This window comes from Gopherus flavomarginatus, chromosome 7 (genome assembly GCF_025201925.1).
Source record: "Gopherus flavomarginatus isolate rGopFla2 chromosome 7, rGopFla2.mat.asm, whole genome shotgun sequence".
Taxonomy (NCBI): domain Eukaryota; kingdom Metazoa; phylum Chordata; order Testudines; family Testudinidae; genus Gopherus; species Gopherus flavomarginatus.
This window is the reverse complement of record NC_066623.1, coordinates 81,137,705-81,381,551: the sequence shown is the minus strand read 5'-3', so window position 1 is coordinate 81,381,551 and position 243,847 is coordinate 81,137,705. Positions and strand designations below refer to the sequence as shown.

At 41.9% G+C, this 243,847-nt stretch overlaps 4 protein-coding genes and 1 long non-coding RNA gene across 13 annotated transcripts; 4 read left to right on the top strand and 1 right to left on the bottom strand.

The window, feature by feature from the left end:
* Window positions 1-1,572: 1,572 nt before the first annotated feature.
* TLCD4 (TLC domain containing 4) lies at window positions 1,573-78,498 on the top strand. 2 transcript variants are annotated; one of them, XM_050960996.1, is made up of 7 exons: window positions 1,573-1,592; window positions 33,791-33,956; window positions 40,145-40,234; window positions 51,324-51,382; window positions 52,694-52,788; window positions 62,899-62,972; window positions 75,730-78,498. In XM_050960996.1, the coding sequence occupies exons 2-7, from the start codon at window positions 33,802-33,804 to the stop codon at window positions 76,043-76,045; spliced, it is 789 nt and encodes a 262-aa protein (XP_050816953.1). In that variant the 5' UTR covers window positions 1,573-1,592; window positions 33,791-33,801; the 3' UTR covers window positions 76,046-78,498. The 2 variants fall into 2 exon arrangements, with proteins under 2 accessions (XP_050816953.1, XP_050816952.1); XM_050960995.1 differs by lacking the exon at window positions 1,573-1,592 and adding an exon at window positions 18,611-18,799.
* On the top strand, window positions 7,270-32,964 carry LOC127056011 (zinc finger MYM-type protein 1-like). Its single transcript, XM_050963653.1, has 4 exons — window positions 7,270-7,344; window positions 26,537-28,210; window positions 28,274-28,459; window positions 32,953-32,964. The coding sequence occupies exons 1-4, from the start codon at window positions 7,270-7,272 to the stop codon at window positions 32,962-32,964; spliced, it is 1,947 nt and encodes a 648-aa protein (XP_050819610.1).
* On the bottom strand, window positions 40,910-128,929 carry LOC127054795 (uncharacterized). 4 transcript variants are annotated; one of them, XR_007775340.1, is made up of 4 exons: window positions 128,731-128,929; window positions 120,205-121,767; window positions 118,298-118,322; window positions 40,910-40,927 (listed from the first exon to the last, which is right to left on the bottom strand). It is a non-coding gene; the product is annotated as an uncharacterized LOC127054795 (long non-coding RNA). The 4 variants fall into 4 exon arrangements; XR_007775338.1 differs by lacking the exon at window positions 40,910-40,927 and having other exon boundaries at window positions 117,591-118,322; XR_007775337.1 differs by lacking the exons at window positions 40,910-40,927; window positions 118,298-118,322 and having other exon boundaries at window positions 118,494-121,767.
* LOC127054785 (holocytochrome c-type synthase) lies at window positions 100,051-111,313 on the top strand. 3 transcript variants are annotated; one of them, XM_050960989.1, is made up of 7 exons: window positions 100,051-100,121; window positions 101,418-101,579; window positions 104,321-104,469; window positions 105,151-105,299; window positions 106,832-106,951; window positions 108,595-108,681; window positions 108,925-111,313. In XM_050960989.1, exons 2-7 carry the CDS (start codon window positions 101,465-101,467, stop codon window positions 109,121-109,123), a joined length of 819 nt encoding a protein of 272 aa, XP_050816946.1. In that variant the 5' UTR covers window positions 100,051-100,121; window positions 101,418-101,464; the 3' UTR covers window positions 109,124-111,313. The 3 variants fall into 3 exon arrangements, with proteins under 3 accessions (XP_050816946.1, XP_050816947.1, XP_050816948.1); XM_050960990.1 differs by having other exon boundaries at window positions 100,057-100,104; XM_050960991.1 differs by lacking the exons at window positions 100,051-100,121; window positions 101,418-101,579 and adding an exon at window positions 101,599-101,742.
* Window positions 127,947-142,443, top strand: RWDD3 (RWD domain containing 3). 3 transcript variants are annotated; one of them, XM_050960994.1, is made up of 4 exons: window positions 127,947-128,248; window positions 135,463-135,950; window positions 141,771-141,886; window positions 141,984-142,443. In XM_050960994.1, the coding sequence occupies exons 1-4, from the start codon at window positions 128,044-128,046 to the stop codon at window positions 142,096-142,098; spliced, it is 924 nt and encodes a 307-aa protein (XP_050816951.1). In that variant the 5' UTR covers window positions 127,947-128,043; the 3' UTR covers window positions 142,099-142,443. The 3 variants fall into 3 exon arrangements, with proteins under 3 accessions (XP_050816951.1, XP_050816949.1, XP_050816950.1); XM_050960992.1 differs by lacking the exon at window positions 127,947-128,248 and adding an exon at window positions 128,255-128,421; XM_050960993.1 differs by lacking the exon at window positions 127,947-128,248 and adding an exon at window positions 128,956-131,407.
* The last annotated feature ends 101,404 nt before the right edge of the window (window positions 142,444-243,847 follow it).

Below are 243,847 nucleotides of genomic sequence, written 5' to 3'. Positions count from 1 at the left end.
CAGCAATTGGCATCTGCTTTCACTGCCACAGTAAGCTATGTAAGTTCCTGGAATTCTACACTATGTCAGTGACAAATTCTGCGAAGTGAATAAATAAATGCTACTGAATTTAATTATGAGAGATGTAATATGTCCATTCAATCTTGTGAGTTTCTCTTTTTCGGCATGCGTATTGCCGTCATCTGAAAGGAGTGTCCAATTTGCTCAAATTGTGAGAGATTGAATGGTGACATCTATCCATCATTTTCTGAAGTATCCATATAGTTACACTGAAGTGTCCAGATTCCCTCAGGGTCTCACAAACCACACTATCACACGGTGTAATATGTACATGCAATTAACATGCCCTTGAATTTACAACAATGTATAAAACTAATATCACATATTTCATGATTTTAGTATTTAGAAAGGTATTTACTTTAGTAGCACTTCAGTAGGTGATATTTTATTAATGCAGAAGCGTAAGTTCCTACAGGATTCCTCCAGTAATTCACTGCAGATACCCTGTTGTAGGCCCAGCCTTCCTATTGACCAAAGAGTCCTGCACTTGCCTGTCAACTCTACTTCTTGGCTGGCTCCCTCACCTGTTCATCCCTGTAGAATCTTTGTGGGTTGTGCTCCCAGCCTGTCAATCTTGGAAGATTAATTCATCCTCATTTTTAATTAAGATTCATATCAGTTATGAATTCCTTATAAAATCTGCAATTTACAAATAAAAATATGCTTTCTGATTGCCAGTCTACATTGCAGGATCTGAAATAAGTTGAGTCTTTCTGGCTAATGCACCATCATTCTACAGGCAAAATCCTGTCCACGTATACACAAATGCAACCAATCGTCTTGCAGGCATTCTGCTGGGGTACGAGAAATCAGGAATACACAGTGAGCACAAAGGCATGGATCCTCCACCATCCCAACTGAATATTTGGGGGGAGACTTCTATGAAGACCTCACAAAGATTTCTTCGTCTCTTGTCATTTGCTGATGGCTTTTCAATGGGAGGAAGCAACCAGGTTCTTACTTAAAAATTCCATTGATGACACATGAGCTAGATTAAAAAAAAAATCTTGCTCACTTCTCCATAGCTTTGTTGTCTATGTAGCACCAGCAGGAGTACAGAGTAGTAGAAACTTATTTTTTTGTCCCTAACGTAAGGCAAGGGGAACAGATGTGTTCAGCAAGAAATGCCATATTTACATGTTAACCCTTTAAAATAAAATGATTAGCACCAAAAGCAATTTAAGTGCTAATTTTATATGTAGACAATGCACAAGAGGAAAAGACTGTCTTTCTTTGAAAATAATCGTCTTCATGTTGCAGGTCACTGGGAAAGAGGGTATATAGGATTTGTTTTATTTAATTTTTTTTTTCTAACACAGTTTCCTCCCTTGGTTTTTTTTTTCATCATTTGGCCTATTGAGCAGCCGCTACTCAAGGATGAAACAATCTTGAAATCTGTAAATAGCTGTGAGAGCATGACAGATTTGGTTATCAGATTCCCTCTTTTCTCCATCCTCGCATTACTTATTTTGTATACTTCCTCTTTTTAGATAACACTTACTATTGGAGACTGGTGTTACTCATCAAAAAATGTGAGTTAAATAATAAAATAAGGGTAAAATTAGAAGCATGCAGGGAGGGATCTGCTTTGAAAAACCTGCTCTTGCTGAAGAGATACATTGAGGATCTGCCAGATCTCTGGCCTTGAAGGGGGAGAAAAGCTAGTGAATTGTAAGAAGTCTGGAAAGTTAACTGGTGATCTTTCTGAATAAACTCAGAAGCTCAAGTGCTACAGGCCGTGCTTATTGGGACTTTTGCTGGAGGAAGGAGTATGGCATTTCAACCAGTACATACAGCAGACTGCTTGGCACCAGGGAAGTCTCAGAGTTTGAGTAAAACTGCTTAAAGTACGGCCTTTGAGGTTTGAAAGGACAATCCTGTAGTCTAATTGCAGCAAATCTCTACTGGAATAGAATTTGGTAAAAAAAATTTATTCTAAATAAATGATAAAACTGCAGGTCTTCATCTGACTGGAGGAGGTACGTCAAGACTTATTCTAGCAGCCCTTTCTGATAGAGCAGTCTCTTTTCCTGCTCTAAATAAAGAGTAACCTAGGGGCATTTATGTTTCCTTATGACAATTTTGCAGTAGTCTAGGGTACTCCATATCCAAGCAAATATCAGATGGGGATTTCATACAGATAGCTGTAGGAGACGGAGCCACTGGAGTCAGGAAGCAAGTCTCCTTGTAGTTCTTAGACTTCACTGTATTTCCCTTGACAAACTCTATCTTGTCTTTGGTTGTAGCCCTCACCTTCATTACCAGATCCTTGTACAATACTTGGTCTCAGTATTGGTCAATATTAGCAGTGCTTGAAAATAACAGTGTGTGTGGCTAGAGCTAGTAACTCTTCCAAAATCCCAAAGTAGTCACTTTAGCTGAAAACTTGTGGAGGCTTTATTAAGGAAGATGTTGGGCTCTTTTACTGGGACCAAAAAATGGTTACTGGTAGTCCAGGTGAATGGGAAATCTGCTCACCCTGACAATGTCTGAAAAGAAGGTGTGAATTCATCCTGAAGTGTGTCTATTGATTAGTTAATTTGTACCGTGCTTTGGAATTAAGAGATCTGTAAGTGCCAGTTTTATGTATAGTTTATATTAAGATTATCAGGGCTGTCACTTCAAATGGCTATCTCAGAATACTATTAAAGTCTCTGTCATGGCTGCAGGAAATTACTTCTCATTTAGGAGAAAGAAACCATTCCCACCTTAAAGTCAGTCAGCATTGTCTTTAAGGAAAGTGATACTTAATGTATTCAGTTCACTTTAGAGCAAGTGAATGGAAAAAATGCTCTTGCAATCTAAGATGGCTTAGTTTTATGTCCCACTCCTAAGGCAGTGTTGTCCAAAGATAAGAGGGGGAAAAGCAGGAGAAGAAAACCTAGTGTTGTCTTTTTAAAATGTGACTACTCCTTGAGAGAGCTTCCTAGTACACTCAATATCTATCTGGAAAACTATACTGGTATGTAAGTGTTAAATTAAATTGAGGCAAGTTCAACCTCTTCATAGTCAACATACAATTCCCTATTATTCTAAAGAGGAAAGATAGAAATGTAATACGCTGAAAGTATTTTCACCCTCCTAGGAGAAAAAAAAAGTGAGCTGTAAATAACTTTGCTTGTCTAATGGTCAGATCCACTGTCTGACATTCTTAGGACAGGTAGTTTTTACTGATACCAGTTTAATTGGTAAATGAAAAAGGTTTGTTTGTTGAAGGAACTGAAACATGCTAAATGTTGATTGCTTGTAATGGGCTTTGAATACCTACTGTTGAGTGTTCCTCCATTATAGAAGTATGAACAAGAGAGAGCTTAATATGTATTAAATTATAAGTAACTGTTGAAAGAAACAATGAACGTCTGTGTACCTTTTGTTTCTAATACCTTCCTTGATACTTAGGAATGTCATATTCTCTAGCTGCATTGGATTTTGTTATATTTCAAGCTGAAATATATTGATCTGATTTATGGTAGGTTGACTAGTGTGCACTAACTTGAGAGTGTTCCTTTTTAACAGATTTGTGTTAATATTAAGCCATATCACTATAGATAATATATTTTTCTGTATAATAAAACATTTCTTATTAGATTCTTTTCACGTCATGTAAAACTTCTCTGTGAAGGGCAATATACCATTGAGGAAATTACTGTTTCTGAGCTAATACTGGATTCCTGGGAAAAGAGGCGCTGCAATAGAATTAGTGGTCTCAGGAACTTTACTTTGTACATAAGTATTGTAGAGGACAAGTGGTCTGAAAAGTACAGGAGGATATTTGGGCTACTTCAGTAAACCTGAATTCTTTAAAAAAGTAATTATCTCATGAATTGTATGTGGCAATGGTAGATTTAGAATCTTAAAGGCAACCTGCCAAGAAAGAGGGAAAGGGAAAATGGGCTTGTATCCTTTCTGTTCTTTGTATGAAGACAATCTGAAAGCTGGTGGTTGGGTTTAATTATTTTTTCTTTAACATTAGAAATTCAGGTCCTAATTAGTGAAATGGTAATATCACAAAAGTCAGGTGAGTGAATGTTAAGCAGCCGAAGTCTGGTCTCCACTACAAAGTTAGGTCCATGTAAAATTGGTTTGCATCAGTCTAGTTATGCATGTGTCTACACTAAAAGAAGGTGGAGGATTTTTATGTAACTGTTAAACTCTGTTTTGGCAACGCCTATTAAGCATCAGTGACTAACAACTGGGAGGAAGGCTTCTTTGTTAATGATTCAGCGCTCCCACTCTATTGATTTAATGTGTGAGAGATGGAAATGAAAATCCTCTGAGATCCTGAGAGGTCCTCCAGCAAAACTAGAGAAGACAGATTTGACAAGCCTGCTTTTCTTCTACCTGAAGTTCTCCATGTCCACTGAAGGTAGGACAAGAAGCAATCTGCTTAATCTACAGCCAGGGAAATTTAGGTTGGATATTAGGGAAAAAAATTGTCCAACCATAAGGATTGGTAACCTATTCTAGTACTTAACTAAGGAGGTTGTGGAATTCCCATCACTGGAGGTTTTAAAGAACAGGTTAGACAAAACATCTGTCAGAGATGGTCTAACTATACTTGACCTTGCCGAGGGAGTGAGAGAGGTGGATGGACTAGAGTATTAGATAACCTCTCAAGGTCCCTTCTAGTCCTACATTTCTATGATATTTCTTAGGTAAAAACACATGCCAGAGACATATTCTGGACTATATTATAAAGCAAAAAAAGGAAACCAGTCCAATTATTTAAAAAATCCATAGTAGGTCATCTGTAACAAGAGTTATAAAGCATTAGCAAACTCTTTGCTGATTTTTTATTACATGTGTATTTGCACTTGATTCTATAACACTGAACAAATCCACTTTTTAAGAAAGGGATTTTAAAATTATAAAATTTTAAAATATAATTAGAGATAAAAGGTATAAAGTGAAGCACTGACATTAAAAAAGAAGCAAAAAACTAGACTTTTATACTAGAGGTTTAATTACACTAATAGTTATAGCACATTTTGTATTCAGTTATATCCAAGCAGTTTTCCATTTACCAACTTTAGGCTGCACAATTAGTCAGACTCTGTTTGCTGCTAAATACTTTAGTGTATGTGTATCTATTGTCTGAGTGCAAAATAATTTGTGGAGTTGAGCTGAAGGGTGAGAACAGCATGTACCCAAGGAACAATTAATTATTGCTCTTATGTCTGTAGAGAGTCAATATGTTTTATGATGTTCCTATGATTTTTCTCTCTTCTTCCCAATCATATTTCCCCCTCTCTCTCCTCTCCCTGCCAGTTCCAGCTTGTATAGCTCCTTGTTTCTCCTCTCACTTTCCCAGTCACTGTTTTTGTTATAGTTGACTAACTTTACTTGAACAGCAGTGTATGGTCTACTCTGAACCTCTCTCCATATTATCACAGGAAAGGGAGTGGAAAGCTTAATTTGTGTGTATGTGTGTGTGTTTTGGATTGCATCAGACAATTTGCTCTACTGGTTCAACAACATCAATTGCTAGTGTTCAGCATTACATAGCACAAAAATTTTGTAATATGGCTAGTTTTTAACAGATACAAATCCAAGTTTCTAAAATCCTATATTTATAACTGTAACGCTGACCCACACAGAGGCATTGGCAGTGGGATCAAACTTGGTACCTCTGGAGCTAAATGCATTAGCCTCTACTGCATGAGCTAAAAGCCACATCCCTGTTAGCCAGGGCTGTAGTAGGCTCATCAATCTCTAGCTGGCCTAGCCATCACTAGAGGGGACAAAGTGTAACTCCAAGGAAGCGGGGGATTACATAAGCAATTATGCCCTGTGACAGGGTCAGGCCAGATGGCTACAGAAGAGTGATAGAAGGCAGATATATTAGTCCCAGATTAAGCAGGCCCCTTTCCCTGGGTAAGATAACAGGGGCAGTTCCAGAACAAGCAGGAAGTTGCTGAAACCAATTAAGGCAGGCAGGCTAATTGCCTTTGAAGTGGGAATGGTTGGGTCATTACACTAACTGAATCTATTTCCCCATGTTAAGTTCTCCTCATACCTTGTATGGGTCATCTCGATTATCACTTCAAAGTTTTTTTTTTCTCCTGCTGATGATAGCTCATCTCAATTGATTGGATTCTTACAGTTAATATGGGTACTTCTACATTTTCATGTTCTCTGTATGTATAAATATCTTCTGTCTGTGTGTTCCACTCTATGCATCCGAAGAAGTGAGCTGTAGCCCACGAAAGCTTATGCTGAAATAAATTTGTTAGTGTCTAAGGCGCCCCAAGTACTCCTGTTCTTTTATAACTAAGACAATCATACCAGGCAATCTTAGTAGTAAGTAGGGGAAAGAGAGATGGGGCAGGAGGTAAATGGAGAAAAGGTCAGGGGATTCAGGCTGGGGATGAGGGATTCAGAGTGCAGGAGGTGGATCAGAGTCCGTATCCCCTCCCACACTCCAACCTCCTGCCTCAGCCCGGAGCCCCCGCCCATACTTTGAATCCCTTGGTCCCAGCCCGGAACACCCTCCTACACCGCCAGCCAGAGTCCTCACACACATCCTGCACCCCAACCCCCTGCCTCAGCCCAGAGCCTCCTCCCATACTCCAAACCCCTTGGCACTACCCCCCAGACCAGAGCCCCCTCCTGCACCCTAAACCCCACATCTCTGGCCCTACCCTAGAGCCCACACCCCCTCCTGCACCCCAGGCCCCTGAGCCAGCCTGGTAAAAATGAGTGAATGAGTGAGAGCGGGGAGAGCGAGCAACAGAGGGAGGGGGATGGAGTGAGTGGAGGCGAGGCCTTATTGAAGGGGTGAGGCATGGGCAAGGCCTCAGAAGAGGGGAGGGGCAGGGAGTGGGACAAGGGTGTTCATTTTTTGTGAGTAGAAAGTTGGCAACCCTAGCTTAAAGAAATGGAGGTTCAGGTGATCTTTTACCTATCTTAGGGGAGGAGAGCAAAGGTGAAACAAGATTATGATGATCAACAGATGGCTGAGGTAATGATATTGTAATGAAGGGTCTGTTTGACCACTCCGAAGCATTCATGGACTGAGGACTGTTCTCATGGGATGGACTTTACCTGAATAGGGGGAGAAATAGACTTCTGGGATGGAGGTAACACAACTGACTAAAAGCTTTAAACTAGGAATTCAGGGGAGATGGTTGGGAGATGCTCATGTAATTTCCAAGCCAGATTTTGATATTGATGGGGGTAGAGGGGAATCAAGTAAAAGAGGATACAGCAATGGAGAATGGAACAACAGAGGGTGGGAGAATGGGCAACAAGAGGAAAGATAATACCACTGACAGTAACAGTCAGGTAAGCAATGCTGTCAGTAAAATGACTGCACCTAATCAGATGAGGAAACTGGATAAACCAAGAATTAGTAATTAAAATGTCTGTTCACCAATGGAAAGAATCTTGGTAGCAGAATGAAGGAACTGGAACTACTGGTGCAGGAAGTGAAACCAGATATTCTAGGGATAACAGAAATATGGTGGAAGAGTTATCATGATTGGAATATAAGTATTGAAGAGTATGTGCTGTTTAGGAAAGACAGAAATACAGGGGAAGCTGTTGGAGTAGCATTGTATATTAATGATGAAGTAGACTAAAAAATTAGAATTGATGGATTGGATAAAACTGAATCTGTGTGGGCCAAAATCACTTTGAGGAAGAAAGGTAACAGAGGCTCGACTCAGATAGAGCTTGGAATTTGTTAGACTCCCAACATCTGATTTGGGTATGGATCAAGACCTCTTTATTGTTTTTAATGAAATAAATACCACTGGGAATTGTCTGACTATGGGAGACTTTAATTTCCCAGATATAGATTGGATAAAAAGTGCTACTAATAATGGTAGGGCTCAGATATTGTAGCAAACTGATTTCTTTACCAAATAGTCACCACACCAACAAGAGGTGATGTCATTTTAGGTTTAGTATTGGTAAAGTAGCAAGGACCTCGTAGAAGAACTAGTTGTAGAGGACAATCTTGGTTTGAATGATCATGAGTTAATTCAGATTAAGCTGAATGGAAGGATAAACAAAAAGGGTCTGCAGCTAGGTTCCTTGATTTCAAAAGGGCAAACTTTAAAATATTAAGGGTATTAGGGAAGTAGACTGGACTGAAGAAGTCAAGAATCTTTGTATGGAGGAAGCTTGGAATTACTTTCAGGTCAAAGTTGCAGAAGCTAGCTGAAGACCGCATCCCAAGCAAGAGGAAAAAATTTGTAGGACAGAGTTGCAAACTAAACTGCAAGCTGAACAAGCATCTCAAACAGGTCATTAAGAGAAAGCATAAAACCTATAAGGAATGAGAGAAGGGATGGATCAGTAAGGAACGCCACCTCTTAGAGGTCAGAAAGTGTAGGAAAAAAGTGAGAACTGCCAAAACCCAAGCAAAATTGGACCTTGCAAAGGAAATTAAAACTACTAGTAAAAGGTTCTTTAGCCATATAAATAAAAAGAAAACAAGGAAAGAAGTGGAACTGCTAAAACTGAGGATGGTGTAGATATTAAAGATAACCTAGGTATAGCCCAACACCTAAATGAATACTTTGCCTCAGTTTTCAATAAGGGTAATGAGGAGCTTGGGGCAAATGGCAGGGTGGCTAATAGGAATAAGGATATGAAGTAGAAATGACCACATCCAAGGTGGAAGCCAAACTCAGACAGGTTAATGGGACCAAATCGGGGGCCCAGATAATCTCCATCCAAGAATATTAAAGAAACTGGCGCATGAAATTGCACGCCTAATAGCAAGGATTTTTAATGAACCGTAAACTCAGAGGGTGTACTCTATGACTGGAGACTTGTGAATAAAATATACACCTCTACCTCGATAGAACACTGTCCTTGGGAGCCAAAAAATCTTACCATGTTATAGGTGAAACCGTGTTATATCGAACTTGCTTTGATCCACTAGAGTGTGCAGCCCCGCCCCACCCAGAGCACTGCTTTACCACATTATATCAGAACTCGTGTTATATCGAGGTAGAGGTGTATTTAAGAAAGGAGAAAAAAAGTGACCCGGGAAACTACAGGTCCATTAGTTTCATCTTAGTTGTATGCAAGGTCTTAGAACAAATTGTGAAAGAAGAGTAATTAAAGACACAAAGGTAAATGGTAATTGGGATAAAATACAGCATGGTTTTACAAAAGGTAGATCATGCCAGATCAGCCTGATCTCTTTGTTTGAGGAGCTAAATGATTTTCTAGACAACGGAAATGCAGTAGATCTAATCCACCTGGATTTCAGTAAAGCATTTGATATAGTTCCGTTATAAATTATTAGTTAAGTTGGAGAAGATAGGAATTAATATAAGAATCACAAGGTGGATATAGAGCTGGTTAAAGGAGAGACTACAATGGGTCATACTGAAAGGTGAACTGCCTGGCTGAAGGGAGGTTACTAGTGGAATTCCTCAAGGATCAGTCTTGGGACCAATGTTATTTAACATTTTCATTAATGACCTTGGCACAAACAGTGGGAATGTGCTAATAAAATTTGTGGATGATACAAAGTTGGGAGGCATTGCCAGTATGGGGGAGGACTGGAATATCATACAAAGACATTTGGACTACCTTAAAAACTGGAGTAATAAAAATGGGCTGAAATTTAGTAGTACAAAGTGCAAGGTCATGCACTTAGGGACTAACAAGAATTTTTGCTATAAGCTGAGGATAATCAGTTGGAAGCAAAAGAGGAAGAGAAAGACCTGGATGTATTGGTAAATCACAGGATGATTATAAGCCACGAATGTGATGCAGCCATGGCTAATGCAGTCCTAGGATGCATCAGGCAAAGCATTTCCAGTAGAGATAGGAAAGTGGTTTTACCATTATACAAAGCACCAATGAGACCTCATCTGGAATACTGTGTGCAATTCTGGTTTCCCATGTTTTAGAAAGTTGAATTCAAACAGGACCGGGTATAGAGAAGGGCTACTACTGGGATGATCAGAGGAATGGAAAATCTACCTTATGAGAGGAGACTTAAGGCGCTTGGCCTAACAAACAAAGGATGAGGATACAATTGCCCTCTATAAATATATCAGAGGGATAAACACCAGGGTGAGAGAGGAGTTACTTAAGTAAGCACCAATGCTGACACAAGAACACATGGATATAAACTGACCATCAATAAGTTTAGACTTGAAATGAGACCATCAGAGGAGTGAAGTTCTGGAACAGCTTTTCAAGGGGAGTAGTAGGGGCAAAAAACCTAACTTGTTTTAAGACTGCTATTACTGCTATTGGAAAATATTTCCAATGCCTGGCAAGGGCACACTAGAGGACGACGACTCTGAGTTCCCAGGTGTCTGCCCGGTGGGTCTTGCCCACATGTTCAGGGTGTAACTGGTTGCCATATTTGGGGTCAGGAATAAATTTCCTCCCAGAACAGATTGGCAGAGATCCTGGGTCTTTTTTTGCCTTCCTCTGCAGCATGTGGCATGGGGCACTTGCTGATTTGAACTAGAGTAAATGGTGGATTCTCTGTAACTTCAAGTATTTACATCAAGATTTGAGGATTTCAGTAACTCAGCCAAAGGGCCTGTTGCAGGAGTTGACGGGTGAAGTTCTGTGGCCTGCAGGATGTCAGACTAGATTACCATAATTATCCCTTTAGGTCTTAAAATCTATGAGTCTGTGAGTCTATGAAGGGGTGACACTGAGACAGAGAAAAAGGTTAAGGACCAAGAGTACATCTTGCCAGAAACAGCACTTTTGGTCACTTACTGACAGGAAGCATTGATACCAGAAACATGATTTCAGGCAATGGGAGGTGGCAGAAGCACAGGAGAGCCCCACTTGTCTGATCAAAAATGAGAAATCAAGGGAGGGGAGAGGAGAAAATGCAGTGAAGAAGGAACAAAGTCATGAATGGTGTAGCTTCTCTGGACACTGAAATGCTTATTATATTATTATGTAGCACCATACATATACATGGTCTACATGAGTGGTTCTCAACCAGGGGTACATGTTCCCTGGAAGACCACTGCGTACTCCCAGGGGTACATCAGCTCATCTAAATATTTGCCCAGTTTTACACCAGGCTACATTAAAAAATACTAGCAAAGTCAGTACAAGCAAATTTCATACAGACAATGACTTGTTTATACTGCTCTATACACTGAAATGTAAGTACAATATTTATATTCTAAATTATTTATTTGATAATTATACAGTAAAAATGAGAAAGTAAGCAGTTTTTCAGTAAGAGTGTTCTGTGACACTTTTGTATTTTTACGTCTTATTTTGTAAGCACATAGTTTGGGGATATGCGAGACAAATCAGACTTCTGAAACGGGGACAGTAGTCTGGAAAGCTTGAGAGCCACTGGTCTAGGTGAACTGTGCTAAAAACAAAAGATTAATATTCTACAGACCTTGTAGCCTAAAGTCAGACTTGGTAGAGCACAGAATGGGATCATGTCATGAAGCATTCAGGTCTATGGAGCTGGAGAATATTTAGACTTTTGGAGGAGAGAAGAAGTTTGGCAACCATTAACTGGGAGTCTATCCCAAGCAGATGAGCCATATAAAAAAGGCATGGAGGTTGGATTTTTTTCTACAGAAGTCTTTTTTTAAGACCTCCCCCTTTTTTTTCTTCTCCTCCTTCCCTCTGCTGCCTCCACCAACATGGGATTTACAACCAATATCAAATTCAGCTCCTTCCCATGCCATCTCTTCTTCCTTTGTCCCTTGGTTTATCTGGATCAACTGCTACTGTGATATTAGCTGCCCACAGTTACCTGCCAGAGATTTATGATTGGACTCCACTGGGGGCCTAAGCAGCTTCCAAACTATGAGTGTGGTTCTCTTTTCACTTACACCAGTGTAACTCCATTGGCTTCATTGGAGTTACTTCAGATCCACACCATTGTGACGGGAGACTCATGTTCAACCTTTTCTGTGCTTTTCCATCCTCATGAAATTTCTGCCTGCATGCCCTACTGATTTTTGGGAAGTGGTTCCTGTTGCTGACAATGAGATCCAGGAACTCTACTTAGGCAGACAACAAATTTGGACCCTGTGAACTATAGCACCCCACTCATTATAAGCCTTTGTTTTTTATTATTATAGTTTTATTGAAAAAATTCTCTCTAGAATGAAATATTTCATTCTTGTTCTTGGACCAAAAGTGATTTTGCATGTTGTGTGGAAAGCTGGGTAAAATTCTGTTAGATTGTTTCTCAGTAAGATGAACATGAAAAAAGATTTTTTCATAACTGGAACCATTTTCAAATGCAGTTGAATGACTCACAAATGCCCTACTTTTTAACACAGCAAACTTGATATGGATTTAAAACGTCACTGAGGAGCAGTGTATCAGAGATGAAGAATTTTGGTTCTGAAATAACAAAGCTTTGAAAAATGTGTACTGCAAATGCATAGAATGGTTTTCCACTAATGGCCAAATCTTCCCCACTGTCTTTAATGGGAATTGCAGGTGATCATATGAGAGTAGAATTTAGCCCAAACGTTTAACATACGTAGTGCCACACTGAAAATCACATTCAGCTGGGAGAAGGATCTAGAGGCTGGAATTAAGTCCAATCTTTCATGCTCTTGCTGTTTTCTAGGTCTGTAACTCCTGAATGACAGGACTATGGCTATCCTGACAGTCTACAACTTCCAGGAGGTAGAAACCTGACCTGGAAAGACTTCTCCTTAGTGACGTAGGGCCCACAGACAACCTGAATAGCTTTCAGATCTGACAATGACAGTTACAGTCTTAACTGTCACTTCAAAGCCTTCCAGAATTCTGAAGACCAGTTCTTTATATAGAAAGAAGGCAGCCTTCACAGCTTTGAGGAGGGGCAGGAGTATGGTGAAGGAAATGTTGAGGGTTTGGTGGTCTTCTGCTGAGTAATGTAGATGGGCTGCTCTCTGGTGGAATAGTGAAGAAAAAATTATCTTAGCACTTCTGTAGTGTGTTTCTTCCTGGAAGTACTTCATGATTCCATCATGCAGTCCTTACTCAGGTAAAACTCATACCGACTTCAATGGTTGTTTTGCCTCTTTAATGCCTGTAAAGATGGGCCTGTAAAAGAGGAAAATAACTTGTTTTCTGTCTTGAGACTAATGGCACTGTATAAAGAGGCAGAATAAGGAAAGTGGAGTGTGAGGTTTCTGATTTACCTATGTCACACAGTCTGAGGGAAGAGCACACAAAGTAACATAAGAGTAGGGAATATGGAGGGAGGAAAGAACAAGATTTTACATACATATCCCTTAATAAAGAGTGACAACTTAAAAAATGATCTTAGGGTATGTCTACACTATGGGATTATTCCGATTTTACATAAATCGGTTTTGTAAAACAGATTGTATAAAGTCGAGTGCACGTGGCCACTCTAAGCACATTAATTCGGCTGTGTGCTTCCATGTACTGAGGCTAGCGTCGATTTCCAGAGCGTTGCACTGTGGGTAGCTATCCCGCAGCTATCCCATAGTTCCTGCAGTCTCTCCTGCCCATTGGAATTCTGGATTGAGATCCCAATGCATGATGGTGCAAAACAGTGTGGCGGGTGATTCTGGGTAAATGTCGTCACTCATTCCTTCCTCCGTGAAAGAAACGGCAGACAATCATTTCGCGCCCCTTTCCCCTGGATTGCCCTGGCAGACGCCATAGCATGTCAACCATGGAGCCCATTTTGCCTTTTGTCACTGTCACCGTATGTGTACTGGATGCTGCTGACAGAGGCGGTACTGCAGCACTACACAGCAGCATTCATTTGCCATTGCAAGGTAGCAGAGATGGTTACCAGTCGTTCTGTACCGTCTGCTGTGCCATTGTAAATTGGGAATGAGATGACGGTTATCAGTCATTCTGTACCGTCTGCTGCTGTCATGGGTGCTCCTGGCTGGCCTTAGCTGAGGTTGGCTGGGGGCGCAAAGACAAAAATGGGAATGAGTCCCCGAGTCAATCCTTCTTTTATGGTTTATCTAAAAATAGAGTCAGTCCTGCCTAGAATATGAGGCAAGTGTACTAGAGAACCAGTGTATCAGAGAACCAGAGAGCACAGCTGCTCCGTGTCAGATCCTGCAGAAATGCTGAGCTTCATGCCATTCACGGAGGGTGCCCCTGCAACAACCCCACCTGTTGATTCCCTTCTCCCCCAACCTTTCTGGGCTACCGTGGCAGTGTTCCCCATTTGTGTGATGAAGTAATAAAGAATGCAGGAATAAGAAACACTGACTTTTTAGTGAGATAAAATGAGGGGGAGGCAGTCTCCAGTTGCTATGGTAGTCCAGGCAGGACATTAAATGGTGGGGGGGGGAGGAGCCCAGCATCCCGTTGCTATGATAGTCCAGGCAGTACAGAATCTTTTCTTTAGACATGAAAGGGGGGAGGGGGCTGATGGAACTCAGCCCCCAGTTGCTATGATGAGGACGGTTACCAGCTGTTCTGTACCATCTACCAGGAATGACCAGGAGTCATTCCTATTTTTACCCAGGCTCCCCTGGCCGACCTCACCTGAGGCCAGCCAGGAGCACTCATGGGCTGCTGCTGATGATAGATAGCAGTCATATTGTACCGTCTGCCACCGGGGAGGGGAGAGGAGAGGATGCTGCTATTCATTGCCGCAGCACCGCGTCTACCAGCAGCATGCAGTAGACATAGGGTGACACTGAAAAAAGTCAAGAAACAATTTTTTTCCCTTTTCTTTCACGGGGTGAGGGGGTGTAAATTGACAACATATACCCTGAAACACCCCGGACAATGTGTTTGACCTTACAGGCATTGGGAGCTCTGCCAAGAGTGCAAATGCTTTTCGGAGACTGCGGGGATTGTGGGATAGCTGGAGTCCTCAGTACCCCCTCTCTCCCTCCATGAGCGTCCATTTGATTCTTTGGCTTTCCATTATGCTTGTCACACAGCACTGTGCTATGGCCTCTGTCTATCATAGCCTGGAGATTTTTTCAAATGCTTTCTCATTTCGTCTTCTGTAACGGGGCTGTGATAGAACAGATTTGTCTCCCCATACAGCGATCAGATGCAGTATCTCTTGTACGGCCCATGCTGGAGCTCTTTTTTGATTTGGGACTGCATCGCCACCTGTGCTGATCAGAGCTCCATGCTGGGAAAACAGGAAATGAAATTCAAAAGTTCGCGGGGCTTTTCCTGTCTACCTGGCCAGTGCATCCGAGTTCGGATTGCTGTCCAGGGCAGTCACAATGGTGCACTGTGGGATACCGCCTGGAGGCCAATACCGTCGATTTGCGGCCACACTAACCCTAATTTGATATGGTAATACCGATTTCAGTGCTACTCTTCTCATCGAGGAGGAGTACAAAAACTGGTTTAAAGAGCCCTTTATATCGATCTGTGTAAGGTGAATAGTATTGTTCACCATGAAAGAGTATAAGCATGTTCTGTAAAATGTATCTTTTTAAATACTTCTCTCCCTTTTTTCCTTCCCTCCTGCAGCTGCAAATTTTTCAAGCCTCCCTGCTCCATCCTGATATCGATATAAAGGGCCTTGTTGTGTGGACGGGTGCAGTGTTAAATCAGTTTAACACTGCTAAAATCGGTTTAAACGCGTAGTGTAGACCAGGCCTTAATTATGCAGTGTATAGCATAAGGGCACAAAAACAGACATAATGAGATCTGTGGAAGCAGCAACATGGCATCTTCCAGTAGCTCAGCCACCCTGTGTCTTATCACACACATTAATTAATTCCAGGATAAGTATTTTGGGGACCACTAATCATCATGATTGTGAATACCAGCATTTATGACAAGGGTCAGAATGAGGCTACAGGACCCTGCAAATTACTTTATTAAAGGCAATGGCTATTCTCCAAACTCTGTTGATGAATTTGGCACTATCTAAATGTCTCTTTAGGGTGGGATACCCTGAATGTTTTGTGTGCGTGTGTGTGTGTGTTTAAAGGGAGTGATTAAATTGTGTTTTTATTACAAAATATATTCATAGTACTAGAACTGTGCAGACAATGGAAATTCTATTTTGCAAAGGATTTTGAATTTTAGCTTCATTTTGAATAGGAACAAAACCTGAAAAATTCATAATTCTCCATGAAAATTTTTTTTAAAAGTTGTTTAGATCAGAATGTTTAATTTTGACAAAATGGTTTTGTTTGGATTTTGACTTTTTTAATTTTAAATTTAATACAAAATAAAAAAATTGAAAATAGTTTCAAAATGAAAAATCAAAATGCTCCATTCCAACTATGTTGAAATGGGATGTTGTCAGACCTTTCCTCCACATTTTTTCTCTTTAATGAAATTGCTGCAAAATCAGTATGGTTTTGTGAAGCGTTTCCATTTTGACAGAACTGCATTTTCAATTGAGTTTTTCTGACCACTCTATTTAGTATATACCAATCCATTATTTACATCTTTTTATTACAAAATATTTCTTTATGAATATTTACATCTTCCTTTGGATTTCTAAACTAGCTGGAATATTTTTGGAATAAAACATTTTTATTTTTAATTTTTAACCAACTTTTTGTTTTGAATTTTTTATTTTGTATTATTTTATCTATTATATTATAACATTAAAAAGTTAAAGTCAAAATGAAATATTTCAACTGATATGGAACAATTTTTTTTAATTTCCTTTGTGGAGCATTTCAAAATTTTTGAGTTTTTTGTTCCAATTTGAAATGAAGCCAAATTTAAAAAATCTCAAAATCTTTAGTGAAATGGAATTTCCATACTTCACACAAAACAAACCTATGTGCTTGCAATTGTTTCCATTGCTTTTCCTCTGTTCTAATTTGAGTATTACAGTAGAAGCTTAGAGTTTCCAACACCAGAGTTATGAACTGACCAGTCAACCACACACCTCATTTGGAACCGGAAGCACACAATCATGCAGCAGTAGAGACCAAAAAAAAAAAAAAAAAAAAGGCAAATACAATACAGTACTATGTTAAATGTAAACTACTAAAAATAAATAAATAAAGGGGAAGCAGCATTTTCCCTCTGCATAGTACAGTTTCAAAGCTGTATTAAGTCAATGTTCAGTTGTAAACTTTCAAAAGAACAACCATAACGTTTTGTTCAGAGTTATGAACATTTCAGAGTCACGAATAACCTCCATTCCCAAGGTGTTCGTAACTCTGAGGTTCTACTGTAAAACTGCAGGGTTGGGACCTATATATTTACTCATTCGGCATTCTGTTGGACTTCAGTTATAATTTTATCTGAGTAAGTACTGCAGGATTGGCCCTAAAATGCAACAACTTCTATTCCTGTGGTCCTTGTGGAGAAAGTTCAAGGGTAATATTGCCAATGCCCCTGTTCCTTTGGATGAGATGGCTCTTTAGGTTTTGTGGTATTTTGCACACTGTATTGAGGAGAGCATGAATGTACATCTAGACCTCAGACAATAAAATCAACAAATGATTTCTTCTAGACAGTTAGGAATATTCAACTATATAAACTGCACGTTGAAAAGTATAGTGGGCCAAATTCTGTTGGTAACTCACACACAATGTATGTCAGACTAAATGATATAATGTTGCCTTCTGCCCCTAAACTGTAAGAAATCTATGTGTAGATCTGGGTCTTTTAGTCAGAATTATTTCCATACTAACATAGCCGTAGGTGGAATGCGTCCATGGTGCATTTATTTCTACACTGATGTGGGTTAAGGAAGAAACTTTGGGCAGATTATTTTATAACTGTCTATTGTTGTGTTTCTCTCTGGTATTAGTGACAAAGACATGATACTGAACTAGATGGAATCATAGAATATTAGGGTGGGAAGGGACCTCAGGAGGTCATCTAGTCCAACCCCTAGATTTTTACCCCAGTTCCCCAAATGGTCCCCTCAAAGATTGAGCTCACAATGCTGGGTTTAGCAGACAAATGCTCAAACCACTGAGCTATCCCTGCCCTGCAGACTGCTGGTCTGATCCACTATGTCAATTCCTGTATTCCTAGGTACAGTAATTATTTAACCAAATGCAGGAGTTGAGATCTGGATAGGCACATATTTTGAGCTGTGCATATTTTTGCTCTATTACAAGTTTCTTGTAGATTACATTTATTTTGATCTTTGTCTCTTTAGATAGCTTTTTGCATTTATTTTAGTGCAATGGTACAATTGAGACGTCAGAAAATGTGTGTGTGTGTGTATATATATACTTTATGTCCTGCACTGAAGACACTAAATTGTGTTTTCTGTGGAATCTATAACTTCAGGTCTCTTTGACTGCTTTGTATTTAAAATCTCAAACGTTAACTCTTGTGCTGACCTAGTCACTCCACACCCCCCGTTAGTATCTCGTATCGTAGCAGCCCTTAGACCCAAACATTCGTTACTTCGTGCCTAGGGTCTCGAAATCCCACAACAGTGGCGGCTGGGAGCCAACTGGGAAGGGCCCCCTTACATCCTAGCACCATGGGGCTCTGCGGGTGGGCGAGGAGGAAGTCTCCCCAACTCGCCCCCCCCCCAGCCCTGAATCCCATCTCCACGGGGAGGAGACGGGGCACTTGAGCCGTCTACCTGCCCCGAACCCCATCCCCACAGTGTGCGCGCGGAGGCCGCTAGCTCCACCCCAGCGCACCCAGCCCTGGCACCAACGGGCAGCAGCTTCCCTCGCAGGTGGCGGAGGCTCGGCCCCTTTAAGGCCGAGGCTGCCGTAACCCGATCCCGCAGTGAGTGGCTTGTCGCAGCAGCCCTCGGAGCATCCTGGGTGGCAGGCAGCGAAGGGCTCTCCCCGCAGCGCCGGCAGGGATGGGGGAGGAGCTGCAGCCACACTAGCTCCCGTCTGGCCTCCCAGCCCAGGTAAGGGTGCGCGGGGCTCGGGTGGGGCAGTGCGCGCAGCCTTCCACATGGAAACAGCCCGCCTGGGGCGGGGGCGGGGCAGGCGCTCAGGGCCGGGGGAATGGGGAGTGACCGGGAGCCCCGCTCCGGCCGGGCTGTGCATCCCAGCTCCAGGCGCGTCGTGTGAGGGACCGGCGGCGGGCAGGTTCCCAGTAATCCCCTCCCCCGCCCGCCGGGAGCAAGCGGTCGTGGCAGTGTATGAGAGGCTCTGGTGTGGTGAACGGGGCGGGGGTTCTGCCCCAGCAGGCAGAGGGTTAATGGGAAAGCGGGGCGGTTGTGCAGCCCCGGGAGGGAGCGGGGCAGTGGGACTGGTGGCGCGAGGGAGGGGAGGTTGCATAGTCCAGCAGGGAGAGGGGAAATGAAAGCTGGAATCGGGGCAGGCAGCTGGTACTGCAGCTCCAGTTTTTGCCCACTAGACCTGCAGGGTTGCTGTCAAATTGCATCAAGTCGTGTCTCTACCATATGCTACCGCTATAGTGCTGTGAAACTGGTCCAGCCTCTCTGAAATGCTGCACTGAATAAACTAATACTTTTAAAGGGACACTTTCAGATTTAAAATACTGTTTTAAAATCCGATGTCCTTATTCCCCTACATATAATATCTTAGACTGTTATTTAAACTGAATTTTGTAAATGCTAATATAATGTTCACTTTTGGTTTGTCTGAATATCTGTCCTCTTGGACAAAAAATAATACTAGGAATTACATGGTTTTTATTTCTAATATGTTTACAATCTGGCTTTCCTTTCCTAGGTAGTATAGCAATGTTTGATTGCTAAACATTGCAAATAAATGTTTGCATCTCAACAAATTAAAAATTAGGTGTAATTGATTTCCTTTCTTCTCCCTTCTCCTCCAGCCACCTAATACTCTGAAACTGAAATTTCAGGAAATGTTTTTATTAATGTTTCTGGTTTTAGAAACTTCTGTTCCTGAATAACAGTATCCACATGTTGGTTTTTTTTGTTTGTGTCTTTTTTTTTAAGTTAGTGATTTTAAAATGTTCAGTACCACTATCAAGTTTTTTTTCCACTTTTTCTTTTTCTCTTTTCTACTAAAGACTCTTGATGTATCTGAAAGGTTTGAGGAAATAAGCTTTTTTGGTAAGCAATATTGCAACACGTAATTCACCTTGCAGTTTGGTTTTGGGAGGGGAATATGACTAATCTCTGCAGTTTCAGAGCAGGGTAAAAACACATTGACTTTTTTAAAGCATTTTAGTTGTCTGTTTGAATACAAGTTGTCATTAGGATTTATAATAGGAAGGGGGCTGCTGCTGCTGTGGGCAATCTGTATTTATCATTTAGAGGTATGCAAATAACTATTTTTGTTTTGTTTGCTTTTTTCTGGTTCAGCAGCGGAACTGAAAATGTCAGACTTTGTTTACTACAAATGTTTAGTTTGACTCAAAATGAAATGTTTAGTTTAGGGTTTTTTTTAATTGAATCAAATTTTTGAAAGGAAAAATAATTTCAGATTAGAAAAGTGAAATGTTTTGTTTCAAAAATGTTGATGCAAAGCATTTAGCTTTTTCAGTGTTTTTTACTCAAAACAATTTGATGAATTCAACGTGAATTCGAAAAATGTCGATCCAATCTGCATTTTTCAGAGGAAAAAAAAGTTTTGTTGAAAATTTTTGTCCACTCTGTTGTCACATGTCTAGCTATTATGATGATTGAAGCAAGACAGTTTATAAAATAAAATGTTCATAGAATCATAGGACTGGAAGGGACCTCGAGAGGTCATCTAGTCCAGTGGCTCTCAACCTTTTCAGACTACTGTATCTCTTTCTGGAGCCTGATTTGCCTTGCATACCCCCAAGTTTCACCTCACTTAAAAACTGCTTGCTTACAAAATCAGACATAAAAATACAAAAGTGTCACAGCATGCTAGTACAAAAAATTGCTTACTTTCTCATTTTTACTATATTATTATTAATCAATAGGAATATAAATATACTTACATTTCAGTGTATAGTATATAGAGCAGTATAAACAAGTCATTGTCTCTATGAAATTTTAGTTTGTACTGACTTCACTAGTGCTTTCTATGTAACCTGTCGTAAAACTAGGCAAATATCTAGATGAGTTGATGTATCCCCCTGGAAGACCTATGCATACCCCAGGGGTACACGTATCCCTGGCTGAGAACCACTGATCTAGTACAGTCCCCTGCACTCATGGCAGGACTAAGTATTATCTAGACCATCTTTAACAGGTGTTTGTCTAACCTGGTGTCATGGTATAATTCCCCACTCTGAACCTTAGCGTCCAAAAGATGGGGTACCAGCATGAATTCCTCTAAGCTCAATTATCAGCTCAGTACCTGTAGCGCTGCCACCAATTTTTCTCCTTCCTCCTTGTAACAACCTTTTCTGTACTTGAAAACTGTTATCCTGTCCCCTCTCAGTCTTCTCTTCTCCAGGCTAAACAAACCCAATTTTTTTCAATCTTCCCTTATAGGTCATGTTTTCTAGACCTTTAATAATTTTTGTTGCTCTTCTCTGAACTTTCTCCAATTTGTCCACATCTTTCCTAAAATGTGGCACCCAGAAGTGGACACAATACTCCAGCTGAATCCTAATCAGTGTGGAGCAGAGTGAAAGAATTACTTCTCATATCTTGGTTACAACACTTCTACTAATACATTCGAGAATGTTTGCTTTTTTTTTTTTTTTTTTTTTTTGCAATAGTTACACTGTTCACTCATAATTACCTTGTGATCCACTATGACCCCCAGATCCCTTTTTGCAATATTCCTTCCTAGGCTCTCATTTCCCATTTTGTATGTACGCAACTGATTGTTCCTTCTTAAGTGGAATCATTACATCAGATAATTAGGATAGTATGACATACTGTTTAGAATCACTAACAGCATCATCATGGGGCTATTAGATAGGAGACCTACGCCTCCTTATCTTTTGTGCATATCAATTGTGTTCTGAACATGCCTACGGGATGGGCAGGGGAACACCTCGTTTGTAAATCCTGCCAAGGCTTAGGCGTGAGTTAGGTGCTGAGTAGCTTGATGTCATCAGGACTTAGGCAGCTTTGCACATGAGCACAGGCAGAAATTTAGGCCCTTAGTGGACTTTACTAGTGGAAATTTAGGTGCCTACAGGGTTAGATGGCAGTTAAGTGGTGGATGCCTGTTGCACTTACATGTTGGATTTAAGCACGTATGTCCTCTTTGTCAATCTAATCCTTTGTGTTTGTGTTTAAAAAGCCATGTTTAGTAAAAGTTAAGTTGCTAAATTAAACAAGATACACAATTAGGGCTAACTTAACCCCCTCACTTAAAAGGTTAAATCTTTACTCGTGAATATTTTTATGGTTGATCTGCTCTTTGTCTATGCTTGTCTATGAAATTATGTACATGCTCAACTCCTTTATTTTATTTGAATTAAAATACAACACTGCTTTCATCTTGCTCAAGTGGAATTCCAAATTAGCTCCTAGATTTTCATTACAGTATGTACAAAAGTCTTTTGAGAGAGCCTATCTAAAACTAGCTGTTGCACTCAGTCTGGCAAAATTGTCATGAATGTTTACCAGACCAAGAATAAAACTTACTTTCAATAATAATGGGAGTGGAGAGAGGGGAATTTCTTGCCCATTTAAAAAAAAATCGTGAGAGTCTGAGAATTTTGCAAAATTAAATGCTTAGTGACTTTCTAACAAACCAGATTGTAGCCATAGGGAAACAAAATTTTAATGTAGTGCATGTTTTACCAACACATTGTAGTCTGATTTTTTTCAGTGGTGGTGTTTACCTATGGTTTCTATTAAAATCAGCATGCGCTCTGGATGGCTAGTACCTCTGAGAATCATGCTACAGAACTGGGGGGAAGGGGCTTGCAGGCAAGTGCAGAATTCCTTCTAGAGACTATTTTGAAAGAGGGTTTATCTTTTGTAGACATTTTAGGTATCATCTCTTGCAGTAAACTGAGATACAAGTACATAGCCAATATTCATAACTTCAGATACAAAAATGATATGCCCATACAGACAGCATAATCATAACCAGCAAATTACAACCTTTTGATAGACACCTAACTTGACCTCATTTGTACAAGATGTGGTGCAACTATAGGACCTTGTTTACAACAATGATCTATACAGTCACAATTCATGTCAATAACGTCACAGCTCCTTTTACTTTGAAGGCTCTGTGCCTAGGTACAAAACAAAGGGTCTGTTCAGCACTGGAAAAGAGTAAACAGGTAACCAGTGTTGCTGTTGCATGCATGCATGCATTCTTTCATTCTCCAAAAACACGCAACCTGATTTACCCACAAATGACTTCATGAACCATTTCCATTTGAGAGAAGTTACATACTTTGGGGTGCTGTCTGCGTGCAAATGTGCTCCCTTACACAGCAAGTACAGTAGCTTGTTACAATAGAGGGTGGCACATAGGAAAGAGCATCTCTGAGTTAAGGTTATTCCAATAAAGGCTGAACTAAGTTTGAAGAAAATTGGTTCATAATATTTTGAAATATATGTCAACATATTTGAATTAAAATATATTGGATTATTTTTGTGTCATCTGAAAGCTAACATGCATTAGAACAGTGGTGCCCAAACTGTGGGGCACATTCCGCCCCCCCCCCCCAGGAAGCGAGGAGAAATGTTCAGGGGGATGGGGATGGAGCACCACCCAGCCCCACTCTGCCTCCACCTTTGCGCTGGCCCTGCCCCCACCCCCAGCCACAGCTTGGGCTTCAGCCACTGCCCTGTTCCTGACCCCAGCTGTGGACAGGGCCATCCTTAGGCATAGGCAGAATAGGCAGCCGCGTAGGGCCTCACTCTGCCTGGGGGGACCACTCTGCAGGCAGCCCAGACAGTGTAGAAGCAGGGCTGCTGGGTCCTAGAGAGAGCCGAATGCAGCACAGTCTGAGGGAGGGGATTGGCTGCTGGGGTCTCTGGGAAGGGGAGGGGGTAGGGGTTGGGGAAGGAACTCACCTGTGAGTGTGACTCTTTCCTCCCAGCTGAGGTGAGGTGAGGCAGGTTCTGTGGTTCTGGAACCAGTATCCTTTGTTGTCCCCCATAACATCCATTCTTCTCCCTCCCGCCCCACGGAGCACCCCCTCCTTTCTCCCTCCTCCCCAGGAGCACCCCTCTCTCTCTCCTCCCTCCCCTCCGTCAGGGCTAGGTTGGGTGAAGTGCTGGGGGATAGGTGGGGGGAGGGCTGGCTGGCTGCCTGCTGAGGAATGAAAGTGAAAGTAACTCACTTCCTCGGCAGGCAGCCAGGATTGGAATGTCACACAGGGCTTGGCTGGGGTTAGCCAGATGTGTGAAAAATCAGGATAGGGGATTGGGGTACAGTGATCAGATATCCCTATTTTATAGGGACAGTCCCAATTTTGGGGTCTTTTTCTTATATAGGCTCCTTTTCCCCCTCCCCCCCAATCCCTCTCCTGATTTTTCACACTTTCTGTCTGGTCACTCTAGGTGGGGGTAATTGGTGCCTATATAAGACAAAGCCCCGAATATTGGGACTGGCCCTATAAAATCAGGACATCTGGATCTGGCCACCCTAGCTGAGGAGCGCTTCTCCCCTGGGCTGGCAGCTGCCAGCGATCCATCTCATCCGAGGGGAGCTGCACAGGGCAGGATGAGCTGCTGTGGCTCCATGGGTGCCCCGTCCCTGAGATCAGATGCTGTGCTAACTTCACCATGGTCCGTAAGGCTGGTGGTGGTGCCCATTGGCGTGTGATTGGACCTGAGGGTTTGCTGCTGCTGTTGCCACTCTGCACCCCAAGAGGTGGATTTTGGGGTCCTGCAGTTTTCCACCTATCTCCTCCTCTACTGCAGCTGTTGGACCAGCAGGCTGGGGGGTGAGCCAAGCATGAAAGCAGTACTGTGTTGCCATTTAGATTGTCATTTAACAACTTTGTTTGCCAAAAATTCTTGCTAACAATCCTGAATCCAATTTTAATATTTTTTTTTAAAATCAATATCTTAGCCAAAAACAGAAAATTAAGTTGTTGACAATTATTAGTGACAGGTTTGGTTTGAGGCAGGGAGTGAGCCAGTTTTCATCAGAGAAACAAAAAATGTTGACTGACTTTCCTATAGCCTGTTACTCCTGATTAGAGCCCTCCAACAACTGTAATATGCTCATCTCCTTACTAGTGTATAAAGCAGGGGTCGGCAACCTACGGCACACGTGTCAAAGGTGGCAGGTGAGCTAATTTTTGATGGTATGCAGCAGCAGGCTGAGCAGCTCAGCCCATTACTGCTCTAGGGTTCCGGCTGCTGCCCTATTGCCAGCTGGGATACCAGCCATCGGCCCCACTCAGCACCTGCTGCTGGCCTGGGGACCCCCAAGGAACCCCAGGCTGGCAGTGGGCTGAGCAGGCCAGCTGAACCACTCAACCTGCTGTCAGCCTGGGGTTCCATTCACTCAGCCGGCAGCGGGCTGAGTGGGCTGGTGGCGGGCTGAGCAGGGCTGGTGGGGGGTTGAGTGGCTCAGTCTGCTACCAGTCTGGGGTGCCAGCAGCACTCAGCCTACTGCTACTCCGGGGTTCCGACTGCCGGCCCCTTGCCAGTCAAGAGCTCAGCCGCCAGCCCCACTCTGCCTCCTGCCAGCCTGGGTGAGCAGAATCCCAGGCTGGTAGCGGGCTGAGGGGGGGTTGGGGGCCGGGATCCTGGCTGGCAGGAGTTGGTGGTCAGAACCTGAGACCAGCAGCGGGCTGAGCAGGGCCTGGGATCCTTGTCTAGGGTTCCAGCCACCAGCCCCGCTTAGCCCGCTGCCGGTTTGGGGTTTCATTTACTCAGCTGGCAGTGGCCTGAGCAGGACCGGCGGCCAAGACCTCAGATAATAACAATAGTTTATTTATATAATATAGACATAGAGAGAAACCTTCTACAAACATTAAAATGTATTACTGGCACGAGAAACCTTAAATTACAGTGAACTTGGCGCACCACTTCTGAAAGGTTGCCGACCCCTGGTATAGAGTGACCATATGTTGTACTAAGATTCTTCTGCTTTTTCTTTTCCCTGTGAGTCAGTATAACTTTTGCCAGCCCAGAAGTCGGGCAGCCAATGTTTTACGTTTTCACAATGTTTTCTCCAACTTTCATAAAGTAAATACATAGTTAATATGAGTTAAAAAGGCCAGGGATACTTCTTTGTGAAGAATCTGTACAGCAGATCATGCTAGAGCTGTGAAAATGTCAGTTTTTGATGGAACTTTAGAGGCAGTGATTTATCATGTATTTTATCATGTGAATGTGCTGCTATTGCTAATGTCTTTCCAAACAAAAATAAGGCACAACAGGACTTCTGTAACATTTCTGTGCTACCTTAATCTAGATGAGATGATTCTGTGCTGACTTCATTTTGGTCACTTTGTGCTTTACCTAGGAGTAAAACTAGGGTTATATTTTCCCACTGTTTGGAAACCCAGCTTATTAAACTGGATAATGCCATTGATCTATTTACAGTATAAAGTTGATATAGAGTTGTAACTAACGTTAAGACTGATGCCCATTATATATTTAAAACTAAAAAGTGGCTTTGTAAAAATGACATGGGTTTCCAACTCTACTGTGTCTCAGTCTTCACACTAGCTCAAGTTCACAGGCTCACGGCTATCCTATATTAGCTATTTTAAATAATATTTCTGATAATAACAATAATTTAAACAGTTATTTCTTTTAAAAACACCCTTATAAGTTATGTCCTAGCAAAAACAACCTTCTGGGTCACAAAAAAGAAAACGGAAGAATGAAATAGGATTAGCTGTAGAAGCACAGAAGGGTTCTATACTTAAGTTTGTACATCATGAAAACAACGAAGTTGATCAAGATCATCATGTAACTTCCCAAGAAAATTTTTATGCAGATGAAGCTCAAGAAACGCAAGAACACACAGAACAATCATTTGAAACAGATGCAGACACAAAACAAGAAATTAAAACAGTTGAAACTGTACTAGCATGGGATATAGATGACACTGGCACATGGCCGCAATCTTTAAACAACGAATACTGTGCCATTATACTTGAGAAAGGCCCTGTGAAAATAAAAGGTCTTGAATATCCTAAAGACATTAGAGGTAGGAAATTCACAAAAAACAATTACTACAAAAGACTTTCTAATGATGAAATTGTCAACAGATGGTGGCTTGTGTACTCTAAATGCAAGGATGCTGTATTTTGTTTCCCATGCAAGATTTTCAATAGTTGCAATTTTAAGATAGCAACCATGGGTATTAATGATTGGAAAAATCTTAGTCACATATTACCACAACATGAAAAGGCACAATACCACATTGAAAGTATGCACAAATGGTGTGAGCTGAATGTAAGGTTAAAAAATCAGACAACTCTTGATGCCCAAAATCAAAGATTGCTGGAGTCAAAAAAGCAGCATTGGCGTCATGTTCTTGAACGTCTATTATCTATTGTTGAATATCTATCAACAAACAATCTTGCTTTTAGAGGAAGCGTTGAGAAATTATTCCAGCCCCAAAATGGAAATTTTTGGGGCCTTGTACAATTGCTGGGAAAATTTGACACAATGATGAGTGAACATCTCCGAAGAGTAACTGAAAATGAAATACATGACCACTATTTGGGACCAAGAATTCAAAATGAACTGATCATGCTAATGAGTAATAAAGTGAGAGACAAAATTGTTTCATTGGTTACTTTGGCAAAATATTTTGCCATAATTCTAGATTGCACTCCGGACATAAGTCATCAAGAACAGATGTCATTAATAGTGAGATTTGTCGACATTAGTGATTCAGCACAGATTACAGTTAAGGAATTGTTTATCACATTTTTAGAAGTACAAGACACTACAGGTTTTGGACTTCTTCAAACTCTCCTTGATGAACTAAAACAAATGGGATTGTCCATAATGAACATTCGAGGACAAGGCTATGATAATGGCGCCAATATGAAAGGATGCATTTCTGGCGTGCAAGCTAGATTGCTGAGAGAAAATCCACGAGCCTTTTTTGTTCCATGTGCATGTCACAGCCTTAATTTGATATTGTGTGATATGGCCAAGTCTTCTGTAGAAGCTATATCTTTTTTTGGTTTGCTGCAACGCATTTACGTGCTCTTTTCAGCTTCCACTCAACGATGGCAAATATTCAAAGCACATGTCAATGGTATTACCGTTAAGCCTCTATCTGAGACACGCTGGGAAAGCAGAGTAGAAAGTGTAAAAATGTTGAGATATCAATCTGAGGAAGTTTATGAAGCATTGGTTGCTATTTCGGAAGAAGCCAGAGATCCAAAAGCTAAAAGTGAAGCACAATCATTGGCCTCTGAAATATCCAGCTTCAAGTTTCTAACATCTGTCGTAATCTGGTATGACATTCTTGTTAAAATCTCAAGTGTAAGCAAAATAATGCAGAGTCCAATGATGCAGCTTGATTCAACACTTACCTTACTAAACAACACACAAGACTTTTTAGTGAAATACAGAGAACATGGATTCAAAGAAGCACAGGTTACAGCAAGAGAGCTTGCACAGGCCCTCGGTGTAGAACCAAAATTTCCATGTGCGAATGTGACACGAGTTTCAAGGAAAAAACGACAAATGAAATATGAAGGAGCAGATGAGCCCATAGATGATCCAGAAAAGAAATTTGAGGTTGAATTTTTTAATGTTGTGATGGATAAAGCAGTATCTGCTGTTGATGAAAGGTTTAATACCTTGCAAGTACACCATGAACAGTTTGGATTTTTGTATGACATAACTAAATTCAATGAAATAGGAAAACAAGAGCAACTAATGACCAAGTGCAAGAACCTAGAGAGCCTCCTGAAGCACGGTGATAGTTTTGATTTAAATGGACTTGAACTGTATGAAGAATTGAGTATACTGTCATCAATGTTGCCACATGCAAAATTGGTGATGGACATTGTACAGTTTATTCATACCCGCAAACTTGTTGACATATATCCGAATGTGTACATTGCCACTCGTATTCTACTGACAATTCCTGTAACAGTAGCATCAGGAGAACGGAGTTTCTCAAAACTAAAGCTCATTAAAAACTATCTCTGCTCTACAATGAGTCAGGAACGCTTAACTGGTCTTGCTATTCTTGCAATCGAACAAGACACGACTTTGTCTTTGTCTTACGATGACATTATTACTGATTTTGCAGCCAAAAAAGCCAGAAAGATTGCTTTTAATTAAAAACAAATCTTTGTTTCAATACCTCTTCATATAAATTTCCAATAAAATGTTGATAAATTAAAAAAAATATTATTTGCATCATTCTGTCATATCAGAATTTTTTCTATAGTGCTGCTTCTTTAGTGCTAGTCCATCAGCATTACAGTGTGCTTAATTAAGTTAAACTGGTTTTAATAACGTGAATGTGGCAAGTTTTCCAATACTGTAAGCTTATGTTTGTGTTGCTAAGAGTAGATCAGGCACAGGGGCACCAGTTTAATAATCTCGCCTAGGGCACCATAAATCCTAAGGCCGGCCCTGGCTGTGGCCCTGCTCCCAGCCATGGTTCTGCTCCTAGCCACAGTCCCTGCCATGGCTCTGCTCCCAGGCGTGGACCCAGTTGTAGCTCTGGCCTCAGCTCCCAACCGCAGCTCTGCTCCTGACCACGGCTCCCAAGGAGGAGGCACAGACAGGTTCCATTACAGGCAAGGAGGAGGCACAATGGAAAAAGTGTGTGGATCACTGCATTAAAACATTGGGAAGTCTCTATCACTGGGGCACTCTGCTTTAAAATTAACAGCTCAGAGCTTCAGAATTACTGAACCAATTTCCTTCACATTTTGACTTGTTTTGTACATCATGGAGTACATCTATACTTCAAGCTGGGGATCAGAGTCCCCTCTCTGAGACAGACCTGTGCTAGCTCTGTAGCCTCTGCACCACAATGGGCTAGATGCCCTTAATATGTGCTTACTGTCTTGGATAGATAAGTTCTTGGGTGAGTAACCCCTCCCGTTGCTTGCACAGCTAGGGCTACACTTTATTTTTAGTGCATTAGCTCGATCAGAGTTAGGACAGATATGTGTCCTCAAGATGGGAATCACACTCCAGTCTGAAGTGTAGATGTAGCCTTATTATAGTGGTGCAGCTGCAGGTTGTGTCACAATTTCTGTATAAAGTTTGACTTTTTGAAGTCTTCCAAAATCAATATGCTCAGTTGGATTCCTCTGAATTTTGGTGTGCCTTCGGAGGATGCAGAGTAAGAATAGTGATCCAAATTTGGGGTCACTTGATATAGGGGTTGTAGAGATATAAGCACGCAAAATTGTCATTTTTCAAAAAATTTCTAGGTGGGTATTTTTGTGCAGAGCTAGCAATCTGTGGGTCAAAATATCTATCTGTTGAATTTTACGCACAGCAGTGCACAGCACCCACTAAATCTTTGGGTGATCCCAATTGATAACAATATTTAAGAATGTACATTTTTTTACAGTGCACATGCACAAATACAGAAAAAAGGCTAGAGTGCTTCTCTTCTCACCATTTTATGTGCTTTAAAGCTCAACTCCTGTAAGCACTCTAAAATCCAACCAATAGCTTTAAAATTTGGTGTGCCCCAGGGTGTGCGGGGAATCATTAGTGATCCAAGTTTGGTGTCATTTGGGTTCCCAACTTAAAGGCATTCTCCCTCCCTGCAAAGTTTTCCTTCTGCTGCCTTGTATTGTACTGTTAAACTGAGAGGCACTAATGACTGGATGAAATCAAACTATTGTTCTGATGTAGGTCAAAATGGTCTCCATTGGTTAGTTTTTTACCTAGGGCAGCAGGGCCGGCTTTAGGAAATGCGGGGCCCAATTTGAACATTTTCGGCGGGGCCTTGGCAGAGATGACTTAAAAAAAAAAAGTGGAAAAAAAAGCCTTTCATTTCTTTCATGTATTATTTCCTTTACATAACTATATAAATAATAAAATTATAAATTATGTGCATTGCATCATATATGCTGTTGATTGGTTATTAATGACTGCTGTTTCACATGTGTGGGTCCCAGCTGCTCCCTGCCCATCTCATTGAAGCAGGTGTGCAGGGTTACTGCCCTGGGAACTGCAGGGCACAAGTGGACATGGGGCTGGCTGGAGGCAGGGCAGGGGCTGACTGGAGGTAGGGTCTGGCTGCAGGCAGGGCAAGGGGTGCGGGGCTGGTTGGAGATAGGGGGTGTGTGGGGCGGGCTGGCTTCAGGCAGGGCCGCGGGGGGATGCAGCAGGGGTTGGCAGGGCTGGAGACAGAGGAGTGTGAGACTGGCTGGCTTCAGGCAGGGGGGTGCAGCAGGGGTTGGCTGGAGACAGGGCAGGGTGTGCAGGGCTGGTGCGGGCAGCAGTGTGTGTGGGGCTGGCTGGCTTAGGGCAGGGCCACGGGTGTGTGGCAGGGCTTGACTGGAGACACGGCAGGGGGTTTGACAGGGACTGGCTGTGGGCACGGGGTGCAGAGCTGGCTGCAGGGAGGGGGAGCGGGGCTGGTGTGGGCAAGACAGGGGGTGCAGCAGAGGCAGCTGGAGTCCCAGCCCTTTAAATAGCCCCCAAGCTCCCTACTATCCCAGGGCTTTGGGGGCTATTTAAAGGGCCCGGGGCTCCCCAGCTTCTATCCCACCCTGGACCTTTTAAATAGCCGCAGGAGCCCTGGGGAATGCATGGGGGTGGCAGGGCTCTGGCAGCTATTTAAAGGACTGGGGTGGCAGAGGCAGGCAGCTGGAGCCCTGACCCTTTAAATAGCCCCCGGAGCCCCTCACTACCCCAGGGCTCAGGAGGCTATTTAAAGGCCCGGAGCTCCAGCCGGGAGAGGTGGGCCACGGGGCTTGCCGCGCTCCAGCCGGAGCTCCAGCTGGGAGAGCGGTGCCTCGGGGCTTGCCGCGCTATGGCCAGAGCTCCAGCCGGAAGAGCGGTGCCTCGGGGCTTGCCGCGCTCTGGCCAGAGCTCCAGCCGGGAGAGCGGGGCTTGCCGCGCTCCAGCCGGGTTTCCAGCCGGGAGAGCGGGGCTTGCCGCGCTCCGGCCAGAGCTCCAGCCGAGAGAGCGGGACTTCCTGCGCTCCAGCCGGGTTTCCAGCCGGGAGAGCAGGACTTGCCACGCTCTGGCTGGGGCTCCAGCCGGGAGAGCGGGGCTTGCCACGCTCCTGCCTGCACTTCGCTCAAGGGAGTGGGACCACGGAAGACCCCTGAGCAGATCGCAGCCAAGGACCGGGGTAAGTTTAAAAAAAAAAAGTGTCTAAGGTGTGGGGCCTTCTTAGGCGCGGGACCTGATTTCTGGGAATCGGGCGAATCGGCCTAAAGCCGGCCCTGTAGGGCAGTGCATGGCACTCACTAAGTCTCTAGGGGATCCACCTGTGAATCATTTTAAAGAATTTTTTCACTTCTTCACTTGCACAGATGTACAGTCTGGAAGGATTACAGTGCAAATGCTTCAATAAAGAAAAAAACATGAGAGGGTTTCTACACAGCCACTTCATGGTTGCCTTGGAAGTAAAAGGGAATGTGCCAATGAAGTTGCCTGCTGGTGAACAACCTGGCACTTTACTTAACCATCATAAGAATCCTCTCATATTCCACCTTACTGCTGACAATATCTCTTGTAATAAAAGCACTATGCTCTGCTACTGACATAACCTACACAATTCTGCATAGAAGTTATTCATACTGAAGGTATACATGCACCCGTTTTCACACGAAGAAGCAAGATACAGATCTCTTCATACATGATCACAGCTCTGTCGCACACCTCATAGTATTCCACGGATTTACTAAACAGGCCCAACTACTGCTTCCATCAGTTAGTGTACGTACACCTACACACTGACTGCAGATGCAGTGTATGCAAATAATCGGCTATTGCCAGCTCCAGGGGAACAGAGGGAAGGTGGCATGGGTATTCCTTGCCCCTTTTTCTATATAGAAAGACTCTACTTCTAGGACATTCTAGAGAAAGTTGCTGACTATTAGACAGTTATTACCATGTGTGAAATATTAGTCAAAATCTTGGTTAAGCAGCTGTGCTTTAATTAGATTTAAGGTCCTCAAAATACACTTAAAAGCTATTTCCATACGCTGGTCTCTTATGACAGTTTAAGAATATTGCCTTTGAAAGTATTTAAATCTTTTAATTACTATGAGTTATCCTGTCTTTCTTTTGTTTAGCTTCTCTTATGAAAGGGTTGGATTATTTTTGGGATACAGGAAGATAACTGTTTTGTTTTTTTCTTCTATGTGGTGTATGGGAATTTAGTTTTGCAAATCCCTCTAACTTCTATTGAAGTGAAATGTTTAAATCCCTGAGAATGGTGCTGAAATTCTTTTCATAAGTCTGAAATAATAGTCCCATCACTCAAGTATCGTGGGTAGCCGTGTTAGTCTTTATCCACAAAAACAACAAGGAGTCTGGTGGCACCTTAAAGACTAACAGGTTTATTTGGGCATAAGCTTTCGTGGGTAAAAAGCGTGTGGAGCCCCCTGGCTGCCCCTATGTATAGGAGTCGGAGGAGGTGACATGCTGCTGCTTCCAGGAGCCACAGCACGTGCGGAGCAGGGCAAGCCCCTGACCCCACTCCTTGACTGGAACGTCAGAGTGGGGCAAGCTGTGGACCCTACTCCCTGGCGGGAGCTTGAGGGCTGGATTAAAATGTCTGAAGGGCTGGATGCAGCCCCTGGGCCATAGTTTGCCCACCCCTGGTCTAGAAAAGATCTAGGAATGTCCAAAAAATTGTTTGCGTTTCTTCCCCACCTCTCCTCCCCTCCCCTCCCCTCCCCTGAGGTACAGACAACACATTCACTATTTTATAGGGCAACTGAAATGGCTACTTAATATATCATTGTTTTAAATCTGAAGGTTATTGTGTTCTGTGTAGCACTAAATTTTATTTTTGTTTCTACTTAAATTACTATCTTGGAGGCAGAAAATTCTTTTTGCAGCTACTTAAACAAAATAGTTTAATCAATGTCTGGACTGAGACAGTAATTCTGCCATTCCAATTAACAGGCTGAAGAATAATGGCTACCTTCAACAAACTGATTATTGGCACTGCTGTTACCAGTTTTACCATATTTCAGCTTCTGTTCCATGTCCTAAGTTCTTGGGCATCAACAAGAATAACTCCTGCTTTTAATAATCTCAACCAAAACAGGAAGATTGAATGGAATTCAAGGTAAAGTGTTTAAAAATAAATACAAATAATAAATTGATTCAGTAATTTAGTAACTTTTAAGCTCCCAAATATATAACAGCATATAACTGGTGATGTAAAAATTATGAAAATACCCCCATCTCCCAAAACCTATGTGAAGATCTAAGCAAAATTCCCTCCAGTTTACTGTAAATGCTGAATTACATCTAGTTTTGTTAAGGAGTGCAAAGAAGGAATGTGTATGTCAGAGGTCTTCTTTCTTCTTTGAGTAGTGTCCCCCTGGCGCAGTGCATCCTGCTGGTTGTCTCAGGAATTAGCTCTTCCAGCCCGGACCACCCTCTGCAGGCCGGTGTCTTGTCTGCCGCCAGCCTCCATGTCCCTCCCGGGCCCCAGTGCCCTTGTATACCAGGGTTCTGCCCCCAGCACTAACCCCTCCATCTCTGGGCCTCCCCTTCCAAGGGAACCCTCAACCCCCTATCCCCACGTTGTCTCATTGGCTACTGCCAGTCATCATCTAGCCCCCACTCCCTGGGGCAGACTGCAGTCTATAAACCACTCATCATCGGCAAGAGGGGTTGGACCAGCTGTCCCTACCTATTCCTGGGCTTCCCCTCTGCAGCCCTAGTACCCTTGTGGGCCCTTAACTCACACTGCAGCCTGGGGCTAGCTGCCCTTCCCCAGCACTGCTCCAGCCAAGGTACCCTTGTCAGCTTCCCAGGCAGCCAGGTCCTTCTCTCTCTAAGGAGCTAGAGAGAGTGTGTATCTAGAGTTCCTGGCTCACAGCTCTTTTATAGGGTCAGCTGTGCCCTGACTGGGGCATGGCCTCAGCTGTGGCTTATCAGCCTTTCCCCATCCACAGCCCTCTCCAGGGATGCTTTTAACCCGTCCGGGCAAGAGCCGGGTGACCACCCCACTACAGCATGTGTTTTCAGTTGGAGATTTCTGCTGGCAGTGTCCATTTGACTTGTGCATTCACCCTACACAGCCTCATGCCTTGCACTGAGGCTACATCTTGCTGGACAGGTGAATCACCCCTAGTTCCTTTTCATCTGCCTCAGCCTGAGGTGGAGCTCTAACGTGTCCACCTTGAGTGTGCCTCCATCTATCAAAATTTTATTGTTAGTTTAGCTTAGTATAGCTGTTTAGTTTAGTTTTACATTTTTTTCTCCTTCCCTTTGGAAGGTTTGCTTTCCTGGGGAGGACATGCCCAGCTCTTTTAAATGGTGCGTCACTTGCCGGGAGGCCATCCCAGCTAGCAATGACCACTCCAGGTGTGTTAGCTGCCTGGAAGATTCGCACATCCCATTGGAATGTAACTTCTGTTTAGCCCTTAAATGCAGAGTGAGGAAGAATGGGAAGATCAAGCTGAGGCTTATGATGGCGTGTTCTCTTTTCTCTGCTTCAGAGGCAGGTCAGGAGACTTCCCCCTCCAGTACATCAATCTCCAGACACATCCAGTGCCCTGTCAACCTCACTTCATCACTCCCCCCTCAAAAGGGAAGGTTTCTGAGACCTCCAGATGCCCCAGGAAGAGGAACTCCAACTCACCTTGCAGGAAGTCTCTTCCTAAAAGACATTAGTCTCCCACTGGGTCAATAGTCTCAGAATTGTCCACCTCTCTACCCAGTACCATTCAGGCTACAGGCTACCCCGGTGGTACCAGTGGAGCCAGGAAACTCCATAGCTCTTCTTAGAACAAACTCAGCTCCAAGCAAGCTTTAGTACCATCTGGGCATGTCAGAGATGGCAAGGAGAGACATTCCTCCAGCCGATATAACTGGACACAACCCTACCTCCAGGACTGCCCCATGACAGGTCCCTTGGTATGCTGTAAGTTGAAGCATCTGCCTCTGTTGGTGCCCTTGTTGGAGCAATCCAAACCTTTGGTACTGTCCACTTAGAGAGAGATCATCATATTGGTACCAATGCTTTATTCGGTACCTCAAGAAGTTAGGTACTTGAAGGACTTGACCGTAGCAGAGGAATCACTGCTGATCATGGGCACCGAATGCCTCTTGGCACCGAGACCACTCGGTCACCGGAGGTTCATGTGTCACCAGTACTGCCTGATTCCTTGCACTGTTTTCAGCTGGGGCTCTTCCTCCTCATAGATCAATGGAAGATAAAGGGGACCTCCAATTAGTCCATTCAGCCTCTCATATTTCAGGGTAGGGCTCTCCCACCCACTTTAACATAGAATGGGTTCCTATAAGTCATAGAGACAAGGAGGAAGCCTGGGGAGGTCACCACAAATGGTGGGAACAATCCTGGATGCACCTCCTCTTCCATATGGAGCCCCACTATGGCCATACTGGGATCCCTGAGCTGCCTGCAAACAGAAATTTTCTGCGCCTAGCCCACTGGGATGATAGGGAAATACAATCTTTACTACCTCAAACCATTCCCTGGCAGGAAAAGACGTAACACAAAGCTAGGACAGATAAGGAGACCACCCCTCAAACTACCATTTCCTTATACATAAGAACGACCATACTAGGTCAGACCAAAGGTTCATCTAGTCCAGTATCCTATTTTCCAACAGTGGCTAATGCCCCCCCAGAGAGAATGAAGAGAACAGGTAATCATCAAGTGATTCATCCCATCACCCATTCCCAGCTTCTGGCAAACAGAGGTTAGGGACGTCATCCCTGTCCATCCTGGCTAATAGCCATTGATGGACCTATTGTCTATGAATTTATTTAGTTCTTATTTTTAACACTGTTATAGTCTTGGCCTTCACAAAATTCTCTGGCAAGGAGTTCCACACATTGATTGTGCGTTGTGTGAAGAAATATTTCCTTTTGTTTATTTTGAACCTGCTGCCTATTAATTTCATTTGGTGACCTCTAGTTCTTGTATAAAGAGAAGAGTAAATAACACTTCCCTATTTATTTTCTCCACACCAATCAGGATTTTATAGATCTCTATCATATCCCCCTTTAGTCATCTCTTTCCAAGCTGAAAAGTCCCAGTCTTGTTAATCTCTTCTCACATGGAAGCAGTCTCATAATCATAATTATTTTTGTTGTCCTTTTTCTGAATCTTTTCCAATTCCAATATACAGCTCTATCTCGCTATAACTCTGTCCTTGGGAGCCAAAAAGTCTTACAGCATGACATGTAATTTTGAAATGTCATGTTTGAAATATTTAGGTTACAGTAAACATAATTTTTGTACCTTGTCTTTTCTTTTTGCACTAAAATTAAAAAAGGTAGAAGTGAGTATTAATTTCAGAGAAGATGGTATCCCCTGTGTCTGACTGCAGTGTTTTAAATCCACAACTGGATGCACACTTCACAAATTTTGGTTCTATGCATTCCTTATTATGCTGTCTTCTACGGAATACACCTCTACCCTGATATAACCTGCCCCAATATAACGCGGGTTCGCATACAACGCGGTTAAGCTCTGACACGCTGCTCTGAGCAGCATGTTAAGAGTGCCAGTCCGGGGCCGAGGGTTTGGATAAGGGGCAGCCAGGGGCTTTCTCCCCCAAGTCTGGGAGGCAGGAGCGGTGGGGGGCACTTTTGGGGGCCCTGCAGTCCCAGAGTGGCCCGGAGGATTAGTAGGGGGCCGGGAGCAGCCCACTCCGCTTCCCTCATCTCGGCCCCAGCCGTGCCGCTCGGGGGAGAGGGCTTGGGGGAGGGGAAGGGAAGGGATCCCTCCCCCACCCCCGCACTCACCCGCAGTGGCGGAAGTGGAGCAGCCTGGCCCCAGGCCACTCCACTCCGCCAACTCCCAGCTGCAGCGCTCTGTTCCCGCTCTCAGGTAAGTGCGGGACTTTTCCTCAACTCCCCAGTGACACGGCTGGGGCCGGGGCAAGGAAAGCGAGCGGACTAGGGCTGTGTCGTTCTGCTTCCTGCCGCCAGCGAGCGTGGAGGGTGTCCTTTCTCCAGCCTCCCTGCACTCACCGGCGGCGGGAAGTGGAGCGCTGCGGCTGGGAGCTGGCGGAGTAGAGTGGCCTGGGGCCGTGTCACTCCACTTCCTGCCACCAGTGAGTGCGGGGGCATCCTTTCCCCAGCCTCCCTGCACTCACCGGCGGCGGGAAACGGAGCAGCCTGGCCCCAGGCCGCTCTACTCTGCCAGCTTCCAGCTGTGGCGCTCCATTTCCCGCCGCAGGTGAGCATGAAGGGCGTCCTTTCCTCAACCTCCCCGCATTCACCGGCAGTGGGAAGCGGAGTGCCACGGCTGGGAGTTGGCGGAGTGGAGCGGCCTGGGGCCATGTTGCTCCGCTTCCCGCTGCTGCCGGTGAGTGCCTGTCGGAGGGCTTGTCTACATCACAAAGTTGCAGCGCTGGTGAGGGGGTTACAGCGCTGCAACTTAGGAGGTGTACACATCTGCAGGGCATCACCAGCGCTGCAACTCCCTGTTTGCAGCGCTGGCCATACTCCCGTTTTGTCTCGGGTGTAGAGGATCCAGCGCTGGTGATCAAGTGTAGACACTTACCAGCGCTTTTCTTGACCTCCGTGGAATAAGCAGGTATCCCAGCATACCTGAGGATACCTCTCTGGTAATCAAGCAGGTCTCCTTCCCCGCGGTTTGCTCTGGTGTTCTCCGAATCCCCCCCCAAGCGGGTCTCCTTCCCCGCGGTTTGCAGGGGGGTTCGGGGAACGCGAGAGCAAACCGCGGGGAAGCAGGTCTCCTTCCCCGGTTTGCTCTCACGTTCACGGAACCCCCGTGCAAGCAGGTCTCCTTCCCCGGTTTGCAGGGGGGTTCGGGGAACGCGAGAGCAAACCGCGGGGAAGCAGGTCTCCTTCCCCGGTTTGCTCTTGCGTTCCCCGAACCCCCGTGCAAGCAGGTCTCCTTCCCCGGTTTGCTCTCGTGTTCACGGAACCCCCGTGCAAGCAGGTCTCCTTTCCCGGTTTGCAGGGGGGTTCGGGGAACGCGAGAGCAAACCGCGGGGAAGGAGACCTGCTTGCTCGGGGGTTCGGGGAACACTGGAGCAAACCAGGGAAGGAGACCTGCTTCCCCGCGGTTTGCTCTCGCATTCCCCGAACCCCCCTTGAAGCCGCCCAACAGCGCTGCAGTGTGGCCACATCTAACACCACTTGCAGCGCTGGTTGCTGTAAGTGTGGCCACTCTGCAGCGCTGGCCCTATACAGCTGTACTAATACAGCTGTAACAACCAGCGCTGCAAAATTGTAGATGTAGACATACCCGGAGGGCGGGGTGTGTGGCTAGATGTTGGAGCAGACGGGACAGGGAGGTTGGGTAGGGGGTGCAGTCCTGGGGGTGATTAGGGACAGGGGTCTCTGGACGGGGCGCTCAGGGAACAAGGAACAGAGGGGCCAAAGCAAGTTCGATATAACACGGTCTCACTTCTAATGCGATGAGATTTTTTTGTCTCCTGAGGACTGCATTATATCGGGGTAGAGGTGTATATCCAACTTGAAATTTGCAGGCATTTGGCTTAGCATAGATGTAGCCAGACCTCCTTCCAAAGCCATCTTTAATGCAGGGGAGGGAATATGTTGAGTTTAGGAATTGTGCTGAAGATGAAGCTGTGTGTCAAAATAAGCATTATCATATATACTGTAGCTTCTACTCCCTCAGCAAATTTACGATGCTCATATTTGTGTATTGCAGTCTTGCACTATTCAGTTTTGTTCTGAGTGACCTAGAAGCTGGGTCATATGCACAAGATTGTCCTTCTCTGAAGCTGTCAGTGCTAGAGTTTCTGTTTAATCTACGGCCTTCCCCACCCACCTAAAAAAACAAGAACAGAAAAGCATTCCAGCTGTTAAATTTGGTGTTTACAAACAGAAATCTGCTAACCTAGCATATATAGTACCAGTTTGAATTCAGTATAAAGTACAAGAAGTCTCCTTTTGGTTCATTTAACAAGTTGATTATTGCTGGAAGAATGAATTTAAAGAGCTTAGTCATGAGTTTGCTTTTTCAGGTAAGTGTCAGTAAATGGGACAGCTATCAAGGTACGTTAATTTTATGTTTTAACTGCTTTGTCATTATAAAAAAAAAAAGCAGTGATTGCACCAAAAATATTTTCCTTCTTCCCTATGTATACTTTTGCTGTCTATATAAAAAACAAGTAATTCCATGAGCTGATATAATATAAAAATGAAATGTCTTTATAGCACAATCATTCAGAACTTGGAAATATACCATCTTGCACTTAAGATGATATATTCTAAATTGTGGTATCAGTGAGAATGGTAATCACAAATGTAATATATATGTCTTTTTTTCAGGACAGTATCCACATTCCATGCCTTGGTGGTTGGTGCTTTTTGTGTATATATCTTGTTGTATGATGAAGCTGTTAATGCTGACCATGTCTGGTAAGACAAGTTGTATCAAACTGACTTTAAGATTATGACTTTTTTCTTTGTTCCCATTTTCCCACATCTTTTTTTCCCAATGTTGCTATCGGGTTAAGAGCAATAACTAGCCAAATTATCACTCAGTTTCTCTTAAAATGTAGAGGGTCATTTATATGTCTGTCCTGACTATCTGGTAAAATCCAAATTATTTTGCCAATTAAAATGTCATTATAAGCCTACTGTATAACAGTTTCTACTAAGTAGTATGAACAGTTAGACACACGTTTCTCAAAACTGTTAATTGAAATTCAATCTCCAATTTTAATGCACAGTTCTGAAAATACAACCGTAAACAGTCAAAAAGGTGACTGCAGATTTGACATCATTTGTGTCTATTTACTGTTTTGCTTGAAAAGTGAAAAAACGAAGATATAAACATTTTATTAAAGCTAACGTTAAATGATATAATACATGGGTTGGGAAAAGAGTTAGTTTTTAAAAGTCATATGATACATAGTATACATAATCAGCAATAATCCAAATTTAGGTGAATAGATTTAACAATACAATTTAGATATTAGAATCTGAATACTTGGGTACATCACTCATGAAAAGTTGTACTGAGATTTGGTTGTGGAAAGCAAAATATATCAATGAGTGGAAATTGTCCCTGAGTAATTGAGAATTAGGTTGGTTGCACACTCTGAATGTCTGTAGGGGGAAAAATATGACCAAAAGTTAGATGAGATTTTAAGTGTAAAATGAAGACACTATATCAGTTTTTCTTCAGCTCCCCACCTCCTCTGAAAAGGTTTTTCTCTATAGTGGTAAAGCAGAGGTTCTCGCTTTAATAAATGCTGCTGCTCCTCCTGTCAATGATTTCTAGTAGTTCCTCAGACTAATTAGAAGATCTTCCTGCATTACAACTTAAAAACTCAAAATAAAATAAGTTTTGGTCTTTGGTGTTTGTCTCCCCCCCGCCCCGCCCAACAGACTTTTGCAGGATTTTGTTTGAGTTGATTCATGAGATTGTTAGCAGAAAGTTGAAGCTGTTACCCTTTATTGGAACTGACTTTTTCCTTTCTTTAAAGCTATGTAAGAAGAACTGTTGATTTTACCTGTATAATTAAACTTTTTTTTTTGAAAGCTTTAACTCATCTTTCCACCATAACTTTATTTTAAATTGAATCACAACATGGGGATCAGATTAAACTTAAACGAAAAAAAAAATTTCACCTGGTTTTAAAAGAACAGAACAAAGGTCTGCATTTCATACTGCTCAGTTGTTTACAGATCTGTAATGGAATGCAATATGGTGTGGTGTACTGAACAGGACTGGATGCTATGAAGTTATGAGTTCTAATCACAGCTTTGCCACTTGTGTGGCTTTGGGCATGTTCTTTAATATTGCTGTGTTTGTTTTTCATTGGTAAGAATGGGATAATACTTTCACTATTTCATCACAGGGATATTATTATAATTGTTTAGGATTCTGTCCTGCAAGATTTTAAGCTCCCTTGATTTCCATTGGTTTCAATGGAAATTGAGAGCATACAGCACCTTCAAGGAACAAGTCAAAATCTGAACTGCACTTTGAAGATATAAAGTGCTATGTATTTTTATTTTGCATAAACTGATTATTGGTATTGGCCTGGAGCAGCCATTACAGATAAAGTCCTTTGAAACCCAGTGTTCCTGGGCTCCGTTGCTTTGTGGGAATGGTGCACGTGCAGTCTGGTCAGCACTAGTAGCTGTGAGAGGCTTGAGCATGCTCTGTGAGGATGAAATCTTCAGAGACTTTTAGCTGTTGAACTCTAGAAAGTCTCTACTAAGTACATGCAAACTTCAAGTTTTCAAATGCCTGTTATAACTTGGCCACATGCCTCCTCCCCAGCTTCACTTCCCTGCTTCTGCCACATGCCCTCTCAGTGTATAATTGTGGGTGGCTATGTGATAGTGTCCAAATCAACCCTGTCCTTCAGAGTTAGTTGTGCATAAAATCTTAGGTCCAGGGCCTTTAGGGTAGCTTTGTCTGAAATGCTTCTGGATCTATGTGTGGCCCAGCTAGGTGGGTTAACTTTCAGGGTTTTAATGCCTGGATGTGAATCTTAAACTTTAATTGTCCCTGGACTGAAGAGTTTAGAATCTAATTTCAGGCATTACACGTAATTAAATGTAACAAACAATAGGGATAAGTGGATGGACAAGAGTTATAATGAAACATCAGGTGATTATTCAACTGAGTTGTGTGTACTACTTGATAATATAGAAGGTTCCATAGTAGTAGTTTTTCCTTTCTTCTTAATACAAGTTGTGACTTTATAGACTAGTTAGGTATTGTTTTTAAAGTCATAAAAAGGAGGGAGAAGTCAGAGGTTATGAGAATAGGAGAGATAAATTGGTGGGAGGAGGAAGGTCTTCAGCTCATAAGTAAATCACTAACTGACAGGAATTCATATGAAACTTCACCAAATAAGCAGGCTATTCTATAACTATCTGCTGTGGAAGTTTGTGAACTTTCCTTTGAAGTATGATATTAGAATAGAAAGACCACTGGTCTGATGTGATATGGCAATTTTGTGTTTCTGTGAAGGAAAAGGAAGAACTGCAGCTCAGTCTAGGCAGCTCCAGGAAGGTTGAGATGGTGGTCTTTTACTGGTTATATCTGCACTTGCATATTGCTGCCTGATTCAGTAGCTATATAAACCTCCTTGGCAATATGTGAATCTTCCCCTACTGATTTCCCAGGGAAATATCTTGTCTTTTTTGCTAAACCAAATCATTGTCAGTCTTAGGAACTTCTTTGGATCTGAAATCAGGCTACAAATGGCCTGATACCTTTCCTTAACCTTCCTGTCCTAGGAGATGGGTCAGCAAACCCCAAAAGCATTAGTGAGACTGTAGATTCCAACCTTTCAGACTGTGAGATCACCCTTCCTCACCCAGGTATTATGATAGGGAATTGCCTGCCAGTTACTAGCAGGACTGGGAGTGACAAGCTTCCACATCACATCCATATTGGCCTGCCTCTAGGTATTACCCTGAATTTAAAAGAGTTGAAGAAAGGCAGCCGCAAAGAGAACCTTTTCCTAGAAGGCTCCAAGGGAAATGTCCTGTACCTCAGTGGTTCTCAAAGCTGGTTCGCTGCTTGTTCAGGGAAAGCCCCTGCCAGGCCGATTTGTTTACCTGCTATGTCCACAGGTTTGGCCGATCGCAGCTCTCACTGGCCGCAGTTCGCTGCTCCAGGACAATGGGGGCTGCGGGAAGCGGCATGGGCCACGGGATGTGAGGAACCCCCAACCCTCTCACCCAGCTTGCCTCAGTGGCTACTACCAGTCATCATCTAGCCCCTGCTCACTGGGGCAAACTTCAGTCTATCATGGCCACTCATCATCGGCATGGGAGTTTGGAGCAGCTCCTTCTGCCTAACCCCAAACTGTACCTTTCCAGCCCCAGTACCTTCTTTAGGCCTTTAGCAAGGCCTGCAGCCTGGGGATTTGCCAGGCTGGAGCTCCCCAGCTCCTCTTGTCTTTCCCCAGCCCTGCCCTACTCCCAGTAGCTTAAGCTCCCAGGCAGCCAGGTCCTTCTCTCTCCACAGCTAGAGAGAGACTGACTTAGCTCCTGGCTCACAGCCCTTTTATAGGGCCAGCTGTGCCCTGACTGGGGCGTGGCCCCAACTGTGGCTGCTTCCCCAGTAAGCCTAGCCTTTTCTTTCAGGAGCGGGGTAACCGCCCTGCTACAAGGCCCAACTTAAATATATACCCCAAATTAAAAAATACAGTAAAAGAACTAAAAAAGGGCCACTGTAGCTTAACAACCATGTAAAAGAAGCAGTGAGAGATTGTCATAAACAGATAGTTAAGGGTTAATGTCTCTTTTACCTGTAACGGGTTAACAAACAGGGAACCAAACACCTGACCAGAGGACCAACCAGGAGACAAGATACTTTCAAATCTTGGGGGAGGGAAGCCTTTGTTGTATATTTTGGGTTTGGCTTTGTTCTCTCTGGGTCCTGGAAGGGACTAGATGGGCAACCAGTTTTCTTGCCAATCTCCCCACTACAGTCTCTTATAGTGAGTATTTTAGTAAGAAAGGCGTTATAGTCTGATTGTTTCTGTATTTGCAAATGTGTGGTTTGCTGGAAGTATTTTAAATTGTATTTTGCTGGAGGGAGGCTTCTTTCTAGTGTCTATAAGCTGACAGACCCTGTAACTTTTACCATCTAAATTATAGAGACACCTGTTACTTTTTTTCTTTCTTTTAATAAAAGTTTTGCTTTTAAGACCTGTCTGATTTTTTCCCCTTGTTGAGGCTCAAAGGAATTGAGTCTGTACTCACCAGGGAATTGGTGGGGAGAAGGGAGAGAGAGCAGTGGGAGAAGGGAAAGGTGAATTTCCTCTTTGTTTTAGATTCACGGAGTTTGAATCTGTATTGCCTCTGGGTGAAGGGAAAAGAGGGGGGAAGATAACATTCCTCTCTGTGTGGTGATTCAAGGAGTTTGAATACGGTGATCTCCTAGTGTACCCAGGGCGGGAAAGAGCTGGGAGGAAGGAAGGAGGGGGAAGGGAAATGGTTTATTACCCTTTGTTGTGAGACTCAAGGAATTTGGGTCTTGGGGTGTTATAACTTTAGTCCCAGATTTGGACCTTAGCGTCCAAAATATGGGGGTTAGCATGAAAACCTTCAAGCTTTATATAAGAAAGAAAGAAAAATACATAAAAATGGTCTCTCTGTATTAAGGTGACAAATACAGGGTCAATTGCTTAAAAGAATATTGAATAAACAGCCTTATTCAAAAAGAATACAAATCAAAGCACTCCAGCACTATAGACATGTAAATACAAAAGAAACAAACTCTTTGGTACTCACAACTTGGAAACAGAAGATTAGAAAGCAGAAACTACTTCTCCAAAGCTCAGAGAAAGCAGGCAGGCAGACAACAAAGACTCAGACACAAACTTCCCTCCACCCAGAGTTGAAAAAATCCGGTTTCCTGATTGGTCCTCTGGTCAGGTGCTTCAGGTGAAAGAGACATTAACCCTTAGCTATCTGTTTATGACACGCCCCCCAAATTGCAGACAGTGAGGAAGCTCACTGGCGGCGATTTCCGTCTAGAACTTTAAAATAAACAGATTACTACAACACATGCACCTTTACATATACCACTAAGTATATAACTAACAGACTTCTACATTTTAAGAACACTTTTTAACTACTGAATTTTGGGAAACTCTCACGGGAGAGTGCATCAGCTACTTTGTTAGAAGCTCCTGTGATGTGCTGAATTTCAAAATTAAAATCTTGGAGAGCTAAACTCCAACGAAGAAGTTTCTTGTTGTTCCCTTTGGCAGTATGAAGCCACTTTAGTGCAGCATGGTCAGTTTGTAGTTGGAACCGCCGTCCCCAAATATATGGGCGTAGCTTTTCCAGGGTGTACACAATGGCATAGCATTCCCTTTCACTGACTGACCAGTGACTTTGCCTCTCAGACAGTTTCTTGCTGAGAAACACGACAGGATGGAAGTTGTGATCTGTTGCTTCCTGCATGAGCACTGCTCCTATACCACGCTCAGATGCATCCGTGGTTACTAGGAATGGCTTGTCAAAGTCCGGGGCCCTGAGTACAGGGTCATACATGAGCGTTGCCTTAAGTTGGGTAAAGGCCTTTTGACACTCATCAGTCCACTTAACTGCATTTGGCTGGGTCTTTTTGGTCAGGTCGGTCAGTGGGGCAGCGATTTGGCTGTAGTGTGGAACAAATCGCCTGTAGTATCCGGCCAAGCCTAAGAAGGATTGGACCTGTTTCTTTGACTTTGGGACTGGCCACTTTTGGATAGCATCCACCTTGGCCTGTAGGGGGTTTATGGTTCCTCGACCCACCTATGACATGGGGTCCCTAGGGAAGGTTTTTGGGGGGACCAGAGTGTATCAGGCACTGGAATTCATGATTGGTGGCAGCTTATCAGATCTAAGCAGGTAATTAAGCTTAGAGGAATTCATGCTGGTACCCCAACTTTTGGACTCTAAGGTTCAGATTGGGGAAAGATACTATGACAGAGATAAAAAGGCATCTTTTAAAAAGTGGAAGTCAAATCCTAGTGAGATAAATAGAAAGGAGTATAAACACTGCCAAATTTAATTGTAAAAATGTAATAAGAAAAGCCAAAAAGGAGTTTGAAGAACAAACAGCTAGCCAAAAACTCAAAAGGTAATAACAAAACATTTAATTATATCAGAAACAGGAAGCCCCTGGACGATTGAGATAAAAAAGGAGCACTTAAAGACGATAAAGTCATTGCAGAGAAATACATTAATTCTTTGCTTCAGTCTTCACGGCTGAGGATGTTAGGGAGATTCCCAAACCTGAGCCGTCCTTTGTAGGTGACAAATCTGAGGAAATGTCACAGACTGAAATGTTTTTAGAGGAAGTTTTAGAATTAATTGATAAACTTAACTGTAACAAGTCACCAGGACCAGATGGCATTCACGCAAGAGTTCTGAAAGAACTCAAATGTGAAATTGCAGAACTATTAACTATGGTTTGTAACCTGTCCTTTAAATCAGCTTCTGTACCCAATGACTGGAAGATGGCTAATGTAACGCCAATATTTAAAAAGGGCTTGAGAGGTGATCCAGACAATTACAGACCAGTAAGTCTAACGTCAGTACCAGGCAAATTAGTTGAAACAACAGTAAATAATAAAATTGTCAGACACTTAGAAGAACATAACTTGCTGGGCAAAAGTCAGCATAATTTCTGTAAAGGAAAATCATGTCTTACTAATCCACTAGAGTTCTCTGACGGGGTCAGCAAACATGTGGACAACGGGGATCCAGTGTATTTAGGTTTCCAGAAAGCCTTTAACAAGATTCCTCACCAAAGGCTCTTACATAAATTAAGTTGTCATGGGATAAGAGGGAAGATTCTTTCATGGATTGAGAACTGATTAAAAGACAGGGAACAAAGGGTAGGAATAAATGGTGAATTTTCAGAATGGAGAGGGGTAACTAGTGGTGCTCCCCAAGGGTCAGTCCTAGGACCAATCATATTCAACTTATTCATAAATGATCTGGAGAAAGGGAGTGAGGTGGCAAAGTCTGAAGATGATACTAAACTGCTCAAGATAGTTAAGACCAAAACAGACTGTGAAGAACTTCAAAAAGATCTCACAAAACTAAGTGATTGGGCAACAAAATGGCAAATGAAATTTAAGGGGAATAAATGTAAAGTAATGCACATTGGAAAAAATAACCCCAACTATATATAGAATATGATGGGGGCTAATTTAGCTACAACTAATCAGGAAAGAGATCTTGGAGTCATAGTGGATAGTTCTTTGAAGATGTCCATGCAGTGTGCAGCAGCGGTCAAAAAAGCAAACAGGATGTTAGGAATCATTAAAAGAGGGATAGAGAATAAGATAGTCTCCATCTTATTGCCCTTATATAAATCCATGGTATGCCCACATCTTGAATACTGTGTACAGATGTGGTCTCCTCATCTCAGAAAAGATATACTGGCATTAGAAAAGGTTCAGAGAAGGGCAACTAAAAGGATCAGGGGTTTGGAACGGGTCCCATATGAGGAGAGATTAAAGAGGCTAGGACTTTTCAGCTTGGAAAAGAGGAGACTAAGAGGAGATATGATAGAGGTTTATAAAATCATGAGTGGTGGGGAGAAAGTGAATAAGGAAAAGTTATTTACTTGTTCCCATAATGTAAGAACTAGGGGCCACCAAATGAAATTAATGGGCAGCAGGTTTAAAACAAATAAAAGGAAGTTCTTCATACAGCGCATAGTCAACCTGTGGAACTCCTTGTCTGAGGAAGTTGTGAAGGCTAGGACTATAACAGGGTTTAAAAGAGAACTAGACAAATTCATGGAGGTTAAGTCCATTAATGGCTATTAGTCAGGATGGGTAAGGAATGATGTCCCTAGCCTCTGTTTGTCAGAGGGTGGAGATGGATGGCAGGAAAGAGATCACTTGATCACTACCTGTTAAGTTCATTCCCTCTGGGGCACCTGGCATTGGCCACGGTTGGCAGACAGGATACAGGGGGACCTTTTGGTCTGACTGAGTGTGGCCATTCTTATGTTCTTATGTACTGGAGTTTTGAGAGAAGAGCCATGCTAGTGTGCTTTTATGGATTCTATAAAAAAAATCAAATAAATATGAAGCTAAACAACTGTCACTAATTTACTTCTAATTTCCCTAATCAAATGTAAAACAGTACAATGATCAAATCAAGGTTACTATCAAAATTCTGTCAAAATTGAATCAGTAGTTCAGTGATTCAGTTTATCTGGCTTGTCAATTACTACAGTGAGTAATTAAATCAACTTATAAGGTTAACACAAGAATTACTTTAATAATTCACTGAAAAATTAAGAAGAAATGCCTTTCCTTTAACCTACCAAGTGAGCTAAGAGGCTACTAAAATCAGAAGCTGACTATTGCCTTTACTTTAAGGAAGTACAACAGTGGAGAGATTTTTTTGTCCCAGAAGAAAGGTACTTGGAAATACTACACAAGAACCCATGGCAAACAGTGATGGTCTTCCTCAAGCTGATGAGCCTTATGAATTCTGAAACATGCATAACTCTACCTGCAGCTCTAAAGATAAGACCTCTTCAGTATTAGCTAGCAAGACTGTATGTTAATGAAATGACCTGCCGTATGTTCCTATCCTTCATATGGATGTTCCTATCCATCACACTGTCTTAAAAAAAGTTGTATTCAACTCCCCAGCTCAGTCAGCTGTAGTCACCTCTGACCCTTCCAAATTGCTGGAGGTCTCTTTACAAGAATTTGACAATTCACCGTATCTGGAATTTTTGAGAGAAAAATTTCCGTACCAAAATACAAGAATTAAGAGTGAAAGGACTTGAAAACCTGATATTTCTCCCTTGTCTACCAGGCAGAGTATTTCAAATAATTACTGACATTACAGCAATGTTTTACATGAATAAGCAGAGGGAGCATGTTCCAACTAGCTGTGCAAAGAGGCTGAAACTCTGTGGGAATGGTGCATGGCACACCAAATTTATCATATAGCTCCTCACTTTGCAGACAAGGACAACATACTGGCAGATTAGTTGAGCAGAGACTTTCATGATCACCACAGATGGTCACTCGGGAAATCTATAGAAAATGACATGCTTTCCCTGTAGGAGTACCTGGAGATGGACCTATTTGCAATAAGATGTAACTCCAAATGTCCAAGGTATTGCTCTAGAGCAGGAGTGGACAACCAGTCCATCTCTGATGCATTTCTTGTAGACTAGGGAGTAGGTTTCCTCCTCTGTGTCCCCTCAGCCCCAAATTCTGCTAATTCAGAGTTCTTATAAATATTTGAACAAGAGAAAGCTAAAGTTACTTTGGCCTGTGTGAGACAATAGTGGTTGTGGGATATACTGCAACTATCATACAGTTTATCTGTCTTCAGCCTATGGGCCCAGCAGAGAGGTCAGATTTGCCATCCAGGCCTCTATTTGGCAGAATAGTATTCCAACAGATATAGAATAGTTCTGAGTAAAAAGCACAGGAATTCAGTTAAACTCCAGGAAGCATCAACTTTTACAATCGTAAGTGGAAAGGGTTCTCTTTGCTGGCAACTAACAATAAACCTAGGTTCAGTTCCTATTCAATCCATATGGGAGTATCTCATTAATCTGAAATGCTTGTGACTCTCCATATCATTGGTAAAAGTACATCTCGCAGCCATGTCTACTTCACTATAGCTTAGTTGAAGAAAATACTGTATTTAGTCATGATATATTAAAAAGATTCTGAAGGGTTTAATGAACAACTATCATCTCCATCAGTCCATAAACTTGCCAGTATTTTTTCCAAGGCTACATTCTTAGCTTTCTCTAGGTAAGTGCCATACCTTGGATGCTAACAGAACATTAGCCTTCTATATGAATGGCAGAAAATTGCCTAGACTGTTTGTCTCTTATGGGGAAAGAGTAAAGGCTGGGCAGTCACATCCCAACACCTTTCTACATGGGTTGGACTCTGTATTGAAGAGTGTGTTAATTACACCTTTTCCAAAAGAGCTTAGTGCGCACTCTGTGAGAACAAAGCTGCATCTATACAGCTTTTACTTAGTCTCAATTCATACTTCATAAAATATTCCTCACAAGTGGCATCTAGATCAATTTGGAAAAGCAATGTTAGAATCTCTTTTTAATGAGACCTCCTTGTATGACTGTACAGAGTGAAGAATACTGCTTGACAAACTCCGAAGAGTAGGAATGTGCAGAGGCCACTCAAAGAACAAATGAAGGTTGTTCACCTGTAACCGGAGCTCTTGGAGTTGGATTCTGCATAATGACATTCACTTCCCACCTTTCCCTCTTTCTCTGAGTCCTAATTACAACTTTGGACTTGAGGTGGTAGAAAGAACTGAGGTGGTTAGCACACCACATACGCTTTTATGGCTTTGCCCTTTGAGGAGCCATGAGGAGAGGTGCAGGGGGCACAAGAGTGCACCGGTGGGCACTGCTGTTAGAAGGTTCCATCAGTCCAAGCTACAATTTCAGCACATCCCAAGAGTAAGAATGTGCTGAGGTCCTCTTAAATAGCTTGGTTACAGAAGAGTAACTTTCATTTCCCCCTGCACTTTAGCTGTCAACGTGGTATCTCATGATTGTGATTTAAAAAAAACTTTCTCATTCAACTAGTACTTATCATCCCAAACTAAGTTTTTTAAAATTAGGGCAGGATAGGAGACATAAATGGGTGTGTTTAATAATGTCAGCAATGGTGCTGACAAGCACTCTGTATTAGCTGACCTTATTATGCCTCAGTATGCCAGGGGACTTGCTGAGTTTCAGCTCCATTCCCTTGCCAGCTGCCCAAGGCATGAGGTGATCCTTGCTGCTGGAATTCCCTGGGGCAGCAGATGTGTTCTGTCTTTGGTGTCAGTCTTCCTAATTAGCAACTTCTCCTCTCTTCCACCCAAATTCCCATGATGCTACATGGCTGGGTCAAACATGAGTGGCCCAGCACGAGGGGAATGGTTTGTGATGTTTGTATGTCCTATGCAAATTTAACTTTTTATTATAAAGGCTGGAACTGTACATCATTTTTTATGTTTACAGGGGTGACCCTTCAATTGTGAAACTGAATATTGCTATTACCACAGGCTACCTCATTTCTGGTAATTATACGTTGTCTATATCATAGATACATCTAAATTTTATTCTGAGGATGTGATGAGCTTCTATAAACAATATAGGGTCCAGTATAGCTTTTGAAGCTACTGCTGTGTTTGTAGACTGTGGTACAATGCCTGGAGGCAACCTGCTAGTGGCGGAGAGAAATACTGCCTTAGTGAGTGCCGAAAGAACACCCAACAATAGTGTGGCAACTACTGCATGCTTTAAGATGGTCCAGTGAACACCCTTAAATCCTGGCTCTGGTCCTCCAGCCAATTCAGAAGAGGTGAGAGTTGTGACCCCAACCCCTTTTGGGATGTCTACTGCTGCTGGCAGCAGTAATGTCCTCACTCTCCCCTGTGCCCATAAGAGTGCAAGCGGCAGGTTTTTAGCAATCCCAACAAAGCTGGGGGAAACAGCTCCATACTTACTCCTCTCCCCATTGTCCTTGTCTTCATACACATTTTAAGCCACAGTCTGATCCTATGTGAAAAAGGTTGAAAATATTTTTAATAATTTTATCTGATGTAGCTGTCATCCTTACATACAATTGTGCTCTTTCACTCAATTATTTGTTCTTAATGACAGCCTGTGTCAGGTTATTTATCTTCTGTGATCACTGGTGGATTATGAATAAATGAAGCCAACAAATGAAAGGGCTCAACAAATCAAAGAGCTAATGTTTTTAGCATTAGGGGTCCCTGCCCTGCTAATAACGTCTGCTGCTCCACCATTCCCATAGTAGACCCAGTCGTATTTTGGCAGTGTCCTCAACCCCCTTTCTCTCTGCGTTTCTTCATACAATTATTGTGGGCTCATGAATCATCTTCGAGACCAGGACCTAGGGGAGAGAGAGAGAGAGAAAGTCTCTCTCTCTCTCTCTCTCTCTCTCCCTGGATCTATCCTTGCTCACAGTGTACCTCCTGCTAAAGCTGTGGCCAGGCAGCTCCCTTCATGTAGAAAATATAAAGATTTATGAACATTTTTGGAAGAGCTAAAATATTTTAACTAGTGCTTAGGCCTAATTTTTCTTTTCACATTTAATGTCCATCTGAGGAGCGGGGGGTGGGGGTGGGGGAAGGGATATAGAAGTCTTGAGCTTAGAAATGCTCAATGCAAAGACAATGCAGGTTTTTTTTTCTTTTTGTGGGTTGAGTTGGACACCATTTGCCATTAAAAATATATGCATAGCTCAGATAACCAAAAAGGTTTTTCCTTTTAGATTGCAGTAATACTGAAAGCTTTAAAGGGAAATATTATGGTCCTTAGGTAGTGTATGTTGTAATAATTTAATGAGTTTTTTTCTCTTACAGACTTGTTTCTTATTACTTACTACTGGAAGGCAATTGGTGATAAATTTTTTGTAATTCATCACTTGGCAGCTCTGTATGCCTACTACTTTGTACTGGTGAGTGCCATATTTTCCAGTATCCTAACAAGCAGACAAGATTGGGAATAGTGAGTAAGGGTGAACATCACTGCTCTGAATTTAGGCAATTTGTAGTGTCTCAACAGTGTTGCTCCAAGAAAGTCCAGTTTTTTTATTTCTACATACAAGTAAGGGTATGTCTACACTGCAGCTGGGAGTGTGCTTCCCAGCCTGGCTGGACATACATGCGCTAGCTTAGCTATACTTGAGTAGCATATTAAAAATAGCAGGGTGTCTGTGGTGGCTTGGGCTAGGCATCCAAGTGCAAACCTGCCTGACCCTTTTCCTCATGGGTACGGACTTGTGTGGCTAGCCCGTGCTGCTGTGGAAACACAGCTGTTTTTAGGACACTAGCCTGAGCAGAGCTAGTGTTTGTCTATCCACACTGGGAAGTACTCCCAGCAGCTGCACAGGCATTCCTAAATACACACAGGCACACTTACTTTAAGACCTTAAATCCCACATAGATTAACAAGGACATAATTGTCTGATATCCTAAAATCCATTAATCAAACTTTCACTGGTGGCTTGTGCATTCATGTCCAGAATTCTATTACACCTCTACCCTGACATAACGCAACCCGGTATAAGACGAATTTGGATATAATGTGGTAAAGCAGTGCTCTGGGGGGGTCAGGGCTGTGCACTCCGGCGGATCAAAGCAAGTTCGATATAATGCGGTAAGATTTTTTGGCTCCCAAGGACAGCGTTATATCGGAGTAGAGCTGTATATGTGTCTCTTCATCTCTAAACAGTAAATCAAACAGCATGGATTTAGCTAAACTGTGACACTGGGAAGTAATGAGAGTGCCTCTAAAACTCCAAAGCTGATGGACTCTAATGCTGGCTTCAGTAGCTCAAGGAGGTTCATCCTAGTTTGACTTCTGAAATAGGGTTTATTATGTGAGTTGTTTAAATATCAATAGACTAATATTAGAGATGTATTGAGCTACATAATGGTAGCATACATTGTTTTGGTGGTGTTTTTCTATCCATATTTGAAATTTTAGTAAATTAAGTTACAGTGACTCATCCTATAAAGTATTTCTCAGTGTTACTTTTTGGCCACCAGATAAAGGTTTGAGTTAATTGACCCAGTATGTGTTTTAAACTGAACATTTTTTATCTTTCACAGATTAAATTACTGTATATGCTGTTTAGACTGTTTTTACAAAATTAAGACTACAGCTTGATTTCTAATGTAAAGATACTTTCTCTACGAGTTGATTGCTTGTCAGTACAAAAACATGCTCAGTGTTAAAATGCTGTAGCTTAAGAAGAACATTTCAATATCTCTGACTCTCCTACTCCCATAACTCAAATGTCTTCAGTTTAAAACATGACACTCAGGTGACTTAAACAAAACCATTAGAATTTACCTTGACAAAAGGTGTTGTGAAAACTTGTTATTTATAAATGCACTTTGAGGATAAGTGCTCTGTCACTGAGAACCAGTCAGAGACTAATACATTTATTTGGGCATAAGGTAGTCTCTAAGGTGCCACAAGGACTCCGCGTTGTTTTTGCTGATACAGACAAACACAGCTACCACTCTGAAACCTGTCACCATGTTAGGTGACTTAAACGCTGAGTCAGCAAAACATTTAAGCACGTGCTTAACTTTAAACTCATGGGTAGTTGCTTTGATGTGCTTAAGTATCTTGCTGAATCAGGATCTTAATACAAGCAGATTTTTTTTTAGATTTTTTTAAAAAATCCTTAAGAAACTTTCCATGAATGTCACCAATTAAGACGAATTTTTAAAAGGATTTTTTCTACATATATGGCATAGTTTGCAAAAAAAGGCTGAATAATTCCAATGACCTAATGACTCTTTTGTTAATTGTGTGCTTTTTACAAATTATTTCAATACATTTTTATGCAGTACTACATAGTGGCTGTGGGAGAGCTAACTTGAGCTATCAACTGATATCTAATACATAAGAGTTTATTTCCTGTTCCTTGGTGGGGAAAGGGTCTGTAATTTAATGTCTTTAGTTTAAATATATATAATATTTTAAGGATATAGCTGCAGCAAGACTATATGGCTGCTTACATCAACAAAAGCTGCAAAATTCAGAATGAATGCTGAAAATCTGCTCTTAAACAGCACTATTTATCTAGGTATTACAGCACATATTGCCTGTAAAAACAACCTATTATTCAAAAGCCTTGTAATAATTTTTATTTCATCTTGTATTCTGCACAGCTTTACAATTATTAAATGTAATTTAAAAATCTTAGGAAACTATCAGCTTGCTCTCTGATCTAGCACATCCTCCCTTTGTAGGAGTTTTGACCCTGACTTCAATGGGATCAGGATCAAGTCAATAGCTGGTAACGCAGAATGTACTACTCATCACTTGCACGCACAAGAGAGGTTTGACTCTGCCAGAAATTATCACTGACAGAGCACTTACCTTCAAAGTGCTTTTATAAATAACAAATTCTCACAACATCTTTTGTCAAGGTAAATTCTAATGGTTTTGTTGTTTAATATGAATGATGATGCTTATATATTTACAATTCTCCTACCAAATAATAACAGTTTCACTGAAGCTTGCAGTATGTGTTTAGCATCTGCCTGCTCATTAACACTTTTTTTTGGTCATAAACTTCCTGCTGGGAGTAGCAATAAAATAATAACTCTGTTATTGAGATTCTCCAGAGCTAATCAAAATGCTATATATTATAAATATGTAACTCTTTTAAAACAGCAACTGGGATTTTAAAAACATGTTTAAAATTCAGCTTTCAAGTATACTGAATGTAGTGTTTTAAAAAAATAATTATTCTATATAGCCATCTAATCTATCCCAATACAGTCACCAACATGCTATACACGTGCCTAGATGAAGTATTATATAAAAAGTGCAGTGATTATTTGTGTGAAATGTCAGTATGAATGCTGAAACTTCCTTACTATTGTTTGTTTCAAAGAGACCTTTTAAAATTTTAATTTAGGACTTGTAATAAACCTCAATTTCCTTTTTTCATCTTGTACTGTGTTTATTGAAGTTTCTAAACTGTTTGCTAGTCTGTACCAGCATTGTCCTTTTGCATACCTTCTTATGAAAGACTCTAATTTTATGTAAAGAATATATTGTAATTTGATATAATGAATGAATGAAACATCGATGCTCTTGTATTTGATACTTAACTCTTGTGTAGCGCTTGATCTGTAGATCACAAAAGAGGTAAGTATTATTTCCCCCATTTTAAAAATGGGGATACTGAGGCACAGAGCAGCAAAGTGATTTACTCAAGGTCACCCTGTAGGCTAGAGACAGATCCAGAAGTAGAACCTAAGTCTTCAGAGTTCCAGTCTAGTGCTCTATCCACTAGGCATCACTGCCCATCATAAAGTTTGGAACAAATATCTGTTTAAAATGAAGTACTTCAGCACACTTTGGAAGAAATCCACATAACATACAAGGATGCATGCACATTTTAATCTTCCAAATCATGAGTGACAGTGAGTTTCATTTTATCATAGGCTTATTACTGCCTAAAAGTGTAGACAGCGGTTATAATGAGGATGGCGTGAGGGATTGCAGCTGCACTTCATTGTTATTGCTGTGTACTGTTCTCTCCATGTTTATTTACGTATACCTAAATACTAGGTATATACCTAAATACTAGGTATAAAACTGGTGTCAGTTTAATACTTTAAGTTGTAAATTTGTAACTGGACATTTGACTTCAATCATCCACAGAAGTTCAGAAGTACTAAATATTTTTTTAAGTTAATGGCAGTTTTAAGTATAAAATATCTGTTGACTTTTCAATGATCACTACTGTTTGAGGTTGGTTTTTTGGGGGGGCGTGAGGGGGTAATATGATTTCCTAGCAATAGCATTGGAGCCATTCTTCTTCTTCTCATATCTTTGGATCTTCTTTCTCAAAAGGATGGCCACATTTTTAGCTGATCCAGACTTACTGCATCTAGTAGACCTTGAAATCATGGCACGGGTGCAACAAGTGATTTTGAAACCTAGGAATTAAGATACAAGAGGGGATATTTAAAGGCAATTCTTGATGGAGAAGTGACAGTATATGGCTTCTGCAGATCCTACTTCTTTGAAGTCCTTACCCAGTGTTCTGAATTTGGTGAAGGGAATGAAAAATTATGTGGATTTTTGCACTAGACATTTTAGGTCTATGAATAGAGTTTCATTTATTGCTTTATAGATGGTTTGGGGGCTGCTTGTTCCCAGGCATATACTCCCCAGTAGTGTAACTTTGCAATGGAAAGGTGCTCCAGCTATACTTGCAAATGAGTAGCTTCTGTCCCCGGACACTCCAAAGACACTAGAAGGAGAGACTGAAAGTGGTGGTGGTGGGGAGACTAACCAAAAGAGGAACAAACAGATGGAAAGTGCGAGAGTCTGAAGGAAGCAGAAAAGGGATTAAGTGCAGTCTCTGTTTGGACTGTGATTGGGATATGATTTGGGAATCATTGTTTTAATGAGATGAATTAAAATTCTTAATTTTTTTTAACCAGATATTCGATACAAATTATTTAGGTGACATGTACAGCTGCAGGAAAATATTTAAAATAAATCACTCTCTGTCCAAAAGTAGATCACAACTTTTAGTTGTAGCTTGCTGCACATAGGAAGAAGACAAAACAGCCAAAAGCTATTGCATGTTATTTTCCACTTTTTATTGTATTTCCAATGCATTTCCACAAGTCTGTGATCTCTAAGTGTAGTGTATGCATACCCAGTGTTTTTTTTTTCTTACTGTATAAAAAAATCCAATTGTGATGTTAATAAAAGGGATTAAAACTTTTTGTCCCACTTTACTTTTTCCATATTTTAGCCCAACAGCACTTTTCATTGTTAATGGAGCTCTGCCCTATTTTGGCTGACTTCTGAAATTAATCCTACTTTAATTTATGTTGGTGTCTCTTTAATACCTGATACTTACTTTATGTTAATATTTAAAATTGATGGTACAGTGCTTTGAAGAAGTAAATTGTTGTGTGTTAAGTATTTATTAAAGAGAGACTGTCAACTTTTTCACATATGCTAATTTTAAATATTCAGATTTTGGTATGGAATCCTTTAAATAAAATGTCCCAGAAAATATAATTTTTAATATTTTTAAAAAGTGGTGTAGACGCTTTTCTTCTTTCCTGTTGATAAGGGTGCCTTTAGCAAGGGAAAAATTGACTTTACTGGGTGAACAGCAGGATTGATGATACACAAAGTGCTGTCTGAATACACAAATTAAACTGAAGGGAAATGGAAAAACTAACTGAAATCAGTTACTCTTAATTATTACTTTTAACTATAGTGGGTAGGATTTTCTAAGTGCATAGATGACCACAAATCCCATTGACTTTCAGTGGGAATGGTGTTCCTAAATCACTTAGGCACATTTGAAAATCCCATGCAATAAGTAAAATTTTTTCAGAGAAATTACTTTTATCCCCCTCAAGATGATGCTATTCCTCATAAGTAAATATGGAGAGAGCAACTAGTATACAGTAATACAAATATATCAGCAAGCTTTTACTTGTTACCTTCTTCCTGTAAACATCAGGGGGAGGCTATATGTAAATAAAACCTGAAGTTGTCTTTTTTGTTTATAATAAAATTAAAGTTTGACATGACTAATACACTTGACTATTAATGCCCCACCCTGGTGTACACAGTCCTTGCTGGAGGTTGTCTGTTACCGCTGTCCCCCTGCTGCATTCCTTTTTCCCCTCTCCTTCCTATTTGTCCTGTGTGGCCGCCTCTCCCGGCCATTGTGCTAACTAAAGTCACAGCCCTATTCATAGGAATGGCTTGTACAGACTAACTGAAGCCATTGCTCTGCCTAGGGAGGGGGCTTTTTGCTTCTTTGTTTGGCTCCTTTGTTCAGACCCGGGCTTGGTGTGAGGGGCGCTGCCCAGAAATGCAAGACCTGAAGTGGCCAACTAATTAAGCATATGAGTCATACCTGTGGCTCAGAACATGCCCAGGCATGCCTATGCTTACCTGCAGCCTTTCCCTGCCTTCTCTCCTCCCCTGTATCAAGAGGAGCCAATCAAAAGTACTGGTGGGAAACTGCCTGAGTTTGCCTTTAAAGCCGGACATTTTCTGATCAGATGTCGGAGAAGGTCCTTGCTCTGCCACCTGGTCTGATCAGCTAGGAGTCTTTGGTGGGCCCTCTCCCCGTTCTCGTTTGTTTTTGAGCGTACCCCCGTTTTTAAACTCCCCTCCCACGAACAACGAATTTGTGCCTGGAGATCTCCTGATTATTGTAAGCGAATTGAGTCCTCTCTCCATCCTCCGATGCTACTGCTGTTCCTGCCTCTGTGCTTGCTGCTGTCCTGGGGATTGGTAAGAACTCCCTCTTGCAGACTCCCCCTGTCCTAGCTGCTGGCCTTGTTTCCCCAGCAGACAGACCCAAGCTAACTCCTTGGTCTGTATCTGTAATCTGTTTCTTACTCCGCAGCGCCTTTGCTGCTAAAAATAAGCCTGTGCCGCTGCTAAGCTGTGCCTTCCTGGACTGTATCCTGGGCTGCCGGCTTGCAGCCGCCCCACTGCTGCAGCCACTCCCACCCCCCCGGGGGCTGTACCCTGAGCACACACCACTCTGCCCTCTGGAACTGCTCCCCCTCCCGATCAAAGAATCGGCATAGTGTAAGGTGCACCTATTAGAATCAGGTTCTTAGTCTAGATAAGTTGTAATTTCATTTTGCATAGCTGTGGTTAAGTTAGGTTTAAAGAACTGTTTGTATTGTGCTCTGTAAGTTAGGTTTAAAAAAGAATTGTTGCATTGTGTTCTGTTACTTGCTAATTTGTGTAGTCTAGGTTAAGTTAGATCATAAATAAGATTTTGCTGTGTTCTGTATAATTGTGGTTAAGTTTGTCTTCCCGCTGCCCTAACCCCCTGCCCCAAGCTTGCCCGTGTCTCCCCCTGAGCTCCCCAGTCACTCGTTGCAGTTACTCTGCTGTTTAAACTTGCAGCCTGTCTGCTCTCTGTGTCTCCCTGAGTTTAAATCTCCCACCGCAGCGTCTCTGCCTTTGGTCTCTGCTCCACTACGTGCACCTCTTCCCCCATCCTCCAACCTCATTCCTCTACCACTGCCTTTCTCTCTCTCTCTCTCTCTCTCTTTTAAGCCCTTCCCCCACGTGTTCATCCCACTCCTACTGCTGCCAAACCTCAATTGTATTACTGAAGTCTAGCATAAAACCCCATTGGTTACCCTTTTTCTCTATGACACATCTCACATTTTACATTTACACCACTGTGACACATTTTTACCTAGAGTTGTTGGTTATTTAACACATTTTACCCATAACTGTTAGTTGGTTTTATGCTGCTGTGACACACCTTTTACATAGGAATTGTTAGCTACCTGTTACATTTATACTTCAGTGTTAATTGGTTACCAACTGTATTGTACCCCACTGTATTGTACCCCACTATTGAAACCCCCTATACTATTTACTAAAAGAACCCCCTCCCCAATTGTCTACCTTAACAAACCCCATACCCCTCACTATTGAATTTTCCCTGTTTTTGCATTTTCTTAATAAAGTTTATTTTGCACCCCACCAGTGCAGTAGTTGTCCCCCAAGATCCCCTACCTGCTGACAGGGTCAGAGGGGTGGATGCAAGAACCCATACATTGTGGGAATGGGGGTATGAGAGAGACCGCAGCCTTCCCATTGGCTTGGGATGGGGGAATGGGCTATCCAGTTGGTACTCATAGTGCTCTCTCTCACTTCTACTTATTTAGACTTCTCCTCAGGGTTTTCAAAAGCCTCTTGTTCCAGCTAGTTGACCTGCACTCACTCCTCTTAGTTGTAGCATAACAGCTGTGTTTTTAGGATGCTGCAAGTCTGCCTTAACTGCCTGCTTTTGGATCAGGAAGAAATTTTTCCCATTGGACCTAATTGGCAAAAGTGTGGTAGATTTTTTTGCCTTCCTCACAGCATCATGGAAGCACAGTTAGGTTATAAGAATTAAGATTTAACAAGTTTAATATTAGGAAAGGAAGACTGTTTTAGCTTTTCGCAACTTGCAGCCAGTGCCCAGTACAGATAAGGCTACAAGAGACCAGTTCTCAGAGGTAAATGAGATCCGGGATTTCACTGGTGATCCATTTGCCTATGGGAAAAAGGGGAGACAAGAAGTCTTGATGCACTGAAGTCGTCTTTTGGTAACTTTTACACCTTCTACAGATATGGGGGAGGGGGTCCGGGAAGGGGCAGGGGCTGTTAAAGAAGATTCAGAAACAAACTACCCTCGGTTATTGGTTTTATGGTAGGAATCCTGTAACCCTGTACTGGACCCAGTTAAATGTCTGGTATGGGACAGTGGGGTGTGGCATATAATGCTTTCCCCCCACGTGTTAAATAAAGTTGCTCACTACCACTTGAAATCATTCCGTGTGCCTGTTATTAATTCATCTGCATGTCCAAATCATTGGTTTGGATTTAGTCTCAGGATTCCTATTACCTGGATCAGAGAAGATGAAACTCTGTTTCTAGCTGAAGACAATTAATGTATCAGTAGAATCATGGAACTCTGGGACCAGATGAGAGAAACTCAACAATATTATCCCTTGCAGGGTCAGTCATATATGCAAAGAATGTCAAATATTTAATTTTTACTCTCTTCCTTTAGTTGCAATGACAATAAAACAATTTCCAGAGATTTAAGAGGTAAATAATAGGATTTCTGACAGTGATCTTGGTATTATTAAAAAAAAAAAAAAAGTAATTGTTATCACTGAATCCAGGTTCAAATTCTGCCCTCAGATATATGCATAAAATTCCCATTTACTTCAGTGGCAATTGTGCACATATATCTTATGGCAGAATTTGGTCCTTAAAGTGTAAGATCACTGGATGTACAATGTTTCTGTTTTTTATACATGCTGAGCACACTAATAGAACTCCTATAGCAATACAGTGGTCATCATTAAGAAGTCAATATTTGCCAGCAGTTATTCCCTCTTTCCAAGTATAGGGGAAAAACAGTGGTGCCTCACATTCTGCTGTTTGGCAAGTGTTGATGAATGATGCCTTTTTAATGGGTTCCAGTGTAGAATTCAACCTCATAAACTGCTTTGCCCACAAACATTATTTAATTGCTGCTCTTAGGAGCGTATGATGCTGCCAAAAAGTAATAGAGATGACGAATATATCTTTACTTCTCTGTAGACAGAAAGAACCAGCACAGATGATCATGAGTGGAAGATTTGGTTATAAATGGAAACTTCAATCCAAAATTGTACTGGGTAATTTGACGGTTTACAAAATGCTCAATTGTGCAGCTGTGCTTTGGTACCATTCTGCCAGCTGCACATTGCCAGAGAACAGCAAAACTCTAGCCACATGCCCTTCCTCTAACCAATCCCCTTTGCTGGGGGCTGTAACAAGATTAGAGTAGAGCTGTGCATTCCCCTGAGCTGAGAGAATCTCAGCTGGCTAGTTATGCAGGCTTTCCAGCTCTTTTGCAGTGATGCAGCAGTGCAAAAGAGTTTGAACAGAATCAAGGATCTGGCCTTCAGTCTCTGTTTTGGCTAACTAACTTACTAAAACGAGTACTCATTTTCTGTGAGTTTAGTATGATTCTGCTGGATTTATTTAAAACATGAGAAATTCAAAATGTTCTTGAATCATTTTAGATTGTCACTGTAAAATATATCCATTTTAATTTATCATAACTTGTCACTATTTTTATGTTGATTAGAGAGTGCCATCATTTGTTAGCCGACTTTCTGCATCTGTTTAATCTTCCACAAATAACTATAAGTATTTTGAATACTTGGTCAATGACTTGGAGTCACAAGACACATTGCATATTTCCCTGCTTTCTTAATTTATCACTAAAAAAAATCAAAGAGCAGCAGCAATATTAGATCTTTATAAATGATTTAGTTTGAAGTTTTATAAAGAGGATTATAAAATTTATTACATTTACTTGACACTTTCAGTTTTGGTAAAGTATTTGAGATCCTATACAATTTTACAAATGCTGGGAAACTTTAACAAAATGGTCAATGCGTTCTTCAGATTAAATTTCTGACTAAAGTTTACATCCCTGATTCTTCTTTTTAATATTTATCTTGCTATGTAGGGTGAAGGAATGTTGGCATATTTTGGTAACTTTCGTCTGCTTGCAGAGTTCTCTACTCCTTTTGTGAATCAGCGGTAGGTGGTTGTTAATTATTTTACTTTAACTTATGTCTTGCCATGTTAGATAACTGAATTTAACTGTAAATAACAAATAGAAATTTGATTCATTTTCTGTAGGCATACTTCAACATAGCCAAATTTATAAGCTGGAAAAATTTTGCTTGCTATGAACATTTTGGGCTATTGTACTCCTAGAATTATGTTCCAGTGCATTCCAGAGGAGTTCCTCCTTATTGTAAATGGCATTCTGAAGCTGGCATAAATCTTTTGAACAAAAGAATATGCATAAGTGTATAAGTTAGATGAGTATAAATAGGTTATTAGATAAAAAAGTATGTAATACAAGTTTTCATTTCCATTGTGGGTTTCCAACAGCATTATGAACACAAGAAGAGGTTCTAGGTAGCTTTGTCATTGAATCAAATTGTGGAATTGTGTTATAGATTCATAGACTTTCAAGCCAGAAGGGACCATGGTGATCATCTAGTCTGACCTCCAGCTCACTGCAGACCACAGAACCTCACCCACCCATTCCTGTAATAGACTCATAACCTCTGGCTGAATTACTGAAGTCCTCAAATCATGATTTAAAGACTTCAGGTTACAGAGAATCCACCATTTACATTAATTTAAACCTGTAAGTGACCCCTGCCCTATGCTGTAGAGGAAGGGAAAAAAATACCCCCATGGTCTCTGGCAATCTGACCCCAGGGGCAAATTTTTTCTTTACTCCAAATATGGTGATCAGTTAGACCCTGAATATGTGGGCAAGACCCACCAGCCAGACCCCTGGGAAAGAATTCTCTATAGTAACTCAGAGCCTTCCCCATCTAGAGTCCCATCAGTGGCTGTTAGAGATATTTGCTGCTAGCAGTCGCACATCAGCTACATGCCATTTTAGATAGTCTCATACCATGCCCTCCATACCCTTAGCAAGTTCAGTCTTGAACCAGTTAGGTTTTTTGCCCCCACTGCTCCCCTTGGAAGGCTGTTCCAGAATTTCACTCCTCTGATATTTAGAGACCTTTGTCATTGTTCTAGATTACTTGAGGTCTATATTTTATAATACTGCATGTGAGTGTCTGACATACCTTTACAAGCTGCAAAACTGTGAAAACCTGTAATTTAAAGATTCATGGACTCTGAACTCTAAAAAGGACACCCTAGGATATCTAGTTCACTCCTTCTTTCTCTCCTCCTTCCCCATGGAAACACTTGTGGAGATGCAGAAATGATGGGGAAAAACACAAAAACTATAATAGATAAAATATTAAAACATCTAAGTAAGGCCATACTGTGGCTACACTTAGAAATACCTGGAAACCGAGCTTTCACACTCTTTCTTTAAATGTAGTGTGATATAGTAGTCTGGGGTAACCAGTTCTATATCACTAAAAGGGCTTGCAACCTACCTCACACACCTTGGTGGAAAACTCTGGCGAGAGTGATATGGGACAGCATAGTTTACATAAATATTTAGTATTTATTATGGGTGATCTCAGAGCACAAAACCCATCAGGAAGAGGTAAGAAAGTCTCCCCTGTAGCCATGTTTTCTATTAAGAAAATTTTAGAAAAATCAGAACTATCTTAGTCAAATACTGTGGAACAATTCCTGCATACTGTCTTTAAGACTGCATTTTTCCCCCTTAAACAAATCCAGCAATGTCTTCCCATCCTTGATTAAATTATTCCACAACCCAGTAGACACTAGCAAAAATATGTATTGGTAAAATCAAATTTACTCTTGTTTCTTTGAATTTCAGGATGCTAACTCTTATCATCTTTCTTTTTAATCACCTTGAATAATTCATCCCCTCTCTTCTAACTCTTTTGTTACTTAGAAATACAGTAGATCTGATGTTCCTTCTTTCACAAGCCTTATATATCCAATTCCTTTAATTTCCCCAAGTGCTGTGTTCCAGTTTGAGCTATGTTTCCGGGATGAGCAATACAGAGGTCAAATGTCTTCAGTGGCAATTGCAAGAACCATAGTTAGAGTGGGAAAAGGGAAGAGTGGGTCAGGGGAGATAAAGCATATTGGAAGCTATAAGGAAGAAAGAGGCAAAAAGGTTAGGGCAGATGTTTTATTGGAGGTTAAGGAGTCCTTGCCTCATTCTACTTTGATATTCTGAATAGCTTTCAGCTGTGTAATTTCCAGGCATCTGTGCTATGCTTCTCCTTCACAGTCCTCAAGTGCTCTGGCATACAGTAGAGCAGCAATTCTTAAACTGTGGGTTGGGACCCCAAAGTGGATCACAATCCCATTTTAATGGGGTTGCCAGGGCTGGCTTAGATTTGCCAAAGCCAAAGCCCTGGGGATTCAGGCCGGGGGGGGGGAGCCCTCAGGTTACAGGCTCCCTGGCTGGGGCTGAAGCTTTTGGGCTTCGGCTTTGACGTCTTCCTAATCTGCGGTAGTGGGGCTCAGGCTCTGTCTTTGTCTTGCCCCCTTGGGGCAGTGGGACTCAGCTGGGCTCTGGCTTCAGTCCCCTCTCTTGGGGTTGTGTAGTAATTTTTTGTTGTCAGAAGAGGTTTGCAGTGCAATGAAGTTTGAGAACTCTTGCAGTAGAGTATAGTATGCTGCATAGTCTCTAGTAGTTCTATGAGAAGTGCCATGTCAAGGTCTGCCTCAAACATTGGGTTGGCAAATTCAGCTTTTAAGTTAGGGAGAAAGGGTGAGATTATGAAGGCTACTTTTGATTTGTTCAGAAACCGCCAAATGGTGATTCGTGCTTTAATCTATCAATATTACTTCTGTACTGAGGAGTCCAGAGGAAAAAAATCCAGTTGTGGTCTTATCAAGGTTATATAAACAGGTATTATTACCTCCCTGGGATGAAATTCTACCCCCACTGAAGTCAATGGGAGAACTCAGATTAACTTCAACAGGGCTAGGATTTCACCCCAATCTTTCAGTGGTATATGTACCTGTCATAAACAGATAAGTAAAAGTTAATAGAACAGAAGTACTTCATCTCTCTTTTGCCTGTAAAGGGTTAACAAGATCAGTGAGCCAGGCTGTCACCTGACCAGAGGACCAATCAGGGGACAGGATACTTTCAAATCTTGAGGGAGGGAAGATTTTGTGTGTGCTGTTAGTTTTTGGTTGTTGTTCACTCTGGGGCTCAGAGGGACCAGACGTGCACCCAGGTTTCTCTCCAATCTCTCCGATACAGGCTCTTATAAAGTCCAGAATAGTAAGTGCTAGGTAGATAAAGCGAGTTAGGCTTATGGTTGCTTTCTTTATTTGCAAATGTGTATTTGCTGAAAGGATTTTAATTTGTACTTGTATACTTAGGCTGGGAGGGTATTCCCAGTGTCTATAGCTGAAAGACCCTGTACCTATTCCATTTTAAATTTACAAAGATCATTTTTACTGTTTTTCTTTCTTTAATTAAAAGCTTTTCTTGTTTAAGAACCTGATTGTTTTTCTTATTCTGGTGAGAGACCCCAGGGGACAGGGTCTGGATTCACCAGGGAATTGGTGGGGAAAAAGGAGGGAAGGGGGAGAGAGAGGCTAATTTCTCTCTGTGTTAGGATTACTGTCTCTCTCAGGGAGAGTCTGGGAGGGGGAAAGAGAAGGAGGGGGGAAGGTGAATTTTCTTCTCTGGTTTAAGATTCAAGGAGTTTGAATCACAGTGATCTTCCAGGGTAACCCAAGGAGAGGAAGCCTGGGAGAGGCAATGGTGAGGGAAAGGGTTTACTTTCCTTGTGTTAAGATCCAGAGGGTCTGGGTCTTGGGGGTCCCCGGGCAAGGTTTTGGGGGGACCAGAGTGTACCAGGCACTGGAATTCCTGGTTGGTGGCAGCGCTACAGGTTCTAAGCTGGTATTGAGCTTAGAGGAATTCATGCTGGTACCCCATCTTTTGGACGCTAAGGTTCAGAGTGGGGATTTATACCATGACATGGTGTGCAGCGTCTGGGATAGATAGATAGAAGTCAAAAAGCCAGTGAGGATTTTATTTCTCTCCCTGCTAGCTATCTGCAGGCAGACTGAGAGGTTTGGGGTTAGAAGCAAAAGCCAGTAGGATTTTTTCTTTCTCTTTCCCTGCTAGCTGTGTGTAAAGCAGGCTAGAGGAGATTGTTTTAAAAGCAAAGGTCTGCAAGTTTTTTTTGGTCTCTCCCTTCTGAGTAGGGAGAGGCATTAGGGTTTAACAAGGATCTTTGTTAAACAAAGGGACTCCAGTTGTGAGTCACCATACACCAGCAAAACACATTTGCAAATGAATGGGTTTTTTTCTTTCTGACTCTGTCGAGAATAGCTAGGTAGAAGGAGTTTAAAAAAAAAAGACTCTGTTGCTAAGCAACCCGAAGAAGGCAACAGAAAAGCAGCATTTCAAGCAGTAAACAGCAGAGGACGCCCCAGCACAAGGAAGCCGGAAGTATGAGTTCCAAGGAACAGGCAAAACTGAATGCAGAGGAACAAATGAAAGATGCAGACCACAAGCGAGACATGGAAAAGAAACAAAAAGAACTAGAAATAAAACAAAAAGAAATAGAACTGAGAGAAAAAGAGATGGAGCTGAGAGAAAGAGAAAAAGAGGCTGCCCACAGGAGAGAGCTGGAGATAAGGGAAAGAGAGAGGAAAGAGAGGGAAAAAGAGAGAAAGCATGAACTGGAATTAGCGCAGGCTAAGCAGAATAACACAGCCAACCCTAACAACCCTTCGCTAGTTGTTGTTCCACATCCCAGGAAATTTCCCACCTACAAGGCAGGTGATGACACTGAGGCCTTCCTAGAAAATTTTGAAAGGACCTGCCTTGGGTACAGCATCTCTGAAGACCAGTACACGATAGAGCTGAGGCCACTGCTCAGTGGACCCCTAGCAGAGGTGGCGGCTGAAATGCCTAAGGAGAACATGAACGATTATAAACTTTTTCAAACCAAGGCCAGAATCAGAATGGGGCTAACACCTGAGCATGCCCGTCGGAGGTTCAGAGCCCTAAGGTGGAAACCAGATGTCATTCACCCGACATGCCTACCACATTGGAAAGAATTATAATGCCTGGATATCAGGAGCCAATGTTAAATCTCTGGACGACATGCACCTCCTAATACAATTGGAGCAGTTCTTAGAGGGTGTTCCTGAAGAAATAGAAAGGTAGATCCTAGATGGGAAGCCCAAAACTGTAACTGAGGCGGGGGAGATTGGAGCCAAATGGGTGGAAGTGGCAAAGAAGAAAAAAACTACTATCAAGGGGAGCGAAAATCACAGGGGTCACACCAACAATAAACCCTATACCCGAGGGCAACCCAAGACCCCACCTGCAACCCAAGAAAAGCCGCCGACTCCCTATTCTCTCACCTCACCAATCTCCAGTAACCCACCTCGGCCCAGTGACCAGTCAGCTGGGCGATGCTTCAAGTGTAATGAACTGGGACATATAAAGGCCAACTTCCCCAAGAACCCCAACCGAGTGCAGTTCATTATATCTCCATCACTCCAAAGATCCCCAGGCCCAGATGCCTCTCAAATACCCTTGGAGCGAAGGGAAATTTTGAGAGTGGGCGGAAAGAAGGTTATCGCATGGAGAAACACGGGGGCACAAGTGTCAGCTATCCACCAATCCTTCGTGGACCCCAAATTCATCAACTCAAAGGCCCAAGTGACAATTTACCCCTTCATGTCACAAGCGGTAAACTTGCCTACAGCTAAACTGCCTGTCCAGTACAAAGGCTGGTCAGGAATGTGGACTTTTGCAGTCTATAACAATTATCCCATCCCCATGCTACTGGGGGAAGACTTGGCCAACCAGGTAAAGTGGGCCAAGAGGGTGGGAATGGTTACATGCAGTCAAGCCAGGCAAGCTTCCAGATCCATCCCTGTTTCTGAGCCGTCCACAGGGGCCCCATCTGTGTTAGCAGAGACCCAGACAGAGGTAGTGGACCCGGATTTCCTGCCAACAACTGCAACAGCCAGCATACTTCCAGTCCCAGATCCGGACCTGGAAACGCAACCAGCACCAGAACCATTGCCAGCACTGATGCCAGTGCTTGCTAACGCATCTTCAACACCAACGCCAGAGGGCGCCAGCGAGCCTGAACTGCCAGAAGCAGCAGACAACCATACCCAAGAGGCTCAGCCAGAGCCTGAAATACCACCTGGTGCACCAGCGGAGAGTGGTTCAGCAGCCACGATAACAACCCCAGCACCTACATCGCTTCCCGAAGGACCAAGCCCAAGTCCACAGTCTAAGGAAGAACTGGTGTCTCCAGCCTCCAGGAAAAAGTTCCAGACTGAGCAGGAAGCAGATGACAGCCTTCAGAAAGCTTGGGCGGCGGCACGGAGCACCCCACCGCCTCTCAGCTCTTCTAACTGATCCCGGTTTGTTATAGAACAAGGGCTTTTATATAAGGAGACTCTTTCTGGTGGACACCGGGAAGACTGGCATCCACAAAAACAGTTGGTGGTTCCAACCAGGTACCGGGGGAAGCTCTTAAGCTTAGCCCATGATCATCCCAGTGGCCATGCCGGGGTGAACAGAACCAAAGACAGGTTGGGGAAGTCCTTCTACTGGGAGGGGATGGGCAATGATGTTGCCAAGTATGTCTGGTCTTGTGAGGTGTGCCAAAGAGTGGGAAAGCCCCAAGACCAGGTCAAGGCCCCTCTCCAGCCACTCCCCATAATTGAGGTCCCATTTCAGTGAGTAGCTGTGGATATTCTGGGTCCTTTTCCAAAAAAGACCCCCAGAAGAAAGCAGTACATACTGACTTTTGTGGACTTTGCTACCCGATGGCCAGAAGCAGTAGCTCTAGGCAACACCAGGGCTAAAACAGTGTGCTAGGCCCTAACAGACATTTTTGCCAGGGTAGGTTGGCCTCCGATATCCTTACGGATTCAGGGACTAATTTCCTGGCTGGGACCATGAAAGAACTGTGGGAGACTCATGGGGTGAATCACTTAGTTGCCACTCTGCACCACCATCTAACCAATGGCCTGGTAGAAAGGTTTAATGGAACTTTGGGGGCCATAATACGTAAATTCATAAATGAACACTCCAATGACTGGGACCTAGTGTTGCAGCAGTTGCTCTTTGCTTACAGGGCTGTACCACATCCCAGTTTAGGGTTCGCACCATTTGAGCTTGTGTATGGCCATGAGGTTAAAGGGCCATTACAGTTGGTGAAGCAGCAATGGGAGGGGTTTACACCCTCTCCAGGAACTAACATTCTGGACTTTGTAAGCAACCTACAAAACACCCTCCGACACTCTTTAGCCCTTGCTAAAGAAAACCTAAAGGATGCTCAAAAAGAGCAAAAGGCCTGGTATAGTAAACATACCAGGGAGCGTTCTTCAAGGTAGGAGACCAGGTTATGGTCTTGAAGGCGCAACAGGCCCATAAAATGGAAGCATCATGGGAAGGGCCACTCACGGTCCAAGAGCGCCTGGGAGCTGTTAACTACCTCATAGCATTTCCCAATTCCCCGCTAAAGCCCAGAGTGTACCACGTTAATTCTTTCAAGCCCTTTTATTCCAAAGACTTACAGGTTTGTCAGTTTACAGCCCAGGGAGGAGATGACGCTGAGTGGCCTGACGGTGTCTACGATAAAGGGAAAAGTGACAGCGGCGTGGAAGAGGTGAACCTCTCCACCACCCTGGAACGTCTGCAGCGGCAACAGATCAAGAAGTTGATGCACTCTCCCGTAAAAGTTTCCCAAAATCAACTGGTTAAAAATTCTTCTTACAATGTAAAATATCTTGTAGTTGTACATAATTAGTAGCATATGTAAGGGTGCATGTGTTTATTGATCTGTTTATTCTACATTTCTAGGGAGAAATCATTGCCAGTGTGGTTCCACACTGTCAGCGATTTGGGGGGCGTGTCATAAACAGATAAGTAAAAGTTAATAGAACAAAAGTACTTCATCTCTCTTTTGCCTGTAAAGGGTTAACAAGATCAGTGAGCCAGGCTGTCACCTGACCAGAGGACCAATCAGGGGACAGGATACTTTCAAATCTTGAGGGAGGGAAGTTTTTGTGTGTGCTGTTAGTTTTTGGTTGTTGTTCACTCTGGGGGCTCAGAGGGACCAGACGTGCAACCAGGTTTCTCTCCAATCTCTCCGATACAGGCTCTTATAAAGTCCAGAATAGTAAGTACTAGGTAGATAAAGCGAGTTAGGCTTACGGTTGCTTTCTTTATTTGCAAATGTGTATTTGCTGAAAGGATTTTAATTTGTACTTGTATACTTAGGCTGGGAGGGTATTCCCAGTGTCTATAGCTGAAAGACCCTGTACCTATTCCATTTTAAATTTACAAAGATCATTTTTACTGTTTCTCTTTATTTAATTAAAAGCTTTTCTTGTTTAAGAACCTGATTGGTTTTTTTTATTCTGGTGAGAGACCCCAGGGGACGGGGTCTGGATTCACCAGGGAATTGGTGGGGAAAAAGGAGGGAAGGGGGAGAGAGAGGCTAATTTCTTTCTGTGTTAGGATTACTGTCTCTCTCAGGGAGAGTCTGGGAGGGGAAAAGAGGAGGAGGGGGGAAGGTGAATTTTCCTCTCTGGTTTAAGATTCAAGGAGTTTGAATCAAAGTGATCTTCCAGGGTAACCCAGGGAGGGGAAGCCTGGGAGAGGCAACGGTGAGGGAAAGGGTTTACTTTCCTTGTGTTAAGATCCAGAGGGTCTGGGTCTTGGGGGTCCCCGGGCAAGGTTTTGGGGGGACCAAAGTGTACCAGGCACTGGAATTCCTGGTTGGTGGCAGCGCTACAGGTTCTAAGCTGGTATTGAGCTTAGAGGAATTCATGCTGGTACCCCATCTTTTGGATGCTAAGGTTCAGAGTGGGGATTTATACCATGACAGTACCAATACTTTTTTTTAGGTTGTGATATGAAACATCACAACATATCATATCATTAAAGATAGATAATTTACTTTAAATGTTTCTTTAAAAGTTCCTTGACTGAGGCCAAGTGTCCTTAAATACCCAGAATTATTATTTTATCAGACAAACAGGAATCTCTGCAGAAGATGGTGATAAAGTCTATTACGTTAAGGGATTTATTGTTCCATAAATTCATATATATAACTTTAATTAAATTTGAGGAGAACCAGAACTCTGAGACAGTAAGTAATGTAAATTGTTCATAAAGATTAGTTTATATTATGTCTTTTTGTTGTTTGTACTCTACTATAGTATTAACAAAAATAACACCAAGCTGCAGTTATACAATCGCATTTCAATCTCAGCATTCCATTGATTTATTTAAATAACTCAGTTATCACTCTTATGATTTGGCTTACATTCTCACCAGAAGGTATGTAAAACATAGGTCAACTTAGTTCAACTGAGAATTCTCTTTGTAACATATGAAAATCTCTTTAAACTATTTGTACCTTACCATATCCTTATTTGAATTTTAAAAGAACATAGACTCATAGACTCTAGGACTGGAAGGGACCTCGAGAGGTCATCGAGTCCAGTCCCCTGCCCTCATGGCAGGACCATAAGAAATTTGTTTTGTTTAGCTTGTCAGTTCGAAAGTGCCAGAGTTGAATGTATGGATAATACAACCCTAAAGGAAAACTGTAACTAATAATCGTGTAGCCCAATTAATGGTAGTCTGTAATGTTATGAAATAACATACTTGGCAAGTGAAATATTTTCATCCTCTTTATTTACAATAATAATTTCAATTTTTAGAAGAAACTTTAAAGATAAAATTTAGAACAATAAAACTATAGAAGAAAAATCAGACTATTGTTCTGGATTTTAGTGTCAATCTTGACTCCTCTCATCTCCATCTTGCAATTAGAAAAATATTGGTATAATATACCTCTATAATTTGTATTTTGAGAAAGTAATTTTATGACTCAAATGAAACTGTTTCTGGAGATCTGTAAATATGAATACTACTGAAAAGAGTTTGTTCAGTATTCCTAATGACTAACTTAATGCAAAAAAAATGTATAGTACAGGACACTAAAGTCTTGCTCTTACAGAGCAGATTTCTGCTCTTTGAAAGATGTATGCTTTTTTTTTAACCCATCTTTCAGAACCTACATTGTCTGAAATAGCTGAGCTATAGAATTGAATTGTCTGCCTAAAATTTAAAGGTTTAAACCACAGTCTAGCAGAGCACTACTTTGCTCACTTCACAAAAACCACTATCACAATTTGCTTCCTTGTTGGCCATGTCGGTATAAAGACAAAGATCTGAATGGACCTAGAGACTGAACCGCCTTCTTCCCTTGTGATGGTCATTCTTCTCAGCGTTAAGCACATAAGTAGAATAGTGAGGGCAGTATGAACTTCCTTGATGCTGTCTGTGCTAATCTGTTCTATAGTTAGTTCTCCAGCACCATCTAATAATCCATCGCTTTCACAAGCATTAAATACACTTTTAAAAAAATTACAGAGGAACTGCACAATTGTTATAATAGTAAATATAGGTTTTATTTTTTCTGAAATCATTACTTTGCATCTCCTTTTTGTTCTTCTACTGGGTTCGGATTTGGGCATGTCCATATATATTTCAGCATTGATTTAGTCAGTGATGGGCAAAACATGAATTGTCATTCTGACTTTGGTTGTGGGCAGTTGTTCTGTTACCATTTTTTCATTTACTGTTTAAAAATCAGTACCTAATCAGCACCTTGATGCATATGTAAGAAAATATTTGACTTTGATGATCTTACTAGGGATCTATAATGTCCAGTCATATCACAAGTATCTGTCAATATGGCTGTCAATATGGCTGTGCCCCCTAGTAATAAATTTGTAACAGGCTATACTATTAGTTTTACAAAGTGTAAGTTCTAACAATCATTATATCTGTTGCTTAATGGTCAGTAGTTTTAGCTGACTGTGCCTTCACAGGTTCAGCAGTTAAGCTGTTTTCTATGGTTTGGTCCTCTCTGTCCTTTCTCTGATCTGTCACAGCTATACAGATTTTCAGTGCAGTGATTTTATTGAGTGAGTAAAGGGAAAGAAAGGAACATACAATAATGCAAATACTTCCTTAAGAAACCAACGCACAGGTTCTACTTGCCAGGCAACAGGCTATATGTAATAGTTATACCTCTCTAGTATGGCATCAAAATATAGAAAACCTATTCAAAATTACTTCTGCCCACTGACATTTTTAATACAGCTAAGCATTAACGTAATAATGCAATGCAACTTGTAATGTTTAGAGCTGAGGTTTTGGCTTGGGACCAGACTGATCTCTAAGGATCTTATTAGAACAGTACCAAGGCACCAATCACAAAAGCCCAAATCCAGCAAATGTGAAATAACAGATGGGGGTCCCACCTACAACACTAATTCCAAACTTCTTTCTTTCCCTATAATTAGGGCCCTACCAAATTTACGGCCATGAAAAATGTGTCATGGATCATGCAGTCTGGTCTCCCCTGTGAAATCTGGTCTTTTGTGAACTTTTACCCTATACTATACAGCAGGGGTTCTCAGACTTTTGTACTGGTGACCCCTTTTACACAGAAAGACTCTGAGTGCGACCCCACCCTTATACATTAAAAACACTTTTTTATATATTTAACACCATTATAAATACTGGAGGCAAAGCAGGGTTTGGGGTGGAGGCTGACAGCTCGTGACCCCTCATGTAGTAACCTCGCGACCCCCCGTTTGAGAACCCCTGCTATACAGATTTCACAGGGGAGACCAGCGTTTCTCAAACTGGGTGTCCTGATCCAAAAGGGGGTGCAGAGTGTTCGCAAGGTTATTGTGTGTGGGGGGGTGTCATAATATTGCCACCCTTACTTCTGCAGTGCTGCTTTGAGAACTGGGCGGCTGGAGAGTAGAGGCTGCTGGCCGAGGACCCAGCTCTGAAGGCAGCAGCACAGAAGTAAGGGTGGCAATACCATACCATGCCATCCTTACTTCTATGCTGCTACTGGTGGTAGCGCTGCCTTCAGAGCTGGCTCCTGGCCAGCAGTCACCACTCTCTGGCTGACCAGCTCTGAAGGCATTGCCACCACCAGCAACAGCGCAGAAGTAATGGTGGCAATACTGCAACCCTCCTACAATAACCTTGCGACCCCCGCTCTAAAGCCCCTTTTAGGTCAGGATCCCTACAGTTACAACATTGTGAAATTTCAGATTTAAGTATCTGAAATAATGAAATTTAAATTTTTTAAAATCCCATGACCATGAAATTGACCAAACTGGACTGTGAATTTGGTAGGGGTCTTAATCTATAATTTTGAGGAAGTTTGGAGCTAAATTTTTCAGCTTAGTTTCACTTCTAAAAAAAAAAAATTGATTAGCAGTTTCTTATCAGGCAGTGCAAATTAAAATGTTCAAAAAATGAAAAATAAATTATTTCACAGTAGTTATTTTGAAGTTAATTTACAAAACAAATTATCCATGCTCTACAGCAGTGGTTTTCAGCTTGTGGTCCGCAGACCCCTGGGGGGCCACAGATTGTCTAAGATTTCCAAAGTCTCCATCTGAAATTTTTTAGGGGTCCGCAAATGAAAAAAGGTTGAAAACCACTCCTCTACAGTACAGTAATAGCAACTAAAATGCACACTTATTACATATTAGTTTATAATTCAAATTAGGAGATTATTGTACATGCTGTTCCTTAAAATATTATGCAACTTTTGTATGTAGTAATGGAGATTACACGATGCTTTGCATCAAGACAATTAACTGGCCTAAAGAGCTTTTAGATGAAGCCACAATACAAGGCAGCATTTTAGGATTGGGAGGGCTTGGGGATAAATTGATGAATAGTGACTGGTCATAAGAAGGGATCTGAAAAATCTGAAACTTGTTTGGTTTTGTGAACACTTCTCTCTTGCAGGTGGTTCTTTGAAGTGCTGGGGTACCCTAAATCTTCAAAAGCCAACATCATCAATGGGGTGCTGATGACGATTGTGTTCTTCATGGTGAGGATTGTAGTCATGCCTGTTTATTATGCCGACGTCATTTCTGTGTTTGGAACAGAGGATTTCCACAGAGTAGGAGTTGCAGCTCAAAGCGCCTGGATTATCTCTAGTGTTGTCTTGGATGTGATGAACTTGATGTGGATGGTCAAAATTACAAAGGGATGCTACAAAGTAATTTCTCTCATTGGACAGGAGGAAGTCAAAATGCATAAGAATGGAAAATCTGACTAGAAATCATATATGTAAAACTGAACTTCTCTATAAAGATCATTTGGGTTCACTGAAACAATGCACACTTCTGCCATAAAACGCTCCTCTAAGGAAACAAGGTATTGCCTCTATTGATCTTAACCTTTCTCTTGCCACACTGCCTGCATGCCCAGGGTCACTTCATTTTAAAGACAGTTCCACTCTATGGAATGGGAAACAATGGCATATGACATACCGTATGTATAGGTTCATACAAATGAGTCTTACTGTATATTCTAAGCACTTAACTGACAGATGAACTTAAAAAGGAACAGACTGATTAGTTAGTGGTCTTCTATCAGTATGTTCCTAAATGTTTTCACTCAGGTTTCTCATTGTGTTTTTTAAAGCCTCAGAATGTTAAGATCTTTTGTTGTAAGTCATGCATATATGGCAAGTTTCCTGCCATGTTTCTGTGCTTTCTCTTATTAGTATTTGATGTTAACAATCAAGATTTCATCCTTGATGACTTTTTATTTTTTTTGCAGCCAAGGCTAAGAATTTAGCTTTGATGCTATGAAATATTTTACTAACTTTCTGCTGCCTTATATGCATGGACACAATCTTTTTGGGGATTTATGAAACAGTTTTACAGATACTGGTATAATGTATTGTTTTATCTTTTAAAAATCTTTTATGTGGAGGGATGACTCTGCTGCTGTGCTAATGTACTTCTAGTAGTATTACTGTTAAATCTGATCAGAATTCTGTCACAAGTTAACATGGTAAACAGTGTGTGGAAACAGACTCATTCTTACTATAGTGCTCTCTCCCTGTGAAGGCTGCTGCTGCATCTACTTTTGAAAAGTATTGCAACTCTGCTTCTAAATGTATTATTATTATTTAACCAAGAGATTTCTAGGGTGTAAACAACTTAAGTGTAGGAGACTAAATACTTCTGTATATGTGGCTATGTCACAGTAACCCTCTCCCCTCCAGAGCCACCTTCTTAGTATGAAAATGATCATATTGTGTTCAAATGCTCATATAAATATGTATTTGTCATATTTTTCTTGTTATTCATATGGCTGGAAATTTGAGGTGCTGGTCAAAGAAAGCTCATCTGGTAAGCAAGAAGATTTATTAGTGGACCCAACAGAGAATAGTTTCCTTTATTCTCTTCAAAACTGTTGAGAAGATTTATAGAGTGGGTCACAGAAACAGCTAACATTATCAGGGACAACATTCTGTTTTTGGATCCACATAGTCCTTGGCAGATATTCTGCTTTCTCTTCAAGCATAGAACTTCCAGTGATGTCCGTGGGAGATAAGGGAAATTAGAGCATGTGGGAAGATCAGAATATGAAAGAGATGCCAACCTGAGAGAATTGTTTTCTCCCATATAACTGTTGTGGAGCAGCTAGGTGTGTTTGTGGTGGTTTTGTTTTTTGTTTGTTGTTTTTCAGAACAATGCTTTTTTCACTTGATTTGTCACCACTTGCAGTTTGTGACACCATCTGCTAGTATGTGCTGCTGAAACTGCATTTTCACACACTAGTGTGGTGCTATTACATAAAAACATTGTAGCAAACTACTCAAGCAACTTCTTTTGTTTTTGTTTCTTAACATTTATCAAATTCTTGCCCTGTTGGGATATGTTTTTTGTACTGTTCTCTTTAGCAACACCCTTCAAAGTGAAATCTTCTTTCCTCTAAACAAATGCAGGTGTCTGGCTATTAGTTAGTGTGGGCTAGAAGGGAGAGCTGTAAAACAAACACACAATTTCCAGGAACTAGCTGTCCCTTTATGATTTACTAGGGCTTGTCTACACTTACAGCTTTGCTGTAGCATTTAGTGAAGACTGCCTACAGCGATGGAACAGCTTTTCCTGGTGGCAGAGGTACTCAGCCTCCCCAAGAGGCAGTAGCTATATCAATAGGAGAAGCCTTCCTGTTGACATAGCACTGTCTACACTAGAGGCTAGGTCGGTATAACGACATCGCTTGGTGTGTGGATTTTCCACACTCCTGAATGCTGCAGTAATACTGACATAAGTTTGTAGTGTAAATCAGGGTTATGTCTCCCTAGGTCACCAAGAAGACTCCACAAACTGCTAGCAAAGGTCTTCTGCATTGTCTTGTAGTATAGCCAAGTCAGTTGTGGCTAAAGCAGTTCAGTTCTCCTCTTTGAAGAGTACAACAAAGCATTATATGGGTTGATATAGTACTCATTTTGACAGGTGTAGTTACATTATTTAACAGTAATTTTTTTCAGTACTATCTCTTTATTTTTCAACGGGTGGGAGGCAAAGCTTGCTAATGCATTCAGTTCTTTACACTGTATTCTTTGCAGTCCTATTGCCTTATTATGTAGATGAGTTGTTCAATCCTAGAAAGGATAGTAACTGAAGTGTTTCTTTTATTTTCTTTAATTGTCATTCTTGAATTAGCATAGTGCCTTGTCTTTGGTACCAATAAATTCATATTATCAGTCAATTGACCTCCATTACATTTTTTATTAAGGAAAACCTTTTTATCAACATGTAGTTTCAGATACTTTTTAAAATCATGATTTAATTAAACACATCCTGCACAAAATTCAACATGCACACAAAGGCAATTCTATTGTATTAGTGTTTAAGATGGTAACTAGGTAACTAGTAAAGGAGATTTTTTTTTGTGCTGATTCAGTAACTAAGTATGCACATTTGTAATAACTTATGTTTACATTTTGATTCTCTCAGCCAGTAGATTCAAGCACTTTGGAGAAAATACACCTTGAACATAGAAGTATGATGTTTACTAATTCTGAAAATAAAATATGGTAAGATGAAACATTTTTCATAAGGAAAATGATTTTACAGCAAGTAAGGACTTCATGAAAACCGCACTGGATGTCCATTCTTTTTTAAGCATTCATCTTTAATGGCATTTGAATCCTACATACAGTAAGTTAAATTCCTAATTTCCAATGTAGAGTCTTCACTAAAGCTATAAACTTTAAAATGGTCTATTCCCTTGTATTCTCTATTACACATAAATCTTAGATAGTGACTAAGAGAGTCAGGTTTATCCAAAAATATGAAAGATTATATTAAAACTAGATTGGACAAAGTCCTAGAAAATACAGTATGGGGAACAATCTGCAGTGGAAGAGGAATGGGCGAGATGACCTACTAATCCATTTGGTCCTAATAGCTTTTATCCTCTATGATTCAATTACATTGTTGTAGAAGATCAGCAAATATATCGAACCATAATTGCTATGTCCATTTGGTTTGAATTAAGTTCTGATTTATTTTATTTGATGTTACAAGTTTATACTATAACACATAGCAGTTGTGTGCTAGAATAATTTTAAAATGGTCATGAATACCAATGTATTGGGCAAGGATAGGAATATACAGACTGCACATATGCGATGGACAGAATACCTATCCTTTATTTTTAGGGCTCCTTCACAGCCCTCTTGTAAGATTATATATGATGCAGCATATTATATTATGCTGACACCAGTTGCTGTTTGTTCCTCTACTACGCTCGTAGTTTAGTAGTTACATTTCTCTATCCGAAATATCAGTCTAAAACTGGACAGATTAAATTGTCTCCTTTATTCAAAGTAGAATTGTTGCTAGAATTTCTGATTACAAGCATCTGTCTTTAAAGGACTTTTGATTAATATCTAATACACATATGCACCGTAGTCTTGCAAAATTCTTAGGTCCATGGTGAGCAGTGTGGAGTTTTTGGTTTTTTTTCCAGGCAGGGGGAGGAGGAGTTGCAGGGGGGTTTGGTAGGTGTATGTGTCTGGGGTGGCAGTGCTGAAAGTGTGTGTGCAGATGTGCAGACATTCATTTGGGACTAGATATTTTTCCCTTAGGATTCTGCCATCCTAGGAGGTAAAAAGAAGTCAGTGATTCCCTCTTTGAGCTGAGAGATAGTAACTTGAACAGCCCATTGCAAAGCACAGTTTATTGTTCGCCTTTCTCCTGCCATCTTTGCTTTCAGCGAACTCTACTGGCTGATGTATTAAGAGAGGATACTATGACACTTCCCCTTATTACATACTTGGTACTCAGTGCTGTAGAGCAGTGGTTCTCAAACTAGGGCTGCCGCTTGTTCAGGGAAAGCCCCTGGCGGGCTGGGCCGGTTTGTTTACCTGCCATGTCCGCAGGTTTGGTTGATCACAGTTCCCAGTGGCCACGGTTCGCCACTCCAAGCCAGTGGGAGCTACAGGAAGCGGTGTGGGCCAAGCGACGTACTGGCTGCTACTTCCCGCATTGCAGTATAGAGATACCCAAAGATGGTCCCTGAGGAGCTTTTCCTGCACACACTTTCACAATCAATATGTAGAATCTTGATATAGAAGACTTAAATATTTGCTTTATTTTTCTGCCTTGTTTCCTACCATTTTTTCTGTATTTCCTAGAAAAAACAAATGGGCTAAATCTGTTTGCAGTAGAACACTATCTTCGTAATATAACGTAAGAAATATGAACACATTTTTTGAACTTCCATATTTAACATATTGTATATCAAAAGGTTGCTATGGCATCAGATGTCTTTCTCCTAGCCACATCTCCATTCATTAATGTAGATTAATGGAGTTAGTCATGTATAATATTCTGTGCCTAAATAACTTGGGTTGGGTTTTTTTTTGCCTTTTGTTCTGTGAATAGCATGTGGCATAGATGTAATATGATGTGGGAGGATGTTACCAGTAAATGTTGAAACATAGGTTCTCTTGCATTAATGTACTATTTTCTAAATTTACGGTCGTCTTCTTCTTCTTTGGCTATCCCTTGATGCGAGGATAATGTCTGCCAAGGGGGTTCATTGGTGAGTTTTTAAGTGGCTGAGGAGCCCAATTCTTGCCCTGCAGATTTTCCCACAGAAGCGACAGGTATAATCTTGGAGGAGACATAGTTGTTAGCTGGAGTGTTGTGCCCTTTCTTGCTTTGTTTGTCGCTTCGCTTCTCATGAGCACATTTATTCTCCTCAAAGTGAGCTGTGGCTTGGTGTTTGGTGTAGCGCCACTGTGTTCTGTTCCGTGCCAAGTCCTCCCAGTTTGTTGGGTTGATGCCTCTCTTTTTAAGATGTACTTTCAGTATGTCTTTGAAACGCTTCTGCTGCTCTCCACAAGCCCTTCTTCCCTGACTTAACTGGGAGAAAAGTACTCACTTCAGAAGGTGACTGTTAGGCATATGGTCTTCCCAGCTGATCCTGAGACTCCTCCTGAGGTAGTGCTGCTGGAACCACTCCAGCTGCTTGAGATGTCATCTGTAGGTTACCCAGGTCTCACACCCATAGAGAAAGGTGGGGATAAAACTGCCTTGTAAACCAAGATCTTGATACCTGTTTGTAGATCCCTATCACTGAATACTTGTTTGAGTAGTCTTCCAAAAGATGTGCTGGCACAGCAGATCCTGTATTCAATTTCTGTGTCAATGTTGGTTGTTTGCGAGAGGTGGCTGCCAAAGTACGGAAAATGGTCTACATTGTCTGGTTCTCCCCTGATGGTTTACAGTGACAATGTTTAAATAAAAATACTTCTAGATTTATTTTGAAAATAAACTGAAGAGGGTTTTCTAGTATTAAAAAGCTACTGTAATCAGCAAAAACAAACAAACAAAACCTCTTACACAAGTTACAAACATGAGTGCAACACTACTGGAAAAAGGAAAAAGGGAATGAAGGGGTCCAGGGCATTAGAACCCAGGAGTCATATATATATATATATATATATATATATATATATATATATATATATATATATATATATATATATATATATATATATATTTTCTTAGTAGGATGTTTATAGAATGGCAAATAGCAGGGAAGAGATACATCCCTCTTATCCTCAAACCTCATGGATGAACTTATGTGACAAAAAAAATTATACTTGAACTACGTGAGGTCTTTTTAGAATGTAAGCACACTCTCTTGATATACACTATGTATGATGAATTATCAGTCACTGACACATATATGGAAGGGTTTTTTTGTTATGGATATTGATCAGTTCGTAGGTTGTCAATGAAAGATGATTAATTGTTTTTCCTGCTTCATGTTCAAGAAAAGAAAGGTCACTTCAAGATGACTCCAAGTGTGGCCATGTTTATCACTGAGAAAAAATATGTTGGAAACAAACTTTTGAAGGGGAATTGTCAAGATTCTGAAACTTTTACAAAGATGATCCAGGTTTAGCAAAGGGTATTAAGAGCCTTTCACAGAACACTGGACCTAAAAAGGCCTGTTCTACAGCTTCATCAACTGACAACAAAGGATGAAGAAGCATTCCTTGTTCCTAACCCATTATAATACAACCTATGTATTATATCAAATAATTAATAAATGGAGAAAGAACACTGCTTCACTAGTGGGATCCTGATGTCAATAAACTGGAAATGGTGGATCTACATGAACTTTAACATTCACCCAACAATGGGTGAAATCTGTCACTGCCTGATTCAATTTCAAGTTTCTCTGTACAGAGAAGTGTGTGCCACTCGGCGCTGTGTAGAGCTCCAGGGACATACATACCTGTATGACATAATACCAGCAGAGACATGGTGGGTGAGGTAATATCTTTTATTGAACCAATTTCTGTTGGTGAGGGAGACAAGCTTTCGAGCTTACACGAGAGCTTGAAATAAAGTTGTTACCTCACCCACCTTGTCTCTCTCATATCCTGGGACTGACATAGTTACAACAATATTGTATATAACATCAGCACACAAATTACTCAGGATGTGTTTGGGTTTAAAAAAAAAGTCGTGATCAGAAACCTCCACTAACCACCTCCTTACTCTACATTTTACCCTGAAATTCGTTTGTTTTTTTTTTTTCGAATAGCAAAATGGAAGGCATGCTGCAGCCGGTGATAAACTGAACGTAGCTACAGAGCAACTGATTTTAGGAAAAAAAAAATATTCACATGCCTGGCTGATCTGAGGTCAGTGTCATAGTGTGATGCCTGGCACCCAGGAGTATAATCGTAAATGTCTACTTTAAAATAGTTCATTTTTTCTCTGCATAAAGGAAATGTCTGTGAACGAAATTTGTTGAACTCAGTATAATTCAGCCCTTACTGTCTCAATGTGAGCCATATTATAATTCAATATACGTGAGCGCTATATGCTACTGCCTGGAAAGTGAAATCTAAAACATGGACACAAACAAAATCCTTTGGAGTATATTATCCTCATGTAGGCTTTGACTGTCAAATATTGTACTGGTTTTGTAATACACTTTTTTGAGCATATGAAATATTAGAGCTCTGAGGACTTGCTCCTGACTGAATCATGTTGCATGAGGATTGTTTTTTAAAGTTTGCAAGTTAGTATTTTATGTAGTGTGACCAGCATACAGGCAACTTCTGAATGTAATGAAGAATTTATTTTAAAGTTAATTACTATTTTAATTTATCCTGAATTTGCAACTGAAACCAATTGGCACACTGAAAAAAAAAAAAAGATTTTGGCTACTAATGAACTCTGGCATAAATATATATCTCATATGTGTAGTGTACGTATATTCAAATTCCCTAACAAATATATTTATACATGTACACCATTAATGTTTACAGATCTTTATCCCAAATACCTATTTACAGTTATTAACATTTAAACTAACCAAATACAAAACTGATTTTACAGATTGTTTTTAAAAAAAAAAAAAAGTTGCAATTTGGAGAACTGCAGTTGAATCCTTAAAGGCCTTACATAGGTCTCTGTCTAAACACAAACTTGGTAAATACAGTATGAAATGCCTTATATGTAGAGTGAAGCTAAAAACTAAATTTTGCTACGTTGACTGCCATTAATTCATTACAGTTTTGTTTGCTGTAAAATTAATATTGCAGCATTGCCTGAGAAGATCATGGTAACATTATTAATTGCAAACTGTAATGTATCTTGTTTGTATGGCAACCATTGTAGTCATACATTGTAATGAGGTGAATATGTGAATGATTAAATTTTATGGGTTTTGCTTGTAGAATAATCATATGAACAATATGTTTGTATTTCACTGAGATTGTAAGTATTTCTACATTTTAGTTGAACAGCCTTGCAGTTTGTATAAATTGATGTAAACTGATTTTGTAGGCTGAAATTGACATAGGCAATAATGTCAATAAGCAATAAGTTGCATGTTGTACACAAGGTACTGGTACTTCATAATAAAGGAAGAGAAAGCAGTTTTACCTTGTGGGATTCTTTCTTTTAAAATGATGGGGTGGTGTAGTTAGTAAAATAACTTTCTCATGGATTGGGATTTTTGTGCTCCTTTCAGAAAGGCTTGTGTTTGTACAGTAGCTAGAAACTGTGCATGTTATCTATCATTCATAAGATATAGTTTTGTACTATGGAAGAATGTAGCCAGAATTTTGTTGTGATGGCTAAGTTTTAAGGTTACGTTTTAAGGCTGCATTTGTATGCAAGATATCACTGACGCAAAGAGCTTAGAAGGATTCAGAGAAATTTACACTTTTATATGGATATTGAGGATGCCCACAATTACATCAGATAGGATAAATATATCACATGCTTCAGGACATAAATACTAAATCACAAGGGTTAGAAAAATGGCAACTAGGCAGATCATTCCAAATGTGATTTGTTGCATCTTCCTTTTGGAGGCAGGATACTGGACTAGACAAACCACTGTTATGATCCAGTATGATAATGTATGTTCTTACATTCTGTTCATATGCAGTTACATGCACACTGCCAGTTATCTTGATAACCAAGATGATTGTTCTAACAATCATAAAGTGACTGTGTGTATGTATTGTATCAAAGTAAGATTTTTTTTTATAGTAGATGGATATAATAGGGAGCTAAATCCCTGGAAAGTTAATTTCTTTAGCTGCCTACATATAATTTACAGGGGGGAGAGATTGCTCAGTAGTTTGAGCACTGGCCTGCTAAACCCAGGGTTGTGAGTTCAGTCCTTAAGGGGGGCCATTTAGGGAACTGGGGTAAAAATCTGTCTGCAGATTGGTCCTGCTTTGAGCACAGGGTTAGACTAGATGACCTCCTGAGGTCCAACCCTGATATTCTGTGTATAAATTAACTGGATTTAAGTTGGGCAAAAACCAATTAACTACTGCCTTTGCCATTCCCAGCAAACACCACCTTTAATTTAGGCCAGGTACCTCACTCCAGTCTTTTTTCACATCTCCTGGAGCTCCATACTATTATATTCTCCTCTTGACTTGAGATTACTTAAAGGCTCCCCACTCTTGCTTTCAGGCCTCAGGTATTGTCTCACAAGTACCCAGACAACTGTTTTGCCACCTCCTCACATCTCCATCTTTCTAAGATTAATTGTGGTTTTGAGTTCCACAACTTCTCCAAAACCTGTATCTAGTAGAGGTCTGATTAGAAATGTTGCAAAAGTGAACTGACAGTGTAAGAGCAGCATGAACTTTTTCCTGACTGCCCAGGAACGCGGAGAGTCTGCCAAAGGAGTCGCTGTAGGTCAAAGCAAATACAGCACATTAAGGTTGGGGAAGAACATGAGGAGAGAGACAGGGAAATGCAGTTGACTTCAGGAGACTGTACTGACGCTTCAAATAGTGAGGCGGTGGAAATTTTTAAAACATGAGCATCTGAGGATTCCTTCTTATGATTAAACCCCACCTGGATAGAGAGATTTACACACAGTAATATTTACTGATGGATGAAAAGACTCCTCCCTGCCTCCACAAACCCCCAGGATCAAATTGAATCCAAGGAATATGGCATCTAGTAGAATGCCATATGGTCAGGCAATTATAGGCCTAGAACAACTCCAAACCTGGCAGCACAACTGCTTGGGCAGCTTCTAAAGTGCCAGAAATACTAATTTTTGGAAAAGTAAAAGTAAAAACTCAAGTGTATCAATGGTACCATCTTATGCCAGCTTCTTCAACTACACTACACTGAACTTAGAAATTGCATTATTGTACATTGTGTGGTTGCTATTAAAAAGACCAAAATTGAATTTATTTATTGAAATTGTCTGTTTAGGATGCTCATCTGGGATTCTACATCTTGATGACACTGTACTTCCAGTGGCAGTTTAGGTTTAACTGCAATACAAAATAATTTAAGTTGTACTTAACTTGAGTTTATACATTGATCATGTTCAGACTACATAAATGCCACCTAATGTGTGCAAGAACAAGCAGATACATACATATGGATACTGTTTAAAGCTAGTGAGCATGAGGAAAAAGGAAGAGATCCAAGAGTAGGGATTCTGCTGCCTTAGGTGAACATCATCAGTGCCTATTAGTCCACAGTTACCCATGCAATCAGTCACTGAACATTTTGAATGACCTGTGTGCCCATTTTGGGCTTTGTCCAAAGTCCATTGAAGCCAATCGGAATCAGAGGACATTTAATCAGGCACTTTGCCTATATTGTAGAGCCAGATATTATTTAACATTTTGTAGCGTGGTAGTGCCAAATGGGAGCAGTCTGGTTGGACCCTATAGTGTTGTACAAACAAATAATGACAGTCCTTGCCCCCCGAGTTTACAAATCTCTGAAGTTCTTGACAAATGTACATGACCATTAGATGGATATGTCCATACAATGAAATTGTCTGTGTAACTGATCAAATAAAAAGGCATCTTTCCAGGTTGAAGTGATTGATTTAAAAAAAATGCAGGCTCTGATCCCGTTTCCATTTAAGTTTATAGGAATTTTAATGGAAGGGGATTCCATTTGCAATCTTTAACCTGATAGCTACAAGAATTTTTATAAAGAATTCATGAAATGATTTGCTCAGAGGAAGCTACCTTTTATTTTACTCATTAATCTCTCTGACCCCACAAATGTTCTGTGTTGCTTTGAATTTTCTTTAATTTTATACCACAAATTGTTCACTATGAGAAATTATGAAAGCACTCCAATGCTTCAAGGGTTTTATTTCCCCAACTAGTGTGATTTTTAAATCTGAACTATGCAAAATTACCTAAACTGGTAGATGGCATTCTTGGATATTAGTTTTTATTTATTAAATGGGTCCTCTTCTACCTGTTTACTAAATAATTGGGCTCCTTTTAGAAGTTACTAGGGATTAAGGCATGCTGTGGAAAACCTAATTGCCCAGAAGTGCTATTTGGATAAGTGTCCTATTTCCCTGTTCAGCAGCAGGAAGTCTCAGTCTCGAGGAAGGTGTTAATGTCAGCACTGAGCTGTTGGATTGGGACTGGGAAAAGTAAAAAGGAGGAGCTAAATGGAATTAGGATAAATGTGTGATTCAATTCAATGAGATTTTCTTGTCATGATAAACTAGCCAAGTGTAGCCAGAGTGTAAGGAATCTTTCTTGTAGTTCTTTGTATTTGAGATATGAACATAAAAAGTGTTTGTATCTCAATCTCTCCTCTATCACATTTGGGCGCACAGTTCTTCTTCTTTGGGATTAGACTACTTTGTGCCTTCCAAATATCCACCTCTAATTCATGGTCTAGATCCCGTATTTGGTGAGAATTTGCCTTAGTTTACCACATTTCACTGTGGTGAGATAGTCTGCTAGATAGTTAAGATCACTTACCGGTAATTAAAAGTGGACAAATTTAATCATGGTACAAAACTATTCATTGAAGTGATAGTCAACAGCTGTTATTTTATTATTTAACTCTAATCTCCCCAGATAAACATTTATCTACACCCCTGTTATGTTAAATGCATAGATGCAGAAGTTCCAATTTGCTCGCAAGAAGCTCTTATTACTAGGATTGCTCTGCCTCTGTAAAATGCAACATAAGGAGAGGAGAGCCAAATGTTTGCTTTCTTGTTTAACAGTGCTTACATAGCTTTTAAATATGAATGTAGTCAAAGCAGCTGGCAGTACTCTGCAGCTTGCACTCACCAAATTCTGGGCACATTTGATCTATAACCCTCTGAGTGAAAGACTCTATAGAGGCAAATGTAAATTCTTTCAGCGAAGTGTCTTTAGAAATCCATGTAGTAAGTTAAATTTATTATTGGGCTTGCTGATGTATCCACTGACAGGTCAGTAACTGAGTGAGAGTCAGTAGTATACATCCAATTTCTGCATGAATGGAAACCTTATGCTCTCTTTGCTGACATAATATACTTGGAATTTGAAACAGCTGATGGCAGTGCATAAAGAATAAACACTGATTTGGGATAACTGCAGAAAAGCTCAAATCAAAACAGGCCTGTCTGCCTGATTTAAGATGGTACAGCATTAAATATGAGCTGTTTTACTAGTATGCAGCCAAAGATAGACAAGACACTTCTCATAGTGGCATTTGTGCATTACACAAACCACAACCTTGAGTTTGCTTATTTGCATCTCAAAATAAACTCAACCATAGACAGAGATAATCTATTTTGAATGATGTTTTCAATTTTTTGGCAACTTCAAGCCCTTGCTGACGCCTCTGAGGTGGCTAAGAGCTAGGTATTCATGATATACTCTGGGCTTGTTTTTCAGGACTGAAGGCAATGATCAAAATTATCATTTGGCTGTTGCCCACGTGGGGATTTATAGAAATTGACTCAGAGCCTGATGTAGCATGAACAATAGGCATTCTTAAAGAGCTCAAGAGAAGCAAATTTGTGGGCACACTGTTTGTTGTTTTTAAGATGGGCTTAATCACCATTATGACTGAAATCTTCCTCTCACATTTTAAAGAGAAGATCTGTTTGAGGTTTTGCAAAAGCTAGAAAGTGCTATACTGGAATTCAGTAATGAAAGACAGACTTGACCATTATATCTGAAATACACTTAAGGAAAGCAAATTTCTAGGGTTAGCTATTTCTGTATCTTTAGAGGTAAAGCTGCAGAAAAATCAGATACGTATGTTTAAAGCCGCCATTGAAATTATGAATGCCAGATTTACCAAGTAACAGTAGCAAGCATTCACATGATTTCAGTGGTTTAACTCCACATGGGTCCAATGGGGGGAAATTGATCTATTAGGACTGCTAGAGCACTTCATACAGATATTGATTGAGGAGGAAAAGGAGAGTGCCCTGCTTTAACATTTCATTTTAAATACCATGAACTTCACAACAAATGACAATGCATTTGCCTGTCTAACAAAGCTTTTGGGGAGAGATTTTCAAAGGCACAAATGGGAGTAAGGCACCTAACTGTCCTTTGTGCCTTTAAAATCTCCCCCTCAACCACCAGGACACCTGAGATTAGGGTCTATTGCTGTTACAGGAAATTTTGTCCTTCAGTGGTAGAACATGGGTTTGCTACAATTAATTTAAGTCAAGCCTATTCTCATATATGTAGCAAGGCACACTCCAAGACTTGATGCAGATAGTAAAGGCCAAAGTAAAAGCTTTCTAGTCCCATCAGTCTGTTCTTTGCTGGTATTAAGAGTGACTTAGAAACACAGATTTATGGTAAATAAGAATGCTTATAGAAGTGGCGAGGAGCATGAAGGTCTGATTCTCTTGTTTCAAAGCCTGTGGAGTATTTTAGGTTAGCACCCTTTGCTTATCCTATGGGATTAGAGCTTTTATTAATTTTTTTTAATAAAAGGGGTATCAAGTACAAGTCTTTAAGAGAACACCATCAACTTAAAAATCACATTTCTGTCTCAAATTTGTAATACCCAAGATTTCTATAACTAAGGTTAGAGGGGAAATCATTTTTCAGTTTCTTTACTTTGTTCACTTGACAGCACTTTTTGTACAGATAGTTTAATTGTTTTAATGATAGTCTGTTTTCACCTTGGTGTATTTGTAGCTCTTCCTCACAGCAAAAAAGATGAGAATTTTTCTTTTATATATATTTTTAAAAGTGATTAAAATGGCAACAATTGGTAAGGGAACTTGGGTAGGTATACCACCTGACACTCCTCCTAACTCAATTTTTCAAACTGCCCACATTTCAGATTGTGGCAGTGTTCTTTTAATGAGATAGGTTAGTACTGGAACTTGATCTTCTTATGAACAAACTACTTTTAATTTTAATGGGTTTATTGGACAGTTATTCCTACCAAAAATAGATGATTGTGAAACATATTTGTAATTTGAATGTATAAAGCATGTTTCTTGACTTTCTCCTGTTGCATCTAGCAGTATATTGACCATTTTCCTTGGTAAGTCATTGGTGGGCAGTCTTATAGTCTCATTAGCTCTTCTTCGAGTGATTGCTCATATCCATTCCAGTTAGGTGTGTGCGTGCCGCGTGCACGTTCGTCGGAAGACTTTTTACCCTAGCAACACTCGGTGGGTCGGCTGGGCGCCCCCTGGAGTGGCGCCGTTATGGCACCGGATATATACCCCAGCCGACCCAGCCACCCTTCAGTTCCTTCTTACCGTCCGTGTTGGTCGTTGGAACAGTGGAGCGCGGCTTAGCTGACCTCCACTTCCCTAGCTACTTGTAGTTCTCGTTCATTATTGTGTATATAGTTATATAGTTATAATCCTTTTATATATATATATATATATATATATATATATATATATATATGTTATACGTTTTTTCTTTACTAGCATAGTTAGTTTAGTAATAGTTAGCAGGGTTCGAGGAGTAGCCCCTTCCCCGCACCTGGTGCCGGAGCCCATGCCCGGCTCACCGGATTTCAAACTGTGCTCAGCCTGCCACAAGCCGATGCCAACAGGAGATCTGCACGACTCCTGTTTGAAGTGCCTCGGGGAATCATACTTGACAGCTAAGTGCCCCACTTGCAAGGCTTTCAAGAACAAAAAAGGAGCGGGACATCAGGCTTAAACAGCTCCTCATGGAGGTGGCCCTCACCCCTCCACTTTCGGCACCGAGCGCTGGTCAGTTGGTGAGCAGAAGTGCCTCTGTGGCACCGGACCGCACCGGTACGCCTAAGGACTCATGGCACCAGATGTCGCCGGCACTGAAGTCGGCTCAACGACACTCCCTCCCCAAGACTCCGGCTGCTTCGGCACCAACCGCACCGCAGCCAGGGAGTACACCTAAGTCGGAGTGCCCGGCGCCGACACCCGCTGCAGCACTGACTAAATCAGCACCATCGATTCCGGTCCCACAAGGGCCGTTGAGTCTGGCGCCTGTTAGCTTCCCGGCGCGTGCCACGGTAGAGCTCATCATGCCGTCCACGCCAGAGGCGTTCTCAGCGGCGAGAGGCCTGATCGCCCCGACAGACTCAGCACTGCCTCTACCCCTGGCACCGCCGCTGAGGGTAATTCAATCCACAGGCAAGCCGACCTTGATTAGACCACACTCTGTCGGCGCAGCTGACCGGCACCACTCACGATCGCGGTCCCGCAGATACTCCAGGTCCAGACGGCGCTCCCGCTCTCGACGCCGTTCGCAGTCCCGGCACCGTTCTACTACATGGCACCGGTCAGACTCATGGCACCGGTTGGACTCTCATTCACTGGCTCATTACCCGTGGCACCGCTCCAGTTCTCGGCACCGCTCCAGGCACCATGCCTCCCGAAGCCATTCACGACGCCGGGATTCGAGATCTCGGTCGACCTCCTGGCACCGATCTGGTCGCAGGTCCGCTCTCGATCCCGGTACCGATATGCATCCTGGCACCAGTCCCCGATACCGAGGGTAGCCAGGTCCGTTGGAACATCTGCAGAAGGCTTCTCTGCTCCTCCATGGGCATCCAGGCATACGTCGGTGTCCTCCCACGTGGACAGCTACTATGGCCAAGACCGCGATTCCGATGTGCCCACCGGAGTGTTTCAAGAAGCCCGGTCTCAGGACCCAGGACCTCACCAGTGGTCCTTTTGGACACCTTGGGTGTACCACCAGGCCCAAGGTGCTCCGCTAGTTCCGGCCCGCTCCGCTTCATCAGAGTACCTAGCACCAGAGGCCACAGTTAGTCGTCCTCCTCCACCCAGGACGGAGGAGCCACTAGTCCACCCACCGGGTTCCCCGGTGCCACTGGAGCAGGAACCGGCACAGGAGCAAGAGGCCATTCAGGACCCGCTCGTCCCCGGCATTTCATCTTCTTCCTCTCCAGATGAGGCAGTAGCAGGGACTTCCTCCTCGGGGCCGCCTCCAATAGACCTAAGAGCCCATCAGGACCTCCTCAGGAGAGTGGTGCTCAACATGAACCTCCAGGTGGAGGAGGTCCCGGAGGTCGAGGACCCTGTAGTGAGCATTCTGTCGGCAGATGCGCCCACTAGGGTGGCTTTGCCCTTTATCAGGACCATCCAGGCTAATGCAGACACCTTATGGCAGTCCCCAGCCTCCAACCCCCCTACGGCAAAGGGGGTCGAGCGCAAACACATGGTACCCTCTTGGGGGTACAAGTATCTATATGTCCACCCTCCTCACTGGTTGTCCAATTGGTCAACAAGAGGGAGCGCCATGGCCAACAGGCGCCAGCCCCAAAGTCAAAGGAGGCTAGGCGAACGGACCTACTTGGCCACAAGGTGTATTCGGCATGCACCCTATAGCTCCAGGTGGCAAATCAGCAGGCTCTACCGAGCCGTTATAGCTACAACACCTGGGCAGAGGTGGGTAGATATACAGAGCTACTCCCCCCGGACTCCCGACAGGAATTCGCTGCATTCCTAGAGGAGGGGAAAAAAGATGGCCAGAACCTCCCTCCAGGCTTCTCTAGATGTGGCTGACTCGGCAGCCAGAACTCTGGCCTCCAGTATCACCATGAGACGCATCTCATGGCTACAGATGTCCAACCTGCCGCCTGAATTACAATATACCATCCAGGACTTACCCTTCGACGGTAAGGGTCTGTTCTCGGAGAAGACGACCCGAGGCTACAAAGCTTGAAAGACAACAGGGTCATCATGCGCTTCTTGGGCATGCATACACCTGTGACCCAACGCAGACCTTTCCGTCCCCAGACTCACGGCCCGTACTTTGTGCCCAGACACAGGCAAGACTTTAGCAGACGGTGCGGGCGGGGTGGCCGTAGACGCCAGTCCGGACGCCAAGGGGCCCAAAACCACGGCTGCTCAAAACCACCAGCGGGGCCTAACTCTATCTTTTGAAGGTACGCCCGAGGATGACATACCAGTTTCAGGACAGGATCCTTTTCCTCCCTTCTCCAACCGCCTCTCCTACTTCCTCTCGGCGTGGTCCCAATTGGCCTCAGACCTATGGGTCCTATGCACTGTGAAACAAGGATACCACCTCCAATTTGTTTCATCTCCGCCTTCCCACTGTCCCACCCAGTCCCTCTTCAGGGACCCCTCTCACGAGCAGTTCCTCCTACAAGAGGTGCAGACACTCCTCGCCATAGGAGCAATAGAAGAGGTGCCGCAAAACGAGAAGGGCAAAGGGTTTTACTCCCAGTACTTTCTGATTCCCAGGTGGAAAGGAGGCCTCAGGCCCATCCTAGACCTGCGAGGCCTCAACAAGTTCATGATAAAGTTGAAGTTCCGCTAGGGACCATTATCCCGTCCCCTTGGATCCTGGAGACTGGTATGCTGCCCTCGATATGAAGGACGCGTACTTTCACATCGTCGTTTTTCCTCCACACAGGAGGTACCTTCGCTTTGTAGCCAACCACCAGCACTTCCAGTTCACGGTCCTCCCCTTTGGCCTCTCCATGGCCCCAAGGGTGTTTACAAAGTGCATGGCGGTAGTTGCCGCACACCTCCGCCGACGTCGGATACACGTATTCCCGTATCTGGACGACTGGCTTGTCAGAGGGACCTCCGAGACACAGGTCAGACAGCATATAGACATTGTCGGAGACGTATTCACATGCTTAGGCCTGATGCTGAATGTGGAGAAATCCACACTGGTCCCCACACAAAGGCTAGACTTCATAGGAGCTACCCTGGACTCCAATCTAGCCAAGGCCTACCTACCCCAGCCGCGATTCCAGGCAATGGCAATGATCATTTGAGGTCTGCAGAACTTCCCGACGACCTCGGCTCGCACCTGTCTCGGTCTCCTAGGTCACATGACTGCCTGTACTTATGTGACCAAATATGCCAGGCTCCACCTCTGACCCCTCCAAATGTGGCTCAGCTCGGTCTACCATCCAGGCAGGGACCCGATAGACACAATAGTCACCATTCCCCTGAGCGCTCTACGCTCCCTCGACTGGTGGCTAACACTCTCCCTGGTATGTGCAGGGTTACCGTTCCATCCGCCACAACCCTCACTGTCCCTGACGACGGACGCGTCATCTCTCGGATGAGGGGCTCACCTCGGACACCTTCGTACCCAGGGCCTTTGGTCACCACAGGAGCTGACGCTTCACATAAATGTCCGAGAGCTGAGAGCGGTCCGCCTGGCGTGCCAGACATTCCAGCAGCATCTACACGGCCGTTGTGTCTCAGTGTTTACAGACAACACAACGGCCATGTATTATATCAACAAACAGGGAGGGATTCGATCTTCCCCCCTCTGTCAGGAGACCATCCGACTCTGGGACTTCTGCGTAGCCCACTCGATAGACCTGGTAGCGTCCTTTCTCCCAGGGGTTCAGAACACTCTAGCGGATCAGCTGAGCAGATCCTTCCTCTGCCACGAATGGTCGATAAGACTAGATGTTATTCATTCGGTCTTCCAGAAGTGAGGCTTTCCCCACATAGACCTGTTCGCCTCTCGCACGAACAGGAAATGCCAAGCATTCTGCTCCTTCCAGGGTCTTTCACCGGGATCAATCTCAGATGCATTCCTCATGTCGTGGAAGCACCGGCTGCTCTATGCCTTCCCTCCGTTCCTGCTGGTTCACAAGGTCCTGATAAAACTCCGCAGGGGACAGAGCGTACCTAATCATGATCGTGCCAGCGTGGCCCAGACAGCACTGGTACACCACACTGCTCAACCTGTCCATAGCCAGCCCAATTACCCTGCCTCTCCACCCGGACCTCATAACGCAAGACCACGGCAATCTTCGCCACCCGGACCTGCAGGCCCTCCAACTCACGGCATGGCTCCTGCGTGGCTAAACAGGTTGGAGTTACGCTGCTCCGCTCCGTTACAACATATATCCTGACTAGCAGAAAGCCTTCAACTCAGTCAACATATCTGGTCAAGTGGAAACGTTTCTCCTGCTGGTGTGAAACGCAGAATACTACTCCCTCTTAGGTCTCGATCCCCACTATCTTGGACTACCTCTGGTCCCTTAAGAAGCAGGGACTGGCAATATCGTCTCTGAGGGTGAACTTGGAGGCCATCTCTACATTCCATCCAGGGGAGAGTGGACACTCCGTGTTTTCCCATCCTTTAGTTACTAGATTTCTCAAGGGCCTGGAGTGCCTGTACCCCCAAGTACACCCCAAGACACGCCGCCCTGCCCCTGGGACCTCAATCTAGTCCTAAGCAGGCTTATGTTTCCACCATTCGAGCCGTTGGCAACTTGCTTGCTGCTATACCTGTCCTGGAAGACAGTTTTCTTAGTAGCCATTACATCGGCCAGACGAGTCTCCGAGTGCTAACGGTGGACCCACTGTATACTGTCTTTCACAAGGACAAGGTACAGTTGTGACCGCATCCGGTGTTCCTCCCTAAGGTGGTGTCGGCCTTCCATACCAATCAAGACATCTTCCTTCCAGTCTTCTTCCCGAAGCCTCACTCATCTCGGTGGGAACAGCAGTTACACTCCCTAGATGTCTGTAGGGCGCTCACTTTTTATATCGATCGGACGAAGCCCTTCCGGAAAGCGCCCCAACTCTTCGTTGCTGTGGCTGACTGGATGAAAGGCCTACCTGTCTCCTCCCAGAGGATCTCCTCTTGGGTGACGGCGTGCATTCGCATGTGCTATGACCTGGCTCATGTTCCTTCGGGCCATCTCACTGCACATTCTACCAGAGCTCAGGCTTCATCAGCCGCCTTCCTGGCCCATGTACCAATCCAGGAGATATGTCGCGCAGCTACCTGGTCCTCAGTCCACACCTTTGCTTTGCACTATGCTCTGGTCCAACAGTCTAGAGATGATGCAGCCCTTGGCTCAGCGGTTTTGCACTCTGCCACATCTCACTCCAACCTCACCGCCTAAGTAAGGCTTGGGAATCACCTAACTGGAATGGATATGAGCAATCACTCGAAGAAGAAAAGACGGTTACATACTTTTGTAACTGTTGTTCTTCGAGATGTGTTGCTCATATCCATTCCAAACCCACCCTTCTTCCCCACTGTCGGAGTAGCCAGCAAGAAGAACTGAAGGGTGGCTGGGTCGGCTGGGGTATATATATCCGGTGCCATAGAGGCGCCACTCCAGGGGGCGCCCAACCGATCCACCGAGTGTTGCTAGGGTAAAAAGTCTTCCGACGAACGTGCACGCGGCACGCGCACACCTAACTGGAATGGATATGAGCAACACATCTCGAAGAAGAACAGTTACAAAGGTGAGTAACCATCTTTTTTGAATCCCTCTCTTCCTGCTCCATTTACTTGTATATCTAGGTTTGGGGAGGGATAGCTCAATAGTTTGAGCATTGGCCTGCTAAACACAAAGTTGTGAGTACAGTCCTTGAGGGGGCCTTTTAGGGATCTATGGCAAAAACAGTACTTGGTCCTGCTAGTGAAGGCAGGGGGCTGGACTCAATGACCTTTCAGGGTCCCTTCCAGCTCTATGAGATAGGTATAGCTCCATATACAGGAATAAAATTGGGGTTGGGGGGAAGAGGTGGTAGTAGTCTTTCAAGCTCTATCTTCAAAATAAGCACCTATGTGAGACACCAAATTGCAGTGCTACTCACAGTTGCTTGTAATCATGCTTCCTTTGTGAACTCCACTGTGCTCCTTGAGCTTGGGTCACCCCTTGGTGAAACCTGAATATGCCTACAGGATGTAGTGGCTCCCTCAGCTTACCTACTTCATGGATGTATGTGTGTCACAATTTGCTTGTGACACCAAATTGAGATCTCTCTTGCAGTAAATTGTTAATAATGTTGACATTTAAGTGATCATCTCAGGAATCTGAAGCAATGTCTATATTAGGAGTACTTTCCTGAAGTAGGAATACTATGCTATACCAGCAAAGCACTCTTACAGTAGGCGCAACTATACAGGCAAAGCTGCAGTTTGTACTGGAATAGTAAAACTGCTACAAACAAAACCAACTGTACTGCTAAAAGCAAATTTTATTGGTATAACTGCACCAGCACTAGGGGCTTCTGCTGTCATGGCTATATGTCAATCAGGGATCACACCTCTTCACTCGCCTTGACCAATATAACTATGCCAACAGAAGTTACTCCTGGGAGAATTCTGTGCCAAAAAATTAGAATTTCTGTGCACAATATTTTAAAATTCTGCATATTTTATTTGTCAAAATAACACAATATAATCATGCCAGTTTCAATTATTTTGGTAATTTTTTTCAAAATACCTGTCAACAACTATATCTGTAACAATATAGACAACAAAAAAGATTCATGAAGTGTTTTTTGACAAATAGATTCCTTACTAGGTATATTAATACAGAACTTTGAGTAATAATTCATTTAAACTACAATACAGAAACATATTTCCCACACCCCTCAGAAGCAGTGTAAATGTTGGGGAGTCAGAGTATGGAGGAGCTGAGGGAAAGAGAAGGAATTTCTGGGAAGAAGCCTGGGAGTGAAAGTGAGGGTTGTTGGGAGAAATATGAACAGGTTTTTTTTCTTTTTTTTGGGGGGGGGGCGATTGTTAACGTGTTGGGGAGCTCCCCTGCCCATGCAGACCCTGGCTGATCTCTAGCCTTTCCCATTCAGTCAGGCACATCTGGCCCTGTCCCCATGTGTCCCTTCCTCCCTGCCCCCCCATCCCCATGTGTCCCTGAAACCCCCCACTCAGCTACCCCCTAGCCCCATGTGGCTCTGCCCCCGCACTCCGACTCCCATTCAGTCCCCACTCCAGTCTGTTTCTCCCACTAGCCCTTCTGAACGCCAGGCTATGTGACCTCCCAGCAGCCCCTTGTGCTCTGTGCTGTATCCTGCCCCCAATATCCTGTGCCTCCTTGCCTGGCCTCACGGACAGTGCACCGTGAGGAATGCAGCCTCTGCTCTCTCCCTATCGGCTGCTGACTGCTATGGCCTGTGAGTGGTAAGCCAGCTGCCTCTGTTCTGGTGCCACAGCAGCCTCTGATGAGCAAAAGGCATAACTGCAGAACCTCTCTGGCAGAATGTATTTTCTGCAGAGAAAAAAAAATTGCAAGACACCTTATTTGTGTGTGTGCACAGTGGTACAGAATTCCCCAGGAGTAAGAAGCCTGTAGATGTAGCCTGAGTGAACATCTCATTGAGATGAATGTGGTATGCATGTCTTTCTGAGTTATTGTTCCAGGCTCTCTGTAGGCTCTAGAAGACATCTCTGTACTAGTTACAGAGTTCAGATTTTTTAATTTTTCTTTGCAGTCATAACAGTGAAAGCTTTAATCTATTTTTTAAAATTGAATACAGAGATTCTGGAGAAATAGGTAATAGCCTGAGTACTGACTGAATCTGAGCCCTGACATACATAATCACATTAGCAGATGTTTTGGCAAATTTCAAAGCAATTGGTGAGGCATCAACCCCTATATGAATCATAAAGAAGTCACCCCCTACACTAGGTCAGAGAGCCTATCCCAAAATTGAGAGATTTGGTATCAAGGAAGAGGCTTTCATGAGTCCTCTGAGACAACATCCATGCTTCCTCTTTATAGTACTACTAGATGAGAAATACTTATGTTTCTGTTTTGGCATACACAATGAAGTAGGTCATGATTGATCCATATTTTTCCTCAAAACAAGTGGGTGGCCTTAACCGAGGATGAAAGTTGCCTCCTAAATGAGAGGACTCTGGTCATTCCTGTTGACTGCTGGTAAGGCTAGAACCAGAATATTCTATAGCTTTTTTTGGTGTATTTTGTTACTAGTCACTCTTAACTATATAGGGTAAAATGCATCATCTAGTTGCATTCTCTTTACTGCTTTAAACTAAAACTTTTTCACCAGCAGGAAAGCGATTGGGATAGTTTTCTTCTTCCATAGACAAATATTTTGGCATTGAAAATGCCAAGTGCTCAATACATCACTCCCACATTGTCCTTCTCTCATTTCTTTTTAAACTCCCCCTCAAAAAATATCCCCCCAAACAGATTTCAGCACAAGATTTTGTGGCTTGTGTACTTGGATTTTTTCTGTAACTTTTATAACTACTACTACGTTGTTAAATAGGGATCTCTCTTCGGTATAAACATAAGGTAAATACTATCTCTCAATTCTCAACCTGAAACTTCATCTGAAATGTAGTAAAATAGCAGTGTACCCACAACTAATAGCAATGTAATGTGTTTTGATTTCCTAGTGATAATTTAACTATGTTCAGTTACACTTTACACGTTACTCTATCATAGTAGTTACCTAATTATTAATTTAAGAAATAGTAGTTGACCTACAGAATTCATCATAACAATTTTTCATGCTACATGCTTAGGTGCAAGGGGAAGAATTGGTTCCTTAGGTAAAATTCTGCGTCAACCTCTCCTGCTTCGATCTGCATTGCAGCATTAAATAAGCTGCCCACTTCCACTTGCCTGCGAGAACGGAATAGAGCTGAGGAAGCAGTTACATAGATGAGCGGTTTCTTCGGCTATTTTATGTTCTAGGGGCTAGGCTACTGGTCAGGGCTTTGTAAATCCACGAACAGTACTGTCATTTTCCAGACTGAAAACAAAAGCAAAGGCTAGTAGGGCAGGAAATCCAGCTGCGCAGTAAACTCAAATTTTAAAAAGTGCAGAGGGGAATTAAAGGATCACTCAGGTCAGGCCTCGGAGATCCGCAGCTGAAGGAAGTAACTGGGCAGCCCCTTTAATATGAGGCGTTACCGTTTCTAACCACCCCTGCGGCTGTTAGCGGGCTGGCCGCACCCTGACACCACTTGGGAACAAAGGGAGGTGTTTACATGACACTCCTTTTTAAGGGCCAATGTTCAAACCAAATACTTCCCCGCCAGCTGCTGAGTCTCCCAGAGCCGCTCAGCAGGAAAACCCACACCCGCACAGGCAAATCTCAACGGCTCACCCGAAGAGAGGGGACGGGGCACTGCGCAGCGCCGGATACTGCTGGGCTGGGCCGGGCCGGGCCGCGCCCACCCCCGTCTTGTTTGGCGCACGCGCAGATTGAGCGGCGCATGACGGCTCGCGCGAGAAAGCCGCGGCGCGTGTTGGGCTCTGCTTGCCGCGGTGAGGGCTAGTGGCGGCTGCTGGCCGGGTGCGTTGGATGCTGAGGTACCGGGGCTGGACGGGCGCGTGGGCCGTTCTCCGGGGCCAGGCGCGGGCCAGGCGGTGCGGGGGCCAGATAGGAGGCGGCCCTGACCTTGCCATGGTGCCGCTGGGAGGAGCGGAGGCCGCTGGGTTCGGGGGGCCGGGCAACCCCGTGTTCCTGCCGCCGACCCGAGCGGGCTCGGGGCACTCCTACTCCGCGGGCCCCCTCGCCGCTCCGCTAGGGCACCGCCCGCAGGAGACCCGCTCTGTGACCTCTGCCCTTCGGGCTCCCTGAGCCGCGCTTGTGTTGGGGTTCGGGGCTGTCTGCGCTGCGCCGCGCCCCCGGGGAGCCGGGGCTCTTGCCTCCCGCACCGCACTGCGAGGGGCGCCCCTCTCCGGAGCAGCTTAGGGCCCCACTCAGACCTGCGCTCCGTCCTGGTCAAGCTAGGCCTTGGGTCACGGTTGGATGTGTACGGCCCCATCACCGCAGTGTCCGGGCACCTATTGGAGACTCGCACACTTGTTCTCCTACCAACCCGAGGAGGTAGAGAAGTATCTTCCCCATTTTACAGCTGGGGACCGAAATGCAGAAAAATCAAGTGACTTGTCCAAAGTCTGGCAGAATTAGGAGTTGAATGCAGATCTCCCAAATCCACATACAGTGCTTTAATCTCAAGACTGTTCTTCTTTTCAAATTAGGCTATAGCCCTGTGAAGGTAGAAGTTAACCTTACACACAGAATTAAACGAGCAGTTTTGTTGCTGTAGGAAATAGCATAGAATTCTGTTCATGCTCTGTTACAAGTATTAATTAGTTCATTCAGGTCTAAAAAGAACAGCAAAAGGAATTATTTTTATCACCAGATTCGGTACATGTGGCAGTATACACAGAGGAAACAGATGACTTGCCTAAGGAGGTGCTATTTTTAAAAATACTCTTCAGAGTAGACCCACACTTACTGGAGGTCACGTAGTAATTTGGGGCAGAACCGGACTATAACCCAAGCTGCTTAACTGTCATAAAAATAAAATCGTTCTGATTTTTTTTTTTTTTTTGTTGAAGACTGAGGGACTTGGAATAACATTTTACTTTGCTCTGATATAGCTCTGTAGATATATTCTTGGACATTTGCTAAAAAGCCAGGTATTTTGCTAGTGTTCATGAATTCATCATTAATTGTAAATGCCGAATGTTTAAGTATTTATATATGCTGACCATACTATGTCTGTTTTTTACTTTAATTTATTTTTAGTGACTTGTTGTGGAAAATGAATTTATGGTTATGTTTTAGTAAGAATTGCCTATGATTGTCTTTTTTAGATGTACAATTTTTTCTCTTCAAATCTGATCTAAAATTAGAAGTTGTGATGGGTTTGTCTGCTTCATCTCCATCGGTTGCTGTTCAGTCAACAAATGTATCTGTACACCCTCAGACTGCATCTTCACCTTCAGAATGTCCCATGCATCAGGAAAAAATGAAAGGTAACTACCTATCAAAATGGAGTGAAACAAAATCTGAACCTCAGAGAAGTGCTTTGAAAGATATTTGGCAAGGAAGGAAAGCTGTTTATCAGCAATGGGGTATTAGTATGACAAGTGTCTTCCTTCACAAAAATGCAACTTGCAAGTAGTTGTATTTTTAAAGGTAAAGGGATGTGAGTTTCTTACCAAACTGTTTTACCAGCTAAAGTGATAAGTCAGGATTCAGTCTCCTGTAACAGTGATTGATGTGTCAGACATCCAAAGTTGTATTTCTTATATTGCTATAGTTGTTATTCTTGTCTTCAACTACAGAACTCTGAACTGAGGTCTTGGAAGATAAGAGCTGATTCCCAAATGCATTCTTAAAATGTGTAGTCATATATTCTAAGTCTAGCTAGTCTCAGTGACCTGAGATCTTTTAAACTGTAAATGCCAAAAAGTTCTTTAATTTTAAAGTTTGGGGTTCCACAGTTAGTCATTATAACATGCAGAACATTATAACATTAAAGGACATGCAGAAGACTAGGTTCAAACAGCAATATTTACGTAGCTGTGTTGCATACCCTGTAGTCTTATGTATATGCTGTTGCACACACTGTTAGACTACCATTTAATCAGAAAAACGAAGCAGAAAATACAGTATGTTGCAAAGCAGCAGAGTTGATTTTCTTTTTTTCCCCAAACCTTAGCATTTGCATTTATTGACCGTTGGTTGTTATAACCTTAGTCCCAGATTTGGACCTTAGCGTCCAAAATCTGGGGGTTAGCATGAAAACCTCCAAGCTTAGTTACCAGCTTGGACCTGGTACCTGCTGCCACCACCCAAAAAATTAGAGTGTTTTGGGGCACTCTGGTCCCCCTGAAAAACCTTCCCTGGGGACCCCAAGACCCAAATCCCTTGAGTCTCACAACAAAGGGAAATAATCCTTTTTCCCTTCCCCCCTCCAGGTGCTCCTGGAGAGATACACAGACACAAGCTCTGTGAAACTACACAGAGTGATCCCCCTCTCTGTTCCCAATCCTGGAAACAAAAAGAACTTTCCTATTCCCCCAGAGGGAATGCAAAATCAGGCTAGCAAATCCAACCCACACACAGATCTCCCCTGATTTCTTCCTCCCACCAATTCCCTGTGAGTACAGACTCAATTTCCCTGAAGTAAAGAAAAACTCCAACAGGTCTTAAAAGAAAGCTTTATATAAAAAAGAAAGAAAAAATACAAATGTTCTCTCTGTATTAGATGATACAATACAGGGTCGATTGCTTAAAAGAATATTGAATAAACAGCCTTATTCAAAAAGAATACAAATCAAAGCACTCCAGCACTTATATTCATGCAAATACCAAAGAAAAGAAACCATAGAACTTACTATCTGATCTTTGTCCTTACACTTAGAAACAGAAGACTAGAAAGTAGAACTACTTCTCCAAAGCTCAGAGAAAGCAGGCAGGCAGACAAAAGACTCAGACACTCAATTCCCTCCACCCAAAGTTGAAAAAATCCGGTTTCCTGATTGGTCCTCTGGTCAGGTGCTTCAGGTGAAAGACATTAACCCTTAGCTATCTGTTTATGACATTGGTAACTAACGATGAATCTTAAGTTACACAGTTTTTAGAATTCTTAAAGGTAATTAAAAATCTTTAATGTAGTCTTGGCATTTAAGATGCCTCAAATGCTGTGGGATGTAGAAATATATGTTCTTGAAGTGTGTGCCTTCTCTGAAATGACTGTAAATATAACATTGTGAAATTCTGTCTGCTTTGCTATAACTTCCAGGGCAAATTTGACATCCTTAGAGAACTTGGATGGCTATGAAGTTTGGGGGAAAACATCCCAATAAATTTCATGTTTGAGCAGAAACAAGCATGGAAACATCAGTTCCAAATGAAGTGGTTTTGAAAGATTTGAATATGTGGAAAAGAAATAGGAACTCTTCTGGAATTTGAATTGTATTGGTCCCTACTAGGCACTTGCAATAATTGTGGGAGTACTGTTTTTAAGGAAAGTTCATCACAGTAATTTACAGATTCTCCATGAAGTTAATGACCTGCTCTGTTACATCAAGTGATCACAAATTAGTGTTATAACTCTTCTCTATTAAGTCTTTTTTTTTTTTCATCATTCCCTCCTTAGGCCCAGATCCTGCAATCTCATCTGCACAGGCAGACCTGTAGAGAGTCTGAACTAAGTCAGTGGGGCTCCACATAGGGTCTGGGATTTCAGGAACAGGGTTTTTGTTGTATATGGATGTAAAAAAATAAGGTTAATTATTTTCAAGTTGCTTGGTGTCAGTATTTAACAAGAGACTTTGATGTGTTATCTACAGATTTCATCTGGTAAGTATCATTCTCTTAGGAATTGTCAGATTACTTATGCAAAAGCTGCAAAATTTGTTATTGGCAATTTAAATTCAAGAGGCATGTTAAAACTACAAGCATAGTTTTACCAATTCTTTGACTGACAAGAGTTCTTGTGTCTAACTGAAACTGTCAATATTATGTTGCTGTCCCTTAAAAAATAAGAAATAATATCCTCTTGTTAAGAGGAGGTTGGAACCATTGCTCAGCTGTAAAGAGCAAAATGGGGGAGCGGGGAGGGTTTGGTTTATATTTACATTGTGGTTTGCTGAGCTCTAAGAGAAATGACTTGAACACCATGTTCTTCTCTTTCTAAGTCTCATTACATTTGATTATGAATTGTATTTTTGTACTAACGCATGGTTTAATGTTATCTGTATTTCAGGTTGTCCAATGAACACGAGATCTCCTGACCAAGGTGCTGAGAACCAGAATAATGTTCCTGCACACCAAGAACGAGCATATGAATATCTGGAGTGTCCTATGAAATCTAGTACATCTCAAATGAAAGATTACATAGATCCTAGAAATATGGTAATTTTTATGTAGTCTGTGTGTCTTCTTAAGACCCATTCCCTTCTAAAATGAATATGTAAACGAGATCTCAGTAGTAGCACTGGAACACAGAAAAGAACTATCGATGTTAAAGCTGTTCTGTCTTTAATACTGAATTTCTTGGACATATATTTGTATTGCGTATACACTTGAAGATAAACTGCTTAATAGTAAGGCCTAAAATTTGATCTACTTTTAAAATCATTCCACTTGGGTAAGGAATGCCCTCACAATTATAAATGTCTACTTAACAACAAAGACAAGATGGCCCATAGAGCCACTGCTATGTGTATGTTAAGGGTTAATTTAATATTTCCAAGGCTGTCAGGGATGTGAGCACTGTGGTGTGTTGAATGATGAGCTCTAACTGATGGAATTGCTCAGGTGGGTCTTTTGCAGGGCCTCAGCAAGATTCTCTCTCTGTTTAAAGTAAAACTGTGATGTAGAGCTTTGGGTTTAAAGAGGAGAAAAAGGACATATGGCAGTCTTAGGCATGGCTGAGGAGTACCAACTTTAGAAGAGTTATTTCTTCAGAGGGCCATGCTTTTTGATGTCTTTAGCAATTGTGTAGTTATACTGTCATTGTTTTGTAAAAAATACTGTGATATATATCAAAACACTTTTGGCTCTGAGATTGTCAAAGTAATCATTTGTGTTTAGATGCCACCACCTAATCAAGTGCCATCCCCGAATCAACCATTTCCACTATCAACTATCAGAGAAGAGTCTTCTATTCCTAGAGCGCATTCAGAACAAAAATGGGTTTATCCGTCAGAGCAAATGTTTTGGAATGCTATGCTAAGGAAAGGGTAAGTACTGGGTAAATCAGTTTAGAATGTGTGCTAGCCTGAAGACTGCAAAATAACTCATGTGTTGATATTGTAGGCATTTAATTAAGGGGTTGATGGGCTCCAGGTAGTAATCAGTCAGCTTGTTCAGAGAAGTCTGCATCCTTCTAAAAAGTTTTCCAAGGAGTAAAATTGGTCTTAAAAACTTGGTCACTATGGATTTATTTTTTTTAAAGTCTTTTTAAACTAAAGTTCCACCATTGTGAACATTAGATCAGGTCCATTGGTGTTAGCAACATGGAACCCCTCGTGTAGACAAGACTTCTGTGTCTGTCCATATCATAAAACCAGTTAGACATTCACTAAACAGGTAAAGATAAAATGATGTTAGAAGTGTTGGTGGCTGCAGGAGCTTTGCTTATAACTATAGGTTGCCTAGTGTTGACTAGTATAGAAATTAAAATGGTTTTAGCAATAGTGCGACTTCTGTGTGTGTGGTTTAAAAAAGGTGTAGACAAGGCCTGAAAGAAGGCTCTTAGCCTAAAAAACGCATTAGATCAGTAATGGGAGAGTGAGACAAAACTCATTTTTTTTCATACAACTAATACATGTTTAAAGCGTGTTCTTGTTGAAACTCCTATTTAAACTTATCTTTTTGAAGGTCCAATTGATGATAAAATACAGTAGTTATTTATAGCATTATATTCAAAGTAGTAAAACTTTAGTCCATTTATTATAAACCATCTTAACACTAAGCCCACGTCCAGACTACCCCACCGTATCGGCGGGTTAAAATCGATTGCTCGGGGATCGATATATCGCGTCTAGTCTAGACACGATATATCAATCCCCGAGCGCACTTACATCGATTCCGGAACTCCATCAACCCGAATGGAGTTCCAGAATCGACACGGAGAGCCGCGGACATCAATCCCGCGCCGTCTGGACAGGTGAGTAATTTGATCTTAGATATTCGACTTCAGCTACGTTATTCACGTAGCTGAAGTTGCGTATCTAAGATCGATTTTCCTCCCCTAGTCTGGACGAGGCCTAAGGCCCTGACCTTGCAAACCTGTATGCAGATGTTTAACTTTACACACATTCTTAAGTGTAAGATCATGTATGTGTGTGCTGGATTAGAGAATAAGAGTTATTTATACATGATTCTTGCATAATTTTTTTCTTTATCTAATACATTTATCTATCAAAAATGAATTTGGGTTGCATCCTACACTAAATTTTCTAAGCATTGTGAAATGTAAACTAACTCTAGATAGCTTTTTCAACACATTCCAATACCATGACTTAGCTCATGCTGTTTATTTGTGCAAACTGATTAATGTTAGAGAACTATAATTTGTACATAAAAGTTAAGTAGTTAAGAGGACTACTAAGGGGACTGGAAGCTAGCAATGCATGACTTGTGACTCTGACAGAGTTGCTCTGTATCCTTGGGGCAGATCTTTTACCTCTCAGGGGAGATGGGGAATTTAAGCTCCAATATTTGTGTTTTTTAAAAAAAAAAAAAATCCAAAATATTGTTCCTTTCTTAGATGGAGGTGGAAAGATGATGACATAAACCCCAAAGATATGAATAATATTATCAAGATTCACAATCAGAACAATGAGCAGGCTTGGAAAGAGATTTTAAAGTGGGAAGCTCTTCATGCTGCGTAAGTACATTTGAGATAAAAAACAAAAAAAGTGTTCGTTCTTGCTACTGTAAGTCTGTTTAAAAGTCGGAATGGTTTCAATTTATCCAGAAAATGACCTGATATTTGTAATTCTAAGACTTTGAGACTTGTGCGTGTTGGGTTTTTTTTTGTTTTTGTTTGGCTGTAGTACCAAAATCCCTTAGGAACAAAGGTTTAACAAGATCCAGTGACTGAAAGTTTGTCAGCAACGTTTTTAAACTGGAAATAAGATGAAAATTTTTAATGGGTTAACTAACAATTGGAACATATTAACAAGGATGGGGTAAATTCTCTATCACCTGGACTCCTCAAATCAAAATGATTTATCTTTCTAAAATATATACTATAGTTCAGCCACAGGATGGTGCGCTACATGCAGGAATCACTGGTGAAATTCTGTGACCTGTGATATGCAGGAGATGAGACTAGATGATCATAAATGCCTTTCTGGCCTTAAAATCTATTGTTTTAAATTATCATACATCTGAGATGCACTTTGTGCAGGATATTGGCGGTGGAGGCTATCTGAAAGCTGGTTACGGATCCCATCATGTGTGTCAATATGCTCCAGTCTCTCAGAGTAAGTTAGAATAACCTAGGGGCTGCTTAAACTTGTGCTGGCAATATATGGTCATAAGACTGGGCATACGGGGTCAGACCAATGGTCCATCTAGCCCAGTATCCTGTCTTTTGACGGTGGCCAATGCTATTGCTTCAGAGGGAATGAACAGAACAGGGAAACTATCATGTGATCCAGTCCCAGTATTTGGCAGTCAGAGACTTAGGGACACCCAGAGCATGAGGTTGCATCCCTGACCATCTTGTCTAGTAGCCATTCATGAACCTTTTGTCCATGAAGTTATCTAATTTTTTTTTTTTTTGAACCCAGTTATACTTTTATCCTTCAGAACATGCCCTGGCAAGAAGATCGACAAGCTGTCTGTGTGTTGTGTGAAGAAGTACTTCCTTATGCTTGTTTTTATATCTGCTGCCTATTAATTTAATTGGGCAACCCCTGGTTTTTGTGTTCTATGAAGAGTAAATAACACTTCTTTATTCACTTTCTCCACACCACTCATGATTTTATAGACCTCTATCATATTCTCCCCTGCCCCCCAAGGAACCATATGTCATCTGAGAATCAGCAGAGCTCCACCTCACCATCTCCCTCTGACACAGCCTCTACACTGGGGTGAGCCACTGCTTGGTGCAAGACCCAACTCTGCCATTTTTACATCAACTGAGAGCTCCCCTGCTGTGGGTAATGCTTGGCCCACAGTCTCCTTCTACACTTGAGTGGTCTATTCAGAAAAGAAAATCTAGCCTAGTGTGATCCCATTGGCCAGAAATGATCTCTAGTGTTTTCTTCTGTAACGGGTACTCTTATTGCTGCCCTCCCCACTGGAGATACCGATTTAGATATGTTAGGTCACACTGTTACTGAGAGCTTACTGCTGACTTGTAAATCTGTTTTAAAGGAACTGTTTTATTATTTGAATAACTGATTTTTACCACACCTCTTTCTAATAAACAATTTATGTATTAGTAAAACAAGTTCTTAAACTGAACATTATCTGTCTTAAAACTGAAAGTGTATCTTTAATTGCCTAAAATATATTTAGGGAATGTCCATGTGGACCATCGTTGATCCGGTTTGGAGGTAAAGCTAAGGAATATTCACCCAGAGCCAGAATACGCTCATGGATGGGGTATGTTTGCAGGACCAGAAATTTGTGGTTTTTTTCCCTTGTATGTTGGAATGTGATGTAGTAGAAGTAGATTTTTTTTAAACATTTTAGAACTACAGTTTCAACCTGTATTTACCAGAAAAATCAGGATTTTTGAACACATTGTCATAAAATAACCTATATAATACATATGACTTGTGCCCATTTTATGAAGTGTCATCTTGATTTAAGAGCTGGTGTTAATTTACTGAATTCTCTTTCCAGATATGAACTTCCTTTTGACAGACATGATTGGATTATTGATCGTTGTGGGAAGGAAGTCAGATATGTTATTGATTATTATGATGGTGGTGAAGTAGATAAAAATTATCAGTTCACCATCTTGGATGTCCGTCCTGCATTTGATTCTCTCTCTGCTGTGTGGGACAGAATGAAAGTAGCTTGGTGGCGTTGGACTTCATAACTACACTGAAACAGTATTTTCTCAAATTGAAGATGAGCTGCCATTTGAACTTTAAATAAAGATCCTAGTAACTGTGCTTATCTTCATTAACCAACATTGTTCTTATCTCTGGGGGAAACACTATGCAGTTTGTATGAACAGATACTTCATACCATCTATAATTTAAAAGTAAAGTACATGCTTTTCTCTTTCTAGGTTTATTTCAGTGTTCAAGTTCCCTCATAGCTGGAAAATCTTGTGTGTACTTCAGTCAATTAAATCTAAACTACATAAGATTAGTGACTCTCACAAAGTGCCAGGCACAATGGAGCCTGACCCTGATTGAGCCTTTAGGCACTACTACAATATAGATAACAAAAAAAGTGGGAGTTTTGTAAATGGTTTTTACTTGGTCATTAAAAGTGGTACATGGATATCATGATCGTGGGTGTGGTGTAAAAGTCTTTGGTAGATAATTTATTGTTGCAAACTAATTTATATATAGTGCATATCTAAATCTGAGATTATTTCAGTTGGACTAACCTGTTTAAATAAAAAATATGGCATGTGAATATTTTTAAAAGTATGTTAAACTGAAACTAATGTAGGAAGAGTTGTCATTATTTTCAACAGACTTTTTCTAAAAGGAAAGCAATTAATAATTTGAAACAGTGTGATGGTTACTTTTTCTTTTAAAATGCCGCTTCTGTATTGTATTCCAAAAAGCAGGAAATAAAATGGACACTTCAGTGTAGTTCAGTTTCATTTTTGAAGTTATGAAAAATCCATAGTATTTGAGTTAATTGAATATATATTTAAAAGCCCATTGTCTTCAGTGGGTGTTACATGGACAAAGTGAAAAACAGAATTAAGTCTTTTATGAAATTTTAATTTTTGTGGTGAGTAACTGCCTCTCAAAGAAAAGATGATGATAATTGGACAGTGTTCAGTTTTCACACACTTTGTGGAGTATATTGTTAAATTAAAATTTCTAGGCAGTGTTTTGCAGATTTGGTAGACAGTAAATTACTGTATGCTGAAATGTGTTGTCATGTAAAAGGTATAAATGTAGAGTATAAGATGTTAAGCTATTGATTTGACTTGCTGTTCTTGCTATCATAACGTAGATTTTTAAAATTACTTATTAGATATGGTGTAGCAACTTGAACAATCTTACATGTGTATAATAAGGGAAATTACTTTGTAATAGTTTTCTAACTTGATATTCCCTGTACATCATACTTGAGAGTTCTGTGGCACCAGGAGCTCAGTATGAAGCTTAAATTAATCCTCCCTTCCCTCCTATGTCCATTCTTGAGACTGATCCATCCATGCATGTTACTTTGGATTGGTAGGAGTAAATGAATACTGTATTCTACTCCCTCTAGTGGGAAATTTCTCCAATATGTACCTAATCCTAACTTTTGGATGAAGGGCTGTGTGTAATTGGATTTATATAGGGAACTACCTTCAGAGCTGCTTTGCAATAAACTGACTTTCACTTCATGAGGAAGTAATCTCATATAGCTCCTACTTTGAAGGTTGTAGTGGAGGCTGCCTTTGTTGTCCAGAGGAAAAGTTCCCCTTTCAGAGGTTTCCAGAAAGTATTGCATAGCCTAAAGTCTAACATTACTGAGGTGCTTTTTCTCTCTGTCCTTGTTCAAAATAATCCTGTTCTATAGCCACCTGAATTGAAGCCAGTTTTGAACAATAAATCCACCTGAGATTGATTTACTATTGTGTAAGAAGAGGCAGAGCTACTAGAAAGATAAGTGGACAGCTGATGAAACCCTGCATTTGCTAGTGGAAGAGTTACTAACATAAGGAGTTGAGATTATCATGTGGATACTCCCTGTATGATGTGTCCTCACACCTTACAAATCAGTTTTGATAATTTGTGATACATACAGTCTTGATGCTTATGTCTCATGCAAAAGAGAAAAGGCAGCAATATTTAAATCCGTCTTCCAAAAACCCTCACCTACCTCATTGATTGCAGAAACAAAATGGCGTCATGATCATCGAAGTATTCATTCAATGAAGAACCGGAAGATGTCATACACCACTACTTGAGTTGTCTTCTAGTATGCTCCACTGACTGTGTATGAATTCAAGTTTATTATTTGTAATGCCTGAATATTATTACTTAAATGTGATATCTTGTCACATTTGATTCTCTGTTCAATAAAGTGAACTTTTTTTACTTTGTAATTTTTTCTAGCTTTAGACCCAAGCTGTTAGTGCTGGTGATGGCTTTTCCCAAGTTTGGTGATAATGAAATGATCCTGTTTACACCCTGTACTAGACTAGCCTTTCTGCATCTGCAACGTAACTACGCAGAACTGTCAGAGCCTTTGGAGAATATGCTGTGCATATATTTAGATGAGGAGGGCATCTGAAAAGAGCTAAGAAGTCTGCGCAGTATTAGCTTGTAATAGTAGCAGATATTGAAGCAAGAGCTTATGTGTAACAGTTGAAGATTTGTTGACGATTCACCAGGTGCAAGGGGAGTGCAGAGGTCTGAAGTGATGCATGATCAACAACAACCAAATGTCCAGTTCTACGGGAAAGAAGGAGATTCTATAAACTGAGAATTTAGGTTCTGATGTAAAGCACATAAATCAATAGAAAGATCCACTGATTTCAGTTACCTTTAGGTTAAGTCTAAACTGTTTAGTAAACCTGGGTTTAGATTTAGGTTTAAGCCCATGCCATCTACTGTCCACACACATCAGACACAAGCCTGCAGACTTGGCTAGCATATTGATCTATACCTGAATCTTGCTGTGATGTGGTCCAAGCCCTGGGATTTTGCAGTGTAAATGCAGCCAAAGTCTGGGTGGCCAGACTTGGGTCTGGAAAGTACGCTAAATGGCTAATGTTATCCCACAGTCCTCTGGGCCTGTTTCCCAACCCTTCAATCCCAAACTTCCCACTCAATTCTTAGGAACTGGACGGAACCTCCTGGTTTAAATACAGTTACTTAGTGTTTAACCCTTTAGTTGTGTGCAGACTGCTCAATGGAAGTGTGCTGCTAGCTGGTCAGAGGAACACAGCTGGATTCTAGTTAATCTCTGGTGTGGTGCAAGCTAGACTTTCAACTTCAGCCAAAGCACAATTGAGGATTGTGTCTACAAAGTTATATCTAAGTGTCGGGGGGGGCCTTGGGGATTGACCAGGCTGGAGATCAATGCAGAGAGTGAACTACCGGAAAATCAAGGATTATAGCACCCTTATAAACCTGCACTTGCAGGCACTTCTGGAGGACAGCTACCAGCTGCTGGATGAAGGTCAAAAAGCGAACCTGGTGCAGACACCGGTCCATGAAGATGGTAGGCAGAACACCTACAGCATATCCTGGTCTGTATTCAGAGGAGTGGTTTGGGTATGGCCCTGGGAAGCAGCTTGCAGTGGAACTGGCAGCAGAGAAATCACCAGAGCCTGGTAAATTTCTGCTACAAAATATTTTACTGTTAATATATGGATTGGAGGATTTTCCGACTAGGGACCTATTAAATTATTAATACAAGCTGGGAGTTTAGTGTGCTTCCATTCAGAGCAGAACCCACTCTAGTTCCCTAGTGCTGCCACACCTCCCCTTCACCCTCCCCCCAAGGTACGATTTGAAATGGACACTGGGAATTGAGGAGGGGGAAAAAGCAAGCAGTTACAAAATTTTTACTAGTTACTGATTGTTAGGAATATGGGTATGGGTATTACAACTGAGCCTCACATACCGCTCCCGGGTTATACAGCATACCCTTAAATCAGTCATACCTGCACTGTCCTGGACAGCCTGTACATGGAAGGTTTTCTTTTATGTTTTTTAAAGGGGGGCATGAGTGTATTTGGTCCATAGTTGGCTGGAATAGGAATCTAAACAGTACTGAGGCATGTATATAGTTCATAGCTGCCTGCACTTTGTGTCCAAATTACAGCAGCTGACTGTGTGCTAGGGATCCCAATGGCTGGCAGCCGGGTCTGTGAGTGGATGCAGGGTACTTGTAAGGAGGCTGTGCTATATCTCTATGCTAAATCAGCATCTTGTTGATTTTTACCCAGAATTTTCCCTCCTTGCTGACTGGGGCTGAATGAAAACCTCTCATGGACTAGGAACTCCAGAGGGTTAGTTATGCACCAGGGCAGGGCCTACTTATTAGGGCTGCCTCTAGCTCACATGCCCCCTCCTTTTGGGGACGTGCTGGTCAGCCACTGTGCCTTTCCATACACAGATGGCTGTGTTCCACTGATCTGCAACAAAAGTTCCCGCTTCCACCCAGGGACCTTTAGAATATCAATGTCCTCCAGAGCTTGCCCAGCACAAAGGATTGTAAAATACTAGCTAGTGACAAGGTCCCCTCATATGACACCTCCTGTCCTGCCCAGAAAATAATGGTGGGGATTTATTAATAATTTTAATTGAATTTTGTAGGTGTATGTCACCATGATGTGTGGTGATTTTCAGTGTTCCAAAGGATGTCTAAATTGGCCAGGTGTTTTTGTGTGAATAAAATAAAACCCACTGATTAAAAAGTATCATCTTCTGACCTTGAATTGAAGCAGCTCCTTTAAGAGAGTAGAAAATGGAATTATTTTGTATCATGGTCAAAGAATGTGCTCTTTTATTTTCCTTTCAAGGCCCCTCAACTGTCACCTCCTGAATGGCACACACGGTAAGCTAGAAACCTTTGGGAGTGGACTCTCCAACTATAGGCAATATGAGTTCAGGGGAGAGGTTCTTGATAAAACCAATCAATAGAGTGAGTGCCAGAAAAATAAGGATGCAAGAAAGATGAGAAAAGAGACCGCACGCTGTGAGGAGAGAATGGCAGCACAGTTCTAGGAAAATTACGGCAGGTTGAGGGAAGAAGACAGCACAGCAGAAAGAGCTGTTAGAGTGATTAATTGCCCTCATGACCACCAGACTGCAGGCTCTAGTGCCAGCTCTAGGTCCTGCTTCAGCCATGCACACTGAGTTCCCTCCACACTATCAGACTATGTGGCCTTTGGATGATTCAGGTGTTGGCTGGACTATGTCACAGGTAATGAGTGCTAGTACATGAAACAGTCAAATATACCCAGTGCATTCCTCCACTCGTCCTGTTGCGGCCCCCATGACAAAAATGCACTAGAAAGGCTGAAAATAACAGAGACAGGTGTCATCCAAAAAATAGTCCATTTCATTGTTAACATGCACCTTCCATTGTTTTTGCACTGTTTGTATGTGTTGTATGTTATGATGGCAGCTAGCCTACCTTTCTGATTTTTACAGTGTAATGTTCATAGGCGTGCACAGCACATTTCATTAGGCTATGCACTCAGGGAATTTTATTTATTTTTTTAAAGGCAAACCTCATAAAGGTTGGGGTGCGGTGTGCAGAAAGGGGCTCAGGACAAGGGATTGGGGAAGAGGAGGGGTGCGGGGTGTATGAGAGGGCTCAGGGAAGGGGGTTGGGGTGCAGGGTGCAGCAGGGGGCTCAGGACAGGGGCAGGGTGCAAGAGGGGGCTCAGGGCAGGGGCTCAGGGCAGGGGGGGCGCAGGAAGGGTGCGAGATGTAGGCTCAGGGTAGAGAGTTGGGGGGTGGGGTGCAGGAGGGGTTTGGGCTCTGGCCCAGTGCCACTTATCTGCAACAGCACGCTGCCAGCCCTGGCCCCACGCCACTCACCACGTCCCTGTGTGGCCCCGGGAGGGGGGGGAGCACAGGGCTCCGTGTGCTGCCCTTGCCATGCCTCCAGGTATCTCCCCCGAAGCTCCCATTGGCCTCGGTTCTCCGTTCCCGGCCAATGGGAGCTGTGGGAGGTGGTGCCTGGATCAACACATGGAGCCCTTTTTCCCCCCGCCCCCAACTCCCGGGCCCCAGGGAGGCGGAGCCGTGCCAGCAGCTTCTGAAAGAGTCACAGGGCCTGCGGCGCCATAGGGGCAAAGCCCATGGGCCGGAACCAAAGCCCGCAGGCATTAGGGTATGCCTGGGCACACCCCATGTGCATGCCTATGGCCATGTTGTATTTGAAACAACGTATTGACTTTTCACATGAGGCTTCCTTAGCAAGTTTTAATTATATGTCATGAAGTAGAACTTCATCACAGTAATCCTTACGATGTGGGCTGATGTATATGTCCAGTCTCAATAAAATTTAGTAGATGTCAGCACAGAAATCCATAAGCTGTTGCCAGTTTTTATAAAATACACTAACAACTCCATATGTGTCAGCAGAGTGAGCACTGACTATGTGTAGAAGTGCATTACAAGTGTTCACAAAATTAATAATACTTGCATCTCCTATAGCTGCCCCACACCAACAAACAGCATAATTAAAAATACCATTTCATTCCCCCTCATGCATGGGACTGTTGCAGACACAACAGTGCCAGAGGCAAGCAACAGCGGTTCGTTGCCTAGAGTGCTTAAGCGCCAATAAACACACCAGGGTGGAGAAGCAAACAACCAAATTTATTTGAGCTCAAATAAGGTACAAGGGAGAAATAACAATCTCAGATCCTGCACACCTAAAACAAGCAGTTTCTTCCTTTTATGTCCCAGTTGTTTACTACAAAACTTTCTTGCTGACTAGCTGATTTCTTACTCCCCCCTCCGTTCCCATCCAGCTGCAGTATCTTTTCTCATTCAATCTTTTGACTTCCCCCTTCCTCCCCCCTCTCCGCTGCTGAGACATGTATACAGTATCTTAAAACAGCCTTGAGTGGGCTTTAGCCAAGCTTCAATGTATTACAGCAGAGAACTGGCTGTTACAACCGAAAACTAACTGCTAACACTACATTTTTGCAGCTATTAGTACATTAGGTTACACTAGGTTACACAAAGTGTTTAACATGGAGGAACATTGGTTCATTGAGGCCTACAACAGGAGGGCTTCATTGACACTTGTGGTCTATCACCTTTCCGAGTTACCTAGGGTTATGTCAGAGTGACACCAACAGGACTATGCAAACCCGTTATGTGGGCACACAAAACATTCTTGATTTGTGTGGATCCAGCTCCAATAATGACAGGTGCACTTTCTGGCTGTGTGTACTGGTTTAGCACTCCAGTAGTGTCTTGAGTTCACCCTGGTGAAAAGATTCTCCTTTGTCCTCACAGACATTGTACCATCATGCTACAGCTACTGAGTGCGTAGTTAAACATTTTGCCAGGTCTTCTGAAATTCAGGGTATTGTTTCAGAAGTCATGGCAAAAGAATTAAGTGGAATTCCCCTAAAATAACAGTGAGAACTCCATTTCTAACAATGTCATTCAGTGGAAATAGTGTCCCAATTTGTCCATGAAGATAAAATCCCAAATTCCAGACATTCTTGGCATCATGCACCTTGCCGCTGCATCCCATATTAATGTCCATGAATCTGCTGCTGTGGTTGAGCAGTGACTGCATAAAGGTGGAGTGTGCAGTTTATGTACTCATGCTTCTTGTGGATGGGAAACTGAGCATATTAGTCCTATCAATGGCTCTGGTGCAGTTTGGAAAGCTCATTCTCTCAAAGCCAGCAGTTATTTCAGAAGCATTTATAATGCCTACAACCTTTGGGTACATCACACTCCTGATTGCCTCACAAACCTCTGCCACAACAGCCTCCACAGTTGACTTGCCAATTCCAAATTGGTTAGCCATTGATCTACAGCAGTCCTAGGTAGCCAGTTTCCAGATTGTTATATTGACTCATTTCTGAACTGGCATGGCCTACCTCACATTTGTCCTGGTGTTAGAGGATCATGACAAGCTTATCAAAAACCTCCAGGAATGTCCGCTTTTTCATGAGAAAGTTCTGGAACTGCTGCTTGTCATCTCAGATCCACATAATGATGTGATCCCACCAGTCTGTGTTTGTGGCTCTGCTCCAGAAGCACTAGGGAATGTGAGGTTGCGGCAATAGACACGAACCGCATCAGTTGGGTCATGGCTGCCATGTCAGTACCATCCTCTGAAATCTGCCTTTGGCTGATCGAATATCACTGCCAGTGTCTCTCAGATGCTCTGCCTGATTCCTGAAATAGGACTGACTGTGAGCTGAATAAGTTCTTCCCATGGGTCAGGGTTCATGTTGATGACTCCCAGCTGTTCTGAGTGTGTGGATCCAGAAATGGCTTAGCTGGATGTGTTGGGCTCAACCCACGTCTGGTCAAGTTCAGTGGGCTAGACAGATAAATTCTCCCCCAAACCATTATGAACAAAGCCCTAGATGGGCTACAGCTGGCAAGAGCATTAGGAATCCTGGGATAAGCCCCCAGAAGTAGAAGTTTTGATGGGTCTGCGTAGTGCAGCATGGACATGCCAGCATAGTTGTGAGGCCCAGCTTTCCAATGCAGCGTGGATGCTCAAGCACAGGTTTGGAAACACCAAGTCTTCAGGCATGGGTCCCACAGATGCAGATTTGCTAGCCAGAGCCTTACTTTTTTCAAACACTAAGGGAGGGGTGTGTTCTCATAAAATAAGTCCCTTTAGGTCATAAAAGTAGACCTGAAAATCCTTCAAGATAATTTTATTTTTCAGATAACTGGACTATATGTTAGCTCCAAATAGTGAGGGTAACACAGGTCTTCTGTAGTTTTGCTGGAGAACTTGAGTGTCACAGAGTATGTAAGTTGTTAGCTCTCAGACATCAGAACTCCAAACATTTAAACAACCTGATTAAAACTCTCTTCTCCCCACAATTACTCAGCTTACATTTTCTTAACTCTTGTGATGTTACTATTTTGTCTTTCAGGCTAAAAAAGGACTTGAATTTGTAATGTAAAAGAGCAGAACATGCCAGTTTAAAACAACCAACCAACCTGATCTTTCATGCCTTTAAATATCAAAGTCACAAGTCCCTTTTAATCTGTTATGGGTCCCCTTTAGAAGGCATTGAAGTCCTATAGCGTAATTCTATATAGTGGAGAATTATTTATTTAAATGCTAGAGTAAGGGCAGGCAGTTAAATCTGGGATGCTTTGATGGCAAGAAGCTCAAGAAACAATGAGAGTAATCCAAGGAAAGAAATGAGAAACCAGACAAGGAAGGGAAAAGAGAGGACAGATTTCTTATTATGGCTCCATGGTGAGGGAACTTATCCCAACTGATAGGGCACCAGACTGAAAGTCCAGATACCTGGGTTCTGATTCAGGCTCTAACAGTTGCTTGCTTTGTGAGCTAAAGCATACTTACTATCAGCCCTCTGGAAAATGGGGATAATGATACTTACTCAGCTCTGCAAAGTTCTTTGAAACCTACAGTAGAAAAGTGCTATATATTACAGCATTGCCAATCCCACATTTTGAAAAATCAGTCAATCCTCAAAAAATCATGAGATTTTTTAAAATTTTTTTTTGTTTTGTTTTCTAATTTCTTAGCTTTTAGTGTATATGTGGTTCATGTTTTCAAGCTTTTCTCTGCAACCATGAGAGCTAGCAATTTATTATTTAATGAAAGTTGAGATTCTCATTTAGCTTTAAGATAAACAGCACATTGAGATAAAATTGCAAGAGTTGGCAACAGTGGTATTATCTGAAGCATAAGCTTACATTAGTATTGTGCTCTTTTCACAATGGCTACCAAAGCATTTTACAAACTATATACAGGAATGAAATACACTTTTGTGTTACTATCATAGCTTCTGCTGACATACATTGATAAAATACAGAAGTACAGAACATGCAAAGCACAACATACAAGCACATCTATTCCATACAAATCCTGATATTTACATAATGAATTTATTGTCAGGATTTCAATGTGCTTTACAAATCATTATATAATGTCTAAAACAGCACAGTGGGTGGTAGCTGGGCAGCTAGTGTGCCATGACTGCTTCTGATCAAGATTATCATAATTGTCTCAGTTATCTTGTGCTCTCTTTATTTGTTTTTATTCTCTTGTTCTATGTCATCATATAGCTAAATTGTAAGCTTCTTGAGTCTATGACTGTCTTTCTGCTAGATGTGTATACAGTGCCTAGCCTAGCCTTGCTTCCTGATTAAAGCCTCTAGTACTACCACAATATAAACAAATGAGGTAGCAGTGAGATATATAGAGATCCCCTTGTCTTGTACTGAAATGCAGCCACCCATCAATTCAGCTAATGTATATTTGCCTGCCCTTGACATCTTGCCAAATACCATCAGATATTTTCTATATTCTTAGGCATCTTGATCCTTTGTTTCCTTTTTGACAAAAACCAAAATATTCAGTTTCAAAAAACAAACACTATTTTTAAAAAAAATTGTTGTAAAAGTGTTTTTCCATTTGTCATCAATTATTTTTTAATTTCAAATTAATTATTTTTCTACCAACATTTTTGCTTTGAAAAGACCAATTTTTTTGTCCAAATTTTTTTTGATGCAAATATTTTGACTAGCTCTACTGGAGACAATGCATATGCAGAACTCATCTTTATAATTTTTAGAATGCAAAAAAAAAAAGAAAAATCTCCCTTCATTCTTTATTAAATCTTTTTCACATCTGCCATGGATGTGTCCATTTAAACATTTTATTTACTTTCTTGCTGTTAGCCTTATTTGGGGTAGTTTTATAGGTTTTCATCTAGCTCTCTATAGCTGTGTCTGTACTAGATTTTTTTGGGAATCTCCCACCATTGCACTAGCTAGCATTAAGTAGTTGTTACAGTGGGAGTATTAATACAGACCATTTCCTAACTCAAAACTCCATGTTATCTAATCCTACACGGAACAAGTCTATATGGTAAAAATGCCTGTGCTCTGTCACCATTGCTACAGTAGAGGTTGTAGGATCTGCACTATTCCTGATGCAACAGTAGGAGATTTTCCAACAAATGCTATTGTAGACAAATGAATGTGGTGTATATCAATCACTGTGTGAATTGGGAAAGTGAAAGAAGAAATGTTTTGTCAATTAGTAGAATTTAATGTTTGCCTAGAAAGTCTGGGAATGACATGTACACATCAGGTTTATTTTTCTTAACATAAATGGCAGCATAAATAATACAGTAGTATATTGAGTTCATTGAGAAGTACAATGTCTGTCAGGTAGATATTAATAAGTACTTTTTAAAGTTAAAATCAAAATTCTTTTAAAATGTATAATGTGCAGTTGGTTTTTCATCTGTAACTTTATTGTTATAAAGAGAGTTACAAGTGCTTGTTGTTATGACATCTCATCTGAAGCTGTAAAATAAGCTCTTCTAAACTGGTGAAGCATTTGTGTGGAAATTGTAAGCAATATATTCATACCCTGGATGGGTTAGGTAACTTGTGGTTTCTCATTTCAGCTAAGGCTACAAATACCATATGTGTTTACCATATGTTCTCTGGCTTTGTCCCAACAACAGATTACATGAGATCTTCATGCATTTTTAATATCAGAGAAAATGGAAAGCTTTCCTTAAAAATGCATTCTTTATTCTGTTAGTCACGTTTGCATAGCACTCCACAATGTTGTCATAAAGCAACCATGCTATTATTAAAAGATAAAGTCCAACAAGTGAATTATGATTCTGATTCAGTACTTAGGCACGAGTAACTTTACACAGGCGACTAGTCCTTTTGAACTCATAGTTATACTCATGTGTTTGTCAGAACAGAGTCTAATAATTCCCATATCTGTGCTCATTATAAAAAGATACTGGGACCAGATGATGGAGAGGAGATAAGGGGTAGCATTTTCCCAAAGGGTTGGGAAGGATTAGAGGAACTGTTTCTGAAGCAGCAGCCCATATTCTGGTGTGATTAGTGCCTGTGCTGTAGAGGGAGGGGGACATAGGTCAGGGCCCTGCAGGAAACCAGGATCAAACCAAGTGGAACCCTCCCTAGTTATACAGAGAATCTTCCTCCTTAATGCTTCTTTCATCCCCACATCTCAGCCATCCAAGTTACAATGCTGTTATTGGTACCTAATCAAGATCTTTGAAGAAGTGACCCCTAAAAGGGGAAAGATAATGACACTTGGTGCATAATGAATGAAATCCCTCTTTTACACGTTTTTTAGGCATGCCTACAAAGAGAAATGGAACACATGGACCACCTGTTCCCTGGCAGTCCACTGTAGCAAGGCCACCCTCCTTTCAATTTTGTACAGGCAGCGTGTATGGAGAATAAGTGGAGAAGCTGGTGGTAAATATATGGAGTGCAACATTCCATGCTGCTCTTTCCTCTCCAGCTGGGTTCCTGCTGCTCTGCTGTGGGTTCCTCTTCAAGTCAAATAATTTGGGGGAACAGAGGTCTAAAATGCCCTTTATGTATTCACAATAATGAGTGATGATGCAGCCTCTAAGTTGTTGGGGCAGGTGATCACAGTGTAGGACAATACCTTTTTTTAAACAGCCCTGGGAAGATCAGAGTCTTGTCAAAGTTGTTGGTGTTTATGTATTAAGGCCCAAATGCTGTACGCTGTGTGTGGAAAATATTAGCACCGTCAGAGTAAAATCCATTTTATGACAGGATGCCAGAGCTGTTTTAAGATAGACTGACTCAAAAGAACTGAGGAATTTTGCACTATTTCTCTTGTGTTGCTGGAAAAGCATCCCTTTAAAGAAGTGAGTGCAGTTAATGATATTCTATCAAACATCATAATGTTTGAACAATTTTTTAAAAGGAGGAAAAGAGATCTTGACTTACAGTTTAATAATAACAGAATATGAAGGCTTGGGTGTACTGTAGAAGTTCATTTCACATTTAAATGTTTGGCAATCTCACCAGTCTGTGAATACAAGAAAATTTATTACATTAAGATGGAATTTAGATCTTTGACATGAAGCTGATATTTTCATACTATGAGAAATATCAGGCTGACATTATACTGTCTTATTTGATGACTTCCAAATGTCAGAGTGCAGTAACTTATTCATGGGGACCTCAATGTCTTGTGATAGTGTCAATTTAAAAGACATTTACATTGACTTATTTTATTTAAACATGTAAAATGGAATATGCAAAGTGGATTAGGAAAAGGGAAAAAAAAACTGGTGGCAAGAAAGTTCTTAATAACAGAATAGGGTGATTTTAAGGCTAATTTCCACAGACGCTTTCCTGCTTCAGGAACTACCTAGCAACTCTTCTGACAGCTTCAGTCCTGTTTTTTTTTTCCACACTATTTCACTCATTTTCAGTTCAGCCTCCCAATATTTCTTTATTATTTTAACAGAATTTAAGGAATTAAAAATAGCAGCAGGTTTATTTTGCAGTTTTCAAAAACTGCTTTTAAAATAAAATTTTAATTAAAATAAAAAAGGGCCACACTGATGTCAGTTTCTGTATAGCCTTTATAACATCCTGCCACAATGGAGTGTGGGAACTTATAGATACAGACAATATTTAATGCTATCTTATTGTTCATCATACTACCTTAGTGTTATCTGGAGTTATTGGATTTATATCTATGAGAGAGAATTTAGAGGGGCCTTCTCTAGACTTCGACCATTAGAGAGGAAGGATGGTCTTGTGATGAAGGTTCTAGATTAGGATTTAAGAGATGTAGGTTCAAGCTATTCCCAAGGCAAGGGAGGAGGCACAGCGGAGATATGAGGGGAACCCAGCTAATGTTCCAGACCCCTTAGGAGCGGTCCCCTTAGCAGATCCCCAATGGAACCCCAAGGACCACTGGGATTATACCTATGCCCTCAGGGAGAAAGAAAAGAAAAAGAGGCATGCGGAAATGATGTTTGCTACAGTGCAAGTGGGCAGAGGGAGCCTACCGCAGAGCTGCGGCCGAGGCCGGGGAATGGAAAACCATGGGCGAAATCGTCCTGGCCCACAAGAAAGGCGTCTAGGCCGAAATCAGTGTGCCTTATGCCAAAAGGAGGGACACTGGAAAAATGAGTGTCCCAATGGGAGGCCCATCTCTGTGATGAAAGTAGAGGATTGGGAAGCAGACTGTTCCACCTCTGGAACCCCAAGTAAAAGTGCAGGTGGACAAATTCACAGATGGATTTTGTAGTAAATTCTAAAGCAATGCAGCAAGTCAAATTGCTTGTGTATGTCCTAGACTACTGAAAGAGAACTGTGTGAATAAGAGCTGAAGGTTTTAAGCATGTTGCAGAAGGCTTGGGTGAAGAGCAGAGAGTAGTGATAGAGAATGGAAAAGGAAAGTTGTTTAAATAGGAAAGACAGTTTTGGAAGTAGGCATAAAGGTATATTGTATGTTGTAAGAAGGACAAAGAATGTGATGTTGTTTAAGAAATAAATGGAAAGTGCTCTGTAAATATATGGTACAGTGTAAAGTGCCACCCTGCATTTTACTCCTGGATAATAACGCTTCAAAGGGTATCAGGGAAATGTCCGTCAGCTTGGAATACTCCCATCTTGTACCTATGGAAGGGTAACGAATGGGTTAAGGCTCTGAACTCTCTTGTCCTAAACCCATATATACTGATGACTTCATGATTTCGGTCTGCATTCCATTCAAAAGATCTCCTTTGAGAGAGAGGACAAAAGGAGGGTTAAGCTGCTGTGGACCTAACTTCTTGCCTTTAAGCCAAGCTCCTGGAGAACCTGAAGTTACTCTACAGACCTGTCCTTCCCTTAGCCCAGCCACCCTTTTGCTAGAATACAGAGGGAAAAGAAGAAACTGGAAATATCAGTGAAGATACATTAAAGTTCATGATCAGACCTCAAGCAATGCTTCAGGCTAGAAACAGAGATTCAACAAGCCTCAAAAGCATATAGAGACCAGGAAAATCCTCCTCTAAGCAGGATGCCCTGAAAAAGGAAGCAGGAAGAAGCAAGGATTTGAAAAGAAATTTGAGAAACTTAAAGAATTAACCTCTTCTGAAGACAAGCTGTGAGTACATCATTGGCAGCAACACTATTGTGAACGGCCAAAGGAGGGCTGCAGGCCTGAAACACTCCATTCTGCTAGCACAGAAGAACGGACAAAGGAGGGCAGGACATGCTGGGTTGATCCAAGTGAGCCCCCCCCCTGCAGCACCATCCCCTCTGGTTCTTCAACAGCCAGTGAAAGCTCTTGGTAACCATGGACCTGGTTCTGCTGCTGCTGCTTCTCTAGAAGTTACACAGCTGGCACACAGCAGTTTCTCAACAGAACCTCTTGCAGTTTAGAATTCAGGCTCTCCAAACCCTGTCAGCAGTCTTTCTAAACCTTATAGTTCCTGGCTCAGAAGAGATGACTTTTGCTTTTAGCACATTGCTAACTATTTAGGACAATCATTTTTATAGTAGGTTTCCCTCAAAAGGAAGGAGCAACTAGTAGTAACCATTTGTTCTGATGTCGTCACGTCACGATGTCCACAGCCTGGAGTACAACTATATGTACTTCCCAGGAACACAGCAAGAGGACACTCAAACGGGCCCCGAAGCAGTAGTGACGGAGGCAGCAATGCAGAACAAGTATGCCTGTGTCCTCAAACCCACATCGCCTATTGAAGACTGTGAAGGCAGCCAGTAACTCCACACTTCCTAAGCCTGCTCGAGAAGAAAGGCAGTCAGATGGACAACCAGCCAGTCCTCAGAACTCTACCTCCAGCTCCTATCCTTCTGTTAAGGTTGATAACTCCCCACCAGATTTGAGGAAGAAATCATTCCAGAAATCTGACAGACTCCATGCAAGGCAGCTAAGGAGGGCAAAATGCACTGAAATTGATGTGGAAACACCTGACTCCATCTTAGTGAACACAGATCTGCTGGCGCTGATCAACAAGCATGCGTTCTCTGTCCTACCCACAGACTATCAGCAGCAGCTGCTACTGCTGCTCCCCGAGGTGGATAGGCAAGTCAGGGCAGACGGTTTGATGAGGATAAGTGGCTCAGCACTCAACAATGAGTTCTTCACTTCAGCTGCCCAAGGCTGGAAAGAGAGATTGTCAAAAGGTCAGTTCATTCCAGAAATGCAACTAAGAATACGGCAAGAGACTAAAAAGGAGAAGAAAGTGGAGCTATGGAAGAAATGATTCTTTAAGAGTAACTATGGTAAAAGTTCTGGAATAAGTCCTGAAAAGTCCAAGAAACTAACAACATACACCAGCATTTGTGACACACAGGCCAGGAATCCACCAGCTGAACAGATGAAATGCATGCTACTCTCCAAGACATCACCCAGTAAAGAAAAGAGAACTCCTCTGTCAAAGTCTAAAGTACAGGATGACCCTAGGTATTACCACTCTCCCTACTCTGTTTTTGTGCTCTTCCTCAGGGTAGGTTAGGGTTTAGGCCTTTTGAAATTTTGTCGGGACTACCATGGCTTATGAATGGAACTCTGGTACTGGCAAGGGAATAGATATTGGAAATAATTTATTGTCTCAGTATATGTGCTCGTTGTCCGCTGTTCTCTTTTCTCTTTTCTTTTCACAGGTACATTGAAGACTTGCAGTCTCTTTCGCTGGATTCCCCTGTCCACTCCTTGCAGCCAGGTGACTCGGTCCTCATTCGCACCTGGAAGGACGAACCCCTGCAGGAACGATGGAAGGGACCACATACAGTCCTGCTAACATCCCATACGGCAGCTAAGATCGAGGGACATAAGAATTGGATACACCATTCCTGGCTCAAGGTAGTGAAGAATTCCCCGTCGTTGGATCAGTGGACTGTCCAGCCTGTTGGTAACTTGGACAATACTGACCTTGGACTTAGATTATTGTTTAAACGACACAAAGGTCAGAAAAAGGACAGTGTACCTATCTGAAGGGTGGTAAATTGTACAGATTTTATTGATTGTAACTTTGAATTCTGAGTTCATAGTGTTTTGTTCCCTACCCTTTACCTCAGGGAAACGTTATGGGTTCAAGCCCTCAGTATGGTGTGGTATCATTTTCCCTTGGTAGGGCATCGTTCATGCTTTTGGTTATGGTCCCTCTAATTAGGGCCCAAATGCATGCGGGTTGCGGTTCTAACACTCCTGATTTAGCAACCAACACCTATGAGGCTCTAAAGGTTTCCTTTGCCCGAGAGTTTAATCTATCCAACTGCTGGATATGCTCTCAAATCCCTTACCATGCAGCAGGATTACCCTGGAGGGCAATCCCTAAGAATTGGTCTGATCATTGCCAATGGTGGTTTGCTTCTGGGGGAAACGAGTCTCGTTACACACATAATGTTCCTGGATTAAAACCCGGTTTGCCCAACCTATTTAATAATTGCTCCCATGAACAACAGTATGCCTTAAGTAATGATTCTTGGCATCCTTTTGGCAATGCCTCACATTTCCCACAGCCCATCAGGTTGCGTTTGGTTTCATCAGGGCTGCTCTGTTATCAGCAGTCTGTGACAGCAAATCATACTTGGTTTGCTGGTAATAGTACTTGTCAGTATTATGTGTCCTCTGTGGCCAATGTTTCTATCCCCCACTGTCTTTAATATCTTAGGTCAGAACACAGAAAAGGGCTTATGTACTCCTCTGCTAACAATTCTCTCATGAGTTAGAAGAAGGTAATGGAATGGTGGCAATTGACCATTTCTTTGGTATCTGTGGTAAATTTGTTTATAAATAGCTGCCCCACAAATGGCATGGAAACTACTATCTAATATTCCTTGTAGGCTTTTGGTGTTCCTTACTAAATGTGCCAATAAAACCCTAGTAATTAAAAGGAGCCTCAGCTCTTAGCTCTACCAGCTTTGGCTCAGGGCTCTGCAAATTAGATAGACACTGAACTATATCCTAGCCTCTCAAAGTAGGGTCTGTGTTCTCAGTTGTAATAAATGTTGTACATATGTCTTTAAACAAGCCCTTAACCAGTGGGAAACTCAGGAACAGGTGCCTTCCCTTTTTGACTCTCTTTAGTTGGTTACCTAACCTTGGTGAGATAGGTTCAAAATTAATTCGCTTTTTGGTAATAGGGGTAGTACTATGTTTACTTGTTCTACTGTTACTTACCTGTTGCAAGGTTATCATGGGGAAAGGTTTGTTCTACAACCTCTGTCACACTTATGCTGATGGCTAGCCACCTTCAGCATTTCCTAGACCCAGATTTAAACCAAGTGCTGTCATCATTTTATGAGAAGACTCAAGCAGGAGCTTTTTGAGTATTCTCAAAGGAGGGATTGTTGGGGACGCACTTGGCATAACCCAGGTAATTCGGGAGAATGGAAGGCCATGAGGGCCGATGAAGTTCTCTTGTTCTGAGCCATAGTGCACCAGCTCCTCCATTTTGAGTTTTACTCCTCCATGTTTGACCTCAGGTTGCCCTTGTTGGGAGGGGTTACTCCTACTCCCTCTGTTGCTGGGCAGATTTAACCTTTAAGCGGGAAACTGAACTGTTACTAGGCAGACTTAGCCTTGGGTGGGGACAGTGTGAGTGACAGATCATGTTATAATGGGTATCGGTTTTGGTTTCAGTATAAATAGTTAGGTAAGCTGTTTGTTTGGCGCGCTTGATCTGAGTCATGTGTGGCTCCAGGCGTCTTATTTGAGCTCAAATAAAGTTACTTCTCCACCCTGCTGTGTTTAATTGGTTGCGAAGCACACCGGGCAACGGACCCAACCCGTTGCCACCCTCGGGCACTCTGTGCCGGCAACAAGAGCAGTTTAAGATTCCCAGACTGCACTTAATCTCTGAGGCAAAAGTGCCAGGTGCACTGCAGTACTATTCCCCCTCACTGGAAATGTAACTATAGGGTTTGCTACCAGAGAAACGCTGTAACCCCCCTCCCCCCCCTTGACTATTTATTTTTATTATTACTGTTTAGCTTTGTTAACTGATTAAGCCTCACGACACTCCTGTGAGGTTGACACTTTTTTTTAATCCCCATTTTAGAGGAACAGCCTGAGGCCCAGAGAGGTCAATGAATTTATCCAAGGCCAACAGCAAGACGGTGGCAGAGCTGAAAACTGACGGCAGGAACCGGCTCACACAGTCCGTGACCCTAAGCACGAGGCGGCACTTCTGAGGACAATTGTTGGGTGCTGCTCGCTGTGGAATTCACTGAGCCGCTCGGCTGGGAGGGGACCCGCGCACGGCCTAGGCCTCACTGCCCGGAGCGGGGCTAAACACGTAACACGTGAGCTAGTTTGTTCCAAACAAGGGCCATGGAAGGCGCTGTGCGGTCAGCGAGCCCGTTGCCTTGGAATCCCCTGTCTGGTGGAGCGGGCCCTTGCACCGAGACCCGCGCGGTGACGCGCCGAGCGAAGCGGCTAGCTCCGCCCGGCGGGATCGCTGACCTGCGACAGGAAGGGGGGGACCGGGGCGCCCCCTGGCGGCTGCGGGCCCGGCTCACGCCCCCGCAGGGCGGAGGCACGTTCTAGTGACGGCGGAAGGGGGAGGGGCCTGTGCAGCCCGCCCCGGCAGGCAGCGGAGCGCTTGGCAGGGGGTGGTGGCCGCCATGTCGGCGGTGGCCCTGGAGGAGCTGTCGGCCCTAATGGCTATTTACTGCCAGCGGGATGAGTGCGCGGTGCTGGCCGTGTCAGGTGACTGTCGCGGCCGCAGGCGAGGCTGCTGTGCCGGCTGCAGGGCTCTGGAGGCGGCCGGCTGCCCCCATGGCCCGCCCCGCAGCAGCGCAGACCCTGCTGGGGGAGCTCGGAGACCCCGGGCTGCGCGTGTCCCGTGGGGTGAGGCTGGGTCAGGCCGCCTGGCAGCGTTTATGTCCGCAGCCCCCGGTCCCCGCCCCGCAGAGATGCCACTTTGCGTGAGGCCGAGCAGCCAGTAGCCCCTGACGGCTAGGCAGCCCTTCGTAACAAGCCCCCCCCCCCGCCTCTTTTCCTTCCCTACCTGCTGACCTGGCTCCTTAGCGGTTTGTGTTGGGGATTTCCTATGGGTTGTAGTGGGGTGAGCGAGTCAGTGAAGGGGCAAAGGTGGTGGGTGTCTAATCCGGCCAGTATTCAGCATAGCGCCCCCTTTCTCTCCCAGTTCTAGGCAGACCTTTGCCAAGTCTGTCCTGAGTGCAGGAGTCCCATCCTGTGCAGGATGGAGCACTGGTCTGTGGTAAGCGTTGTCAGACAAGTTCTAAGGGATACCTTGGGGGGTCTTCTCCCCTGGAAAATTGGTACCTTGTTCCTTTAACTCCTTGCTGTTCTGTGGCTTATAACGTCGGCAAGCGGTCCCTCTACCCCCGTATCCTGCCTGCCGCCAATGGCTGGTGCCAGATGCTTCAGAGAGAATGAATAGGACAGTTACAGAGTGATCCATCCGGGCCTAGCTTCTGGCAAGCGGAGGTTTAGGGCACCCGGAGCATGGGTTGTGTTGCTGGCCATCTTGGCTAATTGCCATAGATGGACTTGTCCTCCGTCAACTTTTCTAATTCTTTTTTAAACCCACTTATACTTTTGGCCTTCACAACATCCCCTGGAAATTAGTTCCACAGGTTGACTGTGTGTTGTGTGAAGGAATACTTCTGTATGTTTTAAACCTGCTGCCTGTTAATTTAATTGAGTGACCCCTGGTTCTTGTATTATGTGAAGTCATAAAAAACATTTCCTTATTTACTTTATCCATACATGCCATTCATGATTTTATAGACCTCTATCATGTTGCCTCTTAGCTGTCTCTTTTATAAGATGAACAGTCCCAATCTTTTTAATTTCTTCTCAAATGGAAGCTGTTCCCATACCCCTTAATGATTTTCCTTTTTTATCGGGTGTACTATCAGTTTAATATTGGATGCACTTTCTCTCCGGGTCTGTGCTGTCAGGGCAATAGCCTGGATGATCCAAGAGGTCTCTAGAATCTATGAAAATTAAAAACCTTTCCATAATGTACCCTCACAGCAAGCACTACCCTTGCATCCTACCTGTCTCCTAACATCTGCTTGTGAGCTGAGCTAAGCATTCTTTTCTGCTGCCAGCCACCTCTGAAGAACCCTAGACTCCTCTGTGGTGCTTTGCTGAAGTTCACTATTAGACTACTAAACAGTACTAATGCCGATAAAATATGCATCCAATATGTTGGCGAAATACTTAGCTTCTCTGGACTGCAGCATTATAAAATGCATCACTATCAGAATTTGCTTCCTATAGAAAATTCTGACAGCTTAATCTATTTTTGCATGCTTTCCCATCACAAAAAATGCTACTGTAAATAACTCATTTAATCTCTTGCCTTTTATTAGTTGTAGCAAATTCAGAAAGGTGTCTTTTGCCTGTCAGTTTCCTACCATGCATTTTTACTGTTTGCATCTTTGGCACAAGGCAAATTCTAATGAGTGTCACTCTCCTGTCACAATTTGCCATCTCCTCTAGTTCCCAGCATTGGACCTGCATTTAGTAAATAACAATAGGTGAATGACACTAATCAGAATTTGCTACCTGCCAGTAGAAAAGTGTAACTAACCTGATAAGCAGTTATACTTGAGATGAGTAACCAGGCTTGTAGGGCACATAGGGTTGTATAATGTTTAATAGATGGTAGCTATCACTATGTACGTGGGGCCTGAATCTCAATCACTCCCACCCTACACTTGATGGAGCAATCAAAAGTATCTTTGTGCATGTTTGTGTTCCCCATATTCTTGAACTGCATGGGGTCTGCTTGGTGTAAGTTAGACCATCCTCAGGGTTCTGTAATTAATGGTCTGTTTCCAGGGCTCCCTGTGGGTCCTGGGGAAGCAGAGAATAGCCATAGTGTGGTGCACTCTGGTCAGGCCCCCTGTGCTGGAGGCTTGGGAGCAGGGTAAATGTAGACCTATTATACTAGTTCTGTTAGAGCAGCCAGGGTTGCCCCTACATGTAGGATATTCTCAGGGGGCCATTTTTACCCACATGAAGATCTGCTGGAGTGATAGAAAGGGACCTACCTTACAGTTATAATCAGAGCTGCAGGACCCCGTTTAAAGAAGACCATAGCTTTATGCCCAAACCATGATCAAGCCTTGGAGTTTATCTACGAGCATACTTGGACTGAAATAACTTAACTGGTTTTAATTTATGTCTTTGTTGTTTTGGTGCAAGTTTTTGTGTGGATGCCTTAAAGAAGAGCTCCATGTAGCTTGAAAGCTTGTGTCTTCCACCAACAGAAGTTGGTCCATTAAAAGATACCACCTCACTGACCATGTCACTTTTGGTAGACTAAAACCCCTAGCTTTCTAAGGTTAACGATGTTCTTAAGATGCAAAAGATGTTTCTTATTAAAAATGATATATTGATTAATTTAAATGAGCTAATTACTTTACATGCCTCTTTGAAAGGATTAGTATTACAACAGAGCTCCATAATTTACTGGTTAATCCACTGTCTTCTTTCTAGTTTTAGTAATCTTGCAATAAAAATATATGTACATATTCAAAGCTCGTACTTTTGTGTGTAGTTTCTGAGTTAAAAATGGAATGTATGTGTTGCATATAGTGTCTTTCGGCAGGGGAGGAGGGGATCTCTCTGGCTAACATGGAACATAAAAAAAAAATCTGAAGTATTCCAGATCTGAATTTACTGATAAGCATGCTACTAGGTGTAGGGGGGAAAGGTAAGGAGAATGTGTTTAAAAAAATCTGTATTGGGTTCATTTTTTTAGCACATTAAATTTCATCAGAATGGTAATATGCTGCTCCTTATTTCAGATATCACATTCTAATATGAAGTCAGCTCAGGTGCTGTAGTTTGTGCGAGCATAGGAATAGTTTCTGTAGAATCCATTTGTGAAGGGTGCTGATCATTTGCTGTCTTTGTGCTGCAAGCAGTCTGCAACTTGAATGTACAAAGGCCAATATCATGCTTAAATCAACTTAAATATACTTAGATTTTTTTTAAATTCCAAGACCATAAAGATTTTGCACCAGTCCTCTGTTTAAAAGTAAGTGCCTCCAGCAGACGTAAATGAACGTGGCTGGTTTTTAATGCCCTTTTTCATGATGGTTCGGAACAATACACCTGTAGAGTTGCTGCTGTGCTGCTGCTTTCAGATTAGTTCACCATCACAGCAATGTGTTTCCCACAGTGAAAGGTGTGAGATTGTTGCAGATTTAAGGATGTGATAGCTGCAGCATGAGATTCTTGTTAGAGGAGTAAAATTGGCTTGTCTGTCTCCCTATCAGTTACTTCTGAGTCTGTGAGATCTGGGACCACAAATTAGTGAAAAAAACATGATAGGATTACCAGAAAGGCAACATCTTTTTCTGTTGCAGTAATTAAACAGGAAATGAATTTTTCTCCAGTTGATTTTAGTGTCTGAGTTTTAAAATTCACTGGCAACGCTGTTAAGTAAGATAGTGCAAGGAGAGGAATATAAAAATGCTTAGTACTGTTACGCGCAAATAAAGCCTTCACTTTTGCTGGCAATGCACCTGTTGTGCTGACAGAGGCTAGAGTGAGAAGGTTGTGCAGGTTATCCTATGTGCAATTCAGAGCTGAAGTATGTGCCAGGTATCTGTGTGACAGTACACAAGATGTTGGGGGCATGGGGAGGCCAGTGGTAAACCTGGAGAATTTGCTGCTAGATGGATCTTTCTGTCATCTCCCCAATGAGAAGGCTATATAGAGACTCCATAGGAGAAATGTGGACTATGTGAGGATTCCTCCCCCTCCATGTCAGCCCAGGGAGTTTGGATATTAATGATGAACTCTCATGCTTTGTTATGAATATAATATAAATGGTTTCAGTAAGAAAGCAGAGTGGGGAGGACTATGTGACTCAAAGATTGGAAATGGAATATAGAGCCCTTTTTATGTAGTGTACTAGTTTGAATCTGACCAAAGGTGGTAATTACCATTGATTGCTATTTAGTGATGTGTGAGAGACAAAATGATGGTCTCATTATAGTTCTGAGTGACCAAGTGTCCATGTTATACAAAACTACCATCACAGTTACTTAGATTGTAATTACACGTTATAATATTTAGACTAAACTCTTCAGAGCAGGGTTTGTCTGGTGTGTATATGTATGTACAGAGCCTAGCCCAGTGCTACTACGAAACAAGTATTTTTCCCTGTTAACTTTTATGAAATTATATGTATACAGAGAGAGAGAGAGAACAAACAAATGTAAACTATACACAAACTTTGCACAATAATAAAACTAATAATAATAATGGGCAATTTCAGCAGAGAGGCCAAGGACTGAATGGGCATGAATGCTGAACTAATCTCTTACCCTGAGAAGCAATCTCTCTAGATCAGGGTTGAGGTCCACTGGCAGGGTTCTGGGCCAACAGCTGCTTGGCCAGTGGGCTGCTGCCTGTAGAGGGAGAGCCTGGATGTGTCTATGATAGGCATAGATATGGAGACTTTAATCTGCTCTCAACCTGCACCTTTCATGAACACTAAATTTGCTTGTTTGAATGTGAATGAGGAATGGGCTATTAAATGGGAGTTAGATGTCTAAATGCCTTTAAAAACTATTCCTTAATGCCCGCAGGCACTTTTTAAAATTCTAGTATTAGTACTGAAGTGCCAAACAAACTGTGAGCATAAGCTGGTGCAATTCAGCTGAATTCAATGGATTTGCATCTGCTGCTGCCACTGGTGGATTTGGCGCTGTGTTTTTATTCAGAATGAGGATGACTGAGTGTGTTTGGAGACCTTTCTGAATGTAATGTTAATGTTTGATCGTTCGGTATGAAGGGCTGGTTATTTTATTTTATTTTAGACTACAGTGTTACAGAGGGTTCTTCGTATGAACAAGGATGAGGCTTTGGAAACAAAACTCTGGCTGATCTCTTAAAAGAGTATCCACATCATTTTCAGGTTGTTTCACTTATTAAATGGGGCTCAACTGTTATTTTATAGAGGGCACTGAAGTTAGTTGGCAGTATCAGCAATGACAATTAGACATTCTTAAACTGCCTATCATGTAAGGGAAAGTAAAACAAGGGTGCTGAGAAGGCAAGTCACTTCAGAAGAATTCATCTGAAACTTAAGTCAGCTTTACTCTGCCTTTCAAATCTGTCTCCTCTTGCCCTCATTTTAAAAAACAACTTGACATTTTAGTAACTTTTTAAAGAAATGGGGTGAAGTATTTGGAATACATCAAAAGGTTGAAACAGAGATGATCTGAAGGAGAACTTCTTTTATTAAATATCCTCTTTTTCTCTTATTACTGTGTATTCAGATTAGGTCTTTGTCCGCTCTTTTTATGTAATTAAGTTTTGTTTTATTTCTCTTAGAGCCATATCTTAATCAAAAAAAGAGTTTTGTAATAGAAATAAATCTATTTGCAATTTCCAATTTTACTGTCTTTGTTTATATGATTTATTATGTGACAGTCAGTTTTATACTTCTGTGGGAATCAAACTGTAATGCTGCTGAGAGTCATTTTATCCCATCTCTAGCATGGCATCATTTTATCACAACTTTAGCATGGAGCATGTTCTGTATATTACTTACTAGAAAAGTCTCTTTATAACACTTTAAGTATGATTTTTACTCTACAATATTTCCAGACCATAAAAAAAGCTCCACCAAACCCACCCAGCCAACCAACAAAAAACTATTTTGAAGGAGTTAAGATTGAGAATACGTACAAGTAATTTTGGGAAAAATGCACTGCAGAAATGTTGTTTTTTTTCTCCCAAACCAAGTGTTGTAAACATTGAATATTCAGAGCTAAGGTTGAACTTTAAAGAAATCTAAATGTGTTAAGATATGGAAACACACAGTTAGGACACTCAAACAATCTTAACTCTTCCCTGTAGTGACATCAACCAACAATCATGATTATGATAGAGGTATTTTAATGTTTGTCAGTCTAGATGAGATTAAATTGATTTTTGAAGATCTGTTCAATATTGTTTTCTTATGTTGTCACTACATAGCAGAGTTAAAGTTGTTCGGGTGCCTAACTGTCCAACTATACTGAAGACTATAGTTTTGCGTAAGTATAACTGTGGATAGAATTTGGCCTTCAGAACATTTATTACTCACGATGAGCCACAAGCCAAGCTTGACTTTTGAATCCAAGAAAGAGGTTTGTGAGTTTTTTTTTTTTTTTTTTTTTTTTTTTACAAACACCTTTTAACTTGTAAATTGAGAAAATTTGGTCTGGAAGTTGCTGAGAACATGGAATCCCACAGTGTTATTTTTAGTGTTGAACTGTTCTTTAAGGGTGGAATCTTCAAAAGTACTCACCATTGGCCTAACCTCACTCCCATTGAATTTGATGGTAAAACTCTTATCAGCTTTGGTAGGAGCAGACTTAAGACAATGCTGAGAGCTTTTGAAAAAATCTTTATTTCAGTTGCCCTCATTGTTGCTCCCCAGGTAAAAATTTTTTACTTGTGAGAAAATCCTTTGTGTTATTGACTTGTCAAGACTTAAAAGAAGGAAAAAGTTGTCACTCTCTTTATTAGAATGTTAATAACTTTCTTCTAGAATGTAATGCAAATATTTTATTCAGGATTCCATGTAAGCAAGAGATTTACAGCTTAAGTCACAAATTGTAAGAGACTTCAGAAATTTTCTGTGAAGAGTATCGGTCACTTGAATTGATTTTTTTTTAAGAAAGAAAATAATGTATTAACTTACTTATGTGCTACTGAAGTTTGTAATTTATATGCAGTTTATGATTATTTTTGGATGCCTTCCAGAGACAGATGGAATCACATTAAGAATTCAAACCAGCGTGAAAGGACTTTTGGATTCAGATATACTGTTAAAGCTGTCATTTCACTTGCCGATCAGTTATCCCTCAAGCCTGCCGAATATCTCCATTAATTCAGAACAGCTTACAAGGGCACAGTGTAAGGATGTGAAGGAAAGATTACTTGAGCAAGCCAAGAGACATCTTTCTGAACCCATGGTACATGAGCTGGTCCTCTGGATACAACAGAATATTAAGCACATCATTGGGCAATCAGAAACTTCAGTTTGCAACGAAAAAAGTACTTTGTCAAGATGCATAAGTACAGAGGATGGTATATGGACTATCCTTTTGCATTTAGATCACATGAGAGCTAAGACAAAATATGTCAAAACTGTGGAAAAATGGACTTCAGATCTAAGGCTGACTGGAAGACTGATGTTTATGGGCAAGATAATACTGATTCTTCTGCAAGGAGACAGAACCAGCATTAAGGTGCAAAAACATTGAATGTTGACTAGTCAAATTGATTTACTGCTGAGAGCTGTGTGTCTGAATAGAATACCTTGTGTTTGTTTTTCTAACATTACCAATTTTGGAAGCAGGTTGACTGATCATTAGGGGTATACATAGACCCAATCATTTCTTTATTCCTGCAAGCTCCAGTTTTCTTTCAGTGGCTGTCTTTACCTCATCTTTCATCATCACTAATCTGAAAAGTCTTGGATTATAAATTCTTTTTTTTTTTTTAAACAAAACAAAACATCTCTAAGGCCAATAGGAGTTTTGTACTTGCAGGGGTAGAAGGGGGGGATATCTTAAACTGACTGGAAAATTACAAAAAGATACTGTGTTTTGATCAAATTTTGAAGTTGTTTTTTCCATTGGTAAAGAGGTGTGGAAGAATATGATATAAAAGAGGTAGCACCAGCCTTTGGCACATGATTCTCCAGGGTAAGCATACTGGCGGGTTGGGCCGGTTTGTTTACCTGCCATGTCCTCAGGTTTGGCTGATCACGGCTCCCACTGGCCATGGTTCGCTGCTCCAAGCCAATCGGGGCTGTGGGAAGCGACGCGGGCCAAGAGATGTGCTGGCCGCAGCTTCCTGCCTTCCCTATTGGCCTGGAGCGGTGAACTGCGGACAGTGGGAGCTGCAATCGGCCGAACCTGCAGATGTGGCAGGTAAACAAACTGGCCCGGCCCACCAGGGTGCTTATCCTGGCGGGCCGCGCGCCAAAGGTTACCAATCCCTGATGTAAAATGACTATGAGTTCACGACATCTGCGAAAAGTAACCACCACCTTAAAAATATAGACTTACACTCCGCAGAATGGAATTATTATTTCTTCTTTGATTGTTTGCCCCTATGTGCGGTGCACTTTTGTTCCTTCAGGTTGTGCATGCACTGAGGGCTGGGGTTGTTTCTCTAGCAGTGTCCATATGGTCTGTGCGTGAACCACAGCTTTCGTTGTGCTCTTCACCAAGGGAATAAAGGGGGTTCATTAGGAGAGAGTTCTAAGGGTTGGTTCCCTTGGGAATCCCCCTTTGAGGTGTGGAGCCATTTTCCATATCTGCCCTGCCCCAACCTTCCAACAGTTGTGGGAAGTATGGCAAGGATCTTCAGCTTTAGGACCTACGATATGTGCTACAAGTCATTCCCAGTCACAGACTATCCCAACACTTGTCTGTACTGCCTGGGGGAAGAGCACATCCCTTCCAGGTGCAGTATCTGTAGGTGGTTCATGAATAGGACTAAACAATCCAGGAAGTTTTGGTGCTGCAAGTTCCTGATGGAGAAAGCCATGAAGGCGGGAGCAACCTCTTAGTGGGGAGACCCCCTATATGACTGCCTGAAGAAGGCAGGAATGGCCCCTCTTCTTCTTTTTCTTCAGTTCTGAGTCATTCCAAGATCTCTGCTTCCCCACCCCCAATTCCCTGGCTCTGAGAGACTCTGGAGAGCAGGGCCAGGGCAGATGGGGATGTAGGGGAATGGGAAGGGGGAGACATAAGTGCTCTCATAAGGACAAGAGGGAAGGTTCCCCATCCAGGTCCTCTAAAAAGAGGCAGAAGTCCCTGTTCCATACCAAGTCATTGGATACTTTGTGCTACATAGCAGGACTTCTTCTAAGGGCAAAACCACAGCATCCACTGGTTCCAGGGCTGCTTCTTCAGCACCAAAATCCTTGTTGGTACTGTTGGATAGGGCATCTTCTTTGGAAATCTGAGCGTCAAGACATCTCTATCAACTCCAGTTTGCCTCCTGGGTCTAGAAGACCTTTTACTGCTTCTGGAACCAGAGTCACTGCCCCCTTTCTAGGCCTTAATGGCTGGAACCAGGACTCCAGCCAGTACCAGTTATCAGTTCAGTACACTTTTCCATCCCTGCCCTCATGCAGGGATTTGAGCTAAACTGTCTTCGATACTGTTAGCAAATAGAAGTAGGCCATCTCTGCCTCATCTGGTACTAAAGGCTCCCCTACAGGATCCAGGATCAGAAACTTTGGAATTGGAAGAGGACTACGATAGACACCCTGCTCAGAGAGGCTCCTTGAGAGGATTTAGTCCAGACAGAAAACTCAGAATTGTAGGCAGGCTGAGAAATACTCCCTTCTCCCAAAGGGGTCAGGCCTCTTAGCTTCTTTCTCATGCAGATTAGACCTGGATTGTTTCTGTCTAGTATTCTTTTTGGCCACTGACACCATCAAGGAGTTGGGAGATGGATGAAAGAATAAGTATTCTAACCCATTCATTGGTACAAAATATTTTTTTTCAGCCTGCTTGGACACTGATGGACTTATGGCCGCTGTATGTCTGAAGGCCTTGGCAGGTTCAAGGATGGCCTTGTTTATAGGAAGAGCCATTCTGCTTGGACCTAAACTATGTAAAATGTCCAGCAGTTTGTGTTATGCTTGCTGGACCTCTTCCAGAGGAATCTGAAGTGACTACCGTTCTGTTAAGACTTGAAAGGGTTTGAGATAGTCATGGTGCAGCAGGGAATTTAGAATCACCACGTCATCAGAGCGAGAAGAGGACAAAGTCACAGAAGATTCTCTCCCCTCGCTGTCCCTCTAGAGCTACACAACCGCTCTGCTTTTTCCCTTCCCTCTGGAGGCTGACTTTCCTACTAATCTGTCTGGATAGAAATCACAGTGGACAAATGGGTGCTAGAGGTCATCTCCTCAGGGTACATCATCCAGTTCTGTTCCCTGCCCCACCTCATCCACCTTCCCACCCTCTTCAGGGACCCCTCTCACCAGAGGATTCTTCTGCATGAGGGAAAATGGCTCTTTGAACTGGAGGCAATAGAACTAGTACCTTCAGCAGCAAGGGGAAAGGGATTCTACTCAAGATACTTTCTTGTCCACAAGAAAACAGAGGATGGAGACCTGTTCTGGACCTCAGGGAACTGAACAAGTTTATCCACTTTGTAAAGTTCAGGATGGTGACCCTGTCATCTATTATCCCATCACTAGATCAAGACAATTGATTATCAGCCCTCAGTCTCAAAGATGCCTACTTTTATATAGGCATTCAGCTGGCACACAAGAAATTCCTGAGCACTGTCCATACAGGGTCCTCACCTTTGGGCTTTTGATGGCAGTGTGCATGTTTACTAAAGTATTATTGGTGATAGCAGCTCACTTTCACTGGCAACAGGCAATGGTTTACTCATACCTAGATGACTGACACCTAAAGTGCAATCTTACCAGGAAACATGAGATGCAACCAGAATGCTGGACCTCAGAGTGAACCTGGAAAAGTCCACCCTGAAACTCTTATGGTCGATAGAATTCATTGGGGCAAGGTTGGGTGCTATTACAGCATACTTGCCAGATAACTTCTTCCTCTCCATCGTCAGGCTCATACGACTCTTTGGAGCTCCAGAATGTCTGTCTGATCCTGCCTGACACTGGTGGGTCATATGGTTGTGAGCACTTATGTGACTCCATTTATGAGGCTTCATCTCAGATGTGTACAAGGCTGGTTACAGTCTGTTTACACTCCAAGCAAGTACAGTCTTGACTTGCTTGATATGATTCCCAAAGGGTCTTAGCCTCCCTTACTTCATGGAAAGACAGAGCAAGGGTGTGCGTAATGCAGGTAACATTCAACCTACTGCTCCCAGCAAGGCCTGTAACAACAGCTGTGTCCTGTTTAGGTTGGGGGTGCACCTCTGGAGGGTCAGGTGGTCCAAAGAACATGGTCCCCTCAGGGATCTATGCCTCATTTCAGTGTGTTGGAGCTAACAGAAGTCAGATTGGCCTGCAAACAATTCCTTTCTGGCATCTGCAGATAGTCAGTTCAACTACTGTTGGATAACATTATGGCAGGCTGTTATATCAATGAGCCCACTCCTCTCTGCTCTGCACAGAGGCCATTGCCCTTAGGGACTGGTGTATTCCCATGCAAATTACCCTAACTGCTATCCACCTTCCAGTGATCCATAACACCTGGCAGATTGTCTGAGTAGACGTTTCTCCACAGAACTTGAGTGGGAGCTGCATGATGTGACTCTGTAGGTGGTGTTCCAGTTATGGGGTCTTCTATCCTTGGACCTGTTTGTGTCCCATCTGAATCATAAGTGCAAGGAGTTCTGTTCCAGAGGTGGTTGTAGCCTGGGCTTTCTGGGTGACATGTTTCTTATACAATGTTTGGGAGTCTTGTACACATTTCCCGATTTCTTACCTTGATTGTTGACTAGACAAAACGCAAGTCATCCTTATAGTGCCAGCTTGAGGCTGGCAAGTCTTGTACCCAATGCTTCTGCAACTATCGGCCTGACCTTCTCTCTGCCTTCCCCTTATATATCAGCTACTAACCCAGGACAAAGAATGAACACGCCTTCTCAACCCAGTCATGCTTCATCTGAGGACATGGTATTTGGAAGCTGTTGGAGTTAGAGAAGGCCTTTTCATGTTAAGTTCAGGACATCCTGAGTAGCAGCAGAAAGTGCTCTAGCAGGGGCTGTTATTAAAGTGAAGTGGAATAGGTTTATGTTGTGTAAACAACAAGGAATTTCCCCTTTTCAGGCTAAGACCCCAGACGTACTGGGCTACCTCTTGTCCTTACAATGCTTGCTGTTTTCTTCCTCCAAGTACACCTGTTGGCCATCAGCATGTTTCATTTTCCAATAGATGTCTACTCCGTATTTTCCCACCCAGCCACTGCCCATGTCCTGAAGGGTTTAAGACTTCCCTCTGGTATCAAAACTGGTACCATCCTGGGACTGGAACCTTATTTTATCAACCCTCACTGTCTCATTCCTGAGGCAGTTCCAAGCATTTCATAATGGTTTTTTTTTAATATTAGTCCAACTAAAAACCTGTGGTGAAAAATTAATAACAGAAGTGTTTCTATCACTCAGAATGCTATGAGTTTATAGTGAATGCTTTTGGGTGTCTAATCTCCTTGGCCCTACATGATCAGTGGTTCTCAAATTTTTGTACTGGCGACCCCTTTCACATAGCAAGCCTCTAAGTGTGACCCCACCCTATAAATTAAAAACACTTTAAAATATATTTAACACCATTATAAATGCTGGAGGCAAAGTGGAATTTGGGGTGGAGGGTGACAGCTCGTGACCCCCCATGTAATTAGCTTGTGACCAGTTTGAGAACCTCTGTGCTAGAATGATGATTTCCTTTGTGAAGCATCAGTCGACCAGAGCACTTAAGAATGTGCTTAATTTTAAGCACTATGAGTAATCCTATCAAGTTCGATCAGACTCTGTATACTTGGAATGAGCACTTTCCAGGTTTGTTTGGAATATTCTGAAATAGTTTCTGTGCATGTGGAATAGATCTTTAAGGGGGGAGGGATAGCTAAGAGGGGTAAAAATCTGTCGGGGGATTGGTCCTGCTTTGAGCAGGGGGTTGGACTAGATGACCTCCCGAGGTCCCTTCTAACCCTGATATTCTGTGATTCTATATCAGGGGTCGACAACCTTTCAGGAGTGGTGTGCCGAGTCTTCATTTATTCACTCTAATTTAAGATTTCGCGTGCCAGTAATAAATTTTAACATTTTTAGAAGGTCTCTTTCTATAAGTCTATAATATAAAACTAAACTATTGTTGTATGTAAAGTAAATAAGGTTACTAAAAAGTTTAAGAAGCTTCATTTAAAATTAAATTAAAATGCAGAACCCCTCCAACCAGTGGCCAGGACTCAGGCAATGTGAGTGCCACTGAAAATCAGCTCGTGTGCTGTCTTTGGCACACGTGCCATAGGTTGCCGACCCCTGTTCTATATTCTGTGATTCTAAGTATACCTCCAAGATGTTATAGCATACTCTGATTTTTTTTTTTTTTCATTTAGGAATACTTGATTCTTCAGAAAACCTCTAAAGTAGATGTGGACTCAAGCGGAAAGAAATGCAAAGAGAAAATGATTAGTGTGCTGTGTGAAACAAAAGTACAGAGCGAGCATAAAAGGTATAATTTAGTATTATTGCAGATAGAAAAGCAACCGAACTGATGATTACATTGTGACAAATCTAGGCATATTCATGTGTTTTCTTGTACAATGTAGGTTTCAGGCATTTGAAGTCAAAGAATATTCAACTTTGGATGAGATACAAAAGGAATTTGAAGCTGCAGGACTTATTGATCTTTTCTCTGAATTTGTGCCTGCTTTGTTAAAATAAATTTGTAAGAAAACATTGGAATCTTTGATTATAGCAGCAGTTGACTGTAGAGAGTGAGAAGATAAAATGGAATGTTTGTTTGAGAACATCTTTAAAGCCGCTCTGAAGCAAAATGCCAAAGAAGAAGACATCTACTTGCGAGAAACAAAAGGCAATTCACATGTTATGAAAAGATCATGTTTTTGACGGTGCATTGAGTTTTGACAGGAAATGCTGAGTTTAACAGTTGAACCGTTAGGTCAAATATGAAGGATGATGGGGAAAAATCACCATTCCTTTTCTCTGAGATTCAGTTAGAATTGTATCATCTCCAGTTGTCCTGTAATTAAAGTATATTTGTCAGGATATTTGGTTTCATTCTGTTTTCAAATATATCCTTATGAAGCTGGTTCTTTAACTTGCACAGCTAGAAAGATCTATTACTTTTGCTATTCAATAACTTTTAAAAAATCAGCAATAATATGAATATGCATTATAATTAGTAAACATGGTTTAAAAATAAAAGCTTAGAATAATTAAAGATAAATACATTTTTGAACCCCCTATAACTTGCCATCCTGAAGCCGCTGCTATGTATCTCCTCCATTTGTGTTACTCCAGTAAACGTTTTACAATTGATTTAAATAGTTAGGGTTAAGATTGTAATTGTAAAAGTATCAGGATGAAAAAAGCAAGATTGAAACTGGTTTATGAATTTTTTGCTTTGATGCTACACTAGGATGATTGTATCAGGGGGGTTTTTCCCTTAATTTCTGGAGGGCTGGGGCTAGCCAAACCTGATTACCGAATGAGTCACACCTGGGAGAGATTACGGTGATTGCTCTATAAAGAGCAGCAGGAGGCTGCAATGTAGGGTGCATAAGGGAGGTGGCTGGCCCAGTTACAATCATGTGAGCTCAGTGCCTCTGCTGGCAATAAGGCTAGACATTTTGAAATGACTCGTAAAATTCTTTTCAAAGAGTTGTATAGTTTTATGAGGTGAGAAGTTAAATTAACTCTAATTGTTGGACTGTGCAGACCTGTGAGCAGTTAGGGCCTGACCCTACAAGCCAGTTAAGGTTGTGCAGATATAAGGGTCCATACTGGCTTATTTATTTACAGGATAAAGGCATAAAATATTTTCCAAGTACCACTTGAATTTAGGGCATGCTATTTTAATAACTCTCATGGTCCAGAATGTATAAAAAGTCTCAAGTTGGGTATTTAAGTTGACTGGAAAGGTTAAGCCATGTTTAATATTTTCTTTTAAGGCATGATGACTCTAGATGGTCACTGCAACAAGAAATTGGTTTGCGCTGTTACATGCTTTCTTAAACGTCAAACATCTTTCCAATTGTGACCCTGAATTTCAGAAGTCTAACACACTTTTAATTTGAAATGAACATTCTAAAGAGGACGTTAACATAAAGGCCTAGACAGATAATTGTTTACCTCTTTGGAAATGAATAATAGTTTTGAAGGAACTTATTTAAATTCGTTTGTTAATATTCTTCCAGGGTGTTCAGTATTACAGGAAGAAAGGAGGAAACTTAGAAACTTACTGAAATTGCATGACTTTTCAGCTATTAATGAACAAGAATTTTAAACATTTCTGGTCTGATGAGTCTAGAAATTCAAGTTTACTACCTAAATGGGCAAGGAGCTCACCTGCTTGTTTAAGGAAGAGATAATGAGAATCAGTCCCAGAATGTTCGTCTCTTGCTTTAAACAATATATTTCTATACAAGCAGTTTAGCTCTTTGCCCATTTAGGTAGTATACTTGAATTTCTAGACTCACTTCTTGGACAAGAAATGTATACAATTCTAGTTTGTGAATAAACTCCCTTTCACCATTTCTCTAACTCAAGCATCTCTTCACAACGCTTAATTGTTAGCACAGAAAATAATTTCACCAGCTTGTTTTACTTCACCGTAATCTCAATAGATTCTTAACAATGACCTTTACAAACCCACTTCTGTAACTTCTATTTGTTTTTGTAATAATACTTAGCTCTTCTCAAGTTCAGAATGCTTTATAATCATTATCTATTTAACCTTGCAGCACCCCCTTGACAGATATAAGTAAAATCATCCATTGTACAAATTTGGAAGAGCTGGGTCTCACAGTACCCAACAATGGCATTTCATTTGATTGTAGGTCTGATAGTTATTCAAACATGCAGTCTATAATGCTTGCTCACCAGCAACCAAATCCCTTCAGATGTTTCTTGTTTGCTTTATGGATTCACTCAAACCATTTTAAGTCATCTTGTCTCCTTTCTACAGATGGAGAAGCTGATGCATTGAGGTTAAAAGAATTCCCAAAGCCCTAGAAGGAGTCATTATCAGAGGGGACGCAACCATGTTCAGTGTTACATCACACCTGTCCCTTTAGGTGTGTTTCAAAAACCAGTGTTGTAATGTTTGAGATTTCAAATGAATAATCGGATGTGACATGACTTTTTTTGGAGTTCCTCAAACTCTAATGAGTTGTTAGGCAATTTTTATTTAAAAACATAATTTTTATTTGATAGCAAAATTTCTTAACAAGCCTTTCACTGTGTAGTATTTCCAGTATTTCATGCATCAGAAAGCAAAATCTGACCTAAACAGGCTTTAAAAAACATTTTTCATCTCTTATTTTAAAATGACTCCTTAGGAAAAAGGGAATCCAACTTTATAGCATGGTTACTGTAAGTGTAAATGAGTGTCTGAATTTCTACCTTTGTGATACAGAATAACAATAAAACACAAGAGCCTAAAAATGTTAAAGTAAAAATTGGGGTTTTTACGATTGCATTAGCTAGTCCTAATTTAAAAACCAAATAACATGTTGGTGAAATAGGAGACCTTCAGTAGATACAATGAGTAGTCAAATGAACCTCTGTCCAAAGTCAGAAACTCAGAATACTAAAAGACTAATGGAAATTCATGGTGATAAAGTGAAGTGGTGGTCGCTTTTATTTTCACTAGTGCCTTGAGCAACATTAGCAACAGAAGCTTTGCAATAAATCTACCTCAGTCTGCAAAATTATATGCTGTAAACTACACTAGGCAAAATGTTGGATGCCCAGACTGAAAAGTTAGCATGGAAAAATGAATAAGTGGATGAGTCCAGTGTAACATCAAAATCTATTTCAAAATCTTAGCCAGTGAAACCTTATTTAGTGCCTAATTCAACATGCATTAAAATAATTGTAAACGGATCAGGTCCCTGCTGACTAGGAATAGCTCTCCTCAGACTTGCATATGACAGAAAAGCGGCTGGAATTCTTTTGCGCACAGGATGTGGTGCTCATTCTAGCAAGGCTGGGTGCAGACTCCTTGAAAGTCTGACCTTTCTCACAGTTGAGTGCTAATAACTGTAAAGACAGCCATTTGCAGTGCACAATTGACACAGATACCTATGTGTGGTTCACTGCTGTGTGTCTGCTACTTGTCAGGCCTGACATACTCATTACATCAAATACTGGTATGATATTTATTTAAAAGATGACGTAATATATCATTTATAACGCACTTGTCACTAATGACACTATGAAATGTTTGTAATGACTTAGTAGGTGAAATTATGGATACTCTCTGATAGTATGTCCTGGAGAGTGTAAACCTACTAAGGTGACAAAACAGGTTTCTTCTGTTTAAAGAGAAAAGAAAATATGATGCCAGATGCATGTTCACGAAAGAGTGCTCTCACCTGCTGTCTCCAAGTAAAGCCAGTAGCTAACCTTCTTGCATCTTTGCAAGGCGGGAGACATGACGCTAAGAGCATCCCAGTGCCAGAAGGTAAGGATCTCACTGGTATCAGGTAATGAGATTCAGCTGGCCTGACCAGTACAGTGTAGCCCAACACACTATGGTTATAATCTGTAACTATAAGGTGTCATGTACCCCCACAGATTTGTTTGCTTCCCAGCAGAAAATGATAGGGAAGTAAAGGAAAGCCACAAGCGGTCACACACCCCTCCCCAGAAGCGCGAGTGCCTCATTTTCAGTGCTTGGAGAGGCTGGTGGAGAGGTAAATCACTGCAGGGGGAGGGAGATGGGGCTGGGGCATGCTGCTGCGCCCCCCATTTCTGCAAATGCAGAGCTGTCTAGCAGCTCAGTCTTGTTGACTCTGCAGCTGGACACCACTTCCTGGGTCCTAGTGCTGGTTGTCTTCCCTGGCTCTGTGTGCTGGGTGCCATGTTTTCTGTACAACAGTGAGTTCCTGCGGTGGGCAGGGTAAGGGGAGTGGAGCAAAGGAGGTGGGGTGTAGGGAGTGGGGTGGGATAGGGCAGGGGAAAAAGGGGTAGGGGACAGTTGGGAGAAAGGAAGGGACAATAGGGAAGGGGGATGGAAAGGGGAAAAGGGGATAGGAGAATGGGGGGGAGCAAGAGCCCAGCATGCGCACTTCCCCCAGCAGCAGCTGGGGCTCCCCCATTAAACAGGCCCATCGAATCCCCACCACAGTGAGCCCCCACCCTGCACCTGGACCCTCCTGACAAGCAGGCCCGGCCCTTGTTCTGTGTCAGGGTTGGGGGGAGGTCCTCTCCCACTCTTCTGCAGCCAGTGACCTGCACTCCCCATTGCCATGCTGGAGCCTCTACATTTATTTATTGACACAATTTGCAGAATTTTAAAATAATTGTGCACAGAATTGTTTTGTGTGGAACAGAATTTTAAATTTTTTGGGACAGAATTCCCTCAGGAGTACATCTGATAGTTCTGTGGAAGTTCCTAACAGGGAAAGTCAGCCATTGCTGGAAAAAGGAAGACTGGTGACAGAAACCATCTTGAACAAAGCATGTACCTTGCTGGAGTAAGTTTTAGACTTTTAGATGCGTGTTTTCACTTTTATATTCGTGTTACCCTTTCTAAATGTATTCCTTTTACTTGGCATCACACAATCCATGTCCCAATGTTAATTAATTTGTTTTATTTTTACTATAAACCAGCCAAGTGCTGTTTAAATGGAAGTGTGTATTTATCCCAGTTAAGTCAGTAAGCTGTGATGTGCTTTTGTGTTTTTAGAGGAACAAATAAACATTTTTTTTCTGAACTGTCCAGGAGATGGCTGGACATTACAGAGCATGCGGTTCTGAGAACATTTGGGACTGGGCATATGTTGTATTCACCCCATCAGTAGTAACCAAGACTGCTAGAGACTAGGGAGTGTGACTGGTGTGTTGCTGGCAGGCTGCTGAGGTCAGAGTTCCTGGACCAGGGTCTGCAGTTATACACTGGCACTCAGGGTGTGACCTGCATAAGTGTTGCTGATGTGAATGTCCTGGGCAGAGAGTTACAGTAAGAAAGCATTTGAGGCACCCAGGGTTACAGGGCAGTCAGTGACTAAACCCCTCACTGGTCTGGATTGCACCTCAAACTCTGACAACAATAAGAAGTTGTATTGTTCCTCCAAAAGGGTACTTCTGTAACACTCCCAGCCAGTATGAAAAGCTGTAGCACAAATGGGACTTGGGAAAGTTGCACTTCCCTTCTGGTACCTGTCTTCATCCTCTTGCCAAAAATAGTTGATTACTTGTTCCAAGAAGCTTGATCATCTGTCAGTTTCAGGAGTCAGGAAAGGCATTTTATGCACTAGCCTTCTATACTCTCTTTAATTTGTTACTCATTTTACTTAACAAATTAAATCAACAATTTGGCCAAATCAACAAATCCATTCAATATAAGAAATGACTACAGTTTTTCTGCTTAGTTTGACATGCTTTAAAGAACTACAAATTTGATCAGTTTGCTACTGGTTAGAGAGAAGAACAAGAACAATAAACTAGATGGCAACTTGATTCTATCAAAGCAAATGCTATTTGTTACCCATCAATCAGTCCTTTAATTTGAAGAGTATGAGGGCATCTTGTATTCAGGCAAATAAACAGTGTTTTTGAAGGTTGTTCTTTTCTGAAAAGGCTGGAGTTATCTATTAATGATGACTAGTTTATATGTGCTATACGTATATTTATGGCAAAAGTGGGGAAACCTTTTGGCCCAGGAAGCATACACTGAGGTGCCACGTAGCAGTGACTTCCAAAGAGAAAGGAGAAGTGGAAAGAAAAAGAAGAGTGTAGCAGGAGTTGGGAGGAGCAGAAGGAATATCATGGAGTCTTGAAACACTTTTATCTTTGTGAAAAATAAGTAAACTGTGCAAATACACACCTATATTTTAGCAAAATGGGATTTTACTTTTCTCTTTTCTTGTTTTTCTCAACTTTTATTTTTTCTTTGTTCCTCTCCTTTCTTCATGTTTTCTCCTTGCACTGATTTTTTTAAACCTTCATTCTTTCTCTGCTTTTCCCTATCTGTGTTGGTCTGTTGTCTTTTTCCTGTGCTGCTATTGCTATAAAGCTTCAGGGAGTGCAAACATTGGGTAAGCTACTGTCAAACCCTTTGGCCTGTGAGCCACCTTCGGTTTGGCTGGGTCTGGTATGGAGGTTGTAGTTTGGCTAGCTCCAATTATGGTTGGTAATGCAAACAGTATATATACCATGTAACCTGCTAATTATTATATTATAGTATTGCCTTATATGTAAATTGTATAGACCTCTCTCAGCTAGTGTTCTTCAGTACAGCTTGAAGTAATTGTATTACTACGTGATTATGTTGATCATCTATTACCTTTGTGCAGTGGCAGTAGCAGTAGCTGAACAATGTGCAAACTCCTGAAAATTATGGAAATGCACATGGCAGTATGTACAAAGCATATACTGTGTATCGCCATCTGAATCAAGAGGTTCACATGTTTTTTGTTTTTGTTTTCTTTTAAAAAGGCCAAGTATGGCAAATAAGAGCTCAGACTCCTGGTGCAATATCTACAGAAACAAAGCTGATTTAGCTGTTTGACTGGTCACGGTTAATAATTCAGAATTGAGGTCCCCTCCTTCCTCCTCTTTGAGCTCTTATGTGTGGCTTTATGTATCCTAAACCAAATGAAAGAAGAGCGTATGTGATGGATCTGCAAAGCACGGGACTGCAACTCCCACCAGCTCCCCTCCCTTCCATTTCCCCTTCCCCAGGCCAGATAAAGGGAAAGGTCCTGAATGTGGAAGTAGCCTGGCTCTGTTTGGGAGTGGGAGCTGCATAATAGCAGAGAGCTGGAGAGAAGCACCAGGAACGGTGGATAGAGCTGCATATGAAACAGGTTGTAACTTCCAGGTGATACAGTTGGGTGCAGGTCTGTGTGGGATATGGAGGAGCAGAAGGGGCTGGGCAGGAAGCTGGGGGTAGGGGCTCCAATGAGAGATGCTAGCTGAGCCTGGGCTGGAAACTTATAAGCCCCTATTTGCTTGCAAGGCACTTGGCCTGAAGAGGCCTCTAACTCTCAATTGTACTGCCCAGGGACCCAAACAGGAACTGTTACTCACTTTGAACTCTGTTTAAGCCTCTTTACCTAGGATATCAGCAAACTTTTCCTTTCCTGCCAGCCCTACTAAAATACACTTTCACTTAGCCATGTCTCATTGATTACTGGGAACCACCAGGGTTAGCACCTCTGAGGCCTAGCTGCTCAGGCACCTATGATGCTTTCCTGAGTTGCAGCACACCAGGCAAACTACTGGCACCCTAGGGCTTTGGTGTACTGGCCAGCCACAATAATTATAAAGAAATCTTATAAAATATTAAAACCCAGCCCCTCGCCTCATAATTGAGATGATCAGCTGACTTTTGGAGCAGGAACAGTGATGTACTAACCCTATTTTGCAAGCCTTTTATGGTGTCTTGATGTAGACAATGGAACTCAGTTATGCATCTCCGACCTTGCACTTAATCTGGACACATCTCTCCTCTTCAAGTTCCTTAGCTGACTATGTGGTTCTGCACATTGAGTGGAGCAGGGGTGGATCTAGTCCCATAAAGTTGCCCACTGGTGACTTGCTCTGTGGGGACTGGGCAATAGAAAACTCTGACGAGATCCCCAGGGTGCATCCTTGGACTGTGGGACTGCTGTGCCCCCTTAACTCTATCTGCTCTGGGCTGTCTCTCACAATGCCTTGCTAGTGACAAGCAGTAAACCTCTCCAGGCGCTGTGATCACTCAGCACAACAGCATGTGGAGCCCCACACCCAGCTAGATTGCATGAATGCTCCCAGAGCTACTCATGAATCACACAGAGAAAGGCACCAGAGCCAAATCCTCCTGGCACTGTATCCCAGGAATATACCATCTTGCACTACTCATCAATGGAAAGTGGACATACACCAGCCTTTGTAAATCCTGAGCACATTTGCCACATACTTCAGGCAAACTCGCTGGTAAAGATAAACAGTAAAACGAATTTATTGACTACAAAAGATAGATTTTAAGTGATTGTGATAGCAAAAATTCAAAGTTAGTTACCAAAATAAAATATAAGCATACAGTCTAAACGCTCAACCCTATTAGACTGGGCAACATCTAGATTAAGCAGTTTGTCTTACCCCACTGGACATTGCAGTTCATAGTACATAGATTTCACCCTTAAAGTCTGAGCCAGTCCCCTCAGTTAGTCTTCAGAGTGTCCTTGTTGCTTGCAGCGTAGGTGGGTGAAGGAGAAAAGCCCAGCATGTGGCCACTGTGTTCTGTTTTATATCTTCAGTCCCATGTGCTTGAGGAGCACAAGTCCAGGCCTGTCTGGGGCCATTACTGAGTCTCCACACAAGGCTAAGCAATTCCCCTGGTGTGGCCTCAGGCAGGGGAGTCATTGAATTGTAGCTCCCTTGCCAGACAATGGCTGTTGATGGGTTGTTTGACACCCCGCCCAGGCGTTGGTTACTTTCCTCGCTGTTGCTTCTGGGGAGCTAATATCTGGCTGATCCCTGAACTTACAGCATGTTTTAGTGACAACCATAGAACACAATTCTCATAATTGTATATGAATTAATGATATACATATATTGATAGAGAAATGACTTTCAGCAGATCATAACTTTTCCCCTGATACCTTAAAAGGCATGCTTTATATGTAAGATCACGATTATATAAAAATGAGGAATATGGGAGTTATGGACACTCCCCCGAGGTATAGAATGTCATAGAAGCATTCTGTTACTTTAGGTGGCTGCCCAGCTGGACAGTCTTGTCACCCTTTTAAAATACTTTTGATTTTTGGATTCAAGTGATAAATCTTTTCATAGCTCAATTGCTTGTTTCAATTCAAGACATACATGCGGTGAAATTCAGAGCTGTGTAATTCAATTGAGTTGTTCCCTTTGACGCCCTGGCTATCCTGGCTCCTGGTGTATGTTTTGTCCTTCTGAACTCAGTCTGGGTTGAAGCTGAAACCAAAGGATGTTTTACCAACTATATTCAGAGATACACCTGGTTAGCAATAGCTTCTCTGAGTCAGTGACTGATGATTTCATACAGGCCTCTTTTAACAACTTAAAATAAACCTGTCATCACTGCCTCCTCAGACTTACCAGTCTGGGAAGCAAGAGGCCAGCAAGCTGGATCTTTTATAGCAGTGCAGTGAACTAACTCTAGAATTACTGGGTTAGTTATTTCTTTTTTTTATTTTTCAACATTTTAGGCAGATGCATCGCACCTGCACTATCTATGCAATCTAGTATTAGGCCTGTCTGAGCCAAGAACAGGTTGTACTAAACTTGCATAGTTTTGTAATATGGATAGGTATACACTAGTGACTAGACTGAGAGCCCCAAACCCACTTCACTAGCTGTTTCTGACAGGTTTGTAAGAAGCAAAAGGCAAGTGTGCTCATTCGTTGTTTTTAGCCTGTGTAGTAAATCTGATCAGACATGGACAGGTGAGGTCAAATCGCCAATGGTTTGTAGTTCAAATATATGTAAGACACCAGCCTTCCTACAACCTGAACATAATGAATCAAAGCAAAAGGGCATCTTGATATCACGATTTCCAGTAAAATCAAAATGGTTTGGATCAGTCAAGGCTATATGTTTACAAATATATAAATGTAGTCAAAAGAGCACAGCAAGGGATTTCTCAAACAGCTACAAGCAGGGTTTCCTCTCAGCTTCAAACAGGTATAGCCCAGAGTCAGGGATTCTGAGGAACTGTTGTATCTTTTACTCTTTACACAACAAATATAATATAAAGGAACCACAGGGGCAAAGTGAGGTCCCAATAACCATATATAGCGTGCCAGTCCTGGCTACATATATACACTGTCACTCTGTCAGGGTTCTTGTGGCTTTTAAAACATAGAACACAGTGGGGGTGCTCACAAGCTACAGGAGCCCAGGTCTTTTATAGTGCCTTTGATTAGGATAACTCCTTACAACTACTTTCCCATCATGGCTGTGGTCTGTGGATAAAAAACTGCTCTTCTGTTGTGGGGTGGAAGAGAGAAGGGGAAAGAAATCCTGTAATGTATTCACCTTCTAAGTCATTCATTTTGTAGCAGCACTATTTATAGTATTTATATTTGGTTAATTGTTCATTATTTCTGTGGCATCATGAGTGTGCAAAGAAACCTTTATATTACTATACACACTTTTTGTTGTATTGGAAAGTAGCCTAGCATTCATGAGAATAACCTGCCTGCAATTAGATAAATAATGCAATAGCCTCAACTAGGAGAAAATAGTAGATTTTAAAGGACTACTATCAATATAATCCAGAGTTTCTCAACCTTTTCCGTTCTGCAGCCCCCTTTCCCATACCAAGAACATCCTGGTCCCCCCACCCCACTTTCATTTTGCATTATGGTAATAACAGTATGGTCACAATTCCCTGTTACCTGTTTGTGACCACCTGCTTGAGAACTCCTGTTATTTTAAAAACAAGCTGAAAGTAATTTCAGGTACTATATCTGCCTCTGAGTCCCTGCCAATTTTTGTGGCTTTAAAACAGGAAAATGTGATTGAAAACATATTTCTCTTCGCTTTGTTTATTAATGAAAGACCCCTCTCAAAACCATTGGGGACTATGCACAAAGTGCTGTCAAAATGCACAAAGTAAATTAACTGAGAAGAAGAGAGAGATGTATCTGAAGTATAATATTACTTTAAAGAACACTATGTTTAAAAAATTCTGAAGTGGATGATTTTTAAGTTGACAGAGTCCCTTTACTGGTTCTGACTGTATTGTAAAAATATTAATACTATAATGTTCTGGTTCGTATTGTTTGTAATGTTCTAGTTTTGTAATAGGATGATAAAAGGTTGTGCATCTTGTATTTTTATTAGAATTTAAAACTGAAATTGCCTTTATTACAAAATATCTCAAATGTTAGAATCAACTGTCATATATTTTATAATACTGTTAAATATTATTATGATGTCTGTCTTCATGCTTAACACTAGTAGTGTTGCTGCCACTGTGTAGTTTGTTCTTTATTATACATGTAGACTTAATTTTGTGTTATCTTATGCAGGAATTATGTATTGTCTAGCTTAATTATAGGATTTATAGACATAAATGGAAATTGAAATGTAAATATGCTAATAGCATTTTGCAGTTATTGTTTTGAGCTGTACTGATATGTGGGCTTTTCTAGCAATACTAGTTCGTGTTGTCTAACCTCACTCTCAGCATTATCCTCCAGCAAAGAGCTGTCTGTTCAGAGACAGAGAAAAAAAATTCTTTGCTTATACAATAAAATAATTCGTATATTAATTTAAAGAATTCTTTAGACTCTAAGAATAACATTCCTTAATATTTTGGGTCTGAAACTATTATCCATTCAGGCACTTTAATGTTATGCTAATATGTCAGCAAGCTTTACATTTTTCTTTGTTTTGTATTTGTTACACATAATTTAATTAAATAAGCATTTCATAGTCTGAATCTGAGTATTGCTGATCACAGGAATGTAGTCAACATTTTATCAGTTTTCATTATAAATCTCTGATATTCATGGTTTATAACTTCAATGCAAAAAAGTCATGCAGGATGGAATTTAGCACAGAAGGTCCCAGTATGGGAGTGACAGCTGTTCTTTATATGTACTGTTGTCTACTTCTGCATTTCTGAGGGGAGAAACCAAGGCACTGATTTACTTAGAAAATGTTAAAAGGCCATAACTTTCTTAAACTGAATCTTACAAGCTAACATGTTTACAGTAGATCCCAGTAACTACACAGGATGCCAACTTACCTATACACCTCTACCCCGATATAACACTGTCCTCGGGAGCCAAAAAATCTTACCGCATTATAGGTGAAACCACATTATATCAAACTTGCTTTGATCCACCGGAGCACACAGAGCGCTACTTTACCGCGTTATATCCGAATTTGTGTTATATCAGGTCACGTTATATCGGGGTAGAGGTGTATTTACATGGGGAAATTTTTGAGTTGGAACTCCAGTGCATTCTATAGTTATGAGGAGTGGAAGGTTTTAAAGAAGTATAGTGCTGTACACAGAATTTTGCATCACAACGTATTGTTCTTTTGTGCTTTTCTTATGAAATATGGTTGCTAAGTGCAAGAAAGTGATTGGAAAAAAAAACTATAAATGGACAGCACAGTGAAATGGCAGTAAATGAAGTTCCAGATTCTGAGTTTGTGAAAATCGGTGTAGAAAGACCTGTTGGAACAGTGTCTTTGTTTCCTCTGTCCAATCTGCCTTCTCTTAGGGGAGGAAAAGTTGATAACCGAAAGGAAAAAAAATCCTTACTACTTATGTGCTCTCTGAGCTTAAGGGTGTTTTAGAACCCCTTGTCTCAGGCCCAAGACCTGGGATTTAGATTGTTAAAGATTACTGTGAGGTTGATTTTTGCCTAGGAAGTCTGTTTTTGACTTCTGGCTTGGTTGGGTATTTTCTTCAGCTTGGAAAATGAGAGCTAAAAATGGGAGCTGTGATCTGCTTATGCTTAGATTCTTGCAGAGACCCAGGGAAGTGAAAGCACAATTGAAAAGACTTATTTTAAATGTTTGAGGAATGAGTAATTGCTGGAAAGCGCAGGTTACTAGAAGAACAAGCATCTAGTGAGCTTGGGGTTGCCAATTTTGGTTGGATGTATTCCTGGAGATTTCATCAAATGATGTAATATTTAATTAAAGATTAATCTTTAATTCCTGGAGACTCCAGGCCAAAGCTGTGTTACAGATAGATCCAGCACTTCTGGGAGACATCTGTGACAGCAGTCTTTCAGCGGGTGCCATTTATGTACATGATAAAGAGACAATAATCTCTTAATGTAAAATTTACAATGCATTTTCTAATGCCATCAGGTTTGTTTTTTTAAAAAGTTTATCTTCTAATAAAATTTAGAATAATAGAAGTCTAGGGTTGGAAGAGACCTCAGGAGGTCATCTAGTCCAACCCCCTGTTCAAAGCAGGACCAACACCAACTAAATCACCCCAGCCAGGACTTTGTCAAGCCAGGCCTTAAAAACTGCTAAGGATGGAGATTCCACCACTTCCCTAGGTAACCCATTTCAGTGCTTCACCACCCTCTCAGTGAAATAGTGTTTTCTGATATCCAACCTAGACCTCCCCCACTGCAACTTGAGACCATTGTTCCTTTTTCTGTCATCTGCCACCACTGAGAATAGCTGAGCTCCATCCTCTTTGGAACCCCCCTTCAGATAGTTGAAGGCTGCTATCAAATCCCCCCTCACTCTTCTGCAGACTAAAGAAGCCCATTTCCTTCAGCCCCTCCTCGTAAGTCATGTCCCAGCCCTCCTGATCATTTTCGTTGCCCTTTGCTGGACTCTCTCCAATTTGTCCACATCCTTTCTGTATTGGGGGCCCCAAAACTGGATGCAATACTCCAGATGTGGCCTCATCAGTGCCAAATAGAGGAGAATAATCACTTCCTTTGGTCTGCTGGCAATGCTCCTATTAATGCAGCCCAGTATGCCATTAACCTTCTTGGCAACAAGGGCACACTTTTGGCTCATATCCAGCTTTTCATCCACTGTAATCCACTGGTCTTTTTCTGCAGAACTGATGCTTAGCCAGTTGGTCCCCAACCTGTAGCAGTGCATAGGATTCTTCCATCTTAAGTGCAGGACTCTGCACTTGTCCTTGTTGAACCTCATCAGATTTATTTTAGCCCCATCCTCCAATTTGTCTAGGTCACTCTGGACCCTGTCCCTACCCTCCAGCATAAGTACCTCTCCAGCCAGTTTAGTGTCATCCATGAACTTGCTGAGGGTGCAATACATCCCATCATCCACATCATTAATAAAGATGTTGAACAAAACCGGCCCCAGGACTGAATCTTGGGGCACTCTGCTTGCTACTAGCTGCCAACTAGACATTGAGCCGCTGGTCACTACCCGTTGAGCACAACAATCTCGCCAGCTTTCTATCTACCTTATAGTCCATTCATCCAATCCATACTTTTTTAACTTGCTGGCAAGAATACCGTATCAAAAGCTTTGCTGAAGTGAAGATATATCATGTCCACTGCTTTCCCCATATCCACAGAGCCAGTTATCTCATCATAGAAGGCAACCAGGTTGGTCAGGCATGACTTGCCCTTGTGAATCTCTGTTGACTGTTCCTGATCACCTTCCTCTCCTCCAAGTGCTTCAAAATGGTTTCCTTGAGAACCTACTCCATGATTTTTTCCAGGGACTGAGGTGAGGCTGACCAGTCTGTAGTTCCCTGGATTTTCCTTCCCTTTTTTAAAGATGGGCACTATATTTGCCTTTTTCCAGTTGTCCGGGACCTCCCCTATGTCTGTTACAGCTGTCCCCCTGCTGCATTCCTTTTTCCCCTCTCCTTTCTGTTTGTCCTGTGTGGCCGCCCCTCCCGGCCATTGTGCTAACTAAAGTCACAGCCCTATTCATAGGAATGGCTTGTACAGACTAACTGGAGCCATTGCTCTGCCTGGGGAGGGGGCTTCTTGCTTCTTTGTTTGGCTCCTTTGTTCAGACCCGGGCTCGGTGTGAGGGGCGCTGCCCAGAAATGCAAGACTTGAAGTGGCCAACTAATTAAGCATATGAGTCATACCTGTGGCTCAGAACATGCCCAGGCATGCCTATGCTTACCTGCAGCGTTTTCCTGCCTTCTCTCCTCCTCTGTATCAAGAGAAGCCAATCAAAAGTACTGGTGGGAAACTGCCTGAGTTTGCCTTTAAAGCCGGACATTTTCTGATCGGACGTCGGAGAAGGTCCTTGCTCTGCCACCTGGTCTGATCAGCTAGGAGTCTTTGGTGGGCCCTCTCCCCGCTCTCGTTTGTTTTTGAGCGTACCCCCGTTTTTAAACTCCCCTTCCACGAACAACGAATTTGTGCCTGGAGATCTCCTGATTATTGTATGCAAATCGAGTCCTCTCTCCATCCTCCGATGCTACTGCTGTTCCTGCCTCTGTGCTTGCTGCTGTCCTGGGGATTGGTAAGAACTCCCTCTTGCAGACTCCCCCTGTCCTAGCTGCTGGCCTTGTTTCCCCAGCAGACAGACCCAAGCTAACTCCTTGGTCTGTATCTGTAATCTGTTTTCTTGCTCCGCAGCGCCTTGCTGCTAAAAATAAGCCTGTGCCGCTGCTAAGCTGTGCCTGTGGACTGTATCCTGGGCCGCCGGCTTGCAGCCGCCCCACTGCTGCAGCCACCCCCGCCCCCCGGGGCTGTACCCTGGGCACACAGCACTCTGCCCTCTGGAACTGCTCCCCCTCCCGATCAAAGAATCGGCATAGTGTAAGGTGCACCTATTAGAATCAGGTTCTTAGTCTAGATAAGTTGTAATTTCATTTTGCATAGCTGTGGTTAAGTTAGGTTTAAAGAATTGTTTGTATTGTGCTCTGTAAGTTAGGTTTAAAAAAGAATTGTTGCATTGTGTTCTGTTACTTGCTAACTTGTGTAGTCTTGGTTAAGTTAGATCATAAATAAGATTTTGCTGAGTTCTGTATAATTGTGGTTAAGTTTGTCTTCCCGCTGCCCTAACCCCCTCCCCCAAGCTTGCCTGTGTCTCCCCCCGAGCTCCCCAGTCACTCGTTGCAGTCTCTCTGCTGTTTAAACTTGCAGCCTGTCTGCTCTCTGTGTCTCCCTGAGTTTAAATCTCCCTCCGCAGCGCCTCTGCCTTTGGTCTCTGCTCCACCACGTGCTCCTCTTCCCCCATCCCCCAACCTCATTCCTCTACCACTGGCCCCCTCTCTCTCTCTCTCTCTCTCTCTCTCTCTCTCTCTCTCTCTCTCTGTTTTAATCCCTTCCCCCAAGTGTTCACCCCGCTCCTACTGCTGCCAAACCTCAATTGTATTACTGAAGTCTAGCATAAAACCCCGTTGGTTACCCTTTTTCTCTCTGACACACCTCACATTTTACATTTACACCACTGTGACACATTTTTACCTAGAGTTGTTGGTTATTTAACACATTTTACCCATAACTGTTAGTTGGTTATATGCTGCTGTGACACACCCTTTACCTAGAAATTGTTAGCTACCTGTTACATTTATACTTCAGTGTTAATTGGTTACCAACTGTATTGTACCCCACTATTGAAACCCCCTATACTATTTACTAAAAGAAACCCCTCCCCAATTGTCTACCTTAACAAACCCATACCCCTTACTATTGAATTTTCCCTGTTTTTGCATTTTCTTAATAAAGTTTATTTTGCACCCCACCAGTGCAGTAGTTGTCCCCCAAGATCCCCTACCTGCTGGCAGGGTCACCCTGATCACCACGAGTTTTCAAAGATAATGGCCAATGGCTCTGCAATCACAGCTGCCAATTCCCTCAGCACCCTTGGATGCATTAGATCTGGACCCGTGGACTTGTGCACATCCAGCTTTTCTAAATAGTCCATAACCTGTTCTTTCACCACTGAGGGCTGCTCACCTCTTCCCCATACCGTTGCCCAAGACAGCAGTGTGGGAGCTGACCTTGTCTGTAAAGACTGAGGCAAAGAAAGCATTGAATACTTCAGCTTTTTCCATATCTGTCACTAGGTTGCCTCCCCCATTCATTAAGGGTCCCACACTTTCCCTGACCTTTTTCTTATTGCTAACATACCTGTAGAAACCCTTCGTTACCCTTCACATCCCTAGCTAGCTGCAACTCCAGTTGTGTTTGGGCCTTCCTGATTACACCTCTGCATGCTTGAGCAATATTTTTATACTCCTCCCTAGTCATCTGACCAAGTTTCCACTTGTATTTCCTTTTTGACAAGTTTCCTTTTTGTATTTAAGCTCACCGAAGATTTCACTGTTAAACCAAGCTGGTCGTCTGCCATATTTACTATTCTTTCTGCATATCAGGATGGTTTGTTCCTGTGCCCTCCATAAGACTTCTTTAAAATACAGCCAGCTTTCCTGGACTCCTTTCCCCCTCATATTAGCCTCCCAGGGGATCTTGCCCATCAGTTCCCTCAGGGAGTCAACGTCTGCTTTTCTGAAGTCCAGGGTCCATATTTTGCTATGCTCCTTTTTTTCCTTTTGTGAGGATCCTGAACTTGATCAGCTCATAGTCACTGCTGCCCAGGCTGCCACTCACTTCTACTTCCTCTACCAATTCTTCCCTGTTTGTAAGCAGCAGGTCGAGAGGAGAATTGCCCCTGATTGGTTCCTCCAGTAGTTGCACCAGGAAGTTGTCCCCAACACTATCCAAAACTTCCTGGATTGCCTGTGCAGCTCCTTGTGGTTAGTGATTAGATGTCCAGTATTCAGAAAACAGATCCACAGGTTTATGCCAAAACTGATATAGTGCTCAGGGCTGCCATCAGGAGGCAGAGCAGGAAACTCTGTGTCTGGTCAGGGATTTGGGGTCTGGATATATATGAGTTCATACTAGATGATCTAGCGCAGTGATAATCAGATTGAGGCTCGCGAGCCGCAAGTGGCTCTTTAATGTGTTTCCTGTGCTCTTTGCAGCATAATATTAAAAAATGGTGTGATTTAATTATTAACCAATCAGGATGCTTTTACTATGTTATTAACCAATTGTAATCAACAATAATACTTGGTCAGTCATTTTGCTGTGAGAATTATATAAAAACTTAATATTTTCCCCATCATACTGTTTAAATATGAATAATAGTACTATAATAAATTAAACAATTAATTCACACTACTGTGGCTCTTTTGGGTCATGTTGATCACTAATTTGGCTCCTGAACCACTGAAGTCTGAGTATCCCTGTTCTAGTGGTCCCTTCTGGCCTTGAACTTTATGATTATGACTCTGAGCCGTGCTATCATAGAGATCTTTATCTTTCCCTCCCTTGAATCATCCCGCCTGAGCAGCAGCTACTGTAGCCATTCAGGAGGGAGAAGAGTTGTTGGATATTGCAGGTGGTGATTGGGGATGGGTAGAACTTGCCTCAGTCATGCAATGGCAGAAGAAGGTGAGGGAAAATTCTGTTACCCATTATGACCCTGAAAGTAGGGAGAAGAAAGAAGGAAGTGCTGAAGGGAGGGGTAGGAGGAGAGGAAGCAAAAGAGGAACCTGCTTACTGGGGAGAAGGTGAGTTAGGTAAAATGGGGGAGCCAACAAAGAATAAAGTTGAGAGGGAGCCCATGAAAAAGTAGTGTGGAGAAGGGGCTTATTTATTTGTTTTACAGTAGTGGCTAGGGGTCCTAATCATGGATCAGGAGGGAAAGGGGAATAAACACAAGGAGAGATGCAATAGAAAAGAAGAGTAAATTAGCAGGGAAACTGACACTGAAAAGATTGAGGAAAAGAGACTGCCAGATAGAGAGGAATATGTTTGAAGGAAGAAACTTTGGAGAGCAAGGACTGCAATGTGTCTTGGTGTGGGTGTCATGATATGCCCATTGGGAGTAGTTTACAGGATCAGTGCCCCAGGTCTGCTAAGAAGCATGCATTTTGTGTGGCAGGCATGATTTTGGCAACCCTGTTGCATTCCTGCAGCTCAGCTGGATTGTCACGCATCCAGCTGCAAGCATGAGCTGCATTTCCTCCTGAGGGCACTAGATGCAACTGTGGAACTCAGCTTCAGGCAGCCTGTCTGCCTCCTTTCTGGCTTCTCCACTAGCTGGATCTGAGCAGAGAGAGAGCATCAGTAGTCGTGGGGACAGAAAGTTTGGAGGCTCAATACCAGTCCCAGACTCTCCAAGTCAGGCCCCAGGGAGACTCTACCCCCAAACTTTTTAGACTTCTATATCTCACACTGTCCTCACTGCAGGGCCAGCTTCCTCCAGCACCCACCCACCTACCCCTAGCCACCCAGTCCTCCATATAGCTCAGGAACCCAATACCTCCAGCACTCTCTGACCCAAGCACCCCAAGACACTCCAGCACCCACTTACCTACTCCAGCAATTCCAGACACCCTCCAGTAGTCCCCAATATCTGCCCCAGCACCCACGCACCTCTCACTGCCACATCTGTCTCGTACCACCATCACTGTTTGGGGCAAGGTGCACTAACCATAGGCTGAAATTCATGTTTATATGCAAATATGAAAATTATCATTAGTTTGCATAAAATGTCACACATACAGCAGCACAAAACTTGGAAGCTGTGGAGCCTGAATGCTAATATCTGATATGTTGTTAAATCTTATGTTTTAAACCATAAGACCCTTCTTTTTTCCCATAAGGATCTTTACCAGCTACTGATAAGTTCTGCACACATCATAACATGTAATTTTGTCTAATCCTTTTCAAATGTCAGTTGCCTCCATTGCTTTTCCTGGATCTCCTTTCATAGTCTCCCAGCCACAGTAAATCCTAGCTGCAGCGCTGAAAGTGTTTGAATTCCTTACTGTCTGGACAGATGCCTTTTCCGTCACATGTGATCAAAAGGAAAAAAATATCCATTGTCTTTAATTAAATTGGAAATTTCCACTTGCTTTGAGTATTCTGATAATATATATGTGGCATTATTCATCCATAGTACTTGCAGCTTTTCAGCAATAGAATTGGCAAATAACTTAGTGAAGTGCCACAAACATTTTGTCTCTTGGAAACAGCAGGATTCTTAGTCCCCTGCAACCTTTCAAAATGAATGAAAACGGCAATAATTGTTCCTAGTGTTGGTCAATCTGAATTAAATCTAAAGGTAGCTCACTATACTAGCATTTTTGTCTCCATTACTTATTTGCATAGAAAAATGTAGGTTGACAGAGTAATTAATAGAATATGTGCAGGTCCTTAAAAGGCAAATCCTGACCTTTCCATCTCTAGAGGATCAGAGACCCCTGGTCCAATTTGCTCTATGGATAGGGGTCGGATAGCATGCAGTGTCTGTGCCTTTTGCTGCACAGCCCTTTGAGGGATCTCTGGGTTGGGGAAAGGTTGGAGGCAGCATTTCTGTGGATCTTGAGAGGCCAATGGATCTGTGACCATATCATTCCATTGGCCAAAGTCCTTCAGTTCCATCCACGTCCTGGGATGGTGCAATACGGTCTTAGCAAAGCATTGGGGGAATTGCACACTTACTGGACTTCCCTCAAGCATGTTCTTTTTACTCAGTATGTTCAGTGCAGAATTTAATCTAGAGTGATTGAGTTGCAGTTTCTGAAATCACATGGTTTAATCCATTCTGATATCTTGTATTTGCTAGGCTCTAATGCTTATCAGAATATTCACATGTATCACTTCTCCTTTAAAACAACTACTACCTATAGTTTCTTAGCCCCTGATCCTGCAGAGACTCATATGCATGTGCTTACTTTTGCACATGTAAGTAGCCTGAGTTCAGTGGTAATAATATTCACATGCTTAAAGTTGAGCACATTGGGACTGGGAACCTTAGTCTGAATCTCTTGGGGCTGCATTTTTAAATCACTGAATATTGATGTTGTGAAGGCCAAGACTATAACAGGGTTGAAAAAAGAACTACATACATTTATGGAGGATTGGTCCAACCAGGATGGGCAGGGATCTTACCCCTAGCCTCTGTCTGCCAGAAGCTGGGAATGAGTGACGGGATGGATCATTTGATGATTGCCTGTTCTGTTCATTCCCTCTGAAGCACCTGATGTTGGCCACTGGGCTAGATGGATCTTTGGTCTGACCCAGTATGGCCGTTCTTATGTTCTTAGATATCTCAAATGTGATGAGTATCCATGATTTAGGTGTCTGGTGGCCTAATGTATATTTTTAACATTTCTAAAAAATTAACTAACTATATAATTATGTATAAACTTAAAGTGCCTTATGAGGCTATTAAATAGTATTTTAATTAGACTGGCAAAATTGCTTTTGGCTTCTCTTTAAAGTCTCTAGTATTTTATTTCTATTAACAAAACAGTAATCAACATTAAATTCTAAAATGTAACCAAAGTAGGTCATATTTTTATTAACAGGAGACAGATAATGAATCTGCCCTATATAAAGATTTGGACGAAATCTTCTGAGATGCTGGAGATAGTGTTTTAATTAAGGTAATCCTTATTTGCATCTAACAAACGCTATTGCTACTTAGAAAGTTAAGACCTTAGTGATGCATAATAGTGCATTTCCTCAACAAATCTAATGGAGATTTAATACTTGTATTTGAAGTAGCAATCTGTCATAAATTAAGAGCATTTGCATAGTAAATTTAAAGGATGTTATTCTTTGCAGAGTTTTATGTAATTAAGAACACATTAAACATTAAAATAGTATAATTTTTTTAGTGCTAGGAAAGTGAGCTTTGTTGTTAAACTAATCTTCATTTTCATCTACACATGATACAGAAAAGTCCAGCTTTTACAATGGTATAATGTATGTGCACTCACTGAGCTTCTTTCCTAAACCTTTGAATGATGATTTAAGTATTTAAGGACATCTTAGCATTCAGAATGAAACTTTATAGACAATTCCACTGAATTATAAAACAAGTTTTTAAATTGATTTTTATGCAGTTGGCAAAGAAGATATATATATGTGATATATTTATAGCACAAGTTATTGTGAGTTCTGAGTTTGGAGCACATAAAGGTTCAGACCCTCAATATTCTGAAGTTGTGATATAGGCAGAAGGTGCAGTTCTTAATAAAGAACATTACATAAGAACAGAAGAACTGGGTCCTACCAAAGGTCCATCTGGCCCAGTATCCAAATTTCCAACAATGCCCAATGCCCGATGCTTCAAAGGGAATGAACAGAACAGGTAATCATCAAATGATCCATCCCCTGTTGCCCATTCCCAGCTTCTGGCAAACAGAGGTTAGGGTGCCATCTCTGCCCATCCTTGCTAATAGCTATTGATGGACCTTGTAACCGTGCCTCTGTGGGTCACAACTTAGAATACCAAAGTCAGGACAAACTGCTGAGAAATAAGGCATACATTCCAAAACTGGTGTTTATTCTCCCTTAAGATATACCAAACCAGCAACAAAAGTAAACTTGTGTTTCATTACACTGGCTAACAAGAAGTCAGAACAGCAGTTTCGTTAGGCATTCCAGTCCCTGTATTACCACCAAAAACAATAGGCTTTAAGATGACTGATTCTTTACAACCAATTTAATCAAATGAAAAGTTCTTCTGATCCCAAAGGATCAGCCACACACCCAAGTCAATATATAATTTAGATCTTACCCAATAATCAACCTGTTGCCAATCCTTTAGTATCTAAAGTTTTATTTATTAAAAAAAAAGAAAGAAAGGTGAGAGCTAAAATTGGTTAAAGGAATCAAATACATACAATAAATGCAAAGATCTTGGTTCAGGCTGGTAGCAGTGGTGGAATAAACTGCTGGCTTAAGTCAAGTCTCTGGTTGCTTCCAAATCATTAGAAGGTCCTCAGTCCCTTTGTTAGAATGCTCCCATTAATATAAGTTCATAGTCCAGAGGTTTGAGCATTAAAGAGGCTGCAGCAGGAAAGAGACAAAACAGAGACATTTCCAGCACCTTTTATAGCTTCTGCCATGTGGAGGGAAATCCATTGTTTCAAAGCCCTCAGCACAGCTAGTGGAATATTAAAGGTAAAAGTTTGGAGTCACATGAACAAGTCTCATATCCATGCATGACTTTGCTTAGTCATAGCAGGAAATTCCATTAAGAGTAGGTCGATGTCTTCCATTGTGAGTGAAGTGTTCTTTAATGGGGCATTCTATTTGAATAGTCCCTTCACAGTCTGCTGGCTAAACATCTTGTTGGTGCCACCCAGAAGCAAATACTGTAGAAATGCAGGCACGTAGTTAATACTCCTAACTTCATCTACAAAAATGATACATGCATACAAATAGCATAATCATATTCAGTGAATCATAACCTTTCCATAGACACTTTACTTGACATAATTTATACAAAATTTGTTGCAATTATATAACAGTGGTAGCAACAATGATCTACATGGTCAGATTTTATCAAGTAATGTCACAGACCTATCCTCCATGAATTTATCTAGTTCTTTTTTGAACCCTGTTGTAGTCTTGGCCTTCACAACATCCTCTGGCAAGGAGTTCCACAAGTTGATATAACATTGTATTGATATAGATATATAAACAAAGGCAGCAGATGACCGATTTTAATTAAAATGACATTTAAAATTTAACTTGCATTAATGTGTTAGACAACATAACTGTAGACATTTTGATAAAGCAAACATGGAACACACTTCATTTTTACAGTCATTCTTTACTGTTCTAAAAAGATATTACTTAATTTTTGAGCTATACGTATTTTCTAATCAGCAAAAATAACTGAAAAATGGAAGAAAAAAAGGGAAAGAAAATAGTCTCTTCAGTGCTTTGGCACATTACAATATTAATAGACTGTTTCTCCAGTACTATTTGGGATTACATTAAAAAAGCTTTTGAGACACCCTTTTCAGAGACAGAGCAAGCTGTGAGAAATGCTAATATTTAAACTATGAAGGCCTGAAGGCTGCTCTAGCTTGCATTGGCTGTTTGTAGCCCTGAGGGGTTGCTAGATTAGCTGGGATAAGTGGTGAATAGGGACATACTGGCCATGTGCACTTACTCTCAGCCACAACCCCTGGGCTGGCCACAGGAGTGACCAGCTGCTTTGCTGCCTCTATTTCAGTGAAGGACCCCTCTGCACTGGTGTGATTTGCCCAATCGCCAGCTGCTGTGTCCACTTTGTGCCAATGTTATGATCTTGCTGTTAGAGAAAAAGTCCTAATATTCAACTTTAATTTTAATTTACATAATTTCATTTAATTGTTCCTTGTTATTTTCAAGGGACCACCCTAAACAATTCTGCTCTCTCTTTTCAGTATGGAGTATTGTACAGTACAGTACCCATCATACATAGTATTTTTCTTCCTCATAGACAGAAAAAAGAAGCAGACAGGCAGGAAAATCATAAGGAGTAGGATTTTCATTTTGCTCTTTCCTCCCAGCATAACCACTACAACCATAAAACAACATCATACTATAAGCTGACAGAATATTCCTATTGGGAGTTTAATGTCATCTGTACTCAATCTTTCCTGAACCCTCTTTTCTGGCCTTTAAACAACCTCCCACCCTCCCAAAGATCATCATGAGAAGCAAGCTCCCCACAGACCAAGATCCACCACCTCGAAGTGGCACAAGACCATGCCAGAACAACAGGTAAAAAACCTGCAGACATATCTCCACTGCTATGATGATCAACACCCTCCACTACACTTTTCAAGATCCGTGCCTATCACAACATATGGTATACCTCATCCAGTGCTCAAAATGCCCCAATAATATCTATGTGGGTGAAAACAGACAATTGCTATGCTGTCAAATGAACTCACATGCAAAAATGGTAAAAGACAAAAACACCATATAATTTTTCACAAAATGATCACTCCACATCTGACCTTTCAGTCCTCCTCCTGAAAGGAAACTGGCATAACACCTTCAAAAAATGAGCCTGGGAGCGTAAATTCATAACTTCGGTAGACGCTAAAAATCATGGTCTTAATAAAGATACTGGATTTGTAGTTTATTACAACAACCTACTAAACCAAACCTGTAACCCACTAACCCCCATTTTTTGTCAAATGTCTGAAGAAGCATTAACGGGGGCCACTTTGCCATGAATGGTCTCTTAGAATACATGTTAACTAACTTATGATAAACAATCTGTTCAATCTTGTACTTAACTGTGACACTCTAAGCGTATGGCTACATTTGGAATTTCAAAGTGCTGCCCCGGCAGCGCTTTGAAGTGTGAGTGTAGTCGGAGCGGCAGTGCTGGGAGAGAGCTCTCCCAGCGCTGCATGTAAACCACATCCTTTACGGGTGTAGCGTGCAGCACTGGGAGCCGCCCTGATTACACTGACGCTTTACAGCGCTGTATCTTGCAGCGCTCAGGGGGGTGTTTTTTCACACCTCTGAGCGCGAAAGTTGCAGCGCTGTAAAGGGTGAGTGTAGCCATGGTCTGAGTACCTTTTCTAGACCTGAAGAAGAGCTATGTGTAACTCAAAAGCTTGCTTTTTTCACCCACAGAAGTTGGTCCAATAAAAGATATTACCTCACCCACCTTGTATCTGTACTCAAGTAATTTAAAATATTTTGTCATTGTGACTGGGTAAATAATAGTATATTCCTATTATAGCTAGGATGATGCATATGATAGTAGTCAGAGATGAATATGTCTTTGGGTTAGATTTAAACACTGACAGACTTTGCTATCCTATCTCAGACAGTATAATCAACTTGATATTCTATCCTGTATTTTAGTAAAGACATAAAGTAGTACTGGAAAAGACTATGTAGCACAAAGAGCCAGTCTCCTTCAAGTTCATTAGCCTCTGCTTTGTTTTAAACATTCTTCTCATTAAAAAGTAAGTTTGTCTTTTATACTGATGTGGGCTGTTTGCTTTCAGTGCCATTAATTGGCAAATTACAATATTCTGTAGGTTTACTGCTTCTTGGGTGCTGGAATGGTTCTGCCTCTATTCCGTTTGTTTTAGTATTCCCTGTATTGATGGTGAAAATTACATGTTATTGTTGATTCCTTCATAGGGAGACTAAACTCTGGCACAGAAGTGGTGACCTCAGCTACTGAGGTCAAAAGTTGGTAAACTTCACTGGATAGCATGGCATAAAGTTCTGCTTTGATGAATGGTACCAGGACTTGAAATAAGAGTAGCAAGTCTAATAGTGCGAGTCACAGTGCTAGGTCTCCAAGTCTGCAAAGAATTTGTGTGAACTGTTGGCTGAAAGGATTGACAATTTTCCATTAGTAATGAATTACAATAGTAATTTCATTAATTTCTTCACCTCAGTCAGGATATGTTAGCGTAAGTTGCTTAACCATGCATCAGAGGAACCATTGCATTTAACCTTTAGTCCTTTGCTGTGTAACCAAGGCCAGTTAAGAAGTAAATTAGCGTAACATTCCTTTTAAAAAATTTACTTTAGATAAGCAGCGGACATAATTTTTGTCTGTTTTTAATTTAATAGCAGGTTTATGGTTTTATGCAAAACCATTCATATTACATCCAACCCTTTGGGAGCTGGCTTTTCTCATCTGTGTAATTTGGTGACTTTAATAATCTGCTGTCTGTTAAATCCAGCACAGGCTTGATTAATGAGCTGTGATGAACCAATGCATTAATTTACAGGTTTGGTCTAATACCCTAAAAGGCTACATCAGTGTTTGCAGTTATTAATGCTAATAAACTCAAGAAAAAAAGCAATGTGAGGAGAGGTAAGGTAAAATAATTGTCTTTATTCAGGCATTTATGTTTGGAGCTACATTCCTTATAGAAGGGGTGTAACATCCCTGTGTACCACACAATGTCAAATAGAGCAACCTAATAAAGCTGTAATGTGCAGTAAAGGATTTTCATTCATGAGTCTGTCTTTCACAATGCAACTCTTTTTTCTTCTTGCAAGTTATTATTCAATATAGCTTTCCGCATTGTATTTTCAGCTACTAAATAACACATCGTTCTGAAGTCTACTGGTACTTTATTTATAGCAGAAACACTGTTCTGGCTAACAAAAGTCCCTTGTGCAGAGTTCTGGTAGATTTGAAACTGATTTTTTTCTGCATATAATTTAATTGTTTGATTTTTGTTTTGAACTAAGATTTGCTATGATATGGGAACAACAATAAACAATTATATTAAAGCTTCTTGGATACCTTTTAAAGACAACTGAAAAAAAAATCTCCCAGTATAATCACAAACTGATATTTTGTATGGTTATTGGGTATTCGGTTGTTTGTTTTATTTATTCAGAGCAGTAGGGTGCACACTGTTACACTGGGGTGTCTAAGTCTGGTGCAATGGAGCAAAAGGAACTGTAATTTTTTTCCAGGAAAAAAGTAGTAGCAGCAGGATAAGAAAGGGGTTCCAAGATATATTGGTATAAAAACCCTACAAAAAGTTTATTTGATACTGAACGTTTAAATTCTGAAAGTAAGATCCCTGGTACAGAAATTCAAAGGGAGCATTTTGTTTCATCAGCCCTTGGGTATTTTCATGAAATATTTGAACCTAGACTTTCTCAAATTGTAATTCCAGCTCTGCCTAGTTATGATAAATATAATCTAAGAATTATTATTTTAGACATTGATGTATCCATCTTTTAGTCTGTTAAATATAAGATGACTTTAAAGCCCATTTTAACAGTCATGCCTCGGGCCTTTTCTTTCTAGTGGGGTGTAAGAATTTTCATTTGTCCTTGAGATAAATGACAGTGCTCTAGAACTGGCATCTCATTGTCTTGATTCCTGTATCTATGGTACCCAAACAGCACGGGAAGTAATGGAATGGTATAGAGAAATCAACATTATTATTTAGGTTGAGCAAAATATTATCCCCAGATGTTATCTGTCACTTCCTTACTCTTAGGGGAAGAATAATCTCTGCTAGATCTCTTTGGTTTTAATAGGATTCAAAGTACATGATCACACTAGATATTGTACCTGGGGCAATCACTAGACTGGTGATAATTACATGCAGAAGTCATTCAACAATAAGGCAATTAAGGTTGATGAACTTTAATAAAGTCATCTGTCAATGCAATAGATATTGCTGGCAAATTTCCTAATCCCTTATTTCATTTTTTTGGAAATTCCCTTATGCTTCATTCTATAATAAATTTCTGTTTTTAATGGCATAAGTAGGCCATGGAAATTTTATGATAAAAACAAGCCTTGACAATAACCTTTCTAAATCTGACTCAAGTGTCAGTAATGATGATAGAAGCCAATCTAGCTATCAGATTTACTCAGGTGATGCATATCTACCAAAGAAGACAAGAGACTGAACAGGACATTTCCCTTAACTCTCCAGGCAGAAGATTTGAAAAAAAGCATTAACTAGAGAAATCAGAGAACATAAGAATGGCCATACCGGGTCAGACCAATTGTCCATCTAGCCCAGTATCCTGTCTTCTGACAGTGGCCAGCATAGGTGCTGATTTCTGCTCCTACCCATGGGTGCTAGAGCCCCCTCTGTCCCTGGCAAAGATAGGAACACGATGGTGTAATTTTGATGCCATTGTCCCCTAAGCTCCACAAGAGTTTTTCTCTTTGTGTGCAAAACAGACTCGGCCATCTTGCTGGAGTTACTAGCTACTTTCTAGCCCATGCTTCCTTGCCTATGATACAGGGAAGGAGGGCAGGTTAGAAGAGATGATATCTTGCTATGGCCATTTTATTCTTTTTTCTAAGAAGATAATAGTTTTTAAGGCTGGAGGGATCGTTCTGATCATATAGTCTGATCTTCTGAGCTAACTGGACATTGCCTCAAGTTCATGTGAGATGTTCACCTGTCTCTAGACAGTTGTTTGGGCCACCCAGTGCTGGACATTACCTGGTTTACTTCCTTCTTTGTGAACATCCAGGCCATAGTACATGGACATTATAGGGGTGTAAAAGAAGACAGTAAGGCAGAGAATCTATGTCAAGGAACCTGACTTATCCAGGAGTTTGAGGGCTGCACTGTTCCCCATGTACCTGTTGATGTCAATTAACCAGCAGTTTTTAATCAACTAACGGCCTACCTCATGGCATCTTAAAAAGTAGCTCTTTATACTCTTTAAATTGAGTATCTGTTCTCCCTGATCTTTTATGAATAATAGTCAAACTGGTTCTGTAACTTGAATTTAGTCTCATCACCCTAATATTACCTTGCACTCAAAGGAAGGCTGAGCCCAGATGTGGAAAGTTAAACAATCTTTTTTACAAATACAGTTAAGTCCAGGCCACTGGGCATTTGCATCTACTGCTCACCTAGCTAGAGGATAGTTCAGAACTGCATTCCAATAGCTGTACTGGTGTGGAGTAGTACAGAACTGTCTCTGCAAAGGACATCCCATGGGAAGGATAGCTGACTGGAAAAAACAGGTGCCTGTGACCCAGGAGATCACTTTGTTCTTGATATTTGTGCTCTTGTCCTGTGGTTCCTATTTAGAAAAGACTTAAATTTAATGACTGCAGGATTGGGTCCCAAATGTCAAATGCACTTGTTTGTAGAAAACTAGTTGCATTGTTTGAGTTTCCACCATTAGATTTTCAATATTTGTTCCAAATTAGGATGGTCAACTTTCTACTCGCACAGAACTGAACACCCTTGCCTCGCCCCTCCTCCAAGACCCCGCCCATGCTCAGTCCATCTCCCCTCCCTCCATTGCTCACTCTCCCCACCCTCACTCACTTGCTCAATTTCACCGGGCTGGTTCAGGACTGGGGAGCGGGGCGGGGGTGAAGTCTCTGGCTGGGTGTATGGGTTCTGGGGCGGGGCTGGGGATGAGATACTTGGGGTTCAGGAGGGTGCTCCTGGCAGTGCTTACCTCAAGCAGCTTCCAGAAATAGCGGCATGTCCCCCCTCCACTCCTATATGGTGGCACAGCTGGGCAGCTCTACATGCTGCCTCACCCACAGGCACCACCCCTGCAGCTCCCATTGACCATCGTTCCCAGCCAATGGGAGCTGCAGGGGTGGTGTGTGGGGCAGGGGTAGCGTGCGGAGCTCTCTGGCTGCCCCTACATGTAGGAGCTGGAGGGGGGACATGCCAGCTGCTTCCTGGGAGCCGAGCGGTGTGGAGGCTAGCAGGGAGCCTGCCAGCACTGCTGTGCAAAGCTGCCAATCAGACAGTTGACGGCCCGGTCAGCGGTGCTGACCAGAGCCACCAGGACCCCTTTTCAGCCAGGTGTTCCGGTCGAAAACTGGACACCTGGTCACTCTGCTCCAAATTCATAAGCTCCAGTCTTGCCCTTTAAAGTCCTCATGTTAAAGAATAGTGTTGCTAATGAGAGGACTTTATCTGGATAAAAGAGAAGCTGTTTTGAACATTTCCTGTTTAGCTTTCTCTCTCAATACACCATCAGTGCCAGAAGTTGAAAATTGTGTGGGACTGTGGAGAGAAGAAGTAATCTTTTCTAGACTTTCAGCAGGGCAACTAAATGCTGAAGTGAATTCTCTTTCTCTTGTAAAATGAGTTTAATTCAGTATGTGATATCCCCACTGTACTGGTCTATAATGTTGAATTCCGGGGGGCAATCACATTTCCTGGGTTAGCAAGACTTTTTCCAGAGAGCACACAACTTATACTTTAGCAGCAATATCAGTAATAAAGGGACTATATTTTCTTCAAGGCATATAACTTCCAGCGCCTTCACATGCATTCTCACTAAAAACCGTGCCATTCCACAGAGTGACCTAAACAGCTTCTTTTTTTGCATATATTACAGTTGTTTTGTATTTCTCATTTGTAAAGATGCAAAGCAGAATCCATCATAATAGGTGCTAAACAAAAGCTCATAATAGACTTATGCTTGTGCAATCTCTTGCTTTGACTTGAGCTGTGGTGAGCATTATTCAAAAGTACGTCCTTCTGTATTATTTAGTAGGTAATTATTGGTCTTCTTGCATAAAATGAATGTGACATTCCAGACAGATGTTTATTGTTTGGTTATATATTTTTTCGAAGTGACAGCCACTGAAATTTAGAACGATTACCATGACAAAGGCCTGCATTTGTACGTTCTGGAGGTCACATTCTTATTACTGACATGCCAGTAACAGCACTTTTGTGGGACCGCATATATACGCTGGCATAATTTGCCTTTTTTAATGCAGTTGCAGTGTGTTGCTTTTGCAGTTGTTTTTGGTCTTGCAAGCAACAGTGTACAGTGTGGTTTTTACAGTGCTGTCTTTTTCCACTAGGGGCTGCTGTTGAACTTCTAAAGAAACTGACATAAAAAAATAATAGAAAAATCTGACAGCACTCATCTTTCTGATGCTCTCTACATGGAATGTTTCGGAAGTGTCAGTAATAAATACTTCTATCAGAAATCTTCATATTCTATATATCTGTATATCATACCCCAAGGAAAGCAATACAAAGACATTGCTGGCAATGTCTAATTTTGGCTTTTCAAACTATGTGGGGGATGTCAGGGTTATTTTCCCATGTGTGACATTTATCTTCTTTCACAAACAAATGAATGCAAGGTTTTAATTAATTTCCAAGTGCCTCCCAGGATGATTTTTTTCCCTCTAATATATTAATGTAATGATATAAACTTTCATTCTAAAACAGGCAGTTGGTTGGAAAGGCTTAGCTGTCATTCAGTCTTATCAATAACCTAAACATTAACGTGTTTACAGTGGAGAAATAATATGTCTCTTTCTTTTAAGCAACTTCAATGTGATTTTTATCTTGAACATATATTAAAGAAAGCATTATGCTGCCTGATCTTTCTTTCATCTCCTTTGTTCTGAGAAGGTTCCTGTGCCCTTTCTGCCTCTTGCATGTAAAAGACACAGTTTTAAAAGTTCCTGCTTTCACAGTGAAATTCTTAAAAATGCCACCATTCAAAAAGGTTGATTCTTAGTTGAAGAGACAGAAATAGTAGGATGTGGTAATTTATAAAGTAATGGGGCATTGAGTAATTTAATTTTTACTTTCACTATATCCCACTATTAATAGTTAATGAGGAATGAAAACAAAACAAAAATGCTAAGAGATATGGCTGATCAGAATAAGACAAACTTAGCAAACAAGGCACAACACCGTACAGTTTTAATGGAATTAATAAGGAAAATGTTCAGGTAGCAAAGGAAAATGTTATTTCATTTTTTTTATTGTAAGTGAAAGCCATAGTTAGTTGTGGTGTTTCTGTGATATAATATAGAAGAAGTTTACAATAAAATCAAATATCTTGGCTAATATTGTTCCCATAGCTTCTTTACATATACCTAATAGTTGCAAGGGTCACGGCACAGCTCTAAGGATTTTGGAAAGAAAAGCTATTTTGTTTGTCATGGTTTTAGTTTTTGGGTGGCTTTATGGAGGTTATTTAACCGTTAGGCTGTGCTTGTAGGTTAACGGTTATAGCTAACTATCTGTTAGCTATGTATTCTGTTAAAAATCTTAAGAAACACTTGAGTGTTTCATTAAAGCAGGTTTTGAAAACGGCAATAATAAAGGATTATTTTAATTTACAATAATACTCTCTAGTGAAAAGATTGTGTGTCATTTAAACATTCCAGAAAATATGTGAAACTGCTTCTTTTTAGTATGGTTAGAAATTCCATGCTGTTTGTATTTTTTTAACAGGCTTTCTAAGGGCTTTCTAAGTCAATACCTTTCATGTGGCCAGCTGGGAATTTCAGTAACAAAATATAAAATCTATCTGGTGAAAAAGAAGTTTGTATTGTACAGTTGTCTTGTCTTGATGGTGTGTTTCTTCTGTCTTGCACATAAGCACGAAGAAATCACTTTAAAAAGCAATCACTTTAACACATAGTCTGACAGGTTTTGTGCACAATGATTTCCAAGATTTGGGGTAGTAATGCTTCAGAACTTAAACAGTTCTCTCTCTTTAGGGTTTTGTTTGTTGTTCTTTGTTTCTTGACATCTTGTACATTAAATCAGGGGTGTTTTAGGGACAGGAAATGACAGCTGCTTTTTCAGAGCATGATTCTATGTACTGATAGATTTGCCCTTCTCAAGCAGGCAGGTTGCTAATGCCAGCTTCTGAAGAACCTTATTGTGTGATAGCCCATGTCATCTGGACCCACAGCCTTAAACTGTAGGTTAATCACTAGGGAGACTGAAGTCAATTCTCCACTATTCTGCTTCCTATATAAGAGGTAAAAATATTTAACTTTTACAGAACTGTGAATCAGTTTTAGCATATTTTTGAGGAGGGTCACAAAAAATCCTATTGAGACATTTTGTATGATAAATAGGAGCCTGAAAGTTATGTCATATTTGAGTCTGTAAGCTGACAATGTCATTTTCAGTGACCATATAGAGTGGCTGACATCTGACTCTAGCATATCCAATAAGTCTCCTTTATTCCCCTGAAACTTGACAAACATTGTTTGAATTATTATTATGTTTTAATGGTAGAAATTGGAGTAATTTGAAAACATATATGTTTAAATATTTAGAAATCAAAATGGGATGGCATGCAGCAATGTTATAACAGGATACAAAATGCTGCAGCAGCTTGGACTGGTGCTGATTTTGTATACTATAAAGAAAACATAATAAAAATAATTTAAAAAGGGTAAGCTACCAAGGGGTGGATTCCTGGTTCACTTTTCACTTCTACCTAACTCTTTGTAACTTTACAATAAAAGAGTCAGAAATTGGAGCCAATTACCATAATATGTGGTGGTTTGGTGGGAGCATGTTCTACAGCAGACAGTTAAAAGGTTTTATTGCTATTAGGAGCATGTTAATGCCCTTGATAATGTCTCTAGTTGCTTTGTAATGTCTCTTGTTGAAGTATAGAATTCTTTTATCTTCTTATTACATTATGCAGAAACTTGAATTGAAAAGATATTTGCAGGAACATTTAAAGTAGTGCATCAATCAGTTTCAAAGAAGAGAAAATGTTCTCAGAATAGCTTATAAAAGGATAACTGTCAGTTTTATTTTGGATGAACAAAGAAATCAGCGTAAAAGGCACTTTATTGTAAAAGCCTACTGTGCAATTCAATAAATATTCCATATAAATATAAGGGAGAAGAAAGTTAATAATTACCTGATGACTTAAATGTAATTTAAGTTATACTTTCAGAATACAGCAAGCAGTGAAGAACTCTTCTTCTTTCCAGTGTATTCCTAGTACTAGCTCAAGCCATCAGCAAGTGATAACTTAAATCTCCCTGATAATGATTTGAATAGATAAAGCATAATTATAATTGAACAATATCACCAAAGAATGTAAAATTTTCAACGAGCCACCTAAGTCTATTAGAAAAGTACCATCATCACTCTCTTTTTGTCCAAACATGATTTCTTGCTATGCGTTTATTCCTTCTTCTGGCATTCCTCACCTTCTTTAGTACAAGGTTATTTTGAGTATTTATACAATTTAATTGTAAACCTTGTATGTGATTTAGGTATAAAACACTTTCAAATGGTAGCATTATCCAAGAAGCCAGTTTTGGGTACTGTATTCTCTGAATCAAAGGTGTCTTGCTAGCCTACATACAATACAGTGTTGCAGCCTGTAATGCAGGGAAGGCTTTTTGCTACTTTCTAAAAATGGGAAAAGGCTGAAGATGTTGAGTTGTTAAGTTTGGTTGCTGTGCTCATCCTGCAAACACTTTTCAGAAGAAATTTAACTTAATGTTTTATCCTTTGGAGGTATGATTTCTTCAAAAATCCATCATTCACACCCCTTGACTAGGAGGAGGAGAATGGAATTAATTTTTGGCTTAACAATTCTGGGTTTGTTTCATGGAAAACAATTGATACAATAAAATCATATATATCAAATGCACATTCAGATTTCTATCATAAAATAATTCTATGCAGGAATGAGTTTTAATTCTTTTTTTTTTTTTGAATTCTAGGAGTGTGCAGAGCATTCATGTGAAATATGAAACTGTTTTTCACTCCTACAGCTTAAAAAAGAAACAGTTGTTTTTATTTGAACATTATTGCTAAAAATAAACACATTTTCTTGTTCTGAACTCTGCACTTAGTTTCAGCCTGGAGCAAATTTTCACTCTAAGTTTTACACTGATTTTTTTTTAAATTACATGCTATTAATAATTCACTGAATATATTTGTTTATAATGGAAATACTGTCAGACACTTGAAGAACAAATCAGTCAATTGTATACATAACATGACTGGCTTAAATTTTATTTTCATAGCACCGCTTTTCTGCATAATTCATTCAAATGGTTTCTCCTTATTTCTGTGGGAGTTACATGAACTCTCTGAAGTAAATAGTGTACAATGTGCTGTTACTACCAGTGTTCCTCATTTCCTGCCCACTCATTCCCTATTGCCTGTATGTCGACCTTTCAGATCTCCATGATTTCTTGGCACAGGTGGAATTACAGTATCCCAAAAAGAGCTTATTTAATAACAACAAAACTTCAAACAGTTTCCAGAAAGGAGGCTTCATAAGTTATTGAACCCCTGAGAAAGCAATAATTTACAACCAGCATGTTTGTGGGTTGTACACATCTGTGTATTCTGCTTCAGAAAATAAAGGTTGTTACCATAGCAACTTCCACATAGTATGGAACATACCTTACTTGTGAGATTCAGAGCTTCATGTTAAGAAACCTCTCCTCCTGGCTTTCCCATATGTTACATGAATTTGTGCCCTTCTGCTGGGTTTGCTAGTGTTTGCATGTGTTTTTCATCAATATCTATTTTCTTTGCCCCCTTTTGTTCTTAGACATGTTTCCTCATGTTTCCGAAACAAAATTATTTTATCTGTATTTCTGAAAACAAAAGCAAATAATCACCAGACTTTTAAAGATGATACAAGAATGCAGTCAAGCCAAAATAACCTTGCAGTTTTGTTACCAAAATTGGAACTTGTTCCCCAATCTACTGTTCATACCTCTCTAGTTCATAAAGTATATTTGACGTTACTTTAATATTTTAGCTTACTTACTAACACAGTTAGGGGTTGAAAAAAAGTACCATAGCAGTTTCTTTATAAACACACATCTAAGACATGGTTTGGGAAATATAGGTAGAATACACTGAAAGCTGCTTATAATTGATCTAATATGGACTTTTCGGGCCTTCATGATTCTGTAGTATGTGTGATATTAATTATTTTGTTATTGCTTTTATAATCTATATATCTCTAGTTCTCCTAACAACATGGTACCTCAATGCCAAATGAATTCTTATCTGATGCCATTTCCGTGCAAGAACTCTACATATATATCATGAGTATCAGACATCATTTGCACTTCTGCAAATGTTACTCCCGGGGGAATTCTGCACTAATGCGCAATGCAGAATTTTGCAGAAATTTACGTTCATGCAGAATTTCCTTTCCCCCACAGAAATGGTCTGTAGTGGTGCTAACTGCCACCAGAGGCCATTGGACTCAGCAGAGCCCAGCTTGCACTTAGAAGACACTGCTGGGGGGAGGGAGAGGGAGCTAGAGGAGTGGTTCTCAAACTAGGGCCGCCACTTGTTCAGGGAAAGTCCCTGGCAGGTTGGGCTGGTTTGCTTAACTGCCACGTCTGCAGGTTTGGCCAATCACAGCTCCCACTGGCCGTGGTTCACTGCTCCAGGCCATTGGGGGGTGCAGGAAGTAGTGCGGGCTGAGGGATGTGCTGGCCGCCCTTCGTGCAGCCCCCTTTGGCCTGGAGCAGCAAACCACGGCCAGTGGAAGCTGCAGTCAGGCGAACCTGCGGATGCGGCAGGTAAACAAACCAGCCCGGCCTGCCAGGGCCTTTCCCTGAACAAGTGGCAGCCCTAGGGTATGTCTACACTATGGGCTTATTCCGATTTTACATAAATCAGTTTTGTAAAACAGATTATATAAAGTCGAGTGCACGCGGCCACACTAAGCACATTAATTCGATGGTGTGCGTCCATGGTCCGAGGCTAGCGTCGATTTCTGGAGCGTTGCACTGTGGGTAGCTATCCCGTAGCTATCCCATAGTTCCCGCGGTCTCTCCCGCCCCTTGGAATTCTGAGTTGAGAGCCTGGTGCCTGATGGGGCAAAAATCATTGTCGCGAGTGGTTCTGGGTACAGCCTTACCCCTTGTCATAAACAGATAGCTAAGGGTTAATGTCTCTTTCACCTGAAGCACCTGACCAGAGGACCAATCAGGAAACCGGATTTTTTCAACTTTGGGTGGAGGGAATTTTGTGTCTGAGGTCTTTGTCTGCCTGCCTGCTTTCTCTGAGCTTTGGAGAAGTAGTTTCTGTTTTCTAATCTTCTGTTTCTAAGTGTATGGACAAAGAGATCAGAGAGTAAGTTATATGGTTTCTTTTCTTTGGTATTTGCATGAATATAAGTGCTGGAGTGCTTTGATTTGTATTCTTTTTGAATAAGGCTGTTTATTCAATATTCTTTTAAGCAATTGACCCTGTATTTTGTCACCTTAATACAGAGAGACCATTTGTATGTATTTTTTCTTTCTTTTTTATATAAAGCTTTCTTTTAAGACCTGTTGGAGTTTTCTTTTCTGGGAAATTTCAGGGAAATTGAGTCTGTACTCACCAGGGAATTGGTGGGAGGAAGAAATCGGGGGGAGATCTGTGTGTGTTGGATTTGCTAGCCTGATTTTGCATTCCCTCTGGGTGAAGAGGAAAGTGCTTTTGGTTTCCAGGACTGGGAACGGAGAGGGGGAGTCACTCTGTTTGGTTCACAGAGCTTGTGTCTGTGTATCTCTCCAGGAGCACCTGGAGGGGGGGAAGGGAAAAAGGATCATTTCCCTTTGTTGTGAGACTCAAGGGATTTGGGTCTTGGGGTCCCCAGGGAAGGTTTTTCAGGGGGACCAGAGTGCCCCAAAACACTCTAATTTTTTGGGTGGTGGCAGCAAGTACCAGGTCCAAGCTGGTAGCTAAGCTTGGAGGTTTTCATGCTAACCCCCATATTTTGGACGCCTAGGTCCAAATCTGGGACTAAGGTTATGATACCCCTCCCTTCGTGAAAGCAGCAGACAACCATTCCGTGCCTTTTTTCCTGGGTGAACTGTGCAAACGCCATAGCACAGCAAGCATGGACCCTGCTCAGATCAATATCGCAATAGTGGACTTTGTAAACCTCACGCATTCTCGTGCAGTCTATGCTGAATCGGGACCTGCAAAGCCAGGCGAGGAGGAGGCGGCGGCTACGGCAGCACGGCGACGAGAGTGATGAGGACATGGACACAGAATTATCTCAAACCGCGGGCCCCTGCGCTTTGGAGATCCTGCTGGTAATGGGGCATGTTCTAGCCATTGAACGCTGATTTTGGGCCTGGGAAACAAGCACAAACTGGTGGAACCGTATAGTTTTGCAGGTGTGGGATGATTCTCAGTGGCTGCGAAACTTTCGCATGCGTAAGGGCACTTTCATGGAACATTGTGACTTGTTTTCCTCTGCCCTGAAACACCATAATACCAAGATGAGAGCAGCCCTCACAGTGGAGAAGTGAATGGCAATAGCCCTCTGGAAGCTTGCAACGCCAGACAGCTACCGGTCAGTCGGGAATCAATTTGGAGTGGGGAAATCTACTGTGGGGGCTGCTGTGATGCAAGTAGCCAAAGCAATCATTAAACTGCTGCTACGAAAGGTTGTGACTCTGGGAAACGTGCAGGTCATAGTGGATGGCTTTGCTGCAATGGGATTCCTTAACTGTGGGGGGGCGATAGATGGAACCCATATCCCTATCTTGGCACCGGAGCACCAGGGCACCCAGTACGTAAACCGCAATGGGTACTTTTCAATGGTGCTGCAAGCACTGGTGGATCACAAGGGACGTTTCACCAACATCCACATGGGATGGCCAGGAAGGGTTCATGACGCTTGCGTCTTCAGAAGCACTGCTCTGTTTAAACGGCTGCAGCAAGGGAATTACTTCCCAGACCAGAAATTAATAGTTGGGGATGTTGAAATGCCTATAGTTATCCTGGGTGACCCAGCCTACCCCTTGATGCCATGGCTCATGAAGCCATACAAAGGCAGCCTGGACAGTGGTCAGGAGCTGTTCAGCTAGAGGCTGAGCAAGTGCAGGATGGTGGTAGAATGTGCATTTGGCCGTTTAAAGGCACGCTGGCGCACATTACTGACTCGCTCAGACCTCAGCCAAACCAGTGTCCCCTTTGTTATTGCTGCTTGCTGTGTGCTCCACAATCTTTGTGAGAGTAAGGGGGAGACCTTTATGGCAGGGTGGGAGGCTGAGGCAAATCACCTGGCCGCTGATTACGCGCAGCCAGACACCAGGGCGATTAGAAGAGCACACCAGGAAGCGGTGCGCATCAGAGAAGCTTTGAAAATGAGTTTCATCATGGGCCAGGGTACGGTGTGACTGCTGTGTTTGTTTCCCCTTCATGAATACCCCCCTTTGTTGATTCCTTCCCTGTAAGCAACCCACTCTCTCCCTTCGATTGCAGCTTGCTTAAGGAAATAGTCACTATCGTTTAAAAATCATGTATTCATTATTAAGTGTGATGGGGCAAGGCCAGATGGCTACAGTAAAGTACTGAGAAACAGGTATGTTAGCCCCAGGCTAAACAAATCCCTAGTACCCTGGTAACCAAATGGCAGTTGCTCCAGGTTAATCAAGGCACCTGGGGCCAATTAAGATCTTTCTAGAAGGCAGTAGAGAGAGCCACTTTAATTAGAACACCTGCAACCAATCAAAGCAGGCTAATCAGGGCACCTGGGTTTAAAAAAGAGCTCACTCCAGTCAGGCAGGGAGGAGCCAGAGGAGGAGGAGTGTGTGTGAGGAGCTGGGAGCAAGAAGGCAAGGAGCTGAGAGTGAGAGAGTGTACTGCTGGAGGACTGAGGAGGACAAGCGTTATCAGACACCAGGAGGAAGGTCCTGTGGTGAGGATAAAGAAGGTGTTTGGAGGAGGCCATGGGGAAGTAGCCCAGGGAGTTGTAGCTGTCATGCAGCTGGTACAGGAGGCACTATAGACAGCTGCAATCCACAGGGCCCTGGGCTGGAACCCGGAGTAGAGGGCGGGCCCGGATTCCCCACAAACCTCCCAACTCCTGATCAGACACAGGAGGAGCTGACCCAGACTGTGGGTTCCACAAGAGGGGAAGATCACTGAGGTGAAGAAATCCGCCAATAAGCGCAGGACCCACTAAGGTAGAGGAGGAACTTTGTCACAACTGGTGTCAGGTGTGGGATTTTTTGGTGTGCACAGCGCGGCGGGAAAAAAAAAAGGAAAAGGTTTATTTTTTTTTCACCACAATCGATGACGTAGTGCGGGCACTGATACAAGCCACAGCAGCGCAGCAGGATGCTACCCGTATCCAGGCAGCCGCCCAACAGGAGGCAGTGCGGCTGCAGCAAGAAACTAATCGCCTGCTGATGGACCAGGTTTCTCAAGACCGAGCTATGTTGCGGGAACTGGCAAACCAGGTAAAGACCCTTACAGAGCTGAACTGTGGCCATGATGGGACGCGGCTCATACGGGCCAGCCATTGGCTGCAGAAAATGACGTGGGAGGATGATGTAGAGGCATACCTTCTGGCCTTTGAGAGGACAGCCCTATGGGAGGCCTGGCCTAGAGATCAGTGGTCTGGCATCCTTGCCCCATTCCTGTGTGGAGAGGCCCAAAAGATCTACCATGATCTGCCTGAAGAGGCTGCAGCAGACTACCCCCAGCTGAAAGCAGAGATTCTGGCCAGATCTGGGATAACGACTGCAGTGCGGGCCCAGCGGTATCACGAGTGGAGGTACCAGGAAGACAAAACCCCGCGGTCCCAACTGTATGACCTCATCCATCTTGCACGAAAGTGGTTGCAAACAGAGTCCCAGAGTCCGGAAGAGATACTAGAGGTTCTGGCCATCGACCGGTATATGAGGGCACTGCCACCAGATCTCTGCAAATGGGTAGGCCAGAACAATCCGTCCACCTATGATGAGATGATCACGCTGGTAGAAAGACGCATGACAGCCAGGGAATTGACCCAACTACCCAAGGAAAGCCCCTTTTATAGCAAACACCCAACCCCAGCCCTGGAAGGTGGGACAGCCAAACCCCTGGGGAGTCCTAGGTGAAGGAAGAGGGGGGCCGAAAACCAGCGGAGACCCCAGAAGGGATTGGCCTGAGTGGGGGAAACCCTGAGACTAAACCCCCTAAGCCACATGACAGGGGAATAATTAGAAACAATTATAGATGTTATGCATGTGGGGACACATAGCAGCACAGTGTCCCAGCACCGAGGAGCCTATGCTATGCAGCTTGGGGGATTGGCAAGTCCCATGCTCCCTTATCCACCTTGCGGGCATCGCATTAGCCCCGCATAACTACACCAGGCCGGTGAAGATAAATGGAGTAGAGACTACAGCGCTTGCGGACTCGGGGTGTGCTATCACCCTTATATCGGGTAAGCTGGTAAAAAGTAGCCAGCTGCTACAAGCCAAACGTGTAGCAGTGACGTGTGCATGGGGCCATGAGTCATTACCCCACCATCCCGGTGGAGATAGAGGTTCAGGGGAACCCCATTGAGGTGACAGTGGGCGTAGTTCCTAAACTCCCATATCGTGTAGTCATTGGGAGGGACTATCCAGGGTTTGATAATTTACTCCCCCCAGAGAGGCTGGAGGGAGATGGGGACCCTGTTGGCAGCGACTCATCGTTGGGGGAATGTCAACCTCCAATGTTTTCAGAGTTTTCTCAGGATCTATTCTCAGCTCCCCAAAAGGCCCAGAAGACAAAAAAAGAAAGGAAGGCTGCGAAGGCCTTGGGAACCCGGATCCTGACCCAGGGACAGAAGACCGCGCTAGTAGGCAGATGGACACGAGCAGCCATCAGAGAAACTACCAACACGAAAGGTGAGCCGGAGGCTGGCCCCAGCCATGATGGTGATGAGCCGTTGGAAGAAACCCAAGCTGGCCCCTGGGAGCTCAGGCAGGTTAGTCCTGGGAGAGAGACTTTGGGAGGGACCAGGCAGAGGACCCTAGATATGATAATGTCAGGAAAGAGGTGGCTGAGATAGATGGGACACCAGTGGAGGGGAAGGTCCGGGGTCCAGGACCCTACGTTATAGTGAAGAAAGATCTCCTGTACCGTGTGGTGCAAATGCAGGAGCAGGATATACATCAACTTCTGGTGCCACAAAAACATCAAAAAGCCATATTGAGCCTCACCCACAGTCACCTGTTTGGAGGACACCTAGGGGTAGAGAAAACCCAGGCCAGGATGCTGCGGAGGTTCTTCTGGCCAGGAGTACATGAAGATGTCAGGCGACACTGCACCTCTTGTCCAGAGTGTCAGCTACATAGCCCTCGCCCACACTTGCGGGCCCCTTTGATACCTCTTCCAATAATAGAGGTACCATTTGAATGCATAGCCATGGATCTGATTGGGCCCCTAGAGAAGACAGCTCGAGGCCACCAACATGTTCTGGTTGTACTAGACTATGCAACCCGGTACCCAGAAGCCGTTCCCCTATGCAACACAGCCTCCAAGACAACAGCTAAGGAGCTACTACGGATCTTTTCCCAGGTTGGGCTACCCAAGGAGATACTGACTGATCAAGGGACACCTTTCGTGTCCAAGTTGATGAAAGATCTCTGTTCATTACTCCATGTACAAGCCCTACAGACCTCTGTATACCACCCACAAACAGACGGCCTTGTGGAAAGTTTCAATAGGACCCTCAAGGCCATGATCAGGAAAGTGGTGAGCCGGGATGGGAAAGACTGGGATACCCTATTGCCTTACCTCATGTTTGCCATCCGGGAAGTCCCACAAGCCTCCACAGGTTTCTCTCCATTCGAACTACTATATGGGCGCCATCCCCGGGGCATATTGGATATAGCCAGAGAAGCCTGGGAAGAGGAGCCAAATCCCGGAAGGAACATAGTCGAGCATGTACTACAGATGAGGGATCGGATAGCTCGAGTTACACTCAGTGTACGGGAACACTTGGAGAAAGCACAGGAGACCCAACGAACTCATTATAACCACCAAGCAAAGCTTCGACGGTTACAACCAGGGGATCGAGTAATGGTCCTGGTGCCCACAGCAGAAAGCAAGCTGTTGGCCCAGTGGCAGGGACCCTGCGAAGTGATTGAAGCCGTGGGAGAGGTAAACTATAAGGTGCGGCAGCTAGGCCTCAGGAAACCTGAGCAAATTTACCACATCAATCTTCTAAAACCTTGGCATGATCGAGAGGCATGCTTAGTCACCCAGGAGATCCTTCCCCAGAAGGATAACTTACACGAGCAAGTGAGGATATCACCTGACTTGATGCCAAATCAAAAGGTTGAGGCAGCTGACATGATTAATCGCAATCGAGATGTGTTCTCTACAAAACCGGAGCAGACGACTGAAACCTATCACCATATCCGCACGATCCCCGGAGCCAAGGTAACACTGAGACCCTACCGAATCCCAGCAGCCAAAAGAGAGGAAATCAAGGCTGAAGTAAAGAAAATGTTAGAATTAGGCGTTATTGAAGAATCCTACAGTCAATGGTGCAGTCCAATAGTTCTAGTGCCTAAACCTGACGATACCATGAGATTATGTAATGACTTTCGCCGACTGAATGAAGTATCCCAATTCGATGCGTACCCCATACCACGCATCGACGAACTGGTTGACCAACTGGGTAGTGCCCGATTCTTGACTGCACTGGATCTGACAAAAGGGTATTGGCAGATTCCCCTGACCAAAGAAGCTAAAGAAAAGATAGCGTTCTCCACCCCGGACAGGCTATTCCAGTACGCAGTCCTCCCTTTTGGGCTACATGGGGCCCCAGCTACATTCCAGTGCCTCATGGATAAGCTGCTGCGTCCCCATACTAGTTATGCAGCCGCATACCTAGATGATATCATCATCCATACTCCAGACTGGGGAACCCACTTGGAGAAAGTTGAGGCCGTACTACACACCTTCAGGCGGGCTGGCCTCACTGCTAATCCCGCTAAATGCACCATAGGACTAGCAGAGGCTAAGTACCTGGGATATATTGTAGGACGGGGTATAGTGAAGCCCCAAACTAATAAGCTAGAGGTGATTCAAAACTGGCACCGGCCGACCTGAAAGAAGCAGGTCCGTGTGTTCCTGGGTGTGGTAGGCTACTACCGACATTTTATTCCCCACTTCGCCAGTAGGGGAAGTCCTCTAACGGAACCGGTGAAGGCCCGAGGTCCAGACATGGTGAAGTGAACCGACGCAGCAGAGAGGGCATTCATAGACCTTCGGACAGCTCTCTGTAATGACCCCATCCTCATAGCCCCGGACTTTACCAAGGAATTTATTTTGCAAACAGATGCTTCCGAGGTGGGGTTGGGGGCATTTCTGTCACAAATGATTGGAGAAGAACAACACTCGATCCTCTAACTAAGCAGAAAGCTGCTCCCAAGAGAACAGAAGTATGCAGTAGTCGAGAGAGAATGCCTTGCTGTCAAATGGGCCATGGAGACACTGCGTTATTACCTCTTAGGCCAGCGATTTACTCTTATGACAGACCATGCACCCCTTCAGTGGATGCAGAGAAATAAGGAAAAGAATGCAAGGGTCACCAGGTGGTTCTTATCCCTCCAACCATTCCAGTTCCGCATACGGCACAGGGCTGGATGCCACCACGGCAATGCTGATGGTCTTTCACGAGCACACTGCCTGGCATCCCAAGTTGCCCAACCGTATGGTGTTGAGCGGGGGGGGGGGGGGGGGGCGGGGGGATATGTGATGGGGGAAGGCCAGATGGCTACAGTAAAGTACTGAGAAACAGGTATGTTAGCCCCAGGCTAAACAAATCCCTAGTACCCTGGTAACCAAATGGCAGTTGCTCCAGGTTAATCAAGGCACCTGGGGCCAGTTAAGATCTTTCTAGAAGGCAGTTGAGATAGCTACTTTAATTAGAACACCTGCAGCCAATCAAGGCAGGCTAATCAGGGTACCTGGGTTTAAAAAAGAGCTCACTCCAGTCAGGCAGGGAGGAGCCAGAAGAGAAGGAGTGTGTGTGAGGAGCTGGGAGCAAGAAGGCAAGAAGCTGAGAGTGAGTGTGTGTACTGCTGGAGGATTGAGGAGGACAAGCGTTATCAGACACCAGGAGGAAGGTCCTGTGGTGAGGATAAAGAAGGTGTTTGGAGGAGGCCATGGGGAAGTAGCCCAGGGAGTTGTAGCTGTCATGCAGCTGGTACAGGAGGCACTATAGACAGCTGCAATCCACAGGGCCCTGGGCTGGAACCCGGAGTAGAGGGCGGGCCCGGGTTCCCCCCAAACCTCCCAACTCCTGATCAGACACAGGAGGAGCTGACCCAGACTGGGTTCCACAAGAGGGGAAGATCACTGAGGTGAAGAAATCCACCAATAAGCGCAGGACCTACTAAGGTAGAGGAGGAACTTTGTCACATAAGTAATTATAAAAAGAGGCAGAGAACTGACAAGGTATCCTGGGTGTGGTTTGGGAGGAGGATAGGAGGGAAGGAAAAGGTCATTAAACACATTTCAATGTAATGACAGCCTTTTGGTTGGACTATCCACGGGGGTGGAGTGGGTGGGTGCACGAAGCCTTCCCCCACATGTTCTTACACGTCTGGGTGAGCAAGATATGGAACATGGTGAGTGGTGAGGGTGGTTACACAGGGGCTGCAGCGGCATTCTGTGACCCCGCTGCTCTTCCTGAAGATCCACCAGACGTCAGAGGATATCAGTTTGATCACGCAGCAGCTCTCGAGTTGCATCCCGCCACCGCTGATCTTCCTGCCTATGCCTCTGATCTTCCTGCCGCCACCTCTCATCTCGAGCATCCCTCCTATCCTCATGTTGGTCCCTCCTGTCCTCACGTTCACTGGCATCTTTCCTGTACTTTGCTATCACGTCCTTCCACTCATTCAGATGAGCTCTTTCATTGCGGGTTACTTCCATGATTTCCGAGAACATTTTGTCTCGCATCTTTTTTCCTCTGCCTTATCTGAGACAGCCTTCGGGATGGAGTAGGGAGGCTTGAAAAATGTGCAGCTTCATGAGAGAGGGAAAAAAGGAGAGAAGTATTTAAAAAGATACATTTTACAGAACAATGCTTATACTCTTTCACAGTGAACAACACTATTCACCTTACATAGCACATGTGATTTCACTACAAGGTCTCATTTTGCATCTTAATATTGAGTGTCTGCGGCTCTGGTGTTACAGATCTCACAGACGCAGGTCCGGGTATCAGAATTCAGCTTGCATGTGGCCATGGTAAGCCATTGTCTTTCGGCTTCTCCAGCCTTCATATACACAGTGCCCTCTGATGCTTCTTTCCTGTTAACATGCAGCAGCAGAAACCAACCCCCCCTCCAATTCTCTAGGATGATTGCTTTACCCCTCCCCCCACCCCATGGCTGGTATCATGGAAGATCACTGCTAATCACCCCCTTTTCCTCCCCCACCGCGTGGCTGATAGCTGGGAAGATTCCTGCTAGCCAAACGCAAAAAAGCTCAGCGCTATCCTTCCTCCCCTCCCCCCGCTTGGCTACGTGGAAGGAAGCATTTCTTTTAAGCAACAACCCAGTAGGAAAATGGCCATCTTTGTCCCCTTAATTAAATTCCTGAATTTCAGCCAGGTTACCATGAACGATATCAGTCTGCTGAGGATAACAGAGTGAGATAAAGAACGGATGTTTCTTGAATGCCAGCAATCACCGGGACCATATGCAGCTATGCTTTGTCATGCAATGATACCCGATTACTTGCTATATGCATGGCGTGGTAAAGTGTCCTACCATGGTAGACGGAACAAGGCTGCCTTGCCCAGAAGCCTTCTGCAAAGGCTTTTGGAGTACCTCCAGGAGCGCTTCATGGAGATGTCCATGGAGGATTTCTGCTCCATCCCCAGACATGTTAACAAACTTTTCCCGTAACTTTACTGCCCGCGAATGCATCCCAAGCCCTCATGGCAAATCAATCATTAAAAAATGCATGCTTTTAAACCATGTTTTATATTTACAAAGGTACACTCACCAGAGGTTGCTTCCATGGCTTCACTGTCTGGGCTAGTGGCTTGGGAGGGCTGGGAGGGTAATTCCGTCTGGGTCACAAAAAGCTCCTGGCTGTTGGAGCTAACTGAGTGCTGTGTGCTCGCTGCGAGGTCATCCTCCTCTTCCTCCTCCTCCTCCTCCTCAACTTCTCCCTCCGCAGAATCCTCAGCCATGGTTGAGATTACAACCCCCACCTTGGAATCCACAGACAGGGGTGGGGTAGTGGTGGCGCAGCCCCCTAAAATTGCATGCAGCTCAGCATAGAAGCGGCATGTTTTCGGCCCTGACCCGTACCTTCTGTTTGCTACTTTGGTTTTCTGGTAGACTTGTCTGAGCTCCTTAACTTTCACTCTGCACTGCACTGAGTCCCTGGTGTGACCTTTTTCCATCATAGCCTTGGAAATTTTTTCAAATATTTTTTCATTTCGTCTTTTGGAACAGAGTTCTGTTAGCACTGAATCCTCTCCCCATATAGCGATCAGATCCAGTACCTCCCATGCGGTCCATGCTGGAGCTCTTTTTTGATTCTCAGGAGACTGCATTGCTACCTGTGCTGATGAGCTCTGTGTGGTCACCTGTGCTGATCAGAGCTCCTTGCTGGCCAAACAGGAAATGAAATTCAAAAGTTCGCAGGGCTTTTCCTGTATACCTGGCCAGTGCATCCGAGTTCAGATTGCTGTCCAGAGTGGTCACAGTGGTGCACTGTGGGATACCGCCCAGAGGCCAATACAGTCGATTTGCGGCCACACTAACCCTAATCAGATATGGTAATACTGATTTTAGCGCTACTCTTCTCGTCGGGGAGGAGTACAGAAACCGATGTAAAGAGCCCTTTATATCGATATAAAGGGTCTCGTAGTGTGGACGGATGTGGGGTTAAATCGGTTTAATGCTGCTAAAATCGGTTTAAACGCGTAGTGTAAACCAGGCCCTAGTTTGAAAACCGCTGAGCTAGAGGGTTCCTGACAGCTGTAGTTCCCAGCATGTCCTGAGGGAAGGAGAGGGCGATGCACAGGAAACTCTGTGCAAGCTTGGGACTGAGCAACCAGCTGTTTCCCCTCTGAATCCCTGGGCTCTGGGGAGAAGAGGATGCGGGTATCTAGGCCGGGGAGTGGGGGTGCAGCTGGGCTCTGGGGACAAGGGAGTTTGGGTGTATTGTCTGGGGGGGCCCTGCAGGTGGGCTTGGGGTGGGGAAGGGTTGTGGGTGTCTGGCCTCTGGCTGGATTGTGCGGGTGGGGAATAGAGCAGAGAAACAGGAACGCGGTCGCAAGGGGGTTTCTTTAACTCTCTACTCCTGGGGGAATTTTTGTGAGAGTCTGTGTTGTTACAGACATACTTGCTGACAGGTATTTTGAAATAAATTACCAAAATAATTGAAACTGGCATGATTATGTAGTGTTATTTTGACAAATAAAATTTGCAAAATTTTAAAATATTTTGTGCAGAATTTATAATTTTTTGGGGCAGAATGCCCCCGAGAGTAAATATATATAAACACTAGTGCTATTTGATGGGAGAAGTGAACTAAACAAAAAAATACATTGACACATTTTCAGTCTAAGGTGTGAGTTGGGTAAAATATGAAACAAACTCTGAGCGCAGATACAATATGAATTGAACAGTGAGAAGGCTATGGTGTTTAAGGAATTGTACAAACATTGGACTGCATACGGCGGTGATAAACTTAACTGGAATGTTTTATGGAAAAAGTGTGCTTTAGTGAATTTTAAAAGAAAAGAAAGGAGGAGGTTGGCATTCATTAACTGGAAAGGTCTTTCTGAGATATATTGGCTAGAGAAATGGAAAGTGGACAAAGGAACCATAAGAAGGGAAACTTATGTGGAGCAAAGGAAGTGGGAGGGATATAGCAGGATATCAGGGCACAGATGCAAACAAGGTGGGTTATGAAGGACTTGGAATATGAGAAGAAACATTTATAATTTATTATTTTTGTAACAGGAGCACGGAGAGGCCCCAACTAAGATCATGGCTGAGTTAATCTAGGTAAAGGTCGGCAACCTTTCAGAAGTGGTGTGCTGAGTCTTCATTTATTCACTCTAATTTAAAGTTTTGCGTGTCAGTAATACATTTTAACATTTTTAGAAGGTCTCTTTCTATAAGTCTATAATATATAACTAAACTATTGTTGTATGTAAAGTAAATAAGGTTTTTAAAATGTTTAAGAAGCTTCATTTAAAATTAAATTAAAATGCAGAGCCCCCTGGACCAGTGGCCAGGAGTCAAGCAGTGTGAGTGCCACTGAAAATCAGGTCGCGTGCCACCTTTGGCACATGTACCATAGGTTGTCTACCCCTGATCTAGGTGCTGTGCAGACACATAGTAAGATGCAGTCTCTGCCCCAAATATCTCAGTCTAAATAGACGAGACAGACGAAAGGTGAGAAATGAGGCACTGACTTGATGCAGAAGGGAAACATGTACAGCAAATCATGAGCTGAGGAGCTTTGGATAGAGCTACAGGCAGGAGGAAGATTAACTTGAGTTGGGGAGATAGGAGATGGATTTGCCAAACAGAAGACAACTGTAGTAGTCAAGATGCAAAATTGTAGGAGCACAGAGGTAATGTCTTGGCAGTAGAGCTGTGAAGGAAGTGACAGATTTCAAAAATGCTATAAAGAAAATTGAGAGATCACACAGCGTATGACAAACTCTGCTCTCAGATGCCCATAAAGCTTTGTTGGCTCCACTGGAGTTTTATGAATGTAACCGAGAACAGAATAAGTCCCAATCTGTGTAGTTGTATCCTCCACAGAGAAAGCCCCCTATCTCTGTAAGCAAAGCTGAAACTCTTCTCGGAATGAAAATAATTTCAAAAAGACATCTCTTTGTGCCAAAGATAATAAAGGTCGAACAAGGAGATCTAGAAAATAATGAAGTGTTTACATCGAGTCTCTTAGTTTTACAGGCAGAGTGATGACATTAAAATACTAGAGAATTTTAATTGGTGAAGAGAAAGAGGAAACATCTCAGCTCTTGAACTGTCATTAAATTCACCCTCTTTCATAGCACCTACCCTGTTTTCCGCCATTGATGCATAGGACCATTCGGTCGCTTCCTCAAGTTACATGCTGTTGCAAACAATAACCCTTCCTGCTGGGTTTAAAATACAACTTCAGCTTTCCTTCTAATGGAGCTCAGCCAGAGCAGGCAGCACTGGAATGACTTGGCTGAGGGATGCTCCAATCCTCTCTATATGTATTCATTCAGATTTATTGATGGGCAGTGCACTTAAAAACAACCATCTCTTTTGGCACATCACAACCTAGAAACTCTCAGTGATCACTCAGTTGTTGTAGCCTCCAAGCATTAACCCTCTGTGCTTAGCTTACAGTGCTGACTGCCATGTATGGACATTTCTAATTACTTTGGAGGCATTCTATTTTGTAGTGCATGCATAATTAGCTAGTTATTTACGTTTTATTTTAGTTTCTTTCTTATCCAGGGCATTAATGAAATCCCATTGTGACATCACAACCTTCCAGTTGAAGCAGGCTTCTCTTTAGAGATCAACCACCCTTTTAAATTAATGAGCCTCTTTGCAGAAGCTGGTTCATAATTTTATCAGTAGTGTCTGTAAGGAGATGTGCAAATTGCCCAACTCCTTTCTTAGGGACTGATCCAAAGCCCATTGAAATCAGAGTAAAGACTTTTATTGGCTTAATGATTTTTGGATCAGCTCCTGCTTGTATTTTCTTTTTGATGATGTAAGAAATCAAAGGGAAAGGAGCCATTAAATCTTCCCACATGAACAGAAATATGTGGGAAGGGGAAGGAGAGATGTGAGAAAGTTGAGTAGCAATGGAGATCATTGAAGTGTAGGATGGGCTGTATGAAAGAAATGATAGCATCATATTATTATTAACAAACAAGCTATCATTTATTTTTCTGTGAAGAGTCAAAAGCATATAGGAACCAAAACTGCACAGAACTTGGGCTCCAATAAAAAATGAGCTTCTCTTGTGAGGTATTATTTGGAGAAAACTTGAAAATCTTACTTCTCAACCTCTTTTGTTAGGGAAACTTTGATAGCATTAGCAAAACTTTAAGAGCTCACTTCTGCCTCTATTCACATCCAGAACATCCTGGATTTTTAAAATGTAATTTGAACAAAAAAAAATGTTGCTAAGCAACAACCTCATTCAAATGATCTGAAATAGATCTCCGTATTAAAATTTGTAAAGCATCTCAGGGACCTTGCCAGGTATGCCCAGTGAGAAAAGAAAAGAGAATACGTTCAAAATCAAGCAGAGTATGCATCTACTAGGAGAGAACTGACCTGGATAAGTCAGTTGCTGTGCATGTATTGTTTGAACCAACTTTATTTGAAATATTGGTTTAGTTACATAAGTTAAGTGTTCCTGATTTCAGTGTGTGTCATTGGTCAAGGTTTCAGGAATAATAGAAGTCCTGCTTTTCTACAAATAAAAGTGGACAGTTTCTAAAGTGTAGTCTTAAGTATGTGTTTCTTTTCCTTCAAACTCAAGCATGCTTGACTTCAGTTTCACTCCAAATGTTTTATTCAACAAACAGAATGAACGCTATGGAGCTTATCAGAAAGCAGTTCCCACTCATCAACAGGTGAGGCTTGGAGTACAAGAGCATGTTCCTCACTGCTCTCTCTTATCTGAATTCTCCTTAGAGATTCCAGTGCAACAGAGAAAAGGAAAATATTAATGACCAAATTCCAGAAGAGACCATGTGTGTGAGAGAGAGAGAGAGAGAGAGAGTCAGGGTGAAGGGGAGGAGAGTGAGAAGGTTACGTGAGGAAGAGGGGAGCTCTGAAACTGATTATCCTAATTATGCGATCCAGAGCATGCCCTTTTCTCATTTCTTGGGAGCAGCGGCACTCAACCTCAAAGACCTGGAGAATGGTTTAACCACTGATGATGTTGCAAAAAGTCATGACATCGTGGTGTCTGGCACTGTACTCGCTGTTTGTGCTGTAATGTCCACATAATGTTATCCCTTTCTGATGCCATGTCGCATTGAAAACATGACTGCCAGGCTGTTGTGTCACAATAGTTTTGTGACTTGACCTCCATTTAACATTTTGGAAGCTTCTTCCCTTTCGATCCTGAATGCTGGGAGGCAGTGGAAAAGTGTGTCTCACCTATTTCTCTCCTGCCCAATACACCCAATTGGCTGCTCAGAGGGATGGAGAGGACTCCCAGTGTCTCCAGTCTATTTTCTCAGCATTTCCCTGTAGCTGTGTCTATGTCAGGCAGCATATGGAGGGCTCCTGCGTTTGGCATTCATTTCAGATCTATGGACTGTAGAACAGGCACATGTGGGTCCTTGAAAAGTTGCATGCTATGCTAAAGCTATGGGTATAGTATTCTTTTAATTCCTAGTTCAGAGTAGAAACAGCCAGTGATTTTGTTAAGCATCATTGCTGATACATACTAATAAGGTAAGTCCCCTTTTCCCCCAGGAATTCTGTGAGTTTTTGTCTTTTTTGGCATAACAACGGTGGTAGCATGTTCACCTCTTTCTGGCAAAATAACGTCAAATGTAACCTCTCTTATGTGATGCAATGAAGGAATTGCCATGATCTTAATAAAACATCTTTTACTTATTTAAATGTACCGTTCACCTACTCCTGCCCATACTACACACAATCTCTAGTCTGGAGAAAGATGCCTTTCAACTAACACATACATCTCCAAAGGAGAAGATCTGAGGGAAAAATGGGTAATAAAATCCAGAACAGATAGCCCTGAAAGAGAATCTAATCTTAGAAGTACAGTGTATTAGAGAAGTGACCAGAGCTCACAGATACCGAGAATGAAACTAGTTAAAATTCTGCTGCGCATCCTCTTTGTAGGGGGTGTGTGTGTGTGTATTGTGGGGGAGGGAGTTCCTGTATGATTTGACTTGCCAATTCATTTGTAGAAACAATTATAAAATGCAATTATTTATGAATCACTGTATATGTTGTAATCTTATTTCAAAACAAACATCGCCTTATTCTGTAGTTCCCTGATGCTGTGAGTTGAGAGATTTTCCAACAATTATTCCATTTCAGGCAATGAGCTGCAGGGGATAAACACTGCTGCTCAGATAGAGGGGATGTATGGTACTCCTAGAGCATCATGTGTTTCTGGCAAGCTATTGCCCCCACCTAGCATGTGTTTTTAAAAATATTCAAATTAGGTTTAAGATGTATAATGATATTTTTCATATTTTAATTGTGATTTATGCAAGTGTTATAGCCAAGCTGTACAAATAATATTCACGGCAGATGACAACATTCTCATATAAATTTGGGCATGTAACACCCTGACACAAGGTTCTGTGCAAGCTGCTCTTTGATTCATAAGGCAGGGAAGCTTTCTGTTAGATGTAGCTTGTGTTACATTTACCCGGCAGTTAAATATATATTGCAAAGTGCTACAGACAGAAGCCATCTCTGCAATTTACTGTTGACAAGTCAAGAGTAAAAATTATTGAGTGGGGTGGGCCAAAGAAAGGGGAGTCAAATGGGAGTGAATTAATGTGGTTTTGGAATCATGGATATCAGAACGTTAAACCACCCGGTGAATCACCTGAGCAAGGCAGAAACCTGCTGGTAGGAAGGGGCAACACTTTACAAAGCTGGCTGGAGTTATGACGTCACCCTTTATTGCAGGCCTCCGTCTTTGTTACTACCAAGCTGCTATCCACTCTTGGGGCCCTTCTATCAGCTGCTCTTAGGTACTGTAGGGGGCCGGAATGGCTCCCCTCCTCCCCGGAGAGGGTCGAGCTCTGCCAGAGGCCAGAGTGGACGGAGCTACAGAGCTTTGAGTCCGCCCCTCAAAGGGTCAGGCAGCGACCCGGAACTATAAAAGCTGGCCCTCAGAGCTCAGTCAGGCCCCAACAGCTGGAGAGATCAGACGTACCTCAGGGAGCTCAAGACTGGGAGACTCTGGCGACCCAGGGGAGCCGCCCAGGCTGGTTCCCCCATGCTCGCTACCTGGAGGAGCTGCCGGAGCCTCCCCGCACTCGCTACCCAGAGGAGCTGCCAGTGCTACCCGACCCCTGCTACCCGGAGGAGCCGATGGGGCTTCCCTGCGCCTGCTGCTACCTGGAGGGGTCGCCGGCGCTACCCTGGCCTGACTATCCCAAGGAACCCCTGGACCTACCACCCAGCCCCGGTCGCGATGAGCCTGTGCTCGTGGACCCTTCAGAGGCCGACGTTAGGACCCAGGTAGGTCCCGAGGGGGATACGGAAGCAGCCTGGGGGCAGCCGACCCCAGTCAGGCTGCGGAGTTGCCGGAGCCTATGTCAGTGTGTTGCGGTCAGGATCCCCCACTGACTGACCAGAGGAGTGACAGCCACTGTTAGGGCCCCGGGCTGGGCCGCAGTGCAGTGGGAGGGTCTGCGTTCCCCCTGTCACCCCACTCCAGGTGGCAGACTCCCCTCTCCTTGGCCTGAGGAGGCCGAAAACTGTTACTGTTGCTCAGCCCTGACCAAAGGTCTGAGCCTACTGACTCAGCGTTTGCTGCCCCGCCCTGACCTAGGGCTGGACCTTAATCTATTGCTGGTACTACTCAGTCCTGACCCAGGCCTGAGCTTACTGACTCTGTGTTTGCTGTCCGCCTTGGCTTAGGGCCCGGCGCCTCGTGGCTGGTATGGCAGCCCTGCCAGGGGGGCCTGAGTCCCTTTCCGGCTGGACGGACAAGCACTACAAGGACCGCCGGACTAGTTTCCCGGACCAACTGGAGTGGAGTGGGCTGGCGTGGCTCCCCTCCTGCCTGGAGAGGGTCGAGCCCTGGCTGCACATGTTTACAGGTACCCAAATAGCATTGTCCAGAGAATGCCTTTCTCAGTGTTTGCTTACCAGGAGACTAAGGCATTTCGTTTCAGATGCAAACTCAACTACAGTAATCCATGGCTTTGTCACCTCCAGGCTAGTTTGCTGCAATGTTTTCTACTCAAATTGATTGTAGAGGCTACACAGTTGCTCCAGTTGGTTCAAATGTCAGCAATCTGTTTTTGAGGGAAGAAGGATATTACAACAAACACACATTAAGTCACTGCTCCATGCTGTATTACACGGACTCTATCCATTTCCAAGCACACACTTTGGCATGGCTCCATGCTTCACTACATTGACTGTTTCCAATTCCAAGCACAGACTGTGTCATTGCTCTGTGCTGTATTATGCTGACTGTATCCAGTGCCAAGCACATACTACAGCATTGCTCCATGCTATTCTATGCTGACTATATCCAATTCCAAGAACTCGTTACCTTGTTGCTCCATGCTGTTCCTTGCTGACTGTATCCAATTCCTAGCACATATTATGTTATTGCTCCATGCTGTTCCACGCTGATTGTATTGAGTTCCATCCACACATTTTGTCATTACTCTGTTCTGTACTACTCTGACTATCGTGTTCCAAGCACACGTTATGTTATTGCTCCATACTGTTCTATGCTGACCGTAACCAAATCCAAATACACTTTACATCATTGTTCCATGCTTTTGTGTGCGGACTTTATATCCAGTTCTAAGCTAACATGATGATGATGTTCCATGCTGATGTTCCATGATGATGTTCCTCTGGACAAATTGGAGAAATGGTCTGAGGTAAACAGGATGAAGTTCAATAAAGATAAATGCAAAGTGCTCCACCTAGGAAGGAACAATCAGTTTCACACATACAGAATGGGAAGAGACTGTCTAGGAAGGAGTATGGCAGAAAGAGATCTAGGGGTCATAGTAGACCACAAGCTTAATATGAGTCAACAGTGTGATACTGCTGCAAAAAAAGCAAACATGATTCTGGGATGCATTAACAGGTGTGTTGTAAACAAGACACGAGAAGCCATTCTTCCGCTTTACTCTGCGCTGGTTAGGCCTCAACTGGAGTATTGTGTCCAGTTCTGGGCACCGCATTTCAAGAAAGATGTGGAGAAATTGGAGAGGGTCCAGAGAAGAGCAACAAGAATGATTAAAGGTCTTGAGAACATGACCTATGAAGGAAGGCTGAAGGAATTGGGTTTGTTTAGTTTGGAAAAGAGAAGACTGAGAGGGGACATGATAGCAGTTTTCAGGTATCTAAAAGGGTGTCATCAGGAGGAGGGAGAAAACTTATTCACCTTAGCCTCCAATGATAGAACAAGAAGCAATGGGCTTAAACTGCAGCAAGGGAGATTTAGGTTGGACATTAGGAAAAAGTTCCTAACTGTCAGGGTAGTTAAACACTGGAATAGATTGCCTAGGGAAGTTGTGGAATCTCCATCTCTGGAGATATTTAAGAGTAGGTTAGATAAATGTCTATTAGGGATGGTCTAGACAGTATTTGGTCCTGCCATGAGGGCAGGGGACTGGACTCGATTGACCTTTCGAGGTCCCTTCCAGTCCTAGAGTCTATGAGTCTATGCTGTGCTACACTGAGTGTAGCCAGTTCCAAGACACATGCCATCATTGCTGTGCACTACTATGATGACTATCCTGTTCCAGCACTGCCTCAGGATCCTGACTGTAACCTATAGAACTCTGGGGTAACCTCTTCCTTCTGCAAGCCAAGACAATTGTTCTCAATTGGAACTGTGTGTGATGGTCTCCAGAGCACCCACCCATCCTCTGACTTACAGGACATCCCTTATAGGGTGCTTAAGTTCCACCAATTGTAGCTGAGAGTTGGTAAAAGCATTTTATCAGATAAAAAGTAAAGTTCCAGGCGTTAATAATGTAAACACTGATGCAGTGACACATGTACAATTTTATAGGATGAATAAAGCTCTGTGGGATACTAGCTCTTAAATATTTATTTTCTCCCTTTTTTCATACCAGTGTCCTTTGTTCTCTTGAAATACAGGTGGTCACTTGGTCTCAGGTGAGATACTTGGGAGCTGTGCAGGATGATCTCAGGTAGACTTTCAGCTGTGGAATTCCCTATCAGCAGAGACAGGGTAAGCCAAAACATTGCTATCTTTGTGGCTCGATGTTAGACCTATTTCTTCAGCTACATGAGGATGGGAAGAATTAACCAGCCCATGTTTCTCCTAGAAACAAGCTTTAAGTATAATTATCGCCTAAACAAGTTGTATAAATAAGGGAAAGGTGCAGAATATGACCACCTGAAACTGAAATGCTGCTGTTCTTTATGTGTATATGAGGGCTGGATACTACACTGATGGGTATATTAGAAACGCATAGTGCAGATGGAGAGAGAGGTTTGGAATTGCACATCCCACGGGTGGTGTTATTGAAAGGACTCCTTATGGGAAGAATAAGAAGGGCTGTTATGAATTGCAGAATAGGATGCTTTATAGAATATAAAAACTGCAAACCACATTTTTCCTGCATGCTGGGTTTTCAGATCATAAAGATATTTGCTCCTAATAAAATAAACCATTCTTAAATGTAGCATCTTGCTCATATTAATCTGAATGTATTTACTTTACTTCACATTTTTTAAACATGATTTTGATAAAGTCTTGGTGTGCAGGGCTCTCTTTTGTGTGTTCTTCTTTGTGTCTGCACTGAGTATTTCTTTCATTATACAGTATCTGTGGGATGGACAAAAGCTATTATAGTTCCAACTAGTTCTTTTCACTATATTTTTTCTTCTTTTACTAAATCAGACATTGTTCAGTGCTTTATTTTGCGGTCAAAGTATTGTTCTTAAAACAGTTTCTTTCTTTTATCAGCTGTTTTGTAAAGAGCATTTTATGGTGTATGTATAGGGTCAAATCAGGCTTTTTAAAGTGAAAGTCACTCAAAAAGTTGGCACTAACATATAGTTGCAATAATTGAAACACAAGGTCAGTCTGGTATCAGGCGAGGTGTGTGCCTCGGTCTGAATGGAGGTTTGGGTTATATATAGGAAATAAACATATCTATAGGCATAATTTGCTCTATGAGGAGTATTGGATGGTATGCACAGAAATATACTGCATGAGGTGTTTAAAGCAGGATACCCTTGTCCTGGGTTTTAGGCAAGTTGCACCAGCTTTTCCCCAAGTCATGACCTTTCTCACTGCTAAGAGCTCTTATTCAGTTAATACTTTTGGATTTGACTCTCTCTGTTCTTTATACTTTACTTGAAATAACCTAGAAATATAGTACACAGAATATGGAAAATGAAACTATCATTAATCTACCCCATTGCAGCAAGAGTACAAAGAAAATGTAGTCAAAGGAAAATGTAGTTGGAGGGAGGGATAGCTCAGTGTTTTGAGCATTGGCCTGCTAAACCCAGGGTTGTGAGTTCAATCTTTGAGGGGGCCATTTAGGGATCTAGGGCAAAAATCTGTCTGGGGATTGGTCCTGCTTTGAGCAGGGCTTTGGACTAGATGACCTCCTGAGGTCCCTTCCAACCCCAATATTCCATGATCCATGAATAGTTTCCCAAATATAAAATTATTTTTGGAACCAATAGAAATTATGCATGAGGGTTTTATAGGGGATTTTTGCAGCAAAACATAAGTCATAAAAAGCTACATCTTTTGTCAGGATCAGAGAGATGGTGAGAGCAAAGACAGTGAGGGGGAGTCTTATGAGATCAAAAATAGTTTTTCATTGAAACAAGCAAAACATGATTCTGTATCCAAGAACAGTGTAGTGAGTAAAGCCACCATCATCAAGTTATAAAATGAATATCACATTGCAAGATGAGTTCTGCTGTCTTGTTGCCTTGAGTATATTTCTTCCAATAAAGGAAAATGTTCAGGCTTCTTGGAGCCAGACTTCCAGGTATGAAAATTTATCAACTCTCTAGCTGATATATTAAGAAATACTAAGGACCAAAAGGCTGTCTAAGGGTCAAGTACAATGTCCTTAGCCAAAATATGATGCAGAGTTTCTCCCATTCCTAGTGCACTGGCGCACCTTGGTCCTTCCTGTTCTCTATCTTGGACACATGATAGTCTAGTTTCCTGTGGGCTGTAATACTTTGGTCTAGTTTCAGTTGTTGGTTTTGGTGTGTAGGTCCTGGGCGGTGTTGGTAGCCTGTGATATATAGAGATCAGTCTAGATGATCTGGTGCTCCGTTCTGGCCTTAAACCCTACGATTCTATGAGTTCTGGTGAAGTGTTGCATTCTGTGTGGAAAGCATTATAAAAGCATTTAACATTAGTTGCCTTCTCCCCCTTACTTTAATTGAATAGGTGGAAAGATAATAAGAGAGGACATTTACCTCCAAATTGATGTGCAATGCATTTTAAGAGAGAAATTCTCCTCTGTGCAGAAACCCATCAAAATGGGTGTTGCATAGGCTTTGTGCTAGCTTTGTGTCCAGGGGTGAATTTCACTTTATGTATAAATGTGGTCTGCTACTGCACACTTATTATTTTTGTGTGTGTATATGCCTGAGCGATTCTCACTCCTGAGCTGGTCACATAGGATCTGGATAAATCAGTACATGAATTCTTTATCAGATTTGAGCTGTATAATATATATGCATCTATAACATCCGTATGTAATGCAAGTGTATATATAAAGTCTACAGACATATGATATAGAGTTTTTATTAAAATCTATCATTTTATATTTCTGTAATGGTAGATCTTTTTCTCAACTGCTTGTGAGCCTCAGGATATGCAATATCCATTCATTTGTGCAGGGCTGCACTCTGATGAAACACTCATAAAAATGATAATGCTGCTAAGAAATGTGGGCCCCCAGGATAGTGGGAAGCAGCCATTTCAGAGTCTAATACACTTTTTTTATCTAATAAATTGACTTCTCCTTTTCCTTTTTTAAAAAAAGAGATTCTCTGTAAAACACCAACAAAGAACATAAAATTTTTGTACACACAGTGCATTGCAGAGAATGCCAAAAGGTAAAACTTTATGTAACTGGGATGGAATATTAGATATTTAAGATTTAGGGAAATAATTCAAAGATAAGTCCTATTTCATATTATACATGCTAAGGTTGTCCACTGTGCTCGACAATGCTCCTTGTTTAAAAAAAAAACAACCCACAAATTCTGCCTTACTTTTAAAATCATAGATATAAGAAACAGGAAAGACTTATTAGGTCTCTGATACACTGAATCCAGATCTTATGTCTTTGATAGTTACTGGGAGGGTGCTCAGTTTTTCTTAGGATTGGCTCTTTAAAATATTCCACCACAGAATGAAAACTTCTCCAGCACTTTAAAAGCTTAGAAAAATCTTTTGACACGAATTGTAAGTGGAGTTACCCATTCTTTATAATATGGCAATTAAAAATTTAAAAACATTATCAACACACAATTAAGGGGTAAAACACTCTAGCACATGTTTTTCACTACTACTGTTGATGCTACAGATCCCCACATAAAATACTTTTTTAGGATGTAGTCCTGTAGGTGCTGAGTGCCCTCAGCTTCCATAGACACTGATATTCCTTTTCAAAATGGGTTCTTCCCACTGAAAAGGATACTTAATAACTGCTAGTGTTGCATTCTTCAGATTTAGCTAGACTCTTGTTTTCATTGGCCATTTATAGATTTTAATAAAGGATAACAGAATTTTTCTAGTTGTATGATCAGAGAGACTAAAAAAGCAGAATTGTACTTGAACTACCTACAGTGCCATGGCCACCATAATCATTTTTCTGTTTGTTTAGATGTTTAAACGTTCCCTTATTCCTACAAGGACTTTTCTCATACCCAAGATTGAACAGACAATAACGTATTAACAAATGGTAAATGTTTCTTTTTATAGAAATAACAGTAAATTAGGAGAATAAAAGATTTTATTTCTTTGTCATTTTCAGTGTGTTTTTTATTTCAAGAGGCAGCCAGTTTTAGATCTTTCTTTTCATTAAGTAGAAAGCAATTTCACTGGTAAATGCTTCTTTTTACTTATAGCAAAAATAGTAGTGCTGGTTGAGGAAAAGTAAATGAATTATTACTTATTATTTGTCTTGGAAGAGCGAGAAATTGGTACGGAAGACTTTCTTTTACTTTACTGCAATATTTTTCTATCATTTTTTTTGTGGGGAAAAAAAGAGTAACTACCAAGGAAATAAATCTTTTTTGGTAGAATTTTATGGCAAATAAACTACAGAAAATAATGCTCTCTCCTCAGTGCACTTCTTGGTGAATAGAAAACGTAATGGGTTGAAGTTTGATCCTGCTGGGGATAGACCATATGCAAAACTTAAACAATACATGCTGTTTGAACATGATGGCTGTTATTGCTTGCTGAGAAGTTGATTTATTTTCAGATACCTTCGTGTTCCTCTGCTTTTGTCTGATCTGATTACTTTATAAGTATGTGGCCAAATTCAGGCTTAAAAATTACAGGTTGTGTAATACAGAAAATGGAACAATTGCTTTTGCTTAGTCAAAATTGTTTTTCTTCAGTCATCATGTGGTACCTTATTTTTAAAAAAAGATGAAGTGTTGAATGACAGGTTCTGGGCTTGTGCTTAATCATTTTCTCCTACAAGAGCAAGGAAATACAGGACTTTTTATTTCATGTTGTTAGCTGGGCTATCACTGGGCTGCTCTATGATTATAGGTCTTTTCCATTTGCCTCATCAGTTTATGTCATAATGGAAATAACATGGTAGCGCTGAAGGAAGCAACCAGTCATAGGGATGGGATGGAATGGAATGGAATGGTAGCGAAATACTGTAGGAAGAAACTATTCAGACATCCTGCCCTACTTAGCAGGCACCGTCTTTATTCTGCAGCACATTAGGGTTAGGGGGGAACAAAGAGAGAGCGAGCACATTATTATTCCTTTGCAGCACAGCAGTATATGCACAAATTTGAATATTGTTAGAAGGAAGACAATATTTTGTATTAAATATATAACCTGATCCTGCAAACTGTTACTCACATGAGCAGGCTACTTAAATCAATGGGAATCCTTGCATGAGTGAATGTGCAAGGTTGTCATTGTCTTGTTTTTATTACTTATTATTTGTATTTTTGTAGCATGTAAGAGTCCCATTAATAGGCCACGACCCCACTGGTAGGCACTATATTTTGTTAATGGTATGTTGTAAAAATGGTTTCCTCCAAAATGTTATCTTCCTGGTGTAGAAATTGCAGAAGGAATTAAATCTGGGGAAGGTTTTAGGTCTATGGAATACACAGTTTTTGCAGGTTTAGGAAGTCCCTTCACCCACGGCACTCTTAAAATATGTTGTAATGACTACTTTGGTATCCTGCATTCAGAAAAAAGGGATAACCACAAGGTAGGCCACCCAGACCTACAGCACGGCCTTCACCTGGGTCCCAATTCAAGAAAATATTTAAAGACATGCTTATGTCCATTAGTGGGTGCTCGTACGAGGATTTAGCCAGACAGCCAGAGTAAATTAACACTTTAAAATCTAAATTCAAACAAGATGTTGAGGGGCAGAGACTTACATACTTGAAATGTTTAGTCCTATGTAGCTCATATTAGGTAGTTGCCTTGCCTGGAGCCTGAAAAAAATGTAGATGGAGTGCTTAAGGGTCGAAGCCTATATAGCCTCTGTATTCCATTACTAATGTCCTGAGCTAAGTCACAGGTTTGACTCCAGCTGTAGCTGGGTAGTGACTAAAAGTTGTGAGCAGTTGTTGGCTGTTTGATGGCATGTGAGAAAGCTACAAATGATTTTATCAACAACTCAGGTATGGAGAATGAGGATCTTCTGGAGAGAGAGGACTAAGAAAAAGATTGGCCTGGCAGAGAGAAATTGCCAGTTCCAGGAAATCATTAAAGCCCAGGGTAGAAGGAAGGAAAGGAACTGGCAAGTCCTTGGAGGAGACGAAAATGAAAGAGTTGGCAGAAACAAGTTAAGGGACTGGTAATTCTTTGGAAGAGCCAGAAGCAGTCTGGCTGTAGTTCTAAGATACAGGTCATATATAGGTGCTGGAATTGGGAGTGCAGGGGGTGCGGCACCACCCCCGGCTTGATGTGGTATCCGTCATATACAGGCTTTACAGTTTGGTCAGTGTCTCTCGGGACCCCACTATACAAATTGTTCCAGCACCACTGGCTTCAGAAAATAGGCAATAAACCTGGAATTTAATGGTTCCTGGACTGATTAACACACCCAAGAGACTTCACCTCCTAAATAAGTATCTAGCAAAAGCCCTTCAACAAGGGATAATTTTTGAAGCAGTTTTTATAACATATTTGATTCTGAACTGGCAAGAGGTGAAATTAAGACTGTATGTTTATTTTTCCTGGCAGTTGCTATAACAATAGATTTGAACTATTAATACAGGTACCAGTAGCCATATGGTTGTGTAAAGCAGCACTATAGGAATAACCACATATTATTTGTATGGGACTGTAAATATGTTCTAGCACACACATATTTACTAGCATCTAGTGGTCTGTAAATGTTTGTTGTTCTGCTGACTTTCAGGAATTTAGCAGCCTCAAGGATCCAAATGTTGGCGGCAGATTTATTTTTTCTTGTGACTGTGCAGTTGTATAGAAGAGGGTCAGCATGAAAATCTAAGGGAAAACCAGAGTAAATAATGTGGTGCTATGGAAATTCAAGGGAAGGGAGTGAAAAAGAAATGAAAGTGGGGGGAGGGAATACCTGGCAGGGGCTTGGGAAAAGTAATAATCAAGACTAGTGTCACCACGTGGTACTCTTGTGCTGTGTTGAATCCCATTGGCCTGGAGCAGCGAACCGCAGCCAGTGGGAGCCACGATCGGCCGGACCTGCGGATGCAGCAGGTAAACAAACCGGCCTGGCCCGCCAGGGGCTTTCCCTACACAAGCAGTGTCCCAAGTTTGGAAAACACTGATCTAGAAGATAATGAAGTGATAAGTAACAATCAGCATGGATTTGTGTCAAACCAATCTGATAGCTTTCTTTGACAGGGTAACAAGCCTTATGGATGGGAAGAAGTGGTAGATGTGGTATATCTTGACTTCAGTAAAGCTTTTGATACTGTCTCACATGATCTTCTCATAAACAAACTAGGGAAATGCAACCTAGATGGAGGTGACAAATCTGAGGAACTGTCACAGATTGAAGTGTGATTAAAGGAGGTTTTGGAATTAATTAACTTAACATTAACAAGTCACCGGGACCGGATGGCATTCAGCCAAGAGTTCTGAAAGAACTCAAATTTGAAGTTGTGGAACTATTAACTAGGGTTTGTAATCTGTCCTTTAAATCGGCCTCTGTACTCAGTGACTGGAAGATAGCTAATGTAATGCCAATATTTAAAAAGGGCTCTAGAGGTGATCGCGGCAATTCAGACCGGTAAGTCTAATGTTGGTACCGGGCAAATTAGTCAAAACAATAGTAAAGAATAAAATTGTCAGACACCTAGAAGAACATAACTTGTTGGGCAAAAGTCAACATGGTTTCTGTAAAGGGAAATCATGTCTTACTAATCTATCAGAGTTCTTCGAAGAGGTCAACAAACATGGACAAGGGGGATCTGGTGGACATAGTGTACTTAGATTTCTAGAAAGCCTTTGACAAGGTCCCTCACCAAACGCTCTTATGTGAATTATGTTAGGAAGGTTCTTTCATGGATTGAGAACTCGTTAAAAGACAGGGAACAAAGGGTAGGAATAAATGTTAAATTCTGAGAATGGGGAGGGGTAACTAGTGGTGTTCCTCAAGGGTCAGTCCTAGGACCAATCCTATTCAACTTATTTATAAATGATCTGGAGAAAGGGGTAAACAGTGAGGTGGCAAAGTTTGCAGATGATACTAAACTGCTCAAGATAGTTAAGACCAAAGCAGACTGTGAAGAACTTCAAAAAGATCTCACAAAACTAAGTGATTGGGCAACAAAATGGCAAATGAAATTTAAGGGAGATAAATGTAAAGTAATGCTCCTTGGAAAAAATAACCCCAACTATACATACAATATGATGGGGGCTAGTTTAGCTACAATGAATGAGGAAAAAGATCTTGGAGTCATCGTGGACAGTTCTCTGAAGATGTCCATGCAGTGTGCAGAGGTGGTCAAACAAGGAAACAGAATGTTAGGAATCATTAAAAATGGAATAGAGAATAAGACTGAGAATATATTATTGCCCTTATATAAAGCCATGGTACACCCACATCTTGAATACTGCGTACAGATATGGTCTCCCTATCTCAAAAAAGATATACTGGCATTAGAAAAGGTTCAGAGAAGGGTAACTAAAAGGATTAGGGGTTTGGAACGGGTCCCATATGAGGAGAGATTAAAGAGGCCAGGCCTCTTCACTTGGAAAAGAGGAGACTAAGGGGGGATATGATAGAGGTATATAAAATCATGAGTGATGTGGAGAAAGTAGATAAGGAAAAGTTATTTACTTATTTCCATAATACAAGAACTAGGGATCACCAAATGAAATTAGTAGGTAGCAGGTTTAAAACAAATAAAAGGAAGTTCTTCACACAGCGCACAGTCAACTTGTGGAACTCCTTGCCTGAGGAGGTTGTGAAGGCTAGGACTATAACAGCGTTTAAAAGAGAACTGGATAAATTCATGGAGGTTAAGTCAATTAATGGCCATTAGCCAGGATGGGTAAGGAATGGTGTCCCTAGCCTCTGTTTGTCAGAGAGTGGAGACAGATGGCAGGAAAGAGATCACTTGATCATTACATATTAGGTTCACTCCCTCTGGGGCATGTGGCATTGGCCACTGTTGGTAGACAGCATACTGGGCTAGATAGACCTTTGGTCTGACCCAGTACAGCTGTTCTTATGTTCTTATGGAGTAATAGTAATAGGATGAAATATAATAGTGAAAAGTGCATGGTCATGCATTTAGGGGTTAATAATAAGAATTTTGGTTATAAATTGGGGACACATCAGTTGTAAATAACAGAGGAGGAGAAGGACCTCAGAGTATTGGTTGATCACAGGATGACTATGAGCCGCCAATGTGATATGGCCATTAAAAAAGCTATTGCGGTCTTGGGATGCATCAAGCGAGGTATTTCTAGTAAAGATAAGGAGGTATTAGTACCATTATACAAGGAACTGGTGAGACCTCATCTGGAATATTGTGTGCAGTTCTGGTCTCCCATGTTTAAGAAGGATGAATTCAAACTGGAACAGATACAGAGAAGGGCTACTAGGATGATCCGAGGAATGGAAAACCTGTCTTATGAAAGGAGACTCAAAGAGCTTGGCTTGTTTAGCCTAACCAAAAGAAGGCTGAGGGGAGATATGATTGCTCTTTATAAATATATCAGAGGGATAAATATCAGGGAGGGAGAGGAATTATTTAAGCTTAGTACCAACATGGACACAAGAACAAATGGATATAAACTGGACACTAGGAAGTTTAAACTTGCAATTAGACAAAGGTTTCTAACCATTAGAGGAGTGAAATTCTGGAACAGCCTTCCAAGGGGAGTAGTGGGGGCAAAAGACATATCTGGCTTCAAGACCAAGCTTGATAAGTTTATGGAGGGGATGGTATGATGGGATAGCCTAATTTTGGCAATTAATTGATCTTTGATTATTAGCAGGTAAATATGCCTAGTGGTATGTGATGGTATGTTAGATGGGGTGGGATCTGAGTTACTACAGAGAATTCTTTCCTGGGTGCTGGCTGGTGAGTCTTGCCCACATGCTCAGGGTTTAACTGATTGTCATATTTGGGGTCAGGAAGGTGCTTACCCTGGCGGGCCATGTGCCAAAGGTTGCCGATCCCTGTTCTAGATAATACTTAATCCTGCCATGAGTGCAGGGGACTAGATAACCTCTTGAGGTGTCTTCCAATCCTATGATTCAATGATTCTATGTTTTGACTTGAGACTGTCTCTAAAAGAAACAGATTAGCACCACAGGCTTCAGTGGGAGATGAACTGACATGTCTCTGAGTACAAAATTTGGCCCATTGAGTACATTTGTTGGAATTATCAAACAGTTGCACATTCAAACAAATGCTCTGAGTGTGCTTTTTATTTGAATGTTCTCTCACTAATATAGGAGTGTTTATGCATTTATTTGAATGTATAATCCTTGAAATTAAGTGCAGCTGTGTTTATTTCAAATGTGTGATGCTCCAGATATAGCTTTTCTTGTGTATGCCTATATCTTAGCATTGCTTGTGTACATCTACATCCAAGCATTGTTTCTCAGTGCATTGTTAAAAAGTTAATAGAGTAGAGTAGGGGTTGGCAATCTTTCAGACGTGGTGTGCTGAGTCTTCATTTATTCACTCTAATTTAAGGTTTTGCGTGCCAATAATACATTTTAACCTTTTTAGAAGGTCTCTTTCTATAAGTCTATAATATATAACTAAAGTATTGTTGTATCTGAAGTAAATAAGGTTTCAGAATGTTTAAGAAGCTTCATTTAAAATTAAATTAAAATGCAGAGCCCCCGGACTGGTGGCCAGGACCCACGTAGTGTGAGTGCCACTGAAAATCAGCTCGTGTACCGCCTTTGGCACCTGTGCCATAGGTTGCCTCCCCCTGGAGTAGAGCATACACCATCTTCAGATGTGCATAACTTTATTTTTAATCAATATTTATTTTAAAATCTCCAAGCATCACTCTTAAGGGAGGACTGAAGTCCATGACGTGTTTGAAGTGTAAGAAAAGTTTTATTGGTTATTGAAGCGTAACCCTCTGGTCAGTGTGTATATGTCCCCCTCTGTGTTTATTCCACAGAGGATTTGAGTGCTGTACACCCTCCAACAACATTGGTGCATCATCAATGCTCACACAATAGAAGTAATAATACCCTTAAAATGTATGGTCATATGGGTAAAGAAGAAATATAAATCCAGAAAACACTGACTGAGCATGCCCTAAAAAGTTAATCACTAACTCTTAGGAGAGTTTGGCTCACATACAGGCAGGCTTTGCTGCTGAAAACATAGGTGCTTTCTACACTAGGAAAATGTTAAACAAATTTCCCACCATTTCTAACCGTGGTTCAGTTCCAACAGTGTTAATAACACAGGGAGCCCATCACACACAGGGAGCCCTAGCTATCACAATTTTAAACACCATGTCATCTTACCCTGCACTGGCAGCTGGAGGCCCAGTGTTAACGCCTGTGGTCAATTTTTGAAAAATATACCTAATATAGGCTGGGCCATGTAGTATGGAAGTTCTTACATTTGGAAAATAGATTCCTATCTGTTGTGGTATCTTTCATTTTTACATTTGTACCACACCTTCCATCCCAAAGGAATCCTTATCATTTTACAAACCATAGCTTTGATCCTGCCAGGGCTCTGCTTCGACAGACCCTTGTGCCCATGTGGAGTCCCGTTGCTTTCAGTGCAGGTGCAAATGTCTGCTTCTGCATTACATTTTGCAGGATCCTGGCCTCTATATATAGGAATGATTTCACCAACAGCGTCCATGAAATGCAGTCACTTCTGGAGGTGTTGCAGTTTAGCTTTATAGAAAAACTACACAACAGTTCAGGTGGGAAGTAAAGAAAAATACCATATCTAACTGAAACCACAAGAGGAAGTAAGAAAGTCAGGATATAAATGCCCAAATTGGTGGTCAGGATACTGAAGTGTAATATTCCTATTCTTGCAAAAATAAAAAATTTCAAACAAGATCTTTAATAGACACAAATGTTCAGGACTCAGATGTTGTTCTTCCGAAAGATACCAGGTCTAGTGCAGAGTGAGACCTGCCTGGAGTATTGTTTCAGTAGTGAAGGCAGGTCTACACCTAAACATTAGATTGACCTGTGAAACATTTGGTTTTTTTGGTGCCCTGTGTGATGTAGTTAGACTGACTTAACCCCCACCCCAGTAGATACAGCTAGGGCCATGGAAGAATTCTTCTGGCTACTGCCTCTTGGAGAGATGGATTAACTACATTGACAGGAAAAACCCCTTCCATCAGGGTACATTATGGTGCTACAGTATCACTGTAGCTGCTGTAGTGTAGATATATCCTTTGAGAGAGGAATGTCTACTACAGTAATGCATCGCCAATATCATTTCTTTGCAATGCAATTTTTAGGGTGCACATAAGATTTAATAATTAACCTTACAGGGTTTTCTCAACCATTCTTGTTACTTTTCCTCTCTGTTCAGCAGCTGTGCTCTGCCAGTTGTTAAGCGCTCCATGTATGTGGTTACTATTCTGAGGATTTAGAGGCTTGAGCTCCATTTATTTCTTTGTTTATGATAAAGAGGAAATGTAGCCCTAGATAAAAAAAGGCAGACAGGCTGAGCACTTGGGAAAGTGCAAAGTATAATGATTTCCTAGAACTAAAACCTTTTCGTGTTTTCAAATGGAAAACAGTATATCATTTCCTAATACAATAAGCACAAGATTTTTCACTGGTTTTAGAAAACACACACGTGGCTTGTGTACCAGAATTAAATAGTAGTGCAGGATTTTGATCAGTGACTGATGGTTGGGCTGCTCCAGCACAGCTGGCCTTACATGATATAACACCTTGAGCAAGCCCCAGTTCTGCACTTATCCCTTGATTTTTATCTCAATCCTTGAAAAATTTCCTTTGGTATCTCTGCTTAAATTTGCTTAATCAGAGAATAGAAGTGGGCTGGTAGATGGAGTAAAGGATACAGATATGACATTCATGATGTATTTTAAAAGCATGCAAAGTTTCTGTGTGGGGTGAGACTCCACGTAGGCATAGGAATGAGCTTCTGCAGAAGTAGAGAGAGCTAACACTGACACTTCTCTCGTAATGTAGAATGTAACTCAAAGGACAGGTTTGCTTTCAATGTGGTTTGTAAAAGGAAGTCTGGAAGTAAAGCTGATACAAGTGTGAAGATACAAACAATGTGGCTATGTCATGTGTTACTGATACATTAGAAACAAGAGGATAACCAGGTACAGGGTAGGCCCATTACTCAATGAGGGGGCAGAGACAATAACAGAAAATGTAGAAATGGCAGAAACGCTATATGACTTTTTTGTTTCAGTTTTTGCCCAAAAGGTTACTAGCAATTGGATGTCTTACATAGTGAGCACAGCGAAAATGAGGTAGAATCTGAGCCTAAAATAAGCAAAGAACAAGTTAAAAATTACTTAGACAAGTTAGATGTCTGCAAGTCAAAAGGGCCTGATGAAATGCATCCTAGAATACTCAAGGAGCTGACTGGGCAGATCTCTGAGCCATTAGTGATTATCTTCAAAAACTCATGGAAGACAGGAGAGATTCCAGAGGCCTGGAAGAGAGCAAATAAAGTGCCCATCTATAAAAAAGGGAATAAGGCAACCCAGGGACTTACAGGCCAATCAGTGTAACTTTTGTACCCGGAAAGATAATGGAGCAAATAATCAAGAAATCAATTTGCAAACATCTAGTAGACAATAAGGTGATAAGTAAGGCTGAGAGTCTCTCACAGAGGTCACAGAAGTCACGGATTCCGTGACTTTCGGGGACCTCTGTGACTTCTGCAACTGGCAGGTGCGACTGAACCCGGGGCTGGCTGAGCAGCTTGGGTGGCCCCGGGGCCAGCTGCACCACCCGCACCCAGCAGTGATGGCGGTTCCTGGACACCCTCCCCACCATCAGCAGCTCTGGCAGTCTCAGGCTGCCTCTTGCCAGCAGTGGCAACAGCGGACCCGGGCTGCCCTCCCATCCCCAGCACCAGTGGGTGTCCAGGAGCCTCCCCCAGCACCAGCGGGTGCCCCAGAGCTCCCAAGCACCAGTGGGTGCCCCAGAGGCCTCCCTCCAGCACCAGGTGCCACAGAACCCCCAGCACTATTGGGCACCCCAGAGCCCCCCATCCAGAGCAGCAGCTGTGCCCCGGGACCCCTCCAGAGCACCCAAGATTTAGTCGGGGTATATAGTACAGGTCATGGACAGGTCACGGGCCACGTTTTTTTGTTTATTGCCTGTGACCTGTCCATGACTTTTACTAAAAATACCCATGACTAAATCTTAGCCTTAGTGATAAGTTATAGTTAACATGGATTTGTCAAGAAAAAATCATGTCAAATCAGTCTAATAGCTTTCTTTGACAGGGTAACAAAGGGATGGGAGGAAGCAGTAGACATGGTATATCTTGACTTTAGTAAGCTTGTGATTCCATTTTGCATGACCGTCTCATAAACAAATGGGAAATGCAACCTAGACGGAGCTACTATAAGGTGGATCATAACTGGCTGAAAAATAGTTCCCAGAGAATAGTTATCAGTGGTTCACAGTCAAGCTAGAGGAGTATATCGAGTGGGGTCCCACAGGATTGGTCTTGATTCTGGTTCTGTTCAACGTCTTCATCAATGATTCAGATAATAGTACAGAGAGTATATGTATAAGGTTTGTGGACAATACCAAGCTGGGAGGTGTTGTAAGTGCTTTGGAGTATAGGATTAAAACTCAAAATGATCTAGACAAACTGGAGAAGTAAATAGGATGAAATTCAATAAGGACAAATGCAAAGTACTCCACTTAGGAAGGAGCAATAATTTCACATATACAAAAAATGGGAAATGACTGCCTAGGAAGGAGTACTGCAGAAAGGGATCTGGGGGTTATAGTGGATCACAAGCTAAATATGAGTCAACAGTAGAACACTGTTGCAAAAAAACTAAACATCATTCTGGGATGTATCAGTAGGAATGTTGTGACCAAGACACAAGAAGTAATTCTTCCACTCTACTTCGTGCTAATAAGGCCTCAGCTGGAGTATTGTGTCCAGTTCTGAGTGCTACATTTTAGGAAAGATGTGGACAAATTGGAGAAAGTCCAGAGAAGAGCAACAAAAATGATTAAAGGTCTAGAAAACATGACCTATGAGGGAAGATTGAAAAAATTGGGTTTAGTTTAGTTAGTTTAGAACAGAAGACTGAAGGAGGACATGATAACAGTTTTCAAGTACATAAAATGTTGTTAGAAGGAGGAGGGTAAAAAATTGTTCTCCTTAACCTCGAAGGATAGGACAAGAAGCAATGGGCTTAAATTGCAGCAAGGGAGGTTTAGGTTGGACATTAGGAAAAACCTCCTGTCAGGTTAGGTGAGCACAAATTGCCTAGGGAGGTTGTGGAATCTCTGTCATTGGAGGTGTTTAAGAACAGGTTACACAAACACCTGTTATCAATGGGCTAGTTATTACATAGTCCTGCCTTGAGTGCAGAGGACTGGACTAGATGATCTGTTGAGGTCCCTTTCAGTTCTACACATTTAATATTCTATGATCTGAAGCATGGCCATGCAGTGTAACATCTGACAGTGGTAGTGGCTTAGCTAGGTTTCATGTTATCCTATCTTTATATACAAATAGAAGTATGTTGTGTCTATAGGGAAATAAAACCCCCTTGGAATGCTCTGAAGTGATTCGCAAAGTATGATTTTAAGAAACATTTACTGCTCAAGTGAGGACAAACTGCTGGTTGAGAATCAGGGCAGGGAATGTTTCATTGACACAAAGATAGGAGCTGATGCTGTGACTGTTCATAGATGTCTGTTTCTGGTGAAAGGCTGAGAGAAGTTCAGTTAGATAAGAAACTGACTGGATCCCTTAACTATTCCCTGTGAAAATTTTGGATGGTGAGAATTAAAACAAGTCATTTTTTTAAAGTCATCCTGTTTTTCTACATCAGGAATGAACAGATAGTTTGAAGAGGTACAACCTGTAAACGAGTGGGCGTAGTTACGCCACGAATGTTAAAAGATGGATTTGATAAAAATGTATTCTTCTTCCCCTCAGGGATTGAATGTTGTCTACAAGGGCACAGATATTATTTACTGGCTGGGAATGAATGCAGCATTTAGGGAATTTGAGCTGTCTTGTGACATATGCCATTCTTGGACAAATGACCCATCCAAAGAAACGGTTCATCTGCCAAGGAACTTTACAGATTAGCAGCAGTGACTGAGTGAGTGTGCAACTGGTACACAAGCTAAGTACTGGCAAAAAACTTGAGTTTTAATAAGAGACACAAGCAGAAGGTGGCCACAGTTCAAGCGGAAACAGATTATGAGAAATGGACCAGTTTAGAGAGAGCCTAATAATATGAAGAGTGAATAATCTTCATATTATTAGGTAAATGACCAAGTTATGATGAACAGTTAAACAAGCTGCTCATTTAAAAGACTTTGTACGAGCTGGCAGTACACACAAAGTGGTTTGGTTTTGCTTTTCTTCACTGATGGTTTGCTAACAAATAAAGTTCTGGATTGTATTGTAACAGTGCGATTTTCAAAAGCATTTAGTGTTGGTTTAACTTTGTGTCCACTGAAATAATGGTAAAACTTCCATTGATTTCAATGATGTAGTGTTAGGTCAGTGTTGAGTGTTTTGAGAATCCCATCCTAAGTGACTTCAGAGCAGTTACTAAAGTAAAATATTAAGTGAAAAAGAGCTACTGCAAAACAATAGGGTCTCTGGAAATAGAGTACCATTTCCTTTGGAGGAAAAGAGTGTGGCAATATGGGTTACAATACTTTTGCTGGTGGTGTGTAGGCTTCTTGCTTTGATGCAGGTTTTACAACACTTAGGGCTTTTCTGATTAATCTAGCCACTTCAAAGTTCAGACTGGTTGTGCTGTTACACAATTCACTCAGAGTTACACCATTTACTTCTGAACTGCCTGGGTAGTTGGGAATCCAAATTAATAGGACCACTCCCAGCTTAGGTTTACCCCAAGAGCATCTATCAACTGTCAGCCTCCCACCCCATTAACCTTCCGATACAGTGAAAAGTATCACAGTGATATACTTAAACAAAAGGGATTTTATTAACAAACCACTCAATAGGTTTGACACAACAAAGGCATGAAGCCTGAACCCAAAGCTCAAAACAAGAATGGGCAACGAGTATATAAAGACCATAAACACAATACTGTATCTATGCAGGAACCAAGGTGAGCACACTGGACTGACCAAGAACCCTGAACTCTCCGACCAGGAACCATCGACAGGAACCTAGAGCCACTGCTCAGGAACTCACAGTCAGGAACAGCTCTGCCAAGGACAGGATCAGGAATGATGGAAAGTCACATGGGTCTTCTCCTTCTCTGACCTTCTTCAGTACTAACAGAGCTACCCCTGCTTTCCCCAAGTCCTGTAGTACTAACCAGCTAGCCTAGCTTTTCTCTGATGAGACTAGGGTTGCCAATTTTGGTTGGACATATTTAATCACATGACATAATCTTTAATTAAAGATTAATCTTTAATACCAGAAGACTCCAGGCCAATCCTGGAGGGTTGGCAACCCTGGATGAGATGTAGACAGACTGCCACTAGGATATAGATTTTCACACTGATTACTTGTCCTTTCCCACTCTTTCTGGTTACTGGGTAGACTTGTCAGCAGTATCCAGTCAGATTACAATATCCGTTACTTACACAACGGCCCAAAGAATTTCAAACACCAACAAAGCTGTGACTGTCCAATCAAGTACTTGGAAAAAGAGTGCCAAATTGGAACTAAGGGGGGACAAGTATCCTGTCCAAGATGAAGAACAGAGGAAGGTGAGAATAACCAAAATGGCAATTTGCTGTTTACAGCACTGTGTAGTTAAACACCAGAACATTTCAACTGCAGGCAATTTTTACTTTCCAAGAAATTTATTCTCAACGCCAGTTTGGTGGTGGGTGTGGTCCTTCATATGTATCCACCAGTTACTCATGGCACTGCCATTGTTACTAGTCACTACTTCTACCTAAGCAATTATCTCTGATTGGGTAAAGAGGGGGCTCTTTAAATAAAGTGGCCTAAAGGGAGCAGCTCTCACAGCTAGGATTATGGAAGCTTTATGTGTGATGTGTATGAGTAGGGGATCCATGTAGTTCCTTGCAAGACAACTGGTTTGAGGGCTCATGGATCCTCAGCTAATGTGGAGGGGCAGTTCTGGCCCAATGCCATGTAGAGGAGGAGGTGTGTGTGTGTATTTCTTGTAGAGTATGTATAAACCACACAGGAAAAGACATATTGCTTTTTAAAGTAGTAGATTCCTGCAGAAGTGGAGTCCAGTTGAAGAGACACAGAAGGGTTTTGGGGGCAAAGAAGCAGCAGAACTGGCAACACTGGAGCAGGACAAAAAGTAACACTGTGGCAAGATCCAGGAGTTGGATGCACTATAAATGTAAGTCTGTTTATTTTATGTTTGTTGGGAATGGAGTATATGTGTGAAAACAGAGAGGAGAAAAAAATTGAGAGAAGAGACACAAAGGGACAGAGGGAAATGCAGGAAAATTTTTTAAAAAGTTGGTTTCTCCAAAGGATCAGATAATTCCCCATTATGAGTCTAATTTTCAACACAGTTTTGTGGGCGAATGCCTCCTGACATGTCCCTGCCTGCTTCTTGCCCTCTTCCACCTCCATGTTGTCTAGGTGGCTGCAGCACTCACCTTGAGCAGCATTTCTAATGCCTCAGGGTGGAACTTTTGTGCATTGCTCCCTAGGCCCTGCAAGACCAATAGGATTCTTCCTTGTCTGAATTAAGCAATGGGGAATTTGAGCTCCAATTTTTATTTCTGAGCCAGGGCTCCTATCTTTGAGTCATGCTTCAACAAACACTCAATTAAAAGAAAAAAAGATAGGGCAGATTCCATCAGCTATCACAGCATAGTAGAAAATAGCACAGGGAATGTTTACTGAGTACAGCTCCTCCTCTGTAGTACTAGGAGCATGTGGGAGATTTGTGAACCAGTTTGGCCTATAGCAAATCAAAACTGTAATCAGAGGTTAAACTTCTGCATTTTTATCATCAGCTGCTAGAAACTTGTCTAGCCTCACAAAGAGTAACTAAATAGTGTACACAAAGGAAGAAGCTTCTCTGGAGGCAGGTATGCCCAAGGGTAATATTTTTGGCATTATTCTTTCCAAATGAGAAGTCAGAATTGCTTTTATTAAATACTCTCAGCTCATGGCTGTGATCTAAAAAGTAAGAATAAATTCACATTTATTTTCCTGAATACAGAGGTAATCAGAATTCAGTCAAGTGGGATGACTCTGTGAGTCCTGACATCAAAGGGCAGCACTGTTTGATTGATATCAGTCAGATGGCAATATTGTTTGAAGAAATGTAGTCAGAAGACTGGCAATTTAAAGGCTGTAGAAAGTTACAGGAGATGTGAGTGCAGTGTTCCATACCGATTTCCAGTGTACAAGACTATGTATTAGAGAATTGGCAGTAGCATGGCAATCTTGTCTCTGAGACACAGACTCCTTTCAAAGGACAGAGAGGAAGAAAATCTAGCTCATAGTTCCAGGAGAGCTATTCAGTGAGGCATTAAAAGTACAGTAGTAAATAATTTTTTCATTGTTTATGTTATAGTCTATGTAAGATTGGGTTGCACATTTTGGTTAAAAATTTATAGCACATAATACTACTGAACGTTAATAAGCAATGCAGAAGTTTTTTCTTGGTACAGATTTATTTGAAGAAATGTATTGATTGAAGTTCCTGCATATAGAAAATTTTAGAACCACAACTCCATTACAGCTTTCTGACAAATATCAAGAATTGGCTGTATAGATAAGTCATTTTTCTTCTCTTTCCAACCTAGGAGGCCTTCTAAAGTATAAATAATGGTACCCTGTCTCTTAAGTGTAAATAGTTCTTCTGCTTAACATGTTACATCTCAGTAACAGCTCTGTTCTACATAATCATTATTCCCTACAGGTTTAAAAACAGTGCCAAAAACAAACAAACGAACAACCTACCTAATGGATTAGAACCCTCTAAGCAGAGCAGGGAAACAGAAATTGTTACAATTTACTTAAAAACATTTTTACTTCTGGCAAAATGTACCAATATTCCATCAAAAAGATGAGAAAAGTGTAAAAAAAAAAAAAAAAAAAAAAAGTAAGTTGCACAAATAAGACGTTATTTAAAAAAGTTGGCAGAGTAGCTGAGGAATAATGGAAGATAGAAAGGCATAGATGATGGGGAAAGGAGTAAATGGTTATTTTAGAAAAATTGGTTGATATAGCTTGAGGTAGGAATGCAAAACCGAACTGTAGGTTGTAAACACTGATGTTCAGTGTACTGATTTGGGAGGCAAAAGGATAGAAATTACTGAAGGAATTCAAATTACATGGTGTTCCTGCCACTTGAATAAGGGAGATACCTAATAAGAGCACAGTGCTGAGGTAGTTTAACAAAAAGCCTTGATTAATAAGCATCAGTCTCCTTCACTGGATATTTCGTCTTTCTAATTATATGTATTTGAGACCAGCATGTAACCTTCCACTTTAGCCGTGGACTGCTCAGATGTAGAGTAGATTGTTAATTCAAACCGAGCCACAAATAGGTACATTTTGTTTTAGTTGTGTGTGTATACATTGCTAGAAGAATACTTCCTAAAGATGATACAGTAGCTTCCTGCAGTCTTGATTTGAGAAATTTATCCAGTCTTAAAAAAATTGTCTCATGCTTTTATATGTCAGTTTCACATCATTTATGGAAATTTCATTTAAGTAATTAAACTAATTAAAGATCAGAGTGGCTAGTGATTCTGGGTGTCCTTTTTGGGTGCCCAACTTGAGGCCTTAAAAGGGGATGAATATTCAGAAATGGCTCAACAGCTACACTCTGGAAAAAATCCCCTTTAAGGTGTCTGCAGTCAGACACCCAAAATCACTTGTCATTTTTGAAGATCTCTGTGTTTTGTTGTTGCTACCGTAAACAGGGTTGAGTGAAATGGTTTGGATAAAATAAGAATTGATCGATATTTTCATCCTAAACTGAAAGTGAACCCTTTTGTGAGATTCAAAGAAGTTCAGATAACTTTAAAATATTGTTTATTAATATTAATAATAATACCTATCTCTTACATTTAGCTAACCACCCAAAATTTGAGTATTTAATTTGATCCTACTTCTAATGTTTTGAAATTCACTATTTATAAAGTGCAATATCTTGATGGAATATAGCCTTGTATATATCCCATCAAGATCCTGATGGCTGATCCTGTAAAATATGAATGATTTTTGGAAGTGCCGAACACCCTTAACTCCTGTTGACTTTGGTGAGTTTTGAAGACACTGAGTAATTTACAAGATGGGGCATGTTTTGTTCTTATTCAGATATGCTCTTCATTAGGCAACATGAGGGCAGCAAGGTGGTCCAGTGGTTGGGCACTGAACTGGAAGTCCTTTACATTCCTTGGACAAGTCATCTTAACTGCTCTGTATCTCAGTTTCCCTCACCAGTGATCAGGAAGAGGGAAAGCATTATATAAATATTACTATTTGTTGTTCAAGACAGCTGCACATTTACTAGCCCAGATCTGAAAGTCAGAATTTGAACTGCTAAGAGATTTTAGTGGAAATTACTGCAGTTTCAGACAGATTACTGAAGCACAGTCTGAAGTGGAAGTGAGAGGGGGCATTTTAACAACAGCTAAAAGCTTTCTAGAAGTTTGTATGATTTTCTGTGGAAGTTTAGGGCATTCATATGTTCTCCTCTCCCCAGATAATTAGTGAGCTTTGTAGCCAGATTTCCATTTTGGAGTTGTAGAAAAACTTTTCTGATAAAAATGAGATATTTTGAACTGGGAAGGTTCAAACATTTGTGCATCTTGAATATTGATAAAATATTATCAGATCTGCTTGACCTTTGCTTATATTTACATGCTTATCTTAGCAGGGCTCTGAGAGTACGTATGACTGTATCCAGGAGGAGCCATTGGCCCACCTGCATGCTGGAAAGTGATAACGTGCTGGGCCCATGCACAAGTCTGAGCCACAATCCTGGCTCCAATGAAATCCATGGGAGTTTTGCTATTGACTTCAGTGGGGTCAGGATATTGGCCTCGGGAAGGATAAAGTGGGCTTAAACTCATTTAAGATTGCTGTAGGATACATGCAGGATGCTCTTTTTCAATTGTGACTGTATTATACTCAATAGACCAGATTTAGATGACCTGCTGTTTGGCCCCCAGCGTAGCCCAAGAGCAAGGGGAACACAACAGCCATCTCTGTAGCTCTTAGGTTTTCAAACTGCTGGACACCAGTCTGGTACCATTGAGCAATTTTGAGCATAAAGGTAAAAAAATGCAGCTCTTTGTATATAAGATCTATTGGGACAAAGAAAGGAGTGGGAGTAAAATAAGAATAAAAAACTCCAAGCTTGTGTAAAGGTTGTATCATATTCTGTTACTACTATTTGAGAAAAGAAAGTCATCCTGTAATTAACTAATGCATTGTATTGCTTATACACAACATTGCCAGTTCCTGGCTCTTCAGTGCTGAACCAGGCAAATATGCCATTCTCTTAATGCAGCTTTTTTGCATGCAAGGATAGAAGCATTAACATGAATTTTTAGTTTGGCAAAATGACTGCCTTCACTGTAAAAAGAGATTTATTAGTATGTCAAAAACAAATTATGATTGTCGTAATGTACACCTGATTAGTATCTCTTCAGTAACAATTAGGTGCTGGTAAAGTGGTTAACCTGAAGTTTTGTGCATTTCTCTCTCTCTCTCTCTCTCTCTCTCTCTTTTTAAAGAAGTAGAGTTTGGAAACTCCTGTGGATATCTCAGTGTAGTTTTATTGCCAACAAGCTGGGGGATGCAGGCTGACATGCAGCCTGTTTCTAATAGCACACACACTGTTTCTTTATTTAGAGCCTCTTTACCAGTATCAATTAAACCCCAGTTAAATTTGACACATCTTAACCTTGCGTTGGATCCAATTCATTGCTACAGCAGAACCCATATGGCACTGAGACAGTTGCAGGCATCAATTCATTGCTTATGTAGAGTTACTGGCTGAATGCCAAGCAGTAATCACTGCTTTTTGTTAATAGACATGTTTGCTTTTGCAGTCATTTCTATACACAGTGCTCTAGATTAATTAGAACAAAATCTGTCATCCATCTAAAAAACAACCAGAACACTATCTCTGTTTTTTTTTTCTCCTTCAGATTTAAAGAGAGATGAATTCAGGCAAAATAGATTTACTTTAGTCTGGGATAACCTATTGTGCTTTGTTGAACATATATGTATTTGTTGTTCAGATTTAATAAATAATTAAGTAGAAAGAGAACTGGGAAAAAAGAGCTGGAGATCTAAAATATACACATTCCACTCAGAGACTAGTGGATTTCCTCAGAGTGAATTTATATTAAGTGGGAGATGGTAGCCTTCAAAAATTAATATAGCATATGTTTTTCATTAAATAAACAGATTTTTCATTTTATTGAAATATTATGTTTTTTCATAGGAAATCCACTCAAATCATTAGTGTGCATATGGAGATTACATGGCAAGATTGTATAATCATCCCTGATGTTTTAAAATGGGTTCTTCCATATTCTTTTGAATAATGTAATTTCAAATAGATAAATGGGCATGAGTGTTAATGAACAGGTATGTAAACAGCTTTTACAAAGTATTTCCTAAGCTACTGATACCAAATTTTAGAGCAGATATGATTGTTGTGATTAAATACCATTCTTTTCCTCCTGTGTGTGAATAATCAACTTAGGATTGGTGTAGCCAGTTGTGCTCTAAACCATTCTGGCTTCTTGACTGCTGCTTTCAGACCACTTTTATTTTAAATCCAGGTCGAACACTATGGTGGACACTATCACTTTTCACAGACAAAATTTTAAAGTATATTGTTGAATTGTATCTATTATGCAATATGTTTTATACTCAACTTAGTTTCATTAGTACAAAGCCTGTTGCCAACTCTGTCCACATATCTATTCAGGGGATACCATTATAGGACTTAATCACATCAGCCACGCCATCAGGGGCTCGTTCACCTGCACATCTACCAATGTGATATATGCCATCATGTGCCAGCAATGTCCCTCTGCCATGTACATTGGCCAAACTGTACAGTCTCTACATAAAAGAATAAATGGACATAAATCAGATGTCAAGAATTATAACGTTCAAAAACCAGTTGGAGAACACTGCAATCTCCCTGGCCACTCGATTACAGACCTAAAAGTCGCAGTATTACAACAAAAAAACTTCAAAAAAAGACTCCAACGAGAGACTGCTGAATTGGAATTAATTTGCAGATTGGACACCATCAAATTAGGCTTGAATAAAGACTGGGAGTGGATGGGCCATTACACAAAGTAAAACTATTTCCCCGTGTTTACCCCCCCCCAGTTCCTTACATCTCCTTGTCAATTGCTGGAAATCTGCCATTTTCATTACCACTACAAACAGTTCTTTTTCTCTCCTGCTGATAATAGCTCACCTTAACTGATCACTCTCCTTATAATGTGTATGGTAACACTCATTGTTTCATGTTCTCTGTGTGTGTGTGTGTGTGTATAATATATATATATATATATATATATATATATATATATATATATATATATATTCCTACTGTATTTTCCACTACATGCATCCGATGAAGCGGGCTGTAGCCCACGAAATCTTATGCTCAAATAAATTTGTTAGTCTCTAAGGTTCTGTTCTTTTTATTAGTATTAGAGTATTTTACAAGAATAAAATAGTGCCACAATGGTGTCATCGTACAATCTATTTACCTCTCCAGGTTATTACACTGGTGTCCATCAACATGATATCAAAAGACCCCAAGTTTTTGAGACAATGAATTGGTGTGTCATATGTTGATTTTTAAAATGGTTAGGAAGAAATTGCTATAGTATTTTTCATTTCCACTCTTTTTGTCTACATTCATAGCAAACTATTTTGATACAAATGTCTTTGTTGTTCAAGGATCTGTTAGATGACATTTTAGCATGTTTGATTTGTCAGGTGCTTTTGAATTAAAGCCTCCCCCTTCTTGCACACTTGAAAATAGGACAACAGACATGGGGCTTAATTCAAAACCCACTGGAGCCAATGGGAATCTTTTAATCTACTTCAATGGGTTTTGGATCAGGCCCACTATTCTGGAATTTTAGCATTGCTTTCCCAAAAGTACATTAGACTATTGTTAGTCAAATTGATGGATTTTGAATACTTGTCCTGTCCTCTTTAAAAATCCACTATTAATATATTGAATACTGCATACATTTTTCTTTAAGTGTTAATGATTTAGATCAGTTTTCATTTAACAAAATCAATAAGCTAAGTTTGTAAGCCGTTATGTATTTCTGTTTATTTTAATGATTTAACATGACTTGTACTTTAGTATAAGACTATTTAAATAGAAATCCTCGCCTCCTCCTAAATCTCTGTAATCATGTTACTTGTTATATGTTACATATAACTTGTTTTTGGATAAAAGAAGAGTGGAAAATCTACATTTTCTGGAAGTTAAAATCCTTTTCAAACTTTTTTTTTAAGGGTTCAGTTTATGTTTTAGTATTCCAATACTGTTGGTCCATTGTTTGGTACTACAGCTTTATCAGCAGAATGTGCGGCAGATGGTTTACATTTGCATTAGCCTTCTGGAAAAGGAATAAGCTACCACCAACATAAGCTGCAGCTTTTCTTTTCAGAATTTATAACAAATTGGTCAGAATGGCATTTAAAAAACCAACAACCAACATTAGCACCACTATCTCCCATTCCTTTTCTGAAGAGGAATAATGACTCCCACTCCAACACTGTCATTTGCACATGTTTTCCCCCCAAAATGTTTGTTAAAATGATTTAGGTGTTTTATTATGCAAAATGACTTTTATAAAAAGACCTTCCCTTTTGCCCCACAGTCACACTTAATTTCATTTGTCACTTGTTATAGAGTGGAGTTATGTGAAGCCGGGCTATATTATTTGTTCTAGCCTGTATTGGATAATTTATTACATTAAGAAACCAATAATTTTTAAATTTAATCAGATTTAAGTTTTAATAAGATTCATTCTCCTATTCACACTTGCTTAATTTAAGGATATTAAATCTGCTCAGGAATGATCTGCCTCTCAAAGCCTCATATGTCTATTAAAGGATTTTATTCCTGATGTGTTAATAGGATTTAATTGTATTAGCCCTATAGTCCAGAGACACATCACAGTTTTTAAACTGATAAAGCAAGCAAACATCATGCTAAAAGAGTAATGGCCAGCTATCTGTTAAAAAGAATATTAAGGCTTGATAATTTTTACTGTCTCAGTGTTGTGTAAATTTTCATCATATTGAAATTTAAAATTTTGAATGCTGAACAGAATGGAAGGTAAACTTCCTTTTCTTAATGAATTTAAAACAAGGTTAACACAGAAGTTATCAAATCCAGTTTAAATACTCTATCTCTAAATTGTTCCTTATCTCTGTTTTAAAGAGATTTATTTAAACAGACTTCTGGTTTTCTTTCACCTTTCTTTTGACTGTTGAACTCATGGTTTAGTGCATGAAACAGAGCTGCAGCAAGTTGTTATGAAAACTGAACATATTAAATATTGCCTGGATTTCTTTCTTTCCTGTGGCTAATTAGGTTTAATGACAAACAGTGGAGGAAATGGAAAACAATTGCTTGGGGACTGTCTACTGTGGCATGGTGGGAGAGACAGGCGGGGGAGGGAGGCGTACAGATTGCTGTAGTCTGTAAATCTTGTCAATTTCTCCATCAGCATTATTTGCATTGATCAAAAGTGTTGGCTCTTGTCAAGTTCATATGAAAGCTAAATATACAGAAGTCAGTGTTTCTGATGGCTGCAGATAACTCTGAGATGGAAAAAACTACAAGATTTGCATAGAATCACAGGGAAGGGGAAAAAAAACCCATAGCAATATGCCATCCAGTTGGATACTTTGCTTCCAAAATTAGGTTGACGCATGTTCTGGCACATTTCCACCGGTAATCACAGACACTGCATATATTTCAGGAAGATGTAGGCCCTGATTTTTCCTCTCATTTATACAGAACTAGACTTTGAGCCCCACTTTGAGCACATAGCATAAGCTGCTTTTATTTGGGGAAACTAGAAATGTAAAGGAGGATCTTAGCTTTCTTTCTTTCTTGCTTTCTTGCTTTCTTTCTTTCTTTCTTCCCAAAGTAATTTTCTGGCACGTCTCCTTGCCAAGATAGCCTTGAAAATGTAAATTGATATAAACAGACCTCTATCTTAGGAAGGGAAAAACAGCTGGACTCTTCCTTTTCCAGCAGGAGGTTAGCGAGGAGGATCTAAAGATTTTGCGTCAGGTTATCATTTTTGTTTTGGCTTCTTTATGCTACTAGAATGGAACAATGGACTGGCAAACTGTGCGAGGTCAGCTGAGAATTCTGGCAGGATTGGCGGGTGTAACAGAGTGGTCTGGCCCAGTTCTGGAGGAAGCCCAGCAGGCAGGTGCTGGGAATCAGCTGGATCTAGCTTGAGAATAAAAAAAGGGTCCAAGCTCCATGAAGGGTAGGGAACTAAGAGAGAGTTGGGAGCATTTTCTCTTGTGGCTGCAGTAGGTGAGGGTAAGCAGGCCCTGTGGACCCTCAGGGTGGGAATGTCCAGACCTTTTTGTTACCAGAGGACCCCATAATCTCAGCCAAGAACAGGGCTATTGCTTTTGTTACTGTTCTGCATTTCCATTTGTTTTGTGTTGGAATATAAACAGCCTTGAGAAAAGGGGCTATAAATGGAACTGGGTGTGGCTGATTCTCCCAGACTGATGATCCAGTTATACAGGGGCATAACTGACTCTTGCACCATTGCCCAGTTCTGCCACAGCACTTGGGCATGTTGAGGTGAGGGCAGGGCCGGCTCCAGGCACCAGCTTATCAAGCAGGTGCTTTGGATGGCCACTCCAGAGCAGGGCGGTACTTTCAAGTATTCGGCGGCTTGGAGCGAAGGACCTCCCGCTGAATTGCCGCAGATCGCGATCGCGGCTTTTTTTTTTTTTTTTTTGGCTGCTTGGGGCGGCAAAACCCCTGGAGCTGGCCGTGGGTGAGGGAGACGTAGGACTACAGAGAAAAGCTTGAAAACATGAACCCTGAAGTCTAAACAACCAGAAGGTAAATAGACAGAACCTCACATGTATTATTTGTTTTAAAATCTCATGGTCTTTAAACCAGTCTCATGATTTTAAATACTTGGGATTGACAATTCTGGTAGTGTGGCTAAAGCATCCTGTGCTCCAGGTGTGCGTAAGGGCTAGTTCTCAAGGGAGTGCAGATCAACCAGGAGAATCAAGAGGCCACAGTTAACTCCTTGACACCTCAACTCCTTGACACCTCCTTGACACCTTAACTCCTATGAGCACCTCAATTAATTTGGGTTTCCCTCTCAACATGGTAAGGCTGGCTCTGCTGGCTATTCTCAAATAACTCCTTTGACTTCAGTGATGTTACTCCTGATTTACGCCCGTGTAAATGGATAGTATATTAGGACCGTGATGTAGCTTTTATGTTAAGAGTTTTATTAAAAATTGATTAGATTGTTAATTCAGGTATGCCATCACTTGCTTGAGGAGTTTTATTTCTCTGTTTATATATGTGTTTGTATGTATTAAATATTACATAATTTGCACCGTGAACTCAAGACCTTTAAGTTTGTGCTTGAAGTGTCCACACAGTGGCGTTATAGTGCAGCACTTTGGTGCACACTGCTATTCACCTGCCCTTACTCCAAACTGTGAGATAGTATAGATATGCCTCAAGAACCAATAATGGAAACTGTACTAGCCAGGAGGAATTTAATGGAGTGTGCTTTTCCCTGTTTGTCAGAAACAAAGAAAAGAAAATGCCTATTTTAGACTTTTAAAGATAATCTCACAGTTCCACCTCTGGAATATTCATTCGGCTGTGTTCAGCAACCTATAAATACGCATTGTGAAAGAGCAGAAGAAAACTGGGAATATGTCTTCACCATGCCACATGGCATGGAAATCTTCTCTTTAAACCTGCTCTTGTTACTTGGGGAAAAGTGGTTCAACATCTAACTTCTGCATATTGCCATTTTGGCTCCTGGTAATGGTGTTGGCAGTGGAATAACTCACCTTTTATTAAATGTTTCTATATGGTGCATCTGGATTCTGGAATATGATGGAGGATCTGCCTAAGGAAACACTAGTGTGGAAGAAGATTCTAAATTCAGACTTGAGTGCTGTAAACAATGTTAAAGAATTCGTCCATAAAAATGGAGAAGTCTTCACAGGCTGATCAAAAGGCAAACAGATGACCAGTGTGTGAATGGAATTCTAAAGTTTCAGGATGTGGTACTAATGAAGATCAAATTTATAAATTGGGAAATAATAATGCTTAAAAATTAGTTTGCTTGGCTAGCTAAAATACACTATTTAATTATACTTCCTATGTTTATAAAATCAAAGTCCTGCTAGAGGTGGCAGGAAGCTGTACAGGGTACTTCTCAGAGGCTCATTTGTGTATGTGTCTGTCATAACATTTCTTCCCAGATCTGGACCTTAGCGTCCAAAATATTGGTGTTAGCATGAAAACCTCCAAGCTTAGTTACCAGCTTGGACCTGGTACCGCTGCCACCAGCTAAGAATTATACAGTGCCTAGCTCACTGTGGTCTCCCCAAAACCTTCCCTGGGGGACCCCCAGACTCAGATGCCTTGAGTCTTACAACAAAGGGAAATAACCCCCTCCCCTTGTTTCCTTGTTACTTCCTCCCAGGCTCCCCTCCCTGGACGACCCTAGGAGATTCCCTGCTTCCAGTCCTGGAAACACAAGTACCGAGAGATCTAATCTCTCCCCCTCACCCAGAGGGTATGCAAAGTCAGGCTTAGTAAATCTAACACAAAGAGATTTTCCCCTTGACTTCTTCCTCCCACCAATTCCCTGGTGAGCTGCAGACTCAATTCCCTGGAGTCCCCACTAAAGAAAGACTCCAACAGGTCTTAAAAAGAAAGCTTTATATAAAAAGAAAGAAAAAAGGACATTAAAAATAGGCTCTGTATCAAGTTGACAATAAATAGGGTCAGTTGCTTAAAAGAAAAATGAATAAACAGCCTTATCCAAAAAGAATACAATTTAAAACATTCCAGCAACTACACACATGTAAATACAAAAGAAAACAATATAAACCTATTGTCTTACTATCCTTGTACTTACAACTTGGAAACAGAAGATTAGAAAGCCAGGAGATAGAAAAATCACTCTCAGAGCCGAGAGGGCACAGACACAAGACAAAGAACAAAGAACTCACACCCCAAAACTTCCCTCCACCCAGATTTGAAAAAGTCTTGTTTCCTGATTGGTCCTCTGGTCAGGTGTTTCAGGTTACTCCTTTCCAGGTGAAAGAGACATTAACCCTTAGCTATCTGTTTATGACAGTGTCTATAAAAGAGAGGGAAGTACTTGGCATTGGTGAAGTTCTACCTTTTGATTTTTGTCCTCATTATAACCAAAAAAAAATGACGACATGACCCTTTGTCTCTTACGTCACAGAAGGCAGACAAAGAATGAGATTCACTAACACCGAAAACTTAGGAGATCAAACGGTTGGGAGGGTATATATAATATTTGTTAGTATTAAGACTGCTGCATTATTAAGAATAATAAGTATTAAGGTCTACTGTAAGGAAATCAAATTATTTGCAAAACTTTATTATTATCTGAGTTATTAGAAAGTAGAGAGACAAGGTGGGTGAGGTAATCTTTTACTAGACCAACTTCTGTTGGGGAGAGAGAAACTTTTGAGCCACGCAGAGCTCTTCTTCAGGTCTCTGGGAAAGGTACTCCCAGTGTCACAGCTAAATGCAAGGTGGAACAGATTGTTTAGCAAAAGCAGTTAGCACACATTATAAGGGACCATTCAAGGTAGAGTGGCCTGTTAACACCTCTGCAGTCATAGCTCAAAAAGAGGGGGTTAGTGGGTTACGGATTGTTGTAATAAGCCATAAATCCAGTGTTTCTGTTCAGTCCATGATTTTTAGTGTCTAGTGGAGTTTTGAATTTAAGCTCCCAGGCTCATTTTTGAAAGTGTTGTGCAGGTTTCCTTTGAAGATGAGGATGGATAGGTCAGCTATAGAGTCATTGGTTTATGAAAAGTGTTCACCCATAGGTGAATAGGGTGTTTTTTGTCTTTTATCATTTTCCTGGGTGAGTTCATTTGAGAACATAGAGATTGTCGGGTTTCACCCACATAGCTGCTGTTGGGAAATTTAGTGCACTGGATGAGGTACATCACATGTTGTGATAGGCACTTGTAGGGCCCATGGATCTGAAAGGTGTGTTGTGAGGAGTGTTAATCATTGTAGCAGTGCAGATATGTTGGCAGGTTTTGCATCTGTTGTTCTGTCAGGATCTGGTGCCACTTTGAGGTGGTCTGTCTGGGTCTGTGGGAAGTTTGCTTCTGATAATGAGCTTAGTAAGTATTATTAGAAAGTCGTGAAATCAGGTATTCACAGAAATAAGATACTTACTATAGGAGGAATACAAGGTATTCATCTTGCAGGTATGCATCTTATTTCCCAACACAACACTCAAAAGAGAGCCATCTCCTTCCATTCTTTCAAGACGAATGTATACAAGGGATTGCTGGGACTCAGGAATCTGAAGCTGCAAATCTGTCTTCATATCTTCTACTGCAGAAACAGAGTTCACGTTCAAGCTACTAGCTGGTAAAGCTCTTCTAATGTCTCAGAAGTAAGTTCACACACAGAGTGAGAAGCAAAAGAATTTCTTGCCACAATGAAACAAATCAGAGAGACTGAAAGATGCAGAAACCTCAGCCCTGTTTCCTCCAGGAATCCCTCACACACATCTGTCAGCTGTTATGAGTACAGAACTTCAGTGCTGCACCCTGACAACTCTGTCCCTCCCACTGATGAATCTGTACAAAGTTCTTTCTTTTTGGAAGACAAGATAGTGTCTCTTAGTGCTTCTCTATTGTATAGATTTAGCAAACATATATAGCCCAGGGGATTTCGACTGAAGCCTCCACATACAGCAAAGGAGGGGAGAAACACACTTTCAGCTTGTCAAGGAGGTAGATATGAAAAAGCAAACTGAAATTTAGCACAAATAGGGGGCAAACCTCACAGCTTAACCTATATGCATTGCTAGTGGAGCAAACATTTCTGTGCTTAATTCTGTTTAGGGTTTTGCTTTCCAGGTTCCCTTTAAGTGCATTAATTCTCCTTCCTCATTCTTAATGCATGCTTTTTTTCCGCTACAGAACAGCGTCCTTGCAGAGATATCATTGTTATCTTTATCTGCGTCATAGATAACCCAGCTGTCACTCCTCACCATCAAGCCATCAGTCAAGGTAATTTGCCTCTTGCTCCTCTTTCAGTGCTTCCTTTTCATTTGCTTGTCAGGGTACTATGTGTCCTTGGCCTCTTCTCAGTCTGTTCATCCTAATTTAAGGGTGGGTTGAGAGATTCTCCTTTCACATTTTCCTTCTTCTTGTTGCTACATTTCTCCATCTTCCTTAGTCCTTCTCAGTGTCCATCCAGTCTTTGACAGGTTTGCCGTAATGCTGCCTCGCTTCATAATCTAGCCCGTCTGTTTTTTCCGAATAACTTCAGCTGCAGTTTTGAGTCCCTTCGCTTTCACTTTTAGAATGGAAACCATCTTGCACTTTGTATGGCACTGCTCTCTTGAGATTTCTACAGTAACAGGAACACTGTACAGGTACTACACCAAACCTCTTTAGGTTTTTGGTAGTCATTGTGTGTGGCAGTTGGTGCGTCTCATTTCTGATGCCAACTTCGTTGTTGGACTATGTCAGTGTGTTACTTACAGTTTCTCAAAGCTATCTACACTTCCATACACAAGCGTTGACTTTCCAAAGTGCTGGGGGGTGCTCAACCTGTGGCTCTGCCCCAGGCTCCACCCTGCCCTGCCCTGCCTCTTCCTGCCCATGCTCTGCCCCACCCCCACTCCACCCCCTCTTCTGAGCGTGCCGCATCGTCACTCCTCCCCCCCAGCCTCCTGCATGCAGTGACATGGGCCAGAGGCATGGGGAGGGAGAGGGGAGGCGCTGATCTGCGGGGCTCTCTGACTGGCGGGAGGTGCTGGAGGGGTGGAGGAGAGCTAATATAGGGGGCTTAGCACCCATCATTTTTTCCCCGTGATTGCTCCAGCCCCGGAACACCCACAGAGTCAGTGCTTATGCTTCCATGCCTCACACAGACTTATAAAATGGGACTTGGAGAGATTACACTAATAATAAAAATATTCACTTCTGTGCTACCAGACCCTATAGAGTTCCAATATGCATATCCTAATTACCATATATTTTATTCCCATAGAATGTCGCATATGCTTCAGAGCATAAGCCATCTTTTAACTAATGGAGGCTATAAATAAGTTTTTCCTGTGAACAGGCTGTTCCTTAAATGTCTACTGCATTGTTTGTTGTACTTTTGTTCGAAGCATGGGTATTGGCCAATGCCAGAGAAGGATACTGCACTAGATGCAGCACTGGTCTATTCTTGTGTTCCTAGTTCTGCAATCTTACGCACTGCACAAGATCGTAGGTGCAATTGGCATGGTTGGTGTTGACCATATTCTTTGTTCATCCATGCATAATGGAGCACAAATGGGGTGGTGCTTTTTAAAGTCATTGCCTATTTATGATTTAAAAACACTACAGCATTACTAAGTATTTGATTATGTCTGTAGGATCCAGTATATTTCTACTGCGTATGTCTGTGATGGGGCTCACTCACGACTGTACCGCCTTCTGCTGGCTGTCCTGAGGATTAGCTCTGTTTGCCAGTGCACCCTCCTCTGGTGGTGCCTTGCCACTGTCATTTTTGTTCAAGGACCTGTGCCACTCCCAGGACTGTGGTGTCTTCTTCAGTAACACTGCCCCCCACTGTGCCACACTCTGTGTTACCCCTTTCCGGGGGGTACCTGCAGTCTCTGTCCAGCCACTTCTCTCAGTGGCAACTGCAGTCCTTTGTCCCAGGGCTCCATCACCCTCTTCTTCCCTTACCTCAGAGCCTCAGCCTGCAGGCCTTAGCAGCCAGCCAGGAGCTCTCTCTAGCTCCCTCGGTCCCTGCTTGCAGCATTGCTTTGTCCCAGGTGCTGGCACTCCTTCCTCCTGCTAGGAGCCTGGTCTTCTCCCATCAAGCTCCAGTGAGCTACTGCCCTCTGCTCTGCCCTGCAGCCCTTCTTATATGAGCCTGCTGGGCCATGATTGGCTGCTTCTCTCAGCACCTTTCTAACTGTCTGCCTCCAGCGCAGCCGCTCTAGGGCTGCTTTTAACCCCTTTTCTGCCAGTGAAGGGCAGCCGCCCCATCACAATGTCACATGAGGTTTGCAAAAGGATCATAATAAGGTAATGTTTTCTGATTTTAATGAAGCTAACTTTTGTTAATAAGTTACTTTGTGGACATAATTTGAAAATGTTAGTGTTTGACTTAGGAATCAGAGATGCTGCTGCAAAGTGTATGACTGTTTTCAGTTCTATGTGCCAAACCTTGAGATCACATGACAATATGAATTCTTGCATGAGAATCTACCACTTGTACAAAACTAAAAACTGTAATGAACCCTTTTTTCCTATTTCCCCAGTTAAATTCATATATTTTTATTAATTAGTACCAGGGCAGTCCCCAGGGGAGAGGCAGGCCCTGGGCAACCCCCTCACCTCCAGCCCAGGCCCTGCCCCACTTCAACCCTTCCCCCAATGCCCCAGCCCTGCCCTCACCCCACCTCTTCCTGTCCCTGCTCCACTCCACCCCTGTCCCACCTCTTTCCAGCTTCCACCCCCTCCCCCAAGTGACACTGAGAGCCGGTGGGGCAGGCTGGGGCTAGTCGCTTTCTACTGCTGGTGCCAGCTCCTCCCACTAATCCCCCAGGCTGCCCTGGACCCCGTGTCCCAAAGTGCCAAGCCCCCCCAAAGCATGGGGCCTGGGCAATTGCCCCAGTCCATCCTATGGACGGGGTGGCTCTAATTAGTACAATTCTCTTAGGGTGCTGTGAACTTATACTCTTCTTTACAAACAGTGTAAAGCCCATTTACTGCACCAAGATGTGTATAAGCTAAATTAGATAAGACACCACAAGATACTGAATTTACTTGCCTACTGATCCATTAACCAAGATTTGAGTCTCCAAAGCATTTATAAAGAAAGGCAACCCATTTTCTCAAGTTGGACCATGTCCAAGAATATGAAGTGAAATTCTGCTTGACCTTACTACTGCCTTATCCGAATCAAATATGTATACCATAGAGTAGCTAATGTTCATAATTCATTTCAGATTACCTATGGGTAGTGCTATAGGAGAAATCCTGGTCTACCTAATAAAATCAAAGTTGTCTATCTCCAGCATCTGGCTAGGATTCTGCACTGCACCTTCTGAAGATTCAACAAAGAAGATGCAACCTAGGGTGGAGTGAGGGAGTGAGGCAAAGTGGCTCTAAATCGTTTTTAACCAGTGGATAAAAATTGATAATTAAAAAAATTACATTTTTATTTAAATCAGTCCCTGGATTTTGTTGTTTAAATTATAATTTTTTTCTTTTTAAAAAAAACCTGTTTAAAATGAAATCTGAATTTAATTTGTAATATGTGAATGCCTGCATTTATTATACTTACTTAAAAATGCTGACTTCATGAGCCTCTTAAAGACTTTGAGTTAAAGTTTGCTTTTCTATATAAAGAAAGAATCAAGGGGAAAAACTTCTGACGTTTGAGGTCAAACTTCATAAATATGGCACAATAGGTCAGCCTAAGTAACTTAAGAGACTGTTTCATTTTCAAGATTTAGATGAGACCTAGAATTTAAGTTTGAGTCTCTCACATAGGCATATCTGAAAAATTTCCTAGACTGACCTGAAATCATCAGTTTAATTCACTGATTATAGTTAATTCCTCTGTTTAATAAATCATGTACTTGTAATGTGAAACATGTTTATATAAGACAAGTCTATGTATCCAAAATATTTTAAGGTTGTTTTAACACAAATACATTTTGTGCTGTTTTGTATGTTTATTTACATTCCAATTACTGTCCTAATGTAGCTTGAAAAATCACGAGCAAAAAGTTAATTATCTATTATATACGTGTAAGCAGAATCAGGGTGAACTCTACCCTGATATCTGATGATGAATTGTGGTGAGTTGTGGAAAAGAATAAAGTGTTGTTACCCTGATTATGTGAATCAAGGCCAGTGGAACTGTTTTATGACAGAGGGACTCACCATCAACTAAGTAGCACTTGCTAGACAAGGGACATGGGTTCCAAAACCCAGTGAATTGAGAGAGGCTGGGGACAGGCATTTGTATCTGATGGTATGGGCCCCGTTTGAGGGCCTGAAACACCAATTGCACCTCCTCTCTCCACTGTTGAATAGCAGAGCTAATTTTGATTCCATTAAGAGTCTAGTTACAGGCGGCTGTGCTGAATTCACTTCGGGCCCATAGCGCACTAGCGCTGGGGCTCCCCTACTACAGGCTGAAATCACTAAAGAGCTAAAATTACTAAGAGCTGAGATTACTGAGTGCTGTGTTAACTAGTGGGGAGCCTGAAGATATATTGCTAAGCAGCTGGCAGAGCGGAGCAGTTCGTGGGATGGCTGGAGCAGCTCACAGGACGGCTGGTGGAGTGGAGCAGCTTGTGGTGAAGGCTGCAGCAGAACCCCATAGAGAGGCAGGTGAGTGGGCCTTGGACCACGTAAGGTGCCCCTTAACACCCTTCGTGCCCCTTTCTCCCCCTCCTCATTTCCACCCAGCTAGGGAGGGGGAAACTCTGCAGAGAAACTTTTGACCTCTGGGGCTGCACTGACCAGGGACAGAGACTTTTGGGTTGCTGGGCTCAAGAGACTTTGGGGTGTTGGACTTTTGGGACTTTGGGGTGATCTTTTGGGTGGTTGGACTTAAGACCCTGAGGGGAAAAGGAGACTGCCAAACTTACTTGGGGGTGGGTCTTTTGCTCATGGTTTGTATTATGAATCCTGTTTGTGGTGTTTCCCCAACATAATGCCGCATTGTTTCCCTCCTTTATTAAAAGGATTTTGCTACACTCAGACTCTGTGGTTGTGAGAGGAGAAATATTGCCTTCTAGAGGCACCCATGTAATTGTCCTAGGTCACTGGGTCAGGGCTCGAGCTGGTTTTGCATTGCGTTATTGAAACGGAACACCTAGATACTGAACTCGGCCCTTGTTGCTGCCAGCTGTGATGGGCAGAAGGGTTACATAAGCAAATGTATCGTTTGCCATTTTCTAACATACTAGAACTGTACAATTAGGAAGAATCTGAAAATATTAAGTTATGTAATTGCTTAAAAAATCATAGATACTTACTGTGTACCCTCCTAGGTAGAAAAAAGATCTACCAAATCTAGTGTAAAGGCTCTATTTAGTTGTAAATCAATGTGTTTTAATAGTTATATGAACCAGTAAGGATTCTTTAGAAAATAAGTGAAGCACAAATGGAAAAGTTAATTAAAATTGATGATTTAAATCGAGGCTTTGTACTTGGAGACTTAAATCAATCCATCCTGCTTTTGTCCTCTGGAATTGCTCTACTTCAGAGTGTACCCCTTCCTATGCCAGATCTTCCTATGGACTGTTCAGTTGTTCCCCTCTTGTCAATGGAATTCTCCCACAGCCAATTGCAGGGCTTTTATATTTCCTGTGTGCTACCACATACAGGGGCTGTAGTGGGAACTACAATCTCACCTGCTGGGTTTACAGCTAAAATCAGCTTAAAATAGACACAATCTTGTCTCAGCTTTATTTTTGTAAGGGCAGAAGTATAGTCTTTTGGGATATTTGGGGAATTTTATTCATTAAAATTCTTATCGGGGTTAAATGAAGAAAATAGTTTTAATGGGAGTTACCTATATACATTCTCAAGCACTGAACTGAGAAAAGAGCCTGTATCGGGACTGTGCTAAGAAACCGCATTTTAAAGTAACTTAAATAATTTAATTACAAATATATGAGTGAAAAAGGGTGTGTGTGTGTGTGTGTGGGGGGGGGGCTTTTAGTAGTGAAATCCAGTGTCTCCTCGAGTGTACATGCTAGAGAAGCAAAATAGGGCACAAATCCATTTTTTTTTGACTTGCAGGCCTTCCTTAACTCCGTGATGACCTTCTGGTACAGCACACTTGTATAGACATATATTTCCTTTGCAGCCAGTGGAATTACTCTAGTTTCATGCTGATAAGTGAATTTGACCCAGTGAAACTAGACTGGTATATTTTACAAGTGCCTCTTTGTGGACTTTGAAATGTTGTTGTTACAAGATTTGTGTCCTGTGTGTAGTAGGGTCTGGATTTCAGTTTCTAACTGCTCAGATTCAGAGAGGAAGCATTGTTGAGTCGAAAAGGCACAAGGCTAGACAACAGGACTCCTGGGTTGTTGTTAGATCTATCGCTGGCTGGCTACTCTGGCTCAGTTCAGCAGTCCATCCCTATTCAGTAAGCATTTATGTATGTGCATACATAAGTCCATCCTTAAATGCCTTGCTGAATTGAGACCCATGTGAGGGCAAGTTATTTAATTCCTCTGTGCCATAGTTTACCCCACCTGTCAGAGGAGCATAATACTGCCTCACAAAAGTGTTCTGAGGCTTAGGGTGATACCCTGGCTCTTATGAAGTCAGTGACAAAACTCCCATTGACTTCAACAGGGCCAGGACTTGATCCTTAATGTTTGTTGGATCCTTAGATTAAAGGTGCCATATAATAAATGCAAAATATTATTCTTCCCTTTTTCTTTTCCTGAAATGCTTCTTATTACCCCTCTCCTCAACCCATTGGTGCACCCCAGCACAGTTCTGTTTTCATGCTGCTTTATTATTAGCCTCATTCTCTACTTTTAGGGTACTGGTAGCCCCTATTGAAATCAATGGGATTTACAGGTATGCCGTGTGAGGAGGGAAGAAAGAGAGGTGACCTAGCTTTTAAAACAAATCAAATTCTTATCAGTTGTCTTCTAACACTCAAGCATGGATTGATGACTGGATATTTCTAGTCTTACATTTTCTAGCTCAGTGAATCTCTGTATAGAAGACACCAGAAATTTTGTCTTGCATAGGAATTGTGATGGACAGAATAGAAAATAAAATCTCTGTAAAGGAAGTGAGGTTTTCTCCAAAAATTTCTGAGACTAATGTTATTTTTAGTATCACTGTTCAGCAGAACTGACTTTAATTGTACCTAGAGGTGATGGCTTAGCTGTATTTACTTAGAACATGCAATTAAAATATATATCTGAAAGGTCAGTTCTGCATGGGATGTAGTATATGTGTGTGGAAAATGATAAGAACCTGCCTTTCATAAGATAATGTTTTCTTTTGAAGCATATACATAAAATATTTTCCTATGTTTCCTTTCAAAATATACCCAGTCTTTGCAATTGTCACGCACACAATATCTCACCTGCTCTTGATGAGTAATGATAATGTTAAAACAAATATTTTATTTACCTGTAAAAAAGTGAAACAATTGCTCACCTTGGATGAGTGGGTAGTAGAATTATGCAAGACTGCCTGAACCAAAACTAATCTGTCTCCTTGTTGTGGCTGGGAGGGATAATGAATGGCTCAGAGGGTTGGCAATAGGATATAGAGTGCCTGCCTCCTCAACGATATTGACTTGAATTCAGCCCAAATCAACAGAGCCTGAAAGTTACCTTCTGGATACACAGTGGCTCATATTTAATGATTTGGTGATCTCAGTCCACTTCCCATTGGATAAGTGTTCAGACAACAATAACTAGCCCACAGCTGGTACTGACTTTACAGTGGAGAAATTATGGATTATGACACCGATTCAGGAAAACACTTAAGCACAAGCTTAAATCCATCCTTGTTCAGAACAGCACAGGCTTAATTTTGAACAGCGCTTACTTTGTAATAAAAGAGGTGCTGGGGCTCAGCCCTGACAAGCACTAGCCCAAATTAAGCATTGACTGGGTGGCCAGGAGAGTGGCAGCTGCTGGCTAGAAGTAAGGGTAGCATAGTATGGTGTATTGCCACCCTTACTTCTGTGTGCTGCTGGAGGTGGTGCTGTCTTCAGAACTGGGCAGCCAGAGAATGGTGGCTGCTGGCCAGGAGGCCAGAGGTTCTGGGGCTATGAACTGCCAAGCCTCGGCACAAATTAAGCACTGCTTTTGAAAAAAGAAGTCCCATGCAATGACAATTGGACATAGTGTATGCTTGAAGTTAAACTTGTGCTTACGTGCTGCTCTGAATCAGAATGCTTTCCTGGATCAGGGCCTGAATGGACCAGACACTGAATTATCCATTCTTTCCTATAGCTTACCCCTGCAAATTAGGAACACACTGATGGGTCATAAAGTGGGAGCTTGTACTGCCACTACCTGTGATGTAACAGTTCTGTGGCACAGGAGGGAATTCAGAGTCTGTCACCAAACTGGTTCGTTTCACAGGCATTATTTCCCATTATTTCCTCTACCGCATCCATGAGTCTCTTCTTCCCTTTATTCCTGAAGTCAGCTAGCTGGACTGTTTGTGACTCATGACACAATTTCCTGAAACTTTTTTTTAAACTTCTTAAAATATATAAATAAATGCCTTTTTGCGTGTGTGTTTCTATTAGCAGGCATTGCAATTTCACCACACCATTTTCAATGGAGTTGAAATTAACGTATGGACCTGTCACTATTCCTCACTCAGAAAAACTCCCAAATGACTTCAATGAGAGTTTTGTGAGGAGTGCTGAGTGGGGACCATCATTTGTTCATTTTCTTGGCTTCTCCATTAGACTCGCTGATATCAGCACCATGAAGAGTTTTTGTTAAATCCTGTTGCAGGTCCAGCAAGTGATACCTTTGCAAGTTGATATTTCTCTAATTGAGGGGTGGGCAAGGGAAGGAAAATCCTAAATTCCACTCCCTTCAGAGATCTATCTAGAATCTGCAGGAAATTCTCAATCACATTGTAACAATGTGGGAAGGGATAGCTCAGTGGTTTGAGCATTGGCCTGCTAAACCCAAGGTTGTGAGTTCAATCCTTGAGGGGGCCACTTAGGGATCTGGGGCAAAATCAGTACTAGGTCCTGCCAGTGAAGACAGGGGGCTGGACTCAGTGACCTTTCAAAGGTCCCTTCCAGTTCTAGGAGATAGGTGTATATCCATTATTTATTTATAATGTTACTTGTGATTATGCTTTTAAAAATAAGAATATTTCAAGAGGTTTTTTTTTGAGGTTCATAGAATCATAGAATATCAGGGTTGGAAGGGACCTCAGGAGGTCATCTAGTCCAACCCCCTGCTCAAAGTAGGACCAATCCCCAACTAAATCATCCCAGCCAGGATCTTGTCAGGCCTAACCTTAAAAACCTCTAAGGAAGGAGATTCAGCCACCTCCCTAGGTAACCCATTCCAGTGCTTCACCACCCTCCTAGTGAAAAAGTTTTTCCTAATATCCAACCTAAACCTCCCCCACTGCAACTTGAGACCATTACTCCTTGTTTTGTCATCTGCTACCACTGCGAACAGTCTAGATCCATCCTCTTTGGAACCCCCTTTCAGGTAGCTGAAAGCAGCTATCAAATCCCCCACCTCATTCTTCTCTTCTGCAAACTAAACAATCCCAGTTCCCTCAGACTCTCCTCATAAGTCATGTGCTCCAGCCCCCTAATCATTTTTGTTGCCCTCTGTTGGACTCTTTCCAATTTTTGCACATCCTTGTAGTGTGGGGCCCAAAACTGGACACAGTACTCCAGATGAGGCCTCACCAATGTCAAATAGAGGGGAATGATCACGTCCCTTGATCTGCTGGCAATGCCCCTACTTATACAGACCAAAATGCTGTTAGACATCTTGGCAACAAGGGCACACTGTTGACTTATATCCAGCTTCTTGTCCACTGTAACCCCTAGGTCCTTCTCTGCAGAACTGCTGCCTAGCCATTTGGTCTCTAGTCTGTAGCAGTGCATGGGATTCTTCCATCCTAAGTGCAGGACTCTACACTTGTCCTTATTGAACCTCATCAGATGTCTTTTGGCCCAATCCTCTAATTTGTCTAGATCCCTCTGTGTCTTATCCCTACCCTCCAGTGTATCTACCACTCCTCCCAATTTAGTGTCATCTGCAAACTTGCTGATGGTGCAGTCCACGCCATCCTCCAGATCATTCATGAAGATATTGAACAAAACCGGCCCCAGGACTGACCCTTGGGGCACTCCGCTTCATACCGTCTGCCAACTAGACATGGAGCCATTGATCGCTACCTATTGAGCCTGACAATCTAGACAGCTTTCTATCCACCTTATAGCCCATACTTCTTTAACTTGCCAACAAGAATATTGTTGGAGACCATATCAAAAGCTTTGCTAAAGTCAAGGAATAACACATCCACTGCTTTCTCCTCATCCTCAGAGCCAGTTATCTCATCATAGAAGGCAATTAGGTTAGTCAGGCATGACTTGCCCTTGACGAATCCATGCTTACTGTTTCTGATCACTTTCTTCTTCTCTAAGTGCTTCAGAATTGATTCCTTGAGGACCTGCTCCATGATTTTTCCAGGGACTGAGGTGCGGCTGACTGGTCTGTAGTTCCCCAGATCCTCTTTCTTCCTCTTTTTAAAGATGGGCACTACATTAGCCTTTTTCCAGTCATCCGGGACCTCTCCAGATCACATCCAGCCTCATGGACTTGTGCTTGTCCAGCTTTTCTAAATAGTTCTGAACCACTTCTTTCTCCAGAAGGCTGGTCCTCCCCATGCTGTGCTGCTCAGTGCAGCAGTCTGGGAGTTGACCTTGTTTGTGAAGACAGGGGCAAAAAAAGCATTGAGTACATTAGCTTTTTCCACATCCTCTGTCACTAGGTTGCCTCCTTCATTCAATAAGGGGCCCACACTTTCCTTGACTTCCTTCTTGTTGCTAAAGTAGTTCCTTTCAGATTTTTTTACTTAGAGTCACTAGCTATGATATTGTAATGAATTGACCTGTGTGTGTATAGTAAGATTTTGCAAATTGTGAAACCATAGTAAGGTTGTATTGTATCAGAGTTTTCTGTTTTATGGGATCTGTACCTCGGTGTCTCACTTCTTGTTTTTTTTTTTTTTTTGGTAACCCTATTCTGTAATCATGCCATAGATAATTTGAACGAAATTTCAGCCACTAATAAATATGAATATGGAATAATCTCTAATGTGTATCTTTTATATGGATATTTAGGAATTTTGGGAAAACTAGAGTAGCCTGTGTATAGGAAAGCCTATTTTTTCCACACAGCACAACTTTGCTGCCCCCTGCTGCTAATATTGTGATATCAGAGATTCTGAGCCCACTCATCATTACTGCCCTTCAGTTTATATGCATACCTGGGAAGAGTCAATGTTGCTCTAGTTGTCGTGGCAGTGGCTGTCTTTGATAACTGATTTACCTCAGATGGCTATGACATAACTACAAAGAAGGGTCAGAGGAGGAACTGCAATGAAACAGACTGGATTTAGATAAGATCCCGCTGTGCTCCTTTGGATTTGTGTTGTGGTAAATTACACTGCTTCTTTTGAAAGGGTAGATGGTTTGATTGTTACTTTCCTCAAAAAGGGTTTATTGACAATAAGATAGAAGGGTTCCTTTTCATGCACATTGATTATATACTCCTTACAAATTGGGGGATATGGGTTTCTTGAGTGTTTACCTTTTTTTTTTAAATAGGAAATTATAAAGGAGGTGTTTAATCCAGTTTAATTAGTTTCAACATATTGGTCAGCATGGCACTGAGTGGTGAAATAGGGAATGTTGCAAAGATAACAATGGGAATAAAATATACATTGAAAAGGACGTTAGTTAAGGTTGCTCTCATGAGTAAACTAAACCATAAAAAGTTAGAAAATACAATGGGAAGGATTAAAAGGTTATATAGTTAAGCATTCTCAAGTTAGGAAATGACAGAATGAACACTAGCCATGGAACCTTAATTTGGCCCCTTTATACATATGCATTATGATACTGTGTTTAACTACACACAGAAATTACTAGCTGTGAAAATTTGTTTTAAGTAACTTGCCCAGGGTCACACAGAAACTTGATGGCTTAGTCAAAGTTGCCAGGATGACCTTCAACTGCTGTAATCACGAGACCATCCTTTTTCTTCCTGCAATTCATTACAAATCTTCCAATTACCAACAATAAATGAGGCAGAGGTCCTGCAGCCAAAGCTCCTTTGCTAAACAACTCTGATTCATCCGCAGAGCAGATCTGTCCTGTGAACTGAATGAACCAAGGATCCTGTGCTTGTATATACATATAAAAATAATGTAATTAAAGACTGTATCATAATGCAAACTCACAAGGTTGCATGGGGAACATTCATTCTGCCATTTCTTAACTTGAGTGCTTTATGCCACAGCCTTTTAATCCTTTTTATTCCTTAATGGTATATTTCCTAACTTTTTTTTATAGTTTAGTTTATTTACGAGTAATCTTAACTAAAAAACAAAGGGTGTTTTTTTGTGAAATAACACATGTACTTCATTGCCCTCTACTGTGACTATTGTAAGTAGCATATTAATAACTGTGAAATCCTAGATCACCACAGATTTGAGTATGGGTTGTTGGAAGGTCTAAGTTCAATTCTTTTTTACAGTTTCTTGAATTCTTAGGAGCATGTTCTTTCCTCAGATCCTTTTTGCAGCTCCCTCTATTATCAATAGATTTGTGCCTTAAGTAAATACTTCTAATTTGCTTACTGACTACTTCAGATCAAAATAACAAGAATTGGCAACAGATAAGAGGTCCAGCCAGGTTTTGTTTGTGATTTTAGTTATAATAATGAATAAATAGGCAGGCTGAAGTGTTTTTATATTGCTTTTAAAAAAAAAAATTAGATCCTCAAGAGAGAAAATCCAAGAGACCACTTTTAGCAAATAGATGCTCTAAGATAAGACCTTATTGATACTGAAAGAAATCTGAAAGCAGCAAAGAGTCCTGTGGCACCTTATAGACTAATAGACGTATTGGAGCATGAGCTTTCGTGGGTGAATACCCACTTCGTCGGATGCATGGGTATTCATCCACAAAAGCTCATGCTCCAATATGTCTGTTAGTCTATAAGGTCCAAAGGACTCTTTGCTGCTTTCACAGATCCAGACTAACATGGCTACCCCTCTGATACTTGAAAGAAATTTCTGTTTTTTCCCCTTCTTTTTTCCTTTTTTAGTTGGTTATCTTGCAGCTTTCTTGACATAGAGAAAGCTGCCTGTGTCTGTCATGGTGCCCATATGTGAGTGAATGTTATTCAAGAATTCTTTTTGTCCCTTGCCCTCATGATCGTGTGGATGCACTTGAAAGATTTGGTAAATGGGGTAAGGCCTCTTCTGCATCTGAAATTGGAGAAGTTTAAATGCTACTGCCATCCTCTCATACTCCTTTTTATTTTTATTAACTCTTAACTCCTCTTTGGACTGTATTATAGTGAATAATCCATACATGCCTGGGAGGCTGATACTAGGATGGCAATGGTGTTTAATAGCATATCTTGGTGAGGCAGGCAAGGCCTGGTTTTTCATCTGAACTCAGATTGTGGATGCCGACTTTGTGTTCTTCAGCAAAAGCTTGAACTTCTTATTTCCTGCTACATAGGCTGTTGGTGCAGTGGGCAAAGATTTTGTCAGAAGAATGGATGGTATATGCTGGACTCTATGGTCATTC

Coding starts and splice junctions, on each gene's coding strand:
- RWDD3 (XM_050960994.1), top strand. CDS start 128,044: ATGGAAGGCGCTGTGCGGTCAGCGAGCCCGTTGCCTTGGAATCCCCTG. Junction 135,951..141,770: donor GAGACAGAACCAGCATTAAG/GTGCAAAAACAT, acceptor TTTTTCATTTAG/GAATACTTGATTCTTCAGAA. Junction 141,887..141,983: donor GTACAGAGCGAGCATAAAAG/GTATAATTTAGT, acceptor TGTACAATGTAG/GTTTCAGGCATTTGAAGTCA.
- LOC127056011 (XM_050963653.1), top strand. CDS start 7,270: ATGGAGAATGGAACAACAGAGGGTGGGAGAATGGGCAACAAGAGGAAA. Junction 7,345..26,536: donor CCACTGACAGTAACAGTCAG/GTAAGCAATGCT, acceptor GTTATGTCCTAG/CAAAAACAACCTTCTGGGTC. Junction 28,211..28,273: donor AAATCTCAAGTGTAAGCAAA/ATAATGCAGAGT, acceptor AACACACAAGAC/TTTTTAGTGAAATACAGAGA.
- TLCD4 (XM_050960996.1), top strand. CDS start 33,802: ATGGCTACCTTCAACAAACTGATTATTGGCACTGCTGTTACCAGTTTT. Junction 52,789..62,898: donor ATGCCTACTACTTTGTACTG/GTGAGTGCCATA, acceptor CTTGCTATGTAG/GGTGAAGGAATGTTGGCATA. Junction 62,973..75,729: donor ACTCCTTTTGTGAATCAGCG/GTAGGTGGTTGT, acceptor TCTCTCTTGCAG/GTGGTTCTTTGAAGTGCTGG.
- LOC127054785 (XM_050960989.1), top strand. CDS start 101,465: ATGGGTTTGTCTGCTTCATCTCCATCGGTTGCTGTTCAGTCAACAAAT. Junction 104,470..105,150: donor ACATAGATCCTAGAAATATG/GTAATTTTTATG, acceptor ATTTGTGTTTAG/ATGCCACCACCTAATCAAGT. Junction 106,952..108,594: donor TGGGAAGCTCTTCATGCTGC/GTAAGTACATTT, acceptor AAATATATTTAG/GGAATGTCCATGTGGACCAT.